General features: G+C 39.0%; 2 protein-coding genes and 1 non-coding gene across 8 annotated transcripts; all 3 read right to left on the reverse strand.

Moving 5' to 3' along the window:
* Positions 1–13,807: 13,807 nt before the first annotated feature.
* On the reverse strand, positions 13,808–28,607 carry MTRF1L (mitochondrial translation release factor 1 like). 5 transcript variants are annotated; one of them, XM_070796407.1, is made up of 7 exons: positions 28,287–28,607; positions 25,516–25,595; positions 23,472–23,655; positions 22,720–22,883; positions 18,394–18,511; positions 15,248–15,384; positions 13,808–14,445 (listed from the first exon to the last, which is right to left on the reverse strand). In XM_070796407.1, exons 1-7 carry the CDS (start codon positions 28,543–28,545, stop codon positions 14,245–14,247), a joined length of 1,143 nt encoding a protein of 380 aa, XP_070652508.1. In that variant the 5' UTR covers positions 28,546–28,607; the 3' UTR covers positions 13,808–14,244. The 5 variants fall into 5 exon arrangements, with proteins under 5 accessions (XP_070652508.1, XP_070652511.1, XP_070652512.1 ...); XM_070796410.1 differs by having other exon boundaries at positions 28,396–28,550; XM_070796411.1 differs by lacking the exon at positions 28,287–28,607 and adding an exon at positions 26,169–26,188.
* Positions 28,608–30,463: 1,856 nt separating this feature from the next.
* RGS17 (regulator of G protein signaling 17) lies at positions 30,464–134,097 on the reverse strand. 2 transcript variants are annotated; one of them, XM_070796412.1, is made up of 5 exons: positions 133,947–134,097; positions 67,461–67,604; positions 49,350–49,427; positions 47,000–47,234; positions 30,464–37,328 (listed from the first exon to the last, which is right to left on the reverse strand). In XM_070796412.1, exons 2-5 carry the CDS (start codon positions 67,577–67,579, stop codon positions 37,140–37,142), a joined length of 621 nt encoding a protein of 206 aa, XP_070652513.1. In that variant the 5' UTR covers positions 67,580–67,604; positions 133,947–134,097; the 3' UTR covers positions 30,464–37,139. The 2 variants fall into 2 exon arrangements, with proteins under 2 accessions (XP_070652513.1, XP_019822562.1); XM_019967003.2 differs by having other exon boundaries at positions 49,350–49,439.
* TRNAC-ACA (transfer RNA cysteine (anticodon ACA)) lies at positions 84,267–84,338 on the reverse strand. The gene has a single exon. It is a non-coding gene; the product is annotated as a tRNA-Cys (tRNA).
* Positions 134,098–288,358: the final 154,261 nt, after the last annotated feature.

Below are 288,358 nucleotides of genomic sequence, written 5' to 3' on the forward strand. Positions count from 1 at the left end.
AGCTGGTCCTGCCTCCTCGGTGGCGGGAGACCCCGACTGACTTGAATCTCCTTGGGCCCGAGCTGAAGGGATGAGACTGGGACAGTCGCTTTTTTGTAAGCGTGTTTGTTTTTTTACTTTAGACCATTGTTCCTCAGCCACCTTGCTTTAATCACGGACGTTTAAGCTTATTAAATATATATCTACTGTACTCTCCTGGGTTTCCTTTCAAGTGCCAAGCACACACTGTAATCCTATTCCAGAATCAATGAGTGAATGAATCAGTCATCCTGTCCTGGGAGTTCCAAACCTAACTCCCTGAGTCTGAAGGCCCTTGGCCATGATTTTCTAGTGATGGAGGAAAGGGTGGAAGTATTCATTGCTAAGTCTTCTATTAGCAAGTTGTACCGTACGTGTCATACTGAAGTTTTAACTCTGTACGTTTAAGTGGTGACATTGCATTCCCCAGTTTCGATTTTGGTCAGAACGCAGTGAAGCCAAAGGATGTAAGCTCCCGAATGTCCGAATTCCTGTCTCTTGCAGTTTTCCCACTTTTGCCTTTCTGCAGCCTCCAAGAGAGTTAATAGTTGGCGGTGTGGTAAGCAAATGCAGAAGACAAGAGGTTCGATCCCTGGATCGGGAAGATTCCCCCCCCCACCCCCGCCCCCAGGAACAAATGGCAACCCACTCCCGGTGGCCTATGGTCTGTGGTGTCGCAAAGTCAGACTTAGCATGCAACACACAGGTGCTCAGTTAAGTTGTTATCAAGTCCTTTGTGAAGCAGGGCGGGGATCAAGGTGGATCCTGCAAATGCTGAGTAACTAACATTTACAAAGTGCCTATCAGATCAAAAAGCTACCATAGTTTTAATATTCATTTAACAAATCACTCCATTGCAAACATCCCTCAAACAGTTAACCACAATCTATAGGATCTGGCTTCTACCTGACCTCCACTCCTACAGTCTTTTGCTCTGTTGGCTCTAGAATTCCGTCAAGTCCTGGAATAAGTCTTTGTGTAAAATTTTTTATAGTTCATCATGGTTTTCTGCGTTTATTTTTTAGAATGTTGCCTTAAATTAATATTTTTCTTGGTTGCTGAAATTTTGGGCATCCTCTTAAATTTTGCACCTGAGTCCTGTCTCTCACCCCACCCTGGCCCTGGTGCTAAGTCCTGGAGACACATGGTTGAAAAGACAGAAGTCTTGACCTTCAAGGAGTTTACATTCTGATGGGAAAGAAATTGGCAGTTGACAGTTTTACTGAATGAAAGAGGAATATAAAACAACATAAGAATTTAAAACATCTTCCCAACCCAGGTATCCAACCAGAGTCTTTTACATCTCCTGCATTGGCAGGCAGATTCTATAGCACTAGCCCACCTGGGAAGCCCTATAAAACAACATAAGAGGGTAGAGAATGGGCTGACTGGAAGGGCATGGCTAAGGACTTTGGGTGCTCAAGAAGGTTTCTGAGGCTTTGGACAAAGTTTGGAATGTTGAGGTGGCGATGCAAAGATCTGCATAATAAGCAGAGGAAGGAGGCTGAAGGTACATGGCTTATTCCAGGACTTGATGGAATTCTAGAGCCAACAGAGCAAAAGACTGTAGGAGTGGAGGTCAGGTAGAAGCCAGATCCTATAGATTGTGGTTAACTGTTTGAGGGATGTTTGCAATGGAGTGATTTGTTAAATGAATATTAAAACTATGGTAGCTTTTTGATCTGATAGGCACTTTGTAAATGTTAGTCTTTAATTCTCACAATAACCTTAGCGTTTTCATTTTCTGATTGTGCTTCAAAGTGTAAGTTCATTGTCATAGAATGACACAGCTAATAAGCAAAAATTCCAGCCTGAGTCTTTGGGAATAGAGCATGTACTTTCCTCTGTGTTACACTGGGGAGTAATATTTGTGGGAATCCTGATTGTTTGTATGTACATTTTCATGTTTCTTTTGACGGGCAAAGTGAAGGGACAAAATAGGTGACGATAGTTAATCCAACTAGGGGATTTAAGTAAAAAATATGGGAGACCCCTGTAAGTTAATAATTTCTCAAGAAATTATTAATAATTACTCACGAAAGAATAATTATTCAAGAAAGCAGGTTTGCTTAGCAGCAAAACCATGTAAGAGAAGCTCGTGACATGCCCCAGGAAATAAAACAATGGTGGCGTGACACCCCCATCCTGCCCAGTGAACTCAGTAAGTTAATGATCCATAGGACATGCTCTCTGCATAAAAACATAAAACATAAAAACAATAATTTGTGGACCTCGCGTGACCATGTAAGGACAAGAAAACTCCCCTGCTTAACCTGGACGAGGAACTAATGATGGAAGCACGAAATCTACTCAAGAAAGATGCAGAAGCTCTTCTCCCCACTTTTCCTTTGATTATGAAACTATTGCCCAGTAAGTTCATGCGACACCCCCTTTCCCACCCACTTGTTAACCTCACAAGCATCCTGTTCTAGTGTGTGTGTGTTAGTCACTCAGTTGTGCCTGATTCTTTTCAACCCTATAGTCTGTAGCCCGCCATGCTACTTTGTCCATGGAATTCTCCAGGCAAGAATACTGGAGTGGGCTGCCATTTCCTTCTGCAGGGGATCTTCTCCACCCAGGGATTGAACCCGGAACTGCCACACTACCATCTGTCACCTGGGAAGCCCAGGTGATTCTAGTAAATTACTTCTTATGTATCACTTTGCCTCTTGCTGAATTCTTTCTGCACTGAGACATAAAGGTCTATGGTACTGAAGCTCTTCAGAGCCCCTGAAACAACACCCCAGTTTCACTTCCCATTTGACCTTAGAGATCTTTATTCACCTCTATTTTTAGATGAAGACATATATATGAAATTTGAGGGGAGGGGGTTCTCCAGTTATTTTTAAAGTTTATTTTCAGAAAAAGACTAAGATGTTGGGAAAATTAAAATTACTATTGTAATGTAAGGTAAGATAAAGATTGAAGCATGTTTTATTGCATGCTGGAATAGTCTTTTTCTCTAGGTTTAAGTTACTTTATATTGATTTTAACTATTAGAGCTTTATATTGAAATGCTATTTTTTATACTTATTTTTGATTGATGATTGCTTTACAAAATTTGTTTGATTTTTGCCATACAGCAGCATGAATTAGTCATAGGTGTACATGTGTCCCTTCCCTCTTGAACCTTCCGCCCAACCTTTCCCACCCCTCCCACCCCTCTAGGTATCACAGAGCCCTGGTTTGAGTTACTCTGAGTCATACAGTGTATTTCCGTAAGCTATCTGTTTTATATATGATAGTGTATATGCTTCCATGCTACTGTCTCCATCTCACTCTCTCCTTCCTCTCCCCAGCCCTTGTCCATAAATCTGTCTACATCTCGATTGCTGCCTTGAAAATAGGTTCATCAGTACCATCTTTCTAGATCCTGTATATGTGCATTAATGTACAGTATTTGTTTTCTCTTTCTGACTTACTTTACTCTGTATAATAGGCTCTAGGTTGATCTGCCTCACATTAGAACTGACTCAAATGCATTCCTTTTTATGGTTGAGTAGTATTCCATTGTATATATGTACCACAGCTTCTTTATAACCATGCATCTGTTGATGGACATCTAGGTTGCTTCCATGTTCTAGCTATTATAAAGTGTTGCAATGAACATTGGTGTGAAGAGTGAAAATGTTAAAGTGTTAGTTGCTCAGTCGTGTCTGACTCTTTGTGACCCTATAGACTATAGCCTGCCAGCCTCCTCTGTCCATGAAATTCTCCAGTCAGAGATACTGGAGTGGGGTGCCATTCCCTTCTCCAGGGGATCTTCCCAGCCCAGGGATTGAACCCAGGTCTCCTGCATTGCAGGCAGATTCTTTACCATCTAAGCCACCAGGGGAGTCATTGGGGCATATATGTCTTTTTCAGTTTTGGTGAATATTATTAACTGACAATTAACTTTCAATAGGCTCATGAGCACCTGTTAGTTTCATTCTTAGTGGGAAGTTTAGGCAGGACCTTTCTGAATTGTACTAGATGTCAACAGATGTATGTACCTCTTTGTTTTTGCAAATCTGTATCAGAATTGTTGTTTTTAGGTGGAAAATGAAGTGCAGAGAGAACTGTCTTTATTCTCACCAAATCCTTATTGTATACGTGGGGTGTCTGGAAATAACTGAGATGTGGTGCCTGCCCCCTTTGCTTACTGTCTGGGCCTGCAACCTAATAGATGTAGATTCTCAGTAAATAATCTTTGAATAAAAACATTATGAGTATGGGGGTAGAGGATAATGTGTACATAATATAGCTGTGAACACTGGATGAGTCAAATGCATCTAGTTACAGTGGAATTTTTATAGTGACTATATTATAGAATAGAGGAGTGACTTCTGTACCCCAGGGTACGAGTACAGGACAAGGTTTGTCAACCTCAGCATTTCTGGCATTTTGGACAGATGACAGTTCTTTGTTGTGGAGGCTGTGCTGTGCACTGTAGGGTATGACAAGATCAGAACCTTGCGTTTTAGGAACATGAACCTGGTGGTTATGTATGCATGATCTGAATTAGAGAGGATGCAGGGGACTATGCAAGTAGTCCAGGAGATGTAATTTTGGACCAGATTTGAATGGAATCTGTGAAGATGAGGGTGTTTAGTAAGAGACTAGGTGTGAGCAACAAACTGCCTATGAGGAAGAGGAGCAGAGAAGCCCCAGCAAGATGGTAGGTGCTGGAGCAGTGGCTGTGCAGTACTGGAGAGGCTCTGAGGAGATACCCCAGATCCAAGAACAAAGGAGAAGCCCCAGCAAGATGATAGGAGGGGCAAAATCGTATTCAAGAATCAAACCCCATACCCTCCAGAGACGCTCACAGGGCTCAAACAAACCTTGTACACACCAGGACCCAGAGACCCCTCAGAGACAGAGACAGAACTGTGAGCATCTCCTGTGGAGTAGGGGTCAGCGGTGGACTGCCTCAGGTGCAGGGGCTCTGGGTGCAGCAGACTTGGGTATAGCATAAGCCCTCTTGGAGGAGGTCATCATTAACCCCACCATAGAGGCGCCAGAATTTACACAGTCTGGGAAACAAACTCTTGGTGGGCACAAACAGAACCTTGTGTGCTCCAGGAGAAAGGAGCAGTGACTCCACAAGAGACTGACCCAGACTTGCCCGTGAGTGACCAGGAGTCTCTGGCAGAGGCGTGGGTCTGCGGTGGCCTGCTGTAGGGCACTGAGTGTAGCAGTACATGCATGGGACCTTTTGAAGGAGGTCACCATTATCTTCATTACCTCCACCATAGTTTCCGTTCAGTTCACTTCAGTTCAGTCACTCAGTAGTCTCCGACTCTTTGTGACCCCATGAATCACAGCACGCCAGGCCTCCATGTCCATCACCAACTCACGGAGTTCACTCAAACTCACGTCCATTGAGTCGGTGATGCCATCCAGCCATCTCATCCTCTGTCATCCCCTTCTCCTCCTGCCCCCAATCCCTCCCAGCATCAGAGTCTTTTCCAATGAGTCAACACTTTGCATGAGGTGGCCAAATATTGGAGTTTCAGCTTTAGCATCAGTCCTTCCAATGAACACCCAGGACTGATCTCCTTTAGGATGGACTGGTTGGATCTCCTTGGAGTCCAAGGGAGTCTCAAGAGTCTTCTCCAACACCACAGTTCAAAAGCATCAATTCTTTGGCGCTGAGCTTTCTTCACAGACCAACTCTCACATCCATACATGACCACAGGAAAAACCATAGCCTTGACTAGATGGACCTTTGTTGGCAGAGTAATATCTCTGCTTTTCAATATGCTATCTAGGTTAGTCATAACTTTCCTTCCAAGGAGTAAGCATCTTTTAATTTCATGGCTGCAATCACCATCTGCAGTGATTTTGGAGCCTCGAAAAATAAAGTCTGACACTGTTTCCACTGTTTCCCCACCTATCTGCCATGAAGTGATGGGTCCAGATGCCACGATCTTAGTTTTCTGAATGTTGAGCTTTAAGCCAACTTTTCCACTCTCCTCTTTCACTTTCATCAAGAGGCTTTTTAGTTCCTCTTCACTTTCTGCCATAAGGGTGGTGTCATCTGCATATCTGAGGTTATTGATATTTCTCCCAGCAATCTTGATTCCAGCTTGTGCTTCTTCCAGCCCAGCGTTTCTCATGATGTACTCTGCATATAAGTTAAATAAGTATGGTGACAATATACAGCCTTGACATACGCCTTTTCCTATTTGGAACCAGTCTGTTGTTCCATGTTCAGTTCTAACTGTTGCTTCCTGACCTGCATATAGGTTTCTCAAGAGGCAGATCAGGTGGTCTGGTATTCCCATCTCTTTCAGAATTTTCCATAGTTTATTGTGATCCACACAGTCAAAGGCTTCGGCATAGTCAGAACCACCATAGTTTCAGTCAGCTCAGTTGCTCAGTCGTGTCTAGCTCTTTGCGACCCCATGAATTGCAGCACGCCAGGCCGCCATGTCCATCATCAACTCCCGGAGTTCATTCAAACTCATGTCCATCGAGTCGGTGATGCCATCCAGCCATCTCATCCTCTGTCATTCCCTTCTCCTCCTGCCCCCAATCCCTCCCAGCATCAGACTCTTTTCCAGTAAGTCAACTCTTTGCATGAGGTAGCCAAACTACTGGAGTTTCAGCTTTAGCATCAGTCCTTCCAAAGAAATCCCAGGGCTGATCTCCTTTAGAATGGACTGGTTGGATCTCCTTGCAGTCCAAGGGACTCTCAACAGTCTTCTCCAACATCACACTTCAAAAGCATCAATTCTTCGGCGCTGAGCTTTCTTCACAGTCCAACTCTCACATCCATACATGACCACTGGAAAAACCATAGCCTTGACTAGATGGACGTTTGTTGGCAAAGTAATGTCTCTGCTTTTCAATATGCTATCTAGGTTGTTCATAACTTTCCAAAGAGTAAGCATCTTTTAATTTCATGGCTGCAGTCACCATCTGCAGTGATTTTGGAGCCCGAAAAAATAAAGTCTGACACTGTTTCCACTGCTTCCCCATCTATTTGCCATGAAGTGATGGGACCAGATGCCATGATCTTAGTTTTCTGAATGTTGAGCTTTAAGCCAACTTTTTCACTCTCCACTTTCACTTTCATCAAGAGGCTTTTTAATTCTTCACTTTCTACCATAAGGGTGGTGTCATCTGCACCATAGTTTGGCCCCAGGTAAATAATAGGGAGGGAAAACAGTCCCACCCATCAACAGAAAACTGGATTAAAGATTTACTGTACATGGCCCCGCCCATCAGAGCAAGACCCAGTTTCTTCCTTAGTCAGTCTCTCCCATCAGGAAGCTTCCATAAGCCTCTTACCTTTCTCCATCAGAGGGCAGACAGACTGAAAACCACAATCACAGGAAACTAACCAATCTGAGAACATGGACCACAGCCTTGTCTAACTCAATGAAACTATGAGCCATGCCTTGCAGGGCCACCCAAGATGGACAGGTCATGGTGGACAGTTCTGACAAAACGTGGTCCACTTCAATATTCTTACCTTGAGAACCCCATGAAAAGTATGAACAGGCAAAAAGATAGGACACTGAAAGATGAACTCCCCAGGTCAGTAGGTGCCCAATATGCTACTGGAGCTCAGTGGAGAAATAACTCCAGAAAGAATGAAGAGATGAGCCAAAGCAAAAACAACTAGTTGTGGATGTGACTGGTGATGGAAGTAAAGTACAATGCTGTAAAGAGCAATATTGCATAGGAATCTGGAATGTTAGGTCCAGTAATCAAGGCAAATTGGAAGTGGTCAAACAGGAGATGACAAGAGTGAACATTGACATTTTAGTAATCAGTGAACTAAAATGGACTGGAATGGGTGAATTTAACTCAGATGACCATTATATCTACTACTGTAGGCAAGAATCCCTTAGAAGAAATGGAGTAGCCATCATGGTCAACAAAAGAGTCCAAAATGCAGTACCTGGATGCAATCTCAAAAATGACAGAATGATCTGTTTGTTTCCAAGGCAAACCATTCAATATCACAGTAATCCAAGTCTGTGCCCCGAAGAGTAATGCTGAAGAAGCTGAAGTTGAACGGTTCTATGAAGACCTACAAGACATTCTAGAACTAAAACCCCAAAAAAGATGTCCTTTTCATTAGAGGGGTCTGGAATGCAAAAGTAGGGAGTCAAGAAATATCTGGTATAACAGGCAAATTTGGCCTTGGAGTACAAAATGAGGCAGGGCAAAGGCTAATAGAGTTTTGCCAAGAGAACACACTGGTCATAGCAAACACCCTCTTCCAACAACACAAGAGAAGACTCTACACATGGACATCACCAGATGGTCAACACCAAAATCAAATTGATTATATTCTTTGCAGCCAAAGATGGAGAAGTTCTATGCAGTCAGCAAAAAGAAGACCGGGAGCTAACTGTGGCTCAGATCATGAACTCCTTATTGCCAAATTCAGACTTAAATGGAAGAAAGTGGGGAAAACCACTAGACCATTCAGTTATGACCTAAATCAAATCACTTACGAGTATACAGTGGAAGTGACAAACAGATTCAAGGGATTAGATCTGATAGAGTGCCTGAAGAACTATGGACAGAGGTTCCTGACACTGTACATGAGGCAGGGATCAAGACCATTCCCAAGGAAAAGAAATACAAAAAGGTAAAATGGTTGTCTGAGGAGGCCTTACAAATAGCTATGAATAGAAGGGAAGCTAAAGGCAAAGGAGAAAAGGAAAGATATACCCATTTTAATGCAGATTTCCAAATATCAAGGAGAGATAAGAAAGTCTTCCTCAGCAATCAGTGCAAAGAAATGAGGAAAACAATAGAAGGGGAAAGTCTAGAGATCCCTTCAAGAAAATTAGAGACAATATGGGAACATTTCATGTAAAGATGGGCACAATAAAGGACAGAAATGATATGGCCCTAACAGAAGCAGAAGATATTAAGAAGAGGTGGCAAGAATACATGGAGGAGCTATACAAAAAAGATCTTCATGACCCAGATAATCACGATGGTGTGATCACCAACCTACAGCCAGACATCCTGGAATGCGAAGTCAAGTGGGCCTTAGAAAGCATCACTACGAACAAAGCTAGTGGAGGTGATGGAATTCCAGTCGAGCTATTTCAAATCCTGAAAGATGATGCTGTGAAAGTGCTGCACTCAATATGCCAGCAAATTTGGAAAACTCAGCAGTGGCCACAGGACTGGAAAAGGTCAGTTTTCATTCCAATCCCAAAGAAAGGTAATGCCAAAGAATGCTCAAACTACCGCACAATTGCACTCATCTCACACGCTAGTAAAGTCATGCTCAAAATTCTCCAAGACAGGCTTCAACAGTACGTGAACCGTGAACTTCCAGATGTTCAAGCTGGATTTAGAAGATGCAAAGGAACCAGAGATCAAATTGCCAACATCTGTTGGATCCTCGAAAAAGCGAGAGAGTTCCAGAAAAACATCTATTTCTGCTTTATTGACTATGCCAGAGCCTTTGACTGTGTGGATCACAATAAATTCTGGCAAATTCTTAAAGAGATGGGAATACCAGACCACCTGACCTGCCTCCTGAGAAATCTGTATGCAGGTCAGGAAGCAACAGTTAGAACTGGACATGGAACAACAGACTGCTTCCAAATAGTGAAAGGTGTATGTCAAGGTTGTATATTGTCACCATGCTTATTTAACTTATATGCAAAGTACATCATGAGAAACACTGGGCTGGATGAAGCACAAATGGAATCAAGATTGCAGGGAGAAATATCAATAACCTCACATATGCAGATGACACCACCATTATGACAGAAAGCAAAGAAGAACTATAGAGCCTCTTAAGGAAAGTGAAAGAGGAGTGAAAAAGTTAGCTTAAAACTCAACATTCCTCAACATTCAGAAAACAAAGATTATGGCATCTGGTCCCATCATATTATGGCAAATAGATGGGGAAATAGTGGAAACAGCTGACAGACTTGCCAAGAAATTAAAAGATGCTCCTTGGAAGAAAAGTTGACCAACCTAGACAGCATGTTAAAAAGCAGATACATTACTTTGCCAACAAACGTCCGTCTAGTCAAAACTATGGTTTCTCCAGTAGTCATGTATGGTTGTGAGAGTTGAACTGTAAAGAAAGCTGAGTGCCGAAGAATTGATGCTTTTGAACTGTGGTGTTGGAGGAGACTCTTAGAGTCCCTTGGACTGCAAGGAGATCCAACCAGTCCATTCTAAAGGAAATCAGTCCTGAATATTCATTGGAAGGACTGATGGTGAAGCTGAAATTCCAATACTTTGGCCATCTGATGTGAAGAGCTGACTCATTTGAAAAGACCCTGATGCTGGGAAAGGTTGAAGGTGGGAGAAGGGGATGACAGAGGATGAGATGGTTGGATGGCATCGACTTAATGGAAATGAGTTTGAGTATACTCCAGCAGTTGGCGATGGACAGGGAGGCCGGTTGACCACGGGGTCGCAGAGTCGGACATGACTGAGTGACTGAAGTGAACTGAGGAAGAGGAATTGAGGAGTACAATTTAAATTTGAGAGGGAAATTCATGCCAGGAAAGAAACTGAGATCACAGCACAAGAAACAGGTTGTAGAGGAATAGGACAAGTTTCATTTTAGACAGTGATTATCTATTTATACTGGCTTCCCAGGTGCTTCAACCCTAAAGAATCTGCCTGCAGTGCAGGATAGGAGGGTTCAGTCTCTGGGTTGGAACAATCCCCTAGAGGAGGAAATGGAAATCCACGCCAGTATTCTTGCCTGGACAGAAGAGCCTGGCAGGGCTACAGTCCACGGGGTCACAAAGAGTAGGACACAACCTACAGACTAAACAACAACAAATCTGTTTATAAATCTTCAAAATTGCCATTCTGACTGAATGAGTTTTGATTAACTGATGTTGTAGGCCATTTTGTAATGAAGTTCAGTTTTGGTTCTGAACAATACACCAGATTTCTAGATAAATCATTTTAGATCTAACTGCCTTTTAGATGGAGAAGGCAATGGCACCCCACTCCAGTACTCTTGGCTGGAAAATCCCATGGATGGAGGAGCCTGGTAGACTGCAGTCCACGGGGTCCCTAGGAGTCAGACACGACTGTGTAACTTTCAAGTAGACAACCTGAGCGACTTCACTTTCACTTTCATGCATTTGAGAAGGAAATGGCAAGCCACTCCAGGGTTCTTGCCTGGAGAATCCCAGGGACCGGGGAGCCTGGTGGGCTGCCGTCTCTGGGGTCGCAGTCGGACACAACTGAAGCGACTTAGCAGCAGACTTTTATGTATCTTAGTGCCATAAGACGAATTTCATTCCCTGACCAACCCTTTCCCATCCTTGTTAAGCATACATACCTGAGATAGAAGTATACCGGGGAATTTATTGCCTTACCATCCATGTTGTCATACTGTGTGGAAAGTACTGTGGAATACTTAATAATATAAACTTAAGATATATACCATTATCACCCTGTATTATGAACACATATATGAAGTAACTGACAAATTCTGGTCTGAATTGGCATTGGCTCCCACTTTACTCACTAATCTAGTTAATTCCTTCATGAGCAAAAGTAATTTTTGGAACCCAGACAAAGATGAGTAGAGCAACATAATTTTTGCAGGAAGCCTACTGGAACAATACACCTAATACTTTTAAGGATCTTAGAATTAACCATTTTAGATCAGACTGCCTTTTAGATCTTAGTGGAATTCTAATGCAGAATAGTGAATTCGGCCTAGGGCTAAGATGCCCTTTACGTGGACCTTGAAGTCTGTCTGTGGAGTGTGTGTTTTAGGCAGAGAGGGCAGAGAGAACAAAGGCAGGCGTGGTGACAACGCATACTGTGTAATTCAGGTAGCTGTGTAGATGCAGTTTGTACAAATACCTACAAAATCTAAGACCCTTAAAGGTCTTATTAACCCTCTCACATTGTCTCTTTATAAACAAAATGGTTTTCTTCATTCTTATCTCTTCAAGACCTAATGGCACTAAGATCTAAAAGGCAGTTTGATCTAAAAGAGTTAATTCTAAGATCCTTAAAAGTATTAGGTGTATTGTTCCAGTAGGCTTCCTGCAAAAATTATGTTGCTCTACTCTTATCTTTGTCTGGGTTCCAAAAATTACTTTTGCTCATGAAGGAATTAACTAATTTAGATTAGTGAGTAAAGTGGGAGCCAATGACAATTCAGACCAGAATTTGTCAGTTACTTCATATATGTGTTCATAATACACAGTGATAATGGTACATATCTTAAGTTTATATTGTTAAAATTACCAAAGTATTAAGATTTCTTCTAACCAATAAGGTGTTCTAATGGGAAGGTTTGAGAGTTCACTGAAGGTATTTTCCCAACTTCATCAGTATGATTCTCACACTTTTTCTCCTGGGGGCAGAGAGGGAGGAGCAGAGAGTATTAGAGAATATTCTTTTATTAGAGAGTAAGAAACTTACTGGCTGTCCCCTGTTCCCAGAGTAAAATCTAATATTCAAGACCCTTCACAATTTCAATCCAACTTTTTTCTTTTGGCTGAGCCATGAGGCATATGGGATCTTAGTTCCCCAGAGGGACAGAACCTGCACCCTCTGTATCAGAAGCATGGAGTCTTAACCACTGAATCACCAGGAAGTCCCTCAATCCAACTTTTTTATTTTCCCCTATAACTAATAAAATGAGAAATTAAGTCTATTATATACTGTATATTATATACTTTAGTATATTTAATAAGCTGCAGCCATGTCCTTTTGATTCTAAAAGGAAACCTAAGACCCAAGGGGAAACTGATAAATCTGGGAGAGCCAGGCTTGCAACATGGACAGTGAATATTGTTGTAGGAACATGTCTTGCTGTAATCTTGGTTGCCTAGGTCACTAAAAGGGGCATTCATCAGCTGTTCTTGTGAAGGCAGAACAGAATGCCTCTCATGAGCAGAACATTCTGGGGGAGAGGGGTACTTTTCAAAATAAAACTCTCTGATGTATTTGGTAACCTTTGGCTAGCTTAAATTCTTAACTGTCTTTAATGGTTTTTCTGGAGAAGGCAATGGCACCCCACTCCAGTACTCTTGCATGGAAAATCCCATGGACGGAGGAGCCTGGTAGGCTGAAGTCCATGGGGTCACAAAGAGTCGGGCACGACTAAACGACTTCACTTCCACTTTTCACTTTCATGCATTGGAGAAGGAAATGGAAACCCACTCCAGTGTTCTTGCTTGGAGAATCCCAGGGACAGGGGAGCCTGGTGGCAGTCTATGGGGTCACACAGAGTTGGACACGACTGAAGCGACTTAGCAGCAGCAGCACACTTCCCTTTTACAGCAGAAAGAAGCTACCAACATAAAATTACTCTGAAATTTAGCACATGCTGGAACTCTAAAGGACATCTGGCTAACAAATGTTGACTTAAGAGGAAACAGTTACCTGACAATAATGTAGGTTTGAATGAATGTCATATGTATGACAAGGTGTCATACATATGTCCATAAAAATTCAGACAACTATTGATTTTAACAAATACGGAAAAATGTGCAATTCTGAGAGTTAACTAAATGTCTCCTAGTTCTCTAACCTATAAATCATATAACCTTAATAGTGAAATTGCTTTTCCTCCTCTGGAAATCCTAACTTGTTCTAACTACCATAAATTTAACATTTATTCATTATCTACTAGGTAGAGCTCTTCATAATTGTCATCCTGGAGTTTATGTTTTCAGAATATTCTTGAGCCAGCATTTCCAGCTTCTCTCACTTTTTTATAGGCTAACTGTCATGTCCTATTTCTTTTCTGTAGTTACAGGTTGGATTTATTAATACTTTTTGAAGTGAAGGAGCACACACACCATGGGAGAACAGTGAGGGTCTGTTTTATCAAGCACATGATTTATTGGTGTTGCTCTGAACACCAAGAGGTCTTTGACAGCTGTGCAGCCTCAAGTAGATGTTCCTGGGCTTTCCTTCCCTCTCAGGCCTCCATCCTCTGAAGTCAGTCTTATCATTTCATGTTTTCCCTTGAGAGTCAAACCAAATTTCTGATCATTCATTAAATACTTTACATAAAACAAAGGACTATTCTCTTTTGTCTACTTCTTGTAAGGAAGAGTTCAAAATATTCAGCCAGAGTCATGATTATATGTTTTTTCACTTAATACGTTCAGAGACATATATAAGTTAGCTGTTTATTAAAAATGTTATTCTCAACTGTGTTAACTCATGTGTTTCAAGAGAATACTGTATATACACAACCTGATTTGCTATAACAGAATTTTCATAAGCTATACAAGTCTTTAGTAACAAATCAACTTAAACTTCTTTGGCAATAATTTCTACTAAAGATTCATAATTAGCATAGTCCTTCAATGACTGTACAAGTTCATCCAGTAGGTACTCTCCTTGCATAAAAGTTTCAAGATCATGAAGTGACTTGTTTATTCTGTGATCTGTGACTCGGTTCTGTGGAAAATTATATGTTCTTATTTTCTCTGACCTTCCTTTTGTGCCAATCTACATATTAAAAGAAAAAAAAAAGAATACAAGATAGTTAAAATCAGGGCAACTAAACCTACAAAGTTAATTTACCTAGAGATTAAGCTCTTGGTTTATAATTTGAAACACAATGTTAAAAACCATATTTTAAACATTTTGAATTCTCAAATTTAACATGGGCACTTGATACAGAAAAAAGAACATAGGCTTGAAAAGTCAGACAGCTTAGTACTTGAATTTTGAATCCTCTCTGCCATTTTTTTTTACTTTATAACTTCAAGTAATTTACTTCAACTTTAAACTTTAGTTTCCCCATTTATAAAATACAGATAATACCTACTAACACTGATAATGTACACATACAGCCTGGCACAGAGTTGATATCCAAAAATGGTAGCTAAATATATATAATCTCTGTGAATTGATCTGGTTATCATCAGTGATGACAAAGTGATCAATTCTCCATAATAAAGGAGTTAATAGAAGGGCTCTGTAATTATAAAATCAACTGCCAAACAGGAAGAAGGTAAGTTCAATGTCCTTTCCAACTTTCTTCCATAATTTTAAAAGGATTCAAAATGAATGGGAATTCGGTATATCTTCCTAAGATAACTTTGCTGAAAATCCTGAGAAAGATACTTTTGAATACAAAAACAGTATAAATGTGTAATAAGATTACTATAAAACAAGCCCTTGGTTCAATGACATGAATTATACTTTAACTTTGACAAATACAATGAAATAATTTTAACACATATTAGAACTGGGTAATCTAAAACTATTTTTATCTTTTCAAAGCATTTAAAAAATTCAGTTTTACCTGAATCTTTCTAGCATTGTATCGTTTACTTGTTTCTTCTTCTAGCTGCAGGCTGTACAGTTTTGCACGTAACTTTTTCATAGCCATTTCTTTATTTTTCAGTTGAGATCTTTCTTGCTGGCATTCGGAAACAATACCTGAATAGTGTTATGAGAATTAAAAGAGTTTTAATAGAAACATCTTCTTCACGTATTATCAAGGAATACTCCTTTTCCTTCTTCCTTTATGAAGGGAAAAAATAAGACTCTAATATTAAAAAAGGAAAATGGCTGTCTGGGGAGGCCTTACAAATAGCTGTGAAAAGAAGAGAAGTGAAAAGCAAAGGAGAAAAGCAAAGATATAAACATCTGAATGCAGAGTTCCAAAGAATAGCAAGAAGAGATAAGAAAGCCTTCTTCAGCGATCAATGCAAAGAAATAGAGGAAAACAACAGAATGGGAAAGACTAGGGATCTCTTCAAGAAAATCAGAGATACCAAAGGAAGATTTCATGCAAAGATGAGCTCAATAAAGGAAAGAAATGGTATGGACCTAACAGAAGCAGAAGATATTAAGAAGAGATGGCAAGAATACACAGAAGAACTGAACAAAAAAGATCTTCACGATCCAGATAAACACAATGGTGTGATCACTGACCTAGAGCCAGACATCCTGGAATGTGAAGTCAAGTGGGCCTTAGAAAGCATCACTACGAACAAAGCTAGTGGAGGTGATGGAATTCCAGTCGAGCTATTCCAAATCCTGAAAGATGATGCTGTGAAAGTGCTGCATGCAATATGCCAGCAAATTTGGAAAACTCAGCAGTGGCCACAGGACTGGAAAAGGTCAGTTTTCATTCCAATCCCAAAGAAAGGTAATGCCAAAGAATGCTCAAACTACCGCACAATTGCACTCATCTCACACGCTAGTAAAGTAATGCTCAAAATTCTCCAAGCCAGGCTTCAGCAATATGTGAACCGTGAACTTCCTGATGTTCAAGCTGGTTTTAGAAAAGGCAGAGGAACCAGACATCAAATTGCCAACATCTGCTGGATCATGGAAAAAGCAAGAGAGTTCCAGAAAAACATCTATTTCTGCTTTATTGACTATGCCAAAGCCTTTGACTGTGTGGATCACAATAAACTGTGGAAAATTCTGAAAGAGATGGGAATACCAGACCACCTGACCTGCCTCTTGAGAAATTTGTATGCAGTTCAGGAAGCAACAGTTAGAACTGGACATGGAACAACAGACTGGTTCCAAATAGGAAAAGTTCGTCAAGGCTGTATACTGCCACCCTGTTTATTTAACTTATATGCAGAGTAAATCATGAGAAATGCTGGACTGGAAGAAACACAAGCTGGAATCAAGATTGCCGGGAGAAATATCAATAACCTCAGATATGCAGATGACACCACCCTTATGGCAGAAAGTGAAGAGGAACTCAAAAGCCTCTTGATGAAAGTGAAAGTGGAGAGTGAAAAAGTTGGCTTAAAGCTCAACATTCAGAAAACGAAGATCATGGCATCCGGTCCCACCACTTCATGGGAAATAGATGGGGAAACAGTGGAGACAGTGTCAGACTTTATTTTTCTGGGCTCCAAAATCACTGCAGATGGTGACTGCAGCCATGAAATTAATAGACGCTTACTCCTTGGAAGGAAAGTTATGACCAACCTAGATAGCATATTCAAAAGCAGAGACATTACTTTGCCAACAAACGTCCATCTAGTCAAGGCTATGGTTTTTCCAGTGGTCATGTATGGATGTGAGAGTTGGACTGTGAAGAAGGCTGAGTGCCAAAGAATTGATGCTTTTGAACTGTGGTGTTGGAGAAGACTCTTGAGAGTCCCTTGGACTGCAAGGAGATCCAACCAGTCCATTCTGAAAGAGATCAGCCCTGGGATTTCTTTCGAAGGACTGATGCTAAAGCTGAAACTCCAGTGCTTTGGCCACCTCATGCGAAGAGTTGACTCATTGGAAAAGACTCTGATGCTGAGAGGGATTGGGGGCAGGAGGAGAAGGTGACGACAGAGGATGAGATGGCTGGATGGCATCACTGACTCGATGGACGTGAGTCTCAGTGAACTCTGGGAGTTGGTGATGGACAGGGAGGCCTGGAGTGCTTCGATTCATGGGGTCTCAAAGAGTCGGACATGACTGAGCGACTGATCTGATCCGATACACAGAACAGATAATTTTACAGTTATTAGAAAACTGAAAATTGGACTTACAGCTCAAAATATTTATATACTGAAAGCATACATACTGAAGAGTAAGCATTAGTCATTTAATATGGATTATTTTCTGGTACTTTTACCTAGTCACCACAATTTTTTTCAAAAAGTAGTAACTACTCATTATACAAACTGAACTATAAAAGTTAATGTTATTACCAGAGATAATCACTATTAATATTTTTATTCCTGTTTATATACTATGTGTTACATAAAACATCATCTTAAAGTTTAACATGAGAATTTTCTCATTTAAAAAAAAAGAGAAAAAATCAACCAAACACTCCCAGCAAGCACTACCAACCATGGGAATTATGCCTATCTGAGATCATTTATAGGAAGATTGAGGTTTCCTATCCTTGTGCTCTTTTTCACATGTAAGTCACTGGAGCAACACTTGTAAAAACACATGTAGTTCTATCTAACACAATTCTAAAGACTTAAGAAAAATTACAGCTCCACTGCCTAACACTATAATCAGGACAGAACCCCCAGATGTCTGCAGATGGACTTAATGGAAAGAAGCCCCTGAAATTGCATGCAAAACTTTGCATATAAGCATGTTTCTGGGTAAACGGTCCAAGTTTTCATTTTCTCAAAGGAATTCATTTTCTCCTCTCTCCAAAAAACACTAAAAACTGGTGATTTAGAGCATTTTCTTATAAGGGATCACCCATGATATTACTTCACTGTGAGGATTCTTTTTATAATTAGTGATATAATCACTAATGTGGAAATTTCCTGGGCACGGATCTTTCCCTCTTCCTGCCTTTGTAATTATCCTACAGAATTTCAGCTAAGGAATCGAGATAAATCAAGTGTTGAAAATAAACAGTTCCTAGTAGCCTATACGTTGCTGGTAACTGAAGATCTGTTTCAGAGGAAAAGTCATTCAGAGTTTGATTTTTATGTTGAAGAAGGAACCACGCACCCGTTGGGAGATGAACGATCCGGACAGCACTGTCTGTGGTGTTCACATGCTGCCCCCCGGCTCCACTGGCTCGCTTAGTATCAATCCTCAAATCCTTAGGATTAATCACCAGGTTAATCTATACGTAAGAGAAAAGTTGGGAGTTTTGAAAATTACATGTGTGATCTGTTCAAAGAGCATTATTTATAAAAATGCATGTCATAAAAAATATTTGTGTAAGATTTGGAAGGTTTAATTTTAAGAAGAGAAAATAATTGGAAGGATACCATTTTTTTAAAGACTTGTCTTATTTGAAGAGTGGGGCTTACCAGGTGGCACTAGTGGTAAAGCTGCCTGCCAGTGCAGGAGACATAAGAGACGCAGGTTCAATCCCTGGGACAGGAAGATCCCCTGGAGAAGGAAATGGTAACACAATCCAGTATTCTTGCCTGGAGAATCCCATGGACAGAGGAGCCTGATGGGCTACAGTCCACAGGGTCACAAAGCGACTAAAGTGTCTTAGCATGCACACAGTGGATAAGTATCAAAATATAATGCAAAATAAAAACAAAACCTCCCTAATCCTCAAAAACTAGACTTCTCTGTAAACTACCCTCTTATTACCAATGGCAGATCTCAGCTATTAATAGAAATGTGAATATAATCACTAAAATGATTTCTGAGTTCAAAAAGACTTTAGTGGAGGAAAAAAAAAAGATGCTAAAACACTACAGGAAGGTTTTATTTTGTTTCATATTAAATACAGGAGGACTTAAACATACTTAGAGGCAGAGCAGAGATGAATGGAAATGGCTAATACCAAGAAGTCAAGGATACAGATTCAATTCACAAATACACTGGATCTGATATCAGCATAATGCTCTGTCCTGGCAGTCACCATCCAAAGCACTGCATTTAAAAAGCTCTTGCATGAACTATACCCACTCTGTGAGATGTCCACAACTCTAGCAGCAGGCATCTTATCATTCACAGGCCTTCTAGGTCTCCCTATGTAGCTCTTAACTGTTGCTGCTGCTGCTGCTAAGTCACTTCAGTCGTGTCCGACCCTGTGTGACTCCATAGACGGCAGCCCACCAGGCTCACCCGTCCCTGGGATTCTCAAGGCAAGAACACTGCAGTGGGTTGCCATTTCCTTCTCCAATGCATGAAAGTGAAAAGTCAAAGTGAAGTCGCTCAGTCGTGTCTGACTCTTAGCAACCCCATGGACTGCAGCCTACCAGGCTCCTCCGTCCATGGGATTTTCCAGGCAAGAGTACTGGAATGGGGTGCCATTGCCTTCTTTGTCTTTACTGTTGCTGCTGCTGCTAAGTCGCTTCAGTCGTGTCCAACTCCGTGCGACCCCACAGACGGCAGCCCACCAGGCTTCCCCGTCCCTGGGATTCTCAAGGCAAGAACACTGGAGTGGGTTGCCATTTCCTTCTCCAATGCATGAGAGTGAAAAGTGAAAGTGAAGTCGCTCAGTCGTGTCCGACTCTTAGCGACCGCATGGACTGTGGCCCACCAGGCTCCTCCATCCATGGGATTTTCCAGGCAAGAGTACTGGAGTGGGGTGCCATTACTGTTGCTAGGAAGAATTAAATGAGATGATACATGGACCTCAGTCTCCATCTTTTCCTGAAAATCTCTATCTCCAAGATGCTTAAGCCAAAGTGACTAGTATCAAGGGTTGCTTTTGCTATTTATCCTGCTTCCCTCTCTCCCTTAACTATCCTGTTCCTCACCTAGATTTCCTACAGAAATTAGACTAAAGAAAGGAACTCCATGTACCCTATTAGACAGTAATACAGACTTTCTAAAAAGTAATAAACAGAAATCCTCAAGCTTCCTTCTCACGTGCTTATTTCATTCTAAAAAAGAAGTTACAAATTTCCCATCACTTTTCAGTGTAAGTGATGTAAGCAAAATATAACTCCCCAACTAAGCTACTTAAAAATATATAGACTGAGAATTTGCTGGTGAAAATAAAGTATACTCATTGTGTACAATGTAGCGATGTTACTATTTTAATATGACTGGATTATAAACTCACAATTCTGTAAAGTAGTTACCCTTTATTAAAACAGGATTCTTGCTATTGATATTCTGGGAACAAGTCACACAAAGCGAGTCGCCATAAAGGCAAGCAGCTCGTAAACTCTATTTAATATTGTTTCTCCTTTATATGGTCTCAAAATACCTGCTGTAAGCTTAGCAGTGGAGAAAAATAGACAATGCAACATCATATGACTTTGTTGTTTAGTCACCAAGTCATGCAAAGATGGACACAATAAAAGACAGAAATGGTATGGACTAACAGAAGCAGAAGATATTAAGACGAGGAGGCAAGAATACATAGAAGAACTATACAAAAAAGATTTTGATGACCCAGATAACCATGATGGTGTGATCACTCACCTAGAGTCAGACATCCTGGAACGTGCAGTCAAGTGGGCCTTAGGAAGCATCATTATGAACAAAGCTAGTGGAGGTGATGGAATTCCAGTTCAGCTATTTCAAATCCTAAAAGATGATGCTGTGAAAGTGCTTCACTCAATATGCCAGCAAATTTGAAAAACTCAGCAGTGGCTGCAGGACTGGAAAAGGTCAGTTTTCATTCCAATTCCAAAGAAAGGCAATGCCAAACAATGCTCAAACTATGGCACAATTGCACTCATCTCACATGCTAGCAAAGTAATGCTCAAAATTCTCCAAGTCAGGCTTCAACAGTACGTGAACCGTGAACTTCCAGATGTTCAAGCTGGATTTAGAAAAGGCAGAGGAACCAGAGATCAAATTGCCAACATCCGCTGGATCATCGAAAAAGCAAGAGTTCCAGAAAGACATCTACTTCTGCTTTATTGACTACGCCAAAAGCTTTGGCTGTGTGGATCACAACAAACTATGGAAAATTCTGAAAGAGATGGGAACACCAGACCACCTGACTTGCCTCCTGAGAAATCTAAATGCAGGTCAAGAAGAAATAGTTAGAACTGGACATGGAACAACAGACTGGTTCCAACTAGGGAAAGGAGTATGTCAAGGCTCTATACTGTCACCCTGCTTATTTAACTTCCATGCAGAGTACATCATGGGAAATGCCAGGCTGGATGAAACACAAGCTGGAATCAAGATTGCTGGGAGAAATATCAATAACCTCAGATATGCAGATGACACCACCCTTATGGGAGAAAGTGAAGAACTAAAGATAAAGAGCCTCTCGATGAAAGTGAAAGAGCAGAGTGAAAAAGTTGACTTAAAACTCAACATTCAGAAAACTATTATCATGGCATCCAGTCCCATCACTTCATAGCAAATTAGATGGGGAACAATGGAAACAGTGACAGACTTTATTTTTTTTGGCTCCAAAATTACTGCAGATGGCAAGTGCAGCCATGAATTTAAAAGACACTTGCTCCTTGGTAGAAAAGCTATGACCAACCTAGACAGCATATTAAAAAGCAGAGACATTACCTGGCCAACAAAGGTCCATCTAGTCAAAGCTATGGTTTTTCCAGTAGTCATGTATGGATGTGAGAGTTGAACTATAAAGAAAGCCGAGCACTGAAGAATTGATGCTTTTTCTGAACAATGGTGTTGGAGAAGACTCTTGAGAGTCCCCTGGACTGCAAGGAGATCCAACCAGTCAATCCTAAAGGAAATCAGTCCTGAATATTCATTGGAAGGACAGATGTTGAAGCTGAAGCTCCAATCCTTTGGCCACCTGATGCAAAGAACTGACTCATTTGAAAAGACACTGATGCTGGGAAAGATGGAAGGCAGGAGGAGAAGGGACGACAGAGGATGAGATGGTTGGATGGTATCATCAACTCAATGGACATGAGTTTGAGTAATCTCCGGGAGTTGGTGATGGACAGGGAAACCTGGCATGCTGTAGTCCATGGGGTCGCGAAGAGTCGGACACGACTGAGCAACTGAACTGAACTGAACTGAACGTGTTCAACTTGCAACCCCGTGGACTGCAGCCCTCCCAGCTCCTCTGTCCATGGGATTTCCCAGGCAAGAATACAGGAGTGGGTTGCCATTTCCTTCTCCAGGGGATCTTTCCAATCCAGGAATTGAACCCACATCTCCAGCATTGGCAGGTGGGTTCTTTACCACTGAACCACTAGGGAAGCCCTTAAGTTCACTTATATATCCTTAATTCTTATCATTTATTGTTAAAATCATACCTATTGGACTGCGATAATATATTTGAAAAATGAATTCAAAGACAAGATGACAGTCAAATAAGAAAAGGAGATACTCAGTTCAGTGAGGTGAGTGTTACTTGGGGGCAAGGCGCTGTGCTGGGCTAGGACTCCCGGGAGCGGGGCTATGGTGCCTCACCTCAGTGGGCTGGGGTAGGATGGCTACAGTCATGGTGCTGGTGTGGATGCGGCCTTGCTTCTCTGTCTTGGGCACTCTCTGGACTCTGTGCACACCTCCTTCAAACTTCATGTGCTTATAGGCTTCTGAACCCCCAATGCTGGCAGATGCATGTCTAAGGCCACCTTGAAAACATTGGTGAAAGACGTTTGTTATTCCTGCCAATTATAAATAGCTGACCATCACTTCTACCATCTTTAAATATAATTAAAAGAGCTACAAACTTATATAAACACATCAACTGTGAAACATTGAAAGCCTTTAGCAAGTCTATGATATTCAGTGTTTTAGTATCTTTATTGTTTATAATTATTAAACATAAAGCATTTATGGTGTCAATAAACTGACTCAGTAACACCCTGAAGGAGTACTTATAAAAAACCATTAGCCACTGAATGACAAGTATTTTATAGGCCATTTCAAAACTGGTAATATTTCTGCATTCAACATTATTAAGTTTGAGCAAACTCTGGGAGATAGTGAAGGTCAGGGAAGACTGGCATGCTGCAGTTCATGGGGTCGCAAAGAGTTGGACACGACTTAGCAACTGAACAGCAACAATTATTAAGTAAATGATAAGCATAAAACTACTTAATCCTCCTTACACAAAAATTATAAAGCTTAATCATGGTCTTTCCAACCCTTTTCCCTAAAATACACATAAATAAATAAAATCTATGCTTTTCTCAAAACAAACCAAACAGTTTACTGACCTATTTCACTTGGAAAATATTCCAGGGTTTCAAAATGCCATCTTTTAAATGCAGCATACTGCTGATACATATCAAATATCTCTGAGGTAAACAACATTGCCTCCTGACCCCCAACTCCTGCAGTTACCTCCAGGATCAAATCATTTTTATCTGTTTCTTCTGAGGGAACCAAAAGTAAGATAATCTGCAAATAAAAAATATCACCCCTCCTATAATTAAGATTTAAAATATTTGAAAAAGAGCTCAGTGATTAGATATAGAATTTTAAATATTTAATTTACTTAAAAAAGTTTCTCTAAGCAAATACCTTAATATTGCTGATTACTATTCAACCATCTTGCCAACTAGACCATACAATGCATAACTTCTAAAAATATTAATGTTATAACTACATTACAAATGCTATAAGGTTCAGCTAAAACTTACAAGTTTATTTCTTTTTGGTGTTCATGTATATTAGTTCTCTATTCAGTTAATGATTAAGTCCTTGCTGTGAAAAGGATACTGTATTGTGTGTAGCAAGCATAAGAAGCAATCCTTGGAGATTTATAGCCTACTATGGCAGGAAAAGAACACTCAGATTGCATTTGTATTTTTCCTAAGCTTCTTTAATATGGAAGAGACATTTGCAATTTTGGAACTGGAGAGGCTCTTAAGAGATGATCTGGTCCAATACTCTCATTTTACAAGTCAAAGAAAATGAGATTAACAGAGTGCAATGATGAATTAAAAAGCAAAGTGTCAGTTACTGGAACTCAGATCCTTGTGCCTAAGTCAGTCTTCCTTCCACTAAAATTGTATGTTTCACACTTCAGTGTGTGTTAGACACAGACACAATAGAAGACAGACTTCTCAGATGAGGTGGATCAAGAAAGAAAAGCCGCCAACATTTATAAAAATGGTTCTTTAATAGAGAGGCACTCTGCTAAGGACTTTATGTATTTTAATTCTTAATACATCTTGGGCAGGTACTATTAACAGCTCCACCTTAAGATGTGAAAACTAAGTTTCTCAAGTTTAACTTAACTAATAAGTTTAACCCTAGTTGGCCAATACCCTACAACTAGAAAGTGGAAGGGCTAGAACTTGAACCCAAGTCTCCCTGAGTTCTGAAGCATCGCCAAGGTGTGCTGGCCAGGAGCTGGCCTTGTTCTCCTGCTTTCCCGTAGCTCTAGCCTGTGCCAAAAGAATGTGCCCATTCACATCCTGAACTAGCACGACGCAATTTACACCTGTGAATTACTAGCCAACAAATAGAAACCGTTAATACACGCATTCTTCTACCTCACAGAAAGTTTATAGAGTAGAAGCCAAGTTACCTGAAGCTTTTCAATTTATTGTGGAACTTTTCTTCTAGAGTAGGTGGTGCGGAAATTAATTTTTGGTTAAGTTCCACACTTAGGTAAAGAGAGAGAATTTCTATGTTAAGCATCCCAGTTCCAAGCTCCGTCCTCACTTTATCATGTTCTTTCACTTATATTTCTAGAGATAACTGCTGTAAACCTTAAAGCTCTGCTTTACAGAATTAACAATGGATCTAATTTCATGATTTTTCATCTAACTTAATATGTTCTTTTGCAGTTCTCCTAGATATAAAGCCAATACTCTTAGATATAAATGCAATTCTGTTTTCAAAATCCTAAGGGGCCTAGTCCAGGCTGGCACTCTATAAGAGTGTCAAAGACAAAAAGATAAAGAAATATTCCTGCTTCCACCTACCATTGCTCTACAGTCTCTTCTACTCATGTCTACCCCCACCCTCACCTCTCTTAAAAAACAAAAGAGAGAAAACATATTATCAACATTTCATTGCCTTCTTGGAAAATTCTATTAATGTGACATTCATCTTTCTTTCAGATTTCTACAATCCTTTTAGTATGATAAAAACAGAGCTACAGGGAGTATGCTTTTTCTGCTTTAAAAACCAGGTTTATAATTGTAAATACTAGCATGCTGATTACTTCTTGACTTGCTTTTATAAAGTTATAGTAAAATATAATGGAAGTGATAGCAGAATGCTTTATTCTTTGCACAAATGCCATACCTGATGCTTTAATTGAGCTATTTCTTTTTCACATGAAGTTATTTCATTTTCGGCAAGTTTCCTTAAGTCCTCATTTTCGTCTAAGAAAAAAAGGCAGCAGGTTGAGTTTTCCTTAATTAGTATTAAATAGCTGACAGAGTTCAAGGTAAAAGTTTTGTCACTGCTGAAGGGAAATATAACAATTACCCTTTTTTAATAACTGTCATTAATTTATAGCACTTTATGCACTAGTTTTTATGAGCATGCAGTTAAAAAACAAAAACTTTTTTCCTGATGAGAAGGGTAGAAGTTAAAAATAAAAATAATCTCTATGGGAAAATACAAAGAAGCTACTCAACTTTTCTATAATTCTTCCTCCCCCAACTATTCATATTAACAAATATGCTTTTAGTTTTCAGACTTAAGACTCTACAATAACGAATGAATGCACTGAGTGAGTTAGATCAGAGGGGAAAATAAGGCACCATTAGTAAAGCCAAAACTGAGTTAAAAAGTAGAAAGTTATTTATTGTCTTATTAGGAAACGCTTAATATAAAAGTATCCACCTAAACATTTAGACCCTGCCTGATATTCACAGAGTACCTACAAGAAGTACTCTTCTTCTCTTTCAGGCTTTACTCTAGTTCTTATTTCATCTAGTTTTCACTTTTACCTTACAAAATATACCTCCTCTTTCCTCTATCTGATGGACAACATGCAACCTATAAAACGGAGAGAAGCGGAAATTGTATTAGCTATTACAGTTTGTTATCTCTGTTGAAAGATCAAACTCTGTATTGGCTGGAATGTCTTATTCATTTACTAAGAACCAATTATGCTGGGAACTGGGAATAACATGTAACACTTGCCCTCAAGGCAGGATTTTCAATCATTTTAGTTTCTTTATATTATTCTAGGGGAGAAAAGCTCACAAAAAATAACAGCCTAAAACATTATGTGGTTAAATATTAAAATAACAGCATGCAGAAGCAATTTTTTGTTTTAGAGATGCGCAGAATAAAGGAAAAAAGGATTAACTCAATGAGAGATAACAGCAGCAGCAAATTGAGATAAACAAATACAGGGAGTGTTGGTGACATGGCAGGATATTATTTTGGTAAGAATGGGTTATGAGATTTGGTGAAATGGAAAAATGTGCTTCATTAAAAAAAGCAAGTGAATTAGAGCCCCAGTTCAACCACTAAGGTTCTCTTAGAACATCTCTCCTAACGTCTCTGAATGTCAGTAATCTCAAGAGTAAATGAAAGATCTGAGTTGGATGACTTCTAAGAGGCCTTATTAGTTCTGAAATGTAGTGTTCCGGTTAAGATGAAGAAGACTGGAACTAGGGTGTAGACATAATCTAACTTAAATACTTCATTTTATTTAATTCAGGTCCCCCAAACACTATCAATTTCAACATGTATTGAATATAATTTTTTTTTTTATATTAAGGCTTTGTGGCTGCTACGGGGACTTGAAGCTTGGCTTATGAAACTGATTTAATTTTCCCCTAAAAAAATACTTCTAATTTTTTTTTTCTTTAACACTCTGGGCAGCTTCTTCTCTTAAATCACTTAATTTAGACTCTCCTTAAGTCTCAACTATACAGTTGCATTAGCCTTCTGTCTTCCATGGCATCTTTAGTCCTGTTCCAGATTGCTTCTCAACTGCCTCCCATCAAAGTTCCTAAGCAACAAAGCTATTCCTATTATTCACTCCCAACCCAAAAGCTTCTGCTGGCTTCCTTCTGCCAAAAGGATGAAACCAAACTTTGCAGGTTAGTATTTGAGCCCTCTTACAAAATGGTTAACCCCACCCTCCCCCCTACCCCTCGCCTCCCCAAACCTACCCCTTCCTCAGTTAATGCAGAATGCAGTGATTAAGAGCATGAGATTTGGAGTCAGTCCTATTCAAGCTCTACTCCTTAAGAGTAGTTTAACCTGGGCAGAGCTATGTTCTCTTTGTATCTCAAGTTCCTCTTCTGTTGCATGAGGCTAAAAGAACCTACTTCATAGTTTATTATGTGAACTGGATGAGTTAATAGACAAAGAAAAGCAAAGCCTAGAGGAGGCAAAGGATCGATTAAAGTTAAACTATTATTATATCATCTAAGGTTGGGCCTTTATACTTGTACAAGCCTTTCTCCTTCCAAGTTCTCCTTGCTCTCCCAGGTCTTTACTGATCTATGTTCTCACTTATCAGCTGTATCAGAATTAATTTTCTTGCTTCAGTAGACTGTGACCCTCTCTAGAACCTTTCCTTTGGCTGGCCACAGGCCAGCCACTAGGCATCCCCAGGAATTTGTGCAAATTAAGTAACTTGAGCCCCATCCAGATTCGAATGGGCAAGAATCACTTGGCAAGCTTGTTAAAACCGCCGCATGTTCTAGGTCTCAGAGTTCCAGTCTGGGTTTACTTAGCACGCATTTTTTCTGTCACTTTTGTGGGTGGCCGCTCTACCACACTGAGAAACAATGCTCTCGACTCCTTAACAGGAATAGGGCCTTGTCTTCGGTGAGCTCATCTCCTGCCATTAAATACGCAACTAATTAAAGTCAACTTAAGTTTTGTAAAAGGGCGTACAGCACTGTCAAGAGAGCACAAGAAGAGGATGGGACCAGAACTAACATAATAATGTCTTGACCTTTGGTGTAAACCATAAAGAGCTGCAACTGAGTAAAAAGTTCAAAATCAGAGTGTGTGGAGACGTGACCGGCGGCTTAGTGCAAAGGGCAAATGAAGAGTCAAGACTCCGTTCTGAATCCCGCTGCCCTAGGCCAGGCCCTTACCATGAAGCAGGTGCTGGGTCTCCTGCAGCTCCTGCTCCTTGTCGCTCAGAAGTTTGGCCACCGCCACCAGCTCAGGCCGCCTGACCTGAAACTGGGCTTCAGAGCCTACCTGGCGCTCGAGGAAGGTCCGCAGAGCTCCGCCGCGGGCGAACAGCTCCTCCAGGGGCAGGTTACTGCAGCTTAGGTGTCGGCAGGCCGGGACAACACCCCGGCGGGCCCAAAAGCCCCGAAAAACGTTCCAAACTAACCTGGGGCGCATAACTACAGCCAGACCACCATGGCAAACAAGACCCGGAAGTTCCGGACAGAGCAAATCTCGCGATACCGCGCGGCTCGGACACAGGGGCGAGGCCTATCCGAGCTCCGCCCAACTCATGCGCCAGTTTAAAGGGGCTTCCAGGAAGCCTGGTTGGGAACTTCCGGTCATGCATTATTAAACGCCGTAGTATTCGCGGAGGCCGGAAGTTGAGATGCAGAGCTAAAAGCGATAGGGGCGGGTCTGAGAGACCTCGGGCTCCTCCTCTAAAGAGTAGGTCAGAAACGCCTCCTGTAACGAGCCGGGGCGGAGTATTGGGCCGGAAGGGGAAAGGCATAGATTGTTATTACGCTTTCTGACGTCAAGATTGCTTCTCAGGTACTCAGTGAAGCTTTCAAGTACCGCGCTGGAGGGCCGTACAGTGTCAACTACAGGAGCTGAGATCACAGTACAGATGTCAGTCTGGACTGTCGTCCCCAAAGGCGAATTGTAGAATGGCCATCAGTGTGTGTATGTGTGTTTACTCCTCTTCCATTTCTCGTTCTCCTGTTTCTCCTTTCGACGGTGGTTAAGGCTCGATTCATGGGGTCGCAAAGAGTCGGACCTGACTGAGCGACTGATCTGATCTGATCTGAAGGCTCGTATTAATGGGACGTGACAAGTGGATTCGAAGACCAGTTACCGAGTGATTTAGCAAAATCTACTTTCCTGCCCTTTATCTGCCACTTAATTTACATAGCCTTTAAACGACTTGCTTCCACACCGATTCTCCTGCCTAGTCTCACTTATCCCTTGTTAGTCGGCTACTTTTTAAAGACGTTGAGCCATTCGTTTCCTGTTTGCTGCTAACCACTGCCAAGCAAAGCCTTGACAGCCCCGCCTCCGGGGGCCCCGCCCGCCAATTTGACACGGTGGATTAGTGCCCAGAATACTGAAGTTTATTCGTGTAATGCTTTTGAATTTTTAAAGACCTCTTCATAGACCACCATAAGAATGTATGAAGTGAAGTCGCTCAGTCGTGTCCGACTCTTTGCGACCCCATGGACTGTAGCCTATCAGGCTCCTCCGTCCATGGGATTTTCCAGGCAAGAGTGCTGGAGTGGATTGCCATTTCCTTCTCCAAGAAGAATATATAGGAGAGTATAATACAACCCAGAGAGGCCTGGGGACGCTACAGCTGAACTCTCAATTGGGGAACTCTCACCACCTAACTAGTTTGAGCAGGGCTTACTTACTGTACAGAGACCTGACATACTGAAAAAGTTTCTCATTTATTTATTTTTTAAATATAAAAATACAGGAGTCCTCTGCAAGGTTCAGTCATCCTTACTTAAGTCATCTAATCAAAATTGTTAAGTATAAAATTCTTATAAAATGCGCTTGCATTGCCTCTGCTGTATTCATTTCTGTACTCTACATACAAATGCAAAGTGAAGTAGAGGAATGAGATCACTCTCCAAACAATATAAAACAGAAATATGTTTGGCTACTTAGAAGCTTCCACTAACTCAAATCTTCTTTCATTTTGTATGTGAATTAAAGCCACACTACTTTTACAAAATTGTCTTGCTTTAAAGTAGTGATTGAAATCGAATCTTAAATTCAAATCCGAGTATAGAACAGGACTGATGAGGTTATCTACATCTCTTTTAGGAACAGGTATTTCTCAAGTCTAAACTCAACTCTGAATATTGTTTTAAGCACAGAATTGGGGGGAGCTACTTGACTCCGAACTCTCAAATGAATTTTTAAAACAAGTCATTTCATGAACATACTTCATTACTTATAAAAGGTGCAAAGGTGCAAAAATGTAATAAGCAATAACCTTGTAAAATAATGTAAAGAATCCAGCCAGAAATTATTTTCCCTCAGATGTGTAAGCAATTTAAGTAATATAAATAAGTGTACCTTTACTCCTGTAATGTGACACCAATGAGGAAACAGTGACTTGTCTAAGGATACATGGGTGAATTCTTTATTAATTCAAAACATTTAAAAAAAGTCAGTGTGTAATGCATGTGTGTTTTACAGTAATATCCATGGGTGTCCACAGTGTAGTCAAATGAAAACAGCTGTAGTTTGATTTACTTTGAAAAGTCAAAGATCTATACCGTTTGAGATTTCTGAATTTTCTTACATTATTGTCATGCTCAACTTCTATTATATGTTGAAAATTCTAGCATTTTCAGGAAGTCTTATTGTACATAGGTAAAAATAATAAAATAGATTCAAGGAAGGAGGAATAAAAACCCAAAACAACTTAATTTAGAGGAAAAATAATCTGGATTATCTATTCAATTTATAAGTACCTACAGTTATTTTGGCATTTCAAAATAACCAAGCATGGTATCTCAAGTTATATTCATGCATTCAAAACTTCTTTATGGTCCACTAATAAATATTGATCAACTCCAAAATATGGATATAGATTATTAAGTACAATGAACATAGCAAAAATTTACACATGTTCAATATGATAAATTTTACAAGAATCGAACACATTGAAATTATTTTTAATATTTAGCAAACATCTTAAAATCATATACAAGAAACACTGTATTTATGACAAATAGGTTAAAGCAAGACGGAAAAAATCAAGTCTTACATTATTCCAGTATTCGGTGTTCATTGTTCAGTGAAAAGCAATATAGAAAAGTACTCACCAAAATGACCATCAATTGAGATTACCTTTTAAGACAGTAAGACTAAAATCTTCACTACCCAAGAGACGTAGAGGATTAAGGTAATTATACATGTAATTCAAGAGAAGAAATTCACTTTCACCCCCATTAAGTGAATATTCAAGTTAACACTATTTTGGAGTTTTACTTTCCTATATCAATTTCCAGTTCATTATATTTTCTTCATAATGTTTGTTAGCAGTCATTTAGTGGAAACTAATAGCAGTGCTGAGGAATCTGCTCTGAGTATTATGTCAGTGTAAATGTCCAGTAAATCTACCTCCAAAATACCCTCTTAAAAAACGTATCACTTTACAGTGGAAAAATCTAACAGACACTACCTCAGTCAGACGATGATGTTCAACATCAACAATAAGTCATGTTGATGATGGTATGTACCTTTGATATGGTGTGATATGAATGGCACTTCTGTGGTCTTTCCTCCAAAATCTAATAACACCTGTCTATTCATGGGAAAACGATCAGAAAAATTCCAGTTGAGGGACATCTTACAAAATACTAGGCCTGTAACTCCTCAGTACTGCCAGGGTTATCAAAAACAAGAGAAATTTGAGAAAACATCATAGCTAAGAGGGTAACATGATGACTAAATGTAATACCATATCTTGAACAAAATCCTGGAACAGGAAAAAAAAAAAAATTATGAAAAGCAAAGAAGGGCAGGGAAACCTGGCATGCTGCAGTCCATGGTGTCTCAGAGAGTCGGACATGACTGAGCAACCGAACAACAGCAAAGGAATCTGAATAAAGTATGGACTTAATAATGCATTGATATTGGTTCACTGGAGAAGGAAATGGCAACCTACTCCAATAGTCTTGCCTGAAAAAAATCCCATGGACAGAGGAGTGGTGGGTTACAGTCTCTGGGGTTGCAAAGAATTGGACGGGACTTTGTGACTGAACATCCATGTATCGGTTCATTTATTGTGACAAATGTTTCATGGCTGTGACATGTATGGATCCTATCTGTACTATCTTTTCACTTTTTCTGTAAATCTAAAACTATTCTAAAATAAAAAGTTTAATAAAAAATTTTATGAACACACAACTACCTTTTATTCTCTTACTTTCGTGATAAACTTATTTTAAAAATCATACTACCTTAATAGTAAAAAGCATGCTTTCTATTCCATGGCAGTGTCAATGTTTTCTACTGGCTATCTTTTTTAACTTGGGTTTTAGCTCTGACTCCTACATATATACTTGGCAGATTAACTGAAAAATTCTTCCTATGCTTGGGAATGTTTATTTCCTGTGGAATTTAAATTTTCAAATGATTTCTCTTAAACTTCGATTTAAACCTACAATATTATACACCCACTCACACATCTGCATATACACATCTAAATATATCTGTGTGTGTGTCATTGAAAGAAACATTTCTTGTTTGTAGATTGAGTATGATGTTGGTGAACTGAGAACAGTGATTTTGAATCACATTATTGAACAAAGCAAAGACATATTCATATATTCTTCTGTCTTAAAATGAGCTTGATCGTATTTTTTGAATGAATAATTCAATCAGATTTTTAAAGTACAGTTTCAAAAAAATCTTGGCAAGTGCATTGAAGGCACTTAATGCATTCATTCTTGAAATGGGAATTACTGAGCTAGAGAACTTTGATATAATAATATGTAACACTTCATTCTATGTTTAATTCATTCTCATGGCAATCCTGTAAATTTTTATATTCTTCATTTGAAGAGAAAGAAACAGGTTCAGAGAGGATAAATGATTTGCCCAAGGTCACATGAGACAGAAGTATAACTGGAAGACAAATGTATAACTAAAGCCTGGTATTTGGAAAGAAAATGTATCCCTCTGTGGATTGTTGTGTGTTCCAAGGATACTACGAAGAGTGCTGCAAGGAAGATCTGAAACAAGTTTTTGATATCAGTTTCACTGGTAAATATTTGCAGTTGTAATAACTAAACTTTTTATGGATTGTTTTCTCAGAAGAACAAACATTTTATATTGGTCAGAGATTAAAAACAAAAAACTGAAAAGGGCATACAAAGTGTTTGCAAGTTATATTTTGAAAACTAAGGTCATAAAGTGTCAGTATAAATACAGGTAAAAAAACAATTCTAGAAATATCTTTCCCACTTTTCAAAATAATTTGCCATCTAATGCAAAGTTTTCAAAGCTTGTGTTTGATAGGGCCCTATCCATAGACTTTTTAGGTGGCTTATTTTGTATTTTCTGACTGTATTTTAAATTTCTTCCTTGCATACTTCTTCCTCAAAGCATCTGGTATATTGCCATTTTGTAAATGTAGTTTGTTACAACTACAATATGACATATTTCTTCAATATAAGTTAAAAGTGTATAGAAAAAAAAGGATACATTCAAAAATAAGAATCAGGTATTATTTTAAATCAGCTTAATGGGGTGAAAGTGTATTTTTGCCCCTAATAAATAAATACTATTTACCTATTTCTATAGTCCTTTTGCAAAACTGAACTCTCAGGTAAATACATGATACACATTTCATTCCACACTAACAACCTAGGCAGCATGAAAGGATACTAATAAACACCCCATGCATATGACCAAATATCAACTGGTCATCTTATGTACATATTTTAAGATTAAAAAAAGTGACCACATTACGGTCTTAACTTTTGCACTTCATAGTGTTGATATCAAAATTGTGTTTTGCTATTGTTCTTTTGCCAGTGCACCTACTGAGCTTAGAGCTGCCCTATAACACTGTTGGGATATCTGTATTACCTTTGGGTAACGTAATAACAATTATTCAAAGTAAAGAAGCATCATCCATTCATTTTTAATGTGATCTAAGTTCAAAATGCATCTCTGAACAGATGTCTCCAATTTATATAAATATATATGTATATTTATATATGACCTATATCCTCTACTTTTCTTTCCATTATAGACACATCTTAACTTAGGCATTATTTAAAGAGCATTAACCTCTTTCTGTGTACATTAGCAGATTCTAACAGTATACAAAGATATCTTGGTAATGTAAAACATGAAGTGTACCTTCTAAAGTGCTAATTTTTCCTCAGGGAGGAACTTACTCTCTAGAAAAAAATCAAACTCTACCAAAACAAATATTGTGCTCTTGGAATGGTAGCATAGACACCAGTTGAGGGCTTTTTTGTTTGTTTGTTTGTTTATTATAGCTCTGTAATTAAAACAGAAAGAATTACACCATACTTTAAAAATTGGTAGAGTTGCAGATACATAGACATACTGTTAGATACACTTAAAACATTTTGAAATTAAAAGAGTTGCTCTCCCCTCCCCTGAAAATAGGAATTTAGCACAGAGGTCCTCACATAGTGTGGTTATCGATATTTGATGTGTAAATCTACCCTAGACTCATTCTCAACACATTTCTAGTCAGGTTTCAAAAGGGTATATCAGCTTCAAAATCTGTATTCTACAAATGCCCCGGGTTAGAGATTAGGACTCTTTATAAGGGCCCTATCTTTTACATTTGGTAAAATATTAAAAGTATTGTCAAACAGACAATTCATCTAATAGTCCAAAGTATCTTATAAAGATAACTTATGACTAGCAGGTCACCATCATATATAGTAACAACAAGAATATAAAGTCTACACTTAAAAAATTTGATTCATGCGGTGTATCTTAGTATATTACATATTTTCTAGTCATGTATACCATACATTGTGCCTCAAACACAGGAACAAATGTGATATTATAACATATATGTGTATACATCATTGTAGCATAACAAACTCAACTCTAATCAAGAAAAAAATAGTTTAGGAACAATAAACTTCACGATAGAAGTGATGATTCTTTTAGGTTTTTCTTCACTCGTTAGGAAAAAAATATGACTTTTTGTAAACATCTTCATAGCTCTCTTTTCCCACTATGTTACTGAAAACTATTATTCAAACAGTAAATATTTAATTGACATGGATAAAGCATGTCTTAACACTAACACTTTCAGACAAAAACAGGCATTTGTTAAAAGAAATGTTTATTATAAATATTTTCTATCTTATATTTTAACTACATTTTCATAAAGAATGTATTTAAAAGTGCTGAATACGGTAGGATAGTCAGCAACGCCAGTGTAAACAGAACGCTTTGTTTTCTACTCTGCAAACGTTTTTTTTTTAATCCCATTTTGTCAAACACTGCAACAGTTAAAATATTTGCATAGGGAAGATTATAGCCCTTTTAATCATATCTCCTGAATGCTATACAAATTAGAAAATCAAATTCACATAAAAAAATTCTTGAAATGTTTAACTTTATGGAAAAAGAAAATTACGATGCCAACCTTTCAAGTAAAGTAAATTTTAAAAAGAAAACCCCAAACTTGTTTTTCTTAAAAAAAGTTTAATAAATTAAAAAAATGAGAGGTAGTTAAAAAATGACAAAGGAAACTTATAATTTTAATATCATCCTTAATATAAGGCCAGTATTCTTAGTGGATATAAATATTTTTAAAACTTTCATTTTAGGTTACTCAATATTATACTTATTAAGTTTAAGATTAAAAAAATAGCCTCCAGGGGATATTAATATTCAAATGTAACACTTTGATATAAATATGACACTGTTGTCTGTGTGTGCACGACAGGATACTGTTTCCTTGAATGTCAAAAGTACATGCCAAGGTCAGGCAAGTATTTTTTGTCTTAAAAGATTTAGTGGTACTTATAAAAAAATAATATGGCAGCTAAAACATTTGAGCACTGTTCTGCCTTTCAATTAGGGATGAGAATTAATAGTTTGGTTTTAACATATTTTAAATAAGTTATTTTTAAGATACTACGTGAAAACAGTTAAGGTCTGAAGTAGAGAATTATCTTCTAAAGAACCCCTATAAAACTTTTCTTCGTTAAAAACCTTAGCTTTTACTGGATTTCACTTTCAACGAAAATATGCCACAGTCCAGATGCTATTCATCCAAAGTTTTAAGATGCTACATATAGGCATTCCTTTATTAAATCTTTTCTTTATATTCCAAAACTAAGTTATCAAGCTTTTTTTTTCTTGCTAAAGTACATACTTTATGCAACCATTTTAAAACTGGAGACCCAGTCTTTAATAAATTAATTACAGTATTGGACATCTGATATATACATAGATTCATTTTCTTCTATTACAACTAAAAACAATATCACTCTTTGATTTGTCATTGAGATAGAATATCTTCAAATTGTTTTGTGCTTTTTTCTTTTTTCCTCATATATATATGTATATATTATTTTTTACATAGCAAACTCTTCTGTAATGAAAATGCCACAGTTTTGGCAGTGAACAACCAGAGGAATTCCCCATGAGGATTTTCCAACAAACAGAGATAAATAGCTCTTTTTTCATGTACAGAAATATTGGCTTCAAAGTTAGTGTACTGAACATAGTATATAGCATGTTGACTATCAGAGTTACAATTTTAAAATTGGCTTTTTCTGTCTTAGAGTATATTTAAAAATGCAAACCACAGCCAACTTTGGGGCAATTATTTCTATAAGACCATATTGCACAAAAGTCCTTAAATACAGATATAAGTTATGCCATTTGGATTTAAGTGTTGTGAAAACTAAATGGCAAATGAAGCGGGTTTACTTGGCACATGCAGTCTCTGGGCACACTAGGAGACTGTTCATAGGACTACAAATACAGTTTGCTTGCAAGTAGAATGAATGCGTGTTCAACGAAATAAACTTAATTTGGCAATTCATTGTTTTATGTGGTATTTTCTCCAAAGTAACCACGAATAAACCTTGATAAAAATGGAGCCAAAGACCATATGGTTGTATTTTCACAGTAGCCTGAGGATTGCTAAACTGTAGTTCTCCAGGAACTCAGTTTCAGGTGTTACGTAACTACTTTTATTTCTCATCGCAGCCCTCCAAAATGATTTTCTTTAATAAAAATTAAGATTCAGAAGTAGAGCTGGCAGTACTTTCAACAAATGACTTATAAATTTGAGAGTTCAAAAACCTGGGGAAAGAATCTCTGTGCATTAAGGTATATATCTGGAGTTGGGCATCTTCATACATGTGAGGATTAGGATCCAACAGATTTCTATTGATCACCTCTCTAACTCGAGAATCGAGACTGACCTAAAAAGAAATAAGAGCAGATTTATTAAATAATATTTTTTCAAAAGATCTCAATCAAGTAACTATATGCTCATGACATTTCAGAGAAACCTTAAAGAGTAAATCTAAAAATCTTGAGGTTATGTTTTCAAAGCTCTCATAACCCTGCATACTTTTTTCCTTCAAAAATTGAATTAAACAAAAACCAACTGTAAACCAAAATTTGAGTTCAGATATCTTGGCTTACTTGGATGTACCCCTTCTATGCATTCATTCAGGAGTTTTTGACAATTTCTCTCATTGTTGCAGTGCTAGAGAGTCCCCTAGCTAGAATACAAAGTTGTGTGTGTGTGTGTGTGTTAGTCGCTCGGTTGTGCCTGACTCTTTGTGACCCCATGGACTGTAGTCCACCAGGCTCCTCTGTCCATAGAATTCTCCAGACAAGAACACTGGAGTGGGTTGCTATTCCCTTCTCCAGGGGACCTTCCTGATATTCTCCTGGGTTTCCTGAACTGCAGGCAGATTCTTTACGGTCTGAGCCACCTAGGAAGCCCCTAACCAGAATACAAAGTTACCTCCTCCTATTACATGACTGCTGGGCTGACTCTCTTCATTGAACAAGATAAAAATCTAGCGGAGAGTAGTTCTCTGTCAAAACAACATGTAAATTACATACTGATACCTGACAGTTTCACGTCCCAACAAGTCCTACTGTGTCAGGATGACACCAGGAATGTGGAAGGGCTGAGCAGAGCAGAACCAGAGCACATACTCTTCAGGTGTTACAACTATAGACCTGTTCACACAGAACACGCTCTAGTCCTTCCCTAGGAATACGTCCAAATCACTCTGTACTAAAGATTAGAAGAACAATTTCTTGAAATGCAGTCTTTGAAAGAAGAAATATCAGTAGGAACTCAGAGCACCCATTAAAGTAGCCATACAGTGTTATTTGAAAAGTGTAAAGTCATTTTAAGAAATTAAATTCTGCAAGTGATTCCGTTTTTTGTTTTTGTTTTTTCTCCCTGAATGCTAATCCTGTTGGAACTGGTAGGGTAAGTTGGAAAAGGAATGGGGAGGATTAAATAGCAATAAAGGCATGCTATGGGGAACAGAACTAAGCTCTTTCCTGAAAAGAAAGAAAAAAACCCTCCAAGAGGCAAAACACCTCTGAGTCTGATTGGTGTCTGACGTTCTCACTGTTGAACAAAGACCAAGGTATGGTGATCCATAGTTACCCATTTCAGGATGTACTTCTATACAAAGCCTTCATATGTATAGCTAAGGTTTTGTCACAAGCATCTTGCAAAAGCTTTTTTGGTTCTGGCTTCATTTTCCACCCATTCTTTGGATAAGCCTGGGATCTGAGATGGTCCCAATGAGAGAAGCCACTCATATTTTCTGGTGTTCCCAGATTCCTAAACTTTATAGCCCATGTGGAGTTGAGTTCATAGAAACACCCCAGGATGACAGCTAGCGGGGGAAGATACATCAGGAAGTGGTGATCCAGACTAAATTTCTGTGGTTTTGCTAGACTAAGTTATACAAAGACAAAATTAAACGTTTCTTGGCTGAATTATGCGTTATTCTCTCTAGATTCTAAAGAAAAAAAATGTTCTGGAAATGGGTCAAGTTTAATTCTCTGTGTTATTGCCACAAGGATCATCATCAAGTACAAAGTAAAAAAGCACAGAATTTTAAGCTAAACTTCTTATTAAAAAATATTTGTGCCTCTCGCTCAACAGGAAAATGTTGATACTGAAGTTTAAACTGATAGATCTTGTTCTGAAATGTGGTATTATGATAAAGTGAACCTTAACAAACATATTCTACTATTTTTTTTGCAGATGGTGCTTTTACTTTCACACTTGTGTACTTTTTGTTTCATTGTAGAAAGGAACACTAGATTAGTGATAGAGATAAAAGAGGTCTTTATTTCGTAAATAATAGCATATTGAATATATGCTATTTAACACATACATTCCCTAACATATATATTTAACATATGATAAACTGATAACAGTTTATCAGTTGCTAGAATGATATTCGTTATCTTAAGACAGAAAGCAAAATAATTTGAATTATTAAATGTGTTGAGTCTTCATTGTATGATTTAAATTTTATTTTCAAACTAAAAACAGTAGTGAAATATCATAGAGAAAGTAATACCATTCAACATTTAGTCATCTGTAACAAAAACACATTTGCTATTTCCATTTAAAAAATAAAATATTTACCTTAATATCTGGTGGTTTGTTTGAAAAGGTTGTCTGTTAGTCAAAAGACGTGTAGAGAGGTCAAATAACAAGGATAAACCCCATGAGTATGGCAATCTATGGTTTCATCTTGTGGCCTCTTTGTGCTTCGATTGTGGAACATCTATAATACAAATTAGTGCGGGTGGATCCCAGCATGGGCCTGAGCCTAGGCCCCCTAGGATTCACCCCTGAGTAGTGCCATCTCATCTGGGGTGAGATGCCTTAGTGCCTAAGGCACCAGGGGATTTCCTGTACAGACATAACTTAAGGGAAAAGAAAGTTGAGTAGCACTAAGACAACAGCTATTCTAGGTAATGCAAATTCTTTTCTTACTCAGTCTTCCCAGACTCCCGTTTAGCGGGGTGAAGGAAACAATGTGTGCTCAGTCGAGCCCCACTCTGCGCAACCCTTTGGACTGGAGGATTTTTCAGGCAAGAATACTGGAGTGGGTTGCCATTTCCTGCTCCAGGGAATCTTCCCAACTTAGGGATCAAACCCATGTCTCCTGCATCTCCTGAATTGCAGACAGATTCTTTACCACTGAGCCACAGGGAAAGGGAGCAAAGCAGTGCGGTAATAATAGAGTAAAAAGACAATCTACTCCTGTGGGGCTGGGCACACGACAGCACTGATAGACCCGGCAGCCCTGACCCAGCAGTCTTAGCGGTGCTGGAAAAGTGGGCGTGTTGAGAGGCGGTAAGTGAAACTAATGGAACCATCCATTGCCACAGGGAGGAGACAGGGAAGAAAAGCACGTGGCTTACAAATATAAAAATATCCACCAGCAACTCCACACGGAGAAGGCAATGGCACCCCATTCCAGTACTCTTGCCTGGAAAATCCCATGGACGGAGGAGCCTGGTAGGCTGCAGTCCATGGGGTCGCTAAGAGTTGGACACGACTAAGTGATTTCCCTTTCACTTTTCACGTTCATGCATTGGAGAAGGAAATGGCAACCCACTCCAGTGTTCTTGCCTGGAGAATCCCAGGGACAGGGGAGCCTGGTGGGCTTCCATCTATGGGTTCGCACAGAGTCGGACACGACTGAAGCAACTTAGCAGCAGCAGCAGCAGCAGCAACTCCACAAACTAGTTGGGAGGAAAATGAAATGAAAGCTAAAGGTTCAACGAGAGTGTGGGGGTAAAATGGGGAGAATGAAAACAGAAATCTTGTTTTGGTGACTGGGGAAAACCTGGGTCAAACTGAATTATATACTATGCATGGAGCTAATTCACGTGAAGTAGGTGGATATGGCCAAAAGGCAGCACACCAAGTTTTGAGCCTGACTTCCCCTTCTGGTCATAGAAATGCAATGAAAATTTTGATTCTTTGGACATTGTTTTGGTGGAATTATACTGAAAATGAATTACCACCGAAAGTCTTTTATCCTCATAAAGACCCTCCTAAGTTAACTTAATTCCTTGAACATTTTCTTTTTTTACATACCATGATTTAATTTTCCCCCATTTTTTTAATTTTATTTTTAGTTTTACTGAAGCCGCTTTATTTACTATTTTTTTCTAAGTAAAATATTGATTAATTTTTTTTTCCTTTGTAAGCCCATGTTAAATTTTTACCAACTATAGCTTCTGCTCCTGGAGATGTTCTCTATAATTTTAACTAACTTTGGTCTCATGTAAAATTTTGTAAATTTGAAGGCTATCTGATTCTCCTATCTGTTTTAGTACACTTTTTACCACATGCATTTTTAGCCATATTACTTTGTGTCGGTTACTTCTATGGAAAATAATTCTATATTGCAAATAAGACTGACTATTGGAATGCATTTCTTGAAGCAAAGATCATTGGTACAGTAAGGTGGAGTAACCATACTCCTGGTGGCGAATAATGATGGGAAAGTTTATCTTGCTTCTGAAGGACAGTTCAGACATGTGATGAAGGTTGCTAGTTCTCACTGTGTCTCAAGTTCTAAGTTTGGGTTCACAGAAGTCCAGAGTTGTGTCATGAATAGAATACTAAACAATGGAATAACAACGAGCATATTGTAGTTGGAAGAGCTGCACTTGGAATCAGAAGATCTTGGGCTTATGTTCGCTCTCTACCAGATATAATTCTACTGTCCCTGCTTTACTTCTTTGAGAATCAACTGGTTTTGCTATAAAATGGTGCCATCTGTCCTAGAGGCTAAAGGGTTATTGTGAGATTTATACTGTAATAGTATCCATAAGAGCATTTTATCAACAACAAACTTTAAGCCCAATGTAAGATAATAATAGTACTGCTAAGTCGCTTCAGTCGTGTCCGACTCTGTGCGACCCCACAGACGGCAGCCCACCAGGCTCCCCCTTCCCTGGGATTCTCCAGGCAAGAACACTGGAGTGGGTTGCCATTTCCTTCTCCAATGCATGAAAGTGAAAAGTGAAAGTGAAGTTGCTCAGTGGTGTCCGACCCTCAGCGACCCCATGGACTGCAGCCTACCAGGCTCCTCTGTCCATGGATTTTCCAGGCAAGAGTACTGGAGTGGGGTGCCATTGATTGATCATATGTATAACAATACCTTTTTCGTCAAACCCAATGCCTTTAGACTTCGTATCAGCTTGAATTTTACCTTCTCAGAGTGACCTTACCAGACTAACCTTATTCTAATGACATCACTTGACCTCCACGCCATCATAATGCTTATCACGATTTTTAATTACTTGTCTTTGACATGATTTGTCTGTCTTCCTAAAATGAAAGCTCCGTAAGGTTCACCATTATATCCCTAATATCTAGGCCAGTACCCGGCTCACAGGAAGTACTCAATGCATATTTTTGAATGATAATATGCATGCACAAAGAAAACTAGAAAGATACAATCAAATGAGTTTTGTTAGGAAAAACTGATTTAAATCATCAAAACTGTTAAATTCACATAATTTTGCATGAAGAGACATCTGTCTGTGTGCACACATGGGACCACATGTCTATCACATATACAATATTTTTAGATAATTCTGGTTTTTAAACAGGCTTTTTGCTTTCTCCTCCTAGATAGCAACTATGAATAGAAGGAGTTTAGGGTGAAATCAGAAGAAAACGGTACCTACTACTATAAAAACTGTCATTCAGCAGAACCTGAAAGTCATAGATTTAGTTGGTTTTAGAGCTTCACCCAGGCCATTATTCTATAAAATGAGGAAGCTGAGGCCACAGAACACTGAAGTGAGTTGCTTAGTGTTCGACAGTTAAGTGGCAGGCCTAGATTACAGCCATGGTTAAGGACAACACCATCACCAGATATCCGAACACACATGCTGCTGCTGCTGCTGCTGCTAAGTCGCCTCAGTCGTGTCTGACTCTGTGCGACCCCACAGACTGCAGCCCACCAGCCTCCGCCGTCCCTGGGATTCTCCAGGCAAGAGCACTGGAGTGGGTTGCCATTTCCTTCTCCAATACATGAAAGTGAGAAGTGAAAGTGAAGTCGCTCAGTCGTGCCCGACTCTTTGTGACCCCAGGGACTGCAGCCTACCAGGCTCCTCTGTCCATGGGATTTTCCAGGCCAGAGTACTGGAGTAGGGTGCCATCGCCTTTCCCCCCGAACACACATAGTTTTCTGTAATTCTGATAAGTCTTACAGTTGTTGCAAGATTTACAATTATCTCTTTGTTCAATAGCTCAATGTTGCTTAAGTTGGTTACAACTTTTAATCAGACTGTTTGATTAAAGTTATTTTGCTGAGCTGATCTTTTCAATACTTAATATGAGCTGCCACTGACAACTGCAATGCATAGCAAGGCTACTATTCATCTTAAATTCCTCTCTATTACTTCCATTTGAGGTACCTTTGAGGACCTCACATAAAAAGAAAACTTACTTTTGAAAGAAATGACATTTTTTGTTTTTAGATTCTTTAAAATTTAAAATGTGGTCATTTCCCCTCTTGAAATGGGTGCTACACCAAGAATGAGAGATATAGTGAGTCCTATACATGTCAACATGTCAACATGTATCTTATAATATAATGTTTAAGTTGTTAAAAATGCATATAACATAATCTTAAAACAACAAAATGTAATTTTCAGCACACTGGCTTCATGAAGGAAATATGCTATGTTGGTAACATTTTAAGAATGGGGACCTCCTCTACATTTAATAGGCTTCTCTGAAGACTCTTGAGAGTCCCTTGGACTGCAAGGAGATCCAACCAGTTCATCCTAAAGGAGGTCAGTCCTGAGTGATCATTGGAAGGACTGATGTTGAAGCTGAAACCAATACTTTGGCCACCTGATGCGAAGAACTGACTCACTGGAAAAGACCATGATGCTGGGAAAGATTGAAGGCGGGAGGAGAAGGGGACGACAGAGGATGAGATGGTTGGATGGCATCACCAACTCAATGGAGATGAGTTTGGTTAAACTCCAGGAGTTGGTGATGGACAGGGAGGCCTGGTATGCTGCAGTCCATGGGGTCGCAAAGAGTCAGACACAACTGAGCGACTGGACTGAACTGGTGGCTCAGTTGGTAAGAAATGTCGGCAATGCAGGAGACTCAGGTCCTGTCCCTGGGTTGAGAAGATCCCCTGGAGAAGGAAATGGCAATCCACTCCAATAATCCTGCCTGAAAAATTCCATCAACAGAAAAGCCTGGCAGGTTACTGTCCATGGGGTTGCAAAGAGTTGGATATGACTGAGCAGCTAACACTTTCCTACATTTAACAAAGGAGAACATGATGACCCAATCAAATTATGGTAAAATGAAAGTCTGGTGAAGAAAACTGAGGTTCTGGTTAAGAATAAAGTCCTGACAACTTGCAGCTATTTAGTTACTACCATTTTACAAATGATTCAAATGTTCACGTTCTTTAAAAAATATTTTAAGTAGAAACCGTTTTAGAGTTTCAGAGGTAGAGCCTGATTATCTAGCCCCAAAGTAGGAAATAGATTCCCGACTCCATTTGGTTTGCAGTGGCTGCTGTGCGGACTGTGTTAAGAGAGATTCTGAGGTTGAATCTGGGTGCAAAAGGCAGGGTCATGGTGTGTATGCATTAGTCTCACAGTCATGTCCGACTCTTTGTGACCCCATGGACTGTAGTCCACCAGGCTCCTCTGTCCATAGGATTTCCCAGGCAAGAATACTGCAGTGGGCTGCCATTTCCTTCTCCAGGGGATCTTCTTGATCCAGAGATCGAACCTGAGTCTCCTGGATTGCAGGCAGATTCATTACCACCTAAGCCACCAGGGACACCCAAGATGACGAGTAAACTGACCATGTCGTTTGCTGGGACACAGGGGCCTTAACAGCTGTCATTCTGGATTTGGTTCACTATCCTCTGTGCCCCTTTATACTTTCAGTTTTGTAAACAAATCAGCTGAATACGGAGGCCCAGATAAAAGTGAATTAATTTATCCCAGGCCACACAATTAAGTTGGAGCTGAGTTAGGACTGGAATCCTATCCATCTGAGTGTTAATTTAGTGTTCTTACTACTATATAGTCAGGGATCTCTGAAGGTGAAATTAATACGCTAGTAAAATTCAAGTAGAACTGATGAGATGCTGAGGGTCTAAAGAGACCAGAAACCTGGAGAGTGTATCTTTAGGATGCAGAATTTTAATGGTGTTAGGAATACAAAGTGGTATCAGTAATACATGTTTGGAGGCTATAGAAAAAATCATCCCCACCTGGTTTCTATGGCTACCTTTCTTTACCTTAATGCAGGAAATAAAAAAATAAGACAATCTTTTGTGTAGCCAATCCAAGCTTTCTCATGCAGAGACAATACTACTGGGGTAGTCGGGAATACCAACGGCACTTATAGAATGACTGATACATTAAAAAAAAATTACTTAGGAATACTTGATGGGAAGTGAAATGGCTTATATAGCATTTCAAATACAGAGTCAATAGACACAGTGAAAGTGAAAGTCACGCAGTCATGTCTGACTCTTTGTGACCCCATGGACTATACAGTCCATGGAATTCTTCAGGCCAGAATACTGGAGTGGGTAGCCTTTCCCTTCTCCAGGGGATCTTCCCAACCCAGGGACTGAACCGGGGTCTCCTGCATTGCAGGCAGATTCTTTACCAACTGCGCTATGAGGGAAGCCCAGAGTAGACACAAACTCATCTTTCGGATTTCAAGGTAAGGAGTGTAAGACAGGTTGGGGTCACATCAAGTGTGGTAACACGGCCTGTTTCCAGGGAACATAATAAATGTCTGTGTGCAGGAGAGGGGAGTGAAGGATAGAGTCTGGGGGCAGAAAGTACCAGGTCAGAACGTTTACATGGACAGGTGAAATCACAGTGGATTAAGAGAGATAGAAAAGACAAGAAGAGGGTGACATGCAGAAGAGAAGGCATTCCAGGAAACTCTAAATTCGCATTCCTAAAAGCCCTGGTGGAACTCACTTACTCAGCACTTCAGAGGCTGGGCAACTACGAACCATTCCCCCTCCAAGTGCTTGTAACTCTGGGAACTGGACCCTTTCTCAGGAGCCATTTGATTTTTTAAAAGTTAATGGAAAGGTATTAAACTGATTGTTTGAAATGTTCCTTATTTATTAGGAACATTCTAGCAATGGGAAGAACAGCTTTCACTTAACAGGAACAGGAAAACTAGAACAAGGGAAATGATTACCATTACACATCTCTCCCCCAAGAAGAGTAATGGGGTGATGCCTGCAGGCTCAGTCACTCAGTTGTGTCCGACTCTTTTCAACCCCATGGACTGTAGCCCGTCAGGCTCCTCTGTCCATGGGATTTCCCAGGCAAGAATACTGGAGTGGGTTGCCATTTCCTCCTCCAGGGGAACTTCTTGACCCAGGGAGACCAACCCTGCGTCTCCTGTGTCTCTTGAATTGCAGGAGGATTCTTTACTGCTGAGCCACCAGGGAAGCCCAGTGGGTCATAAATGGTCATTTTTCAGTTCTATAAAAATTCTAATACAAGCATCAACATCAACATGCTTTTCTGAAGCATCAACATTCCCACCCCTCCCCAGACCAGAGGTTTTCAAACAGTAGGTATGTGGGACACTGATTAAAGGTACAGATTTCTGGGCTCTATTTTCCAAAATTCAGGTTCAGAAGTTCTGACTCGGCCTCGAGAACTTGCTTTTCAAACAAATGCTCTAGGAGATTCTCAGAGGGTGATCTGGGGATCACACTTTGAGAAGCATTGCCCCAGTGTAAGTCCTTCTTTTCCATTTTAGTTGAATTCTTGGCCAATTGTATTTACCAGGCTTCCCAAGGTTAGTTCTGAAAAGCAAGTCACCATCACAGGAGTCAGCCAGAGATAAACGATCAAAGCACAGTGGGGAAACCTAACCTTGAAACACCTGCTCAGGTAGATTCTTAGAATGGAATCTAGATTATCTACCCAGATAAATCTTCTAGCCTCTCCACACCCAATGCATTACTCAATTCGGACAGAGGTCCTTTTAAGTTCATCCTTGGTCTTAAGAAGCCCACATCAATCCTTTACAGATTTTTACCTCTTTTGGTGAGAGTATAGAAATGTAATCGTCATATATCATCCTGGCCTTTTCTTCAATTACTTTTTTGTTCTGCTCTTTCTTTAAGTCTTCACAGGCAAGCCAGAAAAGTAGGTTCTCCTCACTGTATTCCGTTCGCAGGAACTCCCTGAAGAGGTTTCTTCCTGCTGGGGCCTTCATCATCTTGTCAAAATTTTGAGACCAGGACAAGACTTCATCTGAAGTGGGGTTTTGGCTGCCAAGACAGAAGGGGGGCATTATCAAAAGCAACTTTGGTGCAGGGATGAGAAGTAGATAGAAATGCTGCCATCTAGTGGTCATATAGACTCAGTCCAGCCTGACCTGGCAAACATCTGCCAGGACTGGGCTAGTTATTTCTGGGTCTTGACAAAAATTATTGTAGGTATAAGCTATGTGTTTGGGAGCCAAGCATTCAAAGCAAGGCTTGATACACACTGAGCACATGGTCATCATCAGTTCAGTTCAGTTCAGGTGCTCAGTCGTGTCCGACTTTCTGACCCCATGGGCTGTAGCACGCCAAGATTCCCTGACCATCACCAACTCCTGGAGCTTGCTCAAACTCATGTCCATCAAGTCGGTGATGCCATCCAACCATCTCGTTCTCTGTTGTCCCCTTCTCCTCCTGCCTTCAATCCTTCCCAGCAGCAGGGTCTTTTCCAGTGAGTCAGTTCTTCCCCTCAGGTGGCCCAAGTATTGGAGCTTCAGCTTCAGCATCAGTCGTTCCAATGAATATTCAGGACTGATTTCCTTTAGAATGGTCATCAAAGATTCTTAATGAGGCTTGGACATTTTTGAACTATAACAATCTACCGCAAATCTATTACATTACTTTGAAAGGCAAACTGAACTTTTTGTTTGCATCTGATGTAGATCTTAGTTTCCAGGTCATAAGATAGAGTTTCTCTTTTCATCTCTGGTAGCTGTATTTTCACTTTTCACTGAATCAAAAATAAGAACACATTGTGTGCTCTTTCACATATTTACCTAAACTTTAAGAATTATTCTGGTAAATATTATGAGTGAATTGTAACCACTGAATGGAGTTACCACAGCTTTTGAACTGTGGTGTTGGAGAAGACCCTTGAGAGTCCCTTGGACAAGGTGATCAAACCAGTCAATGCTAAAGGAAATGAGTCCTGAATATTCACTGGAAGGACTGATGCTGAATCTGAAGCTCCAATACTTTGGCCACCTGATGCGAAGAGCTGACTCATTAGAAAAGACCCTGATGCTAGGAAAGACTGAAGGCAAGAGAAGAAGGGGATGACAGAGGATGAAATGGTTGGATGGCACTACCAGCTCAATGGACATGAGTTTGACCAAGCTCCAGGAGATGGTGATGGACAGGGAGGCCTGGCATGCTGCAGCCCAGGGGGTCCACAAAGAATCACACATGACTGAGCGACTGAACAACAGCAATGACAATTAAAAAGCATAGACCATTTACAATGACATCAGGGACTTTTTAGATACCTGTATTCAGGTTTTTTAGCAACTATTTCCCTGCAAAACCTCGTTTGCCTATACATCAAAGAAGTATAGGAGAGAAGCAAAGATAATTTTATGGCTAAATTGATCCTGATTTTGCTTTCCTATGCCTTGGTATGTTTAATAATTTTCCAACCTAAAATACATTAGGTCAGAAAAGTAGTCATATTTATTTTTTCCTTACCTTTTGGACCAAATATTTTAAGTTGATTTACTATTATTCTAAGATGTCTGAACTTCCTCATTTGTTAAAAAAAATTTAAAAGACAGAAAAATCACTATGAAGCCTCAACATTAAAACCTTCTCCTGAGCAGCAGAAAAAGAAAGCACCTGTCATTATACAAATAATCTACTTGTGTTTCAATTCTGTTCTGTAGATGCTGCGTTTCGAATTCTCATTTTGGAGAAAATACTTGGTTAGAGTCTGTTCCAATGGAAATGGGACCAAGGACCAGCTAGGTGCCTTTCTGACTTAGGTAACTTCATAAATCATTTTTTTTTAGACTCTACACCTATAAAGAGAATGACTTAAAAAATTCTTAGAAAGGGAACTAAAGAATTAGGGCAATTTGGGGGGGGCATAGTTAATTCACGTAGCAATCATTATTTTTGGAAAGAGAAGGATAAACTCAAGCAATGTTTTAGCCAATAGTTGAACAGATCTAACAGAAAGAGTGATAAAAAGGAGTTGCAATCACAAAACAAGATCTGCCAGACACAGTGGGCATTCGTTTCCCAAAACCGTTTTGAGAAGTACCAGGAAGCAAGAGACGCTGTTTAAGCCCTGGGAAGAGGTAAACAGCACAGACACCAGACACAATTACAGCACAAGTCACTCACCATTCCTCTAGGACCTGGATACTCTCCATCTTCGTGGTATGCGTGGGTCTTCCTGCATTTTCCCCTCTTTCTTCATTCCTAACAGTGAGGCTGTAATGTAGTATAACACTTTATTTTGTCAAGGGAAAACAAATTATTTAAAGAAAAGAAAAAAAAAGTTCTAGGACAACACTTCATGGAAGAATTTTATTGTCAACTATGTGAGTGTATTCAGAGTACAAAAGGAGCAGCACCATTTTTAAATGACAGGTAAGCCCTCGTCAACGAAGGGAGAGAGAATTACCATTTAACAAAGCAAGCCATAATCTCAAGAATGGGTGCTGTCACACCTTCTGACTTCATCCTTGAAAAATCTGAATTACTTAAAATCTTTGCGACACCCTATGTGATTATATGCCTCAAAATTCTATATATATCATTATATTACTCTTTGGAGTAATGCTATTTTGACTTGTGGTTAGTTCTATTCTGATTTCAGCTGATTCTCCCCCCTTGATAGCTCTGCAGACCAGGCTTTCTGTGACTTCCCATCATTCCTCCACCCACTCAAGTTTGAGTGACAGTATTTGTATTTGACATTTTCTTTGCCCTTTCATCTCTTCAAGCAAACCTACAATAATCCTAGAGGGAAAGCCAGTCACTGAGGGTCTGAATAGGAGAGTGTTGGGTGGGAGGCCTTTCTGTGTCTCTGGGACACAAATTTGGGAATTCTATAGGATTATAGGAACTAGGTTATTGATATTTCTCCCAGCAGTCTTGATTCCAGCCTGTGCTTCATCCAGCCTGGCATTTTGCATGATGTACTCTGCATATAAGTTAAATAAGCAAGGTGACAATATACAGCCTTGACATACTCCTTTCCCAATTTGGAACCAGTCCATTTTTCCATGTCTGGTTCTAACTGTTGCTTATTGACCTGCATACAGGTTTCTCAGGAGGCAGGTCAGGTGGTCTGGTATTCCCATCTCTTTAAGAATTTTCCAGAGTTTGTTGTGATCCACACAGTCAACTGAGGGACTGAACTGAACTGATAGGAACCAGGATAATCCCAGGGGCTTTAGTAACCCAGAACAAGAATAAGATTTCTCTGATTCAGGTAAACTAGCCAAGCAGCATCGTGGTTCTAGGTGTAGACAATGTGATGGGGAGGTTATGGGCAAACAGGAAGAAGCAGGGTGGACAGAATAACTCAGTGGCCTTGGAAAAGTCAAGCTATTGAATCAGCCAATTGATCCCCTCTGTCTAGAAGCCAAGGAGCTTCACAAGAGCCTACCAGAGAGCAAAGGAAGTTGGGATGATATCTCATTCAGTCATTCAGTCATTATTTATTCAATAAGGGGAAATAGAAACCATTACTTTCTAGTGCCTATTACGTGCCAGCCACTGTCGTTTTACCTTAAATTTTACTGTCCCCATTTTATAGATGAGCAACGAGAGGCACAGGGCTGTCTATCAGTCACTCCGTCGTCTCCAACTCTTTGTGACCCCAGGGACTGTAGCCCGCCAGGCTCCTCTGTCCATGGAATTCTCCAGGCAAGAATACTGGAATGGGTTGCCATTCCCTTCTCATTCCTGACTCAGGGAATGAACCTGGGTCTCCTGCATTGCAGGCAAGCTCTTAGCCACCAGTGAAGTCCAGCTGGCCCAAAGGCAGGCACTAAATACGCAGTATGATTGGAATTGGAACCCAATTCTCCTGAACAACCCTATAACTGTTATTGAGTGCCTGTATCTGTTATTATGAACCATGCTCTCTAATAGACACTACAGCAATAGACTCCTTATGTGAATGCAGAAATGTGTCACTAAATACAGTGGTAGCTTAGTGCATGAAGGCTTCCAGTAATTAGCTGTTATTAATCTGGAACATCTGGGGAAGGAAATGGAGACAATATCTCATTAATTCATTCTCAGGTGCCAGGGTGAAGATGGGAGAATGTAGCAAAGATTTGAAGGCAAAGGAGTCAATCTACAACTGAAAGTGAGACTAGATGGAAAATTCAGTCAGAGAGAACTTTCAATACTCTGAGATAAACGATAATGGAAAAGAATACTAAAAAGAAGGTATCTGTACGTGTTTGCGTGCATGATCAGCCGCTCAGTCATGTCCAGCTCTTTGCGACCTCATGGACTATAGCCTGCCAGGTTCCTCTGTCCATGGAATTCTCCAGGCAAGAATACTGGACTGGGTTGCCATTTCCTTCTCCAGGGGATCTTCCTGACCTAGGGATTGAATCCATGTCTCCTGCATATGTGTGTATGTATATATATAAATCACTTTGCTGTACAGCAGAAATCAGCACAACATTGTGGATCAAATACAATTAAAAAATGTAATCCTCAAAAAAAAAAAAAAAAAAAAGTGGACGATCTGGAGAAAAGAGAAACCTATAGGAATTAGAAAGAATTCTTCAGTCAGAAAAAGGACACCTCAATGAAAACAGTCATAATGAAATAAATTGAGTTCTTCTCTATCAACTTCTAGGGCAAGTGGCAGATTTTACTGGTGTAGAAAATCTCTCACAAAGGTGGTGTGGCCCAGGGAATTCTAGCCGATTGTCACTCAAACGTCCAGAAAACCGAGGCATGCCCTGCAGGGAAGCAGCAATTCCTGACCGCTCTCAGCCTTCAGTGTAGGGGAACCCGAGGAAGTGGTGAGGTGGGATTCAGAGAGCCCCCCAGTTGGTTGGGGGGCCGCCTGTGGGCACTGTGAATGGGCTGCAGCTCAGGAATGTGTTGGAGGAGAGAGTCATTAACTTCTCCAAGTGTCTTTGAGGACGAGTGCCTCTCTGGAATTTGACATATTTCCAGCAATGATGGGAAATTATACACCACTGATAATATTACGTGAAATTTCCTGGAAGAAGCTAATGACGGGAAACGTATAAAATATGCAATTTAGGGTGAAAGTGAAAGTCGCTTAGTTGTGTCCGACTCTGCCACCCCATGGACTATACAGTTCATGGAATTCTCCAGGCTGGAATACCAGACTGGGAAGCCTCTCCCTTCTCCAGGGGATCTTCTTAACCCAGGAATCGAACCCAGGTCTCCCCCATTGCAGGTGGTTTCTTTACCAGCTGAGCCACAAGGGAAGCCTGCAAATTAGGAGGGAAATTCTAAATAGAAAGATCACATTTAAATAGAAAATTAGTACTCATTCTGCCAAGCTTCACTGAGCTCTTACGTATGTGTGCACACATAGGGGGGACTATAACAATATTAGGACATGAGGCTGCTTTGCTGATTAAATAAGAAACCCCTTAAGAATTTATTTTGGTTACATTTCCGTACCGTGTCCTATGGAGTGTGCTACACCAATGCAGATATCCTTAATTCTCATAACATCTGTGAAAAAAATGTATTTTCCATTGTGTCTTCACTGTAGAGCAACAAATCTGGACTCCACACACATGATTCACAAGTTTCTGAACATGAATCCTGGCTCCTGTATCTGTTTCTGTGATATTTACAAACATCCCAAATGCCAGCATATTAAAGTGATCATTATGAAATATTGGGTTGTGTGTGTATCTTTTATTTCTACAGATGGTAAAATATGGACACATATTTGTACTAAAACTACTTATAACAGACATTCATTCAGTAAGTGCCTAACTGTTCACCGTTTGCTCCATTTCTTTTTTTCATTTTTATTTTAGTTCTGGATGTGTTGGGCCTTAGTTGCAGCAAGTGAGATTTTTGGTCGTGGCACTTGGGTTTAGATTCCCGGCACGTGGGATCCTAGTCCCCCGATCAGGGATCAAACCTGTGTCCTCTGCATTGCAAGGCATATTTCTAACCCTGGGCCACCAGGGAAGCCCCTTGCTCCATTTCTTGATCCGTTATTGGACACAACACAGTCCTGCAGAAAGAAATTGACTTTTAGCAATCAATGTGTCCTTTTTAATCAACTGCCCTTTAGGACCATTCTCTAAAAATTGGTTTCAAAGTTCCAATTATCAAGAACTACCGATAATGCCATTTTAAAAGATGAAGAGAAATGGAGACAATGGTAGAAGACTTGATACTAGACTATTTTCCATCTATGTCTTAGACACATCTGTCCCAAATTTCACTAGGTCTTGCTCTAAGTAATACAGTCAGTGTTTCTTTTTTTTTTTTTAGGTAATAAAATACAGGACATATTTGCTGTGAATCAACATATACATATAATACGTGCTTAAAAAAGCTCTAAAAGAAAAAAAAAAAGAGTCATGAGGGGTCATGTGGAGACATGTTCTTTTTCACTTTTACACTGCTCGTAACATTTTAAACTAACATTTGCACTTTTTAAACAACTAAAGCCATTGAAGAGAACAGAATGCATAAACAATGCTCACTGTAGAAGTCTTGATCAAAGCTTAAATGTTTTATGGGAGAAAATGCCGATAGTCTATGCTAATATTAAAATCAGCATATAAAATCCCGTTAGAGATTTCTTCAAATAGTGACTTTAGGAAGAGAAATACATTGGGTGTATTTTAGAAAATAAGGAAGTATGTCCTTTTTACGTGTGGGTAGGTTTTTTGTTTGTTCACCGAGGAGTTTGGATACTGGGATGGGGAAACATTACATACTGCCCTTGATCCAGTTTACTTCCTGGTTCTTCGTCATGGCAATGTATGGGACCTATTTTGGAAGAAGGTCTACTTTTTAAAGAAAAACTGGTTCTTAGGGAAAATCCTTGAAATGGTTGTAAACAAGATGAAAACTTTATAGTAGCCCTGTTAACTCTGAGATAAAGGCTGAGGACAAAATCACATGTGTCTTTACACAAACCATCAACTGAGGAATTGATTAGATGTTTCAATTTAATACAGTATGACATCAAGGCTCAAGAAAGAATCAGTCATTGGTAAAAGGAACTCATTATTTTGACATTCTCACATTGTACTATCAGCTTTTCCTTTTTATGTGACTGTTCTACCCCAAATTTCCTAGTGCAAAAATGGAATCAAGTTCCTTCAGGTTCTGGAAAAGAACTGGTAAGTTATTCTTTAAATGTTTCATTTTTCTCAGTCAAAGCATCATGGTAAATCAATACTACAGATTTACTTAGGAGTCAAAGACAATTTACAAATGTGTATGAGACACCTGATTTATGCAAGAGCGTCTGAGTTGGAAAGTCAAGATGAACAAGACAGAGGCTCTGAAACTGAGGCGTTCTGACAGGTAAATAGGCATCAGAGAACATTGTACTGAGAGCTGAGTTAGATGTGTTTGCCAGATGGAGACCGAGGCAAAGGGAATTCCAAGCAGAGGGGGAAGAGTTGTGTAGAATTGTGAAAAGGCATGACATCAACATAGAACAAAGTGGGCAGATCAGATGTTTCAAGGTGGGAGCGATAAATTAGAACAGGCAGTGAGGCGTGATTAGGTGCTGAGCCAGGAAAACAATGAGGTGGAATCAGAATCTCAGATAGATCTCCTTTAAGATGATTTTGGCTTTCCAAGCTTTATTTTCCCTACTCACAATGGGAACAAAGACTAAACACTTGTAGCAAAAAGGCAAATTATTACACATGCTTAATTCAGTTCAGTTCAGTTCAGTCGCTCAGTCGCATCTGACTCTGCGTCCCCATGGATTGCAGCATGCAGGATTCCCTGTCCATCAATGGAAAGGCAAATTGACTGCGTATTTAAATGACAATTTAAATGACTGCATATTTAAATGACAAGTTTATCTGAGTTTTTCCTTTCAACTTGAGAGAATAAACCCTTACAACTTGCTGTCATTATACAACCCTTTCTCATGCAACACCTTACCATTTCTTCTTCACAACAGTCCTGGAAAGTAAGCAGGATTTTTTTTTGTTTTATTAATCATTCCCATGAGTCAAGAGGAAGTACTCGCCAAGGTTGACTTACTGACTGCCCACAACTAAAACACATCAAGCCTAGCACTGGAACTCATGCCTTCTGCCTGGTTTCACACTCATTTTTGCTGTGCAGAGTTTCTTCTCTTGATACAGAGGAATGAATCGTGGTATTTTACCTTTTCAGGTATTTACAAAATGGGTTGCTCTTCAACGTTTGGAAAGGGTAAAACCTCGTATTGCAAACCCTCTCGTCACAGCGCTCAGTCTCTAGGAGGCATTGCCAGGACGACTGAATATGCGATAGATATTGGCAAGGAACAACTTCTCAGCTCCCTGGGACTTGAGACTGCCAGGGAGAAAGGAGCTGTTCTAGAAGCTCTGACAACAAAGCCTGACAAGGGAAGGAAGAGGTGACGCCACTCGTGACTACAGAACCGGGGTCGCTACCGCAAGGAGCCTCCCTGGGAGGCTTTGCTTCCACAAGCTAAGACCACTTTGGGGAGAAGCGGATTGGGAAAGGGGAGAAGCACCGATGCATTGCTTAGGAAAGACTATACAAAGGAAGAAAAACGGGAGCCGAAGGGGCATAACCATATACCCTCTACCATTTCAGACAAATACAAATCCAGTGATAATCAAACCTATGACTTGAACCTCATCTCCTTCCTTTCTATACTCCGGTGAAACGACCTGGTTTTGAATGGGGTGTGTGAGGATGGGAACGGTGGTTAGAAATGTGTCTGGAAAGGTTATACCAGACTTGTCCCCAAAAAACATTGCCCCTAGAATTACTCCTCCTATTTTTCATAATGAGGTATCAAATATTGTAAAATAAATGTTTCATCTGGCTTAAGCTTTTATTTCATTAAAACCTGTCAAAGTAAAATAATCTGCTACTAACACTCTGTCCGCTAGAGGGCAGTGTTGCATTTATAAACAATGTTTTCATCACAATAAAAAAGAAAAAAAAATGAAGTTTCTGAGTTTATCCTTATTTGGAGAAAAAAAAAGTCTATCCTTATATGTATGGGGTTTTCATAATTACATCTTTCTAAGGACTTTGAAAAGAGTCATCAAATTTTCTGTGAGTGAAATAAACTCAAAAGCGATCAATTTAATCTTGGGCTAAGTTGCTTCAGTTGTGCCCGACTCTGTGTGACCCCATAGACGGCAGCCCACCAGGCTCCCCCGTCCCCGGGATTCTCCAGGCAAGAGCACTGGAGTGGGTTGCCATTTCCTTCTCCAATGCATGAAAGTGCAAAGTCAAAGTGAAGTCGCTCAGTCGTGTCAGACTCTATGCGACCCGACCCCATGGACTGCAGCCCACCAGGCTCCTCCGTCCATGGGATTTTCCAGGCAAGAGTACTGGAGTGGGGAGCCATTGAGGTGTGTACAATTATACCTAGTTTTCCTTTTTGCTACTTACCCTAAGTCATTTAACTTAGGAGTATTTTAGTCTTAAAAAAGGGTCAGGCATAATCCTATTAACATTGTAGTTATTCTTCCCAATGATAAGCTGTTTGAACTCTTAATATGTCTCTTGCTGGGGTAATATGGCCTGAAGATACATTCTTAGAATAAATTAATTAGAAAAGATTTTAAACTACCAACAGGCAGGAAATATTTTTTTTTCCTTAAAATGTGTTCAAAGAGCCATGGTGAAAGTGGATCCCAAAGGATTTCAATGCCAGTTTGTGCTGTATGTTAATCACTTCTTTTGCTGCCAGGTAAAGACAAAATCACTGCATCTTCTCACACGTGGTCTCTTTGTTACCAATTTCTCTCTACACCTGCTTCTGTTTGAAAAGATATGTTTCTAAAACTCTCTTTTTCTATTGGTATTAAATTTTTGTTTCTATCGGTATTAAATATTTATATTAGTATTAAATTTTTATTTTACTTATTTCTATTGGTATTACATTTTTATTTTTATTTCCATGTATTTTAGGTTTACGGACATTCAATTGGTTTGGGATGCCAACTGCATTTAACAAGTTATTACCTGGTTAAAATCTGGATCTACTATGTTAGCTTATGTTTAGTTAAATAACTGAAGCCTCCTATTTGGCATGTAGACAGTTTCTTCCCCCCCCTTAAAATTAAGAGAATTACAGGATTGAATATTTAGATGTATTTTATATAATATATGCCAATTATTAGAATCCTCGACTTCAGTTCCCAAGTTGACTGAAGCCCTATTTTAAGCTCTTCCTTCAGCCCACTGTAATTTTCGCTGTAAGTCATAATTAAGTTAGTGGATGCTTCTGTGGGAAAGCAAGTATCTAGGATGTGAAAAGACCAACTGGACTTTTATTGACTTAGTAGACACTGTTATTAAAATGGCATGTGATCACCCATGTCCTTAAATGCTTCAGTTAAGTTGGAATCAGGCTTCTCGTTTTAGTTAACATGTGTGTCTATTATAAAAAGCAGAATGAAAAGGCTAAAACACCAGCAGCTGATACTCAGAAAAACATCTGCTAGCTGTCACTTACCCATCCATGGCATTCATTCCTTCCCAGGGATTTTCCAGTTACTATGTGTGTGACTATGTGTGGGATTAGCAACGATTGAAGGTGATAATCCTGATCTTTGGGGAGACTTGCTTAATCTCAGGATATGATGAACTTAGAACACTCTGGGTATAAATGAGTGTGTGGTCCCTGCGCCACAGAACTCAGGGAATACTGAGTTCTATCTGTACTCCTTTATACGAGAGTTGGAGAGAAAGGACCAGGGATACCCAATGTAGAAAATAGGTTCTGTTGTATTAACTGAGATACAAATAGAACATGCTAAGCACACAGTGGCCAAATTCCATGAAATCTGAAAATTTCCCGTCAGCCTGAGACTTGCAACTAATATCTATCAATAAACGATTATTTAGGGATTCCTTAGAAAGTAGTGAACCCTGAAGTAACAGGTATAGGTATGTTGTGAATCCCGTCTTAACAGATGAAGAAACTGAAGCTCAGAGAGACTGAAGTGAAAGTCGCTCGGTCATGTCCGACTCTTTGCGACGTTATGGACTGTAGAGTCCATGGAATTCTCCAGGCCAGAATACTGGAGTGGGTAGCCTTTCCCTTCTCCAGGGGATCTTCCAAACCCAGGGATCGAATCCAGGTCTCCTGCATTGCAGGTGGATTCTTTACCAGCTAAGCCACAAGGGAAGCTCCCGAGAGACTGAAAAACTTGCCAAATATTTCATAGCCATATGTTATAAAACCAGGATTCATCCAGGTCTAATTCCAGTGTGGTTTTCTTCCCTCTCCCATGCTGCTTCTTGACAGTAGGCTTTATATGAGGAAGGCATGTTATTAGAATTTGTGTGTCATCTTTAAATACGGCCAGGCCACATCTATTTTGAATGAAGCACATGGAGTTATTATTTGACTATTACTTATGAAATTGGTTAATTAAAAGTTTCTGTGCTTTTTTGCTTTATACAAAAAAGTAGCAATGAAATATACTTTCTGCTTAGGAGCACATGTTCCCAGGCATGAAAGTGAAAGTGTTAGCCGCTCAGTTGTGTCAGACTCTTTGCGACCCCATGGACTGTAGCCTGCCTGGCTCCCCTGTCCATGGAAATTCTCCAGGCCAGAATACTGGAGTGGGTAGCCATTCCCTTCTCCAGGGGATCTTCCCAACACAGGGATCAAACCCAGGTCTCCCACACGGCAGGAGGATTTTTTACCATCCAAGTCACCAGGGAAGCCTCCCAGGCATGAGATGTATATTAATAAAGACAGGAATTTTGTGGCATTGAAAATGATCATATTTATGAAACCCAATGAAGCAGAAGTATTACACAATCAACTTCATATGTGCAAGAAATGGATTTTATTGTCTTATCTGGCAAGTACTTAGGAATTCTTCTTTTTCTTAGATTATTTTTCATGTGGACCATTTTAAAAATCTTTATTGAATTTGTTACAATATTGCTTCTGTTTTATGTTTTGGTTTCTTGGCCTTGAGGCGTGTGGGTGGGATCCTGGCTCCCTGACCAGGGATCAAACCTGCGTCTCTTGCATTGAAAGGCAAAGTCTTAACCACGGGACTGCCATGGAAGTCCCAATCAGTCGTTATTGAGTGAGGTCCTAAGACAGCAGGCAGATTTTAATAGGTTTACCAGGCCTAGATCTAAAGAAGCTAAACCTAAAAGGAATATAAAGAGTTCCATTGAGAGAGACGAAAATAATATTAATTTCAATCAGATGTAGGGAAACTATGACACTTTCCAGATAAGCAAGGGGTAGCAAAAATGTTGTGACTAGTTTTCATATTATTATTGATTTGAAGAGGCTGGGGTGGGGTGGAGGAGACAATTCTTAATATTGTCCAGGTGGCTAACATATTTGGCTAGGATTTACAGGGGCTGGATTTCATCTTGTTTTAGAAATTGAATACTTTGATTAAATCAGAAAGGGAACCCCGGCTTCCCTCACCTTGAGTCTTCGCTCCAAAGGATCAGGGTGTCTCAGAGCCTTTGGAAAGGGGTGCACTCAGCAGTGTTTCTCTCCAAGTTTTTCCTCCTCATGCACCTTAAAGGGAAGTTTGATTCTCCGAGTTCACTGACCACCTCCCAGTCGAATAGACGACAAGATGTTTTACGATCCTTATCCCTTTGGACCTCCCTGGTGTGTTTGCAACATCCATCTTTCCCCTGTGTGTGAATCTCTTCATTCTCCGGGCTGCTGTGCTGGCCCCGTGGTGTGTGTTGTGTGTTACCTCCCAGACCATCTCTTCTGTCTTCTGCATTTGCAGAGCTGTACCGCTCTTCCCTGAAAGGCTGGTTGGTATTTCCCGAGGTTTCAGCCTGTATTTCATCGCTCTACATGCTAGGTCATCTTATCTCCTGTCTACTGTGTGCTGATGACTCCTTGCTTGTTCTACCCAATCAAGATCTGCCCTGCAAGCTTCAGCATCATTTCCACAACTAATCCTCGGGTACCACCAATGGAGCGAGTCCAACTGGGCCTAACCACCTTCTCTTCCAACACGCTCCCCCCTCTCTGAAGGCTCCGTCTCTCTACACCAGCTAAGGCAGCTCCTCGACACCACCACCACGGGGCCAGGTCAGGGTTGGCAGCCCCCACCACAAGCTCTGAGGCTTCTGCCCTCTGACCTTTCCCTCCCCAACCCCCCTTCATCCTCACTCCCCTCTGTGATTCCTCACCAGGCTCCTCACACTTGGACTCTCCCCTCTCCTACTTCCCTTCCATGTCATGGGAACCACGACCCAGGTGGCCCTGCAGGCATCCCCAAGACACCCAGTAGGACGCATGTGTCGCTGGTTCCTCCCTGAGCTCAGGCTGTGAGCACCTGACCTTCCTGCTGGCTCTTGCTTTCTTCTAGCTGGATTTAATCTTCTTTCTCCATTCTTTTTTGGTTCATTCTTTCTACTCTTTTCAACAAGACTGGCTATAATGTTTTCATTGAGTATTTTATTTTCTCCATACCCATCTTTCCACTGACGGTCTAAGCGCTGCAAATGTGACTCAGAAAAAAAAAATATATACATTTACAGTAAACAAAGAGTTGAAAAGGAATGGATAAAGAAGATGTGGTTCATATATACAATGGAATATTACTCGGCCACAGAAAAGAACAAAAGAATGCCATTTGCGGCTACATGGATGAACCTAGAGATTATCATGCTATGTAAAGTCAGACAGAGAAAGACAAATATTGTATGATACCACTCATTTGTAGAAATTAATTTTAAAAAATGATATAAATGAATTTATTTATAAAATAGAAACAAACTCACAGATTTTGAAAACAAACTTACCAAAGGGGGAATGTTGGGGGGAGGGAAAAATTAGGAGTTTTGGGATTAACATACACACAGCTATTATTAATATATATAAAATAGATAATCAACAAGGCACATACCATATAGCACAGGGAACTCTATTCAATATTCCCTAATAACCTATAGGGAAAAAGAATCTGAAAAAGAATGAATAAATGCATATGTATAAATGAATCACTAGGCTGTACACCTGAAACTAACACAATATTGTAAATTAACTATGCTCCAGTACAAAAAAAAAAAAAACAAAAAAACCAGAATGGAATGCCTTCAATGGCAAAGGGTCAAGGAACCCTGATTCTGGCAGTTTTCCAATAGATAGCACTCAGAGGTAACACAGACTCGGCAGAGGCAGCCTCAATACTAAATTTTTCTGGAGGGTGACCTGGGGAGTAAAACCAAATATTCATGTCTAGATTCAACGGCTTATTGAGAGTCTGTTCGCTGTCACACTGAGGCAGGGAAAATCCTGTGAAAGCTAATGACGTCAACAGTACCAGGCAATAATCAGCCTTCAACTTTAAATGAGTGAATGAACAAGGGCATGACTTAGAGAAGGTCCCTAACCCCAGCGCCCACTTTTTGGTTTTGTGTATATGGCCTGGGAAACCTGGGTTCATTCTGGTACAAGTTTTTTGACTGTGTGTGTTTAAACGTTATGATAAGTTATAGAAACTTACTGATAAAATTTACCCATGACATGGTGAGACAGAGTTTTAAAACTAGAATTCTTTGTAAGCGATGTTTTTGATGGTCTGGTTACAAGTCCTTTGGAAGTCCTATGTAGCAAACCTGTGCTCCCACGTGAGATGAATCAGTCTCTGAGGGTGACAGGCAGAGAAAAGACTGCTTTTCTCTGAAATGACTCAACTGGCATGTGTGAGTGGATTTACTTCCAGGGGGATGGTTTCTTTACCATGGAGCAGACACGGATTTTGTTTTTCCTTTCAAAAAATATCCTTTGGCTTTTAAAGCATGCCTTTTAGTATTTCCACTGGCAAAGAGCTAATGTGTGACAGCGTCAGAGGATAAAATAGGACATTATTTTTGCACTGTTTTGAATTATACAGGCTGTGGTACTTGTTAAAAATGGAGGGAGGGGTGACCAAAAGTATGCTGATGAAGTGTTTAAGGTTCACTTAGTCAGATCTGTTCCATGGTCTGGAAACCAGTGTGTCAAATGGGATATAATTTTAACTTGCACAAGGCTATTTAACTCATTCATCTCTTGACCAGTTTCTCCTGAGAAGGATGCAGACCATCCAGTGCAGTGGACCAAATACTGCAGGCAGTACCCAGGAGCGCATGGGACTGTGAACTTCATTTGACAAGTCTTAGTTAATATAGTTCTTGAAGAGTTTACAAAGTAAAAAGCTTTGGAAACGGTTCATATCCAGCTTGTAAATGAAAAGTATGGAAGTGTCATCTTATAGTGGACAAAACAATGCATTGGGATACTAAGAGACTTGCATTTTAATCCCCCTACTGTCCTTAAGGAGCTTAATAACAGCAGGCAAGTCTTCAGTTGCCTTATCTGTCAAATCAGACATAGAATGTTCCAAATACTAGCTTTTAGCAGGGCCATTTTTCTTTCAAACAAAATCCTGTATCTTAATCTGATGAGTGAAAAAGCTAAATAGAGAACCACTCCCTTGGATACTGCCAGTGGGGAGCTTGGGACCGTAGCCAGTGACACTCCCCACCCAAACCCCCCAGAATCATCATCTCACTATCACACAGCAGCAGGAGGAGTCAATGGAACATTCTGGACACATGGTATCTGAAATCTGTGGAGTTCTCATCTTTTATGAGTAAACACAGAAATCAGTGTTGCTTGCTAGGACACCCCCAGGAGTAATGGAGAATTAAAACAGAAGTGGATTAGTACCTCGAGACTTCCTTGAAAAAAAAAAAAAAAAACACCAGTCTGGGTTATTTTAGTGTAGCCTCTGAAGTTAGGTGAGAGTTCATGGAACAATTTGGAAATTAGGTTTAAGCTCGCAGTGCATTCTGAAATCTCTCCCTTTCTACCTCCTTTTTGAGGCACCTTGTTAGCACGATGCAACACGCTTTCACAGGTGTCTGAATGATCTCATGGATTCACACTGTGAGTGGTTTTGTAATGAGCCCACATCTTTAAAAGCATTCTTTCTCATAGAGAAGAGGGAAGGGGGTTAGCTACCTGAAGAGGCAGGTTGCTTTTTTGAATCCTGATCTAAGGGGAAACATTATTTTGACAAACCTGAACCTCTAGACGTGTGGTCTTGACAACACCGTCCTGGTCGGGAACAGCTTGGTCCCCTCTGCAGAAGGGCTTGCAAGTCTATAGGCCGTCTGCTTGATGGCCAAGACTCGGACATCCATGACTTACTTGTGTAACAAAGCTTAAAGGGGCTAAACCCCATTCCTTTGCTTTCTCTTCTTGAAATGAAGGGCACTGGGGAGAAGAGAGATAGATGGACTTGGGGAAGGAACTGAAGTGGTTCTTTGACAAGGACAGAGGACATCGTGAGGAAGTCCTAACTGTTGAGATTTTTGAAGGAAAATATGGGAATATTCAGTAGTTATGTATTTATTCTCTTTATCATTGCCCCAAACAAACCATAGTGGTAATTTATAAGGACAGAAATAAATTTAAGCACGAGAGAGGAGCTGACGATGAAACGCGAAAGAGAAATGCAAATCTGAGGAAAATACTAAGTTGTTTCAAAAAGCTATAACATGGGAGGCTCCAGTGAGGTATTTATATTTATTACTAGACAGAGAAATTGATTTTCTTGGCACTCTATTTCCTTAAAAGGAGGTAAAATCAGCTACATGACAACTGTTCCTACTTAAGAATGACGGTTACGTCAGACTTTGATTTCTAACTTTTTTGTACCTAAATTACATTTTTTAGTGTTTCTTTTTGTTCTACTCCTTTGACCTAGCCTGGAAAATTTGAAGAACACTTCTTTCTATTTTCCCTCTCTAATAAGCTTTGACAATTTCTTGCCCTAAACTCAAAGTATAAAAGTTATGATATTTAAAGAATGGATGGGTAAAGGACATCTCCATTTATGAAGAGTTAACAGTCCCAATTAGCATCCAACTTATCGGTTTTTTTTTTGTTTTTAAATAGTTGCTTACATTAGAAACTACCTGTGTGAGCTCAGTCGCTCAGTCGTATCTGACTCTTTGTGACCCCATGGACTGTAGCCCACCAGGCTCTTCTGTCCGTGGAATATTTTAGGCAAGAGTACTGGAGTGGGTTGGCGTTTGCTGTTGGAGTGAGTTGCCATTTCCTACTCCAGGGGATCTTCCTGACATAGGGAATTAACCTGCGTCTCTTGCATTGGCAGGTAAATTCTTTACCACTGTGTCACCTGGGAAGCCTCCATACTACCTTGATCTTAGCCAAAAGGCTGAGAGCAGTTACATACTATTTATCAAAAAAAGACTTGTATGCTTATGGATTGTGCATTTTACGACCTAGACTTGGGTATCCATGACTCACTGATAGCAAATACTGTTCTTGACAACAATGCTCTCTTGTCTAAAACTAATACAACGCTCATCCAAGGCACCATATGTTTAGGGTCCAAATAGCAGGTTGGCCAAAAGATCACTCCGGTTATCTGTAAAAACCCAAAAGAACTTTTTGGCCAACCCAATACTTGTCACCCTAGAGGTGTGGAGAGTTATTGTAGCTTCCAAAAGCTAATTTGTTCTCCATCCACTGTGTTCTGAGACAATCTGAGGCTCACAAGCTCTCATTGACTATTGTGCTTAATGTGCACCTGAAGAATTAATAAAAGCAAGTCTTGCTAAATATCTGAAGGACAGATAAAAGCAAACTGCACGAAACATCTGTTTGACAACAAAGATTACACAACAAAACTTCAGTGTTTGTTATTTTAATCCTGAAGCAATTCAGAAATGACTTCCTGCAGGCAAATACACTCATATCCTAATTACTGGAACATGGCATAGAGCAAATGAGAAATAGAAGTCTAATTCTTAACAGGATGTAACAAAATATTTGCAATGTTTTATACAGACTTTAAAGTAAAACAGTCTTCCTTTCCAAAATAATTTTTTTTATTATATCCACAAGCTGACATTAAAAAAAAAATGCATTATTTGAAGCTGCTACTGCTAAGTCGCTTCAGTCGTGTCTAACTCTATGCGACCCCATAGACTCATAGGGAGCCCACCAGGCTCCCCCGTCCCTGGGATTCTCAAAGCAAGAACACTGGAGTGGGTTTCCATTTCCTTCTCCATATTTGAAGCCAGGTCTTCTTTAAAGAGTTTTTATTTTTCCCATATGAAATGTTCCATAGCCCAGTAACCAACTCTTATTAAATGCACACTATGGGTCAGGCGCTGTTCTCAGCTAGTATGTGTTTTATCTCATTGAATGTTTAAAACGACCTTATTACGTAGGGATTCTTATCACTGTCATCTGATAGATGAGAAATCTGAAGACACTGAGCAACTTGTTGAAGGTCAAACAGACAGTGACAGATGAAGAGTCTGAACCCAGGCAGTCTGACTTGATGCTTTTGAACTGTGGTGCTAAAGAAGACTCTTGAGAGTCCCTTGGACAGCAAAAAGATCAAACTAGTCAATCCTAAAGGAAATCAATCTTGAATATTCATTGGAAGGACTGATGCTGAAGCTGAAGCTCTAATACTTTGGTCACCTGATACAATGAGCCGACTCACTGGAAAAGACCCTGATGATGGGGAAGATTGAGAGAAGGAGGAGAAGGGGACGATAGAGGATGAGATGGTTGGATGGCATCACTGACTCAATGGACATGAGTTTGAGCCAACTAGGAGATAGTGAAGGACAGGGGAGTCTGGTGTGCTGCAGTTCATAGGGTCACAAAGAGTTGAACATGACTGAGTGACTGAACAACAACAAGTCTGACTTCAGAACCACCATATAAAGTTGTTCCCCTATAATTCATGGATTAAGGCCAGAGCTAAATGATCTCCTGAAGAATGAGACAGAAAAAAATTTACACAATCGCACTAAAATACTTCCCTCTTTTAGAACTCTCTTTCTTCCATCTGAAATACTTAATTTATGGCTTAAGGTTGAAAGAAAAAGGAATCATAGCATGACTTTTCCCAACAAGGAACCATCATCTGGGAAGCAATTTTGATCTTTATAAAAACTATTTTAAACCTTCTAGATTGCTGCAGTATGGGATAGTTCTCTGGCAATGAAGTCTCCTAGAGAGCTGAGAGTGTGTTCAACACCAAGGCTGCCACTGGAGCATCACGTTTCATCTTCTGTTTTGGTCACTGTGATAATGCCACTAGATCACAGGACCAACCTCCAAGGATGTTGGGAAACTGTAGCGATCATGCACAGGAAGATGACTCCAGCAGCTGGGCATTGCTTTATGTTTTTTAAAAAAATTTATTTATTTTAATTGGAGGCTAATTAATTTACAATATTGTAGTGGGTTTTGCCATACATTGACATGAATCAGCCATGGGTGTACATGTGGGCACATGTGCTTTATGGTTTTGAAACAGGTTGGGGAAATCCAACGGACCATTGCTAACCCAGAAGATCCACCTATGAATTGGATCTTACAGGACCCTGAAACGTGCAGTTCTACGGAAATTTCATTAAGTTTAGTTTGGCCCTTCCAACCTCCCAAGGGATGTCATCTTTGTAAATCTCGGAATTCTGGGTCCCACTGATTTTCTTATTTGAAGGCACTTTGTGGATTTGGAATGGAAACAGGTTTTCTGAACTGCCCGAATCATGGACATTTAGCACTAGCCAGTACCTTGAGAATCAACTTTAACTCTCCATCACTTTTCTAGTGAGGAAACCACAAACCAGAGATTACAACTTTAATGTCAAAGAAGCTGTCAGTGACAACACTGCATCGGTAGCAGGTTCTCCGGCTCTAAGTTCAGAGTTTTTAACAAACTGGCTTGACCTTCATACCCATCATAGCCCCTGGCCTTTTAGATTTGTGGGCGTGAGTCTGTGGCACTTTATCCTTTTTAGGAGTCTGTGGCTGAGGCTGCCACTCAAATCTGTGACAGAACAGTCAATCTCTCATGAAAGAACATAGAACTAAAACATTACATGGAATTCAATACTGCTAGAGATTACTTTAGTGTTCTTGCACCTTCTATTATGGGAGAATGCTGTCTACTGTTCAACAAATACATAGCCGCAAATCTTATTTTTACTCATACCTTTAAGAAGCATGGGTGGAAAAAGTCATGATACAAAACAATTTTTCATTCTTTCCTACCAATTTCAGTGTAGATTCTGAGGAAGTATTATATTTTGCTTAGGGAAAGGTGTGCATTAAACCAATGAACATCTCCAATAACTGCTGCTTGTAAAGGGAATAAAAAGACAGATCGAGAAGTTTCTATGGTTCCAAGAGCTGACACGCATGTTCACGCCAGTTATGACGCAGCTCAGGTGTGGTATCACACAGATAAGAGGACGTACCAGGAGCAGCTGCAGCAACAGCACCAACAAAAGCAACACGTGTTGTTGGGTCTCTGGTTTCCAGGTGCCTGAGACACAGCAGGTGTTTCTTCATTCTGTGACTGCTGCCTTTTTCGCATTTCAGCTACTGCAGTGCCCAGGTGGCTGAAAGAAGAGAGAAAACATGAGATTGGAAAAAATTACGAGGGTAAATTGCCTCTGCGGAAGGAAGCATACTTTAGTTAAGGGGTTGGGGAGAAGACAATTTGAGAAAAGGTAAACACGAATAAGCTTTAGCAGTCAAGTTGCCAATTCTCCAGAAGTTTTTTTAGGCAGAATTCTAAAAACTACCACTATCGGCCACATACAATCACAGTAAGTGTTGCCACGTAATCAGAATCAGTTGGGAAGGTAAATATGATAAGGTTTGAAAATGTGTTTTCACTTCCTTCTTTACTCAAAGATGACTACACCTGCTTTCCTTTATGGACACCTTTACATGGTTATAGTGGGTGTGAGTGTTTTCTCCACTGACGTTTACACTAGGGTTATAAGTTTACGAATCATCGCTGCACGGTTTCTAACTCTATAACATAGTGAAGAAGAACAGTTTGATTTTAGCCCTCTCTGACCTTTTATTTTTTTCTCATCTCTTTTTAAAACATACAAACTCCTTTGTGGCACTTCTGGCTCACCGTCCCAGGACTTGATAACATTGGCAAAATTCCTTACTCTGGTAGGTGTCCCTGTTGCAAATGCATCAGCTCCCTTTCCTCCAGCACTCAAAATTTATGTTCATTTAGTAGATACTTGTGGAAAAATAAAAAGTTATCAAACCCACAAGAATCATTTTAGTGGAATTTATATATCATGGCAGATAAAAAAATGCTGGGGTACAGACCGTCCTACCAGTGACCTTACTGGTAGGGTGAGTGGCCACATATTTATAAGCCAAGTGAGTTGCCACATATTTATAAGACCAACTCTAATCCAAAAGTTATTTATGATAAAAAATAAAGTTTTATTTTATTAGACTAAAATAAAAGATAGCATAAACTTCTAGAAAAGGGAATGATTCTACTGAATAATATTTTCACTAATATGTAATGTATGTAAACCACACATATATATTATCATATGTATGACTGTAAGCAATATTTGTTAATAACATAAAGTACTTTGGAATTTTTAGCTTTGTGATCTCACGCTTTAAAAAACATTTTCAGCTCTGGATACAATGATACTTAAAAAAATACCATATTCTTTTTTTTATTTTATTATGTTTTACTGGAGGATAATTGTTTTACAATGTTCTGATAGTCTTTGTCATACATCAATATGAATAAGTTATATCGATATACAGATACAGATATCCCTTCCCTCTGGAGTCTCCCCCTCCCCACCCCACCCCCTCTAGGTTATCTCAGAGCACCAGGCTGGGCTCCCTGTGTTACAGTAGCTTCCTGCTAGTTACCTATTTTAAACATGATAGTGTATATATGCCAGTGCTACTTTCTCAAGAGCAACCCTCTCCTTAGACCAGAAACAGACCAGAAAACCACAGTGGTGGATAAACAGGGGTAAAGTCACAGTAACTCTGTAATTCAACTACGGGAACAGAAAGCAGCAAAGGCTCCATATTCTACTGGGGTAAAAAATGCTCCACTGTGAGCAGTGGAAGGCCAGAGTTCAGGTCACCTGAATAAAATCAGGGGGTGGTGGTTCTGTCACTCATAAAAAGATGCTAAAAAAACGATCTGTACTATCAAGGGTAGCTAGTGCCCGGAGTGAGAGGATGCACAGAGAGCCCCCCGACCTGACCCAGGCCAAGCAGCCCACAGGTTCTGTGAGCGGGTTAAGGATATCTCCAAAACCATTCCTGGATGAGAGAAAATCCTGAGATGCCAATGAAAGAGCTACTTTGGACCTGAAGGTCTTGAGGGAGTATAGGAGATAACTGAGAAGCATTATAAAGAGTGAGAGTGAGGAATACACCTCTTAGTGAAAGCACAAAATCCAATGAACACTAAAACCAGAAAGTCACTCAACAATCATGAGATGACTACACTCCTGATCAAATGCGAATAATAGAATCATCTAAAATTAGTTTAATGAGCATATATTTAACATAAACAATATGACAAAGGAAAAAACTGTTCACGTAAGAGAACAAGAAATTATAAAAACAAATATAGGCAAAAATGAAACAAGAACAGATAAAATAGAAAATGGAGAAACAAACAACATAGCCATTAAAAAGATTCAAATGAAATAATCTCTTCCCATAGCAACCCCCAGAAGAATAAGTATCAAGGACTGTACTCAGAATTCAACAAAGAGAAAAGTTGAAACATATAAAAGGGAATTGAGACAACTATAGCAGTAACACTGAAAGATTCCTGTATGTGTCCAACAAGATTTTTATCATAAGCAAAGAATTAACAGACTGTCAGGGAAGTATTTTCCAGGAAGCTTTATTGGAAGAAAAAACAAAAAAACAAAACCAAAAAGACTTACGATGAAAGAGCATACCACATGCTTTAGCAGGATTAATAAAATCCATACATATATGCATTAAAATATAATCACAGAACTCTAAGATAAAGATATCAGCTGAATTACCCACAGAGGAGTAGCAAGGACTGACAGAAGAATAGCCACAGCAATCAGACAAGAAAAATAAAAGACCAAAATCGGGGACTGACCTGGTGGTCCAGGGATTAAGCATTTGCGTGCCAATGCAGGGAACATGGATTCGATCCCTGATCTGGGAAGATTCCACATGACATGGAGCAACTGAGCCCATGCGCCGCAACTACTGAGTCTGTGCTCCACAATTATTGAGCCTGTGCTCTAAAGTCTGTGAGCCACAACTCCTGAGTCCGTGTGCTGCAATTACTAAAGTGTGTCTAGAGCCCGTGCATTGCAACAAAGAGAAGCCCTCACTCACCACAACTGGCGAGACAGCCTGGGCAGCAACGAAGACCCAGGGCAACCAAAAAATGAAATCCAAATTGGAAGGGAAGAGGTAAAATTGACTACACATGAAAACTACCAGAACTAATAAGTAAATTCAGCAAGGTAAGAATCTGCCTGGAATGCGGGAGACCTGGGTTTGATTCCTGGGATGGGAAGATCCCCTGGAGGGCATGGCAGCCCACTCCAGTATTCTTACATGGAGAATCCCCATGGACAGAGGAGCCTGGCGGACTACAGTCCATAGTGCTGCAAAGAGTCGGACACGGCCGCGCAACTAAGCACAACACAGCACACAGCAGGATACAAGGTTAACATGCAGAAATCTATTGCATTTCTTTATGCTAACAATGAAATATCAGAAAAAAAAACGCTTAGTTGCATTTGCTTCCTGTGTGCCATGATAAACAGTGATGCTAAAGGTAATTCACTGTGGTTTACCTATAAAGAAAGAAAGAAAAATTTGTATGTCTGTTATATTTTTCTTTGAGTTCACCAATCAAGTTTTAAGCAAAATAAGTCTTCTTAATGTTATACAAGTGAAGAAAGAAAAAAAAACGTTTTGCAAAATGATCATATCTATGGACTGAAACTGTCAAATACTTTTGAATATGTGGAGGTCAATCCTTCTTCCTTCTCTTCAACCCCATAGGGAGAAAGACTGTCAAGAGATCACTTACTTTCAAAGATAGAGGAGAATGAAGTAGGAGAAATTCTCCTTTACAAGAACGCACCTGTGCACCGAACTGGGACTTCAGGCTTTGTGAAATGTGCAGCCCCAGGAGGATGCAGGATACAGGGGCAGAGCAGGGCTGGGAGCAGGTGTGGTGGCATCTCAGATTGCTCCCCTCACACTGGCCAACTTGAAAACATTTCATTTAGGGCTTTCCTGGTAGCTCAGTGGTGAAGAATCTGCCTGACAATGCAGAAGACATGGTTTTCATCCCTGGTCTGGGACGATAATACATGCAGAGCAACTGAGCCTGTGTGCCACAACTGCTGAGCTTGTGCTCTAGAGCCCAGGAGCCACAAATATTCAAGCCCTCGGGCCCTTAAGCTCAGCAACAAGAGAAGCCACTGCAATGAGAAGCCCGCGTACAACTACAGAGTAGTTGTACTCTGCAATAAGAGAAAGCCCTGCTCTCTGCAATAAGAGAAAGCCCATGCAGCAACAGAGACCCAGCACGGCCAAAAGTAAATAAACAAATTAAAAAACAGAAATACTTCATTTAGTTCTCACTGAGGTTCTGCAAATGCTGTTATGGAATAAGATTAATGGCTCCAGCATCTTCATTTCCCCCTCCACGGCTTAGGAAAATTTATTAACCAGGAAAACCCATACATCTATATTGTGATCAGAGAGGGCTTTCCTTCTGTTGTGAATTAATTGTATTTTCCAAGAAATGAAGAGAAAATTCTGATCTCACTCCAGTTGTATACAATTTTATCCCATGTAGCTCCTTCCATTTTTTCTGGATGAGATGCAATGATCAAAACCATCTTTATGCAAAAAAAATCAAAATTCAACATGCAGAACTACAGCAAAACAAAAAGCTCTGCACATCAAAATGAAAGTCAGTCTACAGAATGAGGGAAGCACTTGGAGACAACAGGTCTGATATGGTCCCCAAATATTTCCCCCATCCTTTAGATTGACTCAGTGATAAAGACCCCACCAGCAAGGCAGGGGTCACAGGAGTTGTGGGTTCGATCCCTGGGTCAAGATCCCTGGAGGAGGAAATGGCAACCCACTCCAGTGTTCTTGCCAGGAAAATCCCATGGACAGAGGAGCCTGGTGGGCTGGTCCATAGGGTGGCAAAGAGTCAGACATGACTGAGCGACCGAGAACATATGTCTGATAAAAGGTTAATTTGCAAAATATACAAAGAATTCCTACCATTCAATAACAAAAAGACAAAAAAATATGATTTGAAAATGGGCAGAGGAATTGAACAGACATTTTTCCAAAGGAGGCAGACAAATGGCCAAACAGATGGCAAGATGCTCAGCCTCACTAGTCATCAGGGGAGTGCAAATCTAAGCCACAACGAGATTATCACCAGACACTTGTTAGAAGGGTTATCATCAAAAAGACGAGCGAGAACAAGTACTGTCCAAAAATGTAGAGGAAAGGGAACCCTTTGCAATATTGGTGGGAATGTAAATTGGTTCAGCCACTAAGGAAAACAATATGGAGGTTCCTAAAAAAATTAAAAGATAACCACACGATACAGCAATCCCACTTCTGAATATATGTCCAAAGGAAATGAAAACTGGATATCAAAAAGATACTTGCATTCCCATGTTTTGAAGCATTATTCACAAAAGCCAGGATATGGAGATGACCTAAGTGTCCATCAATGGATGAATGAATAATGTGATATACATATACACATACAAACAATGGAATATTATTCATGGATAGTTCTTGAGGGCATTATGTTAACGGTGATAAAGCAGACAGAGAACAAATATTGTATGACATCACTTATATGTGGGCTTCCCAGGTGGTTCAGTGGTAACAATCTGTCTGTCAGTGCAGGAGAGGCAAGAGACACGAGTTCAATCCCCGGGTCGGGAACATACCCTGGAGGAGGAAACGGCAACCCACTCCAGTACTCTTGTTGGAAACTTTTATGGACAGAGGAGCCTGGTGGGGTATAGTCCATGGGGTCACAAAGAGTTGGACAGGGCTGAGCGACTGAGCAGGCATGCATTACTTATATGTAGAATTTAAAAAAGTTGAATTCATAAAAACCGAGAATAAAATCATAGGTACCAGAAACTAGGGTGTGGGGGAACTGGGAAGATGTGGATCACAGGGCACAAACTTGAAGTTAGAAGATGAATCAGTTCTTCTTATTCATAGAAGATGAAGAGCTAATGCATGGCACTGTGATTATAGTTAACACTACTATATTGCCTATTTTGAAGTTGTTAAGAGACCTGAGGATGAGATGTTTGGATGGCGTCACTGACTCACTGGACATGAGGTTTGATCAAACTCCAGGAAATGGTGAAGGACAGGAAACCTGGTGTGCTGCAGTCCATGGGGTCACAAAGAGTCAGACACCACTGAGCAACTGATGATGATGAAGAGACTTGATCTTAAATATTTTCACCATAAAAAAAATGGCAATTATGTGATGGGATGAAGGTGTCAGCTAATACTACTGAGGTAGTCATATTGCAATATATAAATGCATCTGATCAACACACTTTACACCTTAAATTAATATTGTTATATGTCAATTATATCTCAGTTTAAAGAACATCTTTACAGTTTGAATAAAGAGTCAAATAAAACAATATAAAATTTAAAAGGATAAATACAAGCATCTAAAAAGCTGCATATGACAAGGATGGGAGAAACATGGCTTAATAGGACCATAACAAGGTAATTTATTGGACAATAAATTCATTATTAATCAACAGTATGATATAAACAAAATCATTTAGAATGCATTAATAAGAATATGGTTTGTAATACAAACTGGTGATAGGTCTTCTCTGAAAAGAAGAACGTAAATGATTACGTTCAATTTTGGCCCCCACAACTTAGGAAGGAAAGTGGAATTTGCTCAGAAAATCAGGAAAGTTAAAAAAAAAAAAACTTAAAAAAATCTCATGAGAATATTACACTTAGAACATAAGTGTTTAAAGAAGATTCAGATAATCAGAATCAAAATTACCTAGTATTTGAAGTAACATCCAGTAGAAGAAAATGTCCATCTGCTTGTAAGATCCCTAATGTTAGAAGATGGATTGATAAATAGAAGCAACCGAAAGAGACTTGCTTTCATAAATAGAAAGTCTGTCTGATATTCAGGTAAGACCTTAATTTACCTGTGAGGTTAGTATCAAGTCAAGCGTTCTTGAACTTATTCAAGCTAAGGCTGGACATTCTGAAAGAGGTTGATGTACAGGGGCCTTAAGTTTACATGGATCGTTAGACTGAGAAAAATGTTCTTAGTTCTAAAGTTGTTATTCTTAAAATGGGCTGCCCAAGCTGAGAACTGTCTTTGAAAATACAGTTGGGAGGGAGAAGAAGAACTGTTTTTCTTTTAAATTTGTTCTCTTGTAGATAGCAATGTCAATTCTTGAGTATGCCCTGATGTTATTCTTTATCATTTTTGCTTATATATTGTTTCCCAATTGAATTATAAAACTCTTATGGGGAAGGAGAGAAAAATATATTTAATATATATTGGTTTTCCTGGAATTTAGCAGTGTTTTCTGTCAACAGCAGATGCTCATGATATTGTATAAGCTATTGTCAATAAAAAACAGTGGTTTTTTACAATAAAAATACAACACAATAAAGTAAAATAAAATAAAAATGTGTATTTTATCCTCTTAGAAACATTCATATCTTATCGTAGGAACACGACTCAGGAATTGAAGCTGGGTCTCCTGCCTTGCAGGTGGGTTTACTGTCTGACCCACCAGGGAAGCCCATATAAAACTTCAGTTCAGTTCAGTTCAGTCGCTCAGTTGTGTCCAACTCTTTGCAACCCCATGAACCGCAGCACTCCAGGCCTCCCTGTCCATCACCGACTCCCAGAGTCCACCCAAACTTAGAAATATACAAATGACAATATCCTCCATCCCTCCTGCTAAGTTGCAGTACAATATGGGGATTAAACCATCTTTGGAGTTGGGCTGTGTCCAGATCTTCCCTCTTGTCATCAACTGTACGCCCTTTGGATAGTTATTTAATCTCTTTGTGTCCAATGTCCATATCTGAAGATACTTATTGATAATTACAGAACATATCAGTATATCATTACTACTATAAGGGTTAAGTGGATTGAAAATTTAAAATACTTGGGAAAAAACCATCATACATACAGTAAGTACATAAGTCCTTACTTAAGTATGTTGTACTCAAGTCCAATGCTTGAGAGCATTGTACATAATGTCACCAACAAGCTGGTGTGGTAAATATTTTCAGGCTACAGATGCTGAAGATTTCTATCACTTCCTTCCTACTGACAGATCACTCCACTTTATACAGGGCAGATTGTACTGTTCTTGTGTCCACTGGTTAGACTTTTCCTAGATCAGAGATCTACACAAAGGCTTACTCAGTGAAGAAAGAAAACTAATGGTTTGAATTTTCACTTCACCACGAACACTGTAATTTTTATCACATGTAAATGAACTGAGTCTGAAGTGACTCATAGTATCCACAATCAACTCCTTACCCCTCAATCACACTTCATTATAATTGAAGCCGTCTTGTCATGTTTAGTGAAAGCATTCCGTTTTGTCATATAGTTGTTGATTCAGTGTTGAGCCCCAAAAAGGTATTTGCTAAATAAGCCAAATTTGTGAGGCCCTTTTTAGCATGAGGGCGGACAAGAAGCAATTCACCATATTTATTCCTAGTCGTGATATATTTTCCCTGTGAAGGAAAACAACCCACTCCTCAATTTAAAACTTCTGATAACTACCCTGCTTCAGCTAAGCCGGCATATATTTATGTAATGGAGCAAACTTTCAGTGACACCTCCTGTTTCACGACTTATTCTTCTAAAAAGGGTGGTATCCAAAACAGCTTTTCCCCCTTTTTTGAGGAGGGGAGAGTTTTGGGTATGCTTTTTTCAAAACTCACCATTTGGAAAAATCACCATTTTATGATTACATTAAATGAAACATTCAAGAGGTAAACTCTTCGTGCATTCAGAGTGAATAATCACTAGGAACAGGATTCGGTCCACTCTTGGCAGTTAGAATCTGGTTCCATCAGTGAATCCATCCATTCAATTCCTTTTCCTAAGGAAAGCTTGCTAAATGCCACATTATGTTGAATCAGCAATTCTCTCGTGTTCATATTTTCATACATATTTATAAATACATAAATATGTATCATAACATATAAATCTATAAAGACTAGAAAAATTTTCCTCCTGGGCTTTCCTCTACCGTTAAAGTAGAGACCCAGAACCTTGTTAGTCCCCTTCCTCTTTCAGCTCATGAGCATTTTTCAGACACGTTGAAAAGCATTAGTTGATGGAGCTATCCAAAACAGCACCTTGTGCAGCTCAGCTGCTAATTTTTGTCCCCCAGAAGATTCAGTCATTTCCATCTGACAGAACATCACAATTTCTACTCGTGTGATTCTGCACTTCTATCAACTTTCTATTTTCTTCTTTTGACTATGATTTTTGGAGTATAGTGTCTTTGGAGTAAAAGAGATCTGGACTGGAATCACAAAGAGCTGCCTGTGCTGGCTACATGGCATTAAGGTACTTAATCTCTGCCTCTGTTTGTAAAACGGAGCATACCCACTTCACAGGTGCTGCAGTGGCAAAAAATCTGCCTGCAACACAGGAGACGCAGATTCAGTCCCTAGGTGGGGACGATCCCCTGGAGGAGGAAATGAGACCTCACTCTAGTATTCTTGCCTGGAAAATTCCATGGACAGAGGAGCCTAGTGGGCTACAGTCCATGGGGTCGCAAAGAGTCAGACATGACTGAGCACCCACAGAGACACACACACATATCTGTAATTACAATAATAATAATTGCTCCTACTTTTATTACCTTTAGACAAATTACTGTCTTCATATTTGTTTACAAACATACTCCTGACGATTTCCTTCAAATTGTATGATAGGTTTTTAAAATATAACTGCAAGGATGAGAGATTTACTTAGCAGTTGCCAAGGTTTTCATGCAAAGAGTTAAAACTTGGGTGCCTGCCATTCGAAGTATAGTCTATGGACCAGAAGCATGACACCCCCTGGGAGGTTTTTAGGAAAGAGGATTTCAAGTCCCACATCAGATGTGCTGGATCTGATTTTGCATTTTAACAATACAAAACAATATGGAGATACAAATGATGGGTGTACTTAGAGCCTGGGAAGCACTGGTTCAGGCCACACTAAGCTGTGAACTTGAAGCATCGTGGTTGTCGTGTAGAGGAAGTGTATTCACAAAAGTCAGAAAGACATCGTGTGTTTGAGTGAAGCACCAACTGGAAGGAAAGATCACCAAAGCCTCGTTCAACTGCTCCCCGTCAGGCTCATTCACTTGTTTTCCTCTCTCTAGGGCTTTCTTCCCAAAAGACCCTGATGCTGGCAAAGACTGAAGGCAGGAGGAGAAGGGGACGCCAGAGGATGAGATGGCTGGATGGTATCACCGACTCAATGGACATGAGTTTGAGCAAGCTCTGGGAGATAGTGAAGGACAGAGAAGCCTGGTGTGCTGCAGTCCATGGGGTCACAGAGAGTCAGACATGACTGAGCGACTGAACAACAACAGGTGCTTTCTGCTCAGTGTCACAAAGAACTGTGTGCCTTCCTCTTTGAGCTATGACTTGTCTACAAGACTGTTTATATGAGAACTGGACTCTGACACCCTAAAGGGTCTCACTATTTTTGGTATCTCCAGCACCTGGTGGGGGTACTTCCTCCAGGAATCTTTGCAGAACTTCCCAGCCTGTGGGAACGTGCCGGGCACTGCTTACACTTCTCTGACCTGTAATTCCATATTGTTTTAGAGCTTTGCCATTTGAGAGCTTTTCTTACAAGACTGTGAGTTCTTTTAGGGCACAGTCCAGACCATTCACCTTGGTACTTTTGATACTCATGAAATAACACTCATGTGTCTTAAGCTTCCACTAAGAACTGGTATTTTGCGAGCTGATGGAGGTCATAGAACCAACCCTCTGTTTTATTCTTAGCGAAAGAGTTAACTTCATGGGGAAAAATTTCTCTCAAAGTTTATCCCTTTTTTTCCTTCTTCACATGTTGATACCTGCTCATGTTTGTGTATTTTGGAATCTAATATAAGTGAAAGTCACTCAGTGGTGTCGGACTCTTTGGGACCCCGTGGACTGTAGCCCACCAGGCTCCTCTGTCCATGGGATTCTCCAAGGAAGAATACTGGAGTGGGTTGCTCTTTCCTTCTCCAGGGGATCCTCCTCGACCCAGGGATAGAACCCTGGTCTCCTGCATTGCAAGTAGGTTCTTTACTGTCTGAGCCACCAGGGAAGCCCATGCAAAAGTTAGTTATTTGGATGCTTATATTGTCAAAAGGATATGTGGTAAAAGCACCATGTTTTCCAGGAATTTCACCACACACAAAAGCTTGAGAACCAGTAAGGTCGTCAGTGTTTGTTAAATGAGTGAAACAGAGAAAGAAAAGGCTCTTCTAGTGCAAGTGAGTAGGCAGATGCTCTAACAGAGGCCAGAGTTGCAGAGTTAAAATGAATGGAAAGGTTATTCAATTACTGGGTAATTTCAGAAAGTCTAGAAGACCAATACAGACAAAGCAGCACTTTTAAAGGCCTAATTTTTACCTGACTCATTCAGGCTTTGCTTTAGTTTAAAACAGCAGCATTAGCTTAGGGTGAATGTTTTCGAAATGGGACCAAAAATACATCACAGTAAGAGCAACTCTGTCATAAACACTGCCTGGTGACGATGCGACTCCTTAACACGGCCTATTACTGTCATTGTGCCATTCGAGAAAATACCAGGGATTAATATGGAGTCATAATGTGTTTACTTAGGAAAGAACTGATAGCACTTTCCTCTTTGTGACATATTCATTTTGAGATTCATCAAACTGCTTTTCAAAGAGCAGACATGCTCATTATTTCAATCCACATAAAGAAGATAAGCAAGTTAACATGAGGAAAGGAAAAAAGACTGAAAATGTGAAAAGAAAAAAGAACGCAGTACAGAAAACAAAATCACAACATTTGGGAAAAGGGTGTGCCAGAGACAGTGTCTCCGAGCAGAAATTATTCATACAATTATTTAAGATGCTTACACAAGCAGGGATAATTACTATGGAAATTCAACATAGGACACTGTTTATATAAACACGTTAAACGAGAATAGAGATTAATACCATGTGGAAGCATTCCCAAAAGGATCTAAAACATACAAAATATATCCCATTTATGTTTGTGTTTCATGTCATATCTCTGCATGCTATTCAAGTTCTTTTCCACAACTAAGCCGACAGGGGTTCCCTCTGATCTCTCTTGCATTTCGTAACACACCCATATGGAACAATAGTCAACTCACACATACTCAGCATATGAGGTAGTATACTATCTGTTCTTCTACATTCTGTATATTTTGCTTTATACTCATAAACACCTAAAAAAGAACTTGAAAATATATAATCAGGTAACCAGTAAACTTGCTCAAAAGTCTGTGTTCTACTCAAGGTGAAAATTTGTCAAAGAGAATGATTTGTGGTCATCAGTCCCTTCAGTACATTTGCTCAGTCGCTAAATCGTGTCTGACTCTTTGTGATCCCATGGGCTACAGCATTCCAGGCTTTCCTGTCCTTCACTATCTCCCAGAGTTTGTTCAAACCCATGTCCATTGAGTTGGTGATGCCATTCAACCATCTCATCCTCTGTCGCTCCCTTCTCCTCCTGCCCTCAATCTTCCTGAGCATCCGGGAATCTTCCAATGAGTCAGCTCTTTGCGTCAGGAGGCCAAAGGAATGGAGCTTCAGCATCAATCCTTTCAATGAATATTCAGGGTTGATTTTCCTTTAGGATTGACTGGTTTGATCTCCTTGCTGTCCAAGGGACTCTCAGCACACTGCATCTATTTAATCAAAATAATGACTTCCCTTTACTGTCTTTAATATAAGTAATTTCAGCAAACGGATGCCTATTATAAAGTTCATTTCAGTTCAGTCTTTCTTTTTTTCAATAAGAACGCTGACCTCCAGGAAGTACACAAGTGATGGAATCAATTCAATCAGCTCTCTTCAGTTACACAGCAAAACATTTTTACTCATTGCAGGAAGAGTGGGCAGCTGCTATTAGAAAGGCTGAGTACAAGGATGAGGCTCTACTCAGGAGCCCCTGACCTGGCTACTCCCAGTCGCCCACCAAGGACCCTCCGAGATACAGAAAAGAGACAAGAAATAACAGTTTTATTTTGGCAGGGGGTGGGGAGGTGAGGAACCATAATTATTCTTCACCCTCATATATCCATGGAAGAGCACTGGTAATGAGAGAAACTGTTAATTTAATTTTTAACAAAGACTAAATCTGGGGCAAAAAGTGAACACTGGCAGTAATATCCAGAACAAATCAGAGTCAGGTCTAGATCGATATTGACTAATGATAAATGATAGATGATATTGATAAATGATATTTGATAAATGATAAATGATATTGACTTCAAAGTTCTAGGGTTATTATAAAGATATTTAATATTCTCTATACACAGATATATACATAGATGGTATATATACATAGATGGCATATATATACATATGTATATAATACGTATTTTAATATGTACATCAAGATATATATGCATATAAGTATAACATTGTTCAGTCACTAAGTCGTGTCTGATTCTTTGCAACACCCATGGACTACAGCATGCCATGTTTCCTTCACTATCTCCCCAAGTTTGCTCAAACTCATGTCCATTGAGTCAGTGATACCATCCAATCATCTCATCCTCTGTTGCCCACTTCTTCTCCTGCCCTCAATCTTTCCCAGTATCAGGGTCTTTTCCATGAGTCGGCTCTTCACATCAGACGGCCAAAGTATTGGAGCTTCAGCTTCAGCATCAGTCCTTCCAGTGAATATTCAGGGTTGATTTCCTGTAGGATTGACTGGTTTGATCGCCTTGCAGTCCAAGGGACTCTCAAGAGTCTTCTCCAGCACCACAATTTGAAAGCCTCAATTCTTAGGCACTCAGTCTTCTTTATGGTCCAACTCTCATATCTGTACACGACTACTGAAAAAACCATAGCTTTTACTACATGGATCTTTGTCAGCAAAGTGATATCTCTGCTTCTTAATATGCTCTCTATGTTTGTCATAGCTTTTCTTCACGTATACTCACACACACACACACAGACACATATACAGAGAGAGAGAGAGAGAGTCAAAGCAGAAACATAGACACAGTAGTAAGCAGTCAATTATCATCAGCTAGTTACACTGCCATCATAATTACCACTTCATTGGTGACACTTGCCCAGCTTGCTAATCCTCTGGTTTAGAAGAGGGACCCTCGGGACTTCCCTGGTGGTCCAGTGGGAAAGAATCTGCCTTGCAACGCAGGGGACATGGGTTCCATCCTGGTTGGGGAACTGTGATCCCACACGTGGTGGAGCAACTAAGTCTGCACGGCACAACTAAGGCCTGACGTAATCAAAGAAAAATATATTTAAAAAAAAGAAAAAGAGTGACTCTTACATTGTTGAAGGCAAAGAACCAGGGTGTTTTTTGTTGTTGTCGTTTTGTTACTCTGTTTTTAAATTTTCAAATCAGTCTTATAGCGATATTTTTGTCAAATAAAATAAAAAATAAATAATAAAATGAAAAAAATTGTACAAGCCCCAATTAGTCTCTGCTATTAGATTTGTGTATGTGTTAGTTTCTCAGTCGTGTCTGACTCTTTGTGACCCCTATGGACTGTGGCCCACCAGGCTCCTCTGTCCTTGGGATTTTTCAGGCAAGAATACTGGGGTGGGTTGCCATTTCCTTCTCCAGGGGATCTTCCCAACCCAGGGATTGAACCTGGGTTTTCTGCTTTGCAGGCAGATTCGTTACCATCTGAGCCACCAGGGAAGCCCTACTATTAGATTTAATAGATATAAACTCACTCTGTTAAATTGCTGTAAACATTTCTAAATGCTTCCTTTCCATTCCATTAGTTACGTTGTTGGGAACCAATAAGAAATGTTTTGCAAATTAGCACATGGATCACACGTGGCCACACACTGGGTAGCAAAGTTCTAACACTTACTGTCTGGACCAAATGTCAAAACTAGCTTTGTTGCAGGAAGATATTGGGCAAATGATGGCTGTCGTCCAGCAGGGGTTGCTCTTTTGGCTCATATGCATCCTGTGTACTGACTGACTGATGAGAAAATGTACTGAAGTAGTTCACGTATCTTCGCTAAGCATGATACCCAGATCTTGCTGGGAAAGATTGAGGGCAGGAGGAGAAGTGGGTGACAGAGGATAAGATGGTTGGATTGCATCACCAACTCAATGGACAGGAGTTTGAGCAAACTCTGGGAGATGGTGAAAGACAGGGAAGCCTGGCCTGCTGCAGACCATGGGGTTGCTAAGAGTCGGGCACGACTTAGTGAATGAACAATACAACAAGGTAAGATAGAAGTGAAACTCGGATATACCTTAAGAGGTGTGTTAGAATTCAGATGTATTTTGTGATAAGTGTATTAACGTAAGTGTTTCATGTCATTCTTGAGATATACAAAGAAGGAATTTTTTTTCAGGATTTAGAACATTTTTGAGGAGGAAATGAACTCTGCTATTTTCAAGAAAAGAGCTGCCCCTATGTATAAGGCAAATTTACACAATTTTTTATATTTCCAAAACTGATAGTATTTTCTGTATAATTGTTACTGTGTAACAGTTTACTCCTGTCTGTTCAATGACACACAGATAGTACAGCCAAAAGTCAGCAGAGTTCTGCTGCTTGCAAGTCAGCATTTCTGAGTTTTAACACACAGACCAAATTAATTCAACATGAGTGGCATTTCTACTAATAATACATCCCTTTCATTGTGTTTGGCTCTGTGCCCTTTTTTTCAACTAGTCACATAAAATGTGTTAAAAACACTATTCACTTTCAACAGCTTCTGCACAGCAAAACTCCCTGTTAAAGCAGAATGGTTGTCAGAAATACTTGAAGTTCTCTAGTAACCATATTGAATCGACTGTGGAGTAGAATGAAAAAAAAGTCTCCTTAGTTCTGTAACTGGGAGGAAAAAGGCTGCCTTCCTGGTTGCCAGGTATATAGATGTTATAAACAGGATGTACTTTATTAGAAACTTCTCCTGTGGCTTAGTTAATTGGATGTTGTGATCAGTCTTTGGTCTCCTCATTAATTGCATTGGCAGAACTTTAAAAAGGATTTCTGTACAGACAGTCATCTATGGTTTATATCAAAGATAGATTTTATTGATTGCCTTTCATATGGAAACCTCAGGTTGGGAAAGGAACTAAGACCCACTCTTTGAACTTTTCTTTTGAAGTATACTATTAAGAGAGAAAGGGCTTCCCAGGTAGCACTAGTGGTAAAGAACCCACCTGCCACTGCAGGAGACATAAGAGACATGGGCTTGATCCCTGGCTTGGGAAGATCACCTGGAGGAGGGCACAACAACCCATTTCAGTATTCTTACCAGCAGAATCCCATGGACAGAGAAGCCTGGTGCGCTACAGTCCACAGGGTTGCCAAGAGTCAAACATGACTGAAGTGACTTAGCACACAGGCACGTTAAGAGAAAAAGACTTGGAAAGGCAGAGATCATCATCTGTTCCCCTGTTAGTGCAATTCAGCATGAAACCACGAGCTGCCCTCCCTGGATGCCGATCAGAATAAAGAACAAAACTGGGCTGATTATTTCAACTAGATGAATTTACAAAATGATGAATAAGTAACAATATAAAGAAACAAATCTGTACATTTCATTCTGTGCTGTATTTGAGATGACTTACACAGATCAAGTTAGGTGGCCGAGCTTTAAATAAGCTGAAAATAATTTGATTTGTTATTTTGTAAAGTCCATTCTTATTTGTCATTCACAGGTAAACCTAGTTCAACACTGATCCCATGTACAGAGAAAAAAAAATAGAAATTTAGTATAAAGCAAAAATGAAAAGGATGCTTTTAAATTGTATTAGAAGAAATTAATTGCCATTTGGAAAGAGATAAAATTAATTAAGAGGTTTACATGAAGTGAAAGTGAAGTCGCTCAGTTGTGTCTGACTCTTTGCAACCCCATGGACTGTAGCCTACCACACTCCTCCATCCGTGGGATTTTCCAGGCAAGAGTACTGGCGTGGGTTGCCATTTCCTTCTCCAGAGGATCTTCCCAATCCAGGGATTGAACCTGGGTCTCCTGCATTGTAGGCAGAAGCTTTACCATCTGAGCCATCAGGGAAGGCCAAGAGGTTTACATGCTGCTGCTGCTAAGTCGCTTCAGCTGTGTCCGACTCTGTGCGACCCCACAGACGGCAGCCCACCAGGCTCCCCCGTCCCTGGGATTCTCCAGTACATATGTGGTCTCAAAAGAGTAGGACATGACTCAGTGACTAACAATTATATAGCCGACTGTGTTAGCTGGGTACCCAGGCTAACTTTGTTGGACTTACAAACAAATGGGAGTTACAAACCCGCTCTTGGAATGAAATTTGTTTGTATGTAGGGAAATTAGTGTATATAGTCAAAGTGTTAGTTGCTCAGTCGTGTCTGACTTTTGTGACCCCATGGACTGTAGCCCACCAGGCTCTTCTGTCCATGAAATTCACCAGGCAAGAATACTAGGGTGAGTTGCCATTTCCCACTCCAGGGGATCTTCCCAACCCAGGGATCAAACCTGCCTTCTGTAATTTTGAGTTGAGATGTTTCAAACAGGAGCAACGAAAGCTGTTACATTTCACTTATACACGGCTTTAGTTGCATTGTAAAAATTATGCTTTTATTTTCATTTAGCTCTAAACATTTCCTACTTCTCTTGTGTTTTTTGACCCATAATTTGTTTAGAAGTATGCTAATTACTAAATATTTGAATATTTTTCAGATATTTTTCTTTTGTTAATTTCTAATTTAATTCCACTTTGTACTGAGAACATTTTGTATATATTTTAAAATTTTACTTTAATTTTTAAATTTAATAACTACTTATGATTCAGCAAATGCTCTATGGTAAAGATTTCGTGTGTACTTTAAAAGAATATGCCTTGTGCCACACTTGAATGCAGTGCTTGTAAATTTCAACTGGTTGACAGTGCCACAGTCTTTTATATCCTTTCCAATTTTCTATTTGTTCCACCGATTACTTACAGAAGACTGATGAAACCTCCAATTATTATTGCCAATTTTTTCTTTCTCCTGTCAGTTCTATTAGTTTCCATTTGGTATTGTGAAGTTTTCTTATTGTGGCTATACACATTTATCATTGTTATTTCTTTTTGATGAAATGTCCCTTTTTATTTCCAATTATACTCTTTATTCTGAAGTCTAGGTCTCTGATAGTAACATAGATTTCTTATAGTTACTTATTTGACAGTATATCTTTGTCTCTTCATCTACACGTACCTTTAAAGTGAGAGTTTTGCGGTAATATATATAGCTGAGTCTTGCTTTTTTATGCAACCTGAGGATATCTTCTAAGTGGAATGTTTAGACCATTAAAATTTAAAATAATTATTGACATGGTTAGTTTTAAATCTATCATATTTCTCTGTTTTCTGTCTCATCTCTTCTTTCTCCTTTTTCCCCCTTCAGTATACACCCCTTTCATATGCCTCCATTCTGTTATTATTGTTATACCTTTTATTTTTACATGTTTTAAACCCCATAATAACACTGCTAATATTTTTGCTTTAACCGATCAATAAATATTTAAAGGAAGTGAAAAATAAGAAAAAAGTATTTCATATCTACACACATATTCATCATGTCTGGCCAGCTTCACTTCTTTATTCTGGCTGAATGACTGTCTTTAACACTTCATGTAGCACACTTTTGTATGGCACACATTTTCTTAGTTATTGATTATCAGATTGAATCTTAATTTAGATGTCAATCTTGGAAGATAGTTGGGGAGTGTAAAAATTCTAGGTTGACTTTCAGTATTTTAAAATGTCATTCTATTATCTTCTGACTTGAATAAGGTTTGAAGAAAGTTTGAAGTCACATTCATCTCTGTTTCTCTGTATATGGTGTGTGTGTATGTGTGTGTGTCCTGGTTGCTGTTGTGTGTGTGTGCTAAGTCACTTCAGTTGTGTCCGACTCTTTGGGACCCTAAGGGCTGTAGCCCAACAGGCTCCTCTGCCCATGGGGCTTCTCCAGGCAAGAATAGTGGAGTGGGTTGCCAGGCTCTCCTCCACGTGATCTTCCCAACCCAGGAATCAAAAACATATCTCTTATGTCTCCTGTATTGGCAGGTGGGTTCTTTACCACTAGCACCACCTGGGAAGTCCGTGTTAGGACATCTATTTATTACTAGCTTCCATATTGCTATGTCTGTTAGTGTGATTTATTTGGCTTGATGTTCACTGAGTTTTTTTCTGCGAATTTATACAAATTCATCAAATTGGAAACTTTTAGTTATTATTTAATAACTAATAAATAATAATTAATATTATTATTATTTCTTCAAATATCTTTTGTGCACTGTCTCTTCCAAACTCTGGAATTCCAGTTACGTATATATATATACACATTACATAGCTTGGCATGGAGGTCTGTTCCTTTTTATTTACTGTATGGAAGGCACTGTATTTTTCATCTGTGTGTTCCATTTTGTTATTTTTTTCTATCTCCACTTCTCTTCATTATGTTCATGTTTTCCTTTAACTCTGAATACAGCAAAATAGCAATCTTAACATTTTTTACTAGTTCCATCATCTATGCCCTTTTAAAATTCCGATTCTGATCGTTCTGATATTTCTGTGGGTTATGAGTCATGTTTCATTGTGTCTTTGTACATCTAGTAAGTTTCTCCTGGATGCTGAACACCGTAATTTTATACTGTTTGGTGCCTACATTTTGTTTTCCTTCTTTAATGGGAGCTGGACTTTGTTCTGGCAGGCTATTAAGCTACTTGCAGATCATCATAATCCTTTCAAGGCCCCTTTTAAAGCTGTGCTAGCATGGCTTTATCATTCCAGGGGCAGTTTAGCGCCGCTCCTAATGCCTGATACAACTGGGGTCCCCACTGAATGTTCCACGTGACTGCTGTGAACTATGCATCTACTCTGGCTGGTTCAAGCTCGAGCGGCTTCCTGCCTAGCTGTGAGCTCTGGGAACTGTTTACAATTCTTCCCTCCTTTGTTTGACTGTGGAGTGTCACCTTAAACATATATGGCTTAGTACCCAGCAAAGACCTAAGAAGTCTCCACAGGTTTCTGAAGTTCTTCATCTGAAAAGTTACTTCCTCTATGAAACTCACAAATTCCAGTCTCTCTCTCCTCCAAAATAAGATCGTATCTCTAATTGGATGTTCATATACATTCTGTGTCTCATTTCCAAGGAATACTTTATGAGACTGAGAAAGTTAGCTTCTGTCACTAGTTTTTAAGGAAAAAAATAGATGAAGAAATAGTTATTAGAGCTGTCAGCACAGCTGGATTTAAAAAAATCCTCTTTTGGGAAAATGCTGAAACAGATTAAGGTCTATGCCATGGCCAGCTTTATAGGAGGCAAACGTTTTCTAATTTCTTTTAATTTTTAAACAAATGGATCATTTCCTACAGGCAAGCTTGCAAAAGGAAAAGCTGGCAAAGTGTGAGTCTATTTTTATGGAAATAAGGTCATTAGTACTAATATTTGATGCACACAATTCATTAATTCTTGGACAATCTTGACAGAGGACGAGAGAAAAGAGAAACAAGCAAGAAACAGAACCAGTAAATATTATTCCATGGTTAGATTTTGGAACTGAAATATAAAAACTGCTACAAAATGAATAAAGTTTAAAACCATAGCGCCACTCTTGAACAACGAAAAATCTGAATCACAAGCTAAAGTCACTTGAATATGTTGATACTGGAACCTATAAAATGGCACGTTGATTTTGAGAGGACAGTATCAGTTTTACCATATTAAAAACTGTAATATTTATTTCCAGATAAAGGGTTTATATTTTTAAACATGTACACACACATATTAAAAATATCGTGTTAAACCTTGTTATCATGAACTAAGAACATTGACAGTATTCATGCATAACATTCAGGTATGATGTGTGATCTTGGGTTGTGAGAATTAATGATAAATAAACCACTGAACATGCGTGAATGACTAATCTATTTAGCAGAGGGAAGAGATGACTGCATTGAAAAGACTTGGTCTTCTGGCATGAAGGTGGTAGGAGGGTCTGGCAATTCCCAGATGGGAAGAGCAGAGTTTCTACCATCAGCTGGAAGTTCTGCTGCTGTTGCCTCAGCTGGGCCTTCCTCCTGGATATTTAGCTAGAGTCTGTCTCACTGGCCCTCTTAGAAATCTGTGTGCTATTTAAACTGCCTTAACAAATTTGCTTTCTCTTTTATTGTAAAGTGAATCCTGTACCTGAAACCAAGAAAATTTACTGAATTTAGCTACATGGTGGGGGGGGGGGGGTCAATGACAATCAGATGACAGGCCGTTTGAGTATAGTCCTAGGATGTTGGACTATACTCAATTCAGTTCAGTTCAGTCGCTCAGTCATGTCTGACTCTTTGCGACCCCATGAACCGCAGCATGCCAGGCCTCCCTGTCCATCACCAACTCCCGGAGTCCACCCAAACCCATGTCCATTGAGTTGGTGATGCCATCCAGCCATCTCACCCTCTGTCATCCCCTTCTCCTCCTGCCTTCAATCTTTCCCAGCATCAGGGTCTTTTCCAATGAGTCAGTTCGTCACATCAGGTTGGAGGAGTGTAAATCGCTGTCATGTCTGACTCTTTTGTGACCCTATGGACTGTAGCCCACCAGGCCCGTGTGTCCACAGAATTCTCCAGCAAGAATCCTGGAGTGGATAGCCATTCCTTTCTCCAGGAGATCTCCTTGACTCCCGGAGGGATTGAACCCAGGTCTCCCGCATTGTGGGCAGATTCTTTACCACCTGAGCCACCAGGCTGAGGTACAGACTCGAGGTAAGGAAAGGAAGTCAGTCAGCTTAAACAACTCTTTCAAAAGTTTGGTTGCATTAATCCCGTATTCCTAACTCGTCCTGCCTTGGCTCTCCCCTTTGGTAACAAGTTTGTCTTCTATGTCTGTGAGTCTGTTTCTGTTTGGCATATACATTCATTGTATTATTTTTCAGATCCCACATATAAGTGATACATACAGTATTTGTTTTTTCCTGATATATTTCACTACGCATTACATTCTCAAGTCCATCCATTTTGCTGCAAATTGGAAATCAACTATACTTCAATTTTAGAAGTTTGGTTGTGCAGAGGAGAGGAATGGGAGAGAATAGTTGGAAAAGGATATAGAGTCAAGGGAGGGAATTGTAATTTCTAAAGATGGAAATGAATAAGTCTTCTGAGAAGGATGGAATGTAATACAAAAAACAGCTGGAGGTAGTCTTAGCTAGAAGAAGCTGGTCCTCCTTTAATACAATAGAAGGCTGGAAAGATTGAAGGTAGGAGGAGAAGGGGACGACAGAGGATGAGATGGTTGGATGGCATCCTTGACTCACCAGACATGAATTTGAGCAAACTCTAGGTCAGAGAAGTCTGGCATGCTGCAGTCCATGGGGTTGCAAAGAGTTGGACACGACTTGGAGACTGAACAATAACATAGGTACTGTCCAGGGAAAAGCTTCTTTGACTCCAGAGTGGCTGGAAGTATACAAATATTTGCTCTGGAAGAGCCTCAGCTAGTACACGAAGAAGGAACTGAGAAGCGCCATAGGAACATTCATTAAAAGACATCAGTCCTGAATACTCATTGCAAGAACTGATGTTGAAGCTGAAACTCCAACATTTTGGGCACCTGATGTGAAGAACTGACTCATTGGAAAAGACCCTGATGCTGGGGAAGATTGAGGGCAGGAGGAGAAGGGGATGACAGAGGATGAGATGGTTGGATGGCATCACTGACTTGATGGACATGAGTTTGAGCAAACTCTGGGAGATGGTGAAGGACAGGGCAGCCTGACGTGCTGCAGTCCATGGGGTCGCAAAGTCAGACACGACCGAGCGACTGAACTGAACTGATATGGAGAAAAACTCAAAACTTTGTAGCTGTATAACATTTAATTGACTGCATTTGTATGCTATTCGTTATTTATATTTGTGAACAATATAACCACATTATAAAAATTTAGGTAACAGAGGGGGAAAAAAGTCAATGTACAGGCCTCCTAGTTTCACGATGCTTTTAAAATTGCGTTTTTAAAAATTTACGCTTGGTCTTTTGCTTGTTTCCATCTATGTAGTATTCAGTTATTATTCTAATACTATACTATTTAGTTGCTATAATTTATGTAGCCTTTTCTCTATTGCTGCTGCTGCTGCTAAGTTGCTTCAGTCGTGTCCGACTCTGTGTGACCCCATAGACGGCAGCCCACCAGGCTAGCCATGACTGTATCTAAACTTAATCAATGCATAAATGTAAATTATAGCTCTAAGAAGGAGCTCAGGGATTATCAAATGCTACATCCTCTTCACATAGAGGAGAAAACGAAGATACAAAGTCGCTGAATATATTCCATCAGAATCACACAGCAAATGAGCAGCCAAATCAGGACCAGACCCCTGAACCATAACACAGACAGAAGGCAGGCTGGCAGAACTGATTGGATCTGCTATACTCTTGCTCAGTGTTTTTCAAAATTCTAGTCTGGAAAATGTTCACTACTGGTCACCCTGAGATAAGGGGCTTATGGAAGAATATGAAGAGAAAAGCATTGATTTATATTTTGTCACTGGTCAGTTACCATCAGCTCCCATATCAGCATCAATCTGTATATCAGCCTTTGAGTAGGACAGTGCTAACTGAAAAATCACTCACAAAATCTCTGGTTCTTTCTATATCCATCACTAGCATTAGTAAATATTATGTTGGAGTTTCATAGCCACATTTAACTTATATCTTTCCTTACAAAATCAAAACAAATGCCCAAAGACTGATGTTTTGAAAACAAAGCACTCACACTTGCTCTGTAAGTATGAGCATGAAGTGCTTACCATGCAGTTTACATGGCTTTAGCTGAAGAGATGCACATATGAACAAGGAGTGTACAGGAGATGGGCTGTCCTTTTAATCTGGTCCATTTTCTTGTTTGATAATTCAGCAGAGTTCTTGGGGTTCATCTTCTCCTGTGTTCTGAGAGAAGAATATGTGTATTCCTGATAACTATAGGCTTCACTCATCCCTGACCACTACAGAAATAAATATTTCAAGAAATGTTTTATGTATTTAAACACCAAATGCACATGATAACTATAACCTTCCCTCATCCCCAACAGCAGAAAATGACAATACTAAGAACAAACAAACAAAAACCAAAATAAACAAAAAACTCAGGATGGCATGATGCCATGATTCATCAAACATGATGTCAACTGATTTTCAGAACTAATGATGAATTTGGATACAGGGACGGGGGAATATGGTGGGCTTCCATCTTTGGGGTCGCACAGAGTCGGACACGACTGAAGCGACTTAGCAGCAGCAGCAGCAGCAGGTTATACCTGGTTGTGGTAGATAGCATATTTATAGCTACTTTGATTCCTACAGCTCCTCCCAAACTAGGTTATCTGTTTTCAGATGCTTAAGCATCATTATTACCACCGTTAAAGGCAGCACACTGAATATTCTAAATCATTTGTCACAAACATCCTAAGAGGTAGGCACTATTCTTTAACTCTATCATATAAAGGAGAATGGGCTCCAAAATCACTGCAGAAGTGACTGCAGCCATGAAATTAAAACACATCTGCTCCTTGGAAGAAAAGCTATGACAAACCTAGACAGCATATTAAAAAGCAAAGACATCACTTTGCTAAAAAGGTCTATATAGTCAGAACTCCAGTAGTCATGTATCGATGTGAAAGCTGGACCATAAAAAAGGCTGAGCACTGAAGAATTGAGGCTTTAAATTGTGGTGCTGGAGAAGATGCTTGAGAGTCCCTTGGATTGCAAGGAGATCAAACCAGTCAATCCTAAAGGAAATCAACCCTGAATATTCATTGGAAGGCCTGATGCTGAAGCTGAAGCTCCAATACTTTGGGCACCTGATGCAAAGAGCAGACTCATTGGAAAAGACCCTGATGCGGGGAAAGATTAAGGGCAGGAGAAGAAGGGGACGACAGAGGATGAGACGGTTGGATGGCATCACCAACTTAATAGACATGAGTTTGGGCAAACTCCAGGAGACAGTGAAGAATAGGGAAGCCTACCGTTCTGTAGTCCATGGGGTCACAAAGAGTCAGACATGACTCAGTGAATGAATAACAACAATAAAGGAGGAAACTAAATAAGAGAGGTTTGTAACATAACTTGCTCTAGACCAGCCATACAGATGTCAGATGTGAACCCAGGTATCTGGCCTGAGAGCCTGCGCTCTTAACTGCTAACTGATTGTTTCTCAATGATTTAGGATGAGTTAATTCATGACAGTACCTGGAAGTGCAATTGAGCAAATTCCATGGTTCTTTTGATCTTAATAGTCTTCTGAGCTGTGCAAAATGGTAGCTACAAGCCACATGCGACTACTTAAAATTAAATTAATTAAAATCAAATACTATTAAAAATTGACTTCTCCAGTCACACAGTTAGTAGTTAACTGGGACAGCGCACTTCCATCACAAAGAGTTCCACTGGATGGCACTGGTCTATAGTAACACCAAAATTCTCAACAATGGACCACCTACTTTGCTTTTATATATCTTTCTTTTGTAATGCCCTCTGCAAATAAAGATGGTAGATAGAAGTGGCAAGGTTTATAGAAGAATAAAAGTCTACCAATGTCTAAGTGACTTAAATCTTTAAACGGTAATTTAGGAAGTGCAACCAAAATATTTTTAATAGGTACATGATAGGTAACAATAAAGTAACTCAGAACTCAGAGTAAAATTAGTGAAAATATAAACATAAAAGTATTCATTATTTTCAATAATGAAACCCTGTTTTTTATAAACATGGGGACAGAGTGGTTTAGGAGACAATACAAATGCAATTGCATTTTTAAAAAATGTTTATTTATTTGGCTGCACTGCGTGGCTTGTGGGGTCTTAGTTCCCCAATCAGGGATCAAACCTGTGCCCCTTGCAGTGGAAGTGTGGAGTCTTCACTACTGGACCACCAACGAATCCCTGAAATAGTATTTTAAAGGACTGTAATATAAACTACTGAATTTCATTCTGTGAGAAAAACTGTAATAACAATCAGGAGACGGTTTCTTTACCCAGAAAAAGTATATTTGAAAGGAAAAATCAGCCGAGTTCAAGTAAATGTATGGCTTGATAAACCGACTCAAAATAATAAAACTTTCCATAGTAGAAAGATTTATCAACTTAGCATGAGGACAAGAGTCACTTATCCTATCTCTTTTTCTAATTCAGTGCTCACCAAGCAGTTATCATGGACTTCCCTGGTGGCTCAGACTGTAAAGCGTCTGTATACAACGTGGGAGACCTGGGTTCAATCCCTGGGTCGGCAAGATCCCCTGGAGAAGGAAATGGCAACCCACTCCAGTACTCTTGCCTGGAAAATCCCATAGACAGAAGAGCATGGTAGGCCACAGTCCATGGGGTTGCAAACAGTCAGACATGACTGAGCGACTTCACTTTCTTTCTTTCTTTTCTTTAAGCAGTTATCATAATCAAGAGTGTTTATTTCTATAAGAGGTAGAGGAAAAAAGTTCACATTTCACTCCTGTTTTTTAATACCTACAATAAGACCATTTAATAATTAATAAAATAATAAATAATTTAAGCAGTACTTTAAGCAAGTATTTATAGACTAAATAAATATTTTAAAGAAAAATTTAGTATTTAAAATTATCTAATTCTACTTAGTATGATAATCTCTAGGTCAATCAATCATTCTTTTTTATGGCTGAGTAACATTCCATTATGGAGAAGGCAATGGCACCCCACTCCAGTACTCTTGCCTGGAAAATCCCATGGACGGAGGAGCCTGGTGGGCTGCAGTCCATGGGGTCGCAAAGAGTCGGAAATGACTGAGCGACTTCCCTTTCACTTTTCACTTTCATGCATTAGAGAAGGAAATGGCAACCCACTCCAGTGTTCTTGCCTGGAGAGTCCCAGGGACGGGGGAGCCTGGTGGGCTGCCGTCTATGGGGTCGCACAGAGTTGGACACGACTGAAGCGACTTAGCAGTAGCAGCAACATTCCGTTATACACATACACAAACTCACACACACACACATACATATATGTTATGTGTGTGTGTGCATGCATGCTCAGTTTCTCAGTCTCGTCCAACTCTTTGCAATCCCATGGATTATAGCCTGCCAGGCTCATCTGTCCACAGAATTTTCCAGGCAACAATACTGGAGTCGGTTGCCATTTTCTTCTCCAGGAGATCTTTCTGACCCAGGGATGGGACCTGCGCCTCCTGCATTGGCAGACAGATTCTTTACCACTGAGCCACCTGGGAAGCTGTGTGTGTGTGTGTGTGTGACATCTTCTTTATCTATTCATATGGTACTGGCACAACAACAGAAATACAGATCAATGTAACAGAATAGAAAGCCCAGAAATAAACCCATGCACCTATGGTGAATTAATCTATAATAAAAGAGGCAAGAATACACACAATGGAGAAAAGACAGTCTCTTGAATAAGTGCTGCTAGGAAAACTATATGTAAAATAATGAAATCAGAGCATTCTCTAACACCATATACAAAAATAAATTCAAAATGGATTAAAGACCTAAATGTAAAACCAGATACTACAAAACTTCTAGAGGAAAATATAGGCAGAACACTCTAACATAAATTGCAATAATTTTTTTTTGAATCTCTGTCTTACAGTAATGGAAATAAAAATAAAAATAAACAAAGGGGACCAAATTAAAAGCTTTTGCATAGCAAAGGAAACCATAAGGACAACCTACAGAATGGGAAAAAATATTTGCAAACGATGCAGCTGACAAGGGATTAGTCTCCAAAACAAACAGCTCATATAGTTCAAAACAAACAACCCAATCAAAAAATGGGCAGAAGGTCTACATAGACATTTCTGTAAAGACATACAGATGGCCAAAAAGCACATGAAGTTGCTAATTATCATAAAAATGCAAAGCCAAACTACAATGAGGTACCACCTCCCACCGGTCAAAATGGCCATTATCAAAGGCATACAAATAATGTTGGAAAGGGAATGGAAAAAAGGTATCCTCCTACACTGTTGATTGGAATGTAAACTGGTACAGCCACTATGAGAGCAGTATGGAAGTTCCTTAAAAAACTAAAAAGAGAACCACCATATGATCCAGCAAACCCAGTCCTGGTCATATATCTAGACAAAAACATAGCTCGAAAGCATACATGTACTCCAACGTTCATTACAGCACTATTTACAATAGCTAAGACACGGAAGCAATGTAACAGATTATCATACCAAATGAAATAGGCCAGAAAGAGAAAGACAAATATCATATGAAATAACTTATATGTGGAATCTAAAAAAAAAAAATACAAATGAACTTATTTCCCAAAAGAAAGAGACTCACAGGTATAGAAAACACAATTATGGTTACCAAATGGGATGAGATAAATTAGGGAGTTGGGATTAACACATACGTGTTTGTGTGTGTGTGTGTGTGTGTGTTAGTCACTCAGTCATGTCTAACTGAGACCCCATGGACTGTAGCCCGCCAGGCTCCTGTGTCCATGGGATTCTTCAGCCAAGAATACTGCAGTGGGTAGCCATTCCCTCTCCAGGTGATCCTGACCCAAGGATCAAACCCCCAGGTCTCCTGCATTGCAGGCAGATTCTTTACCATCTGAGCCACCAGAGAAGTGCAACATATACATACTATCACTTATGAGACAGATAAAAAACAAGGGCCTGCTATAGAGCACATATTATTACTCAATATTTTTTAATACTCTATAAGGGAAAAGAATCTGAAATGTATATATATATATGTAACTGAATTGCTATGCTGCATACCTGAAATTAACACGATACTGTAAATCAACTATATTGCAATAAAACAATAAAAAAAGAAAGTTATCTGATTTTATAGGTCAAAAAGTCTTTAGGAAAAGAGTTTGGTTTAGAAATAGCATGAATCTGGGATAGATTTCTACTAATTAATCTCACTGTAAAATAACAGTCTCATGTTGCTACCTAGCAATCCAATCCAAAGCACAACTGATTATAAGTGTGTTCCAGTGGCTTATTGAGACACTGTATTCTACTCTTGAACATGAAAAAAAATGGCTGTTTTGGAGGACTGTCATATGGTTTTATCAAGTGCAAATCCATAAATATTTTTGAGGAAACATCTTTGTTAACAGTCATGGTGCTCTCAGAGCCCCATAATGACATATTAAGCAAAGACACAACTCTGGAAAAACCCAGACTTCAAGTATAATTATTCTAATGCAAACATTTGACTTCAAAATACCATTTCCATTGAATCTGGTCAATTTGGGGGAACCAAAAAATGAAAATCAATTTTAAATCAGTGTTTGACAAGACATATATTTTTAGATCAAGCTATGAGAGTTTTAGACAAAAAAAAAAAAAAAAAGAGGGGTTTAGGGAAACTGGTTGAAATACAATGCCCGATTCAACTGGAAGTATCCTAAGATGGATGGTCACTACTACAGTATGTAAAAATCTTAACTTGAGCCGATCATTAAAAAATTTCCCCCAAATTACTGGATTTACTTTTTGCATATTTTTATTTTAAAAAGTCCAGACACAATTTATCTTCTTTTAACCCACAGTATATGATTATCCACTCTGGACCATTCTTGGCTTGAAGAAAATGTTCTCTTTTTGATACAGCTAAACATTAAAGTGTAGTTTTAACTTTTTGATTTTCATGGCACTAGTTAGGTAAGACAGGCAACATTTCTATAGGAGGGCCAAAAGGGTCTTGCTGTTCATTTTTCGACACTGAAGCATTTATCAATATCTGTTTTATTAAGATCTCTCCAAGAAACTACAGAATTTTGGTATCAGCATTCTAAAGTAATGCCCCATTAGTTTGGTTGTTTTGTCATGGTCTTCATTCACCTTCAACCCCATCTTTACTTATTCTGCCTTTTAAATAAAAAATGCACAATTATACATGGCCTGGAGCAAAATGGGCTTGGGATATCACAAAATTAAAGCGACACAGTCCTCTTAAAAAAATACCTCTCAGCTAGAAAGTCAAGTGAGACTTGGAAATGCTAGAGGTCAGAACATTGCTCACCAATTATCCCAGTACAATTTAGCTTCTCAATGTTTTAGAATTAGACAAACAGCATCTGATGACTCATATAACTTGTACCTTAAATGTGTTTTGCTGGTGTGCATTCCTTTCAGTCCAAGTACCCCCTGAGGAACAGAGTGTAACAGAAGCAGTTACTGTTTCAATTTCCCCTGTATGATTTGCTTTCATTTGAAAACCAGTAAAAAGTGGGGAGGAGGTTAGGGGAAATGGACTGGCTAACTCGACATTATCAGGGCTTCAGAGTACCAAGTTTCCACTTTCCTTTTATCAGGGGAGAGAGCCCTTCCAATGACAATAAATAACATGGGGAAACCAAGAAATATGACGATGTTACTTAGGAAAAGTTATTATCAACCGTAATTAATTAGTCTTACCAGGTTCTATGTACTTGAGACATTATTTTTTAGTTTTAAAACTATTGCACATCTAGTGTTTCATTTGATTCCAGATTTGGGTTGGTGTCCTTCAACTTGGATATTTTTACGGTATGCTCAAACTATCTACAGGCAGATGAACTGCATTTTAGATTATCAGGGTAATCTGATCCGATTCCTTCTGTATCTCTGAAACTTACTGTTCTTCAGGGAGATCTTCCACTGATATCCAGTATGGTGATTCCTTTGCTGAGTTAATAACACATGTGTGACTCAAGTGCTGGTTTGGTTCTTCTTTCTTTTTTCTACCAGGAGAAAGTTTACTTTACCTTTCACAAACTCCTTAACTAACAACTCCTAATTACGATCATTCCTCAGCTTTCTCCAAGGATGAGGAGTAAACAAGGGGACAAGTGGTAGGGACACTGAGACACATTTGGAGAAGGTGATTAAAGGGTAGGATACACGGTGCGTATACTTTACAGAGTCTACAGAGACAGGGAGAGCAGAGAGGTACCCAGAGGGCACCTACCCTCTACAGTCTTGACTTAGAAGGTAAGGGGATGAACATGCAACAAATTTCCATTTATAGCTTTCTGGGGACTCAAAAGTGATCTAGAAAAAGATCACTGGTCTTGGAACCAGAAGACTTGCGCTTCAGCCCTTGGCATACTAAATCACTGGGTAACATTTGACAAGTCTCTTAATGTTACTGTGCCTTGGTTTCTCCATCTGTGAAATAAGGATAAAATCCTCTAGTACCTACAGGGTTGTTCTCAGGTTCAGATGTCACAGTGTGTATGAAAATGCATTATGTAAATATGATTATGTTTTATCTGGTTTCATCAAGGGATGAGATTTCCTGTATGTGTGTGTGTGTGTGTGTGTGTGCACATGTGCTCAGTTGTGTCTGACTCTTTGCGACCCCCATGGATTGTAGTCCGCCAGGCTCCTCTGTCCACGGGACTTCCAAGGCAAGAATACTGGAGTGTGGGTTGCCATTTTCTTCTCCAGGTGAATCTTTCATTTCCTGCATTGGAAGGTGGATCTTTATCACTGTGCCACCTGGGAAGCCCTGACTTTACTGTATGTACTCGTCTACAATGTTCTACACATCCATGAATTGGAAGGTACGTTGAACTATCTATGTGATACCCATTTATAATTGACGATTAGAGAAAAAAAAAAACCCCGTTGTACTAAGGACAACTCCTAGTTCTCTGCGTTTCTGTACCTAATTTCTATGTTTTTGTGATACTTACTCTGAAAATGAAACAAAGAAAATTCAGAGTGCTGAACACAATTAAGGAGGCTGGCTTCTTGTTACTAGAATATAGATGAGCTTCAGTTTAATTACTTTAATTCTTTGTCACATATTTTTTTGTAGCTCTTTGAGATGTTTTCAATATATTGGTAACTTGAAGACTATATAAGCAATCAATGGCAGAAGGGAAGATGTCTCAAAATAACTTTCCAGCCTTCTTTCTTCTTTTCCATTCTTTACCTACTCACAGCTGTATATTTTTAGTGAGGGCTTTTATACCTCTCCCAAATAAAAATATACAATTTTGTTATCAATTAAAGATCTGTTAAAAATTTTAAATTAGGATGCTCAATTAAAAAAAATAGCCTTTTTAATAATTATCATATTTACATATGAATATAATATTTTCTTTTTTAAAATTTATTTTTAATTTGAGGACAACTGCTTTACAATATTGTGTAGGTTTCTGCCATTACATCAACGTGAATCAGCCACAGGTATACATATGTCCCCTCCTTCTTAAACCTCCCTCTCACCTCCCACCCCATCCCACCCTTCTGGGTTATCACAGAGCACTGGGTTGAGCTCCCTGTGTCACACAGCAAGTTCCCACTGGCTACCTGTTTTATACATGGTAATGTATATGTGTCAGTGCTAGTATTTGTCCCACCCTCTCTCTTTCCCCCGCTGTGTCCACAAGACTGTTTTCTCTGTCTGCATCTGAATTGCTGCCCTACAAATAGATTCATCAGTACCATTTTTCTAGATTATCATATATATGCATTAATACACTATATTTATTTTTCTCTTTCTGACTTACTTCACTCTGTATAACAGGCTCTAGGTTCATCCACCTCACTAGAACTGACTCAAATTAGTTTCTTTTCATGGTTGAGTAATACACATATGAGTGAGCTTCCAGGGTAGCTCAACTGGTAAAGAATCCCCCTGCAATGCAGGATACCCTGGTTCGATTCCCGGGTTGGAAAGTTCCCCTGGAGAAGGGATAGGCTTCCCACTCCAGTATTCTTAGACTTCCCTGGTGGCTCAGATAGTAAAGAATCTGCCTGCAATGCAGGAGACCTGGGTTCAATTCCTGTGTTGGGAAGATCCCCTGAAGCCTCCTTCAGGCTTCATGGCAACCCACTCCAGTATTCTTGCCTGGAGAATCCCCATGGACAAAGGAGCCTGGCAGGCTATGGGGCTGCAAAGAGTTGGACACGACTGAGTGACTAAACACACAACACACATATGAATGTAACTTTGTGGTTAACATAGTCTTTATAAACAAAAAACTCAGTATCTCCAAAAATAGCAATAATAACATAGTATCTAAGATATGTCCATTAATAGTTTGGCATTTATTTGGTATGCTTTTGTGGAAATTAAAGAGTCATCCTACTTTTTAAAGTATGCCTATCATTTTTATCAGTCCATCATGGATATGCTATTTATTTCTGCATAAGGATTCCTATGAGGAGGGCATGGTAACCCACTCCAGTATTCTTGCCTGGAGAATCCCCATGGACAGAAGAGCCTGGCGGGCTACAGTCCATGCGGTTGCAAAGAGTGGACATGACTGAGAGCACAGCACATGGATTCCTCTGTTCTCAGCAGCATGTCTGTTGTGGAGTGTGAAATCAACAATGCAATTAACATGTTTTTTTGATTAAACTATCATCTAAGGGCTATCATCTAGCAGAAAGCTGAACATAAAGTGAGCAATCAATAAATAAACTGAATTAATAATGACAGAGTTGAAATTAGAGCACCATATTTTTGAACTGTTTTCAATAAGTTCTGACAAAAATTTGGAGAAATACTGAGCAACTCTGATTTCATGTTAAACTTTTCCCCAAGGTGAACAAACTTTCAGGTGACTCTTACAACTTGAGTTTTTCCTAAATTTTTTTTTATTGTGGTAAAGTACACAAACATAAAAATTTACCATCTTAACTATTTTCAACATCAGTTCAATGGCATTAAATAACATTCATAATGTGCTACCCTTACTGCCATTCTCCTCCAGAACTCTTTCATCTTGAAAAACTGTAACTCCATGCTTTTAAAAAATTATTCTCCATTCTGCCCTCCTCCCTAACCCCTGGCAACTACCATTCTACTTACTGTCTTTATAATTTTGACTACTAGTAATTATTGTATTTTTTCAGAAAAACAAAACAGTTTGGGGAAAATAGAGACTTAATTGACTTGTTCTCTGAGGGAACATAATATTTATGAAATTCAGTCTTGTTCAATTACTGCCAAATTATTCAGAGATCCCGAGTAGAAGAGAAAGAAAATCATCATGTTTAATAATGAAATATATTTTGATATTAAAGAGAGTCTATTAAAAGGAATTTAAGGGGATATATCTTAGCCATTCTGTGATAGGTATTTAAAAAACAACAATAACAACCAAATAGAATAGCGAAAAGGACATGAATAAAATAGGAGAAATATTTCGCATTTCTGAAATAGCATTGTTATATTAATAATTTTAAATATTTCTACTTTGTGTTCTGGAAAAATGTTACAATTTAATAAATAATTTTGAAACTGAATACCAGATGTATTTACTCTAGAAAGATCTATTTCAATATTTAATAACTGAATCTGTAGAACAGCAGGCTTTCAAATTATATACACTATTCTATAGAAACACAGAAATAACGTTCTAAAACTATTCCAAATGATTCTCTGAAATAAGCATTTCAAGAGAGAGGATCTCAAAGTGTTTTTTATTTACCAGAAAGCCATTTCTTCCATTTTATTGGAAGATTATGAAAAATGATCTAATTATATTATATATTACTCGTATTTCCTGAGTCATAAAAGGAGATGCGTAACTCTCCAAATGGAAAGGCACTTGATTATTTAGTCTATGAGAAAGACTTGTAGCTTGGTGTGCAAATAATTACAAACAATACTTAAGGTCCAAATTGTTTCAAGCCCCTGAAAATCTGCATATATCAGCTCAGGTCTTTAAAACACACAGTTTGTCTTAGAATTTAGTTATCTAACCAACAACTGTTAGACATCTTCTACGTCTTAGATAACTGTTAAGTCCAAGAAATATAAATAAGGCAGAGTCTTTAAGAAGCTAATAGTCTTGTGAGAAGAAAGACACATGAAAAGATAATTTATAATAATACAAAATAAGGGCTTTGATAGAAGTGTGAACAAAGCGTTACTAGACTCCAGAGGAGATGGCTGGAATGGTTTGTGAAAAGTACTGACATTTCAGTGTTTTGTGTTTTTTTTTAATCTTTTTAAAAAATATTTATTTATTTTAATTGAAGGCTAATTACTTTACAATATTGTAGTGGTTTTTGCCATACATTGACATGAATCAGCCATGGGTGTACATGTGTTCCCCATCCTGAAACCCCCTCTCACCTCCCTCCCCATCCCATCCCTCAGGGTCATCCCAGTGCACAGCCCCGCACACCCTGTCTCATGCATCGAACCTGGACTGGCGATCTGTTTCACATATGGTAACATACATGTTTCAACTTAAGGATGGGGGGAAGAGACCTACACCAACAGGACTTCCAGGCAGAAGGAACATGAGCAAAGGCACAGGGATGGGAAAGGCATAAGGTGCTGGGGAAACAAGAGCTCAGTGTGACTGGACCTCACTTGCTGTGTAATAGTGAAATGTTATTTAGCCTCTCTGAGCTGTTTCCTCATTTGAAAAACAAATAGGGCTGATGGTAATAAGACTTACCTCACTACCTTGTTGTGAGGATTTTGTGATGCATGTAAAACGCTTGGCAAAGTGTTTGCTCCCCACTTACATGCTCAATAAGCATTAGTGGCTGTAAACAGGAGATCCTGGGTGTCAACCTGGGTTCATTTCCTTATCACATTAAGCTGCCCATTTAATCTCATTGGGTTGCTCCTTCCTTTCTTTAACAGCAGAAGGATCAAACTAGATGATAGACATTGACCTCTAGTTTTTTCCACGTCACGGATGACTACAGTTATATGGCCACTACCACATAAATAATAGTCCACTTAACATCTAAAACTTAAAATTCTGTTTCTATAAGGAAAATTTTCCTTTATAAAAATTTGACAAGTAAATGGATGCAGAATTGGCTTTCAAGTCTTCAGGTTGAATTGATTAAAACTGAAAACCTCTGATTCTCATGTTTATTTCAGATAAATTTAATTTCAAAATTTATATTATAGTTGATTAACAATCTTGTGTTAGTTTCAGGTGTATAGCAAAGTGATTCAGTTATACATACATGCATCTATTTTTTTCTAATTCTTTTCCCATTAACTTTTTCTTGAAGGATTTGAGAAAGATGATAGAAAGCATCTGAAAAATGTGGCCAAAGGTATAGACTGTCCCGTTATAAGATGGTCTCTTTCTCTATATATAACACTGATGATGGGGAACAATCTAGAATCTGTTTGTTTTGTGGCTGTTTCAACTTAGTATCTTGTTGGATTTTAACTTAAGAATGAAGTGTAACTGTTTAACGGGCACTCTGACTTATTTGTTCCTTGACAAATCATGGAAAAAGCAGTGAACAAGTCAACTGTAATTTGTGGCTTCAGATAAAACATGCATTGTAACTGCATGAGAGAATGGTCAAATGTTTCTTTTTTCTTCATGGAAAATGGTTTTTATTACTCTTGGTCAAAGCAGGATGATACCTGATGGGTTTGTTTATAACATTAAGCACAAAAATAGCTTTAGTATCAAACAATATACTGTTGCAAAACTAAATTTTGGTTTTCTCTCTCTTAAAATGACATTTTTTGGATTACTGGTCTGTTATATTATGTATTTATTTATTTTTTAAATTAATTTTTACTGAAGTATAGCTTCTTTACAATGTCATTAGCTTCTACTGCATAGCAAAATTAATCACAAATGTTTCTTAAAAGCAAAAGCAGAAGAGGTGGTATGAATACACAGAAGAACTATACAAAAAAGGTCTTAGTTACCCGGAAAACCACAATGGTGTGGTCACTCACCTAGAGACAGACATCTTGGAGTGTGAAGTCAAGTGCGCCTTAGGAAGCATTACTACAAAACCAAAGCTAACGGAGGTGATGGAATTCAGCTGAGTTATTTCAAATCCTAAAAGATGATGCTGTTAAAGTGCCATACTCAACATGCCCACAAATTTGGAAAACTCGGCAGTGGCCATAGGACTGGGAAAGCTCAGTTTTCATTCCAATCCCAATGAAGGCCAATGCCAAAGAATGTTTAAACTACTGTACAACTGTGCTCCTTTCACATGCCGGCAAGGTAACGCTCAAAATCCTTCAAGCTAGGCTTCAGCAGTTTGTGAACAGAGAACTTCCAGATGTACATGCTGGGTTTAGAAAAGGCAGAGGAACCAGAGATCAAATTGCCAACATTTGGGTCACAACAAACTGTGGAAAATTCTTCAAGTGATGGGAGCACCAGACCACCTTACTGTCTCCTGAGAAATCTGTGTGTGGGTCAAGAAGCACCAATTAGAAGCAGACATGGAACAAATGGCTGATTCAAAAATGGGAAATAAATTATGATAAGACTGTATGTTGTTATCCTGTTTATTTAACTTGTATGCAGAGTACATCATGCAAATGTTGGGCTGGATGAAGCACAAGCTGGAATCAAGATTGCTGGGAGAAATATCAACAATGTCAGACAAGCAGATGACACCCCTCTAATGGCAGAAAGTGAAGAGGAACTAAAAAGCCTCCTGATGAAAGTGAAAGAGAAGAGAGAAAACCTGGCTTGAAACTCAATATTGTAAAAACTAGGATCATGGCTTTGGGTCCCATCACTTCATGGTACATAAAGGGGAAAACATGGAAACAGTGACAGATTTTATTTTCTTGGGCTCCAAAATCACTGCAGACGGTGACTCCAGCCATGAAATTAAAAGACGCTTGCTCCTTGGAAGAATAGCTATGGCCAACTAGACAGCATATTAAAAAGCAGAGACAGTACTTTGTCAACAAAGGTCCATCTAGTCAAAGCTATGGTTTTTCCAGTGGTCATGTATGGATGTGAGAGTTGGACTATAAACAAAGCTAAGTGCCGAAGACTTGATACTTTTGAACTGTGGTGTTGGAGAAGACTCTTGAGAGTCCCTTGGACTGCAAGGAGATCCAACCAGTCCATTCTAAAGGAAATCAGTCCTGGGTGTTCACCGGAAGGACTGATGTTGAAGCTGAAACTCCAATCCTTTGGCCACCTGATGAGAAGAACTGGCTCATTTGAAAAGACCCTGATGCTGGGAAAGATTGAAGGTGGGAGGAGAAGAGGATGACAGAGGATGAGGTGGTTGGATGGTGTCACTGACTCGATGGACGTGAGTTTGAGCAAGCTCCGGAGCTGGTGATGGTCAGGGAGGCCTGGTGTTCTGCAGTCCATGGGGTCACAAAGAGTCGGATACGACTGAGCAGCTGAACTGAATTTTACTGAATCCAGTGATGATTTTCTTTTTTTAAAGCTTCAGCAGCCAGGAGTGAGCGGACATGAAGGGTATGAAGGACACTGAATGGATCAAGTTGTAGACCCCATGTGGTTAAAGGTTGCTGAAATCTGGGGAAAGAATGAACACACGATGCAGGCAATACAGTCAGAGAAGATGATGTCCAATATTGAGATTATGGAGGAGGTGCAGAAATTTGCCACGTGTCAGTTTAAGGAGGAATGACATGAAAGTGAGTGTCTAGCACAGGATGGAAGGCAAGATCATTGGGAAAAAGGAGGGCAAGGAACTCAAGGAGGAATCTTTAAAATTATTAAGAACAGAAGGAAGGCTGTGAGAGGGACAGTACACCAAGAGTGACCCTGGGTGAGAAATGAGGGGGAGTGATCCAGGAGTTAAGTGGATGAGAGCACTGAGTGGTAGAGGGTTATGTTAACTGATTCCCTTCTCCAGGGGATCTTCCCAACCCAGGGATCGAACCCATGTCTCCCACATTGCAGGTGAATTCTTTACAGCTGAGCCACAAGGGAAGCCCATGTTATCCGATTACATGAGGTTTAAACGTGGAGATTTTTAGGGAGGAGGGGGAGAGACTAGTCTGGAAGGCGAAATGGTGAGCAAGAAGGATGACCCAGGTATAATGTTCCTAGGAATAATTATAAGGAAGTGCATCAAGGGAGTAAGAGAAAGAAGGGCCAGAAATACCAAAGTGGGAGATTGTTAGGGGCCCATTCATTCTGATTTGCATGGAACCAATCATATTCACATCTTAGTTCAAGGTGAAAGCCTTTCTAAAATGAAACTAACTTGGATAATAAATTTTATGATTTGATCTAGACATAGTAGATTGCAGAATGAAGGTGAACCCACACACATCCATGTGGCATTTAGTTGAAATAAAAATTTAATTCACTCACTCCCTTGAACACACTTTTCAAATGAAACCATGATTTTTGGAACTTTCCTTCTCCTTCTAGCAGAATTTAATGAAAAGTGACTTTGTCTTTATTTTTAATATTTAATGTTTATTGATTTACATTTAGGTACTTGCAGAACTTTTAATTAATCTATTTTTTAACATTTAATGGAGAAGATTTGGACTAAATTTTAAATAGCTCTTGGCAGGGGATAAAGTTAAAATAAGTATAATCTGACTTAATTTGAATTATGTTTCTTCTCTCTTATTAGAGAAGCATGTTATAAGGAAACTCTTCTAAAATAGCTGTATCTGTCTTTGGGGAAAGTGTGCCATTCTGTCCACATCAAATTTCTCTCTCATTTGAACTTAAGTTACTTTGGGGACGGCAGAGGATGAGATGGCTGGATGGCATCACTAACTCGATGGACAAGAGTTTGGGTGAACTCCGGGAGCTGGTGATGGACAGGGAGGCCTGGCGTGCTGCAATTCATGGGGTCACAAAGAGTCGGACATGACTGAGCGACTGAACTGAACTGAACTGAAGTTACTTTGTATTTTATAAGTCTCTTTATAAAGAAAAATAAATATGAGATTGGGTGGGGAAAAAAAAAGGTTAGGCTTTTGAACCAGAAGCCTAATCTTTTTTTTTTTCCCCTGGATTCAAATTCTACTTACACCATATATTACTTCAATAACTGTAAGCAGATTACCTAAATTCTCAACACGTTCATTTCCTCTTTTGTCCAATTATTACTCCACAAGGGGAATATGCATGAAAGGACCCATCATAGCACTTGGCACTCAGTTCCTCAAATGTTATTGGGCTCCAGGTGATTCAGTGGTAAAGAATCCACCTGCTAAGGCAGGAGATGCAGGAGACTCAGGTTCAATTCTTGGATCATGAAGATCCCATGGAGCGGGAAATGGCAACCCACTCCAGTATTCTTGCCTGGGAAATCCCACGGACAGAGGAGACTGCCGGGCTACAGTCCATAGGGTCACAAATAGTCGGACACGACTGAATGACTGAACACTCTACCTTCAGCTTCTTCTGTTTAAATCTATAACCCTTTAAGCGAGAACAAGTTTTAATAATATTTTTGAGATGTTACCAGTCCCCATTTATATTCAGGACATTCTTCTTGAGAGGGCAGAAAAGCGAATGAATACATTTTCAATTTGACAGGATTTTTCCCCAAGAAATTAAAGGAAACTTGTTGAGTCTTAATTAACCTAGCAGATCATTTACCTAGAGGCTTCTTTCCCTTGAGTGTTCTGATTAATCAAATTTTTATGTAAAAGTAGTATCAGATAATTTGTGTATTTAAAGACAAAATACTTTTGTGTTTCACATACTGCCATGCTCAGTTGTTCAGTCCTGTCCAAATCTTTTTGATCCCCTGGACTGTTACACCCTGCCCCCAGGCTCCTCTCCATGGGATTCTCCAGCAAGAATAATGGAGTGGGTTGCCATTTCCTATTCCAGGGGATCTTCCCGACCAAGGGATTGAACCCACATCTCCCGTCTCCTGCATTGGTAGGCGGATTCTTTACTATATACTGCCACAGTGTATGTATTTTATTTTTTTTTTTCTGTAAGAGGCAATAATAGGCTCCTATTTGTCATAGTTTATCTGTTCTGTCTTGTTTATGAAAGTGAAAGTCTCTCAGTTGTGTCCCACTCTTTGTGACCCCATGGACTATACAGTCCATGGAATTGACTAGGCAAGAATAATGGAGAGGGTAGCCTTTCCCTTCTCAGGGGATCTTCCCAACCCAGGGATCAAACCCAGGTCTCCCGCATTGCAGGCAGATTCTTTACCAGCTGAGCCACAGGGAAGCCCAAGAATACCAGAATGGGTAGCCTATCCCTTCTCCAGCAAATCTTCCTGACCCAGGAATCGAACCCAGGTCTCCTGAATTGCAGGTGAATTCTTCACCAACTGAGCTATCAGGGAAGCCATCTTGTTTATATTCCGATGTAATTCTCCATAGCAACTTTTCTGTAGAATCAAATGTTATAACTGGGGTTAGAATTCAGAGAGCAAAAAGAAATGGAAATAATAGTTTAAGTACTAATACATATGCGACATTATTGCCTGATGTTTTAATTGACCTAATTTATTCCTTTTAATTCTACCACATAAATAGTCTCTCTACTTTATAAGTGAAAACTTGAACTTCAAAAAATCTAAGTAATTTGCCCATATTCTAAATACTGGAATTAATATTCAAACATAGTCTTGTAGGCTTCAAAGTTCATGCTTTATTCTACTCTGTATGTGACTATATTGTACACTATTGCTTTAAAAGTAATGGCAGATGTTATTTCTATTTACAGCAGAATCTGTTTATAAAATAGAAATGGAGACTATAGGATTGACCTTACCAGTTAATAGTATATGCCACCCTTGGTGATTACTTATGTTGGATGATTGTGAAGTGGTAACTACCAGTGGAATACAAAATTCATTGTCTGGCTTCCATCAATATAGTGACCTGCCTTTATACTTGAAGACATTTTGCTCCTTTGCAGTTTTCTATCAAGGGGCACGATAACACTAATCACCTAAGTCCTCCAGTAAGTCCTAACAGTGGACAGTAGATGATGCTGTGAAATGTCCAATGGGACACCAGTAGGGAGGACAGGAAATATAATAATGCCAGAGACACACTCTGTCATCTTCTAGAAGGGTAGAGCTGGCAAAACTCAGACCTCTCCCAAGTTAAGCAGAATTACAAATACGACGTGTGTGTACAAACATATGTGAACAAACAGGAAGACTAGTTCTAGAGTTGCTACATCCTAGAGATATGATTTGGGCTACGAAGAAGTAGTATAATGAACTACACTGGAATTTTTTACTGGGTACAAATCTTTAGCCTTTTCTAGTCAAAGAAAAAAATGTCTTTAGCTTCCTTTCTGAAGTCATATCCACATCATTCTGTAATCTATTTTCATTTTTATTTAGAGAAGAAGCATACCCAAATGGAAGCTAATACTCTCATTTTTAACGTACAGATCAAAGGGGGAAAAGAATGGAAGAATCAGTTGGCATCGGCTCATGATTTAGAAGGGCTTTCTACATGTTGATCTGGTTAATCACTTCTTCATAGAAAAGAAAAATGGAAGTAGCTGAATTATAAAGGCTTTGCAACTAGATGAATGGAATCAGATGTTCCTGAGTCTAAAAATGTAGATATAGAATCTAATACACGTACACTTGAGTTTAGACTTTGTCCATAACCTATTAAGCACACAGTGAAACCATTAGGATGGACAACTATTCGAGTCCCCTTGAAATGATTCAGGGATAGTTCATTGACATTTTTTTAGTCCATCTCATTCCTGTGGTTATAACACAATGTCACAGACAGCAGTGCCCCTTAGGGTCCCTCCAGACACTCTGTGCCTGTGGAGGAATCTAATCACAGTTGCCACCCAAGGGCTGGCTTATGTAGATGGATGCGCAAATATTTATCTTTCTGAATATTAACTTTCTTTCAAATGCTAATAAGGGCTAAACCCAAAACATTTTGGTGCTCTCCTCACATAAAGGAAAAGTACAATGCAAACATTAAGCATTCTATTTTCATTGTGTATGTGTCCTGTTTCATGTGTTCTAAAATATTTAATTTTAGCCGCAGCCCTGACACTTACTGGCTAGTACTTGGTAGAATTTCAACCATAATGGCTGAATGAATACAATGAATTGTGCAATGAGTTTTTCTCGATTGAAAGTCATTATGGACATTTACTACATCCATCTCAGAATTTTTATGGCTTGGTGAGCGAAGAACATGGCTAATGTGTGCAGAATTTCTTGCAATAACCCATATAGCACTCCTCTTTTCCAATTCTGTTCACTGGAAACAAGGACACTACACAAGCCCCAAGATATATAGGAGGATATAATATTTGAGGAATGACCTACTGCTAGACAAGAAACCTGGATTATTTGTTTTCAGTTTAAGAAAAGTGTATGAGGAATAATGGGCTGAAATGTTGCCTATCTTTTGATGACATCTTTAGCAGTAACTTTTTCATTCCCTTTGTGTTTATATTTTATTTAAAGTATAAAATATTACTGCCATTGATGGAGGGCAGTTATGATAAAAGTATTCTATTTCCATGCCCTTCCACAGAAGGCGTGGTGGAGAATGCTGCTTCGATCTGTGGGTTTCTGCCACAGCCCACTGGCTCCTCTGGGATGACAGAGCCACGTGTACTTTTCAAGTGCAGCTACTACCCTTTTCTCCTAGCAACCATATTATGTTAAAGTGTGGTTGCCGGGGTTGCTAGGATATTCTTCTATTCTTGTCCTCCATGACCAAACCAAAGGGAAGAGAAAGTGTAAACCAAACCAGAATTGAAGATATAGGGAGAGAGACTCAGGAAAACAAAGTGCCCTCCTCTTATTTCGAAGAAAAAAAAACGAGCAAATTACTTTGTGGTTAATGCCTTAAGTAAATTAATAATTTCTTTTCTTTGGGTAAAATCAGAAAAAGTTTAAAGACAACCTACAAAATAATGGCTATTAAATATTTTAAGGTGATGTGACTACTTTAACATTATTTATTGAAGGCCATTTTTTCCCAAATAGAGGAAGAGGGGAAAGTATCTGTTTTTTAAAAACTTTTTGTTTGTTTGGGGAAGGCTGAGCATCGAAGAATTGATGGTTTTGAACTATGGTGCTGGAGAAGACTTTTGAGAGTCTCTTAGATAGCAAGGAGATCAAATCAGTCAATCTTAAGGGAAATCAACCCTGATTACTCTTTGGAAGGACTGATGCTGAAGCTGAAGCTCCAATACTTTGGTCACCTGATGTGAAGAGCCAACTCATTGGAAAAGACCTTGATGCTGGGAAAGATTGAGGGCATGAGGTGACAGAATATGAGATGGTTGGATGGTATGATCGACTCAATGGACATGAATTTGAGTGAACTCTGGGAGATGGTAAAGAACGGGGAAGTCTGGCGTGCAGCAGTCCTAAGGTTGCAAAGAGTCAGACACAAATGAGTGAACAACAACAAATAGCCAATTAGGCCTTACCTGCTAGCTCAGTTGGTGAAGAATCTGCCTTGAGTGCAGGAGATCACCTGCAATGCAGGAGACCCAGGTTCAATCCCTGGGTTGGGAAGATCTCCTGGAGAAGAAAACAGCAACCCAACTCCGGTATCCTTCCCTGGGAAATCCCATGGACAGAGGAGCCTAGAAGGCTACAGTCCATGGGGTTGCAAAGAGTTAGATATGACTTAGCAACCAAACCACCACCATTGCAGATTAACAATGGTATGATCGTTTCAGGTGAACAGAGAAGGAACTCAGCCATACATAAACACATAGAGAGGAAAATATCTTAAAATTGTCAGAGTGATCTGAAAGATTCTGAACTATAATTACCATCATGTTTCACATATGAAAGGTTTGAAATACACACCATGCATCACTGAACTGAAGACATCATCAGCTATATAGTACACACTGATTTCTGAAATGTTAAAATGTGAAAAAGTGTGCATCTTAGAATTGTTGAAACGGCATACTATGCTACTTCATTTGATATTCCAATCTATTCTGAGATAAAACATCTTCCTTATTTATGGAAAAGGAGGCAAATTTCTCAAGAGTCATATGCTAATAAGCGCTAGAGTCAGAACTCAAATCCCTATCTGTTTAATTATGTTCAAACTCTTCATTATGCCATGCTGCCTCTTTGGCTTTTCACACAGATAATAAATAAAAATAGTTACCAACTAGCATGCTTACAGAAGTTTATAGTTTGTCATATTCCCAGTAATTCATTAGGTATTATTAGCCCTGTTTTTAAAAAAATGAGACAAATTGGACCCAGCAAGATGCAATGACTTGTTCAATGTCACATAATTAGAAAGTGACAGAGCCAGGAGTGAAACCCAAGCTAAATCCCTCTAATCCAAACCATGTTTGACTAAGGTCAGACATTAACTAACCACTAGGCCTGAAACTGAATCATGGACATAAAGTTTATTCAAAGAGAAATATATTTGTTGGATGTACAAGAAGAGCTGTTGCACATATCAAATGGCTTCATTGGTTTATTCAATGAATATTTATTGAACAGCTACTTTGAGATTGGCTCTGATAGCTGGTATATAGTAGTGAATAGATGACATAAAAATCACACAGACTTCTGAGTACTATTTAGAGAAACAAGGTGAAAGAGAGGAGGAGCCTGCAATTTAAAACAGTGGCATAAGAAGGTGTCCCTGAAACATGACATTTGAACAAAGAAAGATAAAGGAGGTAAGGGAGTAAGCCACATGGATATCTGTGGGAAAAACATTCCAGGTAAGAGGAACACAGGGTCTGAGTTGGGAATAGTCTGGCTCACTGCATGAACAGACAAAAAGCTGTTCATGGTTGGGCCAGGGCTTTCCTGGTGGCTCAGTGGTAAAGAATCCACCTGCCAGTGTGGGAGACTTGGGTTTGATCCCTGGGTCGAGAAGATCCCCTGGAGAAGGAAATGGCAACCCACTCCAGTAATCTTGCCAGGAGAATTCCATGAACAGAGGAGCCTGGCACAAAAGAGTCAGACGTGACTTAGTGACTAATCAACGGCAAAAACAACATGGCTGGGCCAAGCAGCAAGGGTGGAGAGCGGAAGGTGATGGATTCTGAGAAATGGGGGGTTGGTGCAGGAGATGTGGACAGATCACACAGGGCCTTGTGGGTCAATGTAAGGATCCAGGGATTTGCTCAGAACAAGAAAATAAAACTTAGGCAGAGGAGCATCATGGAATTTGGAATCTGATCAACTTCAACAGATTGATCCTAGGCATCCCAAGTATGTCTACTTCATCAGGCCATATAATCTTGGGGTACCTGGCAAATAGATGTTACTCTATATCTACCTTGCTACTGGATTACAAAGCATGGCTTATTTCAAAGAGGGTCGACAGATAAGCTTCCCGCTTCATGGACAGTTAATACATAAATACTTATTGGAGAACTTGGGTGGGACATTATTATTATTATTTGTGTGGGACATTTAAAAAAAATCTTCTGCTCCCCTCTAAAAAATTGATCCCTGTTTTCAATAAGCTTATAACCTGGTTGTGAGATCATAAAAGTCTCTACCAAATTTTCATTTGTGGAGGAGTAAGCACAGAATTATGCTGGGGGTAGCTAGAAACAGTTCTATTGAAAGCAATGTGTGAGATTTTCCAAGTAGATAAAGGCAGGTAAAACATTCCATCTAGAGGTAATACTATAAGCAAAACCCAGGAGACTTATAATAGCATGGCCTGTCTTTTAAAGATAGATTCACTCATTGATTCAATGTGACTGGGGTATTAGGTGCCTGAGAAGAAAAAAGCAATCAGGGACAGATAGGCAGGCAGGGAGGAATCAGGAAGAGAGACATGCAAAGTATTTGAATTTTATCTGTAGGTGATAGGAGACAGTGCATGCTTCCTAAGTGTACGGCAGCATCAGGAGTAATATGCTTGCTCATTCTGGCACTGGCGTGGAGGACAGGTGGACAGAGAATGCTGCCAAGGAGTCCAGGCAAGCTGCGGACAGTGAACTGGAAGAGCAGAAATGGGGAATGGGGCAGAAGTAAGAAGTTCCCAAGAGGCAGAGCAAGCCTTGGTTGGGGATAGTTAGATATGAGCAAGGGTGTGATGGCTGTAGTGGGGAGGATCAGTCAAGGCTGATTGCTGGAAGTCCAGTGTGGGTGACTCTGTAGATGCCACTCTTGGATAAGAATGTGGAAACAGAAAGGGTTTGCTCATGGAGAAGACAATGCAAGTGTCTAAATTAAAAAAAAAAAAAAAACTATGGAGAAAAAACATAAACAACATGTGTCATTGTTATGATACAGGCAGTTTCCAAAGAAAGAGAGGCCACTTGGAGGAGGCCAGATGAGGGTTCATGAAGGTCTTCAGACTTGGGCTTAGACCTTCAAAGATGGTCAGGATTTAGGAATGTGAAGGGACATATGTACAGCGATCCAGGCAGAAAAATGTCGCGCAAAGGCACAGACGTGGCAGAGCAGAAATCACTTTCTGGAAGTAAGCATATATATTGGTCTTTGCAGGTAGAAGAGTGGGGGAAGAAAGAAAATGAAGACATTCATCCTCAAACAGTGCAGAGTCTGCCTCTGAAATCTTCCTTTAGGAGGAAGCATTCACTACATTGTAAAGCATCCAGATCCATGGTCGATCAGCAATCCCAGATGACTAGTGGGAACCAACATAAATATCGTGATGACATGACAGTGATCTCATCTGAATATTACAGTTCTTAGGCATGCTAGGATTCAGAAGTTCATAAATTAGCTTTACGGCCATAGCTAGGATTCAGTTCTCCAAAATCCCATCTCAAGATTAAACACACATTTTAGCAGTATAGTATCATATACTGTGAAGAAGGAAATGGCAACCCACTCCAGTTTTCTTGCCTGGAGAATCCCATGGACAAAGGAGCCTGGAGACCTACAGTCCATGGGGTTGCAAAGAGTCGGACATGACTGAGCAACACACACACACACACACACACACACACACACTATATACTATAACCACTGGCATGCCAAGTTTTTTGCAAACACCTCTTAACAGTATTACAGTTATATTTAAAGTGTCAAAAAACAAGTTTAACACAAATGTAATAATTTATTTAAATCGATTTCATTTTACTATGAAGTCTTTAATTGTTCTTTTAAGTTAAACTAGATAAATTATATAATATAATTTTCACATTGTACAAAACAATTACTGATAAAAATAAACTTCTTAAAGTCTGTATTGTATTTTCTATCACATCAGGTACTATGATAATTACATTTTAATTCCTTCCCCAAACACTTAACTTTAAAACTTATTATTTTAAAGTCTCAGCTGTAAAAATATCCCTTCTTCTATTGTTGTCCAGTCACTCAGTCATGTCCCACTCTTGCAACGCCATGGACTGCAGCATACCAGACTTCTCTGTCCTTCACTATCTTGCAAGTGGATATGGAATACTCATGCATTTGTAAAGTCCATCATTGCAAAACAAATAAAACCAACCAAAGCATTAGCTATAGTTACTTATTTTCTTGGAATACATTCAGATTTCTTTGTTTCATTTCCCCTTGGTAACAATCAAATCCCTAACAGCTCTTGATAAGTCTTCATTTCTTGCTTCAATACTATCCTTGAAAACAAAGGCATTCTATGATTCTGTATATGTCATTATGAACCCAAATAAATCACAGATACAAGAGAAGGTCAGATTGCTCCACTTTAGGAAATATTGTTTCTCCTATAATTGGAAACTTTGCATACATGTCAGTTACAGGGAGATCTGCTAAACATCTGTCAAAAAAAAAAAAAAAAAGAGTACCATATCCTTCCTTGTAATTTTAAGCTGCCTTTGCTTCTTCTCTGTTACAGCTTTATTCATTTTTATTCACTTTACTTCCATTCTGGCTCCACACACTAAACAGTTACCATATATAATTTTTCCAGGAGCTTAGACACAGTAAAATTGCATTCCTATCTTATTACCTAAATACGCATTTCAGGAACATATTTCTTTTAGTTTTCTACCTCTGTTAAATATGATCTAAATTTTCTGATGCTCCTCAAAATTCTCTATCAGTTCATTATGCTCTGAATTCTCTGAAATGTACCTCAGAGCCCAGAACACAGGGAAGCATGAGCAAATGTGAGAAAGAGCTAAGGGATGAATATAAAACAGCCAGCTCATTCCTGGGAAATTCCTGGAGGGAAGTCAGATTTCTTGACTAAGAAAAATAAGCTCACTTCTCCCCCTGGTGCCCGGAACCTGGGATGCTATCAGCTCGATTTCCTTGAATGAGGGAAGGCAGGAGCATGGACTCTTCTTCCTCTGACCTCTCATTCCAGGGTTTTCTGAACTGCAACTAACGTATTTGGAGTAGTACAATACATTGGTTTGAAATGGACTGATGTCATGTCAGTTTACAAAGAATTAAATGGAGAAAATTCCTTTCATACTTCAGTCTGATATGGTTATTATGCCTTTCAGTTCAGTTCAGTTCAGTTCAGTTGCTCAGTCGTGTCCGACTCTTTGCGACCCCATGAATCGCAGCACGCCAGGACTCCCCTGTCCATCACCAACTCCCGGAGTTCACTCAGACTCACGTCCATCGAGTCAGTGATGCCATCCAGCCATCTCATCCTCTGTCGTCCCCTTCTCCTCCTGCCCCCAATCCCTCCCAGCATCAGGGTCTTTTCCAATGAATCAACTCTTTGCATGAGGTGGCCAAAGTACTGGAGCTTCAGCCTCAGCATCAGTCCTTCTAATGAACACCCAGGACTGACCTCCTTTAGGATGGACTGGTTGGATCTCCTTGCAGTCCAAGGGACTCTCAAGGGTCTTCTCCAACACCACAGTTCAAAAGCATCAATTCTTCGGTGCTCAGCTTTCTTCACAGTCCAACTCTCACATCCATACATGACCACTGGAAAAACCAAAGCCTTGACTAGACGGACCTTTGTTTGCAAAGTAATATCTCTGCTTTTTAATATGCTATCTAGGTTGGTCATAACTTTCCTTCCAAGGAGTAAGCTTCTTTTAATTTCATGGCAGCAATCACCATCTGCAGTGAGCCCAAAAAAATAAAGTCTGACACAGTTTCCACTGTTTGCCCATCTATTTTCCATGAAGTAATGGGACCAGATGCCATGATCTTTAGCCTTATTTATTTGCAATTAATGGAGGAGCAAAATAAAATATTAATATACATAAACATGTATATACTATATTTTATTAGTATTACACACACACACACACACACACACACACACCCATATACACAGATATCTATTTGATAACCCAGCTTTACAAAGGACCCTGAATGCCTTACAAAGGATTCCCTTTATGAGTCAATTTAAAAAATCAAAGATCAAACATATATGCCTCCTAGAGACAGGCATTTTTGTCTGTTTTGTTCTTTAATAAATCTGAATCTCCCAGAACAGAGCCTGTCACTTAATAGATACTCAATAAGTTTGGCCACCTGATGCAAAGAGCTAATTCACTGGAAAACACCCTGATGCTAGGAAAGATTGAGGGCAGGAGAAGAGGGCAACAGAGAATGAGATGGTTGGATGCTATTACTGATTCAATGGACGTGAGTTTGAGCAAACTCTGGGAGGCAGTGGAGGACAGGGAAGCCTGGCGTGCTGCAGCTCATGGGGTTGCAAGGAGTCAGACACGACTGAGTGACTGAACAACATTGACAAAGTATTTGTTAAAAGAGAAACTTCACTGGGTGAGTCACACAAAAAGTCTGCTTCTCATTCAGCATCAGTCCTCTTCTACTTCACAACTTTTTTTCCAAAATCACTTGTTCTCCATCCCCAGATTATTCCTATAGAAGCCAAATGCAATGGGACATTAGAAACAACCAACACCAAGACATTACACAAAGTGAATTTGATTTCTGCTTTGTGGTCTGAAAGACCTGCAGTTAAACACTGATTTCTTCCTTTCGTTTTTATGATCTGAACTTTCGTTTTCTGTTTATCTCTCTACTTTTGAATGACAGCTCACTACTCTGCCTTCAAATAAGAGAATGAACATAAACGAAAATTAACCTTATTTCATATCACATTCAAAAGACTGCTTTCCCAATGAATTTGTGACTTTTAGCACTCATTTTCATTTTGAAATTTGTATTCATAGCTGGTCAAAACTATGGTAATTTACTTTTGCTCATTTCACAAGGCAACACTTACTAGATTGACAGCCCCTTGTGGAACAAGTTAACAAAAAATAAGTAGAAAATTCTTTGTTCACGTTTTTATGAACTTTTTTGACAGCCAAATATTTGGTCAGTTGACTAAATAATACATTTAATATTATGATCAAAATTTCTCATTCAGCATGCAAAGAAAACTAGATTATTATTTTTATTCTGTCTTCTAAGCTGAAAAAACTTTTTGTCATTTTGGATGTTTTCAGTAAAACCATTAGGAAAAAAAGCAATTTCTAACATTTGTTCCAGGACATCTTTCTTCTATCTCTGAGCTAAAATATTAGAGTTGAGAAGATGGTAGAAAAAAGAACCCATTATTTTTGTGGACTCAGATAGTTTCAAGGTACCTTTTGAGCTTATTATGCTCCGTGATTCTAAACCTCCTTGTCTGTCTACAACCTTGGGGAAATTCCACTACTTCTAAAATGCTATACCTGTACCCTAGAGTCTGGAAGCAAAGCCCAAAACGGGGCTCAAATAATCACAATTTATTTCAAGGATTAGGTCTAACCTTGAATGAATGAATGATGAATAATATATGCTATTTTTCAATATCTACTTTTGTTTTCATATAGGAACATTTTACATTTCTCAGGGATGAATAAAAGCGATGCTCCAGGAAATTTCATAGCATTCCCTGGGAACTTTCTCCATTGATGATTTTGCTTCTCACAACCAGCAAACCTAGTCCTCTCTAAACCTAAAATAAATGTTGAAAAACACTTTTCCTGGGTTCTGCTACCCACCTCGGGCTGCCATGCCCTCTTCTCTATTTAGTCCTCACCTTGCCATAGTTCATTCAAACAACTAGTCTACATTCCTTGGTTCTCAGGTTCACCTTTTGTTGGCTTCAGTCTTAACATCAGTTAGGTTCATTTTCTTCTCCAATACACAGGTGCTTGCTTCTTTCAGAGGGCACCTCTGCTTTTCCATTTGGAAGTCAGTGAACTGATTTATACCTGAGGCAATTATTATGCATTTCTTGGACCACCCACAGACACCTCCCCCAACAGTGACACTTCCTAGCACAATAGGGGTTTTATTGTTAACTGTCTGGAGGGGCAATAAAGGGAGGTATAACTAACAGCAAAGTACTTTTAAGAGTCCTGCGACATTATTTATGCCAAAATAGCAAACAACATTTTTGAAAGATATTCTTCAAAAGTTAAGTGGGTAAAGTTAAACAGTCTCATTTCAAAGGAGAAAAAAAAAGGATTTGCCACAAAGAGTTGGACACGACTGAGCGACTTCATTTTCACTTTTCACTTTCATATATTGGAGAAGGAAATGGCAACCCACTCCAGTGCTCTTGCCTGGAGAATCCCAGGGACGGCGGAGCCTGGTGGGCTGCCGTCTCTGGGGTCGCACGGAGTCAGACACGACCGAAGCGACTTAGCAGCAGCAGCAGCAGCAGGGCCGTTTGTGGGCTTCCCAGGTGGTGCAGTAGTAAGTATCACCCGCTAATGCAGGAGACGCAAGAGACATGGGTTCAATCTCTGGGTCAGGAAGATCTCCTGGAGAAGGAAATGGCAATCCTCCAACATACTTTCCTGGAAAATTCCATGGACAGAAGAACCTGGCAGGCTACAGTCCATGGGGTTGCAGAGAATCAGACATGAATGAGTACGTGTGTGCGCGCCCACACACACACACACACACACACACACACACACAGGGCCCTTTGTGCTCTTCCTACTTAAGCTCCTCCCCTTAGAACCTTGATCAATGAATGAATATTCGTGAACATAACATTCATATTAGGAACCTTGCTTCTTATAAGTGGAAAGGCAAGTGTACAGAGAATCTGTGCTCTTCTTCCAAGTCCGAGTGTTCTTAAAATTCCCAGAACAAAATCTGTCATGATGATAATCATCCTTCTCAGTTAGCACTTTAGGGAGAATTTATTCCATTCCCAGAACCACCATTCGTTTAGTTTATCCCATCAATACTGAGCTGAGTTCCTCCCCATCCACAAATCATTCATTCCTTCCACACACGGTGCACCTGCTCTGTTCCTGGCATTTCCCGGTGTACTAATTTGCATTCCCTTTGGCAGAAGGAGGGAGATATGATAAATAAAATAACAGTACAGTAAATGCTGTGGGTTAAATAAAGTAGGCTGTTATTAAAGAATGACAGATCAAGGGAGGAATAAGGATGGGCCAACATTAGAGAGTACAGAAAAGGTCTTTAAAGAGGTGACATTTGAACTGAAGTGTGGGTGATGAGAAAGATCAAGAGGAGAGTTGCTTAGGTCGAGGGAGTGGATGTGCAGAGGAACTGAGGCTTCAGGGCATGTAGTGTCTCCTCTCCACTGTGTTCCTGGAACTACCCTAGAGTCTCCTACTGAGAATGCCCTTCCTTCTAATGCTACCTCACATGCTGATTTTTTAGACTCAGGAGTAACCAGACGCCTGGCTCATCTAAAATTATCACTGCCTTACTGGCTTTTACAGACTTCATCTTAATACTACATACTTGACCTTCAAGGGCTTAAAAAAGAAACTAATTCAAAGCAAGCCAGCATCTGATTCAGCAGCACCATGGTAGTGTAATATGCTACCGTTTCTTAACTGAGAATCCATAGGATATACAACTCACAGAAATTCATGCCAGGGGAAAAAAAAGACTTCTGAAAGACTGTTTTCTTCATTTACCAGTGGGTTCCAGGTAACCTGTCCAGTTAAACCCTATTACTTTGGTGGCTGGAACTTGAGAGCTGAAACTGAGCACTTCCGTTATGACAACATGCCCATCCATGTTCTGGGGCGTGCTTACTGCCCACCCCCGTTTATTTCTCTCTGTGGCTTCTTACCTATATATTGCTTACTTTTCATTGCCCTCTGTGAAAGTGCTTTTGTTTAAGCTGCCCCAAACCTTTTGGAAACAGAAAGTGCATAAATCATTAATCACAAGTGCTTTCTAGACAATCCCAAGGAATTTCCTGATCTTACCCTCTCTGCTACATGACATAACCAGCTGCTCTTCCTTCCCTGTCTCTTTTCCAATCTTTTTTGGGAGAGAACTATAAATATGAATGAAACTGGCTAAGAGTAATTCCACTTTCTTGATTTCATGGTATATTACAGTGCCTTCACTCTCTTTTTTAAATTAATTTTTACTGGAGTATATTGTTGCTTTACAATGTCATGCTAGTTTCTACTGTACAGCAAAGTGAATCAGCCATATGTGTACATATATCCCCTCTTTTTTGGATATCCTTCTCATTTAGGTCACCACAAAGCCCTGAGTCGGGTTCCTTGAGCTACACAGTAGGTTCTCATTCATTATCTATTTTATATTCAGCCATAAAAAGAAATGAAGTTGGGTCATTTGTAAAGACATGGATAGACCCAGAGTCTGTCATACAGAGTAAAGTAAGTCAGAAAGAGAAAAACGAATATCATTTTCTTTTTAACACCTGTTTTCCCCATTCTGATCATTTTACGAATGAATGTATTGATATATATGTGTATGTACTTTAGTTTCCTTCTTTTCCCACATGTCCATTCAACACAGATACTCTACAGGATTCTATTCCAGGTTGCTGCTGCTCCCTAAACATTTTTCTTTGGTAATCACTTACTACCACCACCTGTAATAAAAGATTTTCAAGGTTTATCTCTAGCTGAAACCTCTCTCCTGAGTCTATATTCCAGATTCCCCGGAGCCATTTGAACTGAGGAGTCAGAATGAGGCCTTGCTGTTCTTTTACCCTCCAAACCCTTAACTCATCTCCATAACATATCTGCCAACTGTTTATCCACTGAGCATTTGGCCGTAAACTCATCATTTTTCAAGGCAGCCCATCTACCAAGCCGGCTTTGACTGTTAAACAGTTATTCTCAATAGGATAGCAAAATCTATCTCAATGACACATGCCCACTGGTTCTAATGCTATTTTTAAGACAGTGGTTAAGACAGTGGTAAATACAGTTCATGATGGAAGACTGGCGTGCTGCAGTCCATGGGGTCACAAAGGCTCAGACATGACTGAGCAACTGAACTGAACTGAAAGACAGTGGTTCAGTGGTAAAGAATCTGCCTGCAGTGCAGGAGATGTGGATTCGATCCCTGTGTCAGGAAGATCCCCTGGAGAAGGAAATGGCAACCCACTCCAGTATTCTTGCTTGGAGAATCCCACGGACAGAGGAGCCTGGCAGGCTATGGTCCACGGGGTTGCAAAGAGTCAGACACGACTGAACAACTAAACAACAACTAACAGCTAGGTTACTTAAATGCCAAATTTACATTTGATACAGGGCAATGTCTGTATTATCTCCTTACTCTGCCATGTGGTTTTGTTATTCCCGTTATGTCACTGGGGCAATTTAAAATGAGTCTAATCATTCTGCATGGCTCTTCTCCAAATGGAGAAACACACATATTCTCTAGGGAAACCACTCTACTCTATGTTAAAAAAGTACAAATGCCTCCAATAACCACTTCTCCCATGAATGACTGGTTTCTGTTCATTTTACTATTTGTATCACAAAAGTGTAACCAGGGTGTCCAGAAGGAAAGAAATTCAAAACAGCATTCTAGTTGTGGTTTGAAAAATGCAGAACAGTACAGAAGTGTCCTCAACTTCCTTCTAGACACTCTGTGCCTCTACTGACATAGCTAAGAGCAGACTTGTTGCTTACTACTGAATCAACCGGGCTTTTAATCAACAACCCTGATAGATCTGGCAAAGCCTTCCCCAAGCTGAATTCAGCCTCTTCATTAGCTTGGTTTCTCCAGGTCTTAATGGCATCTGCATTACCTAGATATACAGGCTCAAATCTATGTTGGGTTTAAGGGTCTTTTCACATCTTCTAAATTTCAATGGTGACCAAGTCTTGAAAGCTCTGAGTGGAATAGGTTTTCACGATATCATCTTCCCAACTGCCTTCAGTTAGCCTTTGGATATTTTCCCAATTCAGGCCTCATCTTCTCTCACCTGAAGAGTTGAAATCGTGTTCCTGCTGCCTTCTCCTCCCCTCTGCCCAGACCTGACATGTACAGTCTTCATCCTGTAATGTCCTATTTATTCGATACCCATGGCACTCTGCCCCGATCAAGGACGATGCTAGCTTTTCACTTGGATATTAACACCCACCAGTATCTGTCTCCTTCTCAACTTTATCCTGTGATTTCCTGCCTGTGCTTTGTACTTCTGGAAAACTGTACCACAAAGTATTTTTCGACTTTCCCTAGTTCTGCGCCTTTCTTTCTTTACATTGTCTCTGAGCCTGGAAGGCCATTCTTTGTCAAATTTCCATCTTTCAGTACTTTGAAAAAATGTTACCACCTCCAAGAAGTGTTTACCAGATTCTGGTCTGACCACCTAAAATGAATCAAAAGTTCCTCACAGCATTTTATTTCTCTCCTAGAACAGAATAGTAATAGCAATTTACATACCCATTTTCTTTCTTCAACTAGTCTTTAGGTTCCTTCAGCCTCGGCTATGATTCACTTAATGATACTAAATCCCAATTCTCAGTGGTAAAGAATCTGCCTGCCAATGCAGAAAACACAGGAGACTTAGGTTTGATCCCTGGGCCAGGAAGATCCCCTGGAGGAGGACAAGGCAACAGACTCCAGTATTCTTGCCTGAAAAGTGCCATGAGCAGAGGAACTTGGCAGGAGGGTACCGTCCACGGGGTCACAAAGAGTTGATCACGACTTAGCGACTGAGCACACATATTCCCAATTACAGAGTAAGGCTCCAGTGAGTTGCATTAATGGTGAATAAGGAGGCAGGAAACGAAAATGGTGAGAGGGATGAGTAGCTGAATCTGAAGGCTAGTTGGGAACAGAATGCAAACACTTGGAAAACCAGACCCACGCGGGCTATTAACAGGTGCACCAAAAGACCACTCTTTTTCCATCATTTCTGCCTGTTCATAATTTAATTTTTTAGATTGTAGGGTCCAATATCAAGCACAGTTCCAGTTCTTCCTTCTTTTTCCATGAGATCTAACCAGACTTGACCAGACTTGGACTTTCCTGGGACTAGTGGTCAGGGGCCAGAACACTCAGTGCAACATAGATTTTGGTTGTAATCAGCAGCTTCACTGTAATTACTTTCAGTGTTTCTGCTAAGCCATAAATCCACATTCCCTTAAAAATAATCTCCTCCAAACACACTTGTCACTCCCTCAAAGTCTTAATAAATAGTTTGGACGTTAAGTCATTGTGCTGTCCACTGCTCAATAAAACAATGTGCATTTATTCATTGCTGGTATTTTAAAGCAAAATGTAAAGATCTCTTTGTCACACAAAAAAAGTTAATTTTATGCAAGATGGACTTAGGAGTAGTGACATTTAAAAAGAAAATTTGGAGCAGATTTTCTATCAATACAGTTGAATTTGAGTATCACCTACAAGAATTTTTAACTATTCAACATAACCTATGTCAAGTCAAGAAAAGTGCTCTACATTTTTTTCCATCCTGGAATTTACACTTATTTGATGAAATTCTACCTCATGAAACACTACTTGTATTACTCAGATGTTCAGTCAATGAAAAAACTGAATTAAGGGGAAAAAAATTACCTTCTTAAGATGAGATCACATGAATTTACAAAACTGGAGGTGGTTACATAATACAGCGGAGTTACATAATAATGTACTGAATGACATTATACCTTAAGAAGTACTAAGTTTGTAGCTAATAGTCTTGTTTTCTGAGCCCAGTCTTTCTGTTTTTTACTTGAGTTTCATTCTTACCTCAGTGTACCTCCCCTTGGATTTTCAAGTGTGTATTTTCCCCTCCCAGCATTTGGCTATGACTACACAAGCATCAGGTCAGTTATTTCCTGCTCTCAACTCATAAACAAAAAGGAAAGCCATACCCACATACTCAGACACTGACACTCAAAATCATCTTTTTAAAATATTAAACTTTGATGACAATTCCAATGTACAAGAATTTCTCTATCCTTGCTTTTCAGCATAAAAAAATATACAGAAATATATAGCATAGCTATGCCTTGCTGCTGCTGCTGCTGCTAAGTCGCTTCAGTCGTGTCCAACTCTGTGTGACCCCATAGACGGCAGCCCACCAGGCTCCCCTGTCCCTGGGATTCTCCAGGCAAGAACACTGGAGTGGGTTGCCATTTAGTGCTTTCAAAAAAGATACTCATTTTCCTTTGGTTTTATCTAGTGAGTCTTGCCCACACGAAACTCATAGGTCATCAGCAAAATGCTGTATAGTAGTTCTGAGTGAAATAAATTGAGAGATAGGTTCAAACCCCAAATTACTACAAATGGTTACTTATTAACAGCCCAATTAAAGCTTTGAAGATAAGTAAGTTAAATCTGCTGGCTGAAATGAGCTTATTTTCAAGTTAATTCATTCATAATGCCAATTCTTTCATTACTATATATAGCTAAATTAACTGTACATTCACAGCATTTTGCTAGGAAGGACTTGAAGCCTTCACCCTGGTTTTACAAATAATATCAAATCATCCTAGATCAGGAAAAATCTAGTTGCTAGACTTAGAAATCATGTAGGTGATTTCAACAAGTAGGTGCTGAAGATGGTTTTCTTTAAAAACAAATTTATTTTTTTTCATATCTGAAAAGAGTATTCTGGATTTCTGGTCAATTGTGTTGTTTTAGTTGCTAAGTCATGTCCAACTCTTTTGTGACCCCCATGGGCTACAGCCCACCAGGTTCCTCTGTCCATGGGATTTCCAAGGCGAGAATACTGGAGTGGGTTGCCATTCCCTTCTCCAGGGGATCTTCCCAAGCCAGGGATTGAACCCAAGTATCTGGCATTGGCAGGCAGATTTTTTATCACTGAACCACCAGGAAGCCCCTCTGGTCAATTTACTATATTACAAAAAGATTGTTATCAGTGAAAGAACTGCGATCATACTGGGGGAAAAAATGACAATATATTTATCGTATGGGAAATGTGGGTCCTCAGGAAGGGTGGGGTTATCACTTTCTCTATCTCCCTTTGCTTACCCCCTCCCCCAACATACCCAAAATAACATCCCAATTATATATACCCAGGGTAGCCTTTAAGTGGGGAGAGAGGGGTAGGCACAATACACTTGTATGCAGACAAATGCGGTCACTTTAAAGAGGGAGATTTGGGAGTTGGGGCGGGTCCACAAAGACGGCTGAGCCTCAGGTCTTCTATGGTTTGGACTTGGTGGCTGGTAAATCATCCACCGAGCTCCAGCGAACCACTTCCTATTTTCCCTTCCCCTTATCTGAGCCTCTGCTTAGAGCTTTCTTTAGGAGCAGAGATTTCTACACTTGGAAGTCAATGAGCCTAAAATTCCTAAATCCTCAGGAGATCCTTTCTCATTACTTCCACATCATCTCCAGTTATGACTTGTAAACTAAGAACACCCAGGGCTCAACTGATGCAAACAAAATAATACTAAGTTGAAGAAGCTTCTATGTGAACTTGCAGAAAGAGGCCATGTTTAATCTTTTTTTTTTTTTTTTTTTGCATCCAAAATCATATCGCAGGGCCTGGCATATAATATATGCTTGAGAATGTTTATAAATGAATGAATGTTCACTTAACAGGTTGGTTAAACAAGCTGCTCAGGAAAGAATAACACGGCAACATGGCAGACACTAGGGGAACAGCTTTCATATTAATTAAGGACCCATTAGTCAAGACAACTACTGACAAAAAACAAAAATGCCTTTAAGCACTTACCATCCACTGGATGCTTCTTGGGTTTATCTTAATTATTGTAATTATTCTTGGGTTTATTTTTCATTGTTTAACTCTAGTACAGTATCAGAGAAGGCAATGGCACCCCACTCCAGTACTCTTGCCTGGAAAATCCCATGGATGGAGGAGCCTGGTAGGCTGCAGTCCATGAGGTCGCTAAGAGTCGGACACGACTGAGCGACTTCACTTTCACTTTTCACTTTCATACATTGGAGAAAGAAATGGCAACCCACTCCAGTATACTTGCCTGGATAATCCCAGGGATAGGGGAGCCTGGTGGGCTGCCGTCTATGGGGTCGCACAGAGGTGGACACGACTGAAACGACTTAGCAGCAGTACAGTATATAACAGTTGCATGTGCGTCCTAAGTCACTTCAGTCACGTACTCTTTGTGACCTTATGGTTGTGACCTTATGGACTGCAGCCCACCAAGCCCCTCTGTCCATGGGATTCTTCAGGCAAGAATACTGGAGTGGTCTGCCATGCCCTCTTCCAGGGATCTTCTCAACCAAGGGGTCAAACCCATGTCTTTTAAGTCTCCTGAACTGGCAGGCAGGCTCTTTACCGCTAGCGCTGCCTGGGAAGTCCCATAACAGTTCCATAGCGATTGTCAATACATGACAAATTATGGACATTATTTTATTTAATCACTCAACATTTTTAAGATACATACAATCAGTCTTCAATTTACAGATAATTATACTAAGACTCAATAATGTTAAGGCTAAATCTCTGGCTGTTTGCATCCAAAGTTTGAACTCTTTGTACCAAATTGCATTCCCTGCTTCTAAAGTCTCTTTCAAGGGGAATTTTCCGTATGCTTTTTCACACCCTTTAAATTAAATCACACAGTTGCCACTCTTGTTACAGCAGACTTTCAAATCTTTGTTGATTTTGATTAACTGAAGCCTGAAAAAGGAAAAGAGTTGAGGGAAAAAGGGCGGAGATTTGAGGTAGTTTTCTTAGAACCAAAATGGATTCGTAAAATCTCTAGATTAGACAGCCTGTCATAATATGCCAAAAAACATAAAAACTAAGCCCCTACCATTTATTGAAATACAGACTGTTGTCAACTTTCACAAAAGAATTTTCCTTGAATTTAACTCATGATGCCACTGGGAAGCCCCAAGATAATTAAAGAAATGAAATAAACACTTACCTGCTCATTCATTTATGTCATAATTTCCCCTGGGTTGTGTCTGTTTAATGTAATGCCATGGCTCTTGAATTATAACCTTTGTATTTCAACAGCCAATCAGAAGTTCCTTGAAAAGCCTGTGACCTAATCCAAGGAAGTAAATATTTGCTTTGTGAACCACATTCATTGTCTATAATAAAATTATATTTATTGACACAGAGTTTTTTTTTTTTTTTAATCTCAAACACAAAGTTTAAGGAATTCAGAGAGATTTTAGATGTTTACTACTCATGCTAGAATTTCAAGTATAAAGCACTTACAGAGTTTAGCAAAAAAAGCCTGCGCATCTAGTAAACAGTAGAGCAAGAATGAAAATCCAGTTCTATTTGAAACTTTGAAGCTTTTCTGTTCCACCAGACCTCACTGTTCCTCCTATAGGGGCCTCTTGTTCATTATAAATTCCAGGTTCACACATTCTGTATTACTGAGGCTTTACAATATTTGATAAACTGCAACCAGTAACAATTATAAAAAATTTTACACTCTCTAGGTAGTTTAACAGCTAAGGGGCTTTATAGATTTTCCAAGCTAAATATTTAAGCTTTTGAAACCAATTGTCTATAGACACAGAATTAAAAAATTAAAAACCAGGAACTTATCAGAGCACTCAATCACATGAAACACTACAGCACAGACTCATTAAGGTACCAGATTAATCTCAACTTTTAAATATTTAAGTTTCACCTCCAATTAAAAAATGAAGTAAGTTAGGATTCCAATACGACATGGCCTTATAATGAAACTTACTTGATTTCATTCTGGTGAGAAACTTCAATTAACGCTCTGGAGGACCTCCATTGACTTGCCTATTTCCTTTCAATCTCACTTATCTAGGGAAATCTCAAAAGTTTACACTGGCAACTGGCAGAAACAGTCAATGGAAATCTGAGAACTTGTCATGTCGTGTGTTGGGTTGCCACAAAGTTCAGGTTCTTCTGTAAGATACATCTTCTTGTTAGTACGGTGTGAGTGCACATGCATAGTACACAAAAACGATAGACCTCAATGAGTAAGAGGAAATATGTGCTTTGGAAGGCCCAAGCATGGTGGCAAGTGGCGGTAAGTTATGGATACCACAGCAGCCCGAATCACACGGCTGATCCTTCTCCAGCCTTTGGTGATGTTTACTTCACTCCACGTGAGAGGGAGTCAGTTCAACTACAATCATCCCAGTAGTCTGCCACTTGTCTTCTTTGTCACTAAGCACTTGCTTTCTTTCTTTGCTTGTGCCTTGTCTCTTAACATTAACATTAGCATTTCAAATACATAAAATCATTCAGAATACAGTGGACAAGGTGGCAGAAGACTTGAACAAGTGATCCTCAAGACAAAAAAAAAAAGCTGCTGTAAGCATGTCGAATAAAATTATAAGCATTCTTAGTCACCAAAGAAATAAAAGTTTGAAAATATCATTTTCACACATCAAATTAGTAATGATTTTTTAAAAGATGATATTACTTTGGAGAGATCTAGATACCCTAAGTATCAAGCCTAAAGGGAAAAAATGCCATAAAAACCTATGCCTAAGAATGCACATCACTTAAAACAGTAAAATATTGAAAATAACATAAACATTGAAAGATTAACTAATAAACTGAAATGCATAAGGTGAACTATTTTGCAGTCACTAAATTATATTAAAAATACTGATTTCAGTTTCTTGGAAAATGCCAACAAAGTAATGTCTGTTGTTTGTAAAAGCAAGTATGAAACTCTATAATGTGATTCTAATTCTTTAAAAAAAAAAATGCCTGTTGACTTATAGGAAATGAATTGGTCATAAACTGCCTCATATATTCAGTAGCAGTTTTTTAGGCTTTGGAAGACATGCTAGGCACATACCCAGCACTTTATATACACTGTACTATATTTATGCTTGCAAACATCTCAGGAAGTGAGTGTTTATCCTTATTGTCATATCTGAAGAAACTGAGGCTCAAAGCAGGTAAGTGATTTGACCATGGTGACAAAGCTATTAAACAGAGGAGCCAGGACAAAAACTAAAGTCAACTTGCCCCAAAGCTTGTGTTCATCATGCCCATGCCTGCCCACAGGTAATTTAAACTTTAATCAAAGTTTGAAACAGATCAACAATAGCAGTATTATGGCAAAAACACGAATATTCACAAAGCGACAATTCTAAAAATGGCTTCCTCCAAAGATGCAGGACTATGAACATGATCCTTAGACTCTCAAACTAGTATATTTGGTAATGAACATGAGCACTCTTCTAAACAAATGTAAAAATCAAGGAAATCTTTTGTGATCTTTGCCAACTCTGCAAAATTCATTCATTGAATAAGCTCTTATTTAATATTTGCCTGTTGCCAGATGTTATGCTAGGTATTGGCACAGCAGCAGGAATAACAAGAGAAAGGAATTTTGGGGGGATATTAGGGAAGTCTCTGGGAGGAAAGTGGAGATGGGAAGAGATGGTGAGGGTAAATATAATATAACATTAAAAGACCTGGCTACCTAAATCTAAGGACTGTTTCATTTCTTTAACACTTCCATAAACATTTATAGTATTTCTGAGGATCCAGGTCACTCCCTGGAAATAACATATAATTTTAAACCTCTATAATGAATTCACGTTTATACTCTACCTGTAATAATCAAGTGAAATAAAATACTTTTTACTATCATGTTACCTGATGGTTCAGTGGATAAAGAATCCACCTGCAATGCACGAGACACAGGAGATGTGGTTTTGATCCCTAGGTCAGGAAGATCCCCCTGGAGGAGGAAATGGCAACCCACTCCAGTATTCTTGCCTGAAAAATCCACAGATAGAGGAGCCTGGTGGGCTACAATCCGAAGGGCTGCAGAGAGGTGGACACAACTAAGCACAGCACATAAGCAACTTTATTCTCATCCACGGTGTGTACAGTGGCCCTTGTATTTGCCCTTCTGGGTGGTGCAATACATTTTCATTGTTAAGTAAGCAGAGTTGGGCTATCCGAAAAAGAATTCTCAGCAGAAATGCAGTTGGATAGGTTCCCATCTCTCTTGGCTCCATATTTCCTTATCCATGCCCCCCTTTGACTTTTCCAGAAAAGCCCATGTCTTTTAGCAAATGGGTTTCTAATATGAAGGCCACTATCTCTACAACTGCAAATTAACAGGTAAATGCTTTCTTACTTTTAATCCTCAAGTCAACCAGAATTTTTATCAATTTACTTTTGGATTTGGCTGTGATAATAAGGTCAAATGGGTGAGGATATAAACATTTCTCCTTTTCTTCAAAGGCCCTGGCCCTAGTGGTAAGAAATGTTAAGGAATTTTTGAAAATTATTACTATTATTTTAAAAAGCCTAAGACATTTAGGACAACTCTTCATGAGCCCACGGACTGTAGCCCACCAGGCTCCTCTGTCCTTGGAATTCTCCATGCAAGAATACTGGAGTGGATAGCCATTCCCTTCTCCAGGGGATCGTCCGGATCCAGGGATTGAACCTGGGTCTCCTACATTGCAGGCAGATTCTTAACCATCTGAGCCAACAAGGAAGCCCAGATCTCTGTAGAAAGATCCCTAAAGGCAGAGAGAGATCTATTTGAGCAGGAAAAGCTGGATGTCTTATTAATGAACAGGAATAGCAAATTAACTCTTTCTGTTAATTCTCTTCCGTAGGGATTAAAAACCAAGGAATAGTTGAGAAGCCAGAGCAAAAGGGTAGAATTTGGCACAACAAACACCTTCTGTTGCTTGTTTTGTAAATTAGGTGGGTCTCTTGAAATGGCAACCCACTCCAGTGTTCTTGCCTGGAGAATCCCAGGGACAGGGGAGCCTGGTGGGCTGCCGTCTATGGGGTCGCACAGAGTCGGACACGACTGAAGCGATTTAGCAGCTTAATCTTTCAGACTACAAATTCAGGAAGAAGGATAAAGTGCCCATGGCTCTGAGATCAGGTGGCATTGTCATGGAGATTCATCTCATTTAATAAATGATACCATCCAATCCTTTGTAAATAAACACTTTTCTCATCTCCAAAAACTGTAAATAAACTACCCTACCATGACTTCTTTAAATATAGTTTTTTAGATTATTAAAATAGTGAATGTCTACTCTCCCATGAGTGTGCTAATTATTGTTTTAGTTAATGCTAACAGAAAAAACAGCTTAATAATAGAAACTTAGTTGGAGGAGGTCAAACGGCTCATTCATTTGAATTAATGAATACAAATCAGCTTTTCATTAGGTATTAGTGCAAAATGTATGTTTCACAGATAACTGCTATTGTTGTCATAAGAAACAATACAATTTACCCAAAGTGTTTCACAGTTTTCGAAAGTATTTAATACACATAATGTCTAGCAGCTATGAAACCAAGACAGAAAGATTATTTCTCATTACAAGAGTGAAAACTGTTTCTCATTTCTCCAATTAAATGATTTTCAGAGAGTTCACCACCCGGAAAACCAGTGTATGTGAATGCCGGAAATGCAGACGACAGTCTCAGAAACGCTTATTGTAAACGGGAATCAAATACAAGATTGCTCTCATTATTATTTGTGACAACCATCCCATGATGGAAAGAGTCTGGCTGTATAACAATTTTTAAAAAGAAAAAGAAACAACTGTGGGAAGACTGCAAAGTTCTCTAGACAAACCTTCGAGTGCCTCTTTTTAAAGAAGGAAACGTTTATGTAAAGGTCAGAGTGGCTAGGAAAACTACTATGCCAGGAGCCAGGGTCAGTCTTGCCAGAGCGACCGAGATTGTCCCAGGTGAGTGAGTGTCCTTTCAGGGGGTTCCGGACGGAGGTGGGGGGCGCAGGGCGTGTCTCCCGCACACTGGGCATCTTTTTTGGCCAAGGCGACCCCTGCTCTGTCTCCAGGAGCCCAGGGACTCCCGAGGCTGGCGCGGGCTGCCGGGGAAGCCCTGCCAGCAGCCTCCCGCTCGCCAGGAGCATCTCCCCATCCGTGGTTTCCGAGACCAGCTCTGTCTCTCCGCCATCCTCAAGTCCTCCGACATTTTTCAGAGACAGGGAGGCAGGGAGTAGAGGAAACGGCCGAGTGTCTGCACCCAGCCTCTGCCGCAGCACAAGAAGAGGCAGAGGAGGAGGAAGGCTGGCGAGTCAGCCGCTATTAAACTGGAATTCTAGCGATAATGGAAAGAATCAGTATCACCTATAGCAAGAGTCCCGGATACACCCACCCGGGCAGCGGCTAGGGGGTTGGTGGGCGTTCCACCTCCTCGCCCCTGGATGGCTGTAAAATCTACCCCAAGCAGTGCACACTGGAACTCCCTTTCCTCTGACCAAAAGGAGGGCAAAGAACAAAAGAGAGGCCCCCATCCCCTACACACACACACACACACACACACACCTCAGCTATTTTACCGACGCTCAAGGTATGCATTTTTGCACTGACCCCACCCCCCCTCCCCTTACACCTTCCCCACCTGCATTTTCCCAAAGGTAAAGAAAGAAGAAAATACCACCCCGAGGTGCTCGTTCGATTGGACACTGTTAATTTCACATTCGGTTTGCTAACAAGCAGCCGACCAAATCTACTGGACCTTGCGCCCCCGCGGGGTCTCCCGCCGCCGCCGCCGCCGCCCCCCGGCCCTCGCTTGGATCCCCTAGGCGCCGGGATCTCCGCTGGGGGAACCCGGCTCGAGGTTCCCGGGGCGGGCAGGACACTCGCCCAACGGGTCCGCAGCAGCCGGAGGGCGACGAGCGCACCGCGCCGAGGCTGCAACGCGGGATTCAACTTCCCAGACCCGCGGCGCGGCCCCCGCTTCCTCCCGCCGGGCCCCGGAGCGGCCCAGAGACCCCTCGCGCCGGCCGACTCCCCCCGCCGGCGCACCGACAGTTGCACTCTCCGCCCCCTCTTTCCTTCCCCTCCGCACCCAACCCCTATTACCTTTAAAAAAAAAAAAAGGACCCATCGGTGCAAAGCAGACATTTTGATGCCATTGACTTAGCACCGCTCAGGATCGGAAGCAACATCTTACCCAGTCGCCTGGAGGTGTGGGCAGCGCAGCGATGGGTCCGGGGGCGCGGGGCTGAGCGGCTCGGTCCTCTAGCGGAGCCGGTTTGCTGCCATCCGCCCAACTTCAGCACCCGGCGGGCGAGGAGAGAGGGAGCCAGGCGGGGATGAAGGGGCGGGGGAGCGGGGGAGGAGGGAGAGGTGGGCGGGGAGGGAGCCGGCGCCGCTAGGTAGCGCGCATGCGCCCCGCGGGCGGGCGCAGCCCCTCGCCCGGCTCGGCCGGAGGTGCAGCCGCGGCCCCCGGCCGCGTGAGTCACCGCCCCGCCCCTCCCGGGGCTCCGGCCCCCGCGCGCCCGCCTTGCCTCGGCGCCCGCTGCGCTCGGGGACTCGGTGTGGAGCTCCGGGTCGCCGCCCCTGGGGTCCGCGGCTTCGCGGGCACCTTGGGAGACCTGGGAGCCTCCCTGGATGAGACAGGCTCTCGCGCCTAGACGCCTTCCAACTTCAGGTTCCCCCGCAGCCCGCGTTCATTTTGCGGTTTAGATGATGTGAAAACAGAAGCCTGTCTTTAAAGAAACAAAACAGGTGCAAGAAGGGCGGGGGGGGGGGGGGGGAGTGTCCCATTGGAAGCCGTCCCTGGGGGTTCAAAGAAGTATGAGGTTAAATTAAGCAAGTGTTGCTTCCCAGGAGACTCTACTTTTATCAAGGGTTCTTATTTTACTGAAGTCCTCAGCCCCGAATCTAACCCTCTTCCCTAAGAATGATCGCAGGTGCTCTCTCTCGGGCCTGGGCATATGTCTTGTCTCGGACATCAGGACCCCTGGAGCCAGAATTTTGAGTGAGAGAAGCTGATGTCAGGGCAAGAGTCCTGGATTACTAGCTGAGGTGTTGATGCTCAGGCTGGAAGCAGCCTTCCAGGTCAGTTCCATAGCGATTAGGTCTGATAATTGTGCAGTTCGAAAGCGGAGCCCAGCTTGATAGTGAAGGAGCTTTGGGTACTTACTGCATCCTGAGCGTTAGATTGCATCTCCAATGATTAGATTGAAGTGTTTGTGAGGGTGAATTAGGGAAGCGGGTGTCTCTTCAGATGTGACATCTGTGGGAAGAGAAGTGAGTTCCTGGCAGGAATGATTAGGCTTTTTTCCCCCCTCATTCTTATTTAAAATGGATTGCCTGTAAATATGGGCTTCCCAGGTAAATCAGCCCGTAAAGAATCCGCCTGCCAATGCAGGAGATAGGAGACCCGGGTTCATCCCTGGGTGGGGAAGATCCCCTGGAGTAGGACATGACAACCCACACCAGTATTCTTGCTTGAAAAATTCCATGGATAGAGAAGCCTGGCAGATTACAGTCCATGAGGTCATAGAGTTAGACTGGACTGAGCACCCTGCACACTTGTAAATCTGTATGGTTTCCCATTGCTGTGTGTTCATACATTCAAACACTGTTATCATTATATCAGGCTCCTTTACTGAACACCAACCTAGACTCCCCCATCTCCACCCCCTTCTCCACTGAATTGTGTCTCTGCTTGCTCCAGGGCCTTCCTCTCTAGCTAACCCTGACTTTGAGTACTAGTGCTCTTCACAGGGTATTCCCCGGGCTTGTGCTGGTCTGCAGATTGTTCCATATTCATCTGTGGTGAGAGCTACCTATAGAAATTGAGAGGAAGAGAAGAAACTGAGAAGAAAATGATAGCAATTTGGTATTGCCTTGGCATCCAAGCACATTAGTTAGTTGGACTTTGTTTTATTCGTAAAGATTTTGTTGAATTTTCCTAGAATATTGGTCCACACGGTGCATCGAAAAGAAAAAAGTCCTCCTCCAAAAATTGGTTTGAGCAGCACCACATTCTATATAACTTGCAGATTTATATCTCCATCTGACCTCTCACAGAGCTCTTTTACATCCTCAGCTACTTTTACATGATTGTGTTTGTGCTTGGTCACTCAGTTGTGTCCAATTCTTTGCAACCCTGTGGACTATAGGCCTCCAGGCTCCTCTGTCCTTGGGGATTCTCCAGGCAAGAATCCTGGAGAGGGTTGCCATGCCCTCCTCCTTTTACATCTCTGCTAAGTCACAGTCGTGTCCGACTCTGTGCGACCCCATAGACAGCAGCCCACCAGGCTCCCCCGTCCCTGGGATTCTCCAGGCAAGAACACTGGAGTGGGTTACCATTTCCTTCTTCAATGCATGAAAGTGGAAAGGGAAAGTGAAGTCGCTCAGTCGTGTCTGACCCTCAGCGACCCCATGGACTGCAGCCTTCCAGGCTCCTCCGTCCATGGGATTTTCCAGGCAAGAGTACTGGAGTGGGGTGCCATTGCCTTCTCCTTTTTACTCCTAGATCCAATTAATTAACAAGTCCTGTCATCTCTAAAAGGTGTCCCCAGTTCATCTACTTCTCTCCCGTCCCATTGCTGTAGCCTCGGTCTAAGCCTCTGTCAACCCATTCTCCAAACAGTAGCCGGGTAGTTTTTAAAAAATATGACCAGGTCACATCATGCTTCTCTTTAAACTCTCCAGTGAGAGTTTGTTGCACTTTAAATACAAACCCTAATCCTTACCACAGCAGAGAAGTTTCTATTTAATCTTGCCCCAGCCTGATTCTCTTATACCATGCTCGAATAGGCCATAGCTTTGAGTGCTAGAGCCACATTGCCCTGTGACTTTTACTTTCCTGAATAAGTCTACTTGCTGTTCCTTTTGTCTGGATGCCTCTGCACCCCCGCTACTCCTTTACATAGTAGGCTCCTAAATATCCCACAGGTCTCTGCTGAGATATCACTTACTCCAATAGGCTTTATCTAACCAACTACCCAGTGTAATGTACCCCGGCATTCTTCTCTGTTGGATCCCCTTGCTTTATTATCTTCCACACATTATTCACTCTCTGAATCAGCTTCTATTTGTTTACTTGTATATTATCTCCTCATTCCCCTCTAGAAGAGAGTCTTTCATTGTTTTAACAAGATTTGACACATCCTACATACTCAGTATTTAGTGAATGAGTGCATGATTGAATGAATAAATAACACACTGAGGAAGAATATTCTGTTTTCCCTGACACTTCATCTTGGGTCCTCCTTGCTGCTGGTCAGAATCTCTTGGGTCCCAGAAGTACACAGATAGACCGTTTTGTTTCCCCTGTCCCCTCATCAAAGACAGCTCCATGGAATGACATGCGTTTCAACTCGATGCCGGAGTAGCATTCCTAGAACCAACTTTAATGCAAATATACTTGATAAGAAAAAGATCCTTGCTTCTGTGAACTTCCCTAAATTGTAATCATGGCTGTTTGGGCAGTTGCTTGCACCTGGGACAACTTGACTCTTCTGCTGATCATTCATTGCTGAATCCTAATGTTACCGCTTGGTGACTTCCTTTCCTAGCTGTCGGGTGTTATGTCATCCTTTATATGTTAGCCAGAAGCTTCAATGACAGCACTCTAGGAACTGGATGAGTTGCCACATTCTAAGTGTTAGAGAAAATGAGTGGAACCAGCCACTTCTTAATGACTTTCATCACTTGCAGTGTGTATGTCTGGGTCTTAAGAACCATCCAGAGCGCCAGTGATAGCAAATGATGGCCAAGTCAATATTTCAATTCAATAAACTTTATTAAGGCTTATCATAGCCTGAAATTATGTTTTCAAGTTTATTTCACAAAATGTTGTGTAAAATGATTATAAATGACTCAGAAATGGATTTCAGTTCATTTTGGACATAGAGAAGCCTTCTCTTCTTTTTATATGGAATTTCAGAGCTCCCTTGGCTTAGCATCATTAAACAGCTGTGTGGTAAATATGAAAAGCAGCATTTGATCATGAATATTTCCATGACATTCTGCACGTGTTTTTCAGTGAATCTGGATACAGCAGCAGATTTTGGTATGGGAGGCACACAGGAGATTTGAACACAAGGTATTTGCAGACAGGAGGAATTGGAAAAGTACAGAGCATCAGACTATTTACAGTTCATTTACTCACAATTAGGAATCTCAGTTAATTTGGTATCCTTCAAAGGTTATTTCAGAAGGAAATTATGCAGTATCTTTACATTTTATTCTCTTTTTTCTCCCATGCTTGTTTATTTAATGATTGCTTTTCTTTTGAAAATGGAGGGAAGAGGGAGAAGTTTTGCTTGAATCTAGGAAACCCTGATTGTTCCATTCAGACAAACTTCTCCAGAGTGGATTGTTTCATCCAGACAAAATTCTCCAGAGTGGAATGTGGAAGGATAGTTTGTCTGTTTAAATACATTTTTTCTTTATTTTTAGTAAATGGGGCTCATTGTGTTTCTTTAACTAGTTTTGACCAAACTTCAGAGACATCCTCTTCTTAGGGAACTTATTTCGGATGGAAACCGAGTCACTGTGCTATACACCTGAAACTAACACACCATTGTAAATCTACTATACTTCAGTTGAAAAAAAGTGAAGTCATAAAGTTAAAAAAAAAAGAAGTGTTTAGGATGAATCAGAGAAGACAAAAAAATACTTGTATTTCTTTGATAATATTTGGAGATGAGTAAAAGGGAAGAAGACAGTCTGCCTCTCAAATATATAAATGAGATGTAGAGTTACGCATTTCATATATATTTTATTTTTTAAATAAATCATTGGTTGTTAATATCCCTTTAATTGTTTAACTGACCATTATTGAACTTAGAAGGCTCAATAATATTCTTTCAGAGTAGCATGAGTGAATTTATACTTCAGTGCCATTGAATGAGTCCACAGAAGTAGATATTAACACCTTCATGTGGTTTTTGTCAGTTATGCCCAACTGTGCACACCATATATTCCCACAATGGCTTGGCAATATAGAGTTGTTTTTGAGTCATAATATCAATAACCTCAGATATGCAAATGATGCCACTTTTATGGCAGAAAGTGAAGAGGAACTAAAAAGCCTCTTGCTGAAAGTGAAAGAGGAGAGTGAAAAAGGTGGCTTAAAGCTCAACATTCAGAAAACGAAGATCATGGCATATGGTCCCATCACTTCATGGCAAATATATGGGGAAACAGTGGAAACAGTGTCAGACTTTATTTTTTTGGGCTCCAAAATCACTGCAGATGGTGATTGCCGCCATGAAATTAAAAGACACTTATTCTTTGGAAGGAAAGTTATGACCAACCTAGATAGCATATTGAAAAGCAGAGATATTACTTTGCAAACAAAGGTCCATCTAGTCAAGGCTATGGTTTTTCCTGTGGTCATGTATGGATGTGAGAGTTGGACTGTGAAGAAAGCTGAGCGCTGAAGAATTAGTGCTTTTGAACTGTGGTGTTGGAGAAGACTCTTAAGAGTCCCTTGGACTGCAAGGAGATCCAACCAGTCCATCCTAAAGGAGACCAGTCCTGGGTGTTCATTGGAAGGACTGATGCTGAAGCCGAAACTCCAATACTTTGGCCACCTGATGTGAGGAATTGACTCATTGGAAAAGACTTTGATGCTGCAAGGGATTGGGGGCAGGAGGAGAAGGGGACGACAGAGGATGAGATGGTTAGATGGCATCACCAACTTGATGCACATGAGTCTGAGTGAAGTCCGGGAGTTGGTGATGAACAGGGAGGCCTGGCGTGCTGCGATTCATGGGGTCGCAAAAAGTCGGACACAACTGAGCGACTGAACCGAACTGACTGAAGTACTTTATAGAAGTTCTCAGTAGATGAAGCCCGCATACTCACATTCTGTTTGGTACAACAGATCTCTCGTGTAATGTTGGACAACAGTCCTCTGCTCCACCACGGAAAAATAGTCAAGTGTTTATCTCACTTAGAGCACATGATAGTCATCAATTATTACAGTTAGATCCTTTGTGGATGGAGAAAAGTTCCAGAACTTAATGGTCTATGTTGTATTATTGTGAGATTTTTAAAAGTCTCTAAATAATGATTGCCTGATTGGGGAATAGGCTTCTGCTTTGTCAGACCTACTTCCAGAGCTTGATGAAGGAAGAGGGGAGAGAGGCAGTGATTTAATTTCTCACCATCTTTTCTAGGTTTGGCTCATGGCAGGGCAAGATCAGAGATGCAGAAAGTCAACACAGATCTTTCTATTTATGTGTATGGAGAGGAGTAGTTTTCTAAATGTGTCTAGTATTCAAAAGGGTCCAAGTGATTAAATTTTGAGTCCCATATTGAAATATACTTAAGTTGCAGATCAGAAAATCTATGCTCACATTGCCAAAGGCTTCTTAAAGTCTCCATGATTTCTTGATTTTCTTTGAACTAGTTTTATAGTGTGGATATGTTGCTATAGTATTGAAAATCCTGTACAGTCTCACCTGTCTTCACATTTGAACATTAGTATCATTTACCTAATGCTAAATGATTGCCTATTCAAGTTTCTTCCATCTAATCATTCATTTATTCATTCACCCATTCACTTAAAATGCTCTTTGAAAACATCTGTACTGGCATCATGGGGAATAAAAATACAGTAGGAAATATTGTAGTGCTCAATGAGAATTTATAATCTAAGTGAGATAGGCTTTACTTCCATGAAGTTACCAGAAGAAATCAATGAAAGCACTTCATTTGTTTTTATCTTTTATCCAGGAGGGAGACAAGAGAACGATGAAAAAGGAAATTGTATGTTTTACAATCAGAACTCTCAACTGCACAGCATAGAAATGACACAGGATCAAAGTAGCCCATTGAAATGCACCTGGAGAACTTTCTTTGTATGGCCCAGGACTGGTTTTGAATGGTTCTCATATTTACAGTAAGAATCCAAAGGAAGGATTGAGAATATAACATATTTAAATAGAAAGTTACTTGATATACTTTTGGTTGACAGCCACTTAGAAAATATTAAGCACCTTCAATACGCGAGGCCCTGTGCAAGGCTCTGTGAAAGTTGTATAGATGAATCAAAACATAAGAAATGAAGCGGTGATCATGCTGGGGAGCTGAAGGGTGACTGTGGCCCTTTGAATAACTAGGAAAAATCAGAGACCATTGGCAATATATGCTGAGATGTGAAGAAGGGTATTTGGGTTAGAAATCACAGTATGGTGAGAGAGGGGTTAAAATCTCAGATGTGGCAAATTCATTTTATCTCCACACCAACTCTAGTTAACATCTGCTAGTATTGTGTTGTACGGAGAAGGCAGTGGCACCCCATTCCAGTACTCTTGCCTGGAAAATCCCATGAAGCCTGGTAGGCTGCAGTCCATGAGGTCGCTAAGAGTCGGACACGACTGAGCGACTTCACTTTGACTTTTCACTTTCCTGCATTGGAGAAGGAAATGGCAACCCACTCCAGTGTTCTTGCCTGGAGAATCCCAGTGACGGTGGAGCCTGGTGGGCTCCCGTCTATGGGGTCACACAGAGTCGGACACGACTGAAGCGACTTAGCAGCAGCAGCAGCAGTATTGTGTTGAGTAGAATTCTGAGGTCACATCTAAGATTAAGGAAGAAATATGATGGTAATTGTTAGCAATATCTGGTATGTTTCTAATATGTTACATCTGTCTGGTGTTTGAAATCCCTGTTCTAGTCAATAGGGAGTCCAATGAATCTGAAAAAGGGGTAGCTGTCTATATTCAGGATAATAGGTCTTGAAACTCTGAAACTGTTGTTTTCCTTTTAACATTGGTACTTGGGAAACAATGAATTCACTTGATAAATAAACTAGGATAATGGAAATTGATCTCTAAATTTCTTTCTTGGGATTTGGCAAATACATATTAAAGGCTTTGAAAAGTTCCTTAACAAGGAAAAGAAAAAATAGAAATCCCTAACCATGGAGCTTGGAGAAGGCAATGACACCCCACTCCAGTACTTTTGCCTGGAAAATCCCATGGACGGAGGAGCCTGGTAGGCTGTAGTCCGTGGGGTCTCTAGAGTCGGACACGACTGAGCGACTTCACTTTCACTTTTCACTTTCATGCATTGGAGAAGGAAATGGCAACCCACTCCAGTGTTCTTGCTTGGAGAATCCCAGGGATGGGGAAGCCTGATGGGCTGCCGTCCATGGGTCGCACAGAGTCGTACACGACTGACGCGACTTAGCAGCAGCAGCAGCAGCAGCAGCAGCAGCAACCATGGCTTATATTCATAATGATGGAGACAAGCAAAAATCAAGGTTAATAAAAAAAAAAATGTATGGCAAGTTAGACAACTGTAAGGGGAAAGCTTAAGAGGACCTGTGATTGTGTGAGGACATCTGAGTTGAAAAGGATTCTGAAATTGTACACAGGGTAAAAAAAAGTCCTCACTAAGGAAGTAATATTTGAGTAAAGACATGCAGGGAGCAAGAAATTGAGTTAGTGGATCCCTGGAGAAAGAACATTCCAACAGAGCTATCAACCAGCACAAAGGCCCTGAGGTGAGAGTGTGTGTGTCACAGTCACAACAGCAGTGAACACCCTGGGGAGGGCGGGCTGGGGGGTTGTGAGAGATAAGGTTAGAGAGAGAAAGAGAAGGTAATCGTGTCCTGCCTTGTAGCTCAGGATGTTGGCTTATACTTTTGGAGAATTGAAGAGCCATCAAAGGATTTTGAATAGTGGAATGCTGTGAAAGAAGATTGTTTGCAGTGTGTATATAATACAACATCCTAAAAAATTGTTGTTGTTCAGTCACTAAGTCATGCCCGACTCCTTGAGACCCCATGGACTGCAGCATGCAAGGCTTCCCTGTCCTTCACTCTCTCCCGGAGTTTGTTCAAACTCCTGTCCGTTGAGTCGGTGATGTCATCCAACCATCTCACCCTCTGTCTCCCTCTTCTCCTCCTGCCCTCAATCTTTCCCAGCATCAAAGGATTGCTAATTATCAGTAAGAAAATGATAACAACCAAAAAAAAAAAAAAAGAAAAAGACAACAATCAAATAGAAAATGGGGTGAAATGAAAATAGGACCACTCTGGCTATGACCTAGGGAGCGAGGACAAAAGCAGAAGCCAGGAGTGGGGTTAGGGAACAATTGTATTCAACTCCGTGAGGGATGATGGTGACGTGGACCAGAGTCACCATGGAAGTCTGTAGGAGTAGTCAGAGGTTTGACACATTTTCAAAGCAGCGCTTATAGGATTTGCTGACTGCCTGGATGTGTGGTATAAAAGAATTTGAGGAATCAAAGATGACTCCACTGGTTTTGGCCCCATCACAGAAACTTTCCGTTAATAATAATGTGCCCAACTTCCTGCTTTCATAGCCCGCCTATCCCCACAGCTGAGACCAATAAATTGCTATAAACAGGCTTAACCGACAGTTCCTGTGGGGCCTCTTGGTTCAAAGAGCAGAAGGAATTCCAGAAAGAGGCAATCCAGAGAGACCTGTAGGCACAGCCCGTGGGCTCTGCACCTATCAGAGCTCCCCAAGGTGCAGTTGTGACCTTGGATCCTGGCCTCAGATCACCTCCTTTTGCTTTGCTCCTACTGCCTCTGAACGCCTGCTTTGATCGTCTGGAATGGAAGGGCCACTCTGTTATCCAAGTGCTTAAAAGCAATGAGGTCCCACTTTAGTGCTGCATGACTGGCTACCTGCTTCCAAAGCCCTTGCTGCCAACCACCTGCCTGCCTGCTTGTCCATCCGTTTCCCATTGCCAGATCCTTGACACCAAGATCTGCCTAGCTGCCAGGACATCTGCCTGTTGCCTACTGTTGGACCTCTCTGGTGCCGGCAACTTGCCATTCTGGCCTGGACCTTTGCCTGCTCCCCACTGTCCCCAACTCCTAAAGTTCTGTGGCTTTTCCCATGTGTTCACTTCTTTCCGGTTCTTAGAAGAATTCATTCATAGAAGAATTCGTTCATTCATATCTGCATTCATGCATTCAAATTAACATTTAATCAGTGCTAACTCTGAGTCATCTATCTGTTGGAGACTGTAGGTAATAAGTGAATAATACATAAGCTCTATTTCCTATGTCATAGAGAATCTCCCTCAGAGAAGGCAATGGCACCCCACTCCAGTACTCTTGCCTGGAAAATCCTATGGACGGAGGAGCCTGGTGGGCTGTAGTCCATGGGGTCGCTGAGTCGGACACAACCGAGCGACTTAACTTTCACTTTTCACTTTCATGCATTGGAGAAGGAAATGGCAACCCACGCCAGTGTTCTTGCCTGGAGAATCCCAGGGACGACAGAGCCCGGTGGGCTGCCGTCTATGGGGTCGCACAGAGTCGGACACGACTGAAGTGACTTAGCAGCAGAGAATCTCCCAGAGTCTAGGAGGATGTGGACTGATGAGGGAGAGAGTCATGTAAACTATATTTATAGAAAATTGTGATAATTGCCCTCCATCTACCATCATCTTTTAAAAAATGGGATCATTTTGCTGCTATCCAAGAGTGTCGTGGAGCTTCCCCTGGCTCAGTTAGTAAAGAATCCGCTTGCAATGCAGAAGACCTGGGTTTGATCCCTGGATTGGGAAGATACCCTGGAGAAGGGATTGGCTCCAGTATTCTGGCCTGGAGAATTCCATGGACTATATAGTCCATGGGGTTGCAAAGAGTCAGACACGACTAAGCGACTTTCACTTTCACTTTCAAGAGCATCTTGCAGTGTTTTACAGCCTGGGGTACAAGTTCATATGATGGAGACTGGGGTTTTTGCTCTCCCCATCGTTAGCTGGGTGACACCGGCCAATAGATTTACCTCTGTTACTTGAGTTTTTTCATCTTTGAAATGGGAATAATAACTCAATGTCTTACAAGGTTGTTGTGAGGATTATGTAAGACCTTCTTGGAAAGTGCTTTATCATAACTTTTGACACAGACTAAAGCACAGTCAGTTTTATCATGTCTTCCTTTTTTTCTCTTCCTTCTCTTGCCTCTCCTAGGAATCTAAGTGGGAGTGACAGGAACCAGGAAGAGAATCCTTGGCTTGAGGGAAACATTCTCTGATCCCACGGGTTTAGATTAGAAGTCTAGGACTCTCAGGGCGCCCTGTACTGATCTGAGTTCTAATACTGTTTAGTCATTACCTATTTATTTGGCCATCTCCCTCGAAGACTTTCACTCTTGTGGGCAAGGACTTTGCTTCCTCAGCATCTTGCTCAGTGCCATGTATGAAGACAGACCAGTAAATATTTGTTGACCTTGAACAAAAGGATGCCAAGTCTTCCCAGTGGTGGTGCCAATTGCATTAAATTTGAAAGAAGGCATTTATCACATGAAAGAGGAATATGACTGTTTCAAGCATTAAGAATAATGTGAGCAGAGCTCTGTGACAGGGCACCTCTAATGTATTCGGGAAATCTCAGGTCATGCTGGAGTCATCTATTTATCTGTCTGTGCATGGCATATGCTTTTGAATTTTGAAAAGTGGGCAGAAGCCAGGTCTAAAAGGACCTTGTATGCATAATAACTGAAAAGTTTGGACCTTTTACTGGGTTGCAGAGCATGGAAGGATATAAAGAAGGGCCCTTGAGGCTTTTTGTGATCTAGTCCTCATCTGTCTTTTTCAGACTTGTCTCTTTGACTGACAGCTTAAACACGAAAATATTTGTACACCATCCCTTCCCCACTCCTGAAACATCACAATGCTTCTGTTTCCTGCTTTCTTTGCTTATACTGTTTTCACTGCCTGGAATCTCCCTCTCCTCCTGTTCCCCAAGGCTTCCAGGGGCCCCTCTCTGCAGGCTAAGCATTATTCATCCTATAGCCCAGAAGTCAGCATTTCCAGAAAGTCTTGCCAAGTTCTGAGTTCCCTAACTCTCAGGCAGTTACTGAAGTTCACATTCAATGAGCACACACTACATGTTAAGCACCCTGGTGTCTACTTGGTGTCTATAATTTGATTTAATCCTTACTAGTCCCACCCTAAATACTATAAAATAGATGCTATTCCTTTTGTTAGAAAACTGAGCAAACTGATATACTTTTGGGCGGATTTAGTCTACATTTTTAGATGAGTAAAAAAAAAGCTTAGATAAATTATCTAGGGTTCAAGAGTGGCTGAGTCACAACACTAGATGTAAGGGCTATACTCCCCACTGTCTTTGAACTTGAACATGACACTTGGCTACCTATGTATTTTTTTTAAGCAGTATCAAGTTGGTGGAATATTCAGTTGACACAGCTTTCTTTTTTCAGTTACAGTCTTAAAACTTTCTGTGTCAAATCCCTTCTCCCTATTCCTTGATGATATCTTAGGCAGGTTCTATAATTACCTGGTCGCTTTCCATTATTAAACTGACCTCCGCCCAGTTTTAGTTTTCCATTTATCTTTTTCAAAATCTTTTTCTTCCCATTGCAGGACAGGCTCTTGGCACAAAGGACCCGGAATGAAGACTGGGCACAGTCTGCTCAGTCACTCTCTCCCCACTTCCTCTATCTAAGACCCAACTTCACTGGGTTGGAGGGAGTCAGGGAGAAGAGTAGAGAAAAGGGCTCACGTCTCTTGACTACTGGTCTTGGCTCTCCTTGTTGACTGGATGTGCTTTGGAGACAGATACAAATGGGCTCGCATTTTCATTTGTATGGCACACATCCAGTCACTGGTTGTCTGTGAGCACACACGTAGGTTCTTAGGAGGTCGATGCAGGGGCACCCACATACAATTCCCTTATATTTGCTCCAACACCTCCACAAGTCCTCTAACACCAAATCCTGCCACTCATGGTCTCCCCACAGGCTCGTGTGGATGGAATGTTCTCATTGAGTGGGCAGTCCTCTTAGCTTGGATGCCAGCAAGTTGGCTCAAACACAGGGAAGTTTCACAGTGTCCACATGATCATGAGAAATTCCCATGACCTTGTTATCCTCAAGGGCAGAACATGCAGAAAGGTATCCTAGCAATAACTCAGATTTTTACCCATCTAGTCATGGGGTTGATGAACAAATCTACCACCTTAGCAGGTGTCCACTCAGGGTGTGAAGTGATGCCCTGCCTATAGCATCACCCCTCACCTATGACTTTGCCTTTAAAAACATTCTTACATATAAAATATATCATTCATAATAAGGTGTCTGCACAATTTAGTGAACAATAGTAAAAATAATGACTGCCTTGCATTTACCATTTTGAGAATTAAAACATGGCCTAGTACCTCAGTTGTCCCCGAGTATCCACTCTGATTGTGGGGTTTTGTTAATTCATTCTTACACATTAAAAAAAAATCTTAGCACAGACATATTGTATTCATTTTGTTTTGCTGACATAGTAAACTAGCACAGACTCACTCGTGGCTTAACAAATGTAATCTGTAGGTTTGGAGTCTGACATGGGTCTCGCTGGCTATAAAATCAAAGTGTTGATAAGGCTGCTTTTCTTTCCAGAGGCTCAAGGGGAGCACCCATTTCATGCCTTTTCCAGTTTCTAGAGACCACTCGCATTCCTTGGCTCATGATCATCTTCCATCTTTAGAGTCAGTGATGTTGCATCTCTGACTTTCTTCCTTAGTCACTCAGTCTCCCCCCAAGTGACTCAATTGCTTTGTCTCCTTCTGACCACAGTGAGAAGAGACTCTCTGTCTTTAAGGATTCATGTAATTATTGGCTGGGTCAAAAATTTCATTTGGGTTTTTCTGTAAAATGTCGTAGGAAAATCCGAATGATCTTTTCTGGTCAACCCAATAGCTGAATCTACCTGAATGATCCACCCATCTCAAGGTCCTTAATCACATCCTCAAATCTCTTTTCCCAAGTAAGATACATATTACCAGGTTTTGAGGATTACAATGTGGACATCTTTGGAGGGAGCATTATTCTATGTACCACATAAATATATTGCTGAAAAACATTTTGTATAGTTTTACCTGTTTTCACAGTTTATATAAACAAAATTAAACAGTATGTATTCTTTTATGAGGCTTCCCTGGTAAGGGAAGAATCTGGTAAAGAATCTGCCTGCAATGCAGGAGACCCTGGTTCGATTCCTGGGTTGGGAAGGGTCCCCTGGAGAAGGGATAAGGTACCCACTCCAGTATTTGCAGGCTTCCCTGGTGGCTTAAATGGTAAGGAATCTGCCTGCAATGCCGGAGACCTAGGTTTGATCCCTGGGTTGGGAAGATCCCCTGGAGGAAGGCATAGCAACCCACTCCAGTATTTTTGCCTGGAGAATCCCCTTGGACAGAGGAGCCTGGTGGGCTTCAGTCCATGGAATCAAAAGAGTCGGACATGAGTGAGTGGCTAAGCAGAGCACATTCTTTTATGACTTGCTTTTTCTCTTAATATTAGGTTTTGGGTTTATCCACATTGATTCAGGAGATATAGAACATTTATTTTTGTTACTATGTAGTATTCTATTGTAAGAATATACTGTGCCATGATATGTACCATTTATGTATCAGTTCTACTGCTAATAGATGTTTTAGTACAGTTGTCCCTCAGTGTCCGTGGGGGATTGATTCCAGAATCTCCATAGATACCGTAATCCATAGGTGTGCAAGTTCCTTCTGTACAATTATACCTCGTTTCTCATTTTGTAGTGCTTTGTTTTATTGCACTTCTCAGATACTGCATTTTTTTTTTTTTTTTTTTTACAAACTGAAGGTTTGTGGCAACCCTGCATTAACCAGATCTGTTGATGTCATTTTCCCAAACAGCATTTGCTCACTTCCTGTCTCTGTGTCATGCTTTGGTTTGGTAATTCTTGCAATATTTCAAACACTTTTGTTTTTCACTATGCTTGTTATGGTGATCTGCAATCAGTAATTTTTGATGTTACTATCATATTTGTTTGGGGGCACCACGAACTGTGTGCATACAAACTGGGAAACTTGTTTTGTGGGTGTTATGACTGACCCATTCACCAGCCATCTCCCATCTCCTTTCCGCAGCTCCCCCTATTGCCTAAGACAAATCAGTACTAACATTAGACCAATTAATAATCCTATTGTGGCCCCTAAGTGTTTAAGTGAAAGTTGCATGTCTCTCACTTTAAATCAAAAGCTAGAAATAATTATGTTTAGAGAGGCAGGCATTTTGAAAGGTGAAATAGGCTGAGAGCTAGTCCTCTTGAGCCAAACAGCCAAGTTGTGAATGCAAAGGAAAAGTTCTTGGAGGAAATTAAAAGTGCTACTCCAGTGAACACATAAGTGATAAGAAAGTGAAACAGCCTTATTGCTGATTCAGAGAAGGTTTTAGTGGTGTGGATAGAAGATTAAACCAGCCACCGCATTCCCTTAAGCCAAAGCCGATTCCAGAGCAAGTCCCTAACTCTCTTCAATTATCTGAAGGCTGAGAGAGGTGAAGCAAAGTATGAAGCTGCCAGAGGTGATTCCTGAGATTTAAGGAAAGATGCCATCTCCATAATGTGAAAGTGCAGAGCGAAGCAGCAAGTGCTGATGTAGAAGCTGCAGCAAGTTATGCAGAAGATCTAGTTAAGATCATTAATGAAGGTGCCTGTACTGAACAACAGATTTTTTAATGTGGGTAAAATAGCCTTCTGTCAGAAGATGTCATCTAGGACTTCCGTAAACAAGAAATCAATGCACAGCTTCAAAGGACAAGGTGACTCTCTTCTTAGGGGCTAATGTAGCTGGTGACATCAAGTTGAAGCCAATGCCCATTCACCAATCCCAAAATCCTAGGGCCCTTAAAAATTGTGCTGAATCTGCTCTGTGCTGAGTCATGTCTGACTCATTGCAACCCTATGGACTGTAGCCTGCCAGGCTCCTCTGTCCATGGAATTATCCAGGCAAGAATACTGGAGTGGGTTGCCATTTCCTCCTCCAGGGGATTTTCCTGACGCAGGGATGAACCTGCGTCTCCTACACGGGAGCCCAAGTCTGCTCTACCTGTGCTCTAGAAATGGAACAACAAAACCTGATGACAACAACCTGTTTACAACATGGCTTACTGAATATTTTAAGCCCACTGATGAGACCTACTGCTCAGAAAAATAGATCACATTCAAAATATTACTGCTCATTGACAAAGAACCTGGTCACCCAAGAGTTTTGATTTAGATGTACAGTAAGGTCAATGTTGCTTTTATCCCTGTTAACTCAACAGCCATTTTGCAGCCCATGGATCAGAGAGTAATGTTGACTTTCAAGTCTTACTATATAGGAAACACATTTTGTAAGGATACAGCTGCCATAGGGTTCCTCTGGTAGATTTGTTGTTGTTCAATTGTTAAGTCATGTCCAACTCTTTGTGACCACATGGACTGAAGCGTGCCAGGCTTCCCTGTCCTTCACAGTCTCCCAGAGTTTGCTCAAACTGGTGCCATTGAGTCACTGATGCCATCCAATCATCTCATCCTCTGTCGTCCCCTTCTCTCCCTGCCTTCAATCTTTCCCAATAGATGTAGACAGAGTAAACAAAAAACTTCTGGAAAGAACTCACCATTCTAGATGCATTAAGAACATTTTTGATTCATAGAAAGAAGTCAAAATACCAACATTAACAGTGGTTTGGAAGAAGATGAGTCCAACTCTGCTGGATGACTTTGGAGGATTCAAGACTTTGGTGCAGGAAATAACTGTGGATGTGGTAGAAACAGCAAAGAACTAGAATTAAAAATGGAGCCTGAAGATATGACTGAATTGCTGCAATTTTATGATAAAACTGTAATGCATGAGGAGTTTCTTCTTATGGATAAGAAAAGAAAGTGGTTTCTTGAGGTGGAAGCTACTCCTGGTGAAGGTGTTACGAAGACTGTTGAAATGGCAACAAAGACTTTAGAAGATGATGTAAAACTTAGTTGATAAAATAGTGGCAGGGGTAAGAAGATTGACTTCAGTTTTGAAAGAAGCTTTGAAAGAATTCAAAAGCTATCAGACAGCTTTGAGTGCTACAGAAAAATTGTTCATGATAGAAAGAATCAATTGTTGTGGCAAGCTTCATTGTTGCCTTATTTTAAGAAATTGTTACAGCCACCTCAACCCTCAACAATCACCACCTTGATCAGTCAGCAGCCATAAACAATGAGATAAGACCCTTTACCAGCAAAAAAGATTGCAACTTGCTGAAGGCTCAAATGATGGTTAAAGTTTTTTAGCAATAAAGTATTTTTAAAGTATGTACAGTAATTTTTAGATATATGTGCACTGGGAAGCCAAAAAATTCATGTGACTTGGTTTATTTCTATACTCGCTTTATCATAGTAATCTAGAACCAATACACAATATCTCTGAGATATGCCTGTAAAATGATGTAATGGTTGGCCCTTTATATCAATGTGTTTTGCATCCACAGGTTCAATCAACTGTGGATCTATAACTGTGGATGCAGAGGACCAACCATATTTTTAAGTTTTGGGCTATCATATACATTACTGATATGAATATTCTTATGAATATATCCTGATTTATGTGAACACATAGGTCTTTAGGGTTTTCTTTATGTGTGAAATTGAAGAAATTTCAAATATTTCTGTTTCATATTTGCTCCTGAGAAGTCAATCATCATCAGTCTATTAGTCATTTTTCTTTTATGTTATCCAATTTTTTTTTCTGGATTCTTTTAAGAATGTCTCTTGTCATTATTTCCCTGCAATTTTACTACAATCTTGCTGTGTTTTTTTTTTTTTAATTTACATGTTTGAAATTAATCAGATTTTTGGAGCTGAGAAAGGCTGAAAACAAATATGTTAATTTTATCCTTCAAAATGTTATGAAAAAGAACAACATAATCTGAAGAAAAGCAGAGGAAGAAATTACTAAAGAAGTAAGCAGAAATAATTAAGCCAGAACAAATAAAAAGTAAAACAAATTAAAAAACTGATAAAAATCATTAAAAAAATCAAAAGTAAAATTAATGACTAAAAATAATGTGCAAATACTAAAAATAAGGAATGACAGAGAGAAAACCATCAAAACAAAATGAAGTTTTATAGATCACAAAAGATGTCTTTGTACAAGTTTATGCAAATAAATTTCAAAATCTAACCAACTGAAAAATGATTAGACAGTTTTTGGCAAAATTATAGATAAGGCACAGTGAATTTATTAAACTGTGCATTTAGGCATTTTTTAAAATTTGTGATAAATGAAACAATAGCATATATATGTGTGCTTTGACAGTGTAAACACATCTGAATTGACAAAAAATGTAGGGCTGAATGGGAAGAGAAGTTGGAAAAGGAATGAACACACAAACTTCTTCCTAAATAATAATAGAGAACGAAAGACCATCATTTAAAATGACAAATCAAATAGCAAAGATCTGACCATATTTAAGTATAGTGCTGAGCACTAAAAAAGACAATGAGTACATTAGATGGTGAAGGAAAGGAGGGAAAGACTAGAAGAGAATTTTATTATTTCTAGTTATATAAATGTCCACACACACATCAATATACTCAATAAAAAACTAAATTGTATAGCACATTTGAGACTCAAAAGGGCTTTCATATTAATACACGTAAATAGAATTATCATTCTTATCACAAGAAAAGATTTCAGGTTAGATCATGCAGCTGCTGCTGCTGCTGCTGCTAAGTCGCTTCAGTCGTGTCCGACTCTGTGCGACCCCATAGATGGCAGCCCACCAGGCTCCCCCGTCCCTGGGATTCTCCAGGCAAGAACACTGGAGTGGGTTGCCATTTCCTTCTCCAATGCATGAAAGTGAAAAGTGAAAGGGAAGTCGCTCAGTCGTGTCCGACTCCTAGTGACCCCATGGACAGCAGCCTACCAGGCTCCTCCATCCATGGGATTTTCAAGGCAAGAGTACTGGAGTGGGGTGCCATTGCCTTCTCCGGGTTAGATCATAGTAAACCCCAAATCTGAGATATATGCTAACTACATGACTGAAACCGAGATATTAAAAAGATAAGGAACATATAAAGTAAACTTATTAAAATGAAAGGGGGTGTCTCAAACTTGGCATTGGACAAAATAGAATTGAAACTGAAATGCACTGACTGAGACAAAGAAGGGTACTATATAAAGCTAAAGAACAAACTCAAAATCAGTTCAAATAGCACAGGATTATTTTTAATGCTACAGAAATTATAGAAAATGTAAGAAAAATATTTTGAAAAAGACATTAAGAATAGTAACTTAAATCAAGATAGGAATCAAAAAGTGAGCAATCAAAAAGCCATCAAAAAGATTTATTTTTATTATAAATATTTGAGCTCATAAATTTTATATTAAAGATTGCTGAAGTGATGTCCCCAACATTAGAGCAATTTTTATTCTATTTTTTCTATTATAGCAATTATAATTTAAATTTCTATTTCCCCTTTGAAAAAAAAGAATTTGTAGGTGAAAAAGCCTTTTTGTACACTAATATTGTTATCGATAGCATCACTGACTCAATGGACATGAGTTTGAGCCAATTCTGGGAGACAGTGAAGGACAAAGAAGCCTGGTGTGCTGCAGTCCGTGGAGTCACAAAGTCTGACATGGCTTAGCAACTGAACATCTGTTATCAATTGTGTCTTACTGCCTTATGATAAAAGACTGTTTTCTATAGTATTTATTTTCAATATATTTTTCATTTCTTAAAAATAATGTCTGATTTATATTATCTGAGCTACTGTGTTGATTATGTCATTATAAAATGTCTTTCATCGTCTCTTGTAACAGTTTCTTCAAGTCTATTTTTTTCATGTTACAGCCATACATGGTTTTTTTTTGGTTCTTCTTTGCATGGTATACATTTTTTCCATCCTTTTACTTTCAAACTATTTATGTTTATAAACCTGAAGTTTATTTCTTATGGACAGCATACAGTTGGATTATTTTTGAAAATTTATTTTGCCATCCTTTGCTGTTTAATGGAAGAGTTTAGTGCATTTACATTTAAAGTAATTACAGATATGGTAGTGTTTACATCTTCCGTTTTGCTATTTCTTTTCTCAGTGTCTTATATCTTTTTCATTCCTTACTTCCTCCATTACTGTCTTCATTTAGTGTCAAACAGATACTTACTAATTAAAATTTCCATTGGTTTTAAATTTCTTTTACTGTTTATTTTTGAGTTATTAGTGATTGTCCTGCAGATTACCATTAATATCTTAATTTACAGCAATCTAGTTCAGATTAGTATCAATTTCAATAATATTTCTAAAGTATGTTGTTGTTGAGTTGCTAAGCTGTGTCTGATTCTTTGTGACCCCATGGTCTGCAGCTTCCCAGGCTCTTCTATACTCCACTGTCTCCTGGAGTTTGTTCAAACTCTTGTCCATTGAGTCAGTGATGCTATCTAACCAACTCATCCTCTGCAACTCCCTTCTCTTTTTTGCCTTCAATCTTTCCCAGCATCAGGGTCTTTTTGAAAGAATTGGCTCTTCACATCAGGTGGTCAAATATTGGAGCTTCAGCTTCAGCATCCGTCCTTCCAATTCAGGGTTGATTTTCTTTCGGATTGACTGTTCGGATCTCCTTGCTGTTCAAAGAACTGTCAAGAGTCTTCTCCAACACCACAATTCAAAAGCATTAATTTTTTAGCACTTGTCCTTCTTTATGGTCCAACTCTCACATCTGCACATGACTACTGGAAAAATCATAGCTTTGACTATACAGACCTTTGTTGGAAAATTGATGTCTCTGCTTTCTAACATGCTATCTAGGTTGGTCATAGCTTTTCTTCCAAGAAGCAAGTGTCTTTTAATTTCATAGCTGTAGTCATTATCCACAGTGATTTTGGAATGCAAGAAAATAAAATTTGTCACTATTTCCACATTTTCCCCATCTATTTGCCATGAAATGATGGGACTGGATGCCATGATCTTAACTTTTTGAATGCTAAGTTTTAAGCTAGCTTTTTCACTCTCCTCTTTCACCCTCATCAAGAAGCTCTTTAGTTCCTCTTCACTTTCTGCCTTTAGAATGGTATCATCTGGAAGTCTCAGGTTGTCAATGTTTCTTCCGGCCGTCCTGATTCCGGCTTGTGCTTCATTCAGCCTGGCATTTCACATGATAACTCTGCATATAAGTTAAATAAGCCAGGGAACAATATACAGCCTTGACCTACTCCTTTCCCAGTTTTGAACTAGTCCGTTTTTCCTTGTCTGGTTCTAACTGTTGCTTCTTGACCTGCATACATATTTCTCAGGGGACAAGTAAGGTGGTCTGGTATTCCCATCTCTTTAAGAATTTTCCACAGTTTGTTGTGATTGATCCATGAAGTCAAAGGCTTTCATGTAGTCAATGAAACAGAAGTTGATGTTTTTCTGGAATTTTCTTGCTTTTTCTCTGACCCAACAGATGTTGGCAATTTGAACTCTGGTTCCTCTGCCTTTTCTTTTTTCTTTTTCTTTCTTTCTTTTTTTTTTACTTTACAGTATTGTGTTGGTTTTGCCATACATCAACATGCATTCGCCATGGGTGTACATGTGTTCCCCATCCTCAACCCCCTTCCCACCTCCCTCCCCATCCCCTGCCTTTTCTAAATTCAGCTTGTACATCTGGAATTTCTCAATATCTGTTCTGCTGAACCCTAGCTTGAAGGATTTTGAATGTTACCTTGCTAGCATGTGAAATGAGCACAGTTGTATTGTAGATTGAACATTCTTTGGCATTGCTTTTCTTTGGGATTGGAATCAAAACTGACCTTTTCCAGTCCTGTGGCCACTACTGAGTTTTCCAGATTTGCTGGCATATTGAATGCTGCATCTTTTTTTTTTTTTTTTTTTTAGGATTTGAAATAGCTCAACTAGAATTCCATCATCTCCACTAGCTTTGTTAGTGGTAATGCTTCCCAAGGCCCACTTGACTTCACATTCCAGAATGTCTGACTGTGGATGAGCAGTTACATCCCTGTGGCTCTCTGGGCCATTAAGTCCATTTATGTGTAGTTCTGTGTATCCTTGTTACCTCTTCTTAATCTCTTTTGCTTCTATTAGGTCCTTACTGTTTCTGTCCTTTATTGTTGAGACAGGTGACCAATTTTAATAGCATTGGAATTATCTCCTATTAGCCCAACCTCCAGCTTTCACTGAGTGGTTGACCTCCCTGACCTTGCAGTCATTTCACGTTTCACCTGTTGCTTGTAGTACTTAAGGTTTTAGGCATTGTGAGAACGTCCCAAGTTGCATGTGTTCCTTCTGCATTTGAGTCCTAACTTCTCTTTTCTCCAGGGAATTAACAATTATGGTCAGGAAACATTATTGGCCCAAGAACAGTTATAAAGACAGTGAAATAATCTTCTACTTTAAAAATCTAGAAAAACAAGAGTAAAATAAATCAAAAGTTACAAGGAAAGAAATAATAAAGTTTAGACAGAAAATCTAGAGAAGGGAAAACAATAGAGAAGACCCACAATAGCAAGAACAAGAATTTTAAATTCATCAATAATATTGATAAGCTTCTTCTTTCATGTCTTAGCAATGAAAAATGAGAGAAAACAGTTATAAAAATTAAAATGGAAAGCTCAGATAAATTTTTCAGATGCACAGCAATTAAAAGGATAATGAAGGAATGTAACATGATTTTTTCCCAATAAATCTGATAGCTCAGATGAAATGGACAATATCCTTGAAAGACACAAAATATCTAATCATACATAAGAAGAAATTAAAAATCAGGACCTTCCTATAATTTATGAAACAATCTAATATGTAATTAGAATTTTCCCCCCAAATAAAAATCTTTGCCCAAATGGCTTCACCAATGAATTTTACAAAATCTTAAGAAACAAACAATTCTAAATGTTTATCAATGCTTTCAGAAAATAAAGGAAGATTTTCCTCTATTTCAAACTGATTTAAACCTACTGATTTTCCAACTAAAGTAAGACTACTTTGATACAAAACCATGATTTTGTTTAAGAAAAAATACAATTACATGCCAATAACACTCATTAAATGTAAAGAAAATATTGTCAGTAACATTATTAATATATCAAATCACCAACAAATAAAAGGGATACATAAGTCCAACAGTTTATTTTAGGAAGGTGAAGTTGTTTCAACATTAGAAAAATCAATATAATTTACCATATTAACAGAATAAAGAAGAACAAACAGTCGTCTAAAGTTGAGATAAAGTGTTTGAAAAAAATGCAACACGTGTTTATGATTAAAAACTCTTAGCCAACAAGACAAAGTGAAGAACTTCCTCAGTTTTACAGGAGATTCTGTGACTATTATGGCGAAACTGTAAATGCTTTCCTCCTAAGATTAGACTTCTCCTTGTCCTCTCTTCTTCTTCAGTCTTGTTTTCTTCCTCTTCTTCTTTCTTCTCCTACCCCATTTCAGTTTTTCTTTTCCAGAACCACAAGTGGTATCCATTGCTTCTGTCCACGTCCATGTGTTACATGGACCCAATCTAAATGCACACGAGCTGAAAAATTCACCTGCTGCACATTTGAGCTTTTTTTTTTTTTTCAGTGAAATTCTCTTTGAACACTTACTACTTTTTCAATTTTTATGTGTAGAAATTCTTTATATACTCAATGGACATGAGTTTGAGCCAACTCCAGGAGATGGTGAAGGACAGGGAAGTCTGGCATCCTGCAGTCCATGGGATCACAAAGAGTCAGACATGACTGAGTGACTGAACAGCAATATACTCTGATAAATACATTATTGCATATTATATATATTTCAAACATTCCCTGGTCTATTGTTTGTTTTTTAATCTTGCTTAGAGTTACTTTTGTTATATGGATATGGTAATTTTGTACTGGATTTTTCTTTGTAATTTGCGCTTCCTATGTCTTAAGAAATTTCTTCTTGTCTTGATGTCATGAAGATATTCTGCTATATTTTCTTCAAAGAGTTCTAAATTATTTAGTTTGTTTTTGCACTTGCTTATTTAAATCCATTAGGGATGATATATTAAATTTTCCTGTGACCTAGTTTGTGATGCCACTTCTGCCATATGTCAAGTTTCCATGTTATGAGCAGCTTCAGTTTTTGTTTCTAGTGTTTCCGAAGTCACTTCCATTGATATATTTGTATATATCTATGGAATAAAATGTTTAGTTACCATAGTTTCAAAATAAGTCTGATTCCTCATTTTTCTGTTTATTTTTTAAACTTCTTGGCTATTTTCCAACATTTACTTTCTCATGTACATTTTAAAATCTATTTGTCAGTTTTTAGCAAAAATTCTATTAGTATGTTGATTTCAATTACATTGATCTCTAGATAAATTTATAGAAAAGTTAAACACACATCATATTGCATCCTCTCTTTTAGGATATTTTTATATCTATTTGTATTTTTATGTCTTTAATGATATTTACCAATTTTTTCCAGGTAGGTGTTATTTACTATTTGTTTGGTTGATCCTAGGCTATTCATGGACTTCCCAGGTGATGCTAGTGATAAAGAGCCTGCCTGCTAATGCAAGAGATACAGGAGACGTGGGTTTGATCCCTGGGTTGGGAAGATCCCTGGAGGAGGGCATGGCAACCCACTCCAGTGTTCTTGCCTAGAGAGTCCCATGGACAGAGGAGCCTGGGGGTTATAGTCCATAGCGTCACAAAGAGTCAAAGAAGACTGAAGTGACTTAGCAGACACACACGCACGTGAGCTATTTATACATTCATATCTGGGACGCAACTTTTAAATTCCGTATTTTCTTTCTGGATTTCAATATTTGCAGGCCCCTTATTTTATTGTATATGTTATTCATGTACCCTATTGTTTCCTGGACTTTTAAAAATTATAATATTTTATCCCCAAAATTATTTTTTGGTAAAGGATATGTTTGTTAGTAATCTCTTTTATTAAGATACTGTAGATAAACAGCTTAGAAAAGTGCCTGATATAGAAGGGGCTTAATAAATGTTGCTGCTGCTGCTAAGTCGCTTCAGTCGTGTCTGACTCTGTGTGATCCCATAGACGGCAACCCATCAGGCTCCCCCGTCCCTGGGATTCTCCAGGCAAGAACACTGGAGTGGGTTGCCATTTCCTTCTCCAATGCATGAAAGTGAAAAGTCAAAGTGAAGTCGCTCAGTCGTGTCTGACTCTAGTGACCCCATGGACTGCAGCCTACCAGGCTCCTCCGTCCATGGGGTTTTCCAGGCAAGAGTACTGGAGTGGGGTGCCATTGCCTTCTCGCTGTTAGATAGTATTATAATTGTTATCATTACTACTGTTTTTTTGGAACATGAACTTTTCACCTGCAAATAATGACATATTTTTCTGTAACATTTTGTAGTTACATCCTGTTTCTTTTTCCTGTTATATTGTGTTAGTTTGGAGTATCCTGAGTGATAGTAGGAATTCACCTATATTTCAATCTGAGATGATTTTTGCTGTGATTGTTTTATCAGGTTAAGGAGGTCAACTTCTATTTCTTGTTGGCTAAGAGCTTTGAAACAATCATGAATACTGGTTGATTTTTGCAGACATTTTTGCATCTATTGAAATGATTTCTCCTTTGGTATGGTAATATACAAACTCCATTGCCAATCACTGCAATACAGGAAGATAAGCTTGAGGGAGACTGCAGTGGGTGTTGAGTGAACGTCATTCTCTGCGTGGTGCACCTCTTTGGTTTTCAATATTCAACTTCTACCCATCTTCTAATATTTAAAATTGCAAATAGCCTCACAGTAACTCCTAAGTGCTACTGTCTAACATAATATATTCATTCCTGTACTAACAAAAACAAATCTCTCTGAAAGCGATGGCACAAAGTCTCATCAGTTCCTGCATTAATTTCTGCTTTATGTTCATTCTTCTTTTAGTTCACAACTTAGCAGCATCTTTATATCCTGTAATCTCTGCACTGAGGAACCATTACTCACACATCCTGTATAGTATCATAGGTAAAAGTGAGAGTGGAAAAGAAAAAAATCATATGCAAATATGAACATACCAGAACAAAGGAAAAATATGGGTAATCACTATGGACTTCATTTACAAAGCTGTGCAAAAGGTCATATTTGATACATAATATTTATTTCCCAGGTTACCCTAGTGGTAAAGAACTGCCTGCCAATGTAGGAGACATCAGAAACTTGAGTTTGATCGCTGGGTCCAGAAGATGCCATGGAGGAGGATATGGCAACCCACTCCAGTATTCTTGCCTGGAGAATCCCATGGACAGAGGAGCTTGGTGGGCTGCAGTCCACAAGGTAGTTAACAGTTGGACGTGACTGAAGCGACTTAGCACACATTTATTTTCTGAACTACTCCGTTTTCTCCTTTGCTTTTAGCCATTATCTTAACTGGGAAGTTTCTGTAGCTGACAGGTGATTTAATTTGTTTTCCTTAGAGATTTGAACTCTTGACAATCCCCCCTGTTATTAGGGTGCTGGGTTATTTCTGTCTTTTGTACAACTGTATGTGGGTGCATTGTGGGTGGTGGCAGGCCCAGCAGAATCCCCTGAATAATGAACATATCCCTCCTTATGGTATCTTTAAAAACCCAAAACACATTTAGTTACACTTTTCTTCAGGTTATCTATGTCCATTTATCAAGCAAAGATGAAAGTATTTATATTGATTGATGCTTAGAAACACCTTTATTTTGATTTTCTTTATTTGTGGTAAATGAGAAACTCCAAGTGATGTACAATAACTGACCAAAAAAATCCTGAGCACCACTCTTTGTTAGAGAATGGCTTGAATATTTACAAGTGAGCTAGTGACTTATCACAGCCATTTTCTTTCAGATAAGCTTTTGAAGGACTCTGTGTGTGTGTGTGTGTGTGTGTGTGGTGTGTGTGTGAGCACGCATGCATATATTGCTCAGAGTTTCTCAGATATCTCCTACACTTCGCTGAGAGCAGAACCCCTTATCACTTAGATGTTTTCTTTGCAACCGAGAGGCTTGGGAGTTTCCTGCTTTTGTTCCATAGCGCTTGTGGTCAAGCTCAAGAGAAGAACTGAGATGGAGCTTTTTGAGTATAGCGAATCAGGTGTTGCATTTTTCTTGGACATGGTTAGGGGCAGTCTAACTATATCACTCACTTAGATCCTAAAAGAAACCCAAAGGAGAGGTTGTAGGGTAGTCTTGCATTCCATCATTCCATTTTCTGGGGTCAGTCTTTCAGATTCAGACATGGCTTAAGCATTTCTTGTAGTATCAAAGACAAATATGACTCTAAGGTTACATTTTTGTTGCTTATTTTGTTGTTGTTTATAAGACTACACATGCTATCAAGGAACTGAAATGTTTATATACTGTCCAGAAAATAATAAATCTCTTCATTGGTAGCAAGTCTAACTGAGAGAAGAGTACAATGCTTGTCAGTTTTTAAGATCAGCTATTTCTACCTATTTTCTGTCCTCTTAGTAAATGTTCTGTTAATTACTTCCACTATTATTTAAAAAATTATTAAGAAGAGGCATTATTAGGGTTTTCTGGACAATAAATATTCCCAACTTTAATTAACAGCTAGCACACTTAGCTATTTATTAAAAACTATTAATTAAAACTTCCCCTCACCTTATTCAAAGTTAGAGCTGTACAAGAATCCCTCCCCATATTACTAAAATGACTCGTGTGTGAGTGTATATTTTGAGAGAGGAGTTTTTTTCTGTGTATTTTTCAGGATTAGTATCAGTTTAATCCTCCAGAAGGAGATGGAAGTGAAGCAACCCACTCCTGTTTTCATATCACAGGGCATATATCCTTTTCACATTCTCAGTGTGTCTATTTCCACGCTTTTGAGTGGGAGAGATCTGTTGGTGAGCATGGCTTGTTGGAAACAGACAAGAGAGAAAAACTTAAAGACAAATTGACAATCCTTTTCCTAAATGACTCCGTTAAAAAAAGAGAAAATAGAAAAACTCCCGTTACTCCTTATTTTAGAACTTTTTATGGAATGCTATTTAGAAATGAGAAATGTTTAATAGTCATTGGACTATTGAATATAATTTAGTCATAGTACATACATGGATCCATTACTCATTTTTTTTTCTACACTAATGTGAGTTAGGAAATAAGAACAGGAAATAGCAAATTAATATATACTTTTATGGTGAATATATTGTGAAAATAAAATAAAGTATTTGGAAAGAACTTAGAAATAATCTGCGTCTTATTTGCAGCTTACAGAGTACAGAATTTAATGCTTCAGAACCACTGGATATCTAAATTGTAGGTTAATTACCGATATCATCTTTAAAATCACTTTGCTTATGTTTAAAATATGATAATTAATTCTTATGTTGCCATATCCAACTGCTCTTAGAAAATAGATTTCAATTTTTACACTGTGAGAAAAAATAACAATATAAAAACAGGAATGAATTAAAAAGAGGATTAAGTAAGAAGACAGGCAAATATTTTTATTTACGTCTTACAAAGTCATGTAGATCAGGTAACATTCTGAAGTTATTTTAAAACAAAGTTATGTTTTTAAAATAAATGGCATATAGTTTGATAAACAGGACTTCCCTGGTAGCTCAGATGGTAAAAACTCTGCCTGCAATGCAGGAGACCCGGGTTCAGTCTCTAGGTTGGGAACATCCCCTGGAGAAGGAAATGGATACCCACTCCAGTACTTTTGCCTGGATAATTCCATGGACAGAGGAGCCTGGTGGGCTACAGTCCATGGGGTCACAAAGAGTCAGACATGGCCGATAAACTTCGATAAACAGATAATTCAAGGAAAAGTTTCTTTACAAAATATTTTAAAGAATCTCTCACAGAACTAGAACAGTTTTTATATATTATTTAAATCAAATGAATAAGAACCTTTAATTAAAGAGTTTAAAAATATCTGGACATTGAATATGTTCTCTGCTGCTGTCAGTTTTGTTTGAAATGCTCCATGTTGTTGAGAATACTGTGAAATCAGAACCTTCATACATTGCTGGTAAGAATGTAAAATAATGTAGCCACAGTGGAAAAATTTGATATTTCCTCAGAAAGTTAAACATAGAATTATCAAATGATCCAGAAATTCCACTCCACTTTTGAACAATTGACAAGGACTCGGATACATGAATAGCAATATTCTTTGCAGCATTATTCAAAGTAGTCTAAAGGTGGAAACAAGCCTACTGTTCGTCAACGGATGGATGGATAAAGAAAACATTATATACATATATAAGGAATATTATTTAGCCATAAAAATGAATTAAACCTTGATATATGCCACAACATGAATTAACCTTGGAAATAATATTATGTTAAGTGAAAAAAAAAAAAAGACACAAGATGGCAAAACATTGTATAATTCCATTCATATGAAATCTTTAGGCAAATTCATAGAGACAGAAAGCAGACTGGAGGGTATCAGGGGATGGAGAAGGGAGGAGTGGAGAGTTATCATTTAAAGAATACCATTTGGGGTGATGGGCTTCCCAGGTGGTGCTAGTGGTAAAGAACGTGCCTGCCAACGCAGGAGATGTAAGAGATGTGGGTTTGATCCCTGGGTTGGGAAGATCCCTTGGAGGAGGGCCTGGCAACCCACTCCAGTCTTCTTGCCTGGAAAATCCCATGGACAGAGAAGCCTGGAGGGCTACAGTCCATAGGGTTGCACAGAGGTGATGGGAAAGTTTTGAAAATATTGGTAGTGGTTGCATAACACTCGCAGTGTAATTAATGCCACTGAATTATGCATTTTAATATGGCAAATATTGTGTTATGTTTTACCATAATCAAAGTATTTAAAAATAAATTTGCTACACCTAGGTTTAAATGAGAATATTGTTTTTGTAAATGTTCATTCTCAAATAAGGAAACAGTATGAGAATGTAAGGATGAAAAATAAGAGTTGAGCCCAGGTTGGGGTTTAATTTCTATAAAGATACTGTTCTTCCTTACATATGACAATATTTTCCTATGCTATTCTCACATGTAGCATGAAAATTTCCTTGAGACATTTAACTGGATTCTATCTGAAAATATTCTATATAGGAAATGACAATATGTACCTCTAAAAGTATATATCTCTAAAGCTGTGCTTATGGTGTTCTTGATCCCCATCCCTTCCAAACTGTTCTTACAGCATAAGGCAGAATTCATAAAGAGAACTTGCATCAACAAACTCTGGTTTTAATAACTTTAAAAGTAAAGAACATTTATGTGGTCATGAAATACTAAGCATCTGATACCGTGTGAGTCCTTGAAAGTTTATAAAATGTAATAACAGGGAAGAGTTGAAAGAAAAAAGTTTAGTCTGTTTCAAATTATCTGCATAGTTGGAGCAGGTAACAGAACAGATAATCTTAAATGGATGATAATACACAAATCGATTAACTTTGGTATGGTGTTTCTGAATTTCCCTTTGAATATGAGTGGATCTGGCAGTCTGGATGTAAATACATAATGGAGCCAAGTAAAAGTATGGCACCCAGCTTTCCCATCCCACGCTCTGTAATAAACAGTACATCAGTTATCCAAATTTGCATTGATTTGCAATGATTCTTTCAGCCCGCATCATTGCTTGTCTGTACTGTTGCTTTCTAAGTTCTCTTCTCTAAGTCTTCTCTACTGAGATCTTCGTTTTCCACAGCTGAAGTCAGGATATTCTCATGGCCTTGATAAACAGTGCTCAGTACTAAGGTCTAGAGTGGTGGAAGAGTAAGGAGTGGTGGTGGGTTAGTACACAAAGAAACGGCTGGTTCTCTTGTCTTAGGCTCCTATTTGCCTGAGTTCATTGAAACAAGCTTTGAAATGATTTTGTGCTCTTTACTCTTGAAGCCACATTCAAATCCCCCTTACCCCTGAAAGGACTTTTCAAAATACCTACATGATAATGCCATTTGTTTAAAATTATTTTCATAAATCTCTGTAATGCTATATTGTTATGCATTCTATTTAAGATAATAGGAAAATAATGGAGGGATAAAAATTATCTCTGATGTGTCTGCCATTCTAAATAGAGGCACTTTCTTTCCAAAATTAAGCTTAATGCACTTTAAGATATATTGAAAAATCAAGTAGACATGCTGGTTACTATGAAGCTACCACTAGGATCAACTATGCTAGACATATCTTAATTTTTATCTTGCACCACCTCTACTTATTGGATGATCAATGTAAATAGAGCAGGGCAAAAAGAGGAAGTTCTGAAATTTTAGGAGAATCTCATGTGATGACGTCAAAGACTCAATTTTCGTAAAATAAGTCAATTTGCATATCCCCATGTGCCTTTGAGAGAAGAATCTTCAGCAAGATTCCTGAAATTTATACCAGTCTTCTTGCAACATGATTTCTGAGATCACCCACTTGGTTTCCATGTCTGTTGTTTTTTATTTCTCCTTCCAGAGTTTCAGCAGTTTCTTCACCAATTGTGAAATCTGTAGAGAGACTGGGGCTAGGGTTTTCCCAGTGTACATTTCAGAAAAGAGGCAGTGCTCTTTCGGTTGTAATAGTCCTTCCAAAAATATGTGGCCTACGCTTGCTAATATTTCAGACTCCATAATTATATAGCACCGACTGCGTTTCCTCTCCTAAAGCCTCCGTCCTCCCCAGAAGACTCTGTTACCTCAGTTTATAGTTCTTTTCACACCACCCCAAGGATATAAGGCTACTGTCTGTTTTCAAGCAATGTTTTACTTATAAAAATTTGTATTCATAATAGCACTGTGACTTTTACAGGCATAGATTATAATTTGGGGATTATTTTTCAAATTAATGCACCATCTCTTGGTTTCATTGGTTAGAACACATGAAAAAATACTCATGATCATGACCCAAGCCTTGAACAAGTTGCCTTTAATGGGAAACCATGCAGCCTAATATGAAAACAATTCTTTATTGTACATTCACACTCTCTCTAAGCATGCAGCCAAGGTGAAAAATCCTTTTTGTCTCCTGTCTTGTGAAACGAAGGGGGAAAAAAATCTACATGGTCCTAAATGGATCAGGGAAAATGGTAAAAAAGACTCCAGTGACTGGTATTATGAAATTGTCCTTTTAAGCTCTTGGTGACTTAGAGTCCCAGCTGGAAGTCAGAGAGGGAGAGTCTTTAATCACTAGTACTCAAAAATGTTGATGGCCACAGTCATTTTGTGGAGCAAATCTGTACATATTTATAGGAAATGGTTTAGAAATTATAGTAATTTGATGTTGATTTTTATCAACATTATAAATTAATATAAATATCTTGTGCTATATGTTTGTTTTGCTGGAAGGCACTTGTTGGAAATTAAGTGCTGAATCATAGAAACATCTGGGCAAGAGTGTGGATGACTCAGGACAAACTCATCACCATTATTGAAATTTAAAGAGCATGGCTTCCTGACAATGAGTCACGAGCATCAAATTTTCATACAGAGGGCAGGGGTCTCAATTACTTCTTTACACCTCCCTCACCCACTCTCTGCATCCCATCCCTCCTTGAATTATTAGAATTGATTTGTGGACTTCACTTGTAGAAGGAAAACATGCCATTTTTATATATTTTTTCTTGCATTTCTTGCATTGATATTTGATGACTTTATACAGCAGGAATCACAGAAATCATATCACACAAATGATACTGATAAAAAACATAAAATAGAAGAACCATGAATAATAACATGGAATAGTCCCTTTGGATTATTGCTTACCTTAGAAGTTCAAGAAGGAACTGAAAAATGATGAGCCATTTCATTTCAATGAAATTCTAATTTATGAAACTTGCTAGTCTCAACAAAAATTAATGAAAATCTGTCTTTTCTATGGCTAAGCCATAGTTTTTGTGATGATGGTTACACCTGAAGTTAATGAATACTGAGGTTAATATAATATTGTATATGAACTATATACTTATATAGTATATCATATATACATATCATATGTACATACACACATATGCACATAGCATATCATACATATATATCAACTACATACATGTAGTATATCAACTATACTTCAACAAAAGAAAGAGAGAAAATAATATTACCTACATTCCTTTCAAATTAAGTCAGATAGAAAATTACATTAATATATCTTTCAGAGACTCTTGCCTTGAATATGTTTTTAATTATATAGTACTCCCAGGCCTGCAGTGGTCAAACCACATGTTTAAATCAAAGAGTTTCTAGTGAAGGATTAGAGCCACTTATATTCCATAGAGTGCTGGCTTTTTTCTTTCTTTTCCTTTTAGAGCTTGTCACTATTTGGCACAGGCTGAACCTTTGATGTACATATAAGGTTTGGTTTTTACTTTAATGTTTTAGCTTGTGATCTATTCTGTAGATTGAAGATGACATACTGGAGTTAGAAAAATGGTAAAGTCTTTTCTAGAACAAACAAAATTCTCCAGCCTGGTGCAGCCATTTGGAAATTATTTAGTTGCTTTAAGAATAACCTTAAAAACATTAGGTCATTTGTCAGATGGTATTCCCAGAGGTGAACAGCCAATTTCCCAGCAAGAACCACCTCATCTAGGATTGACATTGCCTCAGTATCAGAAACACAGAGCAGTTCTGAGCCATGACAGTTCCTATTAACCAATAGTTTGGAGAAATCTGAGTAGTTTTCCATGTGATGCCTGGCACTGGGAAGGTTGGTTGCTATATGTCCAGACTGACGTTTCAAGTGAATTTAGCCAATTTAATACTGTCAAAGAATTCTAATCAAACAATGTACCATTAATTCCTTTAAAATGTGAGAAAAATAGAAATAAAAATATAAGAAAATGTAGACACTTTGACAAGTCTGCTAATAAAAGTAGAGAAAAAATTGTTCAGAACTGTAAAATAGTACTATATTTAGAAACATGAAAACACTGCAACTGAATTTTGTGTGTGATCATACTTCATCGGCAAACAAAGTATTACACATCTAGAGTTGCAGTAACTCTCTAGCATTTAATGAGGACTTACTATATGATCACTGTTGCAGTGATTTTGCTGGTATAATTTCCCTGCCATTTAGTATTGGGAGGTGGATCCTGTCCGTGGGTCTGCATATTTTTGTCTTCCTGTTCTTTATTTTTTTTAAACTAGCGGACTTTTCCAAGTGCTTCCTGGTTCTAACCCGAGGATGTTCAGGGAGCAGCATTGCTGCGAGCTGGGACACGTGGATCACAGGCTTCAGACTTTAAATCTTATTTGTATTTGGGATTTCAGGGTCAACTTTTCAAGTTGTCATTATGGTCTTTGACCAACTAACCCAAATATGGATGATCATTGGCATATTCAATGAGAGCAATGGCCAGACTGACCAAGAGGAAAGCTACTGTTGAACTCCAGGATTTTTATTCAGTAGCTATTATTTTTATGATCATAACACATATAATTTATAACCTATTTATTCACTAAACTTTATTTTAATGAATAAATATTTATACTATGTGAAGAAATATTTATTAATTATTTAATAAATGAATATATGAATAAATATTTACACTTATTTTATACTATGTGTCCAACACTGTTAGACAATTAGAATACAAAAATGAGTATTAACAGACATGGTCCTGGCAATCGCAGAACATGCTGAGGGGTGAGGAAGGTGAAGAGCACAGAGAAGGACAAAACTTAAAAAAAGAAACGAATATAAAAGTGCACCTCTGACAAATATCAGAAAATGTTATCCACAATACTAGGACAGTCTTAACTCTGGGAAGTAACCTAGTGAGCAAGGACAGGAAAGACTATTTTGAGATAACGATGAGATCTGAAGGAAGATTAGGAGTTAAGTAGGCAAAATGTGGGACAAATTCATGGAGAAGAACATGTGCAAAGGCCCTTTGGCATGGGGAGCATATGGTGGAAGGTACTGAAAGAAGGCTGAGTAAATAGCTACAGAAGAGAGCCTGGAATAAAGGATGTTAGGTGGAATCTGGGTATCGCAAGTCTTCATAGTTCAAGCTAAAGCATTTTGTCTTGGTCTTAAAAATAATGAGTATTAAAATGGAACGTTTTTTGCTAGATGTGAGAGGATAAAGTGGTTAGACACACTTTTTTCCCCTCCACAAGATCACATTTGAGGGAGACCAGAATGGATGCAGGTAGGCTTGTCAGTAATTGAAAACAGTGGTCTAATTGAATTTTGTTGGTAGCATTTATATCTAGTTTATGAAAAGGTCTATGCTTCATTAAGCATAAATGTGAAATATAACAGTTTTGTTTTCTCCTCTTATTTTCTTTAAATAAACCCTGTCAGATGTTGATTTTCCATCCTTTAGTGACATCTGAACAGATGCAAACCTTTTGGACACATTTCAGTCATTTGGTCCAGTTTACACTGGCCTCATTTAAAGCTTCAATCCGTTGTCAGCCTCTCCTCCCGCTTTGCTCTCAGCATTATCCACGCTTTGGTCAGAAGAACTTCCAGTGATGAGGGGGTATTGCCTGTGCTTTCACACCGTTCTCTCCCCTTTCTGTTAGCGATTCGCCTATTGGTATGTTGAGAATCTGGAGACGAGATTAAGAGAAAAGGGACCAAATGCCTTTTCTTTCACCTGATGATGGTGCCATCCTCCCTTGACCATCATTGATTCTCCAGTGAATTCAAACGGACTGAAGACATTCCCTTTGGAGCAGACTTCTAAATGCCATTCTCGTTGATGAAATACATGTATCAGTTCTTTACAGAGCATTTTTAGATCCTCCTCACTACCTAGCTGCTTCACTGCTCCTTCTCCCCGTCTGGTGTCCCATTCACATCTTTCTGCTGCTGGCTTTGTCTTGCCCAACAGCAAGTCCTCCTGCATAAGGTTCTGGCTAGATGACTCACACCCACGTCACTTCCGTGGTGTTTACTGGACCCTGGGACACTTACTCATCTTTACTCTAACAAATGCGGAAATTCAAAACAAATGTGGCTGCACCTCTGAAATGACATCCTTTTCCAGTTCTTTTTTCTCTTCACTCAAACAGTCACAAGTAGCATATAAGTCAGAAAGAAAACAACAAACACTGTATATTAACACATATATGTGGAATCTAGAAAAATGGCACCGATGAACTTATTTGCAGGGCAGGAATAGAGATACAAATGTAGAGATGGACATGTGGACATGGAGTGGGGGATGAATTGAGACTGAGGTTGAGATATAAGGTATATATATGATCTGTTTACTGGTGGGAACCTGCTGTAGAGCACAGGGAACTCAACTCGGTGATCTGTGATGTCCTAGATGAGTGATATGAGGTGGGGTGGGAGGGATGACCAAGGGGGATGGGATATATGTATACACATGGCTGATTCACTGTGTCGTACAGCAGAAACTAACACAGCATTGTAGAGCAGCTATACCCTGATTAAAATGAAAGAGAAGCGTATAAACAAGTCTACCGGTAGAAGGGAAGCCAATGAGAAACCATTGTTCGATCTAGTCACCTGACTTGTCGGAGGTGGTGATGGTGTTGGTGGGGCCATCAGTGGTTCACAAAATTACAGAATTCTCCCTTGCCCTCCTCGTAGCCATCTCCTTTGTAGACTGGAGGGAGACAGTTAAGTTCATGGCTGTAAGTTCCAACAGGTCTGGATTCTTCTTAATAAACCCCAAAGAGGTATCTGGATACCATATGTTTTCTAGTGTCTTTAGAATATGGAATAATCTTTACTTTGTATTCCCAATTTTAGCTCCTGCTTTGATCTATTCCAACGAGAACCATCTTATTTGGACTCCCAAATGGTTTCAGTTATAGGGCCTCTCCAGATATTCAGTGGTAAAGAATCTGCCTGCAATGCAGGAGACATGGGTTTGATCCCTGGGTCAGGAAGATCCCCTGGAGAAGGGCATGGCAACCCACTCCAGTATTCCTGCCTGGATAATCCCATTGACAGAGGAGTCTAGGGGGCTACAGTCCATGGGAGTTGCAAAGAGTTGGACGTGACTGAAGCAGCTTAGTGGCAACAGCAGCATGGTTTCAGCTGTAATGGAGTTAAAGGAAATGGAGATGATGGTTAACCAGAAAGAGACATGATAAATTATCCAGCACTTCATGAGAGATTGGTATTGAGGATGAAGGGGAAGGAAGAAGAAAAGGTGACTCAGATTTGTCTTTATACTTCTCAGTATGTGGTGGTATGAGAGAAACTCTTGAAGAAGACCAAGGTTCCCCTTAATTTCAGCTTGCCCCAAGGGAAGAGGAAGAAAGATGAAAACTATGTGTTCAGCTTGAGAAGATATCAAACAGACAAGCCCAGAACTCAGAGGAGATGTCAGGGCTAGAGATGTACACCTGTGAGCCACCTTTTGTAGGTAATAAAGGAGGACAAGTAGGGATGATGTTGCCAGAGAGAGAATTTAGGGTGAGAAGAGTCCATTAAGGTATCCATGTATACATATGTATGTACAGATGCGCATATACACACACACAGAGGAGGAATGGGAACACAGAAATCTACAGGAACTCACAGAAGTTAGGATGACTTTTGATGAAGTTTATAAATTGCTGTCATTATGTCATAGTCACATATACCATTGCTCTCTTTCTCTCCATATCAAACGGGACATGGTTTATCCTATGAATAAAAGTGTAGCCACTCAATCTTGTCTGACTCTTTGTGATCCCATGGACTGTAGACTCCTGGTTCATCCCATAAACTCATGTAGACTGTTGAGAGGCCCACTTGGTTCCCATAGAAACAAAAGATGCATAAGTTCATTTGACAAGCAACGACTTCAACTAGATTATTTGCTATGTTCAGTGTTCAACTCTCTGAACACTGAATATAGTGTTCAGAGAGTTGAAGAGGAATGGGAAATATAACTAATTGTCTTGAAAAATATGGTTGGATCATAAATCTAGCTTTTCTAGGAGGTTACGCTGCATACATCGGTGAACTTGGGGTAGAAGATTCAGGGATTTTGATAGAGACCATCCAAAAAACAAAGAGTATTCTGAGAATTGAAATTTTTTTTTTGTCATTGCTAATACACCTTTTCTTCCTGAAATAATTATTTTTTATCAAGGTAGAATCACTGCAAGCACGTTTAGAAGTTTAAGAATATGTGCACAATGAATAATAATGAAAATAATGCACAAAATTAATATTCCTTATTACGAAGTGAAAGTTTTGCCCTCTTAGCAACTGTAGTACGGTAAGGTGGCCTGGTGGCTCAGATGGTAAAGAATCTGCCTGCAATGTAGGGGACACAGGTTTGAATCTCTGGGTCAGGAAGATCCCCTGGAGGAGGGCATGGCTACTTACTCCAGTATTCTTGCCTGGAGAATCCCATGGACAGAAGAGCCTGGTGGACTACAGTCCATAGGATCGCAAAGAGTCAGACACGACTGAGAGACTGACAGAGGATGGATTTCCCTCACAAGTGGCTGTGCCTGTCACATTGTAGTCCACATAGGGAATTGTCTGTGATGGCAGGTGAGTGATTCTGGACAGCCTCAGCAGAGTAGCCACACCTGTGACCTCTTGGGATCCATGAAGTTGCTCTGGTGCTAAAGTGTAAATCCCAAGTGCTCCAAAAACAGCCAAGAAATGACAGCTTTGTCTTGAAAACTCAGGCTGTCCAGAGAACATTTCCTAATGCTTTATTAATAATCCTCTCTTACTCTAGGAAAGAAACATCTTACTTTAATCAGCCCTGGGTTTGAGTCATTTGAGGTACTCAAAAAGCAGTGTGTGTGTGGCTGAGGAGTGCATCTGTGCTCTGCTTTGCATGTTTAAGGGGTTTTCACACTCTTAGGACCTGGCTGACTCCCTGTTAGAGATCTGTCTTTTCTCCCCCTTAGCATTCAAAAGCACTGGAGATTGGAAAATAATTACTTGCTCTAGTGGTTTTCACACCGTTTTTCAAGAATAGAAGAGTCTAAAAGAGGTCAATTAAATGTTTGGCCAAAAATATCTAAATTAGCCAAAGCATGCTAAGTGCTCAGTCGTGTCCGACTCTGGGAGAACTGTAGCCTGCTAGGCTCCTCTGTCCATGGAATCTTCCAGGCAAGAATACTGGAGTGAGTTGTCATTTCCTCTTCCAGGGAATCTTTCTGACCTAGGAACTGAACCCGTGTCTCCAGCGTCTCCTGCATCGGCAGGCAGATTCTTTACCACTGAGCCACCTAGGAAGCCAAACCAATGGATGAGATTTCTTTCTTTCTTTTTTTAATATAAATTTATTTATTTTAATTGGAGGCTAATTACTTTACAATATTGTATTGGTTTTGCCATACATCAACATTTAAGCCATAGGGCTTCCCCCCCACCCGGGGGTAGGGGTGGGGGAAGGGTTATTTTACATTGTTATAAAATGACTTGATTTTTGTCATGTAATAGTTTCACTAAAAGCAGTTCATCCTCCTAAAAATTTGTGACAATTTTCCTGGCTTCCACTTTATTCAGTGGAGTGAAGCCTCAGCTGTCTTAAAGATCCCTTAAATGTCTAGCGGGGAGAAGTGGGCAGGTTGGTGCCAGAGTCTCAGTGGGGTGAGGTTCTTGCACATGTGAGTTACCAGGTGGCTTTGGTTACCCAGGCAACCAAAGAAAGGTGTGAACCTGTCAAGGCTCCTTCGCTCCTGCCCTCACTGCTCAAATTAGAGAACCTAGGATAGAAGGCAAGGGCACCCCACTCCAGTGTTCTTGCCTGGAGAATCCCAGGGACAGGGGAGCCTGGTGGGCTGCTGTCTATGGGGTCGCACAGAGTCGGACATGACTGAAGTGACTTAGCAGCAGCAGTAGCAGCAGGATAGAAATGGAATGCTTTTGGCTCCATGCCTTCAACATTGTTGTTGAGTCACAAAACATCAAAAATTCTTCTAGAGAATACGTTTTCCCAACTCACACAAAATAAGTGGGGACAAATTATTCTATTTCCAGATGGTGTAGAATGAGTTTCCAAATAAATATCACTATCAAGAAGCTTTTCTTTCACTCCACTTCTCAAAATAATAATAATAGAGATAACTGTAATTGCAATAGCTATCATTTAGTGAGCATCTAGTGTATACCAGCCTCTGTGCTAGATGCTTGACCTGCACTATCTCCACTCTTAACAATAACTTTGGAAGGTAGATGTTATTACTATTTTTATCTTTAAAAAAAATATGAGGATCAAGGAGGTTCTGTGATTTTTTCTTCAACTTACACAACAGATGTGTATAGAACTGGAATTCAGAAACAATTTCATGTGACTTAAAAGTTTGTATTTTTGCTTCGGTGCTAAACTGTGTAGAACCAGTTTATCCTATGGAAATCTAGACAGGAAATCTACACTGAACTGAACTGAAATGGTTCATTGCTAATTTTGTCTCAATCTACTATTTGCATGGTATTCCAGGAATTAACCATGTTTTGTTTTTCTGAAGGAACATTTCCTTTTGCATTTACACCATCAATGGAGAATTAGGAAGTGTGTTGTCATTCCATCACTCATTCTTTATCTACAGCTTTGCTCAGAGCTTACCTTCTGGTTGAGACGTTCTATAAACACCATGTTTAAAATTGCACCACCCACAAAACCATTCCTTACTTTTCTCCATAGCACTTATTACTGCCTGAAGCATCTTGTCTTATTTATTGTGTTTGTTATCCATTTATGATCACTGGAATACAAATCCCATGAGGGCAATATTTTTGTCTGCTTCATTCACTACTATGTCTCAGATCTTAGAGCTTTGCCTGCTCCACAGTAGATGCGCAGTAAACATTTTTTCACTCTCTGAGAACAAAGCAAGCAGATCCTTAAGATCAAATCCATGTTACTGAGAACACAGTCAGCAATGGTAAATGGGCTGTAGGTGAGTGGTTATCTGGATCATGGTTATCTGGATCATGGAGATTTTTTTGTATAGTTCTGTGTATTCTTGTCACCTCTTCTTAATATGTTCTGCTTCTGTTAGATCCATACCGTTTCTGTCCTTTATTGTGCCCATCTTTGCATCACGGTGGTGTGATCACTCACCTAGAGCCAAACATCCTGGAGTTCGAAGTCAAGTGGGCCTTAGGAAACATCACTATGAATAGAGTTAGTGGAGGTGACGGAATTCCAGTTGAGCTATTTCAAATCCTAACAGATGATGCTGTTAAAGTGCTGCACTCAATGTGCCAGTAAATTTGGAAAATTTAGCAGTGGCCACAGGACTAGAAAAGGTCAGTTTTCATTCCAGTCCCAAAGAAAAGCAATGCCAAAGAATGTTTTAATAACTGCACAATTGCACTCATCTCACACACTAGCAAAGTAATGCTCAAAATTCTCCAAGCCAGGCTTCAACAGTATGTGAGCTGTGAACTTCCAGATGTTCAAGCTGGATTTAGAAAGGGCAGAGGAACCAGAGATCAAATTGCCAATATCCATTGGATCATTGAAAAAGCAAGAGAATTCCAGAAAAACATCTACTTCTGTTTTATTGACTATGCCAAAGCCTTTGACTGTGTGTATCACAACAAACTGTGGAAAATTCTGAAAGAGATGGAAATACCAGACCACCTGACCTGCCTCTTGAGAAACCTATATGCAGGTCAGGAAGCAACAGTTGGAACTGGACATGGAACAACAGACTGGTTCCAAATAGGAAAAGGAGTACGTCAAGTCTATATATTGTCCCCCTGCATGATGCAGAGTACATCATGCAAAGTGATGGGCTGGATGAAGAACAAGCTGGAATCAAGATTGCCGGGAGAAATATCAATAACCTCAGATACGCAGATGATACAACCCTTATGGCAGAAAGCAAAGAACTAAAGAGCCTGTTAATGAAAGTGAAAGAGGAGAGTGAAAAAGTTGCCTTAAAACTCAGCATTCAAAAAATTAAGATCATGGCATCTGGTCCCATCACTTCATGGTAAATAGATGGGTAAACAATGGAAGCAGTGAGAGACTTTATTTTTGGGGGCTCTAAAATCACTGCAGATGCTGATTGCAGCCGTAAAATTATAAGACGCTTACTCCTTGGAAGGAAAGTTATGACCAACCTAGACAGTATATTAAAAAGCAGATATATTACTGTGCTAACAAAGGTCCGTCTAGTCAAAGCTGTGGTTTTTCCAGTAGTCATGTATGAATGTGAGAGTTGGACTATAAAGAAAGCTGAGCACTGAAGAATTGATGCTTTTGAACTGTGGTGTTGGATAAGACTCTTGAGAGTCCCTTGGACTGCCAGGAGATCCAACCAATCCATCTTAAAGGAAATCAGTCCTGAATATTCATTGGAAGAACTGATGCTGAATCTAAAACTCCGATCCTTTGGCCACCTGATGTGAAGAGCTGACTCATTTGAAAAGACCCTGATACTGGGAAAGATTGAAGGCAGGAGGAGAAGGGGATGACAGAGGATGAGATGGCATCACGAACTCGATGGATATGAGTTTGAGTAAGCTCCGGGAGTTGGTGGTGGACATGGAAGCCTGGCATGCTGCAGTCCATGGGCTCACAAAGAGTCAGACATGACTGAGTGACTGAACTGAACTTGCATGAAATGTTCCCTTGGTATCTCTAATTTTCTTGAAGGCATCTCTAGTCTTTCCCATTCTGTTGTTTTCCTCTATTTCTTTGCACTGATCACTGAAGAAGGCTTTCTCATCTTTCCTTGCTATGCTTTGGAACTCTGCATTCAAATGAACCATTCAGGAAAGAAGAAAATGCATAAGTGTTTGGTGCTAAATACTAAGCTTGGTGTCAGAAGTACAGGCAGCTGTGAACAAGACTCCAGATCTACTTTTTGCTTTACTTATAGAGTGGCCCCGAGTAAGTAGATGGTTATGCTAGGGAATGAGGTGCCATTATGGAGCTGACAAAGAAAGACACCTATAGCCACCCTAGGGAGGCTGAGCAGTGACTACTGGCTGAAATGTGATTGCTAACCAGGTAAATGATGGCCAGAAGGAAGGAAGGGCACTTTAGGTCGTGTGACTACCATATGCAAAGATCAGAGGTGAAGAAAACATGGCACCTTTGAGGAAGTAGAAACATGTTACTAAGAGTGGGATATAGAGATAAGGAGGGGAGAGAGAAGACATTTTAATGTATTGATAAATCAGTATTTTTCGCATAACATTCTGTGAAATACTGGCCTCCTCTGTTTCACAGGAGGCAGAGGTAGACACTTGGCAACTGGGATCAGCACTCCAAAGCATCAGCAGTAACGAAGAGGCTCTTTTTTTCTTTAACTTTTCAATCTCTGTGTTAGTAGTTTAGGTTTATTACATAACATAATTAGAAAGCACTGCTTGCATGAATTTGAAGATCTGAGCAAATGAGACAAATAGAAGATTTCAGTTTGGTTAGTAATTTTGGCTGATTTTTTTTAAAAGAGAAAATAGAATATTCTATTAAAACAGAACTTGAAATATTAATTACTGATATCTGAGAACATCCTCTATAGCAGACAGGGCAGTGCTCATCACTCATAATGATGTGCTGTGAATCAGTTATATAAGGTGTCCAGAAGAGCCCTTTCTTCTGTTTTCTGGTGAGGTCAGGAGGGAACTGGGGCAGCTCCAGCTGCGAACACTCTGGTCTGTTTCACAATTGTGCTATACTGTCATTTATGTCTTCCTCCAAAGACTGCACTGACTCAATATAGGAACCCAGTCTACACTTCCAAAACATAAATGTTCTGCTTTCAGTTCAGTTCAGTTCAGTTCAGTCACTCAGTTGTGTACGACTCTTTGTGACCCCATGGACTGCAGCACACCAGGCCTCCCTGTCCATCACCAACTCCCAGAGTTTACACAAACTCATGTCCATTGGGTCAGTGATGTCATCCAACCATCTCATCCTCTGTTATCCCCTTCTTCTCCCGCCTTCAGTCTTTCCCAGCATCAGGGTCTTTTCCAATGAGTCAGTTCTTTGCATCAGGTGGCCAAAGGATTGGAGTTTCAGCTTTAACATCAGACCTTCCAATGAATATTCAGGATTGATTTCCTTTAGGATGGACTGGTTGGATCTCCTTGCAGTCCAAGGGCCTCTCAGGGTCTTCTCCAACACCACAGTTTAAAAGCGTCAATTCTTCAGCACTCAGCTTTCTTTTTTGTCCAACTCTCATATCCATACATGACTACTGGAAAAATGATAGCTTTAATTAGATGGACCTTTATTGGCAAAGTAATGTCTCTGCTTTTTAATATGCTGTCTAGGTTCGTCATCACTTTTCTTCCAAGGAGTAAGCGTCTTTTAATTTCCTGGCTGCAATTACCATTTGCAGTGATTTTGGAGCCCCTCAAAGTAAAGTCTCTCCTGTTTCCATTGTTTCCCCATCTATTTACCATGAAGTGATGGGACCAGATGCCATGAGCTTAGCTCTCTGAATGTTGAGCTTTAAGCCAGCTTTTTCACTCTCCTCTTTCACTTTCATCAAGAGGCTCTTTAGTTCTTCTTCACTTTCTGCCATAAGGGTTGTGTCATCTGCATATCTGAGGTTATTGGTATTTCTCCTGGCAATCTTGATTGTTCTACTTTAGCAAACCATTAAAAATATTTTATTATTAGTGATCCCTGTTTCATGGAAACTTGAGGGGAATTATCACACAATCATATAAGGATATAATTATCATATAGTTTCTGAGCATACACTATGTTCTAGGCACTCTGATAAATCTGTGGGGTTGGCACATATGTGCGTGCTAAGTTGCTTCAGTTGTGTCTGACTCTTTGCAACTCTATAGACTGTAGCCTGCTAGGCTCCTCTGTCCTTGGGAGTCTCCAGGCAAGAACACTGGAGTGGGTTGCCATGCCCTCCTCCAGGGGATCTTCCTCACCTAGGGATTGAACCTGCATCTCTTATGTCTCCTGGACTGGCAGTCAGGTTCTCTACCACTAGTGCCACCTGGGAAGCCCATGGAATTGGCATATTAAGCACCAAAGAGGACAGACATTTGTGTAAAGAGACAGTTTAAATTCTAGCATTGCTACTCACCAGCTGTGTGACTTTAGGCAAGTTACCTGCCATCTCTGCACCTCAGTTTCTTAATCTGCAAAATGAGGAATAATTATCACATGCTTCACCAGATAGAGGGTAAAAATGAAAACCCTTACTAGTTAACTGATGAAAAGTAAAACCCCATGTGCTTGTTGTGGGGATTAAATCAGATATAATGTCCATGAGATTCAGAATACTACCAGGAATGAAGTAAGTGCTGTAAAAATATTAGTTATTATTTTTATTTTCAGAGATTCTAAAGAAAGGTAGAAAGCAGGGCTGATGAGATCTTTCTGCCTGGGCAGAGATTCAAAGATGAGGGGGATTTGTCTGAAACAAATCACTGCATCTGAGATGCTCTTATATAGGTCTCAGCAATGTGTTAGCAGAATGTTTCCATACATTATCTTACCTCCCTAATTTCTGATCACTTTATGAGGCTGTAATGCACTATGTTCAGACTTTGAACAATCTAACATCCTTTGAATACATTCCTTTTCTATTTAAATTAGTCTGAGTTGTCTCTGCTGTTTGTGAATAAAACCCATGATTGGTACATCTCCACGTGGATGTTTTAAAGAAAAGGTTAGATGGATTATGAATTTTGTTCAAGTTCGTGAAGCTAGTGAATAGTAGAGAAAGAATTTGACATATATTATTCTCACTCCAGGACTTTATTAAATCTCCTTTTAAGTGATCAGTATGTTCATTTAACAAATGATTTGATTTCTTTGGTATTCAAAAGGAAGGTCTAAAATTTTTTAACAATGTAAGGTTGAATACCAGTTGAATACTAAGATATATAATGACTCTTTATTTTTTAGCACTCTCATTGGTAAATGTTTCACCTAATATTATGATCTTGATGTTTCTCATTGTTCTCCTGGAGTACATGCTGTCAAAGTAAAGCAAATACTTTTCAAACTACATTATGATATGTGCAATTAGGATTAAGTGGTAAGTGTAAATTATAGTATTAATTTTATGATAAAAATGAACTTCAATTTAAATGTCTAACAGTAGGTTCTACAGAAAATTATTTATAGAATATATAAAATATATAAATTTATAGAGGCATGTTCTTGAAACACCCTTGAGAATGATGAATGCTATGAATTTAATTGCCCAGTTTCCTAGATATGTGATATTCCCTTAAGCTACTGGGTCAATTCATGAGCCTTGGGGGTGGGTGGAATCATAATTTCTTCGGGATTGTATGATGTCTTATAGAAGTGATCTGGCCTCTGCTAGTTTCATGCTATGGTATATATTGATGATGATTATGGGGTCATTAGAGCAGTTTGAGACCCCAAATTTCAAATGTAATCATAATTTCAAGGAATTAGAGTTGAGATATTAGGCTAGAGAGGAGTTTTGAGTCAAGCCACAGTTGAATGTAAAATTAGAAATGAAGGAGGCCACAGTCTTAAGAAAAATTAAGAAATTAAAAAGTTAAAAGATTAAGAAATTAAAAACCAAGAGTAAACCAAGATCAGAGGCAGGAGGATTTGAGGGGACAGCATAGTGCAGTGCCCAGAGCAGAGGCAGTGAGATGTGCATGCAGGCTTTCTCAATGTCTGATGCCCAAGATGCTGATTCTCCACTTTGGGTCACAGTAACTACTCTGTGACAATCCCTGTGGGATTTTGGCTAGGAGTTCCTAGGTAACTAGATCTGACCTTTTCATGTTACTAAGGACCACTTAGCCAATCCAATGACACTTGAACTCATTGAGGAAGGAATTCAGTAGTTATGGCACATGGCATGCAAACCATGGAAATCTAGCCACAAATCAGAGAAAAGAATTCTCTTTGGTACTAATCTCCAGCTTTAATTTTTTTACATTAAAGTAATGTGTGCGCAATATAAAAAATGAAAAAGAACAGATGAGCTTAGGATGAAAAACAACAGTCCCCTGTATACCTTCAATATTCCTAATTCCATTTCCCAGAGGAAAGAATATAGTTTGTATATTTATTTATTTTCATGATTGCTCATATCACTTGATTTATTGATACAGCTACTTACTTGCAGGTGTGAGAGAATAGGATTTAGCTGACACTACATTCTCTTTTCCCAACCTCTTATCATAATTTTTTACATACTGCTTCTGTTAGCTACATTTATGCCTTTAAATGGTATGTTCTTTCTTAGATCATCAAATTTGAGCAATATCTCTTGACAGTCTTTGCTAGCTTGAATGATGATGCCACTGACGACTGTACCCTTGATTTTACTTCTGTTTCTTCTGCCCCCCCCCCCCACTTTGTGTCTGCTTCACTTTTACTCTCACATTGTCAAGGTTATAACATTTATATTATATTCTGCAACCACAAGAAGGATTTCAATTGTATATGAAGGTCAATTATAAAAAGTTAAAAATATACTAGGGAAATCTATTCTGTTTGTTCTTTTGGAGATTTTTTTCAATGCTGCTGTTTTTCTTCATGTTTGTAGTGATCTTTAGCTGTTTATTCAGGTTTAAAAATTGAGGACTTAGTTGAATTTAAAGGAAACTAGTCTGAGTTTCTCTCCTGTTATTGTGTCTGTGGGGACTTTTCCCACTAGGTATGTTCAATGAATAGAAAATATTACTCTGAACTCTCTTGATGTAAAAGGGGTTATCATTGCCTTATCAACTTGAGGATGAAAAGGAAAGAAACTAGTTTTTAAAGTGCAGGGAGAAGGAAATGGCAACCCACTCCAGTATTCTTGCCTGGAGAATCCCATGGACAGAGGAGCCTGGTGGGCTACAGTCCATGGGTCTCACAGAGTCAGACACGACTGAAGCGACTTAGCATGCTCCAACATGCAAGATTAGGAAGGCTTTCTTCTGGAGTTCCAGAAGCCCTATATTTCTAAGGTAGCTTGGCAGATTTATTTGGAATTTTCAAATGCTTGCCAGGGAAAAACCTGGGTTGTCTTGGAAGTGAAGAATGAAGGAAATCTCAGGCTTAAGACATAAGTTCTTCCTAAAAAAAAAACCAAGAGTAAAAAAGTGGTTGCCATGAGAGGACGACAGGCAGAGAGGGCAATAGGCAAAGGTAAGTAAAAGGGTACAAATTTTCACTTATGAGATGAGTAAGTTCTGAGAAATGTGTGCATAGCATGGCGACAATAGTGGATAACATTTCATTGTGCAATTTAAATTTGCCAAGAGAGCAGAATTGAAATGGTCTCACCCCCAAAATATAAATAAATATAGCAGAGATGTTAATTAACTGGATGGGAGAATCCTTTCACAATGTGTGTATATATATATTTCAGATCATCACATTAAACACTTTCGATGTTTTACAATTTTATTTGTCAATTACACCTGAAAAAAAAAGACATTATTTCTGAAGGTATTTCTATATCATAGTTCTTTCTCTATCTTGCCTTCATTAGTCTGAGTTTGGAACCTCTCTGGAGTTGGGCTTGAAAGATAAACTCTCTCTTTTTTTGTGGTCATCCTCCTTGGCATATTTTGCACTGCTGTTTTAAATCTGTTATAGGTTTCCACTCTATTTCTATTTTTCAAAATTTGTTAAACTTTTTCTTTTAATCTTTGTGTGGACAATTTTTCTCTGATGTAATGGGTTTATTTAATACCATTTCACTGGGAATGTTGAAAAGAGATGGAGATGAACACTGGGTCTGTGTTTTTGAATCAGAAAGCCAACAATGACTTCGACATCTCTTTAGAAAGACCTCATAAACTCCCCTCAAATTAAAAAGAAAAGGAATTAGGTTGCTATATTTATAATGCTTTGCAATATGCATGAAGCCACTTACATTTTTCATATTATTCATCAAGGACATAGAGTAAGATCGTCATTTGATATAATTGAGGCATCAGTTTTCTCTGTCAAGTGAATCCCTGAAAATTTTCTGGAAGCTTTTCTGCAAGAGAGACATTTAGAGTAAATTTTGATCTTACCCATGGGACAAATCAAGGTTGTTTTTGTTTGTTTGTCTCTGAGGGGAAAAGAATAATTGAGAAAACCACAAAGAAAAATTTTAAAACCACAGAGAAAACCTCAGAGAAAATATTTCACCAGAAATCTTTAAGACTTGGCTGCTTCTGTTTTCCTGCTGGCTGTTTTTGAGGTCAGTGGTCTGTGGTGACCTAAATGGGAAGGAAATCTATAATAGAGCGGGTATGTTTATGCGTATAACGGATTCACTTTGCAGCACAGCAGAAATGAACACAAAACTGTAAAGGAACTCTACTGCAATAATTTTCTGAACAAGCCTCAGAGAGGAGTCACTTGACCATGAGTTGAGACCAGAACCAAGACTACCCTTTCAGTTTATACAGTGAGGCAAAGGGAGCCAGGGAGCCAGGTTTCAGCAGCCAAACCTCTAAAATAAGCATGAGATTAAAGATTTCTAAAAAATAGAAATTAGGAAGGACTCAGGTGCAAAAAGATGGAAGCTCAGGAATGTGGCCAGTTATTGAATAATCAACCTGCATGATGTTTCTAGTAATGTGGAGGTTTTGTGTCAAAAACTGAAAATCATCCTTTGAGAGTTAACTTATTGATCATCCATTTGTTGATTGCACAAGTGTTTACTGAGCAAGTGTGAAGCTTCTTACTATGAGGATTCTGGAGATCCAGTGGGGAAAATTCAGATTTTGTTTCTGTTCATAGAGAGATTAAGATCTTATGTGAATCTTGACAACTAAAGAGATAAGAGTCTTTCTCAACAGCTAGCTAGAACCAAAGCATATCAAGAATGTCCGCAGATGTACCATGACTTGTGTGTTCTTCCATGCTAATTACAGTTAAGTGTGTGTGTTACTCGCTTAGTCATGTCTGACTCTTTGTAACTCCATGGACTGTAGCCTGCCAGGCTCCTCTGTCTATGGGATTCTCCAGGCAAGATACTGGAGTGGGTTGCCATTTCCTTCTCCATACAGTTAAGTAATTGATGAGATTTTTCAAATACAAATATTGACATTAATGAAGTGAATAAATGAGAGTATGGGCAAGCTTAACCATCAGTTGAAAATTACCCCTGTAAAATACTGTTCTCAGCAATGTGTGTGTGTGTGTGTGTGTGTTTCGTCTCTCAGTCATGTCCAACTCATTGCAACTCCATGGACTATAGCCTGCCAGGCTCCTCTGTCCACAGAATTCTCCAGGCAAGAATATTGGAGTGGGTTTGCCATTTCCTTCTCCAGGGGTCTTCCTGACCCAGGGATTGAACCAGGGTCTCCTGCATTGCAGGCAGATTCTTTACCATGTGAGCTACCAGGGAAGCCAATTCTCAGCAATATTTAAATGTTAATGATGTGAGTTCTCCAAATTTTGCAAAGAGAAGCTATGGTTAATTTTCTGAAGCCATAATGGTACTAAAGGTTTTGATGAGGCACATATATTTGATTTCATTTCCAACTGAGAAAATAGAAATGTGGTCACTCATTCATTCTGGTCAGATTCCAGAATCAACGTGCTGGATTTGGTTCAACGTGCGCTGAACCCTTTTCCCTCCTGATGGTTAGTTACCTTAATGTCTGTTTGCAATTCAATTATGGGATTTGATGTAAGGCAAGTGGAAGAGCTAGTGTAGAGTTTAAAAATATTATCTCCCTTTAGAAATCAACCTGAGAAAAAGGTTGATGGAAAGGAATGAACTGAGCATGCATTTAACAAGCCAAAGATACATCAATGGGACAAGAAGAAACCACTTTACAGTAAAAATGTTGCTTTGATTGAAACTGGGCAAAAGGCCAAAAGTACTGAAAGTTGACTAAAACATACTGAATTTTTTTCTGGATAAAACACTCCATTAATCTAGGTAAAAAGTGAAATTTTCTAGTAAATTTTGAGGCTACAAAGAAATGGGCTTCTTGCTGAGCTCCGGAGCTGAGCCATTGATCGCAAAGTTTCCTTCTTTCTAAGCAAAGGATAGGCATAGATACATGCATTCATGTAAAAATGGATTCATGAAATATCAACACTGAGCAAGAATTTCTCATCTGTAATTCTGGAAAAAAAGTTACAGGTTTGTGTTTCTTTGATTATAAAAAAGCCATTTAACGGATTTCACAAAAGCCTTGTTATGACAACTAAGGATTCTTAGAGTGTAACAATGACTATACTTGGTAAAGCAACTTTTATATTGATATGATGAAACTAATCACTTACTTTGTTATATCTCAGGCTATTGCATTCATTGTTTCATCAGTGTTGGAGATCAATTGTTTAAGATTTGTTTTCCCTATTATACTGCAGAACACTGAGGCAGGAACTATGATGTTTTTGTTCAAGACTGGCACATAGTACATTAAATTTTATCAAATTAAGCTGTCAAACATTGGGATATATTGATAAAACTAGTTTGTATTATTTCATATTATTCCCATTCACAATCATGATTTATGTCAAAGTGGGGCAAACTTTATTCCATTCAGATCACTTGTGTATGGCTCTATCTATAAACTCACAAGCAGCTATATGAGACAAAATGATGAAAATCCAAAAAGTCAAAGTGCAGATTCAGATACAGAGTTGGTGTCCTACAGTTATGACAGCTGCAGGACAGGGAAACTTTCTTTTAGGGAGGCTGAGTGCCAGGTAGCCAAACACTTTTCCACTGGAGTACGGGGATCATGCTGGCACAGCCATGCCATATTAGGAGCTTCAAAGAGCAGGGCCCAAGCAAGGAGGTTCAGTGGAGGGCAGGACTAGATAAATATTAATTTTACTTATAAATACGTCTTCGTTGAGAGGATAAAAAATAAAAATAAGTAAATTATCATATTAAGTGGAATGATGAAGAATGTAGAAGTGGAGTAAAGTAAAAATATTTCTACACAAAATGAAAACAAAGGCATTTAAAATGTGTAACATTAAAAATCACATAATAGTGGTCGGTATATAGTAACTCAAATTATATTGATAAAGACCATTGTGTGAATGAGGAAAACTTTGAAAAAAAGGTTAGCACTAGTAGAATAGATACATGTCTTCTAACACTATAGATTATATAAGTAAAATAAAACTTTTTAAAAAGCTCACGTGGTAAAAAAATAGCTATAACATTGAACAAGCTAACAGAAGCCAGACCAAAAAGAGGAGCTATAACTGAGCTGAGGAAAAAAATTGTTTTGCTGTTTGAGAGGAATCAGTCATTAGAAGCAACACCTTTAAAATGAAACCCACTCTAGATATTTTGCTGCAATTTTTAAAACACAAAAATAAAGTAAAAATTTGAAAAGCATATAACAAATGTAACTCAGAAGGACTATTTTAAGAATGGAACTCTTAGGTGAGGTAAAAAAATAAAATTAATTGAAACAGTGTCATATAAATAAAAGAACAGGCAATTTTATCAGGCAAAAATGGAGAGTTTATAATATTAGCATCAATATGTAGAATTTTAAGTAGAATAGTTGGAGAATATTACGTGGGGAAAAGAAAAATTAAAGACTTTAATGTAAAGTACCAAAGTAAAATTTTAGTCAATTTCTGTGTAACTTTACAAGTGGGCTGGTGGCTTTCCAAGCTTGTCAGAAAGATAAATATAAGACAAAATGTAAGACAAAATGCATAAGACATAAAACAAAAGACATAACACAAAACATAAGACAAAACATAAGACAAACATAACATAGATAAGACAAAAGCTTGTCATAAAGGGAAAAACAGGTGGATGTTTCCATTTGAAAATTTCAAACTTCTTTATGTTAAAAAAACAAACAAAAAAATAGACAAAGCAACAATACAATGAAAAGATATTAGTAAGTCTGGGTAAATATTTTCAATATTTATGACAAATGATAAACATTTTTATTATTAAAAAACTTAAAAATATTAAAAATAATTTTACAACTCAGGGGAAAAATAAGTAAATCACAAAATAAAGCAGAAATAAGAGAAATGAAAGAAACAAATAAACCTGCAGAAGTTTAACCTAATTAGAAATCAAAGAAATGTGAAATAAAATATGTTTCACCTGGTGACTTGGGAACTGTGGTCTCTCTGTTTTTTGTCATTTTGTTTTTAGAATAATAATGGTATCTTTGAGTTTGCAGGTAATTGAAAATTCTCATACACTGTTGACTGGCATAAATTAGCAATCTTTATTGAAGGCAATTTGTTAACCTGTCAAAAGCCTTAAAATATTCATTCCTTTGATTTAGTAATTTCACTTCTGAATTTATTCTGAGATTTATTCACACAACAATGTGTTATAAAAGAGTTCAGCATAGATGTATTTATGCTAGAAAAAAAGGTTTATTTTTCCACTGTATTTTATTGAAGATAAATTTTAAAGTAGACTACTTTGCAGCCATTAAAATCTATGTTCTAAAATATATGTAATGATAGAAAATCCCCATAATATAATATTAAATGAAAAAGAACAACTTAACAAACATTCATTATTCAAATTCTATCTTAAATATATTTATGAGAAGAAAAATGAATAAAAAGAAATATAAAAAATAACAATAATATTTTAAGGTGCAAAATTATGAGTGACTCTCATTTTACTGTTATATATATTTCCAAAATTAACTATTAATATAATAATAAATCAACTTTATAACAAAATGCAATTTAAAAATACACAGTAAAGAAATGAAGGTAATTTGGGATTTTTTTTTCCTTAGCCTGTATTATTTGAATGTTTTTCTAATTTAAAGTTATTTCTCATTCCTCAGGGAGGATTTGTCACCCACAAAAGAAATACATATATATATATATATATATATATATATATATTTAATTTGTTAGTGTATTTGTTTCTATCTCTTGGACAATAAGCTCCTTAGTTGTAGGTATCCTATTTTATTTATATTGGAGACACAAAATGCCTAGCTGTTTAGGTGTTTTTCACATATTGTTAATGCTTGTTAAATATCTGTTGAGTTGAATAAACTGATTCTAGTTCAATTACAAATGAAAAGTTAAAGAGTAAATGGTTTCTAAAACTACCCAATAATATAAAATACTTTGACACTGAGTTCCTTAATTAGTATCTTTTTAATTTAACAACTTGAATGCTCCTATGTTTAAGAAATTTGATCTGATTTTGTTTTATAAATCTTCTTTTATGTTTCATAACTATTGACATATTTCTAAATAACCTATAGAAAATCTTAGGGGTCACAAAAGAGTCAGACACAACAAAGTGACTGAAAACAACAACATAGAAAACCTTTTTATATACACATTTGTAATAAATACAGGATTTGGAATAAATGTATAATACTTATACCCTGTTGATGTATGGCAGAAACCAACACAATACAGTAAAGCAATTATCCTCCAATTAAAAATAAATTTAATTTCCTGCTATCTCTAAAAAAAAAAATAAATTTTAAAAAAGAAAAAAAAAATACTGTGATTACATATTTTGAAAGCCACCACTCTTGAACTGAGGACTGTTCTGATTGAAACTCTAGGGAGTTTCCACAAATTCTAAGGTCTAGAATCAGTCCATTTTACTAATTTTATATATGTTGCATTTTTCCTTTCTATAGGAAGGTAATATTTTTTTTCTCCCTTTGGAATTCTAAAAGCAGGAAAATAATGGGATGGCGTGTATTATAGAAACTTGTTGAATAGCACCATGGCTTCCTTCAGACATAAGGGCATGCAGAGCAGGCATGCTTTGAGAAGGGCGTAGTAAACAAGAGTTGGATTAAAACTACCTGAAGGGACCCTGAAGCTAAAATAAGTGCATCCTTTCTATGAAGAGTCTTGCATTTATCATCTTACTATAGTCAATCTTGATTCCAGCTTGTGCTTCTTCCAGCCCAGAGGACTGTGGTGTTGGAGAAGACTCTTGAGAGTCCCTTGGACTGCAAGGAGATCCAACCAGTTCATTCTAAAGGAGATCAGTCCTGGGTGTTCTTTGGAAGGACTGATGCTAAAAGCTGAAACTCCAATAGTCTGGCCACCTCATGCGAAGAGTTGACTCATTGGAAAAGACCCTGATGCTGGGAGGGATTGGGGGCAGGAGGAGAAGGGGACGACAGAGGATGAGATGGCTGGATGGCATCACCGACTCGACGGACATGAGTTTGGGTGAACTCCAGGAGTTGGTGACAGACAGGGAGGCCTGGCGTGCTGCGATTCATGGGGTCGCAAAGAGTTGGATATGACTGAACGCCTGAACTGAACTGAACTGATAGTCAATCTATCGATTTTTTTGTGTGTTTTAGAAAAGGTCTGTCTTCTATTGTGATATATGAAGGTTTAAAACCTGATTGAGCAGAGTAAACAGAAGAAAAATATGATAAAAATAACTGAATGTATAATAACCTTAATATACAAAATACAGCCGATTTTCCTGTGATAATTATTGGCAGCGTTTCTTTTTCATCCTCCTGGTGTTGGAGATCTTTTTTTAAAAATAATCACTGTAACTATAAGGTACACTTGTTGTTGTTTAGTTGTTAAGCTCGTGTCCAATTCTTTTGCTACCCCACGGACTGCAGCCTGCCAGTCTCCTCTGACCATGGAATTTCCCAGGCAAGAATATTGGAATGGGTTGCCATTTCCTTTTCAAGGGGAGCTTCCTGAGCCCAGGAACTGAATCCACCTCTCCTGCACTGACAGGTGGATTCTTTACCACTGAGCACCAGGGAAGCCCATAAGGTACTTTAAAGAATGTCAAATGGTTGTATTAGTTTGCCTTCCTACCAACAGTGCAAACTAGTACAGCCACTATGGAGAACAGTGTGGAGATTCCTTAAAAAACTGGAAATAGAACCGCCATACGACCCAGCAATCCCACTGCTGGGCATACACACCAAGGAAACCAGAATTGAAAGAGACATGTGTACCCCAATGTTCATCGCAGCACTGTTTATAATAGCCAGGACATGGAAGCAACCTAGATGTCCATCAGCAGATGAATGGATAAGAAAGCTGTGGTACATATACACAATGGAGTATTACTCAGCCATTAAAAAGAATACATTTGAGTCAGTTCTAATGAGGTGGATGAAACTGGAGCCTATTATACAGAGTGAAGTAAGTCAGAAAGAAAAACACCAATACAGTATATTAATGTATATATATAGAATTTAGAAAGATGGTAACAATGACCCGATATGCAAGACAGCAAAAGAGACACAGATGTAAAGAACAGACTTTTGGACTCTGTGGAAGAAGGCGAGGGTGGGATGATTTGAGAGAATAACGTTGAAACATGTATATTATCATATGTGAAATAGATCGCCAGTCCTGCATGAGGCAGGGCACTCAGGGCTGATGCACTGGGTTGACCCTGAGGGATGGGATGGGGAGAGGGGTTCAGGATGGGGAACACATGTACACCCATGGCTGAGTCATGTGAATGTATGGCAAAAACCACCACAATATTGTAAAGTAATTCGCCTCCAATTAAAAAAAAAAAAAAAAAGAATGTCAAATGGGTGATAGACGCCTGTGAGAGAAACGGAAGGACTTGAGACCTGTTTTCCACTGTGGCCTTCCTATGCACTCATGTCTGGCAGCTGTTCCACCCACCTTTGCACAGGACGTAGTCCTGAACTATTCCTCTTCATCCTTCAGATAAAACCCAGGCTGCCAAACGGTGGCTGCTAATCCACATGAACCATCCCTCTCTTCCTATTTCCGGAACCAGTTGAACTTTGCTTGATCCCCTTCCTCCTGTTAAAGCCCCTAAACAGGCCACCCCTCTCCCAAATTTAGATGCTCCATCAGTGCCTTCTCATGCCAGGCATTTTCAAATAAAGTCTTATCTGAACGGTGTCCTGGTTGACTTTCTTCTCCAAGTAAAAATACTCTAGGAATTCAGAATGAGGTGGGAGAGAGTATTTCTACATTTTGCGATCAGTGAGGATCGATCAAGTGGGGAATATTTGAACTGAACTTAAATGGATGGATTTTTTTTACAGATTAAATAATAAATTTCACATACTTACAAATTACTGTCAGGAATCAGTTTTCACCCAGGTATTCCTATATACATCAAGGCTAAAAATATTGTAAGATAAAATCAGAAGTTGGAAAACTCCCATGAAGGTGAATACACGAGTATAGGTACGAACTAAAGTGTAAATAAAGCCATTGAGTGTGGAAAGTCTCGTTCTAGAGGGGACTTTAGCTTGTTCCAAGGCTTTTTGAATAGTAATATAGTCTTAAAACCTAGAAACATTCTAATCCATGTAATCACAAAGATTTCGATTCACAAAGAGTCATTAAACTAAAAATCATTTTTTCTGTATAGCTGAAGAGCCAAATATTTCAGGGAAATATTTCAAGAACCTTTGACTTATTTTAATGTGACAGGACATTATTGCAAATAATTTAATGTGTAAATTGCACATTATTTCACCTTTATCAATGTGTAAATTATTGCACATTCAATTAAATACACATTAAATTACCTAATGTCTCTAATGTATTAATGCAGAAATAATATTCTCAAGATATTTATTATGTGTTCTAAGCTGCTGTAACTAGGATGAATACATGTCCATAGTTACAAATTTAATTCGACCCTAGATGTATCCTTTTCCTCTCTTCAGAGTGAATATATGCTTTAGACTTAAGAGACCAATTCTTTTCAGATGTGGGAGAATTAAAGTGATATCTATTTCTCTTTCTTTCAAGTCTGAGGTTTGAGTGTTACCAATCATTGAATCTACCTGGCTTAACCTTTGGGTAATATCTTAGGTTAAAGGACCAAAGCTTAGATTAAGGGATCAGTTCTGTGTCGGTAAATGTTTGGAAAGAGGGGGAACTGATCTGTAGTGTTTGCCAATTTCTATGTTTTGAGTACTATCACCATGGCCATTTCAAGTGAACAATGTGATGTTACTAAAAGCAGAGTTGTAAAGCAGTGTTCAGCAGGACCCCATCCTACAGTATTTTCATCATACAGACATAATAGATGTGAATAACTTCAAGAGCATGGCTAAAAATAAATTGTGGAAAATGAATAGGAAGTGAAAAGTTTTAGATATATATTTCCTTTGTTTAGGTATTTCAATTTATTTACTTGAAATTTTACACAATTTAACTTTCAATAGTAGCTATGTTGCTGCTGCTAAGTTGCTTCAGTCATGTCCGACTCTGTGTGACCCCATAGATGGCAGCCCAACAGGCTCCCCTGTCCCTGGGATTCTCTAGGCAAGAACACTGGAGTGGATTGCCATTTCCTTCTCCAGCTATGTTAACAACTAGCTTACAAAATTCCTGAAATGTAAAAATAGGCTGAAAACATGAGCTAAAAACAGGCTCCAGCACAGCACATGCTTTGTCTGTTAACTCCTTTGTTTTCAAAATATGGCTGCACAGATTGGGCTCCCATCAGCATCATCTTGGAACTTATTAGAAATGCAGAGTCTTGAGCCCATCCCAGCTCTACCAAGTCAGATTGTTCATTTTAACAAGCTCTTTGGATAATATTTACTCAAATTAAAGTTTGAGACGTCCCAGAAATCTTACTCTCAGTCTGGGTCAGCCTTGGAGTTGGGAAGATTCTTGATTAATAGAAGAGTTTATTGCTGGCACAAGTTTTAAAATTGAGGGAAATATTTTTATATCTTTATCTGTGACTGGAAAGCCTTATTAGATTATAAATCTCTAGGGAGAAAGTGGAATTGGGATAAAGGTGAAAATAGTAGGGGAAATGTATGATCCACATGACTTTAGACACTGCATATAATTAAAAAACAAATACCAACTTAACACTTAGAGGCACAGGACATACCTAATGATATAACAAAGAATGTATCATGGCATTCATTTTTTTCACGATGGAGAAATCTAATTATAAGTTGGACATCAACAATAATAAAAATTATTTTTCCTACAAATAGGTGTTTAAAATTCTCCTCCATTCATGCATAGCAAGCAGATCTGCACATGGAAAAGAGAAACACTGGAAATGAAAGAGACGCCTGATGATGGGCCAAAAGTTCTGCTGAATGTCACATTCTAGGGGTGAGGTAAAGTAGAAATCCAGACTTAATAACCTCAATAAACATATGGTTAAAATGACAAATGAATGTCAGTCAGCTTTTTTCCCCAACCCCTTCAGTGCACGTCTGATGGCCCAGGAACAAAGTGACCAGGATGGCAAGGATGGAGAGTCACCCTGAGTTCAACAACTTGGGCTTCTCCTTAAAAAAGGATAATCCGGCTACTGCTTATTGCTGAGTGCCCAACCTCCCAATAACAGAGAGCATCTCTGAATCTGGTGTTAATATGGTGGTGATATTTGAGGGGATCAGCCAGTGACACTGGGCTGATCGATTACATTGAACTATTTCCATCACCGTGAGACAGAGTCATCTTCACTGAAAAAGATATGTTTTCCTGGGGCTTCCCTGGTGGTCCAGTGGTTAAGAATCCACCTCACAATGCAGGAGACATAAGTTCAATCCCTGGTTGGGGAACTAAGATCCCACATGCCAGGGAACAACTAGAGAGCCCACTCGCCGCAACTAGAGAGTCTGTGCATCACAACAAAAAAAGGTCCCCTGTGCCACTACTAAGACCCAATGCAGCCAAATAAATATATCTTAAAAAAATAAAAGACAAATAAAAGAAAAAGATATGTTTTCTGGATATGAATTTGGCATCCCTGACTTTGATGCTTCTGCCAGCACCACCACCCATGGACTTGCAAAATGCCTTATGAGCACTCATGATATCCTGGACTGCATTGCTTCTGAACAGGGAGCCAATCTTGCAAGAAAGGAACTCAGCTCATGAAAGGTGCTCGGCTCATGCAGAAGGAATGAACTGGTCTGATGGCATATTATCTCTTAGAAGTAGCTGCTCTGCTTTAAAAAAATGGGATAGCTATTGAAGTCTCCATTACAGTTTTACTTAGAAGACTACACATTGAAAGAAGGAGCTTTCATCTTTTAGGATACAATGTATGTTTTGAATCAGAGCATTATGTGCTGTTTTCTCTCATATAGTTGGAAAAATTGGGTCTGATAATCAAGCAGTGAAGTAGCTATATATATATATATATATATATATATATATGAACAGTATATGAAGTTTGTAGAAAAATAACTTTACAATTTAGTCTTTAGCGACTTTATGGACTGTATCCTACCAGGCTCCTCCATCCATGAAATTTTCTAGACAAGAGTACTGAAGTGGGTTGCCATTTCCTTCTCCAGGGGATCTTCCTGACCCAGGTATCGAACCCAGGTCTCCTGCATTGCACGCAGACTCTTTACCGTCTGTGCCACCAGGGAATCAAAAGAATATTCAGTGGGACTGTAACTGAATTGGTGGAATGACTGACACAATAGGTGTTGAGACAGTGTTTTTCCATTTGGGGAAGAGGATGAGAGCTCCTTTACTAATGTGAGGGAAATTGCCATCCTGTTAGATAGAAACAGAGATGTGTTGTAGGGAGGCTGAAATGTGTGTTCAAGTATGTGTGTGGTTACTGAGTGGCCAAGGGGTGGACTGTGCCAGTTAGGATTTATGACTTCTCAGCTCCAAACTCACCCTTGTTTGCCCTCCTTTGTGATGATGGAATTAGACTCTGCAGATTACATTTACCTTTTGCCAGCTGGCTTGGTATTAGGCTCTGCTGAGAAGACAATAGAGGGTCTGGAGGGCAGGAAGAGTAGGAAGGGATGCTTATCCTTCTGTGCTCTCCTTCCCATGGGACATGGAGAAGGTGGGTGTGAAATGGATGCTGGCACACAAACCACAGCTGAACGTGCTTTGCCTTTTTCTGAGGACACCTCCTAGCGTGTTTCTTCATCGTTTTGCAGTTCAGGGGCAGCCTCCTCCAGCAGGTGTCTTGATCACCACAATGACAAGATATTTTCATGGTTCCACAGTTTTGTAAAGAGTGCTTTGATTGACTTTCTTCATCATCACAGTGACAGGCAGCAAATAGCAATGGCACCATCTACCCTGAGGTCTGGATCTCAGCCTTGCAGCCTCCCTTCAGTTTCTGAGTTCCTTCCTTATCCATTTTCCCCTCCACCCTAAGGGAGTAACCAGCCTGCAGCTGCTCATTTTAGCAACCACATTTTTACTAGTTAGAAATCCTGTCTTCCTCATTCAAATTCCTGATACATTTTCTGTCTCCTGAATGGACTGTGATTGAGAGTTTTACAGCTTTATTATTAAACTTTTTTTCCCTTTGCTTAAGAATTGTGTGTAATAGTCTGAGTAGTATACTATAATTACCATATTTATTATATTAAACTTTAAAGACTAAATGGCGTTTTCATGCTACTCTATGGATTGAAACCCTTTCTACTAATCCTTTTGCTGAGTTGAATCATTTGGCAGGGCCCATAAAGCTTGATGCATTCTAGGGAAACCTCAGGGGATGGTCTTTAATTGTATTTGACATTTTTTTCATAAAGAGTTGAAGCTTAATATTGTTGGAGGAGGTCACGGAGAGGACACGACTACTGGTGGACCTGAGAGCTGGATTCTGACAATCAAAGGCTTCTGACACTTCCTTCCCCTGGCCCTGGCCCTTGGGAAGTACATTCTTCCCACCATCCTGCCCCACAGGAGGATCCATTTCAAGAATGCCATGTTGAGTGTGTTGTTGAGACCATCTGCACTGTGTATGTGACTGAATCCTGTTAAGCCCTCTAGAAGTTTTAAGATTCTGGATGGTGGTCGTGGAGATCTATGCTTTCTGTGGATGCCCAAGACAAGTCTTGTGTATGTGTTTCCTTGTTTACTGAATATTCATTGGAAGAACTGATGCTGAAGCTGAAGCTCCAATATTTTGGCCATCTGATGTGAAGAGCTGACTCATTGGAAAAGACCCTGATGCTGGGAAAGATTGAGGGTGGGAAGAGAAGGGGGTGGCAGAGGATGAGATGGTTAGATAGCATCACTGACTCAATGGACATGAGTTTGAGCAAACTCTGGGAGATGGTGAAGGACAGGGAAGCCTGGTGTACTCAGTCAGTGGGGTCGCAAAGAGTAGGACACGACTGAGTGACTGAACAACTGAAACACCACCAACCAACGTGGAGTGGTCTGCCTCTTTCTTTGGTCTCCTCTTGTCCTTTGAGTATGGGGGCTGGTTTTGAATTTAACTCAGGGAACTCCCAAGGTGGTGTTCAACCAAATACATCAGAAAATAAAGTTGGTGCACTTGGATATATCTACCTGTTCATTTTTCTCTGGGGACTCACCATTCTCACCCATCCACAAGGTCAAGGTTTGCCACTGAGAAGCCCAGTGTGATGCTATGTCACTCTGCTCCCTCAGCCATGATCACTTGAACTAAGATGAATACTTGATTCAATTTGGGCAGAGTCTGTTCAGCAGAAATTTGAACTTGTCAATAATAGATTCTTGCCTTTGTTTGGCTCTAGCTACAAAGCCTTGAAATCATTTCAGTTTTCAGTAACAAATAATAATGAAATGTTTTCTGCCATATAGTGATGTTAAAGGGAGCAGAATTTCATGAAATCAATTTAAATATAATCAATTTACTTTTAAATGGTAATGAAGTATGCAGTCAGTTACTAAGGATTTTATATATTTTCCTAGCAACTCTCATATAAAATTTGGTAAGCCAAATCTTATACTGAACTCTTACTGTGTTATTTACACAAAGACACTGAAAATTTCAGGGCAAGTAAATAATCTCCACATCTGTAGCCATGGATTCTTTTTCTTTTCCTCTGTTGGAATAAGAGACTCAGAGAATAAACTTCCTCTATATTCAGACATTTGTCTTTCAAGAACTTCCCAAATTTTGTATATTTAGGATTCAGTCAAGTGGAAATGTCACTTCTCCTCTTTACTGAGGTTGATCCAACCTCCAATGCAGGTCACAGGGTAGCTGTTTTGTCCTCTGTATCCACTACCCATACAGAGTACACTCCTGAAATCTTTCTCATCCTTCATTAAGCGAATGTGAAGTGAATGTTTGCTCTGTGCCAGATACTATGTGTTAAAACTGAGGCTCTGGTAGTGACAAGATGGAGGCTTTCCTGACCTTATTGATTTCAAAGATTGATGGATAGAAACAGTAATTTAATATTTAAATTGGTTTTTAATTAATAAATATTTATTGAATATTTACAGCCATCACTATCCTAGGTGCAAGTGATAAAGCAGTGGAAGGAAAATAAGGTAAATATCCCTGTCCTTAAGAAGACTGACTTCTAGTTGATATAAAATTACAAATGCTCAAATATAGTGGAAGAAGAATTGTAACATTCAATGATGTAACCTAGCAAGCATTTCAAGATGACCTGAGTTGTGATGTCTAAGCTGAGCCCTGAAAGATAAGAAGGTGTTAACCAGGTAAAAAGGATGAGCAAAAGAAAATATTTCAGGTAAAGAGAACACATTTTGAAGATCTGGTCTAGTTACTATACAACTGTGGGAAAAAAGCCCTGAAATATTAAAATTCAAAAGTGATTAAAATTTCTAGCAATTAATTTTTAACCCCTAACAAATTAATGTTAATCAAGTGACCAAGGGGGTACTTCTCTTGGGACTTTGAACAACATTCAATTTACGCTAAAAACAATTGATATATTCAAATATGAATATTTATCAGAAAATTCTGATTGAGGATAGAAAAACGGTGAAGTTTATATTTCTCTATTTAGGATAAATTTCTTGTTCAGTTGCTCAGTTGTGTTCAACTCCTTGTGGCCCCATGAACTGTAGCACCCCAGGCTTCCCTGTCCTTCACTATCTCCTGGAGTTTGCTCAAACTCATATCCATTGAGTTGGTGATGCCATCCAAACATCTCATCCTCTGTCACCCTCTTCTCCTCCTGCCCTCAATCTTTCCTAGCATCAGGGTCTTCTCCAATGAATTAACCTTTGCATCAAGTGGCCAAACTCAGAGCTACCAAATAATATGTAACATGTATGCAGTCATAATTATATAATATCTTAAAAATCAAATAATAATTTAACATTTCTACATTTTAAATTTGAATATAAAGGAAAGGGAATAAATTCATTATTGGTAGGAATACAGAGCTAAAAAGTAATTTTTATTATTTTTGGATGCTACTGAGATACATGTTCATCGGGTCAGTAAAATTTTAAAAGTAGACAAAATTATAAAAAAGGAAATGAAAGTTAATCATTATTGATCTGCCAAAGTTTATATCAGTCTTTGTTATTTTTGATTTAAAAGCCAAATTAAAAATAATTGTATATTTTCATGTAAAAATATGCTAAAATTAGATTGTAAGATACAGACATAGATTAAGGTAACAGACTACTGTTTTGAAGTTTATGTAGCTAGGATATTTACATATTTTACATAATAAAATAGAAATATTTTTAGATTTCTTGTTTCTATCATAATTAAACTTAAATGATGAATTTTAGAAAATCAGGACATTATATAACCCCATAACTTTATATCATTTAATCATATAAGCATTCAATTTTTACGGTGTAAATATTTACACAGTAAGATAAAATTTCTAGTATTCTGATTATTTTTGACAGTAACATAAAATATAATAACAGTCTAATATAAAATATGGATAGTGCACTGCAGATATGGGGCTTAATAGACTTAGCTGAGGAATGAAAGCATTAATAATTGCTAGATTTAAAAATATGCCAATTATCACTTCTGTGTTTATTTTATCCTAACTTCTTAATTTAACATATTATTTTAACTGTAGTAGCTTGTTTTTCTCTAAGAAAATTCATTCATTTTTTTCCCCCTAAATATACCCAATGGCTGAGGAAACTGAAAGGAATGTGTAAAATATAGATATAATAATCTATAGATGGCAACCAAAATTCATCAAGAAGATGATGCATAAGATCATTTACTAAATAAACTTTAACAGTGGACTAATGTCTGGGCCACAGGTGGGTTTGTGACTTGAGTCTGCTCACGTGTCCCAACTAAAACCATGGTAGACCATTCTGGAGCCACCTGACCCCAAATACTTGAGTGCTCAGCCAAGATCCCAGAGTCTCTTGCTGACTCCAAGCTAGCTATGGAGGCATGACTGAGTCAGTCATGATCAGAAAGCATCTAGCTGACCTGAAGTCATACAAGCAATAATAAATCCTAGTGTCTTAAGTCCATGAGTTCAAGGATGTTTTCTTACCTGGCAAGGACTATTTTACTTGCATGCTCAGTTGCTCAGTTGTGTCTGACTCTTTGTGACCCCATGGATGGTAAACTGGCCAGGCTCTTCTGTCCAGGGGATTTTTCAGACAAGAATGCTGGAGTGGGTTGCCATGTCCTCCTTCAGAGGATCTTCCTGACCCAGGGATGGAACCAGAGTCCCCTGCAGCTTCTGCACTGGCAGGCAGATACTTTACCCACCGTGCCATCTGGGAAGCCCTACAGTCTAGTTTATACTCCAATAAATGAATTAGAAAAGACACAACTTTAAGGCTTTGGAAGAAAAATTGGTGATTTAATATGTGATTACTGGTTAGTGATGTTGAAACTACACAGGGAAGCCAGTCAATCAAGTTAGAAGCACATCTCACATCTTAAATTGTATTAAATTTGAGATGACTCAAAGATGTTGAGAATACAGGGAGTATTCTTTGTAAGCATAATCTTACAGTAGTAAAATGAAAAAACAAGTAAATTACACAGTAGTGTAATGGGAAAGGTTATATTTGATTAAGTAATGAAATAAAAAATCTTTTACTCCACACAATTCTCCTTAGGAAAAAAATTATCCTTGTTTTGGAGAATATACTGAAGCACTTTCTCCATTAAGCCTGAACACTGAAAGCAAACAAGCTTCTGATAGAAGAAATCCCATTACATTAGTATGCATAGCCTGATGGATTTTATAACAAGTGTTAACTGATTACTTCTGGATGATGATATTAAAGGTTTATTTTTATTTACACTTCTATGCATTTTTAAATTATTTTCCAAGAGGAATGTTTTGCTTTTTCTTCATCTTACAGGGTTTTTTTTTTTTTTTTTGGTGTTATCATTTTCATTATTGTTCAGTTCTAAGTGCTTTTTATAGTATATCGTTATTTTCTTTCTAACCCAAACATTATTTAGACGTTTGTTTTTTGTTTCTAAAATTCCTGATCCCTTCAGGTGGAAGGGATTGGCTCATTGTTAACTTATAATTTTCTTAGAGTGGGTCAGAGAATAATCTATATGCCAAATAATTATGGGGACTCATTGAGACATTATTAGTAGCCTTGCATGTAGGTGATCTGAAGTATTTTCTCTTTTGAGGAATGATGGCATAGGAAACTACCTATGTTCACGGGACCAACCTTATTAGTTGAGTTTCTCAAATCTTCCTTACTCTTGCTACTTTTATCAGTTTTGAGGGTGGTGTGCCAGTACCTCCTGATAATAATTTTAGTATATCAAACTCTCATTGGAATTCTATTAGTGCTGGCTGTTTTTAGGTACATTTGTTGGTGTTTAGTCTCTAAGTTGTGTCTGAATATTTTTGTGATTCCATGGACTGTGACCCTCTAGGCTCCTCTGCCCATGGGATTTCCTAGGCAAAAATACTGGAGTAGATTGCCATTTCCTTCTCCAGGGGATACATACATATGGCTAATGGTTATGTAGTTGGCTTTCTTAGAAACTATGCAACACATGATTCTCTTTCCTTGACTCTTCAATATCTACTTCTTCATTCTCAGCAGATATTTTATTTTAGAAAACAGAGACAACTTGAAGAGATGTTCCACTATCTTTTCTCCATCAAATCTGCCAAACTACCTCCAATGGTACCCACTTTCCTTCTTGACACCATAAGGGATTGTCCATCTCTCCAAAGTTGAGTCAGCTCTCTAGAGGACACACAAATTTGCCCCTGCAATTGTCTCTCTCTTTCATCATTAGTTTCTTCCTTTATACCATGTGACTCCCAGCAACATAGGAACTGCTATGTTTCTCCTAAATTAAAAGCCTTTCTTTCATCCTAAACTCCCTTAGTGAAACACTGTATTTCTCTTATTAATGCAACAGTTTTCAGATTCTTGAAGCTTGGACTGGGATCTAAGACTTAATCAAATGATATGCTGGAGGTCAATGAAGAAGGCATGAAATGAATGTAGGTTATCAACTGACAATGGCCAATGTCAATATTGGGCTTCCCTGGTGGCTCAGATGGTGTCTGCTTATCAATATTGATACTCCTTCAATTTCTCTTAACAACCTTAATTGGAGTTCTACTTGGTCAGGCATCTCAGGAGTCCTTAAACTCCACAATGTAGACATTCCTTGGGGTTCTTCTCATTGAAGAGGATTAGATATCCATAGTTAGATCTCCAAAGAGACAGGTGCTTGAAGACTCTCATTGTTTTCTATTTCAAGGGTTTCTCCTGAGGAAAAGAAGAAAATTAAGCTCCAGACTGAAACTCATCTGGCTCTGGATGGGGTGGAGTTGAGCTCCATGGAAACTGAGATGCATGACCTCCAGTGTCCTGTTATTCCTTGTGAGAATTATCTTCTTTGAAATGAAATTAGCATGGCAGGCTCCTCCTTTCTCTACCATGTTGGGCTAGGTATCAATAGAGTCTTCCCATGCTTAGCTGCTCGTCCTGGGGCCTGGAGTCTTTTGAGGTCTATTCTATTGGAAAGAGGGAAGGTCTCTAAACCCATATATGCTTCCTGTATTATTGGTTTTCCAATCTCAGTTATTCTGTACCAATGTTTCTTCTGAAAATACATAAAGGTGGCCCATCTTTCCAACACAAGAATTAATTCTCTTTCAAAGACTGCTAGATCTGGTTTATGTGAGGGAGGCATGTTCTTTTTGCTAATATTGTATAACTTTCTTGTAAAAATGATAAAGCTGACCTTATCATGTAAATACATTTTTTTTCCTGGCTTGCTTTTCATTAGACAGGCTTATTACCTTAATCAATGAAGACCTTATTGCCATGATATAAAATTTCCTCCTAGGATACATGTTCTTTCCTAATAGAAGGGGTCATATATGTATTTATGGGGCTGGGTGAAGAAGAAGAGTTGGGATATTTTCAAATTTGTCCTAACAGTAGGAGTAAATCTGTCTATTCCTGAAGCATTCAAGCTATTTTCATAGTCTTATAAAAATTTTTATCTCATCTGCTTTGAAGACCATACCCATTGCTGGCTTCTCTGTTCTCATTGATGGCAAAGAAATAGAACCATCTACCTGATGGACTTTCCAGGGTTTCTCTAGTTCTCCTAGGTATCTCAGTGAAATGTAATGATGGAATGTAGTTTTAGAGTCATGCAGAACTGGGTTCAAGATTTAATTTCCCATTAGCTGTATGGTTTAAATAAAGTTATTTAATCTTTGTCTGTTTTTGTAGAAACAGATAAACCTAGCAGACTCTGGGAGAATTATACCTTATAGGGGTTTTATTTTATTTTATTTTATTTTTTGACTTTTTATTTTATAACTTTACAATATTGTATTGGTTTTGCCATATGGGATTACATACAATGGATAAAAAGTACCTAGTATAGTGCTTGTCATATAAGTACCATATAAACATATTTCATGTTTCTTTCCTGTATTTTCGCAAATACAAGTGCTGGACTCTTAATCGGACTATGGTAAGATCTCATTCAGAAAAACTCACTCTTCTAGCTCTTTCTCTTTTTATAGTCCCCACTGATTTTCATGCCTCTTCTTATAAGTGATACAGGCAAATTATGTTTTAGAGGAGCTAGACTTTTGCATTGTACACAGAAAGTCTACAACTTTATTTCAGTTCTTAAGCTGGTACGGGAGGAAATACAGTTGACACTCCAGCTAGCACTAGGAGGATCTCTTTAAGACACAGGAATAGAACAATCTTCAGGATTCTGCCAAGGGAAGAAGCTGGAAGTTACATTTTCCTCAAGGGGTCTCTGCTGTGACATCATTTGCAGACTGCTCTATATCCAAATCATATCAGAGTATTTCCAGGAAATCCAAACTTTCTTTTCTTTCCCTTTGGGCAGGCTGAGTTATCCTAAATCCCATGGGATTAGTAAACACTTGACAACTTGCAAACCTAGAGAGACACCTGCATGCTGTCAGTACATATTATCAGTGAGCAGCTAGGAGAGCCTCTTCTACACAGTTGCTCCCTCTGTCACAAGGAACCCAGTGGGACCCAGGTCAGCAGAGCCTTGTGTACCCGAAGGGCAGACATGGGGCTGACTCTCTTATTTGCTTGCTCTAGACAGGATTGCTTGTTTGCAAACAAGAGATGACTGGTAAAATGGCTTCACTCCATCTTGGACAAAGAAGGAATTTACAGAGATAAAGAAGATGGTCAGTCTTTTTCCATTCCTGCTTTGGAAGTAGTTACTAGTTCCAGTGGTGGTCCAGATGGGCTTCTCTGATGGCTCAGTGGTAAAAGATCCATCTGCCAATGAAGGAGACATGGGTTTGATCCTTGGGTTGGGAAGATCCCCTGGAGAAGAAAGTGGCAACTCACTCGATTATTCTCGCCTAGAAAATTCTATGGACAGAAGAGCCTTGCAGGCTGCAGTTCATGGGTTGGCAAAAGAGTCGGACATGACTTAGACTTAGCGACTAAACCACAACAACTAGTGATATCTTAATAATAATGTTGAAACCCTCACCACCTGTTTAGAGTAGAGATGTTAGATGCCTTCTAGTTTTAAGAATTAGCAATCCATCTTTATGATAATGTCTACAAGTTCTAATCAAAGGAAATTGCAATTAGTTACGGTGTGCTCACATTTTTCTCTTTGGACCTCCAGCATCTGATAAAATGTTTATTTTAATACTTGTTGGAAAAATAAGAATATTTTTACTTTTTAACTATTCATAATGTATTAATTTACTGTGGCTGTTTTAACAGTTCCCATAAACTTGGTGCTTAAAACAACAGACATTTATTCTTTCTGTTTGGAAGCCAGGAACCTGAAGTCAAGCTGTCAGCAGGGTCATGCTCCCTCCAGAGGCTCTAGGGGAGGACACTTCCTTGTCTCTTCAAGCTTCCAGTGGTCACTGGCATTCCTTAGCTTGTGGCCACATGACCACAATCTTCCATCTTCATATCAGTTCAGTTCAGTTTAGTCACTCAGTCGTGTCCGACTCTTTGCGACCCCATGGACTACAGCACACCAGGCCTCCCTGTCCATCACCAACTCCCAGAGTTTACTCAAACTCATGCCCATTGGGTCGGTGATGCCATCCAACTATCTCATTCTCTGTTGTCCCCTTCTCCTGTGGCCTTCAATCTTTCCCAGCATCAAGGTCTTTTCAAATGAGTCAGCTCTTTGCATCAGGTGGCCAAAGTATGAGAGTTGCAGCTCAACATCAGTCCTTCCAATGAATAGTCAGGACTGATTTCGTTTAAGATGGACTGGCTAATGTTTTTCCAGTAGTCATGTATGGATGTTAGAGTTGGACTATAAAGAAAGCTGAATGCCGAATAATTGATACTTTTGAACTGTGGTGTTGGAGAAGACTCTTGAGAGTCCCTTGGACTGCAAGGAGATCCAACCAGTCCATCTTCATACGGTCTTTATGTTTGTGTGTGTGTGTGTGTGTGTGTGTTTGTGTTAGTATAATCTCTCTATGCTTTTTCTATAAGGACACATGGCACTTAGGACACAGATAGTCCAGGATAGCTTTTTAAGTCAGCATTCTCAGTTTAATTACAACTTCAAAGTCTCCTTTTCCATATGGCACCATTATTGAAGATTCCTGGGTTAGGACCTGGTATCTTTGGAGCCTGTGTTCAGTCCTCAATATTTGGTAAGTAGCATTGTTAAATACAGCACTTGTTGTTTTTCAGTCACCAGATGATGCTGTGAAAGCACTGCACTCAATATGCCAGCAAATTTGGAAAACTCAGCAGTGGCCACAGGACTGGAAAAGGTCAGTTTTCTTTCCAATCCCAAAGAAAGGCAATGCCAAAGAATGCTCAAACTACCGTGCAATTGTACTCATCTCATACGCTAGTAAAGTAATGCTCAAAATTCTCCAAGCCAGGCTTCAACAATACGTGAACTGTGAACTTCCAGATATTCAAGCTGGTTTTAGAAAAGGCAGAGGAACCAGAGATCAGATTGCCAACATTGGCTGGCTCATGGAAAAAGCAAGAGAGTTCCAGAAAAATATCTATTTCTGCTTTATTGACTATGCCAAAGCCTTTGACTGTGTGGGTCACAATAAACTAGAAAATTTTGAAAGAGATGGGAATACCAGACCACCCGACCTGCCTCTTGAGAAACCTATATGCAGGTCAGGAAGCAACAGTTAGAACTGGACATGGAACAACAGACTGGTTCCAAATAGGAAAAGGAGTATGTCAAGGCTGTTTATTGTCACCCTGCTTATTTAACTTCTATGCAGAGTACATCATGAGAAATGCTGGGTTGGAAGAAGCACAAGCTGGAATCAAGATTGCTGGGAGAAATATCAATCACCTGAGATATGCAGATGACACCAGCCTTATGGCAGAAAGTGAAGAGGAACTCAAAAGCCTCTTGATGAAAGTGAAAGAGGAGAGTGAAAAAGTTGGTTTAAAGCTCAACATTCAGAAAATGAAGATCATGGCATCCGGTCCAACCACTTCATGGGAAATAGATGGGGAAACAGTGGAAACAGTGTCAGACTTTATTTTGGGGGGCTCCAAAATCACTATAGATGGTGACTGCAGCCATGAAATTAAAAGGCACTTACTCCTTGGAAGAAAAGTTATGACCAACCTAGATTGCATATTCAAAAGCAGAGACATTACTTTGCCAACAAAGTAATGCCAACAAAGGTCTGTCTAGTCAAGGCTATGGTTTTTCCTGTCGTCATGTATGGATGTGAGAGTTGGACTGTGAAGAAGGCTGAGCGCCGAAGAATTGATGCTTTTGAACTGTGGTGTTGGAGAAGACTCTTGAGAGTCCCTTGGACTGCAAGGAGATCCAACCAGTCCATCCTGAAGAAGATCAGCCCTGGGATTTCTTTGGAAGGAATGATGCTAAAGCTGAAACTCCAGTAATTTGGCCACCTCATGTGAAGAGTTGACTCATTGGAAAAGACTGATGCTGGGAGGGATTAGGGGCAGAAGGAGAAGGGGACAACAGAGGATGAGATGGCTGGATGGCATCACTGACTCGATGGATGTGAGTCTGAGTGAACTCTGAAAGTTGGTGATGGACAGGGAGGTCTGGCGTGCTGCGAATCATGGGGTCACAAAGAGTCAGACACGACTGAGCGACTGAACTGAACTGAACTGAACTGAACTGAAGTAGTGTCTGACTCTGTGCCTCCATGGATTGCAGTACACTCTAGGCTTCCCTGTCCAGTCCTGTTTGCTCAAACTCATGTCCATTGAGTCAGTGATGCTACCCAACCATTTCATTTTCTGTCACCCCCTTCTCCTCCTGCCCCCAACCTCCCAACATTAGAGTCTTTTCCAGTGAGTCAGTTCCTTGCATCAGGTGGCCAAAGTATTGGAGCTTCAGCTTCAGCATCTGTCCTTCCAATGAATATTCAGAGTTGATTTCCTTTAGGATTGACTCCTTTGATGTCCTTGCTATCAAGAGTCTTCTCCACCACCACAATTCAAAAGCATCAGTTCTTTGGTGCTCAGCCTTCTTTATTGGCCAACTCTCACATCCATACATGACTACTGGAAAAGCCATAATTTTGACTGTATAGACCTTTGTCAGCAAAGTGATGACTCTGCTTTTCAATATACTGTCTAGGTTTGTCATATACAACACTTAGAATTTCTTTAAAAAGTGGTAGAAATGAACAAAGGAATAAATACATTTAAAATATGCCTGAAGATAAATAACACAAAGGTGCATGAGACCAGAGGAAAAAGAGATTTATGGATGAGGTTGTGAGAGATGGCAAGGGAGGCAGATGGAAGAGATAGGAGAAGCCAGGAACTTTGCTTCTGAGAACATTCACAGCCTTCTCATTGCTAAGGAAACCACTTCAAAATTTCCTGCCTCAATTTCAGCTCTGAACAGCTGCTTTACTTATAATTTGGCTTCGCTGAAGGACTTTAATTGCAAGGTGATGAAAAGCCAAAGTGTCAGTGTTGGAGAGGAAAGAAAAATTATGATCATGCAAAATAACATAAAAACAAATTATTTAAGATAATTGGTAAATCTGGTGCTTTTTAAAAGGAAGTTAGTACTCCTCTTTTTCTCTCTAATGGTACCTGAGTGATGGTGGCAAAGTTATTTAAAGTGATTGCTTTAAACAGGTGCTTTTAAGTTTTCTATGGATGGAAAAAATTAATTAAGCAATAATGCTAATTCACTTTCCTCAGTTAGAAATGTCAAGTGGACATTTTGATTTTTAACCTTCTTTTCCCTCAGTTATGTCTTTGCTAACAGGAGTCAAAATGAATGTACTGCTGAACCCTCCAAGTACCTCTCTGAATGAACAAGAGGAAATCTTCAAAAGTACATGCCTAGCTAGAATTTCGCTACTTTTACAGGAATGTGGCTTTATCATGGGCTTCCTCACATTGGTGGCTAAGCTTATAAAGAATCTGCCTGCAATGTGGGAGACCTGGATTTGATCCCTGGGTTGGGAATATCCCCTGGAGAAGAGACCGGCTAACCACTCTAGTATTCTGGCCTGGAGAATTCCATGGACTGTGTAGTCCATGGGGTCACAAAGAAGTCAGACATGACTGAGCAACTTTCACTTTCATCACATAGAATTCTATAAAAGTAACCTTCTTCTCTGTTCTCCTTTCTCATTCTCCTCTTTGTTTCATAGGTTTTCAGTAGCCAGCTTCCTCCCTTACTGCCTCCAACACTACAGCTGCACGTTTGGCCTCTTCTTTTTGTCTGACTTTGCTGCTAAAAAATCAGTTTTGCTCCTTTCAAAATAATTTTTTTACAAAGTACAAGGCAGCTATAGAAATGAGTGATGACAAACTATTTAAAGATCTTTTTGTGTGTGTGTATAGTACTAGACAGAAATCTAGAATTACTCTGTCTTTTAAAAATTTTTTACTGGAAATAGTTGATTTACCATGTTATGTTAGTTTCAGGTTTACAACAAAGTGATTCTGTTACAGACATATATAGACGAATTTTTATTGGAAAAAAATTTAAGGCCTGAAAAAAACTCAAAATGCATTTGGTGAGGGCTGGGCTAGCCTGACTTTTGATAGTTATTTAGGTAACAGATAAATAGTGGAAAAGTACTTGTCATAAGAGGGACTATTTTGCTATGTATTTAAATCAACAGCTGCCTATTCATACACAACTAGTCCATCCAGATGATTCCACTTGGTTTTTCAGTTTGTTGTTTGTCTCTGTTACCTGTAGAGATTATAATTCTTACAAAAATAACAGATGCAGGCTAAGTGCATAGTCTAAATCTCGCTCTGTCCAGTGTAGGGCAGACACAGGTGCTAAAAAAATATGGGAAATCAAATGCTCTAGGAAAACATTGCTCTAGCCCGTCACTTCAAGAGATTCTGGAATCTCACTCTCTTGCAGAATCTGTCTGGATCTGGTGGAAAATCAGGCAGTGAGTGATGAATGTGTCAGTTCCGCCAGCCCCCTAGTTCTCAGCCCCTAGTCTCTCTCTAGCTCTCCATCTGATCATGAACTGTTACCCTTCATGTCACTATGTATAAAACAGATAACTAGTGAGAACATAGTGTATAGCACAGGGAGCTCTACTTAATGCACTGTGGTGACCTCAATGGGAAGGACATCCGAAAGGGAGGAGATATATGTATATGTGGGGCTTCCAAGGTGGCACTAGTGGTCAAGAATCCAACTGCCAATGCAGGAGAAGTAAGAGACATGGGTTTGATGCAGGTGACTTAAGAGATGTATGTTCAGTCCCTGAGTTAGGAAGATCCCTTAGAGGAGGACAACCCTCTCCAGTATTCTTACCTGGAGAATCCCTTGGACAGAGGAGCCTGGTGGGCTACAGTCCACGGGTCGCAAAGAGTTGGACATGACTGAAGCAACTTTGCATGCACATATGCATGTGTATATGTATGGCTGCTTCATTTTGCTCTACAGTAGAAACTAATACAACACTGTAAAGCAAAGCTATATGCCAATGCAAGCTACTTTTTAAAAAAGTGTTCTGTTTCAGCATTAAAAATGCATGTGTCAGGGGAGTGTGTGATTTCCTCAGTTCTGTCTTGCTGCAGCAAATATTTTAAATGGTGTACCAGTGTTACAGCTCGGTTACACCTCAGGGTTTTATTCGGCAAGTAAAGGAAAGTACACCCTTGAGGCGTGAGGGCGGGCTGACCCCAAAGGAAAGGCCTCAATGTGTCTTGGCTTCCTCTTTTTATATGTTTTGTCTCCTCTCCCCTGAGCCCGCCTTATGCAAATTTGGCTAGCCAAGAAGGGCCGTGTTTGTTTCACCTGAAGTTCTCTCTCCGGTCCTCGGATTTTCTTTTGTTGCATTTTCGTGGGCTTTTTCCTTTCTTTGTCTTTCAACCACTGCCATTTTTCCTATTCTAACTACCTAACAATTACTTAATGTAAATACAGCTGGATTAAAGGTTTATATAGATGTACAAAAATATTAAATATAGCAATAAATATCAAAAAGTTTTCTTTAAAAAAAACCCATCTATGTTGTCGATGTGTTATTGCTCTTCTGGTCTCATGTTCTTATTCCATTATTCTTTATAAATGAATGACATGATGGTTTACCATAGATTATAAACTTCTAGTGGGTAGGATAATGCCTACCTAATCATTTATACTCAGTGTCAATCCAAGCATCACAAAACTTTAAACACTAAAAGAAAAAATCAATTTTTTTCCTGCTGCTGCTGGATGAGAGGAGCTCCAAACTGCAGCAGAAGGAACATCTCTTTTTTTAAAATTGACATCCATGAAATGATCATGTCCAACATCACTCGAAAAAAGTTTAAATATTTTGCAGATGCAGAGTGAGGAAAATAAAGGCAGGAATCTGGTGTTTAGTAAATAGTGCAGCTGCTTCTGCAAACACACTGAGCCTGGAAAAGGTAGAGTTTTATATGTAACCAAGCAGGACCCTAAGGAGCCTTCCCAAGACAGGCCTTCCCTCATACCCTCTGCTTCAGCTCCTCTCTGAAGTACCCAGATAATAGTATCTGATGCACACTTCCTGAGTTGTTTTACAGATATGAACCCTGACCCCCACCCCTCCCCCAATTAAAGATGTTAACTACTTGATGACCAGGAGCACATAGCCCCAGACCCCCTGGAGCCTAAGGACTGATAATGTTAAGCTCTGTCATACCACCATGCAACCTCACCACCACCCAGATATGTGGGTGTGCCTGAGCTGATCACATTCGCTGTGATCCCCCAATCCCTACCCCCACCCTCACACCAACCTGGCTTTTAAAAGCGCTTTGCTGAAACCGTTCCTAAACAGCCAAGGCTTTTTAGGTCATGAGCCACCACTTCTCCTTGCATGACCTTGCAACAACCTTTCTCTGCTCCAAACTCTGACATTTCATTTTGTTTGGCCTCACTGTGAGTTGGGCACATAAACATGCATCAACAAAAGAGGAGAGGCAAATGCCAGAAGGTGGGGCTCCTGCCTTCATTCCCTTTGGAGTTATTTTCCTGTCAAGGAGTAAGTGAAGGCTGTATATTGTCACCCTGCTTATTTAACTTATATGCAGAGTACATCAGGAGAAATGCCAGATTGGATGAAGCACAAGATGGAATCAAGATTGACAGGAGAAATATTAATAACCTCAGATATGCAGATGACACCATCCTTATGGCAGAAAGCAAAGAAGAACTAAAGAGCCTCTTAATGAAAGTGAAAGAGAGTGAAAAAGTTGGCTTAAAACTCAACATTCAGAAAACTAAGATCATGGCATCTGGTCCCATTACTTCATGGCAAATAGATGGGGAAACAATGGAAACAGTGAGAGAGTTCATTTTTTGGGGCTCCAAAATCACTGCAGATGGTGACTGCAGCCATGAAATTAAAAGATACTTGCTCCTTGGAAGAAAAGTTATGATCAACTTAGATAGCATATTAAAAAGCAGAGACATTACTTTGTCAACAAAGGTCCGTCTAGTTAAGGCTATGGTTTTTCCAGTAGTCATGTATGGATATGCAAGTTGGACTATAAAGAAAGCTGAGCACCGAAAAATTGATGCTTTTGAACTGCGGTGTTGGAGAAAACTCTTGAGAGTCCCTTGGACTGCAAGGAGATTCAACCAGTCCGTCTTAAAGGAAATCAGTCCTAAATATTCATTGGAAGGACTGATGCTGTAGCTGAAACTCCAATACTTTGACCACTTGATGAGAACTGACTCATTGGAAAAGACCCTGATGCTGGGAAAGATTGAAGGCCAGAAGAGAAGGGGACAACAGAAGATGAGATGGTTGGATGGCATCACCGACTTGATGGACATGAGTTTGAGCAAGCTCTGGGATTTGGTGATGGACAGGGAGGCCTGGTGTGCTGCAGTCCATGGGGTCACAAAGAGTTGGACACAACTGAGAGACTGAACTGAACTGAACTGAAGCACTCCGAAAATCTAATATTCCTAATCTGAACTCTTTGGCTTACCATGGTGTGTATTACTCCTTATTTCATTTTCACTGTAAAATTATAAAACTGATATCATGTGTTGCTTTTTTCAAATTGTGAATATGATCCAGGGGTGAAAAATGAAAACTGAACTAAAATGTTTTTAAAATAATTCAGATCCACATTTTTATGTTTTGTGAAGCACCCCAACGTTTTCCCTCTTAGCCTATTAGTTTCTACACCCTGAAATTTGGAGGCATCCTCTTTGCATGTCAATGAATCCCAATTCCCACTTTGGGATTAATAAAATAAGTGAAAATGAATGTTCTTGCTACTCCATTTACGGAAATAAGTGCTACATTGGGTCTTGCCTTACTATTCTGTTTTTAGACTTTTTTCCTATTTTTTTTTTTATTCCCTTCTATAGTTCCAAGAACACATTCCAAGTGGCCAAATTGTTATTTTGGAAATTGTTTTGGCTTAATGGACATGTTTAGATGTTTATTCTTTCTAGAGATGAGGCAACTTAAGATCTTGGAACTGACTCTGTTAGGAGAGAAGTAGAAATGAGTGACCATGGCCAGAGCTGCCTCTGCTCCATAGCGAAGCCAAGAGGCCTGTGTCCGGAGCCATTTGTTGTCTGTACATAACAGCGCAGAGGTATGGACATCTGGTGATCAGTTGCAGGCCCTGTGAAAGGGAGATATGAGAGGTTATCCTAAAAGGGATCTCACTGAAGAGTGCTGATTGGAGAGGAGCTGTGACCCCAAGATGCGGTTGTGGCTACAGCCCAGCTACTGAGAAAGCAGAAAGCTGCCATTGCAGACACATCATCCTGAGGAGGATAACACCTCGCCCCTGACCAGCAGCTGTCTGTGCTTAGTCGCTCAGTCGTGTCTGACTCCCATTAGTGTCTGCAGTGGTGGCTTTCTGCTTCTTTGTTCCAAGCTTATTTTCATCTCCTCAGCCTCAGCCGTATGGTTCTACTGTTTGCATTGGGGAAACTGAGTTTTCAGGGCAAAAGTAGCATCTTGTAGAGTTTGTGGAATTGTGTCTAGGGGCTGGTGGCCTCTCAAGTCTTTCTTTGGTGGGATATTCTTACGAGTTTATACAAAATACTTTGAGACACTGATTAATTTTGATGTTCAAGTGTTTTTTAAACTCTACTGTCTATCAGTGAGAACTATGTTAAACTACATGGATCTGTTTATTTAGCATTGAATTTCTGCAATGCCAAGGATCAAACTAGTCACCAAAGATACAGAAAGTATAAAGAAAATTATTATTATAGAAAAATTATTTTTGCAAAGGAGTAGTAAAGCTGATGATTGCAATGCTTTTAAAACTATTCTGGAAATGGAAAAAATAGTGAATATTTAAAATGTTTCTATATAATTAGAAAACATTGCTACCAAAGCCCAATAAGAAGATAACCCAAAGTAGAGTCCAGTTTTCTTATACATATTAATGTAAAAACTCTAAGGATTTGCAAACAATTCATCAACATATTAAAAGAATTTTACAGCATGGATAGGTCCATTATAGAACTGATTGATATCAAAAATAAATTTCAAAATGTCATATTAATAGATATGGAAATATCTATTAGAGAATAAAAAACTAATAGGAAAACCAGAGCTATATAAAATTTGTTAAAATTGGAATACTTATTAGCATGATTATTCATGGTTTATTTAATTTATTGAAATTGTGCATGCTTGTGTGTATGTTTGTACGTGTGCATATATTGATCTATCTAAATTTATATTTGTTTTGTGATTTACTGAATGAACTAAACTCAAAGAGATACAAATAGGAAATGTGTTTCTCTCTTGATCTTCGAACATGTTCCATTACATCTTCCTTCCTCATTTTTTAGTAATTCAGGCAGGTCCATCCACTTTCAGGTATTAAGTATTCCAATCAAATTTGAATGCTAAAAGTTCAATCTCGCATACAGTGCAAAAAATTCCCCTTTCTTTCCAGCTCACGCCCACCTATCACTCTCAGGCCTGCAAGAGAAAAAGGTAGGGAGGAAGCTGGTTTGTTCTTTCACTCTTTCTTCAATTTCACTTCTGCTTTCTTATCACTTTGATGCTTCTGAGTTTTCCTTTCTTTCTTAGTTAACATCAGTTCCCCAGATTCAGGGCATGAAAATTGATCTCTCTTAAGAACTTTTAACAATTTGATTTTGGTGCACTGGCATGAGGCTAAACTTTTCAGCAACTCAGTAAATATCAAAGCCAGGGATTGAGGGCTCATCTATGCTTCCTGCAGAAAACTTACGTCTTTGCAAGTGCATTGCTTGGCATGTCACTCTCTCACCACTCACTGGGCAATATTTATTCCCTTATCTTCTTTCTGAGGCAGATATGAGCTGGGCAGGATAACAACCAGTTGCCATCCCTGGGCAATCCCTAGAGAAAGAGGTCTGGCAGCTTCTTGGCCGTTTTCTTTAGAATGCAATGGTGGTGGTGAAGTCACTAAGTCGTGTCCGACTCTTGTGACCCTATAGACTATAGCCTTCCAGAGCCTTCTTCTGTCCATGGGATTCTTCAGGCAAGAATACTGGAGTGGGTTGCCATTTCCTTCTCCAGGGGATCTTCCCAACCCAGGAATCAAACCCAGGTCTCCTACATTGCAGGCACAAGGGAAGCCACCTTAGGATGCAGAGTTCTTATCTGCTGTTCTCTGCTTTGAGGCTTTTCACCAAAATTCTAGGAACAAGAAGAGTCTCATTCTTTATCTTGTTATATAAATGTGTTGCTAGGTTTTCCAGACTTTGGCCACCTGATGGGAAGAACTGACTCATTGGAAAAGACCCTGATGTTGGGAAAGATTGAAGGCAGGAGGAGAAGGGATGACAGAGGATGAGATGGTTGGATGGCATCACTGACTCCATGGACATGAGTTTGAGCAAACTCCGGGAGTTGGTGATGGACAGGGAAACCTGGTGTGCTGCAGTCCATGGGGTCACAAAGAGTTGGACACGACTGAGCGACTGAACTAAACTGACTGAAACAGATATCAGCTTTATCTTTCTGTTTTTTCAAACTGGATCTGTGAGTTATTTCTTCTCTAGATCATGGGAAAATGCTTAGGCAGGAGTTCTCATGGGTTTTCCTGTCATTTTAAGATGACTTCCCCCCGCTAGTTTAATAATTACTTACTTCTTATAGTGTCATAGTTCGAACGTTATCCCATTTACAGCTTCCTTCAGCCAGAGCATGAGCAGGTTTAGAGCTCAAACATGCATGGCATTCAAAATGATGGGGCGGGGGTGGGGGAGGGGAGGGCGGCACCCACGGCTGTAGGCCCCATCTCCTCACTCTGCTGAAGCAGGTTGCTGCAGTCAAAGAGCAAGTGGATGGCATGGAAGGTAATGATCTTTGAGAAGCCCCACAAGAAAGGCAACCTGCTGGGAGGACCTCTAACACTAAGATGATATGGGTTGGACTGTCAGAGCCTTGAACCTGGGGATAAGCTACAGGAGCACAGCGCCTCACATCAGGGGACTCTGCAGGGCAGAGACAATTTGAAGAGGGCTTCAAGAACTCAAATTCAGTTGTAAACCACTAACAAAAATTACTGCTCACTGCCAGGCACTTGGAAGTTGAACAAATAAAACCAATCATAGAAATACTTTCAGAATTTAGAAAATATATGGAACTAAATATAGCAAAACATTGTGTATCAAAACTTATGGATGCAGTTAAAACAATACAGGAAATTTATAGTCTTAAATATTTATTTTAGAAAAGTCTTCTTAAGGACAGATGGAGTGCATAAATAATAATGATAATAAACTTATAGTTTAGAAAACCAACAACAAAAAAGCAGAAGAGTCTTAAAGAAAAGAAGATTTAACAAACGTTTGGCAAGATTGATCAAGATAATAAGAGAAAAGTAAGAAATATTTTTTAAAAGGATGACAAAAGGGCCATTAGTTTAGATGTAGGGCATATTAAAAGATAACATAGGATGTCATAATAACTTTATTGCTGAAAGTGGAAAATTTAGAGTAAGTAAACATATATTTGGAAAAACTGCTGCCAAAACTGATTCAGGAGGAAAAAGAAAGCTAAATATTTTTTATATAATTAAAGAAACTTAATTATTATTTAAATGTTTAACTTATGTGTAAATATTTGGGTGTGCATTTGAACATGGAATGATGTATACCATTTGTTATCCTTAGTTAGCTGAGGGCTCTAACACTTGAGGGGACTCCAAACTTGACTCTTTTCTTACTTTATCATTAGAATTGCCTTCCTTTTATCCTCAGCATGTAAATAAAGACCAGAATTGCACATAAATTTATTTCCAAGCTTATATTCTCTGAGCCTGCATAAGATGCAAATATGATTTTTTACAGCCTTGAGGAAGAAACAGCCACTATTTTTTTACCCCCCACCACAAATTTTTAAAAATTAATTCATATTGGCAATGTAGTTGCATTACAATGTTGCATTAGTATCTTCTGTGCAGTAAAGTGAATCAGCTATACATATACATATATCCGCTTTGTTTTGGGTTTCCTTCCCATTTAGGTCACCATAGAGCACTGAGTGGAGAAAGCAATGGCACCCCACTCCAGTACTCTTGTCTGGAAAATCCATGGACAGAGGAGCCTGGTGGGCTGCAGTCCATGGGGTTGCTAAGAGTCACACACGACTGAGCGGCTTCACTTTCACTTTTCACTTTCATGCATTGGAGAAGGAAATGGCAACCCGCTCCAGTGTTCTTGCCTGGAGAATCCCGGGGACAGGGGAGCCTGGTGGGCTGCTCTCTTTGGGATCGCACAGAGTCGGATACGACTGAAGTGACTTAGCAGCAGCAGCAGCAGCAGCAGAGCGCTGAATGTGCATCCCTGGTGGCTCAGCGGTAAAGAATCCACCTACAATGTAGGAGATTCAGGGAACTCGGGTTCAATCCCTAAGCTGGGAAGATCCCCTGGAGGAGGAAATGGCAATCCATTCCAGGATTCTTGCCTGGAGAATCCCATGAACAGAGGAGCATGACAAGCTCCAGTCCATGAGGTCACAAAGAGTTGAATACAACTGAAGTGACTTAGTACCACACAGCACGGCATAGCAGAGCACTGAGTAGAGTCCCCTGTGCTATACAGTAGGTTCTTGTTGTCTATTTTACATATAGTATCAGTAGTGTATGCATGTCCATCCCAATCTCCCAATTCATCCCACCCTCTCTGCCCTGCCCTGGTGTCCATATGTTTGCTTTCTATGTCTGTGCCTCTATTTGTGTTTTGCAAATAAGATCATCTATATGTGGAATATACCCCCAATTTTTTCTTACCTTCTTTGCTAACATAATTTAATAAAGGTATGAAAAGGTACCACCAAATAATATATTTTGTTTCCTTTCCCTTACAGCTAGATAGTAGCCCTTTCATTAAGTTCTTGGTAAATGAGAGGCAAGTGGAAGTATTACAGAGCTGGCACTGCCTTTCTTTCCTCGCCTTCATTCTGCTGCTTTGAACAAGGAGAAGCCTGAGACATCCTTCTGAAAGTCATTGTAGAACAACCAACACTAGTACTGCCTAATTTTGGACCCTTTTGCATCAGCTGGAAATAAAACTATATCTTCTATAAGCCCATATTATATTCTTAAAATTTTTATTATGTGTAATCAAACCTTCCCCTAACACAAGGCAGACAACATGCAGTTGGTTCTTCCCAGTGGAACAGGAAACCAGAATGTTGCCTCCCAGGTCACTGGCATTCCACCTCTGAGTTCAGTGTCTCTATGGCAGTATTGTCCCAGTCATAGTTTGTTTTAGCAAGACAGATCTTAGCAGCAAGTCAACTCTGTGGCTTGCAAAAAGAACCTTGTTTTTAGTTCAAAACTTTGTAAACTTTTATCTGATTATGAGATTTGTTCTATTTACTGTCTCTGTGATAGGATTTACCTTGAAGAACTCAAAGTCCTTCTTTCTATACACTACCAATTATTTCCTAAGAATGTTTCAATTTTCTGGTTGTCAGTAGCCTGTATCAGGGTGTTCACAGACTATTAAACCCCAGTAGAGGCTTACTCCTTGGAAGGAAAGTTATGACCAACCTAGATAACATATTCAAAAGCAGAGACATTACTTTGCCAACAAAGGTCTGTCTAGTCAAGGCTATGGTTTTTCCAGTGGTCATGTATGGATGTGAAAATTGGACTGTGAAGAAAGCTGAATGCTGAAGAATTGATGCTTTTGAACTATGGGGTTGGAGAAGACTCTTGAGAGTCCCTTGGACTGCAAGGAGATCCAACCCATCCATTCTGAAGGAGATCAGTCCTGGGTGTTCTTTGGAAGGACTGATGCTAAAGCTGAAACTCCAATACTTCCGTCACCTCATGTGAAGAGTTGACTCATTGGAAAAGACTCTGATGCTGGGAGGGATTGTGGTCAGGAGGAGAAGGGGATGACAGAGGATGAGATGGCTAGATGGCATCACTGACTCGATGGACGTGAGTTTGAGTGAACTCTAGGAGTTGGTGATGGACAGGGAGGCCTGGCGTGCTGCGATTCATGGGGTCGCAAAGAGTTGGACACGACTGAGCGACTGAACTGAACTGAACTGAAGGGGCTATGTCCACAAGGATATATTGCATGGAGCCAGGCAGAAACTGTACCAGCCCTGAGAAGTCTGGCATCTTTGTAAGAAATTTGGTGTCAACTTAAGAATCCAGTTCTTGGTCATATTCACTGGGAAATTTCAAGCATTTTCTTAATTAATCAATTGGCATAACATTGTACAAGTCTGGTTTTCTGCCTGGAACATCCAGTACCAAACCATGTATTCTTCCCAAACTGAAATTCCAATCTAGTGTGGTCGCTACCAGATCCCTTTTACTTTCTGGGGGTAGTCCAAAAACCGTCTCTCCTCATGCTTTGTTCAGGTTTTCCCTCTCCTCCTGTCTTTGGAATCTAGGCAGACAACAAGAATGCACATGTGACTCAGGTGAAGATTTAAGTCTGAAATCCAGCTGGTACAACACCTTGGCTTTAAAACTCCACTTTTACTCCATCACTACCATCAACTAAAACACTTTCAAACATTGACCTCGGTGACTCAACCCCACCATTAGAAGAAAAATGTCCTGGAAAGCAAGAGTAATTCCAAAATGACGTGCAAAGGAACAATCAGTCCCCCCAAAACTTGAAATCTGCCCCGTTTCCCATTTACCAAAGCGGCTTGCATTCCCAGTGTGCTCCAGACCACAATTTTTTCTGTAGGTATCACCTTTGTACATCTTCTTGTTTCCTTAGACCCTCTTGCCTGTCTCCATTTCTCCCAAAGGAAGCCAAAATATTTGGGCTAATAAGAAAGCTCTTCCATAGAAAAACAGGGGTAAAAAGGAGACCAAAATGGGATAGAGAATTCTTTTTTTGAAGTTAGGGGAAAAGAAGGCTGGAACACTTGTAGGTCTTATAGGTTTATCTTGGCCTAGAACCAACTGAATATTTATTTTTTCTCATGTTATATTGAGAGTATATTTAGCTGATCAATCTTGCTGCTGCTGCTGCTGCTGTTAAGTCACTTCAGTCGTGTCCAACTCTGTGCTACCCCACAGATGGCAGCCCACCAGGCTCCCCCGTCCCTGGGATTCTCCAGGCAAGAACACTGGAGTGGGTTGCCATTTCCTTCTCCAATGCATGAAAGTGAAAAGTGAAGGAAGTCGCTCAGTCATGTCCAACTCTTCGCAACCCCATGGACTGCAACCTACCAGGCTCCTCCATCCATGGGATTTTCCAGGCAAGAGTACTGGAGTGGGGTGCCATTGCCTTCTCCTGATCAATCTTGAAGTCTGTGGATTTGAAGGCACTAGAAGATTCCTCGATTATCTAACCATCTATGACCATTATTTACCTAAATTACAGGCATCGTGCTTCTATATACCAGAAAAAAAACCACATTTCTCCTACAGAGAAGCTAGAGTCAGGGTGATAGCTATACAGCTATAAATATTTATTACCCATGTTCCTTCTTTAATGCCTTTTTGATGAATAGACTCAGAAACTTCACTTTCCACTGACACAGTGTAGGTGGTGACAGGAAAAAAATACTTTACATCAGATATAAAATCAGCAGATAAAAATGGATAGGCCAGGAAAGTTCTTGGAGGAGGTATTGTCTGCTTTTTTCTTTTCTTGTTACTTTTTTGAAAAGAAAAATGACTGAACTATTTATGAATTCAAGAATAAACTCCAATGATCATAATCAGATGATAAAATACTAGAAACCATTGTATTCCTTTTCAGTCCTTCAGTTTCACTCTCAATGGAAGTAAAGAACTGAAAGTTTCATTAGAATCAGTGTACATCACCCAGACCTCCAGGCTGGGGGATGAGAAGGGGACTATGAAAGCAACCAGATGAACAGTGAAGGGACTGAGGATAATACATAGAACTTTTATTTTGTAACTTAGCAGTTTTCCATACAACAAAAGATAAAGCAATAAATTGGACTGGCTGTGGGTAAAACTGGGTCTTGCTCTAATGATCAGGGCCATACTCAGTTCAGTTTAGTTGCTCAGTGGTTTTTGACTCTTTGCAACCCCATGGACAGCAGGACGCCTTTTAAGATTTTTCTCTTTATGTTTTGTGTTGAGGGCCAGAGTGAGGCACTCGGCCCGTGGCAAAGGTCATGAGGAAGGAGGTTCGACATATGCAAAGGGGGGATCAAGCCTCAGGAGTCCCCCTGGAAATCCTCGAGCATCTACCCCCATAACCAGAGCCTGCCTACTTTACTACTTTGTGCTCTCACCTACACCTCTGACTTTACGGGGGGCTGTCCCCCACCACCTCTTTTGGAGAAGGAGTTAACTTAGAGCTCCAGTTAAGAAAAGACTCCTGGGCGTGACAAGAGTGTTTTAACCTACAAACTCCTCTGAAGGTTCTCTAGCCTGCCTGACAGGCTTGTCCGGCCACATGTGATTGCTCACAGCCTCCCAACTGTGAGAGGCACGAGATGCTTTAAACCTTCTAAAAACAGGTTCCTTACAAAAGTTAGAAAACCATTAGTATAAGTATAGTGGGCTGATTAGAAACTGTATTGGTGAAGGGTTTTTCATTTGTTGAGCCAATGTTTGTTGCTAAGTCTCCACTTCCCCTGCCCTTACACACATTAATGAATATATAGAAGAAATAAGTATTAACCTTTGATATAAATCACGTTAGACCTTACGCTAAGTAAATTCTTTCCTTAACTAAAACCCACTATACCCTCACCCTATAGGAATGTAACTTTATTTGGGTGGCGTCTGTTTTAAGAATAATCACCCCTGGAGAAATAAGTGTCCTGGTTGACTGACCACTGTCACAAGGAGAGGGTCATAAATTGTCAGCAGGCCCCTGGCCAGAAGATGATGTAACACCCCTAAGACCTCTGTATACATTTGTATGAAGCACCTGACTTTGATAAAAGTCAGGACTGCTGACCCCGCATGGCTTTTGCATAACATCTCAGTGTATAAAAGTAGACCATGGAAAATAAAGAATGGGGATCAGTTTTTCAAAATACTGGTCTCCCCATGTCGCTCTCTCTCTCACTCTGGCTGAGTCTCCATCTGGAGCGTGGAACCCACCAAGCTTACTAATTTTGCCTGGGCTTCTAAGATCCGACCAGGGAGGCCTCAGTGTCTCCTCTCCTTCAGGAGAATGGAAGGACACCTGTGGCCTACATAAGTGGTGCAAGCTTCTTGTCTTGAAGTTTTATTGGTCTCCTGCGTAAACCAAGCTACTCAGCCTCTTTTATCCACTGATTTTTCCTACTGAGCTATCCTCATTCTATTACTCTTTACATCGTTAATTAATATCTAATTGAAGCTATTGTATCCTGATCCTTGCTGACGCCGTCCCTGCCTTGAACTCCCTGGATCAGCCGGGGCTGGACCCCGGCAGTTTTCTGCAGTTTCATCAAAAATTTCGGTTCAGTTCAGTTGCTCAGTCGTGTCCAACTCATTGCGACCCATGGACTGCAGCACATCAGGCTTCCCTGTCCATCACCAACTCCCGGAGCTTGCTCAGATTCACGTCTATCAAGTCGGTGATGCCATCCAACCATCTCATCCTCTGTCATCCCCTTCTCCTCCCACCTTCAATCTTCCCCAGCATCAGGGTCTTTTTCAGTGAGTCAGTTCTTCCCATCAGGTGGCCAAAGGATTGGAATTTAAGCTTCAGCAACAGTCCTTCCAGTGAGTATTCAGGATTGATTTCCTTTAGGATGGACTGGTTTGATCTCCTTGCAGTCCAACGGACTCTCAAGAGTCTTCTCCAACACCACTGTTCAAAAGCATCAATTCTTTCATGCTCAGCTTTCTTTATGGTCCCCCTTTCACATCCATACTGGAAAAACCATTTTGCATGATGTACTCTGCATATAAGTTGAATAAACAGGGTGAAAATATACAGCCTTGACATAGTCCTTTCCCAATTTGGAACCAGTACATGCCCAGTTCTATCTGTTGCTTCTTGACCTGCACATAGATTTCCAGGAGGCAGATAAGGTGGTCTGATATTCCCATCTCTTTCAGAATTTTCCACAGTTTGTTTTGATCCATACCATCAAAAGCTTTGGCCATAGTCAATAAGGCAGAAGTAGATGTTTTTCTGGAATTCTCTTGCATTTTCTATGATCCAACAGATGTTGGCAATTGGATATCTTGTTCTTCTGCCTTTTAAAATCCAGCTTGAGTATTTGTAAGTTCTCAGTTCACATACTATTGAAGACTAGCTTGGAGAATTTTGAGCATTACTTTGCTAGCATGTGAGATGCATGCAACTGTGTGGTAGTTTGAACATTCTTTGGCATTGCCTTTCTTTGGGATTGGAATGAAAACTGACCTTTACAGTCCTGTGGCCCCTGCTGAGTTTTCCAAATTTGCTGGCATATTGAGTGCAGAACTTTAATAGCATTATCTTTTAGGATTTAAAATAGCTCAGCTGGAATTCTGTCACCTCCTCTAGCTTTGTTCCTAGTGATGCCCTAAGGCCCACTTGACTTCGCATTCCAGAATGTCTGGCTCTAGGTGAGTGATCACACCATAGTGGTTATCTGAGTCATTAACATCTTTTTTGTACAGTTCTTCTGTGTATTCTTGCCACTTATTCTTAGTATCTTCTGCTGCTGTTAGGTCCATACCATTTTTGTCCTTTATTGTGCCTATCTTTGCATGAAATATTTCCTTGGTATCTCTAATTTTCTTGACGAAATCTCTAGTCTTTCCCATTCTGTTGTTTTCCTCTATTTCTTTGCATTGATCTCTTAGGAAGACTTTCTTAACTCTCCTTGCTATTATTTGGAACTCTGCATTCATTCAGATGGATATATCTTTCCTTTTCTCCTTTGTCTTTCACTTCTTATGGCCCATTTACTGGGCCATTCTCAGTAAATATACAGCCTTGATTTGGTCCCATCGCTTCAAGACAAATAGATGGGGAAACAAGGGAAACAATGAGAGACTTTATTTTGGGGGGCTCCAAAATCACTGCAGATGGTGATTGCAGCCATGAAATTAAAACACACTTGCTCCTTGGAAGAAAAGCTATGACCAACCTAAACAGCATATTAAAAAGCAAAGACATTACTTTGCCAACAAAGGTCCATCTAGTCAAAGCTATGGTTTTTCCAGTGGTCATGTATGGAAGTGAGAGTTGGACTATAAAGAAAGCTGAGTGCCGAAGAATTGATGCTTTTGGACTGTGGTGTTGGAGAAGACTCTTGAGAGTCCCTTGGACTTCGTGGAGATCCAACCAGTAAATCCTGAAGGAAACAGTCCTGATTACTCATTGGAAGGACTGACTGATGCTGAAACTGATGCTCCAATCCTTTGGCCACCTGATGTGAAGAACTGATTCATTGGGAAAGACCCTGGTGCTAGGAAAGATTGAAGGTGGGAGAAGGGGATGCCAGAGGATGAGATGGTTGGATGGCATCACTAACTCAATGGACATGAGTTTGAGTAAGCTCCGGGGGTTGGTGATGGACAGGGAAGCCTGGCATGCTGCAGTCCATGGGGTCTCAAAGAGTGGAACAAGACTAAGTGACAAAACTGAACAGAACTTTCAGTAAATCTTTAATCCAATTTTCTCCTAATGGGTGGGGCTGTGTTCCCTCCCTGTAGTTTGGCCTGAGCCTAAACCATGGTAGGGGTAATGACTGCAATGGCAATCTCTTTCAAAAGGACTCCTTCAAAGGCAACATATTTCAAAAGGCCTGACTCCCAAGACTGTTGTAATTAGTGTCCCTGACCCAGCGCCAGGCCACTCTCAACCCATACCTCCACCAGAGACTCCGGGACACTCACAGGCAAGTCTGGCTCAGTCTCTTGTGGTATCTCTACTCCTTTCTCCTGGGCCCTGGTGCACACAAAAGTTTTGTTGTGCCCTCCAAGCATCTATTTCCCTGGAGATTCTTAGTCCTTTTACCGGATCCCCAGACTGGGAAATCTGTTGTGGGCCCTAGAATTTTTGCATTAGTGCAAGAACTTCATCGGTGTAATTGTTCTCCAGTTTGTGAGTTGTCTGCTCAGTGGCTCTCTAGGGGACTGAAGGTGACCTCCGCCAGGAGGACTTATCCCACAAGCTGTACCTCCCTGGGCTGCTGCAACCAGAGCCTGTGTCCCCATGGCAGGTCAGTGCTGGCCCATGCCTCTGTAGGAAACACTCATGCAGTTCTGCCTCGGTCTCTTGTGGGAGTCACTGCTCCTTTCCCTTGGTCCTGGTGTGCACAAGGTTTTGTTTTGTTCACTGAAGCTCCAATACTTTGGCCACTTGATGCAAAAAGCCAGCTCATTAGAAAAGACCTTGATGCTGGGAAAGATTGAAGGCAGGAGGAGAAGGGTACGACAGAGGATAAGATGATTGGATGGCATCACTGACTCAATGGATATAAGTTTGAGCATGCTCCGGGAAGTGTTGAAGGACAGGGAAGCCTTGGCATGCTGCAGTCCATGGGGTGACAAAGAGCTGGGCATGACTGAGTGACTGAACCATAATACATTGGAAAAAAGGCAGCAGTAAAACCAACCAAGAAGATACAATAGAGAGATTCTGTAAAATGGAAGATGACAGTTACAGCAGAAAAATGATATTTTTACAAAAAAACTTTAGTAATGCAGTTTAAAAGGTGCCTTTTCCCCTTCAGAAATACATAAACTATATGAAATTAGAAATAAAAAAACAAGATAATGAAACAACACAAGAAGAAGGAGCTGAGGCACATATAAATTTAAAAAGAGAAAAGTCAGCTGAGGTGAACAAATATTTCTATTTAATCTAATATACTCACAGAGTTTACATAAGCACCTTGGAATGGACTGAGCTGTGCCCTCTCAAAATTCTTACATTGAATCCACAGCCTTCAGGGTGACTGTATTTGGTGATGAAGACTTTCAGGAGGTAATTAAGGCTTCATGAGATGACAAGGGTTGGGCCCTGATCCAATAGGACTGGTGTCCTAATAAGAAGAGGAAAAGACAGCAAGAGTGTGTGTGCACAGAAGAACGTGAGGACACAGTGGAAAGGCAGCTGTCTGCAAGCCAGGCAGAGATTTACAAATATTTGGAGAGTACCTCTAAGTGGTAACTTTTACTGATAAAAAATTGTCTCACATAAGCACAATTATTTAATTATAAGAGACTAAATCTTTCATTTAATATCATAATATTGGATAATTTCAAGATTAAAGAAAGAATCTTTTAACCCCAGGTTCCCCAAACTTTGTGCTGAAATGCATTTGGGCATGACCATAAGCTCACAGTGGGCTATTTTACATTTTGTAGGGGAAATGCAGTCAGATATTTGGATATCTTTCAGATGTTGCATCTATAGCTTAAGGTAATTCATAATTTCAATGTTAGATTGCACTACATTCCTTTCTATAATGTCGTAACTATGTGAAACTGAGTTTTTTGGTAGGTGCTTTGATAAAAACATGTGAAAGTCAATGTGGAATGAGAAATGAGTTTGCAAGTGTGCAATCTGATTCCAGGGTTTGAGAAGGGGTGCTGTGATCAACGGGAACACACACATTCCCTTATTACATCATTGTGATAATTAAATGATTGAAGGGGTAATTGAAAAATAGTTAATTACTTAAGGGTGCCATGAACCACAAAGCTTTGGGAACCTTAAATCAATCAGAAAGACATTAGAGCAGGAAAAGCAAGAGAAGGAAACAAAGCCATTTATTATAAAAATAAGGCAAATTACCTTGTCTCAGATTCTCTCATGAAAGTAAACTTCAACTGGCTCAAGCTCCTTTTGGTTTAATCCCAAACATATATATTAAAATCCTTTTGTGAGGATATGCACATTGTACACATTTTATTAGTTCTTAAATGTTTTCTATTGTCATTTAAATGAAAGGAGTTCCTACAAGATACTAAACATGAGAATGATAAACAAGAATGTGCTTAAGCTAAACATGAGACAAATCAAAATTACTAAGCGGTAGGGAGATCATGATACAAATGTACTGAAAACCAGTACTTTTAATATAGCACAATTATTTGTACATATGGCTTCAAATCAATTTAAAGAACAATAAATTATTGTTTTATAAAGAAAAAAATTTTAGATACATTAAGAAATAAAAGTCTATAACTAAAATCCTACATTTTTGGATAATAAACACTAATGTAATTAATGCAAATATCTTATTTAATTACATGTTTTTTAGAATCTATGTTTCATGCTTTGTTGAGAGAATTCCATGTGCCAATTGCTTCTGAGGTTTTGACCCAGTTTCCCAGTATGTAAAGATTTCCTGTGAGATTTTATTTACACTCTAGGTTATTTAGAGAATGAGTCTTTAGAACTTATATACAAATAATTTTCAGTGACATAATATGATTAATCATAAATTGAAGGGAAAATAATCAAATAAATGTGATTTTGAGTTTTGAGATTCCAAAGCCAGTATTAGCAGAAATGCAAATGAACACTTTATTTTCTTTCCTTTAGTGTTGATTTCAGTAACAGGAATTTATGGAGTAAAGATATTAACAAAAATGTAAGCAAAAATGAATATTCTTCCCAGCTACTTCAAAATGCTACATATATCTACATATAATAGATAACATGTATTTTAAGGATTTTATAATATAAAATATTTTTTATTTTATATTAAAATATAACATGTGTTTTAATGATTTTATAATAGAAACTGTAACTGGTTAGGCATATATACTTGGTCTTTATTATAGAATTCACTTTTTTTTTTTTAATTTCTAGGTAATTCTTATCCATGCTTCAGTGAAATAGTACTATGAACTAAACAAATTAATCCCAGTTGTACATATTTGTTTTTTTTTAATTTAAATTTATTTAATTAGAGGCTAATTACTTCATATTTGTTTTAAATTCAATAACACAAATGCCAAAAATTATTTACTTTGGCCATCAAATTCAAAGAGCCAACTCATTGGAAAAAACTGAAGCTGGGGAAGATTGATGGCAAGAGGAGAAGGGGGTGAAGAGGATGAGACGGTTGGATGGCATCACAAACTGCATGGACATGAGTCTGAGCAAACGCGAGGAGACAGCGAAGGACAAGGAAGCCTGGAATGCTGTAGCCCAGGGCTGACAAACTCGGACACCACTGAAGCAGCTGAGCACACATGCACGCAGTAATGATTACTTTGAGTTTTTCTTGATTAAAAGCTAAAAAAATTTTACATTTTAAGATCTAATTCAAGAAGCATTATTTTCTAGATTTTGAATAAAAAATGTTCAATTTAAATCCAAACAGCTTATTAGAGAAAGCTAAGAAATGATCTTCCTAGCACGATGGTGGCTATAGTATCATTATTATGCTTATTTTACATGAAAGTGAAAGTGTTAGTCGCTCAGTTATGTCCAGTTCTTTGCAACCCTGTGGACTGTAGCCCGCCTGACTCCTCTGTCCATGGGATTCTCCAGGCAAGAATACTGGAGTCAGTTGCCATTCCCTTCTCCAGGGGATCTTCCCAACTCAGGGACTGAACTCAAGTCTCCTGCGTTGCAGACAGATTCTTTACCATATGAGCCACCAGGGAAGAAGTATTTTACATGGTAAAGGTAAATTATTTCACTTGTGAAAGAGAACATAATGTCTAGCAATATTAAACTTTTTCATATTTCTTAAATTTAACAGCTGGATTATAGACTGTGTTGCTGTCTTAAATTATTTTCTTTCTGAAGCATGTTGGTTTGGATAATTCTTACATTATGGAGAGTTTTAAATGTTTTAAAATATCTTCCAGGAAAAATTGGTTTGCTTGTGTCTTTCTCTCTGTGTAGGACTTAAATTTTTACAGAGGAAGAGATGGTCCTAATGATACGTGAGAAGTATGGATCAGTGGCTTTTTGGGGAGTTTTTAAGACTATTCCTTAGCAAATGGAAAAACTCATTTGCTAAATGGGCCCTTACTGTATTAGGAAATGTTGACTTTGCTCTTTTATGTAAGTTCAGCTTGTTTAGTTCCAGTATTAACCTGATTTTGATAATTTCTCCTAATCTCTCTTTTCACAGCATAAAACTATTCATTCAGGATTCTGCAAAAACACAACTCAAACTACTTTGAAGTTATTGGTTTTTTTTTTCAAGTTTTTTTAAAATTTTATTTTATTTTTAAACTTTACAATATTGTATTGGTATTTTAGTATTTTATTTTCAAAGCTGATCTGCTGAGAGTCTTTTTTCTTATCTGTGTAATAGGAGTTACTCTGTGGAAAAATAATTTTTAAAAAATGAGTGAGGTAGTTCCAGCCACCTTCATCCCCTTATTATTTATGGTTAATATTTTTCTTATAAAATTCAAAATGTAAAAGAAACTCAGATAAATGGGGATTTTCCCTACATGGACTTAACTAGTATGTTTTTAGAGACAGCATGTTCTTTCCTGTTCTTGTTCAAAATCTTTTCTCTTGAGAAATAATGACATCTAATAGAAATAAAATCATGCAGAATTTAAAAGGCTGAAATTGTATTTTCTTTCAACAATTGATAAATACACCTTTACATTGAGGTATTTTTGTCAACTACAGTAGAAAATTCCATGTAAACATGAGCAAGATCAGTACACGTAGCATTTTAAAATGGTGTAAATTATGCCAACTGCGTTTCTAGGCATCAACACCAGAAGGCACTAAAACACTGCAGTTAGTGGTCTGCGGGCTGTCGAGGTGGTGTTCACAGCGTGTTCTGCACGTAGGGATAAACTGAAGCATTGGCGGCGAGGGGCACGTTCTAACTACGTGGGATGTTAGGAAATGTTTAAATGCCGGGTGTTTTCTGTTTTCTTTCTGTACACGGGCGCTCAAGAATGCATTTCATTTCCCTTTATCTCTTTCATTCTTGATGGCAAAAATTAGTGTTTCAGTGCCTGTGATGAAAGGAAAGAGCTAGCTGGCTGTGTCTGTTTAAATTTACCAGTGGTCACGAACACTAGTGACAGGAGGGAAAAGATCCTCAGGCAGAAGCTCAAGGATAATTTATAAAGGATTAGAAGTGTATTTGCTTTCAGGCAAAAAACAGAGCATTTCTGTTGGAAACCATGTGAAAATCTCTATCTGGTCATGAGCAGTAACAGAGTTATTTTGCTTCTGGTATCAAATGATGCCCTGTCATTGGAAATTTTTCAAAAGACATCAGTGGCGACAGATCATTGATGTTAGTGGGCTAGGCTCAGGTCATGAGTAGAGTTGGGCTCCCCATTCTCTGAGGTTTTCTAGAATTCTGTGATCATATAATTCCATGACAGTGAAAATCGTTTGACAGCAGTAGTGGAGACGGCATCAGGAATATTGACTCATTTAATTGTGTTAAGATGTGAACGCCTGTAAGTAACTTTGCCTCTTAATGGCCATACTGAGGGCAGGAGGAGAAGAGGGTGACAGAGGTTGAGATGCTTGGATAGCATCACTGACTCAATGAACATGAGTTTGAGCAAACTCAGGGAGATGGTGAAGGACAGGGAAGCCTGGCATGCTGCAGTCCATGGAGTCACAAAGAGTAGGACACGACTTAGCGACTGAACAACAAAAATGAGCATATTGTATTGAACATTCTCATAAAAAGTTTGTTAAAGAATAAAATAAAGTATAAAAATCTCAAAAGTGAATTTACTGTTCTATTTCCAGTTCATTAAATAAGAGAAAATGAAAAAAACAATTTTGACCACAAAATTAAATTAGTGGATTTAATGAAGTGGTTTATTCTTTAAGAAATGTGACAGTTGAGGATCCCTAAAGAAAACTACATATAATAGATAATATATTTTGAATTTCTTTTGAAGAAGATTCTGATGCCTATTACTTCTAAGTTTATTGTACATGAATTTATTCACATTTATGTCTAATAATCTGAAAAGGAAAACTTACCATTTTGGAGTCTCTCTCCTTGTATTCCTATAAATAATAAAAGAAAAAATTAACTATTTAATTAAGAACAGAAAAACATATTGTTGTGGTTAGGCAATACAAGCTCTGCAGATTTTCTTGAGAAGGTAATTGAATGACAGCACTGCAATTACTTTTATTAAGATTAAAACAACACAATGGCTATTTAATGGTGAAGAGATATTCAAATTTATTTCTCAGTTCTTTTTTCTGAAAATGAAAACTTCATAAACACTTAAACAATCTGTCAATTTTCAAGAGATAAAATTCAATAAAACCTTGATTTAGTATACCACTGATAAAAAGAAAAAAATCATTATTAATATTTTTAAATCTTTTTTTTTGGTTGATTTCTAATTACAAGGCTTTGAAAAGACCAAGACTTTTTGAAATAGTTTCAAGCTCATTAACCTGTAGTTATTCTTGTAAATAGAAATAAAAATGTGAAAATAATGAGCTTTAACAGTCAAGCTAAACTGCACAATTACATTCTTTTTTTGAATCAACTTATTCTTTTATACTGCACATAGTTTTAGTGGTTTTATATATAGTTAATAGTTTTATATATAGTCTCATTAGTTTTATGAGTGTATAAATTATGGAAAATATCTTCTATTTTCATAAATCATGAATGGACTTTTGGGCCGAGTAAAAGATACCAAAGTTAAACTTTGTTATATTTTATTTTTCCTTATTATTGTTGCATATCATGGTTTCAAGATTTAAACTATCTTGTTATTTTATACCTTTATCAGAACAGAAAGTAATGTGAACTTTATATACATTTAACCTTAAATTTTGGTGTTCAGATAAGGGAGACATTGATGAATATCTGAGGTTGTCTGGTTCTTAAAATATCTAGAAGGGTATGAGTTTTGAGACTAGGGCAGTGAAACTTATACATGTGGAATTGTAAGGAGGGACATTGAAATGGTAATTATTAAATAGAAGGCTAAACAATCTGATCCCAGAGAGTTTAAGTATCTGTGTATTAAGACTCTCCTTAGTTTGAGTGATTTAAGAATAGCTTGTGAACTACAAGGATGAATGTTAATAGAAAAAGATTCTTCAGAAAAGATGCATATTATAACACAATGAAAATCTGGAAAACACGCTAAGATTTATGATGGAATCCTAACCTGGGAAGAATTCAATCTGAGATTCATTTTTGCTAACTCTGCTAACACTGTGAAGCAAATATACATGTTGATGACAAGGTCACAAAAACTAATAATAAATGTAGTAACATATCTTTAATAACCTCTTATAAAAATGATAGATTACATTCTTTTTAAACCAAATTTAGTAACTACTGTTTGTTAAGATGCTCTTTAGTGAAAGCTTGACCACAAAGTTAAAAGAAAAATAGAAACCACAAGTAAAAACCACACATTGAAATACTTCCTGATTTTCAATACTGTCAGTGTTTTATATCATTAATTTTTTTTGACAAACCACAAAAGCACAATCGCTAGAGCAGGGACAGAATGAAATTTATAGTTTTGATAGACTGCTAATATTTTCAATTCTAGCTTTCTCTTTATGTGAAGAAATTTCATCAAAGTCTATGACAGGGACTTCCCTGGTGGTCCAGTGGCTAAGACTCTGCACTCCTAATGCAGGGGCCACAAGTTTGATCCCTGGTCAGTGAACTAGGTCCCATATACTGCACCTAAAAGATCCCACGTGCTACAACGAAGACTTGGCACAGCCAAATACACAAATAAATAAAAATAAATATTAAAAAATAGTCTATGGCAGCATAGGATTTTGATAGACACCATACAAGGTCATTTCAAACCATCATGCTTCCTTTCAGATATTCCTACAAGTAATTTAAAATTGTAAAATTATTACTATTATATGTGTTATTATCATAAAGTAACAAGTCAGATTTCCATAATTACATAAGTTCAGCAATGAACTGATATTAAATATTATGCAATTTTTACTCACCTATGCTAAAATGTACTTTAATGTATCCCTTGATAAATTTTAAGTGGGTTGCAAGCTTTAACACATTACTTTTTTAATTGGAATTCATTTAACACTTTCTTCAGTTGCAACATTCATAGCAACTAGCTATGCAACACTTAAAATCATTCATTCTTAGGGGTGGAGTTTATCAATACTATCTTAATAATAATCTTTTGATTCTTATCATTAACAAAGAGGAAAAGAGCATCTGTCTTAGAATTTGAAGTAGAAAGAGATATAGTTTAAAAGGCTAAGACTGATAATCTCTGTATAATGGGGCTTATTCTGTCAGCAGAGAAATTGGAATGTTTCTGAGTTTTTCCTCAGTTGCCTTACATTCTAATCTCAAATAACCTTTTCTTTTTAAAAGGAAGCCAATGATTTCTTATAAGAGATTTTTTGAGATATGGTGATATTTCAGCTTTATGGTTTTGCTAGCTTTTCATCAATATATAAATTGGCTTCTCACTTGTTAGCAGAGTTAGCAAAAATGGATCTCAGATCAAACAATTCCTCATTGTGAAACCCCCAAGTGACATCCCATTCACTCAGAGTAAAATCCAAAGCTCTCACAGTCGCCTTTCAGACATGACAGGGTCTCTGAACATGCTCTGATGTCCAATCTCTTTCACACTCATGCCACTCCTCCCACACGGCTCACCTTGCCGTGCTCTTTTGCCCAGCACCCTCCCCTTTGCAATGATTGGCTATTACAATGGGGAGTTTTAGACAGCAAGGGATTGGTTAAAAGTAGTTATCTTATACCATTTTTAGGAAAATGACAAGTTTTTTTTTATGTTTATCAGAGGCATTTACAAGAAATAACCTGTTTTGCTTATGTTTATGAAATAAACTAGATTTAGTTTTTGCTTAGGTGGCTTACATAATTTTTGTCTGTTGGGGCATTTTCAAGCCAAGTCTCCCTTTTATTTTAACATTCAGTATAGTTTAATTTCTTTGCTGAGAGTCTTCATTTTCCTTTGTTTCAAGAGTTTTGTAATATATCATTGAACTTTCCTTTTTTTTTTTTTAAATCATGGTGGCTTTAAAATTCTTGTGAGATAATTCTAATATCTCTGCTCTCTCAGTGTTGGCTTCTATTGGTTGTCTTTTTTCATTCAGTTTGGGACCTTCTTGGTTCTTGATATGATGGAAATTTATAATTGATACCTGAACATTTTTGTATTGTGTTATGAGTCTTTGGATCTTATTTAATCGTTCTATTTTAACTCTGCTTTCCTGACACTGCTCAGGCACCTGCTAACACACGAGGTGGGATATACTCCTTTGTTACTGCTGGATGGCGTGGGTGTTCCCATTCCCCAGGTCGTCTTCACTGACACTGTGGTAAGGTAGCCTAGTTACCACCAGAAGTGGCTATCATTCTGACTCTCTCTAGGCTTTCTCTGACAAGTCACCAGCAGACAGGAGCTTCATCACTTCCAGGTGAAGGTGAGTCCAGGCTTGCATGTGTTCTGTGCTAACACCGAGCAGACGGCCCCCTAACCAGCCAGTAGAATAGATGGTCCTAGCTCTCTACTTGGCCTTCTCTGCCACCATGGTGGCAAGGTGATCTTCTTTACAGCTTCGTAAGGATGGGTGTCTAGCTTCTTACTCTGTCTTGGCTGCCTGAGTTGGGGAAGGCATGGATTTCTCTGGATTGCTTGGTTAAAATAGAGTGGTTATTGTCTGCAAGGTTTTTGTCTTTGTAGGCTGCCTCCTTTCCTGGTTCTTTGGCTAGAGAAAGTAGGCATTTTATTGATGTCTGTATGTTTTTTCTTTGTACCTCTTCGCGTTTCCAGGTTGTTGGTTCCTTCAGCTCCAATTCTGAGATATAAGAGGCTAAAAGAAAACCCATGGAGGTCACAGCTGGGCAATGTACTGAGTTCTGAGATCTCTGCTCCATTGTCTCTCCACCTTTCACAGTCTTCTTTCCAGGGTTTTTAGTTGCCCTAAGCAGGAAGAAGAGGAGGAAGTATGTCTACTGAATGTTCCCAGAAATGTGAGTCTGTCTCAAGCATGCTTTTGTTTTTCTGTGTAACTACTGTATTAGGGGGAATTTGGGGTCCATCATCAGCTGTTTACTTTCCCTGGCAGAAACTGCTTACAGGTAAAATATTTTTGCTTTTCGTCAAAGCAATCAAACTAACAAAAATGATAGCATAAACTCATACTTCCTGAAATTACCTGTGTTTTCATTTGTCTTGAACATGTTCTTTCTAAGTGCACAGCCTTTTCAAACCTCATTTGCATCCAGGAAAAAATGTGCTCATTTGTGTTTAGAGGCTGTTGATGCCTCTCAAATCACTGGCTACAACTGTTAACCTCAATTCTCCAGTCAAGATGTACAGTGAATATAGTCGTAGTGTGGTTCTTAACTGAAGGTTGTTTTGCCCCAACAGGGGGCATTTGGAAATGCCTAGGGAGATTTTTGGCATTAGCTACTGAGAAAGGACGTTCTCATAATGCCTCATGATTAGACTCCAGGGATGCTGCCAAAAATCCCAGTGTGCACAGGGCACACCCTCCAATAAAGAATTTTCCAGTTCAAAAATGCCGATAGTGATGAGGTCAAGAAATCCTCATCACTATTGACATTATTATTGAGGTGGCGTAATGGTAAAGAATCCTCCTGCCAATGCAGGAGACTCAGGAGATGTGGGCTCGATCCCTGGGTCGGCAAGATCCCCTGGAGGAGGAAACACACTCCAGTATCCTTGCCTGGGAAATCCTATGGACAGAGGAGCCCGGTGGGCTACAGGCTGTGGAGTCACAAAGAGTCAGACACGACTGAGGACGCTCCCATGCATAAACAGTAAACTCTGCTCTCACGTGCTCCCTCCCTAGATAGACTAGTACTTATTATTCAGCAAGAAATAGGTGGGAATTGCCTTCTGAGAGAGCAACCTTGGGAGACAGAGTAGCTTTCAGTTCAGCACAGAGGGTCAACATAAGCACTGTAGTCTTAGAAAATTAGAATTGAAAATATGATTGTATGAGAGAAAGCAATAGTCTAATCATGTGGATCATATAAACAAGTAATCTGCACCATGAGTGAAGCTGTGTAGCAAAGGGGATTCTCATACATTGCTGGAGGGAATGTAAATTGACACAAATACTTCGGAAAATTGCCCAAGAGTGTCTAATAAAGTCAGTGATGCAGGTATGCTCTGACCTGGAATTCAAGGTCTAGGAATAAAGCCTAGAAACCCTTCCACACTGGTACCAGGAGACCCATAAATAATGCACAGAGCAGTACTTTTCACAGTCATCAGGAAACTGGGGACAATGAAATTTCCCTCAATAATAGACTGTACACAAGTTACGGCCTCTTCACATAAAGAAAATAAATGATTTATAGCTATATGTATTGCCACTGAAAATTTCACCAGCCCTACAGCTAGAGAAAGAAGCCTGTTATCAAAAACTACATACAGTATGATTCCATTCATAGGACATTTAAAAAATAAAATATATTTTATAGTAGGAAGCACAGGCTTGATAAAATTAAAAAATAAAATCATTACATAATCATCACAAAAGTTAGGGTGAAAGTGAAAGTGAAGTCGCTCAGTCATGTCCGACTCTTTGCGACCCCATGGACTGTAGCCCACCAGGCTCCTCCATCCATGAGATTCTCCAGGCAAGAATACTGGAGTGGGTTGCCATTTCCTTCTCCAGGGGATCTTCCTGATCCAGGGATTGAACCCAGGTCTCCTGCATTGCAGGCAGATGCTTTAACCTCTGAGCCACCAGGGAAGCCCAAGAATATTGAAGTGGGTTGCCATCCCTTCTCCAGATATTCCAACCCAGGGATTGAACCCAGGTCTCGTTTCCTAAGAGACGGGGAGACGGATACAGGAGAGAGGGAGGTAGAGGTCACTTAGAGCACAGGCAATGTTTGTTTCTTAATTTGTGTGTTGTTTACAAGATTATATACTTCATTCTTTTTATTTATTACCACTAAATTATATGCATGCATTTGGTATACTCCATGTATGAAATATTTAGAGATATTAAAGAGCTATTTAGAGATATTAAATAAAAAATATCTAAATAGCTATTAAATGCAAAATATGGGGCTTCCCTGATGGCTCAGATGGTAAAGAATCTGCCTGCAATGCAGGAGACCTGGGTTTGATCCCTGGGTCAGGATGATCCCCTGGAGGAGAAAATGGCAACCCACTCCAATATTCTTGTTTGGGAAATCTCAGGGACAGAGGAACCTGATGGGCTGCAGTCCATGGGGTTGCAAGGAGTCAGACATGACTGAGTGATTAACACTTTCAAATAAAAAATAATGTAAACAAAATGAATTGTTAAGAAATAGTTCTTCATGACATATATTTTTAAAAAGATACTAAACAAAAATTTTTTTATAAGTAAATAGTAACATCCAAGGCAGAAAGAAGTCTAATCAGTTGGACAAGAGATTATAAAAACAACCGTATACCTGTTATTTTATCTTGGATGAAATAAACCCTGCTTCTTTCTGGCCCTTCAACTTCCTAACCCAGCTGTCCATCTAAGTCTCTTTGTTCTGAGTTAGATTTAAAAGTTGAATTCTGATAACAACTTCAATTGATATTACAAGTTGATGACAAGAGTATTCCGGTTGTCAGAAGACAACTGAAGTAAATGCATTGGCATTCTGGTTTATAGACAGTTATGCCAAGACACCACTAGCTTGCTATGGCTTCCCAGACCAGCAAAGCTCAAGGCCCTTCATGAACATGGCAAGTCCACATTTCCTATCTTCCTCATTCTATCTCTTAAGCTTTGTTGTCATCTCTATTATTATGGTGCTCTGCAAAATACTATACTTAACATTTGCAGAGAAATTTTTAATGTTCGCCAAGAGTTTTTCATATGTATTTTCATATTGAAACTTCATAATCACACAGTGAGATGATCAGAATAGTTTCTATTATCTACTTTCATCAGTTGAAGAATAACAAGTCAAGGGGCCAATATAAAAGATTATTTGTAAACTAGCTGTGTACATAGCAATATAGATAAATTTTAAAAATACAGAGTAAAAAAAGAGGAAAATAGAGAGTTGTGAGAACAACACAATGTGTATAAGATAACACATGTGTCCAAAATAACTTCACGTGTTTTAGAAGGAGATGCATCAATAAATGTGTGTAAATAAAAGATACTAAAATGGTTGCCTAGGATGGGAGGAGAATAATAGGGATTGGAAATAGGACAAAAATGAAAATAAATAAACAACAGAAGTTTCTAGTATAGACAAAATTAAAATGATTTGGAATGAAATTTTGAAACTAAAAACTTACCAGCTGCATCATCAAAATATCCAGTATTAGAAACCAGGTCTCCCGAATAAAATAAAGATATTTTTTCCTCTAGCTTATACTTGTAACCATTATAAAGCAATTCAGTAATAATAGTGGAGGGACTAAAATTCCAAAACATAACTTTTACCCTTGAAGGACTTAGAGCAAATTTGAGATAAAATATATAATTATAGGAAATATTCACAAAATATAAAAGCAGATTGAAATTATAGTTTATGTTAACTATAAAATTGATGTCTTAATGCTATGCTTGCATAATTGCCAAGTAGCTGACTTAGGCTAACAAAAATTGCTATGTGTCATTCATACAAATAATATGTATTAAATATCAACTCTGTTCCAAATTTGAGATATATCAACTAAAGAAACAGCCAAAAATTCTTAACCTCATGAAGCTGATATTCTATCTGGGGGTGTGAGACTATAAACAACAAACGTAATGAATATGAAAAGTACTGTGCTTAAAGGCTTAAAGTTAAATATTAAAAAAAACTAAGATCGTGGCATCTGGCCCCATTACTTCATGGCAAATAGAGGGGGGAAGGTGGAAGTAGTGACATATTTCCTCTTCCTGGGCTCTAAAATCACTGTGGATGGTGACTGCAGCCCTGAGATCAGAAGATGTATGATTCTTGGCAGGAAAGCTATGACAAACCTAGACAGCGTGTTGAAAAACAGAGACACTGCTCTGCTGACAAAGGTCTGTATGGTCACGGCTATGGTTTTCGCAGTGGTCAGGTATAGTTGTGAGAGCTGGACCATAAAGAAGGTGGAACACCGAAGAATTGACACCTTCAAACTATGGTGCTGGAGAAGACTCCTGAGAGTCCCTTGGATAACAAAGAGATCAAACCAGTCAGTCTTAAGTGAAATCAACCCTGAATACTTGTTGGAAGGACTGACGGTGAAACTGAAACTCCAGTATTTTTGTCATCTGATGCAAACAACTGACCCATTGGAAAACTTCCTGGTGTTGGGAAAGATTGAGGGCAGCAGGAGAAGAGGGCATCAGAGGATGAGATGGCTGGATGGCATCCCAGTGCAATGGACATGAACTTGGGTAAACTTTGGGAGATGGTGAGGGACAGAGAAGCCTGGCATGCTGCAGTCCACGGGCTCACAAAGAATCAGACGTGACTGGGCAACTGAACCACAACAGCGACAACAAATACTGTGTATAGAGCCTCAGAACACAGGAGAGGCTCGGGGGAAACAGCCACGTAAGGGGTTAGTAGTGCTGAATGTTAAGGCTTAGGATGCAAAATTTTATACTAGGTTAATTGTTAGAGATGCTGGGCCAGAGGAAGCACAAACTGGAATCAAGATTGCCAGGAGAAGTATCAATAACCTCAGATATGCAGATGATACCACCCTTATGGCAGAAAGTAAAGAAGAACTAAAGAGCCTCTTGATGAAAGTGAAAGAGGAGAGTGAAAAAGTTGGCTTAAAGCTCAACATTCAGAAAACTAAGATCATGGCATCCAGTCCCATCATTTCATGGCAAATAGATGGGGAAACAGTGGAAACAGTGGCTGACTTTATTTTTCTGGGGTCCAAAATCACTCAGATGGTGATTGCAGTCATGAAATTAAAAGACGCTTACTCCTTGGAAGGAAAGTTATGACCAACAGAGATAGCATATTGAAAAGCAGAGACATTACTTTGTCAACAAAGGTCTGTCTAGTCAAGGCTATGGTTTTTCCAGTAGTCATATATGGATATGAGAGTTGAACTATAAAGAAAGCTGAGTACTGAAGAATTGATGCTTCTGAACTGTGGTTTTGGAGAAGACTCTTGACAGTCCCTTGGACTGCAAGGAGATCCAACCAGTCCATCCTAAAGGAGATCAGTCCTGGGTGTTCATCAGAAGGACTGATGTTGAAGCTGAAACTCCAAAACTTTGGCCACCTGATGCAAAGAGCTGACTCATTTGAAAAGACCCTGATGCTGGGAAAGATTGAGGGCAGGAGGAGAAGGGGACGGCAGAGGATGAGATGGTTGGATGGCATCACCGACTCAATGGACATGGGTTTGGGTGAACTCCGGGAGTTGTTTATGGACAGGGAGGCCTGGCATGCTGTGGTTCATAGGGTCGCAAAGAGTCAGACACTACTGTGCGACTGAACTGACTGAATTATTAGAGTAGACCTCACTGAGAAAGTGCCATTTAAACAAAGATCTGAAGAAGATGAAGCAGTCAGCTCTGTGGATATCTGTGAAGAGTATTTGGTGTAAACTGCAGGTGACGTCTTTTCGGAGAAGAGATTAGATGTTCAGTTTTGAGATGTTTGTTGGACAGTCAAGTACAGATGTGGCATGGGCAGTGTGTATATGAGGCTGGAGTTCAGGAGAGCTGCCTCACTGAGGAATACTATTTAGGAGTCATTGACATACGGTTTTTAAAGTTGTTCTGTGTGAGCTGTCTAATGGAGTGTGTGTAGCTAAGGTGAAACAAAACAAATGCAGAAACCTGGAGATCAAGTGAAAAATGTTGGAAGGAGGGAGTGATTAACTAAGTCAAATGCTGCTGAGCCAGAAATGAAACACAAGACTTTTTTTTTTTTTGGTATATATATATTTTTGGCTTCTTAAGGATGTAATCTTAAAAAAAATTTAACAGACAATTTTTTAGAGCAAGTTTAAGTTCTATGTTCACAGCAAAATTGAAAGGCAGGTACACAGATTTCCCCTTTTGCTTCGCAGGTGGCCCAGTGGTAAAGAATCTGCATGCAATGTAGGAGACCTGGGTTTGATCCTTAGGTCAGGAAAATCCCCTGAAGTAGGAAGAGGCAATCCACGCCAGTATTCTTGCTTGGAAAATCCCACTAACAGAGAAACCTGGCAGGCTACAGTCCATGGGATCACAAAGACACAACTGAATGACTGAGCACACACAGATTTCTCACATACTCCCTCCCCTCTGTTCATTCCTTAGAAGAGGATGAACATACATTGGTTACAACTGATGAACCTGCATTGATGTATCACAATGACTCAAGTTGACAGTTTACATTGATGCTCACTCTTGGTGTTATATATTGGATTTGGACAAATATAAGACACATATCTATCTTTATAGGGTCAAACAGACCCTATAAGTCCTAAAAAAAAAACCTTAAGAAAATAAAATGAATAAAAAAGTAAAAAGATGTTACAAATGTGCTCACAGATTTGAAGGAAAACTTGAACATATGAGGTGAGAAAGAGAGACATAAAACTATGTCAAGTAGAATTTATAGAGATGAAAAGTTCAGTTTATCTTTAAAAATGCATTGGATGGGATCCACAGCAGGTAACAAACTTTCCAAAATAGAAGGTCACTGGACTTGAATACATAAAAATATGACTATCCAAACCGAAATAAGAAAATGTCAATAGGAAAAAATTGAGACAATATCAAATAGTCTAACATACATGCAACTGGAGTCCGAGAAAGAGGGAGAGAGTGGAGATAATTTTCCTGGTACCCCATCATAGTGGGAGGTTCTGGCTGAAGAGTTGTCTGTGGGGTCATTTTCAGTAACAAACTAGATACCAGTCTGCTGTGTCCCTTGAACTTTAGAAAATCAAATTAGGCTTCATAAGTGTCTCCTTGAAAGCCCTGTCACCAGGTCTGAGATGATGAGAGGGAGGCATATACACTGCAAGTTCTCCCCAAAGAAATTCTTTCTGTTGACTTCTTCATCTCACCTTTTTTATTGTCTTCAGGGTGGCTCGAAAGTTGTGCAACCTACTTTTAACCTCTCCATTCACAATGCCAACATAGGTGGGCCAGCACTTCGTTTGGAATATGAGAGTACTTACACTCATTATTTTGTTCCAAGCTTTTTGAGACTCTTTCCAAAATTTTAATATTATACTGCATTCTGATAAATTTTGAACAGGTCTTCATCCTCAGATTAAGAATATTGCTAACATTAAATCAGCACTTTTAAGTTTCTAGGTTACCATTATTAATGCTGTAAATGTGCTTTGAGATTTTTACAAAATGAAATGTGATATAAATACAAAGAGATAATAATAGTTGAGCATAGGTCTTATATAAACTACACAAATAACTGAATTGACTAATCTCTCTGAATATAATGTTGCTGTTTTACAGGTTTTAAAAAGCTAAACTTACCTGTAATCTTTGATTTTAATTTTCATCACAGGAAAATTGTTCTTAGACCACTTCTTTGCCTGGAATGACTTTCCTGAATTTTTTTTCCCCGTATGGTCAAATATTGCTCCTTCAAATTTACATTTCAGTTTCATCAGACCCATTAAAATTTTCTAGATTTCTCTATTTACAATTTTCTTTTTTCTCTTAATTGATATAAAAATTCTAGCTTGAAATCTGTGACTTAGCCCTTACTGTGAATTATAATGTATTGTTATGCTTCTTGAGTTTAACTATATGGAGGTTGCAGAGTGGTGGGCACACCGTATAGGATAACAGATTGTGGTCTCCTGGGGTGATGGGCAATAGACTCAGAGACCTTCTGCAGGATGGCACCCTTATTTCAATGAATTCAATACTGTCCAGTTTCATCTCCTTAAACACACAGCTCCTCCTCAACTCTCATCTTGCAGTATCAGAAGTTTAACATATATATATATATTTAAGCTTATATATATATAACATTTATATATAAACATCAAGAATGGATCCATCTTTCAAGAATAACTTCAAATTAAATAAGATTTCAAAGGCTGGTACATGAACCAAAATATTTATAATAAGAATTAGAAAACTCAAGAAGGTTGTAAAATTATGTTTTCTGACTTACGCATTCTTTCCTTGAAAAGATGTGTGAGAAGCCAAGTTATAATTAGAATTACGCTTGATGAATGTGAGATTCAAATGAGTTAGGCAGATTTATACACTTTTAATATTTTGTAGTATTGGGCTAGGACAGTCTGATACATCTGTTTCTACAACTATAAGTTGCCAACTCTGCCAGGATTCTCTTGTTTTGGGGCCAAAACTATCTCTTTCCTGGACAATTAAGATAGTACTGTTAGGTTTTCTCTTTGGTAATATTTCTTTTTATATCATGTCAGAGCAGAGATATTACCTTAGATTGTATGTTCAAATAGGTAGCAACCAAGTTTTGCAGTCCTTGGAGATATCCACTATTTCTAACATGAGTCCACATATCCCTGATCCATTTTGTACTGAATTGAGAGTTTAATTACTTTCTTTATTTATAAAATTTTGGGTATATATTGCTCTTTATGACAAATTCTTCAATATTATTTTTCTTGAGAGATTTTAGATTACTAGGTGTAGAACAAGATCTGATATGTCCTGGATCTCTCTTAAATACCTAGCACAGTTTCAGTTCAGTTCAGTCGCTCTTTCGTGTCTGACTCTTGGCGACCCCATGAATCGCAGCACACCAGGCCTCCCTGTCCATCACCAACTCCCAGAGTTCACTCAAATTCACTTCCATTGAGTTGGTGATGCCATCCAGCCATCTCATCCTCTGTCGTCCCTTTCTCCTCCTACCCCCAATCCCTCCCAGCATCAGAGTCTTTTCCAATGAGTCAACTCTTCGCATGAGGTGGCCAAAGTACTGGAGTTTCAGCTTTAGCATCATTTCTTCCAAAGAACACCCAGGACTGATCTCCTTTAGAATGGACTGGTTGGATCTCCTTGCAGTTCAAAGGACCCTCAAGAGTTTTCTCCAACACCACGGTTCAAAAGCATCAATTCTTTGACGCTCAGCTTTCTTCACAGTCCAACTCTCACATCCATATATGACTACTGGAAAAACCATAGCCTTGACTAGACGGACCTTTGTTGGCAAAGTAATGTCTCTGTTTTTTAATATACTATCTAGGTTGGTGATAACTTTCCTTCCAAGGAGTAAGCATCTTTTAATTTCATGGCTGCAATCACCATCTGCAGTGATTTTGGAGCCCCCCAAAATAAAGTCTGACACCATTTCCACTGTTTCCCCATCTACTTCCCATGAAGTGTTGGGACCAGATGCTATGATCTTAGTTTTCTGAATGTTGAGCTTTAAGCCAACTTTTTCACTCTCCTCTTTCACTTTCATCAAGAGGCTTTTTAGTTCCTCTTCACAGTTTAGGTGCTTTAATAATCAACTAACACATATACATTTGGTTAACAGTTAAAAATATTGCCCAAATATTTTTTTAGTTTGATTGGATGTCTGTTCTATACAGAATTAGTCTCAAGTCACTTGCATGATTGAATCTTCAACCTTCTTAATTATTCACAGAATTTTCCTTCTAAACACCCACAGTCATGTTTCTCATTTAATGTAGGAATTACTCCTATTGTTGTTACTCACTGTTTCTAGAAATTTATTCTTCTTGCTCTAAACTTTTCTCATTTTCTACCTCCTGATGGCACTCAGTTTTGTGTATTCAGTTTCTTTCAAATCCTACTTTATGAAGGAAATCTTTCCAGTATATATGGTGAATAGAAAAATTTTAATTTCTTCTCTTTCTTGACTATGTTCCATTTCATTTATATTAGGGAGAAAAGTAATTTAAAAAAAGTAAAAATAAAAACTGAAAATAAAAATATTTGTAATGTTTGATCTCTCTCTTTCTCTGCTTATGTGAGCACACATGTAAGCTAAGTTACATGTGTATATGAGAAGAGTCGATAAATTCAGTTTAGACTATAAACTTTATAATTGATGATTGTGCAGAAACAAATGTGTATATGTACATAAATCTCAGTGAGATTTGCGAGTCACCATACATCTTAACAAAAATTATTTTTATAACTAATATATGCTATATGATAGAACCTATAATTGCAGATAAATACAGAGCTGTTAGAAAATATGAGTAGCACAGGAAAATGCAATGCACAAGCTGTAAGATTTTCTACTTTCCCTTTCCATTCCCTTCTCACAATATCCTCCCCACAGAAAACCACTGTTAATAACTTCTTGATTTCTTTAAAAAAACTCTATGTACTATTCAGAAACTTGCCCTTAATTGTTTAATTTGTGGTATTGTAGTTGCATGAATGTTTCCCCTGTGGTAACTTGGGAGGCTTATGGTTTGTTTGTCATTCTTCCAGCGGTTGCTTTATGCCATTGTTGAATATGCATAAATACTGTTATTGCTTTAGCTACTGTAGATGGTCTCTACTACCTCCCTGCTGGGAAAATGGAAAAATTATTAAACTATGTCTTTTCTTTAGTGTCCTTTTCTTTTTTGCTTTTCACTCATTTTATGACTGTTGTAGTCTTTTTAGGTTAATTCCATAATGTCAGCCCATTTATTGCTCTAAATAATGTGTGTAATCTTCTGTTTCTTGATTATACAACTTTAATGCTACCTGTTGACTCTGTGAAAAGGAAGTTGAGGAAATTAAAACACTTAAAAATTTTTTTTTTTATTTTTTCTTCACTATCAAAATATGATTATTTATTTTTATGTTTTCAAGTTTACTTTTAACATGTTAATTCATATCTGACACAGTTTTTTAGGTACAGTGTTTTAAAAAATAAAACTTCAGTGTTTCCCATTGTCCTTTTTAGCACAGTTTCTTCTTTCATATTTTTAGTTGCCTCAATTCCAATATAGATTTATTAAGATTTGAACTGTGCTTGCTATATTCCCTGAGATGTTTCATATTTGAGAATGTTTGCCTGTCAGCTTTTTTATTAAATGACTAGTTATATAATATTGAGTCAAACTTTATGTCGACACTCTGGATATTGTTTCATTTTCTCTTGGTTCTGGATGCTTCTGTGAAGAACTCATAAATCTGTCTGACTTCTTCTTCCATGTAAGAATTCTTTCCCTCTTGCCAAGATGCTTGAAAGATTATTTACTTTTCCTTTAAATTTAATAATAATCAGGAGATAGCTGGGTGTCAATTCACTATGTCCTTGTTTTCTCAAACTTGAAGCCTCTTTTAATCTGAAGATTCAGTTCTTTTAAATTTAAAATAGATTTCTTTTTATATTTTGAAATATATTTTCTGTTCTTTTCTTTTTTTTAGTGTCATATATTTTATAAAATATAATTATAACATTTTATAAAATATAATTTATCAAGTGCTTTAATGTTTATCTGACCTTTGTTTCTGTTATGGGGTATGAAAAATAAATTCTACCCTCCTTGGTTCTTCTGGCTGCTCTAAGCATTAAATTGATGAGAGACAGATTAAGAGAAGAAAAACAAAGAAAAGTTTCATAACATACATACTTCTTGCATACATGAGGAGACCCAGAAAACTGAATCACTCCTTAAATGGCTGAAGCCCTTACTTTAAATTTCATATTCAGCAAACACAGAAGAGGATATTGGGAATAATGCTTTGGGACTGCAAAGAGAAGAAAAGCAATCCACAGAAAGATGCAAAGGGCAAATGTTTGGTGAGTAAGTATTTGCTGAGCCATAGAAAACAATAGGACATAGAGAGGAATTTTAACCAACAGACTTTGCTAGGCTCCTCCTAGTCTACCATACCTAGCTAGTTCATGCTATCCTATAGCTATCTGTGGTGGTAATTTCATTCCTAGAACAGTTCTTCTATCTAAATTCTTTTAGGCAATTAGAGAAAAGTCAAAGATTCGTTCCATGTCTTCTGCTTCTATAAAATAACCAGTCTAAAATAATCTTCATGGTAAAGGACTACATCTTACAGTGATCAATTTTGCTTCCTTACACTTTAATCTTCTAATAATTATTTTGTTTCTTTTTCATCTACATTCACTATAATTGCTTCATGCACTAATAGTATTCAATGTCTTATTTTCAGCTTTGTTTCTTGCTATTCTTTTTTTTTTTAAATTGAGGTATGATTGATATAACATTATATTAGTTTCTGGTGTATAACATAATGACCTGATATTTGTATATATTGCAAAATAATCACTATAATAGGTTCAGTTAACATCCATCACCACACATAATTAAAATACTTTTTTCTTGTGATGAGAATTTTCAAGATGTCTTCTAGCTACTTTCAATTATGCAATACTTTAAAAGGATTGTACAACATGATTAAGTGGGATATATACTAAGGATATAAAGATGGTTCAATACATGAAAATTAATCAACATGACATACCACGTTAACAAGATGAATGGCAAAATCATGCAATCATCTCAATAGATGCACCAAAAACTTTTGACAAAATTCAACATATATCTATGATAAAAACTCTCAACAAATTTGGTATAATGGGAGCACACCTCAACATAATAAAGGCCGTTCATGACAAATTCACAGTTAACATTGTACTCAATGGTGAAACTTTTTCCTCTAAGATCAGGAATAAGACAAGAATGTCCACTTTTACCACTTTAATTCAACATAGTATTGAAGTCCTTGCAACAGAAATCAGATAATGAAAAGAAAGAAAAGCATCCAATTTGGAAAGGAAGGAGTAAAACTGTCACTGTTTGCAGGTAACACGATAGTATACATTGAAAAGGTCTCCAGAAACTCAAAAGTCTTTTAAGGTTCTTCAGACTGCTCTCCTGCAAGCTCCAGCTTTGAGCTTGCCCACAGGGTCAGAATTTAATTTGTTTGTCACTGAAAGAAAAGGTGTGGCATTGGGAGTTTTGACACAACCCCGAGGGCCTCACCAGCAACCTATTGCTTATCTAAGCAGAGAATTAGATGTAGTTTCACGTGGGTGGCCCCACTGCCTAAGAGTAATTGGGGCAGCGGCTTTATTAGCACCTGAAGCTTTAAAAATAATTAATGGACTAAACCTTACTGTACTGACTTCTCATGATGTGAGTGGAATCTTAAATCCTAAGGTTAATATTTGGATGACAGACAGTAGGCTTCTTAAGTATCAGTCATTGTTAGAAGGACCAGTAACTAAGCTTAAAGTTTGTGGAAATTTAAATCCTGCCACTTTCCTTCCTGAGAAGGAAAATGAAACACCTGATCACGATTGTTCTCAATTCCTAACTTTAAACTATGCAGCTCGGGAGGATCTAAAGGATACCCCATTAGACAATCCTGACATGGAAATATTTACAGATGGCAGTTCTTTTGTTCAGGATGGAAAGCGTAAAGCAGGTTACGCCATGGTGACTGCTGAACAGGTTTTGGAAGCAAAATCTCTCCCCCAGGGAACCAGTGCTCAGTTAGCGGAGCTTGTGGCCCTGACCTGAGCTCTAGAGTTAAGGGCAGCAGATGGGCCTGATAATCTATGTGAGTCTACTGCTGACTCCAAAAATCCTGAGTCTGCCGTTTGATCCTCAAGACAATGCCTTCCTGTTCTGGGCTCACTCCTATTCTGCATTCCACAATCGGTCTAACTGCTGGGTCTGCGGAGCGCTCCCCTCTTTGTCAGTGGAAGGCTTCCCGTGGTGGACATCCCCACTTCAAGGAAAAGACTTTCTCCAAGTCTGTGAATACCTTCGACAACAATCACATGTGATGCCTCTTCTTCATCTGATGACATCTACCAACCCTAAAATGGACTGGTGCAACACTTTGTACTCTAACTATGGACATAATGTGACTTTTAATTTTGATTATACATTGTCTCGGTTCAATGACTATTTTGCTACATATAAGGTAAATAGGTCTAGATCTAATGGTTGTTTACCTGACATTTATCAAATATGGGAGGAGGTTATATGGCTAACTCCTGAAAAAGGACGTTTAATATCTACTGCCTCTATATGCTGGGAACAAACAGAGCTGTCCCCAAAAGTTAGCCAACAACTTAATTACAATGATTGGAAACAATTGGGATATTTGTCTCAGGAAACATGCAATGTAATCATTCCCGTGTTTTCCAATCCCAGTTCAGCTTCTCCCTTTGTCTGGCCAGGCATGAATTGGGACTGGATATCTCAGTCGCACTGGCTTGCTCCAAACGGGACTTATTGGATATGTGCTCTTACCTATGGGCGTGGCTTCCCCTGGTTGGATAGGGAGATGTACCCTGGGTCTAGCCTTTACTCACGGCTTTATATTTTCAGAGCTTCCAGAAAAGCCTGCTAATTTACCCCACCTTAAAACTCGGTGGGCAAGGTCTGTATTTCATTGGTATGATTATTTGGCTGCAGCGTTTGTTCCCTCTTTGGGAACTACAGATGTTATGTTACGAGTGGACGCTTTGACTACTTTTACTCAACAGGCATTACAAGATTCTCAAAAGGCTATTTCAGCTCTTAATGCTGAACAAGCACAAATTAGAAAGGTGGTTTTACAAGACAGATTGGCTCTAGATATTCTGACAGCTGCACAAGGAGGAACTTGTGCCATTATTCATACCCAATGCTGTACATATATACCTGATATGAGCACGAATGTTACCCATTTTACTAACCACATGAACAAGATGATTAGGGCCATGGATACTCCTGAAGCCTCAATTGCCTCACTTTGGGAGACGTTAACTAGTTCCCCATGGTGGACAACTATCTTAATTACAATAATTCTGGTTGTTTTGTTCTTGCTGTTTGCTCCCTGCATCTGTAATTGTATAACTGGAATTGTTTCTAGCCGCATGAAAGCTTTTAAGTTACAAATGGTTGCTCAAACTCCTGCTACTGCTGTAGCTTCCTCCAACTACTATTTGGAGCTCCTGGATCAGATATCCTCAATATGAGGATTAAGAGAATATGTTGCCTCACCAATTTAGGGACAACGCCCCTTGTCAGCTCCGAAGCAGTTATGGAACGAGAACAACGCCCCTTTTCCCTAGGCAACATAATTCTCCTAAAAGAAAAGGGGGGAATGAGAGAGTCATTTCCTAGGCAGGTTGATAGGGAGTCTAGGGGTCCCCAAGGAGAGAAGGGTCTGGAATTCTCAAGGAGGAAAAAGGACAAACTTTTTTTCTTTCTCCACATTCCTTAGGATTATGTACCAATAATGTATCCTGCCTAAGGACAGTCTTTGGATTCAACCTTCTGTTATCTTAAAATGTTAATTATGGGAGTAGACCTGGTCTTTACAAGGATGTATCTTGCCTGAGGACAGTGTTATCTTAAAATGTAAATTATGGGAGTAGGTCTGATGAGGTCTTTACAACCTCCAGATATTCTTTGGATTATATAACTTCATTGTTAACACTAGCAAGCGGGTACTCTTTCTACCCCCTTCTGATGCCTATGTCAGAAGCTTTCTCTATCTCCTTTATACTTTAATAAAACTTTATTACACACAAAAAAAAAAAAAAAAAAGAAAACTCTAAAAGCTCCACCACAAAATCTGTTATAACTGATAAATTAATTCAATAAAGATGCAGATACAAAGTTAATATACAGAACTCTGTTGTATTTCCATACACTAATGACAAACTATCAGAAAGAAAAAAAGTAATTCTGTTACAGTTACATCAAAAAGAATAAAATATATAGAAATAAATTCAATCAAAAGGGGAGGACTTGTACTCTGAAAACTATAAGATATTGATAAGAGAAGTTAAGGATGACACAAAGAGATGGAAAGATATACCAAGTTCATGGATTGGAAGAATTAGAATTCTTAAACTGTCCATACCATCCAAAGCAATTTTCAGACTCAGTGCAGTCCCTATCAAAATCCCAGAGACATTTTTAAAAGACCTAGAATAAATAATTCTAAAATTTAATGGAATCATAAAACAATCTTGAGAATAAAAACCAAGTCGGAGATCATGTTCCTTGATTTCAAACTACTACAAAGATATGGTAACAAAACAGTATTGTACCAACACACACAGACACACACAGACACATATGCACATGACACATAGATCAGTGGGAAATAACTGAAAATTCAGAAATAAGGAGACAAGTATATAAAGCGGGAAAAAGATACTCTCTTCAATAACTGAGATTTGGAAAAGTGGGCAAGTATATGCAAAATAATAAAATTGGACCACTTTCTTACACCATATCAAAATAAACTAAAAGTGAATTAGAAAATTAAATATGACATGAAACCATAAATTCTTAGAAGAAAATGTAGGCAATACATTCTCTGACATCAGTATTAGCAATATCTTTTGGATCTATCTCCTCAGGCAAGGGCAAAAACAGCAAAAATAAACAAATGAGATTATATCAAACTTAAAGATTTAACACAATGAAGAAAACCATCAGCAAAAGAAAAAGGTAACCGACTGAATGAGAAAATATATTTGTGAGTGATATATTTGATAAGAGGCTAATATCCAAAATAGACAAAGAGCTCATACAACTTAATAGTAAATTATTGCCTCTGTACTAATTCATCACTCTTCTCCAGTAGCATATTGGGCATCCGCCGACCTGGGGAATTCATCTTTCAGTGTTATATCTTTATGCCTTGTCATACTATGGATGGGGTTCTCAAGGCAAGAATGCTGAAGTAGTTTTCCATCCCCTTCTCCAGTGGACCATGTTTTGTCAGAACTCTTACCATGACCTGTCCATCTTGGGTGGTCCTACGTGGCATGGCTCATAGTTTCATTGAGTTAGACAAGGCTGTGATCTATATGATCAGTTCTGTTAGTTTTCTGTGATTATGGTTTTCATTCTGTCTGCCCTCTGATGGGTAAGGATAAGGAAGGGAATGACAGAGGATGAGATGATTGGATGGCATCACTGACTCAATGGACATGCAATTGATCAAGCTCTGGGAGTTGGTGATGGACATGGAAGCCTTGTGTGCTGCAGTCCATGGGGTCTCAAAGAGTTGAACATGACTGAGTGACTGAACTGAACTGTACTAGGTCTCAGAGTGTGAGATTTTGTGTGTGCCCTTTCAGAGTGGAGTTCCTGTTTTGCACAGCCCTTGAGCTCACTCCCATAATCAAGCCTACTGGCCTTCAAAGTCAGACATTCTGAGAACTTATCTTCCTGTGCAGGAATCCTGGACTGAGGATCCCAATGTGCAGCTTGAACCCCTCATTCTTGGGGGAAGACCAATGCAATCGTGATTATCCTTTTGTATGTGGTTTGCCTACCCTGGTGTCTGTCTTGACCATCAGATCAGATCAGATCAGTCGCTCAGTCATGTCCGACTCTTTGCGACACCATGAATCGCAGCACGCCAGGCCTCCCTGTCCATCATCAACTCCCAGAGTTCACTCAGACTCACGTCCATCGAGTCAGTGATGCCATCCAGCCATCTCATCCTCTGTCGTCCCCTTCTCCTCCTGCCCCTATCCCTCCCAGCATCAGACTCTTTTCCAATGAGTCAACACTTTGTATGAGGTGGCCAAAGTACTGGAGCTTCAGCTTTAGCATCATTCCTTCCAAAGAAATCCCAGGGCTGATCTTCTTCAGGATGGACTGGTTGGATCTCCTTGCAGTCCAAGGGACTCTCAAGAGTCTTCTCCAACACCACAGGTCAAAAGCATCAATTCTTCGGCGCTCAGCCTTCTTCACAGTCCAACTCTCACATCCATACATGACCACAGGAAAAACCATAGCCTTGACTAGACGAACCTTTGTTGGCAAAGTAATGTCTCTGCTTTTGAATATGCTATCTAGGTTGGTCATAACTTTCCTTCCAAGGAGTAAGCGTCTTTTAATTTCATGGCTGCAGTCACCATCTGTAGTGATTGACCATACTGCATCGTTAACCTTTCTATCCCTCTCTTGTGATTCCTTCTTTATGTCTATAGTTGTGGAACATTTTTTTTTGCTGATCTTCATATTGATAGATATCATTGATAGTTGCTTTGTAAATAGTTGTATCGTTGGTGTCCCCGGTTCATGAGAGGAGGTGAGTTCAGTGTCTTCCTACCCTGTCATCTTGGCCACTCTTCTAAATTATTATACAAGAAGCATTTGATACTTAATCTATGTTAAGGTGACCAGAAAGTACATTGAAAGAAAAAATATATATCTTAATATTAGCCAAGAAGCTTTCAAAAGGTATCATGGTGGTAATACTCATCTAACATCTTATTTTCAATTTATGTAATAGGAGGTCCACAAATATTAGCTATCTTTCTACTCATTTCTTCCTTTTCTTTTATGATTTTCACTTCTACAATGTTGTAATAATTTTGTCTGGCTATAGTTGAAGCATGTGATGAAGTTCTATGTAGCCTAAAATATTCTGAGTCTAAGGAGATGCCATGTAGGATCTCTTTCTGATAAAGCCACTGGTTGAGTGGACCATGCTAGAATAAAAAAGTTGACAGTTCAAAATATATTATTCCAAGAAATAAATCTATTTATTTAAAATCGAATAACTTTTATTAATTGATCTGTATACGTGTGTAATAGATCAAATTGCCAACATCTGCTGGATCATCGAAAAAGCAAGAGAGTTCCAGAAAAACATCTATTTCTGCTTTCTTGACTATGCCAAAGCCTTTGACTGTGTGGATCACAGTAAACTGTGGAAAATTCTGAAAAAGATGGGAATACCAAACCACCTGACTTGCCTCTTGAGTAACCTATATGCAGGTCAGGAAGCAACACTTAAAACTGGACATGGAACAACAGACTGGTTCCAAATAGGAAAAGGAGTACGTCAAGGCTGTATATTGTCACCTTGCTTTTTTAACTTCTATGCAGAGTACATCATGAGAAATGCTGGGCTGGAAGAAGCACAAGCTGGAATCAAGATTGCTGGGAGAAGTATCAATCACCTCAGAAATGCAGATGACACCACCCTTATGGCAGAAAGTAAAGAGGAACTAAAAAGCCTCTCGATGAAAGTGAAAGAGGAGAGTGAAAAAGTTGGCTCAAAGCTCAACACTCAGAAAACGAAGATCATGGCATCTGGTCCCATCACTTCATGGGAAATAGATGGGAAAACGGTAGAAACAGTGTTAGACTTTATTTTTCTGGGCTCCAAAATCACTGCAGATGGTGATTGCAGCCATGAAATTAAGATGCTTACTCCTTGGAAGGAAAGTTATCACCAACCTAGACAGCATATTAAAAAGCAGAGACATTACTTTGCCAACAAAGGTCTGTCTAGTCAAGGCTATGGTTTTTCCAGTAGTCATGTATGAGTGTGAGAGTTGGACTGTGAAGAAAGCTGAGCACCAAAGAATTGATGCTTTTTGAATTGTGGTGTTGGAGAAGACTCTTGAGAGTCCCTTGGACTGCAAGGAGATCCAACCAGTCCATCCTAAAGGAGATCAGTCCTGGGGGTTCATTGGAAGGACAGATGCTGAAGCTGAAACGCCAATACTTTGGCCATCTTATGTGAAGAGTTGACTCATTGGAAAAGACCCTGATGCTGGGAGAGATTGAGGGCAGGAGGAGAAGGGGACGACAGAGGATGAGATGGCTGGATGGCATCACCGACTCGATGCACATGAGTTTGGGTAAACTCTGGGAGTTGGTGATGGACAGGGAGGCCTGGAGTGCTGCGATTCATGGGATCGCAAAGAGTCGGACACAACTGAGTGACTGAACTGAAGTGATATATGCAAAACAATTATATACATGTATTTTGTTCATTGAAATATATAAATGCATAATACCTGTAATATCCAACAATTTGCAATGTATATGAATTATATTCTTTAACTTCTTTTAATCTTAGATGAAAAAAGTATTATGCAGCAAAATATTCTTATTTTTGCCATTTAGGTAAGTATAGTAGCAAACTATCCTAGTAAGAATCAATAACAGGTTGAAGGAAGAATTAAGACCTTGAGAATTAGTTTATAGTTGAAATTTTATTATAAGGAATTATTTTCTGTCACTGTCTAAATTATGGACTGCTTAATGTTTATTCTAATGAATCAGTAAATGTTTCACATGATTGATTAATGTCCATATAAAGCATATATACAGCCTAAAAATAAGTTGTAAAGTCAGTAAGCACATGGAAGATTAATAATATTATTTTATTGCAAGTGGGTACACTGGTCCACTTAAAATGAATCATTTATTCTTTAAATCAACAAACAGCCAAAACACAGAATGTAAAGATTGTTCCAGGTATTAAAATCAATGAAGTTTGTTTAAAAAAAAAGAACACTTCTGCCAAATTGGCAGAAAAAAAGTGAATGTAAAACAATCAAACTACCAAACTCTTTATCGATTTAACTATGAGTTTTAAAAAACCAGATATTAAGAAAATTCAGAGTTCAAAAAATCGTGACCATGTTTTATTGACTTGATTGTTTTTAAAGTACTGCTTTTCTCAGCTCAATATAATGGATGTCTCAATAGATTACTTAGAAAGCATAAAGAAACATAACCAGCTGAAGACAGTTGGTATTTACCCAAGATAAAAAATATGATTGAGCATCAACAGACATTTAATTTTAGATCATTGGCAAGACAATTGCTATCTGTCAATCTAAACTTCTTGGTTATATGGATGTTATTATATCTATAAATTATTGTTGCTGTTGTTCAGTTGCTAAGTCATGTCCAACTCTTTCCAACCCTCATGCACTGCACCATGCCAGGCTTCCCTGTCCTTCAATATCTCTTGGAATTTGCTCAAACTCGTGTCCATTGAGTCAATGATGTCGTCCAACCATTTCATCCTCTGTTGCTCCCTTCTCCTCCTGCCCTCAATCTTTCCTAACATCAGGATCTTTTCCAATGATTGGCTTTTTGCGTGGCCCACGGATTGAAGCTTCAGCTTCAGCATCAGTCCTTCCAATGAATATTGAGTGTTGATTTCCTTTAGGATTGACTGGTTTAATCTCCTTGCTGTCCAAGGGACTCTTAAGAATCTTCTCCAGCACTGTAATTCAAAAGCATCTATTCTTTGGCCCTCAGCCTTTTTTATGGTCCAACATGACTACTGGAAAAACTGTAGCTTTGACTATATGGACCTTTGTTGGCAAAGTGATGTCTCTGCTTTTTAACATGCTGTCTAGGTTTGTCATAGCTTTTCTTCCAAGGAACAAGCGTCTTTTAATTTCATGGATTATTACTATGTTAAATAAATCAACTATATTTTAAATATATATTGCTTAAATAATGTTATAATAATTGGCCTATTTAAATCGTCAAGTTGGGAACTCATTCTCACCATGAAAAATATGAGAGATTAATTAGAAACACTGGAGATAGAAAATTTTAAAACATTACAATATAAAATGAGGAGTCACTGATCAATATTGGTCAATTTCAGAAAGTAGTCACTACATGGTCCTTTCTGAGAAAGTTTTCACACTTAATCTATATTATAGATTTGATTGCTTTGGTATGTTCGATCTCTGCTACCTCCTTGAAAAAGCTTTTTTTCTTTCTTTCTCCTGATCATACTGATTTCTTCCCTTAGACTCCCTCTCATCATCAACCCAGCCTCAACAGCTTAGAAATCCCCTGGACTCAGTTTGGGTCTCACATCTTTTCTAAGGACGTGTATTTCCAAAGTGAAGGCATATAGTTTCAAGGCTTTCATGCTTAAATCTTAAAACTTTAAAATATGCAATTGAATCCCAGGTTTTCATCTCCATATTGACTCTCTCTTTGAAGTTTTGGACTGGTATTACTATATCCCACAGTCCATTTCATATCTTTGATGTCAATTTTTTATATTAATATTTTTATCCTTTGTTTTTTCCTATTAAATATAAACCTTGTGGATGCAAGGATTTTGTCCTTTGGTTTTACTATGTTGATAAGTATCTGATGGTCACAGTGGAGGCTCAACAAAATATGACTTAACAGATTGACTAAATGGGTGTGTATTTTTATATCCGTAGAATGCAAATGAGGCAACAAAAAATGAAAAGCCTATGGTTTTGCATAAAGAGAGAATACTGCTTTGTAGGAGGAAGCATTTTGGTGAGAGTTGCTCTCTATGCCAGAAACCAAAGAGCCTTCCTTATTTCTTCTTAGGTCTTATAGAATAACTGCATATTTATATTACTTTGATAGATTCTAGAGTGTTTGAAACATTATACAAATATTTGAGAAATAATATGGCTACTAACTGATAAAATGACCACGCTTTTGAATAACAGTGCCTGAAATAAGCAGACTTTCCTATGGTGATTTCTTCAGTAGCACGGAAATCTATAACAATTAAGAACAGAGAAGGTTTACAGGAATAACTGCTTTTCATTTCTTTGCTCACAAAAATGCTGATTATCCTACAAATTTTATTCTGGATCCCTTATCATCTATAGTTGCAAAATTATCTGTCAATGACATTAGTGCATTTAGGCATAGCATGGTGAATAACTCCTTTTGCAAAATAAAATAAAATAATATAAGAATCCATTTCCCAGAAGCAAAGAGAGTTAAAAACTCTGTAGTTGGTAACTCTTCAGTACTAAACTAGGTGGCATAATTCCTTTCCTGTATGTCGAAACTATTTTTCTCTCCAGTAAATAGTTATCTCTTTGATTCAGTACCCTCTACTCTGTATGTAATGATTAAAGGTCTGCCCTACACTGACATTCACAACTTCCTGCAGACAAAAGAACTTTATCTTCAAAGATTAGGGATTTCGTGAATGGAGTGTTCACATCTGAGAAATATTTTGGACATTTTGTAATAAGAGCAAAGTAATAACTGCTACTTACTGAAGACTTATCAAGTGCCAGATAGTATGCTAATTATGTTATAAACATTCCCTAACTAACTTCTCACAATAACCTTAGGATATTTGTAATATTTTAAGCTTTTTATAGGGAGGAAGCTGGAATTAATATATGAATAACTTGCCTTGGGTCAATAGTAAGTAAAAGAGGTAGAAATTTGAACTCATGCTGGTGATTCCCAGACCCCCTGCCCAAATAATACATCAGTGCAACAGATTAATGGATTTCTCCTGAATTCTTATTCTCTATTTATTGGTCACTGTTAGCATGCTGGCTTTGTAGCCTCTTTCTACTTTAGCAATTATAGTCAATTAAAAAAAATTATGGCAGTTCCTTCCAATGCTTTAAATATGGGAACTTTTTTTTATCATCCATTTTACAGACTCTCTCTGTATTTTTTCCTATCTGGATTTAATTTTTTTTTTCATTTTTAGCTTTCTGTATTTTGAAAATTAAGTGCCTAGGTGCAGTTTTGCTTTGTTTGTTTGGCATTTATCCTACTTGGTGTTCTGTGAACTTCCTGATCTATGGTTTGGTGTCTGACTAATTCAGAGAAACTCTGAGTCATTACTGCTTCAAATACTTCTTCTGTTCCTTTCTCACTTCTTCTGGGATTCACATTATGCATATATCTCACCTTTTATAGTTGTCCAACAGTTATTGGATATTACAGTGTTTTTTTCTCCAAGCTTTCTTCTCTACTTTTCCAATCTGGAAAACATCCTCAAGGTCAGAGATTCTTTCCTCAGCCGTGTAGTCTGCTAATGAGCCCATCAAAGGCATTCTTTTTTTTTTTTTCTTTTTTAATAGTTTTTATTTATTTATTTTTAAAATTTAAATTTATTTATTTTAATTAGAGGCTAATTACCCATCAAAGGCATTCTTTATTTCTGTTACAGTGTTTTTGATCTCTAGCATTTCTTTCTGATTCTTTCTCAGAATTTCCATCTGTCCATTTACATGGGCCATCTGTTTTTCATGCGCCTACTTTATCTACTGAGAGTCATTAGCATATTAATCATAGTTGTTTTTTTTTTAAATTAATTCATGGTCTGAAAATTCTTACATCTACATATCTGAGACTGGTTCTGATACTTGCTCTATCTTTTTAAACTATGTTTTCTGCTTTTTAATATACTTTGTCATTTTTTCTTGACAGTCAAACCTCAATAAGTAGATCTTTAGTAACGTGGTGGTAAGGGACTGGGGAAAAGGAAGCATTCTGTAGTCCTATGGTTAGGTCTTGGTCTTTTATTGAGCCTGTGCTTATGAACTATGAAATATCACAAGTCTTTTCCCTACTTAGGTGGGACAAAATGGCTGGAGGGGTATTTACAGCCCAGGGTATTCCCAAACCCAGAGAGCATGGGTATTTCCCTTCCTCCAGCTCAGTTCAGTGCTGAGAAATCACCAGTAACAAAGCCTCCAGTAAAAGAGTTCCCCCTGAGGGCAAATCTTGTTAAAAAGAACAGAATGCTCTAGAACTCAAAGTGCTTCCTTTTGCTCTGTCCTCTGCCAGAAAAATGAGGGAGTTGTTCTTCAATATTTACTGAGAATCTGATTTAGCTCCTGGAAGTTAAACTCACAGAAGTATGGATCCCACTCCCCTCCATGGTTAGGCCTCCCTGGAGATTTTAACTCTCAGGGTTGTTGATTTTTAAGCCTCCAGCAATTTGTGAATTGCAACTCAGATTTCCCCGCCCCACACTGGTTCTTGCAGAAAGTTTTGATTTGGATCCCTCAAGGGTTTCTGCTTGGAGGTTTTGCTCTGATAAGTTGCAAATCTTTGTATTCAACTAATCTCTGTTCAATTTTAAGAAAATAGTTTGCTCTCTGATCTCACTTCTCTGATGGATCTGAGAAAAATATCGGTTCTTCAGTTTGTTCAGATTCTTACTTGTCTTCAAATGGAATGGTAATTTCTAAACTCCTCCTATGTTGGACCGAGAACTCAAAATGTTTATTTTTCACAAAGGTGAAGTGAAAGTGTTTGTCACTCCGTTGCGTCCAACGCCTTGCTGGGCTGTACAGAGCTGGTGGACTGTAGCCCACGAGGCTCCTCTGCCAATGGAAGAATACTGGAGTGGGTAGCTATTCCTTTCTTCAGGGGTCTTTGCAATCCAAGAATTGAACCCTGGTCTCCTGCATTGCAGGCAGATTCTTTACTCTCTGAGCCACCAGGGAAGCCCTTTCACAATGGTATGGCTTATCAGTTCCCAAACTGCTGTATCTATAGCTATATTTATAGCTATATTCTTAGCTTAAACAAACAAATCAATATTCATTGGAAAATGAGACCTAGATTTTTAACTATTGGAGAGAAGCTTAAAATAAAGAAAGGGAAAAGTTAGAATAAATCTTATGGTGTTGGATTAGAACTGTAAATCTCTGTAAATTTAGTATGTATGTGTATGCACAAATACATATATCTAGATCTATATATGGAGAAGGCAATGGCACCCCACTCCAGCACTCTTGCCTGGAAAATCCCATGGATGGAGGAGCCTGGTAGGCTGCAGTCCATGGGGTTGCTGAGGGTTGGACATGACTGAGCGACTTCCCTTCCACTTTTCACTTTCATGCATTGGAGAAGGAAATGGCAACCCACTCCAGTGTTCTTGCCTGGAGAATCCCAGGGACCGGGGAGCCTGGTGGGCTGCCGTCTATGGGGTCGCACAGAGTCGGACACGACGGAAGTGACTTAGCAGCAGATCTATATAAGGAAATAGAAGATGTGTTAGCATATATACACATATTTCTTAGGTGTTTCCTTTGAGAAGGCCTAGTACTTACAACATCCCAACATTAGAGAGCCTGGCAAGATATTGTTTTCTGTACACCAACTTTCAATAAAGAGGAGTCTGAACTCCTTGGGCTTTCCTGGTAGCTTAGCTGGTAAAGAATATGCCTGCAATGCAGGAGACCTTGGTTTGATTCCTGGATGGGGAAGATCTGCTGGAGAAGGGATAGTCTACCCACTCCAGGATTCTAGCCTGGAGAATCCTATGGACTGTATAGTCCTATACAGGACTATACAGTCCATAGGATTCTCAAACAGTCGAACACGACTGAGAGACTTTCATTTTCTTTCAAGAACTCTTTGGAAAAATGACTGATTTCAATGCCTAGACAGTGCTATTGGTTGAATTGTGTCCTTTCTAAACTCATATGTTGAAAATCTAATGCCTAGAATCTCAGCGCATTTCCTTGTTTGGAAATAAGGCCATCGTAGTAGTAACTACTTAAGATGAAGTCAGTAGAGTGGATACTAATTCAGTATGATGTGTGTCATTATAAAATGGGAGAACATCATATGAAGATACAGAGACATGCATAGAATAAAGTTGGTTCAAAGATACAAGGGGGTAAGGTGAATTTCTATAAGCCAAGGAAACAGGCCTGGAACAGACCCTTCCCTCACATTATTCAGAAGGAACCTGCCCTGGTGACACCTTAATTGTGGAGTTTTAACCAAGAGAACCATAACAATCAATGTCTGTTATTTAAGCTATTTAGTCTGTGGTTTTTTTGTTACAGCATCCTGAACAAACTAATACAGGCAGAGAGAGTTTAAAATAAGCCTGGAATATCTTTGATTACAGAAAATAGAATTTCAAAAAATAGGGATATGTCAAAAAGATGCCGAGACTATCATGAATACAGGACAAACTGAACTACAACAAAAAACTAACAAGTAAAAAACTATAATCATTGAATATTTTTAAAATCCAATGTATTTATACTTAAGTGAACAAATCAATGACTAAATAAAGGGAAAGTTCTTCTCTGTAGGAAACTGAAACTAAAACTCTTAGTTGTTCAGTTGTGTCCAATCAACTCTTTGTGACCTCATAAACTGTAGCCTACAAGGCTCCTCTGTCCATGGAATTCTCTAGGGAAGGATACTAGAGTGGGTAGCCATTCCCTTCTCCAGGGGATCTTCCTGACCCGGGGATCAAACCCAGTTTTCCTGCAATACAGGTGGCTTCTTTACCATCTGAGCCACCAGGGAAGCCCCTTCTCTATAGAAAGCTTCCAACTAAAAATGTAGAAGAAATGATGGTATTAGGAAATCACTGTTTGCCTAAAATTGCAGTAATAATAATCAGTGGATATTAAAAAGAGAGAGATATGATATAGAAAGTATATTTGCACAGATACAAAGTAGATTGATGCAAGAAACTTATTATAATAGTGACATTAAGGTGGAGAAATCTGGAGAACATTGCCTGAAGTAAGAAATGGAGATTAACCTCACCAATAAGTGGACAATTGATATAACGTGCCTCCTGTCATTAAAGGTATTTTAATAGAAGAGCTTCTTTCAGGTTGTTAGTATATATTTAGGCTACATGCGCGCTGAGCTGTTTCAGTTGTTTCCGACTCTTTGCAACCCTATGGACTGTAGCCTATCAGGCTCCTCGGTCCATGGGACACTGGAAGCAAAATTACTGGAGTGGGTTGTCATGCCCTCTTCAGGGTGTCGTCCAGACCCAGGGATCAAACCCATGTCTCTTGTGTCTCCTGTGTTGGCAGGCAGGTCCTTTGCCACTAGTGCCACCTGGGAAGCCATATTTCGGCTAAAGAAACCAAATCCAAGTGCAATTAATCATGACTCAGTTTTGAAGTGTCTTTATTTACAAAACACTTGTTAGACATCATGAGTTCAGTTCAGTTGCTCAGTCGTGTCCAACTCTTTGCGACCCCATGGTCTGCAGCATGCCAGGGTTTTCTGTCTTTCAAATCTCCCAGAACTTGTTCAAACTCATGTCCATTGAGTCAGTTATGCCAACCAACCATCTCATCTTCTGTCCTCCCCTTCTCCTCTCACCTTCAATCTTTCCCAGCATCAGGGTCTTTTCCGAGTCAGTTCCTCCCATCAGGTGGCCAAAGTAATGGAACTTCAGCTTCAGCATCAGTTCTTCCAATGAGTATTCAGGATTACTGATTGGTTTGATCTCCTTTCAGTCCAAAGGACACTTAAGAGTCTTCTCCAATACCGCAGTCCAAAAGCATTAATTCTTCAGCTCTCAGCTTTCTTTATGGTGCAACCCTCACATCCATACATGACTACTGGAAAAACCATAGGTTTCACATATGGACTTTTGTTGGAAAAGTAATGCCTCTGCTTTTTAATATGCTGTCTAGGTTGGTCATAGCTTTTCTTCCAAGGAGCAAGTATCTTTTAATTTCATGGCTGCAGTCAGCATCTGCAGTGATTTTGGAGCCCAAGAAAATAAAGTCTGTCACTATTTCCATATTTTCCTCAATCTATTTGCCATGTAGTGATGAGACCAGATTGTATGTAGGTCAGGAAGCAACAGTTGGAACTGGACATGGAACAACAGACTGGTTCCAAATAGGAAAAGGAGTTCATCAAGGCTGTATATTGTCACCCTGTTTATTTAACTTATATGCAGAGTACGTCATGAGAAACGCTGGACTGGAAGAAACACAAGCCGGAATCAAGATTGCCAGGAGAAATATTAATAACCTCAGATATGCAGATGACATCACCCTTATGGCAGAAAGTGAAGAGGAACTCAAAAGCCTCTTGATGAAAGTGAAAGTGGAGAGTGAAAAAGTGGGCTTAAAGCTCAACATTCAGAAAACGAAGATCATGGCATCTGGTCCCATCACTTCATGGGAAATGGATGGGGAAACAGTGGAAACAGTGTCAGACTTTATTTTTCTGGGCTCCAAAATCACTGCAGATGGTGACTGCAGCCATGAAATTAAAAGACGCTTACTCCTTGGAAGGAAAGTTATGACCAACCTAGACAGCATATTCAAAAGCAGAGACATTACTTTGCCAACAAAGGTCTGTCTAGTCAAGGCTATGGTTTTTCCTGTGGTCATGTATGGATGTGAGAGTTGGACTGTGAAGAAGGCTGAGTGCCGAAGAATTGATGCTTTTGACCTGTGGTGTTGGAGAAGACTCTTAAGAGTCCCTTGGACTGCAAGAAGATCCAACCAGTCCATTCTGAAGGAGATCAGCCCTGGGATTTCTTTGGAAGGAATGATGCTAAAGCTGAAACTCTAGTACTTTGGCCACTTCATGCGAAGAGTTGACTCATTGGAAAAGACTCTGATGCTGGGAGGGATTGGTGGCAAGAGGAGAAGGGGACGACAGAGGATGATGAGATGGCTGGATGGCATCACTGACTTGATGGATGTAAGTCTGAGTGAACTCTGGGAGTTGGTGATGGACAGGGAGGCCTGGCGAGCTGCAATTCATGGGGTCGCAAAGAGTCGGATGTGACTGAGTGACTGATCTGATCTGATGAGACCAGATGCCATGATCTTAGGTTTTTGAATGTTGAGTTTTAAGCTAGCTTTTTCACTCTCCTCTTTCACTTTCATCAAGAGGCTCTTCAGTTCCTCTTTGCTTTCTGACATAAGAGTGGTGTCATCTGCATATCTGAAGTTACTGAATTTCTCCCTACAACTTGATTCCAGCTTGTGCTTCACCCAGTTTGGCATTTCACATGATGTACTCTGCGTATAGGTTAAATAAGCAGGGTGACAATATACAGTCTTGACATGCTCCTTTCCTAATTTGGAAGCAGTCTGTTGTTCCATGTCTGGTTCTAACTGTTGCTTGCTTCTTAACCTGCATACAAATTTCTCAGGAGGCAGGTAAGATGGTCTGGTATGCCCCTTCTTTAAGAATTTTCTAATCTTTGTTGTGATCCACACAAAGACTTTAGCATAACCAATGAAGCAGAATTAATTGTTTTTAGTGAATCTCTTGCTTTTTCTATGATCCGACAAATGTTGTCAATTCAGACACTGGTTCCTCTGCCTTTTCTAAATCTACCTTGAACATCTGGAAGTTCTTGGTTCATGCACTGTTGAAGCCTGGCTTGGAGAATTTTGAGCATACTATGCTAGCGTGTGAGATGAGTTCAATTGTGTGGTAGTTTAAACATTCTTTGGCATTGCCTTTCTTTGGAATTGGAATGAAAACTGACCTTTTCTGGTCCTTTGGCCACTGGTGAGTTTTGCAAATTTGCTGGCATATTGAGTACAGCACTTTCACAGCATCATCTTTTAGGATTTGAAATAACTCACCTGGAATTCCATCCTTCCACTGGCTTTGTTCATAATGAGGCTTCTAAGCCCCACTTGACTTCATACTCCAGAAAGTCTGGCTCTAGGTGGAGTGACCACACCATTGTGGTTGTCTGGGTCATGAAGATCTTTTTTGAGTAGTTCTTCTGTGTATTCTTGCCACCTCTTCTTAATATCTTCTGCTTCTGTTAGTTTCATACCATTTCTGTCCTTTATTGTGCCCATTTTTGCATGAAATGTTCACTTGGTATCTCTTATTTTCTTGAAGAGATATCTAGTCTTTCCCATTCTATTGTTTTTCTCTATTTCTTTGCATTGAACACTGAGGAAGACTTTCTTATCTCTCCTTGCTATTCTTTGGAACTCTGCATTTAGATGGATATCTCTTTCCTTTTCTCTTTTGCCTTTCAGTTCAGTTCAGTTCAGTTCAGTCGCTCAGTCATGTCTGACTCTTTGTGACCCCATGAATCACAGTACGCCAGGCCTCCCTGTCCATCACCAACTCCCAGAGTTCACTCAGACTCACGTCCATCGAGTCAGTGATGCCATCCAGTCATCTCATCATCCTCTGTCGTCCCCTTCTCCTCCTGCCCCCAATCCCTCCCAGCATCAGAGTCTTTTCCAATGAGTCAACTCTTCGCATGAGGTGGCCAAAGTACTGGAGTTTCAGCTTTAGCATCATTCCTTTCAAAGAAATCCCAGGGCTGATCTCCTTCAGAATGGACTGGATGGATCTCCTTGCAGTCCAAGGGACTCTCAAGAGTCTTCTCCAACATCACAGTTCAAAAGCATCAATTCTTCGGCACTCAGCCTTCTTCACAGTCCAACTCTCACATCCAAACATGACCACAGGAAAAACCATAGCCTTCACTAGATGGACATTTGTTGGCAAAGTAATGTCTCTGCTTTTGAATATGCTATCTAGGTTGTTCATAACTTTCCTTCCAAGGAGTAAGCGTCTTTTAATTTCATGGCTGCAAACACCATCTTTTGCCTTTAGCTTCTCTTCTTTTGTAAGCTATTTGTAAGGCTTCCTTAGACAACCATTTTGTATTTTTGCATTTGTTCTTCTTGGGTTTGGTTTTGATCACCGCCTCCTGTACAATGTTATGAACCTCTGTCCATAGTTCTTAAGGCACTCTATCTATCAGATCTAATCCCTTGAACAATTTGTTACTTCCTTTGTATACTCATAAAGGATTTGATTTGGGTCATACCTGAATCGTCTAGTGATTTTCCCTGCTTTCTTCAATTTAAGTCTGAATTTGGCAATAAGGAGTTCGTAATCTGAGCCACAGTCAGCTCCTGGTCTTGTTTTTGCTGACTGTATAGAGCTTCTCCATCTTTGACTGCAAAGAATATAATCAATCTGATTTTGGTATGGACAAGCTGGTGATGTCTATGTGTAGAGTTGTCCCTTATGTTGTTGGAAGAGGGTGTTTGTGATGACCAGTGTGTTGGCAAAACTCTGTTAGCCTTTGCCTTGCTTCACTTTGTACTCCAAGGCTGAACTTCCTGTTCTTCCAGGTTTCTCTTGACTTCCTACTTTGGCATTCTAGTCCCCTATGATGAAAAATCATCTTTTTTTGGTGTTAGTTCTAGAAGGTCTTGTAGGTCTTCATAGAACTGTTCAAATTCAGCTTCAGCTTCTTTGGCATTGGTGGTTGGGGCATAGACTTGGATTACTGTAATATTGAATGGTGCCTTGGAAACAAACAAAGATCTTTCTGTCATTTTTGAGATTGTACCCAAGTACTGCATTTTGGACTATTTTGTTCAGTATTTGACATCATAGACATCATATACCAGATAAAATTCCAAACCCTGAAAAATGGTCATCAGTAGGCTTTCACCAGTGGTGGCAGGTTGAAGGTACACTTGAATATTTACCCTGCATGGGAACCACCTGGGAGAGAGCCCTCAGGAAGTGTGCTTCTCTGATTCTATCAAAATCAATGGATCATTACATTTTATCATACTGTAAACAGGTGCTTATCATACACTCTTTTAAAATTGTTTTTCTTTCAGTTATCAATACCCACTATCCACGGATGTGTAGAAAATAACTTGATTTTTTCTTTTTTCATTGAAAGCTACATTATTGTGCTTCATTAAACACAGACTGAAAGTTCGTCCATCTCCCCTTTGCCTGTTCTCTCCACCAAAGTTTTTCTTTAAAAAAAATTTTTTTTTTAATTGAAGGATAATTGCTTTCCAGAATTTTGTTGTTTTCTGTCAAACCTCGACATGAATCAGCCATAGGTATACATATATCCTCTCCCTTTTGAACCTCCCTCTCATCTCCCTCCTCATCCCACCCCTCTAGGCTGATACAGAGCTCCTGTTTGAGTTTCCTGAGACATACAGCAAATTTTCTTTGGCTATCTATTTTACATATGGTAATATAAACTTCCATATTACTCTTTCCATACATCTCACCCTCTCTTCTCCTCTCCCCATGTTCATAAGTCTATTCTTTATGCCTGTTTCTCCATTAGGACTTCCCTGGTGGCTCAGATGGTAAAGAGTCTGCCTACAATGCAGGAGACCAGGGTTCAATCCCTGCGTTGGGAAGATCTCCTGGAGAAGGAAATGGTAACCTACTCCAGTATTCTTACCTGGAAAATCCCATGGACAGAGGAGTCTGGTAGGCTACAGTCCATGGGGTTGCAAAGAATCGGATACGACTGAGCGGTAAATTCTTCAGTACCATTTTTCTAGATTCCATGTATGTGCATTAGAATACAATATTTATTTTTCTCTTTCTGACTCACTTCATTCTGTATAATAGGTTCTAGGTTCATCCACCTCATCAGAACTGACTCAAATGTGTCTCTTTTTATGGCTGAGTAATACTCCATTGTGTATATGTACCATAAGTTCTTTTCCATTCATCTGTCACTGGATGTCTAGGTCACTTCCATGTTTTAACTATCATAAATAGTGCTGCAATGAACAATGGGATACATGTGTCTTTTTCAATTTTGGTTTCCTCAGGGTATATGCCTAGGAGTGAGATTGCTGGGTCATATGGTGGTTTTATTCCTAGTTTTTAAAGGAATCTCCATACCATCTTCCATAGTGGCTGTATCAATTTACATTCCCACCAACGGTGCAAGAGCTCTCCTTTTTCTCCATGCTCTCTCCAGCATTTATTGCTTGTAGACTTCTTGATGATGGCCATTCTGACCAGTGTAAGGTGATATCTCATTGTCGTTTTGATTTGCATTTCTCTAGTAATGAGCAATGTTGAGCATGTTTTCATGTGTTTGTTAGCCATCTGTATGTCTTCTTTGGAGAAATTTTAAATTTCTAAATGTCTGTTTAGGTCTTTTTCCCACTTTTTGATTGGGTTGTTGGTTTTTCTGGCATTGTGTTGTATGAGCTGCTTGTATATTTTTGAAATTAATCCTTTGTCAGTTTTTTTCAGTTGCTATTATTTTTTCCCATTCTGAGGGTAGTCTTTTCACCTTGCTTATAGTTTCCTTTGATGTGCAAAAGCTTTGAAGTTTAATCAGGTCCCACTTGTTTACTTTTGTTTTTATTTTCGTTACTCCAGGAGGTGGGTCATAGAGGATCTTGCTTTGGTTTATGTCATTGAGTGTTCTGCCTATGTTTCTCTCTAAGAGTTTTATAGTTTCTGGTCTTACATTTAGGTCTTTAATTCATTTTGAGTTTATCTTTGTGTATAGTTTAGGACGTGTTCTAATTTCATTCTTTTACATGTAGCTGTCCAGTTTTCCCAGCTCCATTTATTGAAGAGGCTGTCTTTATCCTCATTGACTTCCCTGGTGGCTCAGACAGTAAAGTGTATGCTTACAATGCAGGAGACCCAGGTTCGATCCCTGGGTGGGCAAGATCCCCTAGAGAAGGAAATGGCAACCCACTCCAGTACTCTTGCCTGGAAAATCCCATGGACGGAGGTGCCTGGTAGACTACAGTCCATGGGGTCACAAAGAGTCAGCCACGATTGAGTCACTTCACTTTCACTGGCCCCATTGTATATTCTTGCCTCCTTTGTAAAAAATAAGGTACACATAGATGCATGGGTTTATTTCTGGGCTTTCTATCTTGTTCTACCGGTCTATATTTCTGTTTTTGTGCCAGTAGCATACTGTCTTGATGTCTTGATGACTTGAAGACTGTAGCTTTGTATAATCTGAAGTCAGGAAGGTTGATTTCTCCAGCTCCATTCTTCTTTCTCAAGACTGCTTTGGCTATTCAGGGTCTTTTGTGTTTTCATATGAATTGTGAATTTTTTTGTTTTAGTTCTGTGAAAAATGCCATTGGTAATTTGATAGGGATCACATTGAATCTGCAGATTGCATTTGGTAGTATAGTCATTTTCACAATATTGATTCTTCCTACCCAGGGACATGGAGTATCTCTCCATCTATTTATATGATCTTTGATTTCTTTTATTAGTGTCTTATAATTTTCTGTGTACAGTTCTTTTGTCTCCTTCTGCTGCTGCTAAGTCACTTCAGTCGTGTCCGACTCTGTGTGACCCCATAGACAGGAGCCCACCAAGCTTCCCCATCCCTGGGATTCTCCAGGCAAGAACACTGGAGTGGGTTGCCATTTCCTTCCCCAATGCAGGAAAGAGAAAAGTGAAAGTGAAGTCGCTCAGTCGTGTCCGACCCTCAGCAACCCCATGGACTGCAGCCTACCAGGCTCCTCTGTCCATGGGATTTTCCAGGCAAGAGTACTGGAGTGGGTTGCCATTGTCTCCTTAGGTAAATTTATTCCTAGATAGTTAATTCTTTTTATTGTAGTGGTGAATGGGATTGATTCCTTAATTTCTCTTTCTGATTTTTCATTGTTAGTATGTAGAAATGCAAGTCAGTTCTGTGTATTGATTTTGTACCCTGCAACATTGCTAAATTCACTGATTAGCTCTAGTAATTTTCTGATAGTATCTTTAGGGTTTTCTGTGTACAATATCATGTCATCTGCAAACAGTGAGAGCTTTACTTCTTCTTTTCTGATCTGGATTACTTTTATTTCTTTTTCTTCTCTGATTCCTGTAGCTAGGACTTCCAGAACTATGTTGAATAATAATGGTGAAAGTGGACACCCTTGTCTTGTTCCTGATCTTAGGGGAAATGCTTTCACTTTTTCACCATTGAGAATTATGTTTGCTGTAGGCTTATCATATATGGCCTTTACTATGTTGAGGTATGTTCCTTCTATGCCCATTTTTTGAAGAGTTTTAATCATAAATGGGTGCTGAATTTTGTCAAAGGCTTTTTCTGCATCTATTTAGATTACAATATCATTTTTATCTTTCAATTTGTTAATATGGTATATCACATTGATTGATTTGCATATATTGAAGAATCCTTGCATTCCTGGAATAAACCCAACTTGATCATGGTGTATGAGCTTTTTGATGTGTTGCTGAATTCCGTTTGCTAAAATTTTGTTGAGGAATTTTGCATCTATGTTCATCAGTGATATTGGCCTTTAGTTTTCTTTTTTTGTGTTGTCTTTGTCTGGTTTTGGTATCAGGGTGATGGTGGCCTTGTAGAATGAGTTTGGAAGTGTTCCTTCCTCTGAAGTTTTTTGAAAGAGTTTTAGAAAGATAGGCATTAGCTTTTTTCTAAGTGTTTGATGGAGTTCTCCTGTGAAGCCATCTGGTTCTGGGCTTTTGTTTTTTGGGAGATTTTTGATCACAGCTTCAATTTTAGTGCTTGTAATTGGGTTGTTCATAATTTCTATTTCTTCCTGGTTCAGTCTTGGAAGATTGAACTTTTCCAAGAATCTGTCTCTTTCTTCCAGGTTATCCATTTTATTGCCACATAGTATTCATAATAGTCTCTTATAATCCTTTGTATTTTTGTATTGTCTATTGTAACCTCTCCTTTTTCATTTCTAATTTTGTTGATTTGATTCTTCTCTCTTTTTTTCTTGATGAGTCTGGAAAAGGGTTTGTCAATTTTGTTTATCTTCTCAAAGAAACAGCTTTTGGTTTTATTAATCTTTACTATTGTTTCTTTCATTTTTCATTTATTTCTACTCAGGTCTTTATGATTTCTTTCCTTCTACTAATTTTGGGTTTCTTTGTTCTTCTTTTTCCAGTTGTTTTACATGTAAAGTTAGGTTGTCTATTCTATGTCTTTCTTGTTTCTTGAGGTAAGATTGTATTGCTATAAACTTCCCTCTTAGAACTGCTTTCACTGCATCCCATAGGTTTTGAGTTGTTATGTTTTCATTGTCATTTGTTTCTAGAAAATTTTTGATTTCCCTTTTGCTTTGTTCAGTAACCTGTTGGCTATTTAGAAACATGTTGTTTACTCCCCATGTGTTTGTGTTTCTTACAGTTTTTTTTTTTTCCTTGCAATTTATATCTAGTCTCATAGCATTGTGGTTGGAGATGATGCTTGACATGATTTAAATTTTCTTAAAATTTACTGAGGTTTGATTTGTGACTGAAGATGTGGTCTATCCTGGAGGATGTCCCATGTGCACTTGAGAAGAAGGTGTATTCTTCTGCATTTAGATGGAATGTCTTGAAGATATCAGTGAGATCCATCTTATCTAATGTATCATTTAAGACTTGTGTTTTCTTATTAATTTTCTATTTTGATGATTCATCCATTGGTGTGAGTGGGATGTTAAAGTCTCCTACTATTATCGTGTTACTTTCAATTTCTCCTTTTATGTCTGTTAGTGTTTGTCTTATGTATTGAGGTGCTCCTATGTGGGTTATCTAGATATTTGCAATGTTATGTCTTCCTCTTGGATTGATCCCTTGATCATTATGTAGTGTCCTTCCTTATCTCTTGTAATCTTCTTTATTTTAAAGGCTATTTTGTCTGATATGAGGATTGCTACTCCAGCTTTCTTTTGCTTCCCATTTGCATGGAATACATTTTCCCACCCTCTCACTTTCAGTCTATGTGTGTCTTTAGGTCTGAAGTGAGTTCTTGTAAACAGCATGTATATGGGTCTTGTTTTTGTATCTATTCAGACAGTCTGTGTCTTTTGGTTGGAGCATTTAATCCATTTACATTTAAAGTAATTATTTATATATATATATATTCCTATTGCCATTTTCTTAATTGTTTGGGGTTGATTGTGTAGATCTTTTCTCTTCCCTTTTATTTTTTGACTATATAAGTCTCTTTAACTTTTGTTGTAAAGCTGCTTTGGTGGTACTGAATTCTCTTAACTTTTGCTTGTCTGAAAAGCTTTTGATTTCTCCATCAATTTTGAATGAGATCCTTGCTGGGTACAGTAATCTTGGTTGTAGATTTTTCTCTTTCAGTACTTTAAATATATTTTGCCTTTCCCTTCTGGCCTGCAGAGTTTCTGCTGAAAGATAAGCTGTTAAGCATATGAGGTTTCCCTTGTATGTTACTTGTTACTTCTCCCTTGCTGCATTTAATATTCTCTCTTTGTGTTTCAGTTCAGTTCATTTCAGTTGCTCAGTTGTGTCCAACTCTTTGTGATCCCATGGACTGCAACACTTGAGGCCTCCTTGTCCATCACCAACTCCCAGATTTTACTCAAACTCATGTCCATTGAGTCGGTGATGTCATCCAATCATCTCATCCTCTGTCATCCCCTTCTCTTTCCATTTTCAATCTTTTCCAGCATCAGGGTCTTTTCAAATGAGTCAGTTCTTCACATCAGGTGGCCAAAATATTGGCGTTTCAGCTTCAGCATCAGTCCTTCCAATGAATATTCAGGACTGATTTCCATTGGGATGGACTGGTTGGATCTCTTTGCAGTCCAAGGGACTCTCAAGAGTCTTCTCCAACACCACAGTTCAAAAGCATCAATTCTTCAGTGTTCAGCTTTCTTTATAATCCAACTCTCACATCCATACATGACTACTGGAAAAACCATAGCCTTGTCTAGATGGACCTTTTTTGGTAAAGTAATGCTGTGTTTAGAAATCTATTTGATTAGTCTTTGTTAGTTTAATTAGTATATATCTTGGCATGTTTCTCCTTGGGTTTGTCCTGTATAACACTCTCTGTGCCTATTGGACTTGATTGACTATTTCCTTTTCCATGTTGGGCATGTTGGGAAAATTTTCGACTATAATCTCTTCAAAAATTTTCTCATACCCTTTCTTCTTCTCTTCTTCTGGGACCCCTATAATTCGAATGTTGGTGTGTTAGATATTGTCCCAGAGGTCTCTGAGACTGTCCTCAGTTCTTTTCATTCTTTTTACTTTATTCTGCTCTTCAGAACTTATTTCCACCATTTTATCTTCTAGCTCACTGATCCGTTCTTCTGCTTCAGATATTCTGCTATTGATTCCTTCTAGAGTGTTTTTAATTTCAGTAATTGTGTTGTTTGTCTCTGCATGTTTATTCTTTAATTCTTCTAGGTCTTTGTTAACTGATTCTTGCATTTTCTCCACTTTGTTTTCAAGGTTTTTGATCATCTTTATTATCATTATTCTGAATTCTTTTTCAGGTAGTTTGCCTATTTCCTCTTAATTTATTTGGACTTGTGTGTTTCTAGTTTGTTCCTTCATTTGTGTAATATTTTTCTGCCTTTTCATTATTTTTTTAAACTTATTTTTAACTTATTGTGTTTGAGATCTTTTCCCAGGCTTCAAGGTTGAATTCTTTCTTCCTTTTGGTTTCTGCCTTCCTCAGGTTGGTCTAGTGGTTTGTGTAAGCTTTGTATAGGGTGAGATTTGTGCTGGGTTTTTGCTTGTTTGTTTGTCTTTCCTCTAGTGGCAAGGCTGAGTGAGGTGGTAATCCTGTCTGCTGATGATTGGGTTTTATTTTTGTTTTGTTTGTTGTTTAGATGAGGTGTCCTGGCGGTGCTACTGGTGGTTGTGTGATGCCAGGTCTTATATTCCAGTGGTTTCCTTTGTGTGAGTTATCACTATTTGATATCCTCTAGGGTTAGTTCTCTGGTAGTCTAGGGTCTTGGAGTCACTGCTCCCCTCAAAGGCTGTGGGCTTGATCTCTGCCAGTCAACCATCTCTGCAAAGAATATGAGGCTTCTCCCCTGCAATTCCTTGAGCAGTCACTCCAGTCGCCCCAAGCATCCCAGCTGCTATCTTTCTCTTCATCTGAATAAGTGTTTCTTGATGTGTATAGATGAATCAAGGCAAATTGGAAGTGGTCAAATAAGAGATAGCAAGAGTGAACGTTGACATTCTAGGAATCAGTGAACTCAAATGTACTGGAATGGGTGAATTTAACTCAGATGACCTTTATATCTACTACTGTGGGCAGGAATCCCTTAGAAGAAATGGAGTAGCCATCATGGTCAAGAAAAAAGTCCGAAATACAGTACTTGGAAGCAATCTCAAAAATGACAGAATGATCTCTGTTCGTTTCCAAGGCAAACCATTCAATATCACAGTAATCCAAGCCTATCCCCCAACCAGTAATGCTGAAGAAGCTGAAGTTGAATGGTTCTATGAAGACTTACAAGACCTGTTAGAACTAACACCCAAAAAAGATGTCCTTTTCATTATAGGGGACTGGAATGCAAAAGTAGGAAGTCAAGAAACACCTGGAGTAACAGGCAAATTTGGCCTTGGAATACCGAATGAAGTAGGGCAAAGGCTAATAGAATTTTGCCAAGAAAATGCACTGGTCATAGCAAACACCCTCTTCCAACAACACAAGAGAAGACTACACATGGACATCACCAGATGGTCAACACCGAAATCAGATTGATTATATTCTTTGCAGCCAAAGATGGAGAAGCTCTATACAGTCAGCAAAAACAAGACCGGGAGCTGACTGTGGCTCAGATCATGAACTCTTATTGCCAAATTCAGACTGAAATTGAAGAAAGTAGGGAAAACCACTAGACCATTCAGGTATGACCTAAATCAAATCCCTTATGATTATACAGTGAAAGTGAGAAACAGATTTAAGGGACTAAATCTGATAGATAGAGTGCTTGATGAACTATGGACGGATGTTTGTGACATTGTCCAGGACAGGGATCAAGACGATCCCCACGGAAAAGAAATGCAAAAAAGCAAAATGGCTGTCTGAAGACGCCTTACAAATAGCTGTGAAAAGAAGAGAAGCGAAAAGCAAAGGAGAAAAGGAAAGATATAAGCATCTGAATGCAGAGTTCCAAAGAATAGAAAGGAGAGATAAGAAAGCCTTCCTCAGCCATCAATGCAAAGAAATAGAGGAAAACAACAGAACAGGAAAGACTAGAGATCTCTTCAAGAAAATTAGAGATACCAAGGGAACATTTCATGCAAAGATGGGCTCGATAAAGGACAGAAATGGTATGGACCTAACAGAAGCAGAAGATATTAAGAAGAGGTGGCAAGACTACACAGAAGAACTGTACAAAAAAGATCGTCATGACCCAGATAATCACAACGGTGTGATCACTTACCTAGAGCCAGACATCCTGGAATGTAAAGTCAAGTGGGCCTTAGAAAGCATCACTATGAACAAAGCTAATGGAGGTGATGGAATTCCAGTGGAGCTATTTCAACTCTTGAGAGATGATGCTGTGAAAGTGCTGCATTCAATATGCCAGCAAATTTGGAAAACTCAGCAGTGGCCACAGGACTGGAAAAGGTCAGTTTTCATTCCAATCCCAAAGAAAGGCAATGCCAAAGAATGCTCCAACTACCACACAATTGCACTCATCTCACACGCTAGTAAAGTAATGCTCAAAATTCTCCAAGCCAGGCTTCAGCAATACGTGAACCGTGAACTTCCAGATTTTCAAGCTGGTTTTAGAAAAGGCAGAGGAACCAGAGATCAAATTGCCAACATCCACTGGATCATGGAAAAAGCAAGAGAGTTCCGGAAAAACATCTATTTCTGCTTTATTGACTATGCCAAAGCCTTTGACTATGTGGATCACAATGAACTGTGGAAAATTCTGACAGAGATGAGCATACCAGGCCACCTGACCTGCCTCTTGAGAAACCTATATACAGATCAGGAAGCAACAGTTAGAACTGGACATGGAACAACAGACTGGTTCCAAATAGGAAAAGGAGTATGTCAAGGCCGTTTATTGTCACCCTGCTTATTTAACTTCTATGCAGAGTATGTCATGAGAAACGCTGGGCTGGAAGAAGCACAAGCTGGAATCAAGATTGCCGGGAGAAATATCAATCACCGCAGATATGCAGATGACACCACCCTTATGGCAGAAAGTGAAGGAGAACTAAAAAGCCTCTTGATGAAAGTGAAAGAGGAGAGTGAAAAAGTTGGCTTAAAACTCAACATTCAGAAAACGAAGATCATGGCATCTGGTCCCATCACTTCATGGGAAATAGATGGGGAAACAGTGGAAACAGTGTCAGACTTTATTTTTCTGGGCTCCAAAATCACTGCCGATGGTGACTGCGGCCATGAAATTAAAAGATGCTTACTCCTTGGAAGGAAAGTTATGACCAACCTAGATAACATATTACAAAGCAGAGACATTACTTTGCCAACAAAGGTCCTTCTAGTCAAGGCTATGGTTTTTCCAGTAGTCATTATGGATGTGAGGGTTGGACTGTGAAGAAAGCTGAGAGCCAAAGAATTGATACTTTTGAACTGTGGTGTTGGAGAAGACTCTTGAGAGTCCCTTGAACTGCAAAGAGATCCAACCAGTTCATTCTAAAGGAGATCAGTCCTGAGTGTTCATTAGAAGGACTGATGTTGAAGCTGAAACTCCAGTACTTTGGTCACCTCATGCGAAGAGTTGACTCATTGGAAAAGACACTGATGCTGGGAGGGATTGGGGGCAGGAGGAGAAGGGGACGACAGAGGATGAGATGGCTGGATGGCATCACTGAGTCGATGGACATGAGTTTGAGTAAACTCCGGGAATTGGTGATGGACAGGGAGGCCTGGCGTGCTGCAGTTCATGGGGTCGAAAGAGTCGGGCACGACTGAGCGACTGAACTGAACTGAATGAGATAGATATCCCTATAGATATCTATAGATATCTATATAGATATCCCTATCGATAAAGGGATAAGTGTGTGAATATCTAGGCTCTTTAGGTGACACTAATGGTAAAGAATCCTCCTGCCAATGCAGGAGACATGAGAGATATAGGTTCTATCTGTGGCTTAGGAACATCCCCTATTTCTGATTGGCATTCAAAAGCTTACACCCCAACCTGCCTTTATTGCTGGCCAAACCCACAGACATGCTTTATCTGTTTTCGCTTCTCTTTACTCCATCAACCATGTCAGGACAGAGCACACGATACGTCTATCGTAATAAATGAGGTTTCTTTAAGTGCTTCCTTGAACAAAATAGCCATAGCGCAATATTCTATATCTGCTCCTGAAAAGCTGTATTAGGGTCCAGAGTTTTTCTTAATATCACAATATAGTTATTTAATAGTCTTACTTTTATCTATAGATATTCCAATTAGATCATTGTTTTTCAGGGATTTTATCACACTGTTGCATGTGCCGAATACATTATAGAGCTCATTACACTTCATTCATTGTTCTGTGCCTACCCTTTTTACATACATGAATTCCTCTGGGGAATATTCAGCTAAGTACTGTGAAACCTGGAAGGTGCTAAGGGAGAAAAGTTTTCTTCTTACTTCTGTAGTTTATTTGGGAAATTAGCCAGATGGTTTATGAAGCTGTTTTTCCTACTATGTCACTCTGTGACATAAAACACCTTGTGGGATTAGTAAGCATAGCCTCAAAACAAAAAATTGAGTGAAGGGGTATATTGAATTCTCTCCTCTTTTTGGTGTTTTCCTTCTAGAGGCAGATGTTACAAAAAAGATCTGAAATAAATTTTCCTCTTCCCTGCTGCCTCTTTCAGAAAGGATTTTGCTATTGACCTGCTGGCTGTACCACCTGGAGCCACAGTTTTGATCTATAAATCCTTTGAAACAGTTCTCAGCTTCTAAAGTTGATTCCCCCTCTCTTTACTTACCCTTCTAATAAGTGAATTTAGCCAAGGAGTGTCTTATAATAACCATATGCTTTACTTTTTAAATGAAAAATACAACAAAACTGGGCAATAGAAACTTTTAGAGACACCACTGATTCTTATAATAACACTAATAATCGTGTTGCTTAATCATAGTCAATCATTCCTTACATATTGGCTTCTAAGATCATCTCTGCTTATTTGTTGCAATGTTTGGCATAGATTACTTGGAGTTTGGTATCAAAATAAGTGTCCACACTACCCAGACCCCATCCTTTACTCTTTCCTTTGCTCATATTATTTTGTTGGATTCTTATATCATTTTGACCTAAGAGAGAGATGAAATGCAGAAAGTTGTGAGCCTCTCAGTGGGAGTGAGCCCGCTAAGAAGCTGATGCAGATTTAGAGACTGTTAGAAACTGCTGTCTTCCTTGGTCCCCACTGTCCGGCTATCTTGTGCATTTAGGTCAGTCTCTGGTACACAGTTCTACTGTGGTTCGGGAATGAGAGTCTGTTCTGAGTCTCTCTGGAATTAACAGCTCTGTGGATCAGGATGTTTGGTTTCCTCTTCCTGATGTTACAGAACCAATGTGATCATGTTAGCTTTTTGTCTCCTTGTTTTTCAAGTGGGAAAATATTTGTTTTTTGAGCATATGCTTAGCAATGTTAATGAGAGATAAAAAGTATTCCATTCCATGTTCTTACCTCCTGGAGTTTGTAATATCTCAAGGAAAATGAAATGTATGAAGTAATAGGCTAACATCATGAGACAGCTTGCTGTTCTCAGTAGCATTGCCCACAGTAAAAGTGCACCGGTTTTTTCTTTGACTCCCTGGATTACATAGAGAAGACAGAGGGTAATTTAATTCACAGAACAGTAGCATTTTAAAAAATTTCAAGTTATTCTCAGATCAGATTCAGCTGACCTTATTTATCCATGCCAAAAAAAAAAAAAAAAAAAGCAAATTAAATAAAGATTTTTAAAATAGATGTGGCCCTTCCCATATCATATCTTCTGTAATCTCCTAATTGGCTTCCTTTTCTAATCACAGAAACAGACTCTTTCTATAATGAAAGATTTATTGATAACAGAGTTTGTCTATTAAAGAATTCCTCTTCTTCTCCTATTCTTTTCACTGATTGTTAGCTTTGGATATTGAGCCTTTTAAATACTAGACTTCCTTAACCATTCTGCACCATTTGGTACATGTTATGATATCTTGATTCCCTATATGTTTCCTTTAAGATCTACAGTGATATGGTCTTCAGACACAGAGACAGAGGAAACTACGTCCTTATCAAAATGAAACAATGAGTGCGTAGTGGGTTGAATGCACTCCCCAAAGATCTGTCTACACCTCAACTTTCAGAAACCACAAGTATGACCTTATCCGGAAAAAGGGTCTTTGCAGATGTAATTAATTTAAAGAATTTGAAATGAGATTATTCTGAGTTATGAGCCATAAGTTTAATTACATGTGTCCTTAAGGAAGACACAGATGCAAGAGGAAAGAACCAGAGGAGAATGTCGTGTGGAGACAGAGATAGCCTTGCGCAGCTACTATTTATTTCTGCGTGCATGCTCAGTTGCTGAGTCCTATCTGACTCTTTGCAACCGTATGGACTGTCGCCCACCAGGCTTCTCTGTCCATGAGATTTTACAGGCAAAAATACTGGAGTGGGTTGCCATTTCCTCCTCCAGGGGATCTGACTGACCCAGGGATCGAACCTGCATCTCCTGTGTCTCCTGCTTTGGCAGGCAGATTCTTTTTACCACTGAGTCACCTTCTACCCTAATGTAAAATCTCCCACCTATATACAAGGAGGCAAACTGTTCTTTTTATAATAGGGTAACATGGACTTTTTAAACTTTAATATGCATTGTTAGATTGCTTTGAAAAATTTAAACTCTCTCTGGTGATGTACCTTCTACTATTAAAAAAGTAGCTGTAAAAATACAGAATGATAGCATTTAAGAAGAAACAACAAACCAACTACATATTTTATTTTAGTACTTGTATTTATGTTTCAAAGCATAGAAGCATTCTAAAAGAAAGGGTTATTAATATTAACCATTAATATTATTAATGGTTAAATAAGATAACCACTATTAGAACTGGGGAAGGGGGCTGAGAATGGTTATTTGTATTCAGTTTTTGAAGAAAAGCATATTCATGCATTACCTGTAACAGTAAAAAGTATTTCAAATCTAAAAGCACATTGATCATCAGATGGCCTATATTTTATATGCTATTAGAAACAAATAATGCCAATTAAAAGGTGATACAATGCTTAATTTTCACCTTTCATCTTATGTCTTATAAACGAGCTTTTAAAAAAAGTTTGGACAAAGATTTTTACACCACACTGGAATTTTATTTCATACTACTGCTTTTGTGGTTTTCTATGAAGAATGAATCATTTCAATTTAATGTATAACTGTAATGCAATCCTTTTAAAGACATTAAACAAAAGAACACATTGTATCAGTGATGCAAGTCTTTGAATCCGTATCTGGCAGATAAACATGCCATAGTGGTCACCTGGCATCTGGCTGACCATGATAGTATAAATTTATAAATGCTGTAGTAATAGTAATTTTAAGAATCCTTCATGACCCAGTTCTTCCTTCTAACCTGGTCTCTCCATTCTACAGACAAGCTTATTGAAACAGCTATCTATTCCTGCTGGCTCTTTGTTCCCCTTTCCCCAAATCATTTATTTATGAGCCCACAGCAATATGACTCTGCACCTAACACTGTATTGAAGCTGCTCTTTCCAGAATTACCAATGACCTCTTTGTCACAAAACATTAGGCAATATTTCAGTCCTCTTCTTGCCTAACTTCATTGGTGTTTGAGGTTGGTTGACCTCTGCCATGAAACCGCACATTTCTGTTTCTCCTACTCTTTTTCTGGCTGTTCCTTTACTATTTTTATTCAAATTTCTCTTTCTTTTTCTTTCTTAGATGTTGATGTTTGCAGGATCATATTTAAAGATGTATACATCTTACCACAGTACATAGAACAAACAAGATGCAAGCCAATAATACATGTGTCTGAAATGGACTAGTAAAATAGTGACGATAAGATAATTTGTAATCAGATAGAGAATACATGACCTGATTGAAGACGTTCAATTTCAATAAGTGAAAACCAAAGGAAAAAGTAAACTGTAAGTCAAAGGAAACAAATCTACTCTTCTGGATGAGTCTGCTGTTGGGTGCCTTTCAGTCTCTCTTTTCTCTTCCATTCCATCCATTCTCATGGCTTCCATTATCATCCATACTCATCCTGCTGCTGCTGCTAAGTCGCTTCAGTTGTGTCCGACTGTATGTGACCCCATAGACGGCAGCCCACCAGGCTCCCCCGTCCCTGGGATTCTCCAGGCAAGAACACTGGAGTGGGTTGCCATTTCCTTCTCCAATGCATGAAAGTGAACAGTGAATATGAAGTTGCTCAGTCGTGTCGGACTCTTAGTGACCCCATGAACTGCAGCCTATCAGGCTCCTCCATCTATGGGATTTTCCAGGCAAGAGTACTGGAGTGGGGTGCCATTGCCTTCTCTGATACTCATCCTAATTATTCTCAAATCTATACTTCAAATTCTTTTTCCCTATTGAGACTTTTAAGCAACTGATTATTGGACACTGTCATTTTAAGTTCCACAGGGAGCCATTCATTTCTGTAACTCACTGATGAGCTGATCCATCAAGTTCTCCCCAGTCACTTCATGTTCCTTTTGGCCGCAACTACTGGGACTTAAGTCACCATTTTTTTCTTGTGCTTCCAGTGATAATGTACCAATTACTCCTCTTGAACCTAATCTTTCTTCTTTAAAGTAGTTCTGATGGTCTTTCTTTCTTTCTTTTTTTTTTTAAAAATCAAATCATATTCTTTCACAGTGTCCTTGTGCCTACAGTACCCTCATTCTGCTGCCCCTTCTGTGGATTTGCTCTACTTTGATCTCAGCTTAAATTTCATTTCCTCTAGGAGGTCTTAACTGACATTTGCCCCTACTTCCACCTAATGCCATTCTACATTAGATTTCAGTGTCATATGACCTTTGAGCTCTTTTAGCAATTTAGTATAAATTCTTAAAAACATATAACCTACCACCACCAAACCATGATGAAATAGAAAATCTGAACAGATTGATTACTAGCAAGAAGACTGAATCAGTAATTAAAAATGTTTCAACAAACAAAAGTCTAGGAGGAGACAACTTTACTGGTGAATTCTACCAAACATTCACACAAGAATTAATACCAACCCTTCTCAAACTCTTCAATACTGATTGATTTTTTTAAAAAATTGTTTATTTAGCTGCATTGGGTCTTCGTTGTGGCATGTGGGATCTTTTTTGTAGTTGTGACTGGGGGGCTCCAGGGAACGTGGGCTTCAGTAGTTGGGGTGTGGGGCTTAGCTACTCTGCAGCATGTGGGATCTTAGTTCCCTGACTGGATATCAAACCCATGTGTCCTGCATTGCAACGTAGATTCTTAACCACTGGACCACCAGGGAAGTCCCCATAATACTGATTGCTTTTTATTCCTCTTTCCTAGATGAGGTAGAATAGAAGTAAGATGAGAAAACTTAGACTGTATGTTTTTGTGAGTGAGAGATGAGAGAGAAAACTTTTTAGTTTCATACTTATAAGGTCTAAAATTAAATAGCATACATAATTCAAACTTTAACTATTTTTTTCACTTAGCAGTATAAAATTCTTAACACCTTTACTTCTTTCTGGAGTTGTTCTTTTCCAGTCATTAGAGTACCTGAATTATGTATAGCTTTGTTTTTCTACTTTATATTTTCATTTTAAGAAATGTAGAACTGTACATTTATATTGTATTTTGTTTTCATGCCATCGTGTAATATGTGCCAAATATAGCCCAGTTTCACTGAAACATTTTTTCAAGTTTGCAAACTTTAACCCTCTCTATTTAGTTGTATTTATAGGACAAATTGTTAAGTCATAAGTGATATGGATTATAAAATATCTTTGACCAATATGCTAATCTGAAAATCATTTTTCTTCTCTGGAATTTCACTTTATTGGAAAAAGTCAAGACTGTGCTTTTAGTGTTAAATAAATGTATATCACTTTTTTCTCTGACTCTAGCAGTTTATAGTATGGTATCACTTACCATTTTCAGGTTTCCTAGTCTGATGGCAGAAATTATTTTATACATATATCAGTATGTTCTGAAGACCCACACAGACCTTCTAAACAATTTGTCACTTCCTCATAGTTATTTGTTTCTGTGGAGTAAAGAGTAAATTTAATGAATCTTATTCATATGCAGTAGGAGCTCTAATGTTTGTCTGCATGTCTTGTTTTTCCATTTCAATTTTATGGCTTTTAGAAAAGTTTACTCAATTCCTGTGATTGCTAATCTCAGAGTACAGCCCAGCATCCCTTCTCTATCACATGACCAGATGGACTAGTTGTAGAGTTGGATCCACTGTCTGTAATGATTAGATTGAGAATGGGACTGTATTCTTTGCTTTGTTATTGGAGTAACAGAAAAAACTGTCTTTTTTCCTTTGGACAATGAGCTGACAGGATGTGAACCCGAGGCTGATAGCTATTAACCGTCCTATTAGGAGGAAAAAAAGAAGCATATAACTGAAAAATACAGAGCGCGAGCAAACCAATGAACAAAACGTATTTCCTGGAGCATAGGAGTGTCTGAGTCACTCACACGCAATCAATGTTTTTTCCTTTTGCTAACAGTGTAACATTTATAAATATTCTTGCTGACATCCTTATGTAAAGTTGTCTCCAACAACATTAAGTTGAAACAGTATCTCAAAGCACATTTAAAATTGCATTAAAAAAAAAAAATTTCTTTTTTGCTTTCTCCATGCTGCATTTTAAACTAATACAGTGCTTCTTCTAATATATCTGTATTATTAGTTTTCCTGGGGAAATAAAAGAAGAAAAGTGGTGTTCAGTGCCAATAACTGTCAGATAATCTGAGTTAAGCCAACTTGACATTTTCTTACAGAAGTTATTATAAAAACCTTTAGTTGCTGATATGAACAGAAAATATCAAAGTGTTTAACAAAACATTTCTGGAACTCTTTATTTTACAGCCTCTTATGGAAGTGGATTTCTGATAGGCAAACATTGAATAATGAGGTAATAGTGATTTTTAAGTTAAATTAAAATTTATATACCCCCAATCTTTTTGATAGCTGATGCTCCAAAATTACAGCAGATGGTGACTGTAGCCATGAAATTAAAAGACGCTTGCTCCTTGGAAGGAAAGTTATGACCAACCTAGATAGCATATTGAAAAGCAGAGACATTACATTGCCAACAAAGGTTCGTCTAGTCAAGACTATGGTTTTTCCAGTACTCATGTATGAATGTGAGGGTTGGACTGTGAAGAAGGCTGAGCGCTGAAGAATTGATGCTTTTGAACTGTGGTGTTGGAGAAGACTCTTGAGAGTCCCTTGGACTGCAAGGAGATCCAACCAGTGCATTCTAAAGGAGATCAGCCCCGGATGTTCATTGGAAGGAATGATACTAAAGCTGAAACTCCAGTACTTTGGCCACCTTATGCAAAGAGTTGACTCATTGGAAAAGACTCTGATGCTGGGAGGGATTGGGGGCAGGAGGAGAAGGGGACAACAGAGGATGAGATAGCTGGATGGCATCACTGACTCAATGGACGTGAGTTTAAGTGAACTCCGGGAGTTGGAGATGGACAGGGAGGCCTGGTATGCTGCAATTTATGGGGTCGCAAAGAGTCAGACACGACTGAGCAACTGAACTGAACTGAACTGATATAAATCAATCTCAAACTAGGTTTATTGTAAATGGAATGTCTGGGGTCATGTAACTAGGGAAGGTGGATCTGGCCTAGGGTATTGGTTTCATTACACCTTCAAGACACTGTCTTTTTTCCCCTCTCATTCTCTCTGCATATGTCCATTTTGCTTCTATGTGTATTGGTTTCTTTCTCAAGCAGTTTTTCCACAAGTGCAGAAATAATATTAGCAGTCTTAAGTCTAGATCTTGGTTGAATCTACAAGGTAAAAAGAAAATTTTATTTCCTGGTACTCAACCTAGATACTGTATTAAAAAGCAGAGACATCATTTGCCTGACAAAGGCCATATAGTCAAAGCTATGGTTTTTCCAGTAGTCATGTACAGATGTGAGAGATGGACCATAAAGAATACTGAGTGCCAAAAAATTGATACCTCTGAATTGTGGTGCTGGAGAAGACTTAGTCCCTTGGACCACAAGGCGATCAAATCAGTCAATGCTAAAGGAAATTAAACGTGAATATTCATTGGAAGGACTGATGCTGAAGCTGAAGCTCCAACCAAGCTCCAACCCTTTGGCCACTTGATGTGAAGAGCTGACTTGTTGGAAAAGACCCTGATGGAAAGATGAAGGCAAAAGGAAAAGGGGACAACAGTAGATGAAATGGTCAGATAGCATCACTGACTCAAAGGACTTGAATTTGAGCCAACTCCAGAAGATAGTGAAGGACAGGGAAGCCTGGCATGCTGCAGTCCATGGGGTCAAAAGAGTTAGCAACTGAACAACAACAACATTCATATAACAAATTGGATTAGAGTACATGTCTTTGCGTGTGCCCACCAGTGAGTGCTACGGATAGTGGTCTATCCTCGAGTCTATCATCAATGGACATGTGCCCAGGGGGAGCTTCTCTGTGATTGACAGCACTATCAGAATCACAGAACAAGCAGGATGGTTCTCCACAATGAGAATTTGGTTGTTCTTACCAGAAGAATGGGAAAAGGAAGCTAAGCATCCAGGAAAATTGATGTCTATATGTGAAAGTGTTCCTTTACATAAGACAATATTCTGGGCTAGTGCATTTTATAAAATCATATTTTCACTGTAAATTAAGAATAGCTTATTTTGAAATAGTGCTAGAAACATTGATTGCTTACCTGTCTTTAACAATTAAAAAAATTTAATTCAGCAGAACTAATTCTTGTCCAGAGGTAGTTTATAACATGACTGTAAAATTTTCTGTTGATTGAACATAAAGTGTCATTAATGGCCATTTAAAGGAATAAGTGGTACAAAGCTCTTTTAAGTTTCATAATATTATAACATATTGAAGACAACTTGATATCTACTATTACTAACCAAAAAATAACAGCTTAGTCTTATAAATGCCATAGTTTGACTTAAATTAATAACATTGGGTGAACAAAATAGTAATCAAATTACTATATCCTAAATGATACCATATATTTTATTTTTCCTAAAATGATTCAAAATATGTGGTAATGTGGAGCATTTTGAAATTGCTGGAATTTTTGTGGTTTATCTTTCAAGTAAATTTAATTCTTAATGATAAACCCATTTGATTTGAAGTAAATGCATGTACATTAAATTTACAACTCTATCAAATCATAATGTGTCACTTTGTAATAATTTAAAATGAACTATGAGGTGACTATGACTTTTACAAATATAATTAAAAAGAAAAGGAGAAAATTCATTTACTGATAGTTTTTAAAAATGTTAGCATTTTGGCATATTTCTTTTATTCTGCCACCCTCACATCAATTGTAGTTAGATTTTTCAGTTTAGCTAATGATGGGACAGTAGTCCTATCTTGGTTCAATGGCTTATGGAATAAAACTGATAGCCTTATTTTTTAGCATTTCCTATTCTTTTAAGGGACTTCCTAGGTAGCACTAGAGGTAAAGAACTCACCTGCCATTGTAGGAGACGTAAATGGCTCGAGTTCAATCCCTGGGTCAGGAAGATCCCCTGGAGAAGGGCATGGAGAGAATCCCACAGACAGAGGGGCCTGGTGGAATACAGTTCCTAAGGTTGCAAAGAGTAGGATGCAATTGAAGCAACTTAGTACACACATTCTCTTAAGAGTCTTAAAAATTGTTTTCCTAATGATTGATTTTTCCAGTGGTCATGTATGGATGTGAGAGTTGGACTATAAAGAAAGCTGAGTGCTGAAGAATTGATGCTTTTGAACTGTGGTGTTGGAGAAGACTCGAGAGTCCCTTGGACTTCAAGGAGATCCAGTCAGTTCATCCTAAGGGAGATCAGTCCTGGGGGTTCATTGGAAGGACTGATGTTGATGCTGAAACTCCAATACTTTGGCCACCTGATGTGAAGAGCTGACTCATTTGAAAAGACCCTGATGCTGGGAAAGATTGAGGGCAGGAGAAGGGGACGACAGAGGATGAGATGGTTGGATGGCTTCATTGACACAATGGGCATGGGTTTGGGTGCAATCTGGGAGTTGGCGATGGACAGGGAGGCCTGGCATGCTGCAGTTCATGGGGTTGCAAAGGGTCGGACACAACTGAGCACACAACTATTTTTTGATTTGTGCAATTTTGTCTTTTCTACCTTTATTTCTCACTTCGGTTCAGTTCAGTCACTCAGTTGTGTCCGACTCTTTGCAACCCTATGAACCACAGCACGCCAGGTCTCCCTGTCCATCACCAACTCCCTGAGTCCACCCAAACCCATGTCCATTGAGTCGGTGATGCCATCCAACCATCTCATCCTCTGTCATCCCCTTCTCCTCCTGCCCTCAGTCTTTCCCAGCATGAGGGTTTTTTCAAATGAGTCAGCTCTTCACATCAGGTGGCCAAAGTATTGGAGTTTCAGCTTCAGCATCAGTCCTTCCAATGAATATTCAGGACTGATCTCCTTTAGAATGGACTGGTTGGATCTCCTTGCAGTCCAAGGGACTCTCAAGAGTCTTCTCCAACACCACAGTTCAAAAGCATCAATTCTTTGGCGCTCAGCTTTCTTTATAGTCCAACTCTCACATCCATACATGACTACTGGAAAAACCATAGCCTTTACTGGACAGACCTTTGTTGACAAAGTAATGTCTCTGCTTTTGAATATGCTATCTATGTTGGTGATCACTTTCCTTCCAAGGAGTAAGCGTCTTTTAATTTCATGGCTGCAATCACCATCTGCAGTGATTTTGGAGCCCAGAAAAATAACGTCAGCCACTGTTTCCACTGTTTCCTTATCTATTTGCCATGAAGTGATGGGACTGGATGCTATGATGTTAGTTTTGTGAATTTTGAGCCACTGGATAACTATATTATAAGGATATTGTGTGTATATGTATGTGTGTGTCTGCTTCTTGTCTATTACCTTTCTTCTACATTTCTTGTATTTGCCATTTATTCATTGTTTTGATTTATAAATTTATTCAGAGAGAGAGCAGGAAAACGGAAAGAACATTGACTCTGGAATCAGATTAATCTGAACTTTAATCTTGGTATCATCATTTATAAACTCTCTGATCTTGGGCAAAGTCATTTAAGCTCTCTGGACTTATTTTCTCATCTGTAATATGCAGAGAATGGCACCCATTGAAAAGAGTTATGAGTTCTTTTTTGGTAGAGTAATCCAAGTACTCAGTATGTTCTATAATTTACTTTTCTGAATGAATATTGTTGGATCTTCTCATGGTACTTACTCTTTATAATTTTATTTATTTATTTATGGCTGTGCTGGGTCTTCCTTGTTGTGCGAGCTTTTATCTAGCTGTGGAGAGTGGAGGCTCTTCTCTTATTGTGGTCCTTGGGCTTCTCACTGCAGTGGCTTCTCTTTTTGCAGTACACGGGCCCTAGGGCACATGGGCTTCAGTGATTGCAGCATGTGGGTTGAGTAATTGAGGCTCCTGGGCTCTAAAGCACAGGCTTAATAGGTGAGGCTCTCTGGCTTAGTTGTACTGCAGGATGTGAGATCTTCCTAGATCAAGGATTGAACCCATGTCTCCTGAATTGACGGTTGGATTTTTTTTTTTTTTTTTAAACAACTGAGCCACCAGGGAAGCCCTGCAATTACTCTTTTTAAGGTCCTCATTTCTGACATTCATTGTCTACACATCCATTTGGTAACAGCATAATGACTCGCATCCCTCATCACAACTTGTGCATCTGAAATCCACACTTCATTTACCATTGTAGACAGATATGCCCAGAAAGTGTCTGCTGTATGCCTTTATACTAAGATGGATCTCCTTAACAATGTGGACACTCTTCTCTTCTCTTTTCCCATGTTCTTTCTCTGCACTCTCCTATATTAATTTCATTTTAATGTAACAGGCTTCTTCACTCTCATATCTATTTCTGTTAATCTTTCTCCTTTTTCAAACAGAATCCAACTAGCTTCACATCAGGAAAACATCTCAGTTCCTTGAACTTATTTTCTATTCCTATGAGTATAACAATCACCTTAGCCCTTACTTAGAGTTACTTATCTTCATGCCTTTTTATATTCTTAGATTGAGTTCCAGGAGGTGAACAACCAAAATTGACTTACTTTTGGTCTCTCACAGTCACTAAAATAGTGTTTTGCATAAATGCTGACATAAATTAATGAATGGGGAATCTTGCAGAATGTTTTTAACTAAAGAAATTTTTGTACATGTCATATTTGTATAACTGAATCATCTTGCTGTGCACCTGAAACCTTGTAAGTCAACTGTATTTCAATAAAATATATGTATTTTAAAACTTTTTACACATGCCATATTAACTGTACATGTCATACCAACTCTACTCTCTCACTCTACTCTCTCATAGATGGTATAGATTTTCAGAGGCAAGGGCTATGGGATGCTTTATTCAATGATGTGTATTACTAAAATGGTCACAAGAATAAAAGTCAAAGTAGCAGGTTCTTGTGGCATGGTTTGCTTGTGGCCTTAAATTCCATATCACAAATTCAGAAATCAGCATACAAGTTTCTAATTTCCATTGCTGCATCAAAACTTGAAGATTTTTCCTTTTACATCTCCAACAATACTTAGACTTGACAATTCCTTGAACGCAGATGCCCAGTGTATATTTATGGAAATTAAATGCTAGTTATATGTGAAAATATTTTTTTAAGGAATGATAGACAAGGATTTCCTGACCTGAATATTTGCTAAACTTTTGTTCTCTTACATGGAAATTCAGTAATTGGAGAATTTTACATTTACACAAATTTTAATGCCTTAATTATAGAGAGAAAGTTCAGGAAGCCTCATGACTAGGTTAAGATGACACAGCTAACCAGTAGAAAAGCAGAGAGCACTGGCCATGACTCTTGCCTTTTCACCCAGAGACTTCTCCACTGTAAAATGCTTTGGATTCCAAGAGAAAAACTCATGAGTGTAATATTTTCAGCAAATAGTAATATTTATATATAAAAACATCTTTATCATTTTTTTTCAGTGTGTCATCAAGAAGATGTAAAAATAGGACTTCATTTTTTCAACTTGGACTATTTTCTGTCTCCAATTTGGCTAAGTCATGTGTTATTGTTATAGAGTGGATAATTAGCATGTGGGGGCTTCTCAGGTGGCTGAGTGGTAAAGAATTCACTTGCCAATGTAGGAGATGTGAGTTCAGTCCCTGGGTCAGGAAGTTCCCCTGAAGAAGGAAATGGCAACCCACTCCAGTATTCTTGCCTGGGAAATCCCTTGGACAGAGGAGCCTGGTGGGCTACAGTCCATGGGGTCACAAAGAGTCAGACACAACTTAGTGACTGAGAACACGCACACATTTAATATTACAAGTT

This window comes from Bos indicus, chromosome 9 (genome assembly GCF_029378745.1).
Source record: "Bos indicus isolate NIAB-ARS_2022 breed Sahiwal x Tharparkar chromosome 9, NIAB-ARS_B.indTharparkar_mat_pri_1.0, whole genome shotgun sequence".
Taxonomy (NCBI): domain Eukaryota; kingdom Metazoa; phylum Chordata; class Mammalia; order Artiodactyla; family Bovidae; genus Bos; species Bos indicus.

Bases quoted from the DNA above. Each gene is read 5' to 3' on its own strand.
- MTRF1L (XM_070796407.1), bottom strand. From the start codon at position 28,545: ATGCGCCCCAGGTTAGTTTGGAACGTTTTTCGGGGCTTTTGGGCCCGC. The intron at 18,512-22,719 runs GTGAGGCACCAT...TCTTACGTATAG, and splicing joins TCCTACCCCAGCCCACTGAG to ATTAACCTGGTGATTAATCC. The intron at 14,446-15,247 runs GTAAAACTGAAT...TTTAATATGTAG, and splicing joins ACAATGCTAGAAAGATTCAG to ATTGGCACAAAAGGAAGGTC.
- RGS17 (XM_019967003.2), bottom strand. From the start codon at position 67,579: ATGCGAAAAAGGCAGCAGTCACAGAATGAAGAAACACCTGCTGTGTCT. The intron at 49,440-67,460 runs GTACGTCCTCTT...ACTACATTACAG, and splicing joins TGTTGCTGCAGCTGCTCCTG to CCTCACTGTTAGGAATGAAG. The intron at 47,235-49,349 runs GTGAGTGACTTG...CTGTCTTGGCAG, and splicing joins ATCCAGGTCCTAGAGGAATG to CCAAAACCCCACTTCAGATG.